Here is a 276,588-nt window from a genome sequence, read left to right on the forward strand (position 1 = left end):
TTCACCTTGTATTTTATGAAGTTCTCAATCTGCATGGCAACAGTCTTAACTGCAGATATCATTGCATTAGTGCTTTCATAAAGTTTCTCACAACCGGAGCCTTTCCCCTGTGACAGATTTGGAAGCCAGGTTTCATTCCCCAGTGTCAGTGTTGACACAGGTCTGAGTTGAGTAATTTTAGCATTCGTTCTGAAGTGCATATGTTCTTTGATGTACATCCAGAAAATTGTTTTGGTGTGGTTGGGATTTCTATTGTACAAGGGCACGGGGGTTCCCTCTAGGATTAGATTTCCTCATTCTCTCAAAGCTGCTTTAAGATGAATGCTTTTTTTGTACTGCAGAGAATTGGATTTGGCGTAAAAGCCTGTCCCAGTGCATTGTGTAGGATCTGCCTAGACCACCGAGGCAGCAGCACAAGTCCACCTCAACTGCACTCCTTCCATCTTCTTCACCCTTCCTGGCCTTCAGAATGGGAAACTTGCTGGAAAAAGTGCTGGAATATTTGAATAGCTGCTGTTAGTACTGATACCTCACTTTTGGATGGCAGTGGTGCTAATTTCACTGGTTTATTGAGAAATCCTTTGAAGTCATTCATAATCTCAGTCTGGCTCCATCCCAGCATAGCATTTCCAGGTCATTTGCTACTAAACAATCTGTTTATGGGTTATGCCAGTGCATCTTGCTGGACAAGATGACTCATGCATGTGCAGTGAGGAGCAGGATGAATCTGTTTCTGACAAAGCTTGTTTCCCCAGCTGGGACATCAGCAGCAGCTCCACATACAGTAGTTTTGGAGACCTCAGAGGAACTCCTCACACTGGCCAAATTGACAGCCAGCAGCCTTTCTCAAGCTCAGTTGTTGTGGCAGCAGGTGAAAGTTGTAGGTGTAGCTTCCAGGGAGATGGACAGTATGCGGCAGGGCTCTTGCAGCCTGATGGGCTGCTGCAGGTCTTGTGTGGAAGTGGAGTCCTGATGGTAACAGGGTGATGTGTTTTCTGAATTCTGAGATCCTTTTTGTTTTTTTCCCCTCTCAAATGAAAAGCAAAGCAAACTTCAAATATAGCACTTGATACTTATTTGAATATTTGATTTAGGCTGGACATTAGGAAATACTACTTTTCTGAAAGAGTGGTCAGGCGCTGGAATGGGCTGCCCAGGGAGGTGGTTGAGTCACCGTCCCTGGAGGTGTTCAAGAAACATTTAGATATAGTGCTGAGAGACATGGTTTAGTGGGGTTATTGGTGGTAGGTGGATGGTTGGACTGGATGATCTTGTAGGTCTTTTCCAACCTAGCTAATTCTATGATTCTATGAATATAACGAACATTACATGTGTGATTGACAGGGTATCTAAATTCATCTCACTGTAGATTTGCATATCAAATGCTTTGATTGAAGTCCACAGACATCTGTAATGCCTCGCTTTCCAACATAATGTAGGGCAAGTTCCATAGTTGTGGTTGCACAAACCTAGTAAGTGTTATTCATTTAAAAAAAAAAAAAAAAGTGAATTCAAGATAAATAACTTTATTGGTGTACAAGAATTGTGCAGTTGTCCTTGGCATTCTGTTGACCCAGGCTTATTGCTAGAATGGTGAATAAGTACTGAATACAGTATTCCTTACGTTGTTATTGTATTTTTTCACAACTGCTGAATCTTACTCTTAAGGCCTTACAAATCTGCCAGTAAAAGAGTTAACAATGTAGTCACTGTTATGGGAGAAACAACTACACTCAGTTATACTACGTTGGAGACTCAGAGTGCCTTTTGTTTTGTTTTTCCTCACAGATGTGGCAGATCAGGCATAGTGAGGAAATGCAACTGAAAGCTTGAACAACTGTCTTGATTCCACTTTCTCTTACCCTTGTATATGTGCAAGGACTGGAACTGCAGGTTTGAGTGCTTTGTTTAGAAAGCACAAAAACTGGCAGTCTCCTTGTTCACTTGTTTTGTTCCTTGACAGCCTTAAAACTGGCATTTTTGGTAAAAATGTTTAAGTAATAGCTAGATATCTGTGACCTCTCTCCCCTCCCCTCCCCCCCCATCCCCCCAAGCAAAAACTGTTTCAGTTCACCACTCTGATAAGGTCTATAACTGAACAATGACATAGCTTTGGGGAATGAAGGAGTATGCCATGTTGTTCAGCAAATACAGTCTGCAAACACAGGTTAATGGTTAACTATGCTTAAGTCTGGAAACCATCATATAGCAATTACAGCTAATTATGAGACGATACAACTGCACTGACATGTGGTGTCCTGGGAGCACACTGCACCTTCAAAATGTGCTATTGGGAAAAGGATTCAAATACTACTGCACCTTCTTAGGACAGAAATACCGTTCTTCAGAATAAAATAAGCTTATAGCAAAGCCTGGCATTAGTATGCAGGCCTATCTAACTTAGTGAAAGTTTGATGTAAGTATCTCTAAAGAAAGATTAGTCAATTACCTCTTTAAGGGGAAACATCTTGTCCAGATATGCAATAAACTGTTGCTTCTGCTTGGCTGAGGAGCAATGCATAGAGCAAAGGCAGTTTCTTGTGATGCATTTTGGAACTTGTCCCTAGCATACTGTTTTGGCTTCTGTGTGTGTGTTGGGTATGTGCCACAATACAAACATATCAAGAGTGTTGTGCTTCCCTATGACTCCCCTTCTTGGTAGCCTCTGAAATCAGAACTTTTATAGCCAGTTTTTCCTGCCTTTCTGCCTTCAAATGAGATGCTGCAGCAGAAGGAGGAATTGGCTTCCCAATATTTCTTTTCAGGACTAAATGAATCTGTTCTTCATCCTGTTGTTTATATCCTTTTTATTATATATATTGTACCTTCTGCTGAAAGTCAGATTCTGTGAATGAGTCTCAGCTCTTATGGCTAGCATTTCTGCACATCGTTCATCTCGCCAGCATTTCACAAGGTCAATAGGAGCAGTAAGTAAGGGCTCAAAGGCCGTGGCTCTTAAACCTTCATCTTGAGAATATTTACATTTAGGCACAACTTTTCCACCAAACGTCCCCTCTGTTGAGCTCAGAGATTACTTATATTCTTGAAACTGAGCTCAAATGTAAATGCTTACAAGTTGGCAAGCACAGAACTGGGAGGTGAGCTAGAAATGTAGCTGTGGAGTGTAGAGTTCATTTCCTGCTCTCAGGCTGTGGACTGGCCAGTCAGATGGTTTGCCTGACCTCAGCTACTGCTCTAAGAGGATGGATGTCTTCTGGGGTCCCCTGGCATGTCTTCCAGGCCTAGGGAGCTGCTGAGGTGGCAGGCAAGGCCTCATTTGTGCCACAGAATCCATCCTGAGTAGCAGCTGGAAATCAAGGCCTGGTTTAGGCCATGGAATCCATCCAGAATCACTTAACTCTGTGTCATAGTGTTGGAATCTTTACAGAACAGGCAACATTGAGATCAAGGCACTGCTTCATAGTTTAAAAAGTAATATTTCTTGCACTTATTAAAAGTGCAATAATTAGTGTTGTCCAGCCACTGCATCAGTCTCTCAGGTCAATTGCATTTATACTGAGTAGTTTTCTGGGGATGCTCATGGTGTTTGAAGGACATGGTAAGGAAGAGTTGCAGGACTGATAGATGGCAGCGGATCAGTTGATCTGTGTGTAGTGTGTATTGGAGAATAAAAACATTGTCTTGAGCCTACTTAGGTTGCTTCAGTTCTGTCAGCGTTCGATTTCGTTGATAGTGTAGTTTAAGAAACAGCTCTGTGGTATCTGTAAATGCCTTTTATGAGCGGGGATGAAAGTACTGATATCTATGTTTTCTGTGATAGTAGGCATTTGGAGTACCTGGCTTCTTGCAAGCAAAGCTTCTCTTGATTTACAGTGAGATTATGCTCCAATCCCAGCTCACCTGCTTTTTGTTGTACTCAGATTTACATGGGGGCTGCCTTGAAAACTGAGCTATTATTATATTGTCTGCATTGACCTAAAGAGAAAAGAAATGGTTGAAAATGTAGCTGAAGGTGCACTTGGATGAAAACAATCAGAGATCACAGAGCGCAGGGAATCAGTACATTTTAGCAAGTTTGTGTAGTCTTTCTGTGAAACTTGGTGCCATGAAGTAGTTTTAATTCTGTACTGTTGAGATGAAACAGGAAAAACAAGTAGGATTTTTTTTTAACCTTGGGAAAAAAGGCTTTTATAAATCTGTTGTTTTTTAAAATAGATCTTTGTGGATTGTGGTCATACTTGGAATATCTTTATTTCCTTAATTAAAATGCAGTGCCTCCCATTTTGAGACTAAATTGGACTGGAGAGAGATTGTGAAAAAACAGTCTCACTGAGATTCCCTTCTTTTCTTAAAATTAGTTTGGATCAGAAATCTAATTCAGGTGTTATTCTTCAGTAAAGACCATTGGCTCTGTCAGAGTTGCTATACTGTTACGTGTTTGGAAAAGGGTAATTTTATTTTCCAGCCATTTACCTTGATTGTAACTTTTCTATACGTAGGTTTCTCCTGCTGCTGTCTGTGCATAGCTACTGATTTTAAAAGAAAGGTTGCTGTAGGTAGGTCATGCATGCTGTCTTTTAAACATACACAACAATATGGGTAAATGTGTAACACAGGAAAAACAAGTCCCATCTAAACTACCTTAGAAGAATATTATTCCTCCAATTTCTGTTTGGTAAGTGTTTCTTTGCTTTTCCAGATTCTCAGAGTGCCTAGTATTCAAGTTTTTCATGTTTTTTTTTTTCTACTTTATGGCTGCTGTGAGATGGCTATCCAATAAATCGGAAGATAAATTTTAAGGCAAAATTTCTAAGATTATATTTATTTTTATACACATGGAAATAGAAAACTAGAAAGCTCTTGACTGATACTGGAACAGCATGTCAGGGCAAAATATTTTTATTGAAGCACAATTGCAGGTGTGTGAATATAAATTTACTATCTGGGCCTATTATTTAGACTATCTTTTATAATTTGGTTGATCATAAGGGATAAAATTAGAAGCAGTCAGTCTAGCTAATTTTTGAAACTGACAGCTTCAATATAGGAAAGGTATTTCAGTATCAAAGAGTATTTTGCCGCACTGCATTTTGTTGAATGAATGAAATTTTACTCATTTTTCGGATACTTCCTTTTTTGTCATGTGTTGTCATTCAGTATTTAGTGCTATTCTGTATAATTAAGGAAAAATAATAGTCGGGTACACAAAAAATAATAGTTACTTTTCTGTGCTCACTGTAGTGCTCTTCAGTCTTTTGTAAGAGACCTCTAATTTTTTAATACTGAATTCTGTCAGTTGACTTCAGAGCAAAACAATGGTGAAGAATTTATCCTTAATTTTCTTTCTTTCTGTTTTGAGGGCCTATTCTTGCTTTTCCAATTTATTTTAGGTGTTAAAAGAGAACTGAATAGGGATAAGGATCCCGTTGAGCTGAACGTGGCGCAAATGAGCTTCTAAAGATGAATTGTCCTCCCAAGCACTAGTTGTTTGCATTTGTGGCTGTTTTGGCTAATTAAATGGCTCACTAGTTATTACAGACATAGGAATTTTGCAGCAGTTCTGCACACCTGTCAGTCTGTCCATTCTAGCAAAGTGCCTCTGCAAAACCAGAAATTCGTCTTGAGAGTTTCTTGCTTATAGGTTTACTTGGGAGGAGTGCCAGGGAGAGATGAAATGGACAGCTAAGGAATTGCTTAAATTTGACTTTATCATATTAAAAAGGCTTGTCGGGCTATAGGGTACTTGTAGGATTTCTCTGACAAATAGGCCAAGTGCAAAAGCTCAAGGAATGACAGGAATTTTCTTTGTCCTCCTGGTAAACTCAGCTTGGGATATCAAAGTTAATTGGGTGATTCTTGGAGTTAAAAGTGAGTCTTGGGCCTGATTCTATCTCTGCTACCCTTTTACGTTGGGGTAGGAAAAAGGGAAATGGGTCACATCCACAGGAACTGGACTTGCAGACAGAGCCTGGTGGGTAGGTTTGGTGACACTGAGCTGGAGTTACCGTCTGTTTGTTTGCTTACACTTCTGTCAGCTCTGCTATAGCAATGGGACTAAGAGCTGATAAAACTCCTGTCGTTAACCTCCCATCAGTGCTCCCTGTATCTGTTGAGTCAGAAAATGTTACTTTTCTGTTGCTGCTTTTAGGAGTGTGTATTTAGGGAAAGCACACTTACTCCTAATGCAATTTCATGCATTTCTACTTTGTCCGTTTTGTATACTAAATAGGAGTCTGGCAGCACAAAGTTTTAATTTGGGGCAGCCCCAATCAAATACGTGCACTTAAAGAAATCCAGATGAGAATTGTTAGAGTTGATGAGTATTGTTAGAATAATAAAGTAGTGCGAGCGTTTGACTGTGGTGACATTGAAATATCCCTACTTACTACCATTGGCAGAACTAATGAGACATCAGTGTACTGGTTTCTATAACATGCAGGTTGCTGGTGCATGTAAGAAGACTGAACAATTTATTTAGAAAACAAATGTTTTGTAGCAGTGCAACAAATTTAGCAACTTCAGTTTTCATCTTTTGTAGAGTCTCTTTTCTTGTTCAGGTTCTGTGTGAGTAGCTATGTATAACATATAATAATTTTACATACATGTTTATGTAATGAATAATAAATAGGANNNCCCCCCTCTGCTGCTGAAATTATAGAAGTAAAATCTGAGCCCTTCCTAGTCAACACTAGGAAGTTTTCTGGGAATACCTTCATGCTTCTGTCAAACTCGGGCCAGGAGGCTTGCTTTGTGCCCAAGGCTTAAGCAGGAATCCAAGAGTTTCCTTGCCATCCTTTGATGCTCACTGGTCCTTCTTCCCCAGTAGGTGAGGAGGGCAGTTCTGGTTTCCTTGGTAATTTTGTTACGTATGGGTCAGGATGCAATGAAGAACATGGTTTGTAAAGTGCTATTACAGCTGCATCCTAAACTCTGAGTGCTGCAGTGCACAACTGAACCCTCTCATTCAAGCAGAGGGCCTATCTGAACTATTTAAAAACAAACAAAGCAGCAGAACAAAAATATCCAGGAATAATGGTCATTTACTGCTGTGTACCTCTTTAACAAAGTGAGAGGTGGGTGTTTTTTTCATCTTTGGGAATTCAGCTCTCATCCATTTGACTTATAAAGGGAAAGGAAGCAGAAACCACCAGATTTCAGAGCTTGCGACATGCTAAAAGGGCAGTCATGCAGTCTCACTTTCCATAGCTATGTGCCTGAGTGTTGCACGGAGGCCATGATGTGGAGGTATGAGTGACTTCTTTCCCAAGTACCACACAGCTAGATATGAAGCTGTCTGATCTGACAGCGAGAGCAGAGATGTTCCTGCTTTTGCTCTGAGGGCATTTCTGCAGCTTTTCAAGCATTCAGTAGAGCTTTAATGCTCTTAGCCTTAACCTATAACACGGAGATGATAGATGTTTGCTTCTGCAATACACAATTCTAATCTGTCGAGATAATTTCCTTTTCTCCTCTTGATTCAACCTGAAATCAAACATACACTTGCTTTGAAAATGCACTTCCTCTGATTTCCTTTTTTGGTGTTTGAATTCGCATTTTTCCTTTCAGATCACAGAAAGGAACAGTTTCCCCACTTGTGTTTTGATTTGGCTTTTAATTTTTAGCTCACCTGTAGACTGTGCCTTATCCCGAGTAGTCTGCATGTCTTCCATCAGTGGTCAGTATTAGCTCAAGTCCTTCCTTCTTGAGGTGTTTTGTTTGTTTCCTTCCTCTAACAAACCGTGGGGCTTTCACAGTGCCCAAGAAAACCAAGGCAGATTGGTTTAGTCAGATGAGATCGAATTTATTGGACTTCCCATGATGACTTAGCTCAATGATGTGAGTAAAACCTTCTTTCGTGCTTTTTTTGTCTGTCCCACCTTACTATGGAAGCAGGAAACATCTGGATTCAAATCTTCTAACTCAAAGAAAAAAAAAAGTTGTTACTTTAATATCACATAGTTTGCATATTTTAGGCGCTAGAGGGCAGACTTGTACTTTTGTGAATAAATTAATAACTGCAAACTAAAATAATTAGCTGTGAAGCTATAGAAATAAATGCCCAATGAAAATAGACATTTTGATGCATGTGTTTTTTTTAATAAAGCAAATAGAAAAATAACCTTTCACTTTAGTTAAAGATGTTTCATTAAGGATTTTGTTGTTGCTGAGTGTTCTAAATTGCTTCAGCGCTCTGAAATTTGCTGACTGATTTTAGTTGAAATAACAGTGACAGGGTTGGTAGGCAAGCTGATTCCCTTCTGCCTCCCTTTTTGTAAATATGTTACCTCATAGAAAGTGTGCCTATGCATACATTCTGTGTCACAGGTCACTGGGTAAACTAATTTTTCCTTTTAGACAACTAACAAGAATATTGTGGGCAAAAATCAGTCACCTGATATTTGGGTCCAAGATGACCATTTTTGCGTTGAATCTCTGTAATTCTTTTCCCAATATGAAACTTGAATATAGTTCTGCCATGCAAGTGGGAAGCATTTTGCAGTGAGGTCAGGGATGGCAGGCACCAGCAGAAAATAACGCCTCTTGCTCATCTTGGATACTCTTTCCCTTTTTGAATCTCTCAGTAGCAGGTACGTTTAAAAAATAATACAGTAATGGAATTGATTTGCTCAGTGCTATCTTGTGGATAATAAACATAACTGATTTATTGCTTGTTATCTCAGATTTTACAAATGGCAGGAGAACATCTGGGATGTGGCTATTATGTAGAAGAAGGCTCGTGCTGCAATGGTGTTAGAAAAGCAGCAGTGTGATAGAGACATCAAGGATGCTGATACCTGGCATAAGAATGCTAGTAGGGAGGGGTTATCAGCTGTCTGTGATAAAATTCTTTTCCATACACAAGAATGTATGAAAAACATTCTTCAGAGGGATGTTGCTATTAACACCTTCTCCTTTCATGGATTTGATGGTATCTAAGGACTATTTTAAAGATTCAGCTCTCAAATTAGTTTATTTAAATAAGTCCTGACTATAAATAAAACCTAATTGATTCAGTTTTTATAAAAGTTTACACATGCAAGTTCCTGAGGCTTCAGAATTAGTCCCTAAATTAAACAATTCATAATGACTTATATTTGGCCTCGTAAAATTGTTGACTTGGTCCCATTAACCGGCATCTCCTCTGGTTCTAAGACATTCTTTCTGTAAAGTGGTATTTTCTGCTAGCCTTTTTTATTAGTATAGGCAGACATCAAGCATTTTTATAGATGAAAGCAACTACACCAAAAGGACCTTTTCTCATCTCTTTTTTTTTTTTTTCTCTGAGCATGTTTTTTATTGTACCTTTTCATTTTCGGCAGCTCTGTTACTAAGAGTGGTAAACATCCCTCTGAGACAAGAGCAGTGACCTCAATTATGCAGAAAGATACCTCCCCATTTGGCAAAAACCTAGTGCCAGTGGCAACATTCCACAGAGCCCAAGTGAAGGACATGTGAGTTGTTCACGCCTAAGATTTAAATGCAGCAGGATCTCTTCCTTCTGTTGCAAAGCACTTTCAACAACCTCTCTTTTCTACCTTTGTTTCTTAGTTGAGTAATACCTGCAGCTTTGGCAAATAGACACTTAAACTTTGTGACTTGTTCATAGCAAAAGGGCTAAAATGTGTGATGGGTAACAATTAAGAAGAATATACTCAGTTGGAAGACGTTTACCCACCTCTTCCTACTTCTAAACATGTTAGCAATTGCCTGAAACAATAACAGATGTAACATCTCAGATGGAAATTACGATGTTCAGAGGTGACGCTGTGCCTTCTAAACAGCTGCACTGTGCTTGGCTGCTAAGAGCTGCTGCCTCCTTCACAACATGTTTGCTGAAGAGGTTATCTATTGCAGGACTTAGCACAAAGATACCTTCACTAAGATTAATGGACACTTGTATTTCAACTTGTCTTTTCTAGATCTCTCTATCTCCCTGTCTCTCCCTTTTTTTTTCTCCCTCTTTGTGGTTTCCTGGACTGCTTAACTCCTGCTTTTTGGACAGTCATACTCACTTGCCTTGCTCCAAGTGCCGCCTTTGTAGCTGTGAGACACTGATCAGAGGCATCCCTCCTCCTTACTGCGGATTTTGCTTTAACGTTTTACTCAATTTCTTTTTCTAGTTTTTGGAATGTTTGTAAGGAATAATGAAACTTGGGTGAGTCGTAATTGAAAAGAACAGTTACTTTACTCACTCATTTGATGCAGTCTTCAGAAATGGTGCCCTGGGAAGCAAGTAATACCATTTCACTCGGATATTCTGGCATTATCAGGTGATTAATCTTCATTTGCACTGAACATTTTGGACTCTAGGTAAAAATTTTTCAGTGTTCTGTGTGTTAAACTATATATTGCACTGATGATCTACAGCTGCTCGTGATGGGTGCCTTCTGGGGAATGCTTGGAGAATAAGACAATTGGCTAAATGAAATGAAAATTTGCTTGATTCTAGTTGGCAGAGTTATCTGCTTATAGGTCCCAGAAGGTTTTTACTGAGCTGTAAGGTATAGTATATAGAATAGAAAATATGTATCAGGTACTGCATATGGTACAAAGGTGGTAGGGTTATTTTAGACTGGGAGTAGGACATTAAAAATAAAATTAGATATGTTAGAATTATGTTAGACCTGAAGGTGTCAGTCTGTAAAAAGTTACCTGTAACGGCCCTTAAACAGCAGAGTGCTTGGGTTCGTTCACTGGAAACTGGTGCAAGCTTTGCTTATATTTGTCATCTGTAGCCCAGGGTCCAGGAAGAAAACTCTTAACTTGAGATTCCCAAATGGCAAGAACAGTTAAGGCAGCGTAAAGAATTTCAATATCATCCTTGCATCTTCTGGTCCTATCAGGGGAATGAATGTACTGCTGTTCCATCAACCACTTCCCATGCTCAGATGTATTCCCTGTCTCCTACACCCTTCATAAGGGTCTCCCCATCTCCATGTGATACTGGGAGCTGCTGGTGCAAGGGTTGATCATCGCCAGCCTGATCCAATTAGGGACAGTTGCTGATAGGCTCCAGGTGTCATGCCCACCTGTGTGCTTGGTGGCTGTCAAGGCTTCCTGCAGCATCCTTGCTGGATAGGCGGTGATTCAGTTCCTGTGCACAGACATCTCCCTGGTCTCATCTCACTGCCTCTGTGCAGGAGCTTGTTTCCTGGTTCCTGTATTCCCACATGGGTTAGCTGGCAGCTGTTGCTGTTCTGTCCCAGTAGTTGCTGCACAGCGATAGCAATATTTGTGGTGGTTATGTGGCTCTACTCTGCCCCATCTACAGGCAGGCAAGTATGCTGTCAGCCACCTCTGTTCTCTCCTGAGCAACCCTGTGTCTCTGGGAACAGCTCCCATATACAGACTTGACAAAGACTGGCAAGGCAAAGAGGTTGGATCCTTTAGTTGAGAGTAGCCTGAAGGAGCCCAGGAGCACACACAAATACCACTGTATTATCCTTTCAAAGCCATGGGGGCAAACTTGTATAAGCCATATAGGTATTCATGTGAAGTGACGTCTGCTCATATGGATAACGTTAGGAATCACTGTGCTTTATGCTAAGTTTCATTTTTAATTGGAAATCTTGTTCTGTGACTCATTTATTTAGAACATAGTCTGAATTAACCTATAAAAGGTATGATTTTCCTTTTGAAATGGACTGTGATATTATCCGACCAGCCAATTTATTGTTTACTCAGTTCATTCGTAATGGAAGTCTGTGGAGAAGGTAGCTTCTTTGAAACTCAACACTGCAAAGAGGATAGGTTCATCTCTCCCTGTCTTCATGTAGAGTTGAACAAATAGTAACAACCTGTCCTGTTTCTGAGGGGTGTGTGGGCGATATTGCTGTTCTTTTTCTTTTCAGCCTCTGAGAATTAAAATCTGTTAGGGGCTTGGGCCCCTTGGGAGGTGATGGAGAAGAGCACTTTCCATAGCCCTGACTCCTGGCTTGTATTGCCCTCAGTTTCATTTTTCAGTACAGTTTTCAGTAGACAAGCCCCCAGCAGGTTGGGGTAGGATTGCATTTTTTGATTTGTGTGATTCTAACTCATAGGCAGGATCAAAGCAGACATCATTAGTAGCTGGGGTAGCTCTCAGACCTGTAGCTTCATGTGAGCCTTTTCTAATTCAGAGGTTGGTTATTGTTTTGTTTATCTTTCTGCATCGAAGACACACAAGCAGCTGTTACTCTTTAAGGGCTGTATTAGATTAAGGGCTATATTGAGTGAGTGCTTGAAAAGATCATGCATGAGGCAATAGTGTGAAATGCAGAAAGTTTTGGTGTTGTGTAAGTCACTCTGAAAAAGCTTTGTGGTAGGGGATGATGTCCATTTCATGAGTGGGTCCTGCTGCACTAGAAAATGAACTCAAGCCACTACTGTAAAGCTGTTCTGAGCTGTAAGGGTGTGTCTTATGGTGTACATAGTTTGTTTGCTTGATGGTGTTTCTCAAACTTGATGCTTTCAGAAGGAGAAAGTGTTTGAAATGTTAGCAGGAGTGTTCATCACTTCATGCAAATCAGACAGGTAAATGGTGGCCTGATGACGGTTGAGTGCAGCCATTCTGTTTTCATCATCAGTTGCATCTCCATGGTGCCTCTCTTGTCTGTTAAGGCATTGGTCTTCATGGTCCTTGGGGGCTGTTTCATCCATGCCTCCAGGTTGGGACAGACAGCACTGACCTGCAGCTCTTCCAGGGTTTGTGCTGGTAAGACCGTCACATCTTCACCAGAAACAAGCTCTTCTAGACAGAAGGGGTGTATTTATTTCTTCGTTCTAGCTGGCGTTGGGTCTAGCAGCAGTTGCCTTCTTACAGCAGTCCTGAATGGTGCAAGGTGGGTAAACTTTACTCCTCGCAAACTAATGGTAATTATTTGTGGAGCTCCGGGTGTGTGAGCTGACAACTTGTAGTGCTGGGCCCTGTAGTTACTGTGAACCGGTGAAGCCAGCTCAAGTTGTGGTCTGCAGCTTCAAAGAAGGTAACGAGATTGAAGACTGTGGATGTTAGTTGTGGTGTCTGATACTGTTCAGAAAGGTGTGTACTTCCCCTTTTTCCTCTACTGTGAGCAATAATTATATCTTAAATATGGCCTTAGGTTAAGCCTTGGTGAACCCGGAACTGTGCCACCTTCTTCATGCAGAAATTGAGCAGTGTGGTGTGCACACTGAGATCAGGACTGTCCTTGTTTTTTTTTTTGGCTGTGTACAGTAGCTTTATTGGAATAGGATGGGCCAGACAGCCAGGATCTGGTCAGCACCTGATTCTGTGTATCAGAGCCTTTTAACAGCGTGTTCAGACTTGAACAAATGAGTTGGGTAATGTCACTGAGTTGACCCAAATGCTGTGTGTAGTCAGAGAGGCCTTGGGATGTGGACGCCTAGTAGGTGTTGAGGTTTGGTGGGATGGACTTTGCAAGACACCACTTCTCTAGGCCACGTTTCAGCAAAAAATTTTGTTAACTAACTATTCAAATCTACTGTCTGATGCTTCTGCTGGGAATACTGTTGTTGCTGTGGTAAGGTAAAATAGATAGACTTCACAAATCTCATTGATTTTTCTCCATGCAAAACTCCTTTCATTTGGCTTTCCTAAGCCAAAAAAGTGCCTGACTTGTCTTTTTGTATGGTCAGCTACACAGCTCAGCTATTCAAATTGTGGCAACTTAGTACCATTTCTAAGCTCACAGATCTGTTAAGCCTGGATAAAAGTAGTGAACTCTCTGAATGCTTTGTTTTGTGATGCTTCAGCTTTGTGGCTTCTTTCATCAGAAATTCATCAGGTTTTTGTGACATACTGACTAACGCATATGTCTTGAATGTAAGACCCATCATTCTATCATTCAGTTTCATTCCCTTGACGTCCCGTGGCCTTAGTGATGTTGAGGAACCTGTCTAAGCTAACTGAAAATAATGGTTATTAGACTGAAATAAAAACTGGAATCATCTGAGTTGGTTTTAATTTACTAATGAGAGTTCCTGTGTAAACAAAGGCTTATTCTTGTACATGTAATGTAAATTCCATAGTCTAAACAAGGAAGAAATTTTAGAAGTCTTATCTGCTGATATGAATGCCTGTACTTGCTTATCAGAAGTTATGTGACTCAGGTAATCTTGAAAAAGCAAAATGTCAATACTAAACACTTGCTGCGTGATGTAACTGGCTTTTACGTTGTTGTGGAGCTTTCTTGTCTAGCAGGCTGCAGCATAAGTGATCTGCTGAGATGCATTTTGCCGGATATTAATGTCATGAATTATCTAAAGTGATTCATAATCGAGAAGAGTCTTTCTTTCTAAAGGTAAAACAACAACAACAACAACAAAAAAAACCACACACACCCTTTTCAGGCTCTTATAAATGTGTTTACAGTAAAATAAACAAATTTCCCAGAATTACAAACCCGAAAGTTTTACATGTCAAACTGTATCTCAACTGTTTCAATTTAGACATTATTTCACTATGCGCATAATGCAGCAGTAAAATTCTAATTTTTGGCAAATTATATCTTGTTTGGTTTCTCCTGTGAGACCATTTTAAAACAATCTCTGAATTGCTGTATGTTTTTGTTTTTTTTTGCTCAAAGAAGGAAAAACTACATTACAACTCTATCAGCAGAAGTTGGTTTTTCTTCACTAAATACCTGTTCAAAGAGATCACAATGGATACAAAATGCTCAGCCATATTGTAGATTATGTGAAGCATGAAGTTAAAAACGTAAATATTTATCCTGGGCTTTCCCATTAGTGTGTCATTTTGCTTTCCTGTGGACTCCTTGGTGAAGAGGTGTTCCAAACCTATGTCACCTATGTCATAATGCAGTTCAGGAGAGGTATCCAAGCATCCTGCAGGCTGCCAGTTTGTCTCCCGCTTTCTGGATCATCTTTCTTCATGAGGAAAACTTGATTTATGTAACCTAGTGTAGGAATTGTAGGCCACTCCTGGTTTGGTAAGTCTTACTCTTCCTTGCAGCAGTGAAGGCGCAATCTCAAATTGTCTGAGGGTGATTGAGAAAACTCTTTTAAGTACAAGGGTGACTAGCAGTTAACTAATGATCTATCTGTATTCCAATCTCTTATACATGCTGAATAAAATTATTTTTGTGTCTAAGCTTAGTGTAACCTTATATATATATTTTACAGGGCTTCTTTAGCAAAATGGGGGGTGGGAAGGGTATGGTTTTTTTTAATTTGTTTTGATTCCTTGTCTCTTCACCAGAGAGATACTATTGCAGGGTTGGGTTTTTTTTTTTTGTGTGTGTGTGTGTGTGTGTTTGCATTTGTGTGGTGGTTATTGCAGATACAGCACGTCTATAATTTTGTGTAATGATACTATTCTTGTTAATAAATACTAAAGGCAAGAAATAATGGACAGTCCTTTCTCAGGCACTGCACAGCTCACTAAACATGTTTCTGAAACTGAACTTAGTGTAAATTCAAGTTTACAGTTCTCTGTATAAACAAAGACACATTGTCTTAGGACTGCAGGAGGCATCCTCTGGAGTTTTGCCTGGAGTCCACCTAAGCACAAGCAGATAACTGGTGTTCTGTTACCTGCACAGGGGAAAATTGACCATATTTGATGAAACCAAAATTACAGCAAATGGGAAATATTCCACAATATGCATTTCTGCTTTATTGTTTACAGTTATTTTGACATGATCAATTATTTAATGAATAAGTAATTGTTCAGCAAATCGTTATTAGGGGGGAAAAAGTTGATGTTATTACTGTGTCATGTGATAGAAAAAGCAGGCAATTCTCCTCCACTTGGAAAGGTCCAATCTTGAAACAGAGAGAAAGAGGCTTCATCAGTGATTTTTCTCTTTACTAATAGTTTCATTTCAGTAAGCTATATTTTGACTTAAATGAAGGTGCAAATGGAGTTTCTACTTGGCTTGTAGCAGAGTAGCTAGACATAAACCTTCAATAGATGTATCATGTCTAACTACTTATCTCTATTTCCATCTAGAATCTCTTTATAAGCATAAGAACCTATTTTACAAAGCTCATTTAAAAACTTCGTAAGCATTTGCAAGAACTCAATTTTACCTGTTAAACAATCATCACAGATCCCCAGCAGTGATCAAAAGAACTGGGAGCAACAGTTTTCCTGCTTTTGTTTCTCTGTGGTCATAAAGATATGAAGATAAAAACCATAATGCCTACCTGTAATCTTAACTATCCAATCTTGTTTTTGAGGTGTGCGTTCTTTGTGAAGTGGCTTTTCTGTGTTGGCTGGAGGTTTATTGTTTTGTTGGTGTTTTTTTTCAACTGATGAACTCATGAAGCAGTTTTCACCACCCAGCTGGAGCAAGATTGCTGGTGCTTGTTTGCTTTTTTTTTTTATGAAGCCACTTCTTTAACTTTTGGTTAAGAAATGTGAGTTTTAAATACGCAGTAACTTAAACAAAACATGATTTCAAGGTTTAAAAAAATCTGTCTTGCTATGATGATTTCTCCTTTCAGTTTATATTGGCCTCTCGTTCTTTTTTTGCTGGTTGGAAACCCTTGCCCAAAGGAGATGCAGTAAAACAGTGCAGGCTGAGATCCTCTTCTTGTGACAGTGCTGGTTTCGAGTGCAGCTGTTTCAGGTTAGAGTTTTATCCCATGCTCTTAAGGTGTATAAGGCTTTATTAAAAAAGAAATAGCCTACAACAACAAGAACTTAAATGAAAAGTATTGTGTTTTACACATGCTGTTCCTAGTGAACAAAAAGAATCAAGTCCTGAAGCCATAGGACCTTGCAAGAGAGGGAACCCGTGTGTTTTATGTGTTTTACTTCTTTTTCCAGACCTCAGCATTTGTTACTAGTGCCTCTGTTAAACTGTTTCCCCACAGGGTTTTATTCCTTTTATTTTTCCCTTCAGATCAGTTTTTTATCTAGTTGCACCTTACTAGAAGTTTTCCTTTGCTACTGTTGCTTATCTTGAGGCATCTGTCTTCAAGGAAATATTTCAGTGTGTAAATATTCTACTAAGTACTTTGCCTTCATATTTAGGGATTCTGTTTGTTCTGTCAATGTCCAGTTTGTGGTTGGCTTTTTTGTTGTTTTTCTTTAGCGGTAAGCCCTGTGCAGTGGAAGTGTGAATTAATGGTAATTGATATTGGAAGTAGCACACTTTTTCCTCTGAGCTAACTTTGCTTTTGTACTGAGAATATTTACAATGATGAGAACTCATTTGCTCTTCTTAAGCTTTAGCTAAATGTTTGACTTGTCATAATTTAAACCTGACATAAGGCAAGCTGAAGTATTTAATGCCAGTGTCAGAGTTACCAAAGGCCAGCTTTCACAAATCAGGTTTCAGTCTTTAGGACGGAGATGAGTCATTTAATCTGATACAGTGAAAATAGAAAAGTAGAAAAGATGCTGAGGCATAGAGGCTCATCTTCCTCTTCCTGTGATCAGTAGAAAATTTTTCTACTGGGAGCAAATTGTTAAGCTGTTTACATTGTAACATTGTGAAGGTGCTGTGATGTTGCCCAAAAAGCAGAAATTCAGGATTCTTACAGTTAATGGAGGAAAAAATCTTATCGGAGTCCACTGAATTAAAGGAATTCCCCCTCCTCCATTAGTGTACTAACATGAAGAGAATGGAACTGAGCAAATAGGTTGGCACATCTGTGCTTATGTGTGCATTTTTCCCTCATTGCAGTGTCCCAGTTTAAACCAGTGGAGGAACTTAGATTATAGATAATGAGCATAGCTTGAGTGCTAGGATGTGTTTTCTGCTGGAACACAAGGAACCGACCATAAGCTGTGGAACTAGTGTTTTCTTGTCCTGTAGCCTGCTATTACTGATAGCCAGTAATAGGTTCAGAGAAACTCATCACTTTCCCCAGACTTGAGAAAATGTTAAATACTCATAAGGATAATTATTGAGTGATGAAGGGCTAAATGAACTGTGGCTTGTTGGTTACTGTATTAAGACATCTTTTTCTTCTAATTGAAAATTTTCTAGATCTTTTGTTATAAAATGGTTAAAAGTATCTAGCTTTGGTAATTGTATTGCATTATGAACAAACATCAACAGATAAAGGATCACTCAGGGTTTTACCAGTGAAGATTTCTGAGTTACTGCTTAATAAATGGATCATGTTCAGCATTTACATGTCTATGAAATCTACCCCTTCTGAGAGGGCTTCATTAAAAGCCCATCAATTGATACTCTAGGATCCACATCCAGGTTTGAGAGGATTTTGTATTCCGCAGTGAGGTGCCCCGCACTTAAAAAAGAAGTCCACTTTCCTGCTTCCTGATGAAGCTTCAGTGCAAACTTGGACTCTTAATAGAATGAACTGTCCCAGTTGATTTTAGGTGTTTGATTTTTACAGGCTAGCTGATTTTAGTCTCTCGTGAAACGATCTGTTGTGCCTCCACTTAAGGCTTCTGAAACTTGCATGCATCACAGAGATTGCTACTGAATTAATACATCTCAGCAATTCTAGATTATCTAAAGGATCTTCCACCTCTTTTCTCCCAAACTCCAAACAATGACAAAACAGCAAGTTAAGCCAAGCTATTGTGGAAATTTGAATTGAAAATCCCCCTTGAAGCTTGTTGAATGAAGATCCTTGGGCATCTTCACTGTTTCCAGTAAGTGTTGGATCAGCAAATCATTCTGGATCGTCTCCAAATGCTTACCACCTCATCAGGGAACTGGATTATCAGGGAAGACTTGTTCATGTTAAGGTACTTGAGCACAGAGCACAAACTTTAAAACTGGTGTATCCGCAGCAGATCTCTGAGGATGTTAAACATTTGGATTTTAGAATTTGTCTATCATGTGCCACGGGCACTTTTTATTCTTTAATTGCATGCATTACTTGACCAGCAAGCTCACTCACTTGCTTTTGCTGTCTTGCTCACTCTCTGAGGCTTGTAGGGGTTTCGTTAGACTCACGATGGCTACATGCTCTTCCTCTGACTGAAAAATAAACTTCTCTTGTCAAAATATGAAGAAAAGCTTGGACTGAATTAGTCTCAGATTTCCAAATGCAATGAAAATGTCATGCTTTGTTTTAAACCTAATTAATTTTTTTTTTTTTTTGAGGGAGAAGGCTTGCAAACTTGTATCGGTAGGACTGGGTAGCTTCCTGAAAAATTAGAGGAGGAAGGACTGAACCAAACGAACTGTGCTACCTGTTAGCCAACTGCTGATATTTCCAGCTTTTCTGCATTTAGAATTACTAGCAAATGTGGCAAAGTGGTTGTAATCTCAGATTATTACAGATCAAATAAAGCAGTGTCATTGTTCCCGTGGATTATACATGAGGTAGAAATCAGACCCTGAGGTGTCTGATTGTGATCTGAGGTGCACAGAAACATCTGGGAAACAGCAACCTGGCTGGCCTCACCTCAGTCCCAAGAGGATTGTGGCACTTGTCTTCATCGAAGCCGTTTTCAGGCACATGAAGGACAGGAAAATGACTAGAAATAGTTAGCATGGATTTACCATGGGCAAACTGTACCTAATGAACATGATAGCATTCTGTGATGAAATGATGAGGGCAAGGGAATAGCAGGGCAGCCTGTTTATTTGTTATTTGTTTATTTCTACAGAAGCACAGTGTTTTGCACTTGTGCTGAGAATAGAAGGCTGAGGAAGGCTCTAATTGACACCAGCTACCTAAAAGGCAATCATGAAGAAGGTGGAGATAGTATTTCTTAAAGATACACAGTGAAAGGACAGCCAGAAGCAGTGGTCACAAAATGCATCAGGGGGAAGTTCCTGTTGAGCATAAGAAAAAACATCGTTCATTGTGAGGATGATGGAGCAGGTGCCAGGGAGGTCATCAAAGCTCCTGAGCAGACTGATCCAGTCCTGAAGTTAGGCCTGCCTTGGGCAGGACTAAACATCTCCAGATGCTATGGATGTAGCTTCATTATTTTCTTGAAATAATGGTTTATTGGTGCCCTTAGAAAATAGTATGTATTTAATCTAAGGGGAAAGGTGAAAGTATATTTGCCTTAAGACCTTCATGTATGACTTTGTTTCAAATCCCTAGCTTTAAATCTTTAGAAGTGGACTTGGCTGAATCACATGGTTGTCTTACAATGCATTAAAAATAAACTAATTCTCTTTCTGCTAAAAAAAGACTTACGTTCAGCACAGCTCAAGGTAGTGATCAATTTTTGGAACACTGAGCATGCATTTGGCTTAAGAATGGAAGTATTGTTCCCTGCTTACTTCTGATGGTTTAGTCTGAAGTATATTTAAGAGACAGGAAAACGCTGGATCTCACATCTGTGGCTTAGGGCATAATGCTACCGTTTTGAAAAAGAACAGATTTTCTTGCTAGCTTGCTTTCTTCCATCTGAAGTTACGTTGTTCATGCCCAGCATCCACTGAGTTTCGGTGAAAGTGACTGTGAGACTGCAGTGAGAGTGCCACCAACTAAACACAGAGGCATGAATGCATACCTCATCTCTCTGGATGTTGCTAGCTGTTCATCAGAATTTTTATTTCCTACTCTCTGAAGTTTTTATGTTTGTTTGTTTTGTTATTGTTATGTGAGACACTAAAACAACCTTTTTAAAAAAAAAAAAAAATAATTTAAACTACCTGACTGATTTTAGACTTTTTCAATCGAACAAAGTAACATAATGACTGCATGCAGAATTGTAGCTTATTTTTCACATGCATCTGTTTCGCACACAAAGTAGTAGACTTGTGCTTGGTATTGCATGGTATTCTGGGGGGAAATTCTCTGCTAACTTGGCCCAGATCATTTTGTTGTGTGGGCTGAGTGGGCATCCATGTGAAAGGATACACAAAATAGTTTTATCTTCAAAAGGGCTAGTGACTTTGTAAGCCAGAGCTTCCATACCTTCCAAATTAAATGCACATTCTTATTTAATTAGTTAATTGAAGGTTGAAGTGCAGCAAGTTAGGTAGCGAGATACAGAAGTATGGGACTTAAAATAATTTTTCTTTTGTTCACTAGATGCTAAAAAGGGATTTTAAAGTGCTGAGTAACTGAGAGCTTTTGTGGGCTAGACCTGCAGTAAGATATAATTCCTTCTGAGGATTATGCACACTGATGCCTTGTGATCTGAGCTCAGCAGATCCACTGGATCTAAAGCATTCCTTACTGAGGGGATGTTTAAAGTAATGTAATTAATTATCCCTATAACAAGCAAACAAAAAGACTGCTAAATGTGGAGGCTTCCTCTTCGAGGGGAATAGGGACTGGTATCAGAGTTGTGAGCTCCCTTCCTGCTATGACCATCAATCAGTCTTATTGCTGCCCTTTCTCAACTGATTTCACATCTCTTTAACTCTGTCTTCTAATTGGAAAAGTTATCTATGTTCCCACCTTTTTTTTAATTGCTTTGAAATCTGGATTCGAGACAGAATGAATAAGAGCTTAACTTTTCTTAATTTATTTTTTTCCCCAGTTAATTTAGTTCTACCACAGCAATGTAGCTGTAACAAGTCTTTTCAGTAGAAGAATAGAATATGGTGTTTGATAACGGTATGTTTTAACTTCGGCTTTGTCTTGGACTCTGTGATCTAATACTTCAGAGAAATGGACATAAACTTACATCTGTGTAGCTGTAAGTCTACTGAAGAAGCAGATGAATATTCTCCTTTTAAGATTTCAGAAGCCAACTGCAAAGCATCCCAGACAGATACCTTTGTTAGTTGGTTGGCTGCCTGACAATGACTTCCGTGTTTATGTCTGGGGTTTCCAGACAGATACAAGCAAACACATCTGTTAATACACATTGAATTTAGGAGCTGATGTGCACTGCTTTGTGGCACAGGTCTCTGTGCCAGATACTGCAGCTTTGATGCTTTTTTCAAATATGCAAATAATGTGTATATTTCATGTGCGCTTTTAGCGACATTCACTCAGTGAAATTAACTAATTAACTATACCTACAGAATGAGACGATATTTGGACTGTTCTATTGTAAAGTTAGCATGCTAAGTCACCAGACTCAGCCAAGTATTAAAGCTTTAGGCCTATGTAAGATCACAAATTGGGTTCAGCAAACAAGAGAAATCTCTTGATATAGCACTGTGGACTTCTGGCTGTGAGGAAGGCTTAGAATATGATAGCGTGGTAGCTTTCTTCTCCAGGAATTTCTCAAGTGCTTGGTTGAGACCTTAACTGTTTACTAGCATTAGCACATCAGAGTTTTCTTTCTCATAATGAGAAGTCATTAAGTTGCCTTGAAAAAGCTGAAGATAGTGAACTGACATTTGCACCTTATTTTTCCGCTAAGTCTAATATGATAACAGCATGTGATGTAAATAATACACTTTTAAAAAAATAAGTAAATATTTTTTTAATATTGAATGGAGATAAAAGTGAAAATAACCACTAGATGGCACTTGAAAATTGAGTATTGAGATATGCTATCTGCTCTCAAGATCATTACAAATTCTGATAGATTTTACATCGATCTGCACAGCTCTGAGAAAAGGTGATGTTTCCAAAAAACAGAGTTGAAATGCCTTTAGTCATATTTCCTTCTTCTGTGATTAAATTCAACCACTTCTCTAAGGAATCTAATCTGCTTTAAAAAGCTCATTCCTGATGCAGAAATGCAGCCTAGAAAGGAGTAATTGTAAAACTGAAAAATGTGTGCAAATGTCTTTTCCACTTATTTTTATTTATATCCAACTTCTTAACAACTCAGTTCTGTCCTGAAATTGTGTTTACCTTCTCAAACTCTGTCTAAATGGAGCTATTTGGTCAAAATATGTTGTATGCATTGTTGGTTTAACATTTCTTTTAATATTATTTTTGATCGATAACTGGGATGTTAACCCAGAATTCTGTGGGGTGTAAGAGTTCAGGATGGGATCCAACCCCAAGGGCACATAACTTTTCCCTTTACTCATTTTATGTCTTGGCAAGAGAAGAGATTGTGATGATGTGATTCGGCAGAAAATAAGATGATAGCTAGGAATTTATTTATCAAGTTAATCTTGGTGGCATTTCTGTCAGCAATCATTACAGACCTCCTGTTTTATTTGAAAACTCCATGTAGCCTCTTTGTTTCTGAGATGCATTAGTTGCATTATTGTGATGTATCAGGTAATAATATTGGAAGATGAGCAAAGCTGATTAAATACTTTCTGCAGTCATTTGTCTTGATTCTTCTTCCATACGAGTGGTGGGTGGGTGGTAGCTGTTCCAAGGGGTTGTTTGGACAGCCATCTTAATCTCTTGTCCTTGAGCTGAAGAAAGCAGAAGTAGATAAACTGTAATGCTCAGTTTTGCAAGGATGTTTTATGGCCTATTAAATATGTATTAAGGGACTAATTCTTCCATTTGCTTACACAGCTGTATTTGGTTCCCCTGACACTGGTAGCAGTTATGATTGAATTTCATTATGAAAGCGTTACACACATGGTAAACCTTAGAATGGATTACAGTAGTGATAGACACAGGCCACGTTGTCTGCTTTTTGTGTAAGATGCTAGGACACAATCAATAAGAAGAGAAAAAGGAGAGTCAAACAATTTTCTCATTCAGCTTTTCTCACCCTGCGATGTCTGTAGCAGTAACATCTCATTTGTGCTGTTTTGTGCTGTGCAAAAGGATTTGGTTGTATTACTGCAACGCCTGGACCTTAGAGAAATTTGTATGCCTACTAACCAAAGATGAAAATAAAGCTTTCAGATCGGCGAGTCAAAAAGATTGGCTTTTTGTAATCCTATTTGCCAGTCTTCGAAGGCTGTGAGCAAAATGCTAAGCCATCCCTCTTGTTAACACAAAATTTCAATTTGACTTTGCTTTCTTAGCCCCTTAGTGAGGAAGCTCCTGCTGAACTTCAGATGCCCTCACGTGAATTTGATGATGAGAACGCACGTGTACCGAATTTCATTAAGTATTTCCTGTGGCCATTTTACCTGTGATCTCACTGGCTGCAAAGCTCTTTACACTGAGATTAACTGTTTAGTGATTTGCAAAAGCTAGAGGGAAGCCTATTGATTCAGTTAACAAATCACGAAGGTTTTTTTTAGCATAATACTAAAATAATGGCAAAGCAGAGTGCTTTAATAATGGCACAGGAGTGACAGCTGTCTTTCTCCTCTTTAAACAGTTGGAAGTAGTCTCAATCATGAAAGAGCACCAGAAGGATTTTTGGGAGTGTGCATTTGAATGGTAGCTCAATTTTCTGGCTGCCTGCTTTCATTGCTGTTGAGCAATGCTTCTATCTTCTGAATTTTCTCCCCGCTTTCCTAGAAGTGTTTTTTGGATTGCGCTGTTGCTATGGTCTATGCTGCTCTACAGACAGGCACTCCACTCTTGTCTGAGAGGTGGTTGTGTTTCGCAGTCTCTCCATGTCCCTGGAGGAAAAAGCGTGTTCTTGATAAATGGTGCTGGCGTCAGCAGAGGGCTTTTGTAGCTCATGTTCTTGCTATCCCCTCCTCTGTGGGAGGATGCACCACAAAGCACGTTTGGCTCTGCTGTGTCTTAGGCTTTTATTCTGCTCACCTGTCAGGGTTTGTTGGCTCTCTGTCCTGTTGTGGCAGGGAAAAAATGGGAGCAGAAAGAAATACTGCTTTGGAGGAAATAGGTGCTAAATCCTTCTGGCCTGAGGGAGTGCTTCTCACTTACTTTGAATTAGTAGCCCAAGTATGGTGGTGTTAGGGTAGCTGCCCTAAGATAGGTGTGTAGGAGGTGTGATGCTGCTCCCTGACACCTGCCTGCCCAGGGAACCCTGCCCACTGCTGCAGCTCCTGCTGGGGGAGGCCCCTCTGGGCCCCATCCCTTGCAGCTCATCACAGAGATGCTGACCAGCGGGCATGGGGATGCCGCCTGAACGAGTAGGCCTAGCTGCGGCCTGAGGCGGTGGCTGTTTTGTTACTTCTGCCTCTGCAGCTGCTGAAGGCTGAAATGAATCCTGTAATGATAAATGGCCTGTGTTGGTTGAGACACGAAGTCTTCAGACAACACGTGGCTGTGGTATGAAGCCACGCAATCCGGAAAGAGATGTTGACACAAAAGGAGGGGGCAGTTAGGCCGGTTATTTTAGGAGGTTTAAATGAGGTACTCCTCTGGGGGTTTCTGTTTGGAGGCACTAATACTGTTTGAGTAAGGGTGTTAGCGATTTACACTTCCAGACCCCCTGGTGTAACATGGCTTCCCCTGTCCAGCACAGGAACACTTTGCAGCAATGGGAGGGGGAGCAGCGCTACTCTCTGCCACCTCAGTGAGCCGTGTCCTAAGGACAGTGGCATGGAAATCACTCAAGCAGCTTGGTCATTTTACTTTTTCATCACGTGTACCTGTCAGCACTGGGGAGCTGTATATTTAAAAGCATGGACCATAAGGGTGAGCTTTCCATCTCCCCCCTCCCCTGTTTGTGCAGTTGGGGGGGTCGGAACGCTGTGGAGCCGGGGCAGATTTGAAAGTAAACAGCTCCAGCTCAACTGCATCCCTGCCCTCACTGGTGTTTTTCTCCTTCATCCTCGGCTTCGCTTTCCCCCCGTGCTCAGCTTTGTCCCTCTGCCAGAGTGCTGAGAGCGTCTTGAGCCCCCCCACCAGCTGCTTGAGCCTGCGGCTGCACCTCCTGTGAGGGCAGTGCTCCAAGGGCCAGCGTTGTGCCCGCTTCCCTGTAGCAGGTATTCATTGAGGCTTCTGTGGATGGCTGTGGGGTGTTTGGTCATGTGTGGAAGTGGTGGTATTTCTGCTGGACAGGAGCTGTGCATCCCAACCAGAGCAAATGTTTCCTGTGGGGTGGGTGGGTTGCCATGCGATCCCTGAAGCTTTCGTTAAAAGCCATATCCAAAGTACAGCAGGACTCGTGCACTGCCTCAGTGAGGTTATTTGGAAAGCCGTAATCCACGGTTGTGGTCAGCTGTTTGATCTTCATAAGGAAAGCTCAATAGTTTGTCTGTGCTAGGGTTTTGCTTTTTAATTTCGTAGTCAGTTTACTCATACATCCATAGTAGCAGTAGCATCTGGTTCCTAAATGTTTGCTTTTTGAAGGCAATATTTCTAAAAGAGAGTTTACCTTCTTTATTTTAATGAGGATGTTCCTGAAGAACTCCTTACAAAGCAAAATATTACTTCACTGTATTTTTTTAATTGTCTTCTATAAATGAAGAGGGGAAAAAAGAGAAGTAGAAAGAGGAGGGGGGAAAAAAAAAACACCAAACCTGAATATCATTATTTAAAATCAGCTGTCATAGAATGACTTTGCAGAAGATTATGTATCTCCTACCATCTTTTCAAGCCTTTTTTTTCTTAATGTTACACTTAAACTTCATGGAAAGATTCATGTTCCTGTTAATGCCTTTTAAAAACCAGTTACTTGAAGTGGTGACACAAGCACATCCAATACTCCTGGCACAGCACAGGTAAATGTTCCCATGTATTAAGTGAAAGCATTATGAGGTTTTGTTTTTCCATCCTGCATTTTTGCTGTCTGGATGTGGCTTCTATTTGACAGTATTTGGGTACAGCCAGCACATCAGATGCCCTTATCTCCATTCCGACTGACAACTCTGAAGAATTAACAATGACAGTATTAACCAAAAGCAAAACTAAATGTTGTCTCCGTAAGAAGGCAAGTGAACACTAGTAACATGTATTCCTATTATTTTTTTTAATTTAATAATCTTGATAGCATAGGAATAGATGATGTTCTTGTTGGGCTTAGATTTAATTTTTTGTTTTTGAGGGGAAAAAAAGAAAGGAAGCAACTCAGAGCTTAGTTTATGAAAATAAGGAATAGTTTAAAATCTTAACAAAATGAAAGAGTGTGTCATTAAAAATTAAGGAAGACTTGTTGCTGACTTGTTGCTGTGTTGCTTGTGGTGACAGCCTATCCCAAATATCTGCCAGCAAACAGAACTCCACTGAGTCTCAGCATGTCCCCTATTAAGCCATTGCATCTCTGAAAGTAATAAAGCTCATTAATGGCTTTCTGCTGTGAAACAATAAACAATATATTCACTGACTGGTCAATAATTAGTGCCAACTAGCTTTTGTCCTTCATTACAGAAGTATTCTGACTCAATTATTCTAGATCTAAAAGAAAATTGTTTTAAAAAAATCCTTTTGTATTCACATAGGTGTATTTTTACAATGCAGCAATCTCCTTTTATATGAGAATTCAAATGCCTCTTCAGCCCACTAAACTTGAGAAAGTGACTTCATTGCCCAGTCTCCTCCTTCGTTGTTGAAACAACTCATTTCAGTAACTCCATAGCCCCCAAGACTCTGAGGCATTAGTATCAAAGCAAGTCCTCTTGTCGCTATTGGATTTATGAAGTTGTTCTTGTTTTTATAAAGTAGTTGAGAATTTTAATAGTGTGAAGCAGCAGACTTACATACAGATGCATAATAAATGTCAGAAAAAGATGAGCAATCGTTCTTCTCTCCTTGCATGTTTCCCTCATCCACCTCTTTTCTTGAGGGATCTTTTATTTTTTTTTCCCTCTGAAGCCCTATTATATGTGCATGTTTATAAGACATCCAAGAAAGCTGTGACTCTTCAATCAATGTGTCCAGGACCAGAAAGGCAATAAATCAGCCAGCACACAAAAAAACACGAAACAAAACAAAAACAACCAAAAAAATACAGAACTGGGATGTTGTTAAAATCTTTTTATTGGTACGCTACCTCTGGAACATTTGATCTGTATCTGCAACAAAGGTACAGATGTATATGACATCACTGAAGGTATGTCTTGCTGTCAATGGATCATGAATGTCAGCCTTGACAGGAATCTTCTACTCATGTTATTAAGTGTATGTGACTTATTTTAAGCAAAGCTGTCCATGCTTCCCTCTTGTCTTCTTGGAGTATTTTTTTTTTCTTGTGTCTGTAACTTAATCATTCTTAAGCCAAAACATATCTTGTAAAATTTTTAGCTGGTTTTAATGGTTTTTACTCTTTCTAACTTTGAAAAGTTACTAAATCTAATTTAAAACCCATATTATGTTTTTACTGATCTTATAGAAGAAATTGAATTTTTTTTATGATATGGTTCATAAGTTCCAGTCATTACAAACTTCATACTTCAAGTGCTGTGCATATTCTATCCTATTCCTGCCACAGATCCTGCATAGGCTGCCTGTGACTTGTTCTGTGACTTTTTATGGAGCCATTTAATTGCATATGCTTCAGTTACAGGATCAAAATCCAGGTTTGAAAAGCTTGCTGGTAGGGATACTTGCCAGCATTCAGGGATCCTTGTGAGGGAGAGAAGTGATGTTTTTGCTGATTTCTCTCTGCCAGTTACTTTTGTCCCAAACAAAACAAGAAACTAACATGCTGTTGATCATACGTCAAGGGGAAAATATGGATAAATAGGTAGAATCTAAGGGATCCGCTAAATGAATTGCTTTGATGTTTTGCCATTAAAAAAGTAATTAATTGCAATAAAAGTTGCGCTGTTGTTTAATCATGTATGCGTTCACTTGAGCATTGAATGTCTTGCTTATGTAATTACATTGTCTTGTCAAAATGTTCCATACAAAAAAAAAATGTCTGAGATTTGAAAGCTGAAGTTCTTGTTTGAACAGTAACACTGCTATGCTGTTGATCTGCATCAGGAAATTCCCTCAGTGGCAAAAACAGATGGTGGTTCAGCACTTCAGGAGGAAATGCAGGTGGGAAGCACTGTGCAGCACTGTGCATGGCAAAATTTAGTTTTGGATAGCAACAATTTCAAACTTGCATTTCACAAAACTGAACTGCTGCTTGATTTTTTTTCTCCCACCTTTTAATATTCTTTTGAAGCTGAAGTTGTTTCTGTGTATTTCATTTCCTGGGCTTGTGTTGGATCCTCTTTGAAAGTCCCAGATAAAGATTTCGGTGAAATGGTGCATGATTCTTGGCCACATAATACTTGCTGAGAGGACAAGTGTTGCTTGCAGAAAATTAACAGTGAAGTGATTGCCATGAAATCAAAGTTTAAATGCGCTCTGTTCAAAAGCAGGATGATAGGAACAGCAAAGTGTGGAGCCTAATGGAAAACTGCTAAGTCACAAGGCCGCAGATACTACTAATGAGCAAGGAGGGATGGTGGGACTAATAAAATCTAGTATACGTACAAGAAAATGCCGTTTTTACATATTTGTAAGTGAAAGTGCTTGAACCTGCTTCCTTCAGGGTTCAGGTTTTTCTTCAGCGAGAGGTGTCTGAAGTTCCTTCTGCTTTCTGCACTGTTCTAGTCAGCAAGGGAAGCAGCTGCTTGTATGCGTTTCTTGAGCAAACAAGAGCATACTGCCAAAATGGCAGTGAATTAACCACCAAGAATTACCCTGGGAAGACATCAGCCAAAAGCAGAATTAGTAGTTGCGAAACTGATGGGATATGTATGAGTGTGACAAAAGCTGTGATGGCTCTTGCTGCTGGACGCTGCTGTGTGAAGTGGTCCCAGTGAGGTGTTTGATCTGTCTAAGTGAGGTGTTAGAACTGTGTAAGTGCATTGCAGATCTTCTGAGCCGTCTCTTACGTTGGTAGTTAGCCTGTGGTAAGCATGTGTTCTTACTGAGAGGTACTTTAAGAGGTACTTCGAAGGGGACACGTTCAAGACAGGTGTGAGAAATTTGTTTACCTTCTGCAAGCCCTTGGTTGTGTGGATGGTTTTCTGTACATAGGCTCTTGTAGATAAGTACTTTTAAGGAGTGTCAGAGTAACTACTTCTGTTTTTTTGCTTCAAATTTGTCAATGAAAATTCACTTCTGTTAGGCAGGGAGTCAGAGTTCCTTAAAATACTTCTCCAGTAGTAGTACACAGGTAATCCTAGCTCATAGTGTCATGATGTTCTGCATCAATACTGCTATACATGTGTGTGATTAACAGATGAGTAGGTGATTATATGTTTTATGGTTAAAAAGAGGGATTTTCTGACTCATTATTTGGCAAAATATGAAAAATTACAGTGGGCACAGCTGTAGGAGAGTAGCGAGTCTCTCTGTTGGTGGAATGCGAGCACTTTTGTAGTACCAATTGGGCAAGAGTGTATCTGAGAGCTGACTTGGGTAGGGTGGTTGTTTCATCCTCTTGAGCTGTATGTCACTAGTTGATCTGGTGGGAAAAGTTAGGGTAAGAAAAGATGCATCCTTGCTGGTAGTGATGGTTGCTATAAACCTCTACCTACTACCTTGCCAGAATCTTCTCAGAGTCTTGCATTGGTTGTTGGTTTCTGTAAGTATCTGTATGATGGTCATTTGTGCTTAAGGGTTGGTTGTGAACATATGACTGTTTTTGCATGGCAGGTCACAGTAATGAAAGGCAGTAGTAGGAATAAGGATCATTCGACAGAAGGAGAAGGAACTGGGAAGCGACCAAAAAGAAAGTGTCTTCAGTGGCATCCCCTGCTTGCCAAGAAACTCCTTGACTTTTCTGAAGAGGAGGAGGAAGAAGAGGAGGAGGAAGATATTGATAAGGTAGACTTCATTGGATACTTGGGCTGTAGAAGGTGAATGATGGGTTAGATTCACCCCAGCAGTGTTTTTATTCTATTTCTTGCTGTTCTCTTTCCCAGGCTAAACAAGTCAATTTAAAAAGGTAAATAAGGTGATACCATGCACGTAATGCTATAATGAGAAGCATCAAATAACAAAAAAAAATGTGGATTGTCAATCATGATTGTAAAATCTTGGACAAAACGCTGTTTTTTAGAGTTAGTTTAGTAGTTTTAACCAAGTTGTTTTAATAACATGTTGCCTATCTTGGTGTTGATTGCTTAAGGTTGTTCTTATGACGTATTTTTAATTGTTTATTTTAGACATAGTGTTAGCTGGTGCTCAATATCTGCTTCCAGTGACTTTGAGGACATACCAAGCTATAATACTCTTATTTTTCTTAAAATCTGAAAGATTGAAAGGGAAAAAGAAGGAAAGGCTGACACAAATTTTTGCTATCTGCATGTAAGGAAAAACCTGTCCTCTAGAGTATTATGAGCACAGGTGGAATAATCTCTCTGTTCTGACCCTTGATATTTTGGTGTTGTTTGATGATACTAGCTATACCCTTTTTCGTAAGGACTCTGCTGTGTCACCTCACAGATGTGCGCTTAGACTCAACCTCTGTAATGAGAAGCGGGCATGGGAGCCGATGCTTTTTGGAGACATGATATTTCCATGGTGTGGATAATGTTCATATTGGCATCTCCTTGATGCCCTGCTGAGGCAGGAGTGAGAGATCAGTGCTGAGGAGGCTGCCTTGAGGCATACTGGTAAGGACAAGTGGACCTTCATGAGGATAAGGAGCAACTAGGAGGCAATGCTGTCTATTGACCTCATGGGTCACTTTCCACTATGTGGTATGAAATAGCAATGTTGTGGCTAGGTATGTGGTGGTTTTCTGTCCAGTAATAACTTCATTAAGTTACAGCTAGTTTTCTGTGGTGTGGCTGTTGCATGAATAGTGTGCTGGTCTCTGAGCTGAGTGAGTGCATTTCGGCAATGGATTCTGTTGAGAATTGCCCTCTGGCAGTGACCGGGCTACAATGCAGTTGTTGTAGCATCGTACGGCTCACAAGCTGAGAAATGAACATCAGGAGATGGGGGAGCAGCTGGTACCTGTGCGCTCTTGTTCCTATGCACTTTGTCATTGTGAACACATCATTGAAGTCCAAGGTAGCTCGGCTCACTTAGTGAGATAAGACAAAGGTGGTATCTAGTGTATGGGAAGTGGGGTAGGGAGGATATCCTCCTTTTAGCCCGTTTAGGATTGTTGTTAAAGAATAGTCCTCTGCTTAGAAATCTGCTCCACTTGCAAGTCGGTGTTGAATGAACCTTGGGCCTTCGGGCAAAGTCTGATGTAGAATTTCTGATCTTCTATGTGGAATGGTTGGCCTTTAGAGACATGCGTGCAAGTCTGTATGCGTCTTCCTCACTCAGACAAAGCATAAACTCAGTCTCTGAGAAGCATGAATAACCATGTTTGCATCCCTTTCCTTTGGTTCTGTTAGGTGCCGCTCCTTGGCGCTGATGGTTTAGAGCAGGATGCTGATGAAACCGAAGATGACGAGTCCTCAGAGCAACGAGCTCGCCGACCAATGAATGCATTTCTCTTGTTCTGCAAACGCCATCGCTCTCTCGTGCGAAAAGAACACCCTCGCCTCGATAACCGTGGCGCAACCAAGATCTTGGCAGATTGGTGGGCTGTTCTAGATCCAAAAGAGAAGCAGAAATACACTGACATGGCCAAGGAGGTGGGTACTATATGAATGAATGATGTAAAGGGAGCTTATTACATGTTTGTCTGTTTCATGTTTCTTAGTATGTTAAAAAACTTTTTGTGGGGTCTTTCTCTTCTCTGAACTCCTTAGCTTACGCAGTGGGATTATGGTGCCCAGAACCAAGTTGTTCTTGCTTTGATTCTCCTGGTCTTTTGGACCAGAGACAAAGTAAATAAGTCTGTGTATACAAACTAATGTGGCTCTAGTAATCATTTGAATAAAGCATATGCCTTTTGTGGTAGATACAACCTAATAATCACAGCAGTACAAGCATTAACATGATAGATTGTGGCTTCTGAAAACACTAAATTATACAGTTCTTATCAACTGACTGTAATGATACTTACATCATGCCGTGCATTTACTGTCAATAGTATAAGTTGACCAAGCCGAAAGTATAGTCAGCAAACTCAGTCTCCTTTTACTTTTGATGCTAAAGTGTTTTAAAATTACTTTGTACTTAAAGTATTTACTAGTTTAAGTACTCTCCCTATATATTAACAGTAGAGTTTGCGAGGCACACAGTTACTTAGGCTGATACTATTACTCTAGAAGAGATTGCGGTAGTGATATGTGTGATGTAGATTTTGGGTAACCATTGAATTCAATCTTAGAAAAAACAACAGAGGGCCAATGAGAAGGAAGAACTTCTCTCATTTGTTGAGTAATGTTAGGATACTTAAAGAAGTACAGATAGCTGTGAAACAGTTGGGGAAACCATAGTCTGTGTCTTCCATGTCACCTGAAGTTGACTACTACTGCTAAGACATGTATGTAAGATCTGGACATTCAGTAGTTTGTGTAAACATGGAAGGGCCCGCAGGAACAGCCAAGTGTTCTGCAGGTGGGTCCTTAAAGCTTAAGCACACAGTGTTTAAATACTTGAATCTCGGCTTTGTCCAACCATTCCTCATGTGTTCTGCATTCCCACTTACAGATTAGTGATGCTTCTTGAAATGTGTGGGAAAAGGGCAATTAGGAGACTTGGTACAGGTACTGAGAAAGGAAAAATGAAAATGAAGAAAGCGGGTTTTTTTGGAAGAGACAAACCTGATGTGACTGTTTATTTAGCCTTTTGTCTTGCTGAAGGAAACTCGTTCATTAAGAAGGAAAGTAATTGCAGAACTTCTGTATGAAGTGACACATCTGAAGCTATTAATCATACTGTCAAAAAAATCATTGTTTCTATAGTAATTTATTTCTTTTGGCACAGAGCGAGTTGCATATTCAACGTCAAGGAGAAACAATAAATCTTTAGTAGTTTAGATCGTTACCACTAGTTCCAAGAATGTGTAGAACAGACACAATGTATAATTTTTATTCCTTAAGCAGTTGTGTTACAACAATAATTAGAAGCTATAATGTGCCACTGAATGTATCTTCGCAAACAAGCCTCTTCTGTGTGTGGATTGCTTGTTTAGCGCTCACTCTTACAGTTAGGTTTACTGCTGAGACTGTCGGAAGGATGTTAATATCAACTCTAGTGAAAACTGTGTATTGATATTTTCGTTTTTCCTAACAAGAGCTTATTTAAAAGTCAACGAATTGAGTGCCTTTGGAATGACATCAAAGTACTGTTGTAATTTTCTCTTTAAGGACCTATATATACTGACAAGTCACATTTAGGTAAGAAAAGCTCATTCATTCTATTTTAAACCTCAGTGAGGTTATATATGTGTATATGTGTGTGTGTATATATATGAATTTCAATGGTTACAACTTCTGTTGAATTATGAACTTGGGAATGGTTTTATTACTTGAAGCCAGAGTTTACAAAACCAGTTAACTTGGATCTAATATCTAGTAAGCAATTTTGTTTAGTACTCGTGTAATACCAGCAACTGATACTATCTCAGCAGTGTGCAAATCAAAGTGTGAGTATATTTACTTACATGTGTCTAGCTGTGGGATGTCTTTAAAAAAAAGAAATCTAGAATTTCTAAAGAGAATGAGTGAGGCACCTAACACTTCGCCAAATGAAATTATGAGAAGTTTCCTGGTGAGTTAGACCCCTTTTCCTGATTCCCCCTGCAAGGATAATGAGGTCTATGGTTCATTCAGGCAATTCTGGAAAATCCCTTTTATGTAACTGCCTGCCCCTTGGGGTGCTTTGATTTCTTAGAAAAACTGGCCCGTGCTCCCTCTTATTTTCAGTCATGTGGTTAATGGTCTTTTGGAGCAGCACTTGCCCTGGAGATGTTGTACTCTGTCTGCAGTGGCACACTTGAGCTCTTCTCCCCATGAGTCCTTTGCCTGTGATTTCCCAGGTAAAGCCAGAGGGCCCAGAGCTCCCTGAGTTGCTGCCTTGGCAGCTGCCTTGGCACAGGACAAGACAAATACCTGTTTTCCCTGCTGCTGCCTGGTGAGCTCGCTAGGTGCCTAATAGCCTGTAGTATTTGGGGTTTTTTTTGTTTGTTTGTGTAGATCTCTAGTATCATTTTTACTTACTTATTTTTTCATAGAAAGTTGGTGGAATTTACGCATATATTTAACATTTAGAATGTGGTGGCTGCTGCCTGGAGGTGTAGCTTGAATCCACTCCGTGAGCTTCTGAAGAAGCAACCTTTTTTTTATTTGGTGATGATAGCAACTCGGGGAAGTTACATTTAAGTGCAGCACCTTTTCTGGCCTCAGCTCTGAAGTGGCACCTGTCCCACCACATATTGGTGAGACACCACAGAATCCTTCCCCAGGCTTTCACAAAGAGGAACAATGCATCAAACCGATCTCACAAACATATCCTGTTCTTTTTTATTTATTATTATTATTATTATTTTACCTGATATTTCAGGACATGACCCTACAGGCAGTCCTGAAGGCACTTGTGTGGCACTCTGCCTGAGAACAAATGTGGTGTCTTTACTTTCCAGAATAAGAACATTACTTTTTTTCTTTTCTTAAAGTGACTTTAGAGACTTCTTTAGGCCACTGTGTTAAATTGGTTTACTGCACAGTTGGTTGAATGGAGGAAAGGAGTAAGCTCTCCTATTGCCTTTGGCTGTTTCTTGTTCCTATGTAGCTCATTTAAGTTATCTTCTCATGACCTGCCAAGCAGAATCTATCACTTTATTTTAGGTCTCGGTCTAGTAGTCACGACAATCAATACTGAAAGTTTGCCGGAGATTTGGAGCAGGCCTCTGTATTTCTTTTATAAAACTGCTTCTTGGTTATTGTTAAACTTTTTACATTCATTTACTTTCCTTTTATCACAAGTATTGAAATTCTGAAAGGAGCTGCTGAGTTGTCCTCCCTGAAATGACTCCTGAACGGGGTTTCAAGAGTGCTGTTAACATTAACGTTTTGGCTTTGCAGAGGCAAAAATCCATTAATATACTATGCCACTTGACTTGCTCTTGTTGGAAACTGATTAAAAGCTTATTGCTGCCTCGTCTTGCAAGTCGTGTTGAATTATGGTTCTCATTTGATGGGCAGCCTGTCAAATTAATCCATAGAATAATTCAATTATTTAGAGCAGCAGTGCTGATACGAAGAGCTTACGTACTTCATCACTAGAGGTTCTGTGCTTTTAACTCAGCGGGCTGGAAACGTGATTCATGAGTGGGCTGGAGCTTTAACAATGGAAGGCAAAGCTTTCTTTGTGTATTTCCTTTCAACCTCTTCCCTTATCCCCTCCCCTTCCCTTCCCTGGTGAGGCTATTTTTGTGGTCTGCATTCACTGGTGAAATGAACTCCCAAACCAAACTGAGGAAAAGGGAAAAGGGGTGAGGTGAGAGGTGCCACGGTCCTTCATTTGCAGATTTAGTACGTGTTCCCTGTTCAGAAAATACAGGATGTATGTGGGTCAGCAGCCCCTTCAGATTTTTATTATTTATCACCATTTCTATAAATACAGGACTTGACACAGTGGGTTCATACAGTGCCGTGCTGCTTGTAAATTGAATCATTTTTTATCCTTGCTACAGTCTGGAGGTAGAGAGTGCCAGCTGATAGCGTAAGACAGAAGTGAAAGTAAGAGAGATGCACATGTGGAGGGGAGCCTGCCACAAGGCACGGTGCTGTGCGTTGAGCTGGGAAACTATTGCAGTGACTCTGCTAGAGGACAGGGCTTTGAGTGCTCTGTTTTGATACCAGAGGGATTTTTTTCCCGTGTGTGTGTTCCTGTGCATGCATGTATGTGAAACATAGGTGCTTTTCCATGGTAGAATTGGGATCGTGGACAGCTGGGTAGGTGGGAGCATGTGTCATCACAGAAGAAGCTCTCTGCAGCTGCCTTGGCATATAGCCGAGGGCAAAACTGCTCGCTTGGTTGCTTGCTGCCATCAAGACCTACCTAATAATGGTTTGGGAGGAATTCAGCCCCTTCTCCCTGCAGTGAGCACTGGTTAGTGCTTGGCAGCGTGCCTCCCACAGCAGCAAGTGCTCCAAGTCACTATCACTTGTTAGACAAACATTTGCAGCTGGAATGCTTGGCACGTTCCCCTGATTCGCCCGTTTTCTACCTTGTAGATCAGCAAATTTGAAATACTGAAATATGCTCATCTTACTGCTGTTAATATTTCAGCTTTTTTCTTTCTTTCCTGGGCAGCCAGATACTTGGGAAATGTCACTGCTGTGTTTGAGAATAGAATAGATCCCCATCCTCCCCTTTATTTCCTCCCCCAACCAAACCCTGTAGGATCCAGTTCTTATTTCCCCACATGTAGTCTCACTTAGGTTGTTTTGCTGCCTCATACCAAGAAGACAGCAAGTAAATAAGATACGTGGTCAAGGCCAAAGGAAATTTTAAATGGTCCTAGTTCACTTTATTGCAGTCATGCAGGATTGTTTTGGGAGAGAGGGCTGGGGTGACTTATCAGAAGCTACTGAAAAAGAGAATACTGGTAGCAGTTTATTTTCAAATGAATGTGCCTGGCTTGGAAAAGAATTTACTTCAAATATTCTAAAATATTGAACTGTTAGAGAACAAGTGCAGAGGGGCATTATGCTGCATTTATTGCCAAATGAATGTTTTCATTTCATTCAAACTTGAAAGCAAACAGTCTGTACCTGAGAAAGAATTTAGGAAGCTATCTTCTCTGTTTCCCAGACAGTGAGCATACAAGCCCCAGGGAGCTGTTTGCAGGATCAGAATTTAGGCCTGATGTGCATAATAAACCCTCAGGAAAGGAAAGAGAAAAGTGACTCTTTTTTAAGTACGGCTTTACTTATCTTAATATTTCTTCTTGTTAGATTGTGTTGGTGGTTGGACTTTAAGCACATGGTTAAAAAAATCAAGGCATTTAAGGCTTATTTATTGAATGAAATCCTCATACAAGCAGTGCACCCTGTTGCCCTGTAGATAATATGTCATAGTCAGTAATTTTTTCTTTTCTTTTCTAGTACAAGGATGCATTTATGAAGGCAAATCCAGGGTACAAGTGGTGCCCCACAACAAACAAACCTGTGAAAACCCAGACATCCACTGTTACAAGCAGGAAGAAGCTGTGGGCCTTCCCTTCAGACTCTGCAAAAGATATACCAAGCCCGAGGAAAGTGACAAAAAGTGAAGAAATGCCACAGCTTAACTTTGGGATGGCAGGTGAGACTTTCATCTTGTGAGGTTTCTCATAAGTAAGCATCCTTATTTTGTTTGAGGACTTGACATTGGGGTTGAACTGCAAGACCTACAAATACGTTTCATGTCCCCAAATTGGATTGCTAAGGCTGTATTTAAACTTCTGCATAACAACTTTGTACCATTTTCCATAGCTTATGTTTGGGTTTGTTGTTTTTTTTTTTTTTTTTTAGAGTCAAGTCCAGATATAGGTGACATCTTTTAAGATGTGGTCATTTGGAGTATAGATGTGACTTATTTTTAGCTCAGGATTGTCAGCTGTTAGAACTAGAGATTTTCATTTTCTTGTTCTTGTGGATGGCTGTACCTGAGCAACTACGTTTTCCTGTACATAAAGCAAGAAAAGTGTAATTTACTTCTTTCATTTTTTAAGTAAAATTTAAAAAAGAAGTAAGTATTTTTAGAGAGCTTGAACTGGTGAAGGACAGATAATCTCTTGCTGATATCCACAACCAGCAAAAATTGTTGCGGTCATGATCTTTAAATATAGATATATTAATATTCTTAAGAACCAGGGTAGAAAACTATTACCTCTTACACACACCTTTCCTTTTTAAAGTTTCTCATTTTGTAAATGTTGATGCATTTCAAACTTTGCTATATGCTACCTAATTTATGACAGTTGTGTGGCAGGGTTTTTCTGCTTAGTGACATCATGTGCTAGAGAAGTGAAAATGATTTTATGGAACAAGTGGGGGGGGGGAAGGGATAAAAAGGCTTTTATACTTTTTTTTTGCCAGTTGTGTGGTATGAAAATTCCTGTAATGAAATTCCTCCTGGCTACAATGGAACTGTGAATTGTAATTCAAAATACTTTTTCGTGCCACATAGTTACATGTGAGAGACCGTTTCTAAAACCTGCAAACCTCTTCGTCCCATTCTGCTTTGGCTAGCAGAGGAGCATAATTTATTCTCGTTAAAGGTTCATTGACTTAATTGGAAGAACAAGCAGTAGCTCTTGGTCTGCCTGGCTGCTGCTCCCCACCATTCCTGCTGGGATATTCAGCTGCAGAGCTCTTGATAGGAGAGATCCTTAATCAACACCTACCAGAGAACTTAAGAATTAATTAGAAATTACTCTAATCCATTGTGTTAATCTATGGTGACGTTCATTTCTGAAGAAGGCCCTATTTTGTTTTAATGTGATTTTTTTTTTAAATTCCTTCACTTCAAACTAAGTAAGCGAGTGTGGTGATTCACAGGGGTCTTGCTCCAGTCCCCATGCCAATGAAGTCTGTCATGAGAATAGCAGTAACCCATGAAGTAATGAGAGATTCTGACAGAGATGTTAGCAGCATCTAAATCACAACAGGTCTGTCACACCAAATGGATTTATAAGTGTTATGGTAACCATGTTTGGTGTTCTTCCCTCAAGTTCATGTGATAGCTTAGTTCAAATCTGACAATTGAATCTAGGACATCCTCTTTTGATATCCAGGCTGTGTACTGACTTGATTAACTAAAATGTAGCTGAATGACCACAGAAATACCTTTGTCTCTGAAATGCTGCTGACTTGACTGTTTTGCATCTTCAAGGCAGACAGCTTCATTAGAACAAGGGTTATATGACAATCCACAATCATTCCAGGAAACCTGTTTTACTTGTTGATAACTGTAAATCCTTTCTGTGTTTACTTTTACGTATTATGTTTTCCAAAATGAAGTGGAATATGTCCCCCTACCAGCCATCTCTCCTTTTACCTGAGGTGTAATGGCATCACTGGGCTTCTGATCTGCAGCATCACTAGTGGTGTCCTTGCTTGTCCAGCCTGTGATTTGCAATCGAGCATGTTTTTGTCATGGCATGGCTCTCTTGTGTTCTGTTTGAGGGTGTAAGGCAAAGACAGCTATTGCTCTCAGGTGAAGGTGTCCATTGCAGCGTCTACCGTCACAACTTCAGAGCTAACGTGGGCAACATCTTTACTGTAGGAAAGTGGAGGATTTCCAATACTTTTACATTTCTGTCTCAGAAGAAGACACTCCCTAGAATAGCCAATATCCTGATAGAGATGCAAATCTTATTCTTTAGAAAGAAGCTTAATTCTGAACTCAGGTGAAAGTTAATTGAAACTCTTACTTGATGAGCTCCTTTACGCTTAGCTCTTTCTCAGTTCTTTCTTTTTCTCAGATTGAAAAATTGTGATGTTGAACAAGGCAGCCTGCTGAGTTTCTAACCAGGCTAATACAAAGACAGCATATCGTTTCCATATAGTGAGATGGTGCAAGCTTAATCAATGCTGAAAGCTGTTGAGGAAGTCACAAATCACTTCCTGTTCTGCAAGTCAGATGTGTATGCTATTTTCTTGTAACTGTTGATTTAACTGTAAAGGACTTTAAAGTAGCACTTAAAATTCTTAATCTTTCATACCAGTAGGTTCTTAGTGCCATAATAGAAACATTGTGCTGAAAAGGCACTATAAGCATATGGCACTGTTTGTGTGTATACATTTTTGTCTTCCCTTATGTGAAGTTATTTTGTAATTTAAAACCGTAGTGGAAGGATTTTGTCTTTATCAAGATCAGACAGTTAAATGCTAGCCCTGTGCTACAGCTGCAGCATAAATATTCAAGTTGCTTGAGCACAAAATTAAATGTTCACTTTCCTCTAAGCTGTCAATTTTTTTTCTCCTCATAATTTTTAGTTTTAAATAAACAGTTTAAGTAGTTGCTCACTTGGAGGAAGTGGGGAAAAAAGGTCTATCCTTGTCCTGTTGTTATAATGTACTTAATTGAATAGCAGAAAATGAGACCACGTACTCAGCAAAGAAGATATTTAAGAAGTAGGGGAAGAATTTTAGAGCTGTACACTAGTTCTTCAGTTGGCAAAAACTGAGGAGGAAGACCTAAAGCAACTAAAGTGAAACTCAAGACAGGAGCTATGGATGATCAGTGTGATGTGGGCATAAGGCAGTGCTGTACTGCAATGTGTCAGGCAAAGCATTTTCAGGAACTGTAGAGAAAAATTAATGCTGTTGAACAGACCACAGATGAGAGCTCATCTGACATGGTTGCCCTACTGATCATTCATGTGCAAGAAAGACTGACTCTACCTGCAGTAACTGAAATGGAGAGCTGCAGGAATCACAAGGACTGTGGTAGATGAGCATGTGATGACATCAGAAGATCTTGATCTCTTTAGGCTACCCCTCTTGCTCTTTTGCGCCTCTGGTTCCTCGGTCAGGGCCATCACCCGCTTTACTCCTGATTTCCTCACTTTTCACGAAGTCATCTGTGAACTATTTTCCCCTCTTCAGTCCGTGATCGCGGCATCTTTTTTCTTCATTTGCTGTTGGTTCCTTTTTTCTCTGGGGCTTCTTCACAGGTTGCCCTTCACAGCGCTAGTAAAGCTAGTAGAGGATGAACAGGGTGGCTCCTGTAAATGCAGCAGAGGAAAACATTTACAGAAAACAGCAATCTCAACTTAAAGGTGTGAGTGACAGAAAAAAAGAGGTGTACCTTTGCCTAGCTCTGAGTAGATTAAGCTGAAAACTGGAGGATAGCTCTAAATGCTTAAGATTTGGCTTCTGCATCATTTTTCCAAAGGGAATAAAGAACGTAGAAACAAACCAGCCAGCCCCTAGCTGTGAAATATGGAGCCCAGTCAGACTGTGTGGAGATCTGGAGATCTCTTCCAGTCTCTTTCCAAACTACCTGCCTGTTGAGTCATTGTCTATCAAGATGTGTGTTCAGTTTTGAATTGCTCTGATTCCCTCTTGTTTGAAGAGCAGAACTTTGCTTGATCAAGTATATTGATGGTAAAAGGTGCTATATTGACAGGATCACTTAACTCATGAATTGTGGTTAAGTATTTGCCAACTCTTCCTATTTTTTGTCTCCATTTATTCAGTTACTCATTACTAGTTCTACACTTCCGATAGCGCCTTATCTCTTTGCAGAGCCCTGATATCGTTTGTGCTTTTAAAAATTTATTGTAAAGTAAAATGCTAAATAACAAACATATGCCACTTCTACCTGTTCATTACGGTAAAAGAAAAATTATTTCCAGCTGAACAGTGAGTTTAAAGCTAGGTACTATCTAGGCTGTATTCTTAAGATAATGACCACTCTTTTATTCTTGGAATAGTAGATGAATTTGGTTGATTCTTTTGGCTTTTCTCTGCTTTGGTTTACTGCTGTTTTAAGAGAGCATTATTAACAATTCTTATCCTGTGATTGTCAGTGTGAGATGCTGTCTTAAGGAGAAGCTTTGACAACACCTATAATATTGAATTAACGGTACCAGCAAGTGTACCTGTGAACTGGAACTTGATCATCTGTAGTGGTAAACCAGTGGGAGGTTTACAGATATGGTTTTGGCCCATGACTCTCCAAAAAACACATAGGTATGGCTCACAAGTTGGAATGGGCCAGAGAAATTGTCTTCCCGGTGGGTGTTTTGGATGCAGCTATTCTGTTAGAAGCTAACAATTTTCAAACACACAGAGAAGGGGAGTTGTGCCAGTTGGCCTTCGTTCCAGAGGATGGTCTGGGGCACATGCAGTTTATTGTAGTAGAGAGAGGTTTTTGTATAGGCTAGTTAAAGGAAATTGGAAGACGTGAGTACACGCTTCAGGGAGACCTGGGTATCGTCTGGTACTGATGTTTGCAGAAATACAGCAAGGATAATGATTTTTCTTTCTCTCACACTGTGGCTGCTGTTCAGTATATTTGGACCACAGAATTTCTCCTTCCCTCTGTAAGGCTCTTTGTTAAATTGTGACCCTGTATTGCTTCCAAGGCACTCTCCCAAAATCAGACAATTAGTCTTCACAATGATGAAGAGCAAACACTGTTTGGAGTGGAAAATCTAATCCATGAGTAATGTTGTGCCAGTGTTGATAGTTTTCACTTTTTGTTCCTGTTTTTTTCAGAACTTGTGAGATGCGGGGAGGCTGGAGTCTAGAAACTGTCAGAACCAAATAGTTGGAGAAAGAACACTTATCTTCATTCTATTTTCCTCAGTTAAATGTTGTATTGGTTGGGCAGCAAGTAGGCAGGCAGCCTGCCTGGCTGATGCCTGTGCTGTTCTGGCGCAGAGGATTGAGAGTGCTTCATGCTTCAGAGTTGTCAGACTGGCACTTTTCACCACTAAATGCAGTTCTAAATTAAAGCAAAAAGAAAATGAGAATTTTGCTTCAGAGCTTTATCATATACTGTTCCATCCCTTTACTTGTTCGTTCTCTAAGGTAGAGAGCATCCACTGAGTTATAAAAAAGTGTGATATTAAGAATATCTTTGTGCATATTTGTGTATGAGATCATTATACTTGCTGTTTTACAGATATTCATCTCTGTAGTGCATAAAACCTTTGGCGGTAAAATTTGTAAATCCACGCAATGGGGTGTTAAGCACACAAATCCAATTAAATCCTTCAAATAGCTTTGATAGCCTTTCCCAGAGGGTACAGAAATGGTTATTTGTGATTCTCTTGGACTGCCTTTTATGGCAGCTTGCTTAGAGTGTCTGTGACAAGTAGTCTTCTGGGGGTTTAATGCTGCAAATGGCAGGTTCTTTAAACAAGCAAATGAATGAACATAAGACTTGGTTTTATTCTTTAACAGATCCTACACAAATGGGAGGCCTGAGTATGCTGCTTTTAGCTGGGGAACATGCCCTGACTGCACAAGAGGTAAGGAACTCTCTTCTCTACCTTACCAGAAGTCCTCAGTTTAAAAAGAGCTCTGAAGGGGAATATTTGTCAGGTGGGAAGCAGAACTTAAGATACTTCCACCTCAGGTGGAACTGAAATGTCAGTCCAGTGATGTGAGCCTTGTTCTCCAACCAGACCTGGGTTTGATACCAGTTTGGTACTCACTCCATGGACTGATGAATACATGATCCAATCAGGCCCAATGAGAGGATATTATCACAGATGGAAAAGATCGGATGCAGTAACTGTTAGCAAAGAGGTGATTTGCAAGCTCTTTTGGGCAAGGAATTCATGTGCTTATGTTCTTGTGTAATACAAGAACACAGCTTGGCACAAATAGCGGAATAAACATCTAATAATTTCCATATAATCATTATATATGCATTCTGAAACCATGCAAGTGCTAACAAGTAATCAAAGTATTACAGTCTACTCCTATTGACTAAGTCTCTATCTCTAAAGGGAAGTTCACAGTTTAGTTGCATTACGAACATTTTATTTTTACAAAAGACTGCAGTAAATAAGTGTTTCCCGCATATCTTCAGGAGGGCAGAGACCTCTGGTCTGTCTATAGACTGACCGTTATTCATGACCTACGTGATGGGACAGTTTTGAAAATTGTTCATAAGGTAGCTGGTATATTGTGTAAAATAGGGAATCATTTTCCTTTGTTACCTTTTTGATTCAGTGTTTCAGTGGTGGTTAGATATGGAACAAATACTTTGTAGGCTTGTGCATAACCCAAGTGCAGTAAAATTCCCCAAAACTTCTTAGACTTGGTTAACTGAATGGCACTTCTGGCTTGTTGTCTGTGGGATAGTGGGAAGAGTATTCATTAGATGTTCACCTCTGCACACCTTGACAGCCTGCGGATGTATTTCCATGTTTATACTTGAATAGTTTCACTCTTAGAACAGTGTTTGGGAGGTTGGCAGAACAAGCTGGGAGGTGGCATGGCAGGCTAAAAAAGAAAAACTCAAGAATTCGTTGTAGAGCTGGTAAGATTTTTCCCTCTTGAATGGGGAGGCTTCAGCTAGATTGTATTGACGTGAGGGAGAATTCTCTTCCTGAGGTAACTGTTGAAGTTATCCCCCAGCGAAAAGGTTCAGCTGTTGCTTAACTTTGGAAAATATAGATACTGTTTTTATTCAAGACAATAAGTGTGTGCTGTATCTAAAACCCTGACACTTGCATTGAAAAAGGAAAAAAAAAAAAAGTATCGTTTTTTAAAAGAACATTCTAAATGGAATCATGTAGTCTTCATTTCTATTAAAATGTGTGTGTCCATAAAATAAAAAATTGAAGTGTATTTAGGGTTCTTAAACTGGGAGATGGCCATAGTTGAGACTATTTAGTTTGACTGCTTGTATGTGTATTATTATGCAGGCTTGGGTGGCCTTGTAAGCATATGTCTTAAAGTACTATTAACATCTTAAAAGTAATTGATATAAAGTAGAGGAGCACTGACACAGTTTGTTCAGAACTTCAGAAAAGATGAGGAAAAGAATACTTACGTAATAACTCTGCTAATTCCAAGTAAATTGATTCAACACCCACTGATTTTTTTTTTTTTCTGAAGTATATGTTAAATGGATGTAAAGGGGCTTTTCAAATCAGTTGTTTAAACTTAGACTTGTCAGCGCTTCAGATACCAGGTAACAAAGTGAGCACACACTAGCAAGAAAAGGTGAAAGAGGCACAGTAGTAATGCTTACAAATATGCTTTGATGCTTTAGTTACAATCTTCATATGCTGGTTACATTCCTATTTCCATCATTTTTTTTCAGTAGACCAGAAGGTTTTTCATCTAATAACAGAATTCTGTGTTATGTGATGGATTTCCAAACAGAGGCTTGAGCTATTAAACAATAGGCAAGAAAAGTTTAAAACCTTAGCAACAGCAAATACAGGACGGGCGTAAGCAATTTAATTTTTGCCTGGCATTTGGGTCCTTTCACCAGTTAAGCAAAACTGTGATGCATATACAAGCACATTTTGCTTAACACCGGAATAAAAATGCTTAACAGGCTTGTTCTTTTAACTCTCGCTACAGGAGAGAAAGCCTCATCCTGTAACTTTATTGCAGCTGTTTATATTAGCAGAAAACCTGAAACTCTGTGAGGAGTGCTCCTTGATGAAAGCTCGCCTCCCTTCCCTGCCGGTGAGGTCCGTTGCTTGCCTTACAGCAGCACCTAGTGGCCTCTATGGTTACTTGCCAGAAAATGCTGAATTTGTAGCACAATCCACAACCTAACTCTTGTACCAGTTCCCTCTTGGTGCTGCCTATCAGGACCATATTAAAGCCTTGCTTCAGTCAGTGAGGAAGGCGAACTGTTTTCACTCATTTTAGAGCAGGCTTTGGTAACCACGAGGGACTATGGGTATATGGTGGCAGTGTCCTTATGGCTTCCTCCTCACTGCTGAAGGATGGTTGTGCAGTGTGTGGTGCTGATCTGCCCAGGTTCTTCACAGAGTGCTGTGGCCCAGGCTGTAAATTAGAAACAGATGACTTCAGTGCAGCAGAGGATAAGCAAATACGAGGAAAGAGAAGAAGAAATGATGAAAGATTGAGGATGTTTTATTACTGCAGGAAAGAAAAGCTGTACAATGGCACTACTTGTACTGCCGTTCCATCCAGTAATTATTGCAATAGTTGAGTTGAATTTGATCTGGCAGTAGGTATGTGTTTCTCTAGAAGTTCTGGAGGTGATCAATTTCCCCCAAGATGGGAGTGTGGGGGCAACAGCTGGGTAAAAATGACATCCTCAATTTAATGCTACTGTCAAATGAAGGCAGCAGCACTGACTTAAAATACCAAAAATTAATAGCAAAAACATGATTGTTCTAACCACAATATCGCCTTAGCATTGCTGACTGACAGGGCACCAAAAATCTATCCTTTACACACAAAACTGTAGGGAATGGGGCTTCACTTATTCCACAGCTCACTGTTACCATCCTGTGACATGGAGAAATTGTGCCTGACCCCAGCACGTGGCCTCAGACCGTGCTCCTGGGGTAGAATCACAGAATATGCTGAGTTGGAAGAGACCAACAAGGATCGCTGAGTCCAACCCCTGGCTCCACACAGGACCACCCAAAATTCGAACCTTGTGTCTGAGAGTGTTGTCTAAATACTTACTGAATTTCTGCAGGCTTGGGGCCACGTTCAGTAAATAGAATGGAAGCATTGTTGCTATGTGGTTTTGTGGCAAGGAAAAAAACAAGTTCAGCTGTGTACCTCAGCAAGTTGTCATGTGGCATGGTTCTCTTGCATTTGGATCCAGTGTTCTAGGGGTAGTACAGCTGGCAGATTCCTGAAGCAAAATGCCCTTCTGCTGCTGTCATACTCAAGCATCTGAAGCAGACAGCAGCAGGAGCAACAGCAGTACAAGCTATGGGCCTGGTTACTCTGTGGTGCTTGGTTCATGCAGCAACAGATGCAGTTGCTAGCTAAATCTCATGTGGGTGTTCACCAATAAATGCTATTGACATACATGCTCTGATAATAAATAATATGAAAACCACATTCTTCTTGAAATATTTCATATAAGTTGGAATTTCATGAAAAATTGAAAATCATTGCAGGGGAAAAAAATTCTATCCTGTTACTTAATCTTCCTAAAATCCCACAAAGCCACCTTCCTTTCTGCTGTTACCTGTAAGTCGTGCTACATACCCTATTTTGTATTAGCAGTATATTAACTTCTGGGAGTCATACATGTAAATCCCTTGCACTCGGATTCATCACTTGATATTCAAGACAATTATTTTACAGAAGGATGCTAGAATAACAATTTTCAGTGATGTGGGTAAGGTCTGTATGAATTCTAATAAGGCTGTTGTGTTGTGATTTGTGATTTTTTTTTTTTTGGAGCAGTCACTTTTCTGAATTTTGATATTGGAAATTACAGTACTTTCTTGCGCTACTCCTCAAAAGCACCTCTAAAGAGATATCCATTTGTATAAGTTATTTAAGCAGTTTTAAGCTTGTGGTGCCTTTAACTACTTATTTCATGCTGTGAAGTGATTAGCAATTATTTCTGTCACTTAGCAACACTCAGTGGTTTGAAAAACTTTTTTTAGCTTCTAAGTAATTAATGGGAGTGTAAATTGAAGAGATAGTGGCATGGATTGCATCCTGAATACAAGATAGCTGTGTATGCAGCCCAAAACAATCAGTGTTTTGTTGCATATAACTCTTGCAGAATTTGTAGTAACAGGAAGAAGAAGAATAAAACCCAAAAAAACAGTCCCTGGTATTGTTGTGCTATTTCTTGTGTCAAACACTTTAAAATAGGTGCTAAGCTATGTTTTTACGTTTTAATTTGATTCAACTGGTCCAGGAATGTGAAACGTGACATTGTCCATCTTTTCTTAAACAGCACTGCATGTTACTACTGCCTGGCATTTCATTTTGCCTCCAGTTGTTCTTAGCTTGAGAGAAACACCCTTGAGGTCTTATTCTCCACACTCCTTGTTTCAGGTTTCCTCAAATACTTGCCAATCTGATGCGACTGATTCTACGGAAGTGTGTCAGAAGTCATCATTGTTTCAGTTTGCAGAGGTGAGTTTCTTTAAAAAGGGATTGTTTTTCCTGAGTGTTTTCTTTCAAGAGGTATCTGGTGTTTAGCTGAAAGAGAAATCAAAAAACTCACTAAATTTTGTGGTAGCATTTCTTCCTTCTTTTGGGGGTTGTAGCATTGGATCATGTGTCAGGTAGATGTGTCTGATTTGAAGTGCAGATGTGTTCAGGAACACTACTGAAACCCTAGTGTAATAATGGAGCTGTGGTTTAAGCAGTGATTTAGAGATCTCATTCCTGCACTTGTGTTGAGAATTAGACTCCAGTTGATACTTGTGTTTGGACGTTTATATCATTTAAATGTTTATAAATATAAATATATATTATATATATTTTTATATAATATTTATATATTTGGGTTGTTAGAGTTAAGGCAGTATGGTTAGGCTGCAGTTGGACTTGATGATCTTGAAGGTCTTTTCCAACCTGAGCAATTCTATGATTCTATGATCATCTAGCCAGGTCAAATGGGACCCTGGGCAGCCTGATCTAGTACTTGATCTGGCGATTGGCAGCCCTGCCTGTGGCAGGGTTAACGTATTTCCAGTACCTGCTATACAATGCTACTGAGCTTTTTGTTTTTAAATATCCCCTATTTCATTCAAATTTTAATGGATTTAATTGACATAAATAACATGGGGTTGCAAAGAATCCTGTCCCTTTGTAAGCGTCACTTGCTTGCTTACATCTTTTCGACTTCTGAAATGGTTGTAATCCAGTCACATAAATATTTAGCTGAAGACATTGATTAGACATGATGCTGGACAGTATTTGAGTAAGTGTCTATGGAAAAAAAAAAAATTGTCACAGGAGGGGCTTCTTTTGTTTGGTTTCACACCAGCCGTGAATCTGACTGCCTGGTCTATATTATTCATCGCTGCATATACTTTCATATTTCTCCCTAAATGTCATCACTTATAGAGCAGATAGATGCCGATCCTTGCATTCAGAAAGTGTTTTTAGTTTTAACATTAGCTCACAAGGCTTTGAGCTCTAACTTAAGAGCTGAGGTTTTCAAAATGTATTAGAGGGAGATTAATGCACTGAACCTTTATTTATGATTAAAGGTAATGGCCAATGTGAAATACATGACCTGCAATTAGGCTCCTAAACAACTTACTGGTTTTTCTTGTTAGGAAGAGGAGAATGCCTGATTTTCTATCAATTGAAAATAATTTTTAGAAGCTCCTTAAAATTAATTCCAGTGTTAATTATGGTAGTAATTCAAAATCCGTCTTCCAGTATTTCTGAGATACTTCTGATTACTTACCCTGTCAGTTGAACAACACGAAACTTTTTGTTGTTCCTTTTGATAACGGTCTGTTTCTTCAATGTTGCTGTTAAGTCTTCCAACCAGTAAGACAAATAGTTCACTTAATGAGCTCACTTAATGAGTTCATTTTACAGTGCCCAAACAAAAAAGTGCCAGAATCATGTGACAGTACAGAGGAATTGAGCATATCTTGCAACACACAGCACTTGCTAAGGGCTTGTGAACTCTGACTTTGCCTTACCCATCAAAGAACTTCAGTGAATGTGAGGAAATAAGCTCACCTGCACTGCTGAAGCTTGCCATTCAGAAGTACTTCACTGATATTCAGTAACTAGAAATACATATTAGCTAGTTTACTTTGTTTTTCATGGATATTAAGCGGTTTGTAATGAGGCTGCACGTATTTGGTATGTAGTAGGTATGTGTGTCAACAGCAAAATAAATGGTACTTGTACCTAGATCTGTGATTAATTCAAAGTGTTGTTTGCAACAAAAAGAAGTGATGCAAGTTTAATTGTAAAAATAAATATTTCTTTTTAAAAATGCAGCTTCCTTAGTCATCAGGATAGATCTGTTATCACTTCTAAAAGTATGTGCATGTGTTGTGCCTCTGCCCTCGCTTATCTTCTATGCAAAGTAGCAATTTGTGCTCTATCAGCGCCACCATTCTGCGATCGGGGCTTTCACTAAACAGTGAAATATAATACAGTGTTAAGTTCCTGTTATTAACCCTCATTTAACATATCAGTGGGCAAACAAAAGCCCCTCAGAAAAGTTCCAGTCAGTTTTGTTGATCCTAAGAAAGATTTTAATTGTTAAAAATATTCAAGATCACCGTTTACGTCTCTCCTGGGAAACCAGACACTGTTTGTTGAAGTTTGTGTGTTGAAGTTTGATCATGAAACTGAAGAGTTAAATAATTTAAACAATTATTTTCCTGACAGATCTCTTCAAGCACATCACAGCCTGGAGTCCCAGGAGCTGTAAAACAAACTGAGGAGTCTGCATTATTTCAGTTTGCTGAGGTATAATAGTGAAAACATGGTGGGGGAGGATGGGAGGAAGCAAAGAAGCAATAAGAGCTGTTATTGAAGGTTAAGCAGCCTAGAGATATTAAAAAAAAATAAGACTTTCTGAAGTGACACTATGCACAGCTTATGGAAGAGGTTGCAGTAGTGGAAAACAGTAGCTGCCCTAGACGTAGGAATCCTCTAAGAAAATAAACTTGCAGGTCAAAGTCAGCTTACCTCAGCTGCAAGGATATGTAGCTGCATTGTTAGGTGATGACCTCTAAGTCTGTAAACTAACCTTCAGTATGTAAGTTATCCTCCTTCCTTCATGTGTTGAAAATTTAGAGTACTTATAGGTGGCTTTTACAGATGTGTTTAATGTTCCTCTGTAAACCGATTTCCCACACATTCTCTTTTTCTCCATTTGGGGGAGTCTGATACTGCTCACAGAATCTCTTAAGCTAAGGATATACTCGGGCTGTGTGTGGAAAAAAAACTACAACTGAAGCTAGTACTATCCTGGAGAAACACTGTGGGATGAAAAGATACCCTGCTGACTATTCCATGTGGTTACAGAGGTTTGACTACTGACAACAGACTTCCTTCTATTAGATGTTAAGCTAAATATATACACTGTATTTTTAGCTTCACTAGGATGAGCCTTGATTTATTCCTTAAAAATTGTAATTACAAAAAAAAAAAATTCAGGTACAAAACACCTGAATAGAAGCAGCCTTATAAAAGACACAATAGTTAATAACTCTAATTGTAAAGAAGCTTTCATACGTGCTACCTTTTTTTTTTTTTTTTTTTTTAAGTTAGAGGTTAAATTGGAAATTTCTCTTGAGAAAGTCAGTGGAATTTAGCAGGTGAAGCCATGTGCTGAAGCCAAGAAAGTAAAAGATCTAAACTATAGAACATTCTTGCGAATTTTCTCGCCAAGACATGCACAAGTAAATTTGCTAAGTTAGTTTCAAAAATCTTGGCCATCATACGTTTCAATTAAATAGCAATTTTAGCTATATGTGGAGTTGAGCAGAATATATCCCTTGAGTATAGAATCATAGAATAGTTTGGGTTGGAAGAGACCTTTAAGATCACCTAGTTCCAACCCCCCTGCTATAGGGACACCTCCCTCTACACCAGTTTGCTCAGTCCCATGAGTACAGCATTTTCAAACATTTCATGAAACTTGACTCAGCAGCACCTTCTAAACTTCACAGAACCTAAAATCAGTTCTCTCCTAAATGATTAAACAAAAGAAGATCAAACCTGAAAACTGTCTTAAGGATGTAGCAGTGTGCTGAATCTCATACCACTATGCTAAGCCAGCTCACTTGTTAGATTGGAGCGCATGTATGAATCATCAAATGCTGGGGAAAAAAAGGTGGTTAAAAAGTTAGTTAGCTGTTGGAGAGGACAAATTTAAAGTCAGGGCTAATCTTTTTCCTGTTAAAAATACTGAAATGTGACTGTAGTCTGGAGGAGGTTGTATTTTCTTGGCTATTTTTTCAGTATCTAGAAATACCCATCATCCCAAAATAAACTTTCTTTCAAGGTTATTCCTCATATGTTATACTGTTGTTGTAAAACCTCAGTGGCAGTGACTAACTTCATGTTTTATCTAAATAGAGAAATGGTTTTAAGATTGCTGCCTGATTTTCATTTGCTTTGTTCCAGGGGAAAATACTATGCATGCTAAAGAACCTCTTTAAGCTGCTTTCTTTTTTTTTTTTTTGTAATTATTCCTGCTATTAAAACTGCTTGTGCTCCTTCAGTTATAAAGGCTTACATTTGCACAGGGTGGCTTTGTCAAGTCTGGCAAAAATCCCATTCCTTTTTGCGCCACTTTTTACTGGGTCTTGTCTATATGAATGCATTACTGCATTTAGTAAACTAAATTATGGTAAGCAATTTGCAGTAGATTGCTGTCAGCAATGCACAGTGCTACAAAAGAGAAGAGGGAGAGTGGGAGAGAAAGTAGTTATATAGCCAGTGGCCAAGTAGATCTGTGAAGAAATGTGAATTGTGCTGTGGTCTGATGTGCCTGGAGACTTCTGGCAGCCATCCCAACTCATTTTCGGTTCTGTCTGGGCGTTCTTCATATGTTTCCTTTCTCTTTACCGCCTTTGCAGCAGGGTGAGTGAGAATGATTCTTTGTGAAGACAGTGATCCCATTGAGCACATTTGTCCTCTTAAATGTACTCCTTGAGTAGAGGTGTCCAAGTCTGCTGTCACTCAGAAATGGCTGAATATGCTGATGTGGTATAGGATTCTTTCTTTAGAGCCTCAGTTAGCCTGGCTTTCTGTCCTAAGTGTGTTGTAGTCTTCAATTAAAGCTGATAAGGATATGATTAATGGCACTTGCCCCATGTTGACTTGCTGCAACAGCTGAAGAGAATCATGGGAGCGATACTTTGTTGGATCCTGTGGGTGTGCAGAAAGCAATTGCAGTGGTCTTCCAAGATAACACGAAGTCTTCATAAGCTGTTGTTTGTTGTTTTTAATTTTGGTGGGTGGCCAAGTTACGTTCTTGGCTTTTTTTGCTCTTCTCTGATCTTGCAAATACCTGGTCCTTTTTTCTTCTTTTCTCTGCTACCTTTGTGGAAAGCCAGTATATAGGCCAGTAATTTCTCAGCAGTGGGTTGTGCTACTTGGCATGACGGTTGTTTGCAAGCTGCCTGCTCACATGGGCTGCTTGCTGTTGTTCTCCTTGCCTTGTGAGGGAAGCAGAGCAGATGGGGCCCCTTGCTCTCTTGGTCTTACTTGGATGTGTGTTTGGTGAGCGCAAACAGATCGTGATGACTGCTCTGCAGAAAAGAGACACAAGTACCACTTAGTCTTACTTACCTAAAGTTTTGTCGTTTATTAAACACAGATAAAGCTTCCAAAGAGTAACAGCAGTAAAATTGCTCGTTTAACCATCTTGAACGAAATGAAGCTGAAAACCCCAAACTCTTCACTTACAGCTGCTCTTCAGAAACTTTCCCCTAGGTTATTTAACGGAAATGTGTACAATCATATCCAGCATTCACTAGAGTAGAATTCTCCTTGCTATTCCAACAGTTTATCATTTTTAAAGAAAAACGTATGCTTGAATATGGCTTTTTCCTTGCTGTGTTCTCACATACTCACTTTTAATAGAATTGATGGCAACACTTTCCATTAAAGCCTTCTGCAGAACAGACGTCTTGAATCCAAAACTTTGGTCAAAGTGCTGTGAAACTGAGACTGGGATCTAGTCAGTACGTTCTCTTCCAGCCTTCCCTTAGGTAAAGCTTGTTGTAGCTTCCCATAGGTAAAGCGTGTCATCTTCCATGGTAAAGTCATTGTTTAAAATAAATATAGTTGATGTTTGTCTATGAACTGCAATCTTTAAATATCTGTATTGGAATGAAATGGCTGGGAGGTGGAGAGATGAGCGGAAAAACTGACACGTGCATCCTGTGCAAACTACAAAGTAATACAGTAGCTAAAATATTCACCTGTATTGTTCAAGGTGTAGTAAGTAACTGGATCCTAATGGTACCTGAGTTAAGCCTCAGCACAAGAAGGAGCTATTTGTGGTTGTGGTACTGCAGGTACTGATTACTCTGATTAAAAATGGAAGGTAGTGTTTAGGCACAGAATGAGCTCTGTGATCTCATGGAGAGCTGACTGATCAGCTGCAGTCTTCTGACACTTGGCCAGCAACTTTGGCAGATCAAGCTCTAAGTTTGTTTCTTTCTGCATGTCTTGCTGATGAAGGTTTTGGTTTTTTTTGTTTTTTTGTTTTTTTTTTTTTTGCTGAAGAATTTTGCCTCCCTGTCTTCTAATTGGTGCTACAAGGTTCTCAAATTTTAAGAGTGCCCAACCTATTGTCAAAACTGATTTTTTTTACTCTTTTCTCACATTGTGCGTCTGAAGGCAAGATATGCCTGTATACTCTGAGGTTGCACTTTAATGTGTGATTGTTCCTTTTCTACCATTCATACTGTGCTGAAGAAATCATTAGGAACTGAGAACATATTACAGTAGGAAGAGAAAAATTTAAAACTCTGTTCCCATGAATTGCAGTGTACAAGGGGCCTTGGGATCCTGAGTGTGCTCACTGAACTGCACCAAGGGAGAAGTAGGATTTTTAATTACTTTAATTTAATATTAAAAATAAAATGCATGGTCAAGTATTACTCAACATATTTGCAATGGCTGGCATTTAAAAAAAATGTTTGGGATTTTTCAAATTTTTTTCTTCATGTAATAAATCTCCTTGACCATGGAAAAGCTGTTCAAATAATCCAACAACAGCAACAACAAAATTAAATACAGAGAGGCTACTTTGATAATTTTTCCATCCAAAAGGTCGTGATCATAAATGTATTTTTTTTTATAATGAGGCAGACGTCAAAGAAACACTGGTGGTCTTGTCCCTATCTAAGGGTTTTCCAGGGCTTCCAGGCCAAATACTAGTATGTAATGCCATGCCAGACAAAATAAAATACAAGAAATAATGGATAATTGCTGTGTTGGTGAACTCATAATACTGTGCTTGGAAGCAGGTCAGAACAGTTTGGCAGCAAAAGCAATTCTGAAATGCGGTGAGAGTTATTTACCAAGCACTGGTGCTGGCACACCAACATCTATACAGAAAGCTGATCTCCAAATGTAAGGATGTTCTTTCCTAAAGAAAGGAGGTGAAACAAGCATCCAGTGCCTGTCCTCCTCTATATCTGATCAAATAATGCCTGCGCTTTACAGGAGAATTTTATTTAACATTGAGCGCCACAGTTCATGTTTTTAAGTATATTTTGTTCACTTGTAGTCACATAAAACACACAGCATGATCAGAATATTATTAGTGCTTATATTCTGCAAACTTCTAAGTGTCTGTTTAGTGTTTTTTGAATGGGATTGCTAATTTGAAGTAGGGCCTTCCGCCAGGAAGATCTAAAAGTGACAGATTTAACTAATTCTATTTCTTTGCTATTTTTCTCCCTTCCTTTCTGTCTTTCCTGATTAACACTGAAATATTTTCTCCTCTGTTCACTTATAACCTAGATTTCATCAAATACTTCCCAGTTGTCAAGTCCTGAGCCAGTAAAGCACTGTGGGAAGTCGGCACTCTTCCAGTTGGCAGAGGTAAAATTTATACCATTAACATCACAATGAGAGGATGTGTGGTTTTTCCCCAAAAAGGAATTGTATAAGGCTTGGCTATAGCATTAAATTTAGTATTTCCAGAGGCATCACTCAGTAAATAATCAAGTAGTAAGAGAATTAGGCAGTTGCAGTGGACCTAGGGAACCTAGTTCTTCTTTATGCACTTGTAAATGCGCATCATTTATTGGATACCGTATGGAAGTTATACTTCCTTTCAGGAATATTAACCTTATAATTGTAATAAAAACTAAGCCTGGGACGATAGCAAAGATGAGACAATGGCATTCTTTTTAATGAGAAGGTGAGTACCAGGATTCAAAATGTGAAGTTTTAGTTTGAAGACTGGAAGGTGTATTGCTGAATTGGGGACCCTAGAGTAAGAGGAGAAAAGTACACTTTGAGGTCATCCAGGAATCTGTAGAAAGAGTTGGACATTGAAGTAGTGTATTGAATTATGAAATTGACAGTTGTCAGTAGAAATCAAGAATACAAGACAAGGTCTCCCAAGATCCTAGAAAATTTCTAAGAGTTTTCCATTTAACCTTGTAGAGGTCTCCTCTTCGATACGGATAAATCAAATTTCTGAGGCTTGGCCTATAGATGTTAAAAATTATATGCTGCGGGTGAAAATTATGTGCTGCTTTCCAAGTAAATAAGGGAGGTTCCTACCACCTTACTCATCTACTTTTTTGTTGCTGTTGTTTTCAAAACGATTTCCTACTTCAGTGAGGAAAATGGTTCTTTGGATCCTTTCTAGCAGCATCCATGCATATGTTCTTACTGCTGAGGCTAATCCCTCTCAGAGGAAAAAAAAAAAAGATTGGAAGCACTGAAAGAAAGCACCATGCTTTGAGTCTGCATAGATGAGTATTTCATGCCTTGCGTGGAATGGTAATGCTACTAGGAAGATTAGCTTCATGAGGACTTACATGAGTAGAAGAAAATTTACCTTACCCTAGAGGCAGTCTCTGGCAGGAATAGTGTTTGTTCATGTGTGCTGCAACATTATCAGCAGTGCCAATGCAAGGGCCATTACCCTTAGCTGTAATCAGTGACTACTGCGGCCCTGGGACAGCAGAAAGGCTCCTAACACAGAACTGGAAACGCTGGAAGTTTCAGAGGTGTGCTTTGTTATGGGACAGCAGTACTGTTCTGTAGTAGGGCTGTTGAGCCCAGCCTGACTTTTGGACGTCACCATTCAAAGTTGCGATGTGACTGGGATGACCCAAGTGCAGGAGCCTTTCCACAGGAGCGCAGGGTTAGTGCTACATTTTGTGGAAGTGAAGCTTGAGTGTGGCAGTGTGGCTTCAGCATGATGGGCAGGTTTCCACGATCTCTATCTTGGCTGTTGTGCAGGTGGATTCATACAAGGCTAATTAAATATACAAAATTAGTGCTAAAGGCTCTGATCTGAAATGGCAAAGGCGTGCTAAGCACATCTTCCTTATCTCTATTTCTTTCAGTAGATTAGAGCTATTGATTGTATTTATTTTTTCATTTGTTGGTTGGTTTTTGGAGATCTCTGTGATGCTGGATTGTAATTGGACAAATGAAGTGAGATTCAGGTTAAATTTTCAGATAGCAATTTAGGACCTGGTTTGGAGCATCCCACATGAACTATGCTCACATCATCTCCAGGGCATCTTAAGTTTACAAGTTCATTTGGCAGACATTTGTGCTGTGCCGCTGTAGCTCCAAACCACAGATGCTGTGCGCTGGAGGGGGCTGGACTGCTGTCTGCATGCTGCTTGCATGGCAGAGATCCTGAGCGTGGGAGCCTGTCAGCTTCAGTGTGCTGCACTGCTCTGCTTCTCCTACATCTCTCTTACGTGGATTTACCGGTTTTATCTTACTTTTTCCTCACTCTGTGCCTTCATTTTCTGTATTTCACAGATGGTGATAAAATGTAAAAGCAGATGTAATGCTTTCCCAAAGATTTCTAAGAATTTCTAAGCTCTAAAAACAGTTGGAGCAGCCATGCTGCAGGCTGAAGCCTGGCAGGCTGCTGATCAGCTCTGCTAGGCCTTGAGCAGTGCCTGAACGCATGCCTTGTCTTCAGCCTTCAGTGCAGAGGGATGACAGCGGATGGGTGAATGTCACCTGCAGGAGGCAAGGCGGCCACTTCTGCTGCAGGGTCTCACAGCACTAACAATGCCTGGCTGTAAGCAGCAATCGGAGCCTTGAGCTGGAATCATCAGGGTTTGGGAGGCATAGAGATAGCATTCTTAGCTCTTTTTCATTATTTCCTGTACGGCAGTGATGGGTGTGATTTCTGCAAAGCAGGTTTTGGGGCCAGTGTTGGTTGGAGGTACTGGAGTGACTAACTGAAGGGTATGAAAACAAATGCTTTAGTTCCTCAGTTCCTAGAATTCCAGTTCTTTCCAAGGAAGCAATTATAAGAAACCTGCAAGCCTGATCAAAGACTTTGGGACATATCCTTAACAGTAAACATTTTCTTCTTTATACTGATGTTCTGAGACTGATGTTTTAATAAATTTAGAAAATTATTTCTTTATGTCTAACTCAAAACTGATGCAAAACACTAAAATGCTGAAGTAGATCACAATTTAATAGAAGAAAAATGTTTATTTGAGAATAATTGGATATCTGCTTGCCCAACAGCATTCCATATGTCAAAGAGTAATCATGAAAGGTTACCAAGGGCTTGAGAGCTCCTACACGACTTTGGTTTCATAGCAAATCTGTCATATGAATCCTGAAGGACACCACCAGGCAGTGCCACGTCCTGGCAAAACTAAGCTTCTTAAGCTGTGACAGTGAAAGTAATTAGCAAGCCAACATCTAACAAAGCCTTCAGAAACATCAGCTGGATTGTGTGCTGGTGTAGGTTGATGCAGTGCCCTAACAGAGCCCTCTATTTACATGTGAGAGAATATGTGCTTCAGTTCTTCCTCCAGAAAGAATCCTGTCAAGAAGATCCCAAAATCTGGAAGTAGCTTTTAATGTGCATGGTGTTTTCCACCAGAGCAGTGGAGTAGTAAGGTTTTATTTGTACTGCATGCACACATCTATGCTTCTTTTTGATATGCTTATATAATCTTATGAATGCATTTTGTCAAGAGGAAGGAAATAATCCTTTCAAATGATATGTGATAAACATAGGTGAATTATACTGATGAAATAATGTTTTACTTTATTCTCCTCTTTTTTTTTTTTTTTTAGATTTCTTCAAATACATCCCATTCAGGTCCTGATTTAACAAAGCAGTGTGGAACATCAGCATTATTTCAACTGGCAGAGGTAGTATTAAAATACTGATGATTAATTACTACAGATGCAGTGGGGCAGGGAACTTAATGATGTTGATCACCCAAGTTTGGAAGGCAGTACATTGCTACAGTTACAATTACGCTGTTGCTTATAGAAGTATAAGTTTCTTCGGCTTGGGTACCAAACGCTAAGATTTCTGCAGATTAGCAATCAATTTGGAGACTTGTAAGTGTCCATATTACAGCTGATGAGAAGCACCAATCCCTGATAGCAAAGGGGTTATCCAATCTCCATTTGAATTGTTTCAATCTCTTGTTTTAGGGATTAACGTTTTGACTAGGTTGGTTTGGTTGGCAGGGGACCAGGGTGGAGTTCAAAGGAAGAGCTTGGTTAGTCTGTTGTTTAAATTACATTATCATTACAAATACCTGTTAAAGGGCATTAGCCACTTCTGTTACTTTTTGCATTTCATACATACTATTGGAGAATGAGTGGGTCAGTAACTTCTCTAGAAGCTCTGTTATAATTCTCTCAGTAGCTTCTCCAGCTAAGACCAGTTAAAACCAATGCCTTCTTACATAAATGTTGTATTTCTTTTGTTTCTAAGCTTTTTTTTTTTTTTTTGGTAGGTGTTCCTAATCTTAAAGACTGAATTGTGAGTTTATTTAGATCTTACAAAACAAACACACAAACACTTTTTTGTAGCTACATATGTAACCTTCTGTACTATTGGTAGCTCCAGGAGAAGCAAAGGTGGAAAGGAAAAAAAAATCCGTTGGTGAGAGGGAGTGTTTAATTGACAAAGTATCATTAATGTTCAATGAGTTGCATTTGTAAGATTGATCTTTGGCTTCTGGAAATCACAGACTGGGTTTACAATGCAGTGCAGCGAAGCCACAGAGGTACCCCTGGTGCCAGAGCCCACCTCAGCATAGTTATGCGATTCTCAACATAATCCAACTTGCTTACTAACAGACAATGAGCTGCCAAAGCTTCCGTGTTTCTAATGAGAAGCCTAGTTTAACTTGAGCCACATCAGGGATTTTTACCCAGTATGATATGGAAGGAATTTGTGAAACTTATTTCAGCGTTCTATCATTGCTATTACATATTGGTGTAAGTGATCTTTTTACTTGGCAAAAATTTGAGAAACTAAAATTGACCCAAGGAAAACCCAGTGACCTGCAGAGTGCATCCATTCTGACCATATACGTGGCCTGTAGGCTGAGGTGCAGGATAGAGACACTGCTAATGTCTGGTTCAAAGCAAGTCTCTTCCATCTCATTTCACTCCAGGTGGCTCTTCAACTGACAGTTGTTTTAGAAACAAACTAGAACTTGGAGTTCAGGAAGAGGGAGGGTAAGAAGAAGAAAGCCTGCCTTCCCAAGGGTAACTGCTTGACACTGTGAAGTACTAGCCTCTGTAGCAGTGTCAGCATGGCTTACAAATGATCCAGAACTGTCTGCATCTTCCAAGTCATTGCTGAAGAAACATGGCAGTTTGAGGACCTAGTTATAGCTCTTCTTTTGAACATCACTGTTCTTCAGACAGAATGAGCTGTTTTGGTTTCCATTAACATTATCTCCAGGAGGAGATAACCATGGCAACTACTGCTGCTTTGCAGTTCTTTGCAGAATAGAACTGTGACATTAGAATAAAGATTTGGAAGGCTTTTATACTGTCTTCCAAATTATTTTGCACGTTGAAATAAAGGAAAATGATTGCTGAGATTTGATCAACTTTTTTTATTCCCTCTTGGGGACCATTTGGAAAATGGAGGAGAGAATTGTTTGTGAAGATATTTGTAAATTGGGAGGGGTATGGATTTGAGATTTGAAGTAGCTTGTCTGTGGTGATAATGAGATACTGTATTGTTCCATTGCACTTGGGATATTTTGAAAAATCAGTCTGGCAGTGTCTTTCCAGGATATATAAAAGGCACTTGAAGGATCATGGAAACACCACTTAAATCAGAGTATCATTTTTTTGTAGGGTTTGTTGTTGTTGTTGTCCTTTGAAGCAATAGCATCCACCAGTCTTATTCTTATTTCATCTGCTTCATTAGAACTTCAGCATTTTTTCAGTGTTGTTCTTCAGCATAGTTTACTTTCATAAATTAGGATCGTAGAGAGATTGCCTGTGTAGCACTCCTGTTAATACAGGTAAGTAATGTAAACAGTTGATGTTTATTTCATAGTAACTATTTTTCACTCACTTTAGATGTGCCTTGCTTCAGAAGGGGTAAAAGTGAAAGAACCTGGGAAAACAAAAGTGGAAGTATCAGAAGATGTGACAAGGGAAGTTCCAGAAATGGAAGTGGAAGAACTGGAGAAGACAACAATAAAAGACTCCTGTACAGGAAAAATAGAACAATCAGAGACAGATCAAAACTGGGATGAGACAAAAGCTGAGGAATTAGAAACTGTAAAATTCAGTGATTTTACTAGTCTTATAAAGGATAGCAATCCTTTTGAGAGAAATGATAACACAAAGGATTACATGTGCCGTTCTCCAGAGCTTTCAATAGCTGAAATGAGTATCCTTGGGCTAGGCAAGCCCGAAAAGTTGAAGAAGAAGAAAAAGAAAAATAAGTTGGACCGGCACACAAATGAAAAATCCACCCCCAAAAAGCCTTGTAAAAAGAGACAGTCCTCCGAGTCGGACATTGAGAGTGTAATGTATACAATTGAAGCCGTTGCAAAAGGAGATTGGGGTGCTGAGAGACTTGAAGAAACTCCACGCAAAAAAGCCCGCCCATCCTCGAATGTGAAGGGAAGCATGTTGGATACAAAATCACCAAAGAAAAAAGTGAAATCTAAAGAGAAGAAGACGTCAAAGGAGAAACCCACTGAGACCACCAAAGAATCGAAGCCTCCTGATTTCCTTAGTATTACAGCCAACAAGGAAGTACCCTGTGAGACTTCAGATAACATTAAAGTGGAACCACTGACCCCAACAGAGGAGGTGGTGCCCCAGAGCTTACCAGAACAGGTCAAAACTGAGGACAGTGACTGTGTTAAAAAAATAGAAACCTGTGGCTCCAGGAAATCAGAGAGATCTTGCAAAGGTGCTCTTTATAAAACTCTGGTGTCAGAGGGCATGCTCACGTCTCTACGTGCTAACGTGGACAGAGGTGGGTGGCTTTGACTGCTTCATTTACAGCATGAACCGCAAAAGTCTGCCTGGAGTGAGAGGAAGAGCAACAATTTATGTTTAAACTGGAGTTTAAGAACTGTGTGATGGGGTTTCTGTGTCTGATCACCTGAAATACTGGGCTTGGGGCTTCATGGTCTAGGGCAGGTCATCTTGAGCCCTGCAGTCTGCATTCCTATTTATCTAAGTCTCTATGGTTTTGTCTTATATGACATGAGATTTAGCTTTTTGACTAAAGACTTGTCCAGTTGATTCATCAGCCAGGTGATAGATGTCTGTAGGACCTGTGTTGCATATAACCCTGAACAATTGCTTTCTGTGTAAACATCTCTTGAAGCTGTGGCTGTGAGCATAGTTATCCATCCTACAAAAGGCAGATATGTTGTGCTTTCCCTTTGGTTGTTAGTTTTGCTGTAGGTGGTGAGCCAGAAAACTTTGCCTTGTGGAAGGAAACACTTGAGAATGAAAGCTTCCAGGAATTTTCATGAGATATACTGGAATGTATTTTTCCAAATGGTAGATTTTAAATGGGTAATTATTCAAAATGGAAATGAAAAAGGTGTTTGTAATTTAGGTAAGTTTATTCCTGTAAATCTACTCATTTCGTTGTCTTCCTTCATACCTCAAGAGATCCTGACTTTGAAGGTAGCATATATGTAAAGGGAAAAAATAAAAAGTTGCCAACAAGTTGATTATCTAATTGGGGCAGGGGAAGAAGGATTGTTTTGTTGCCCCTTCAAAAAGGCCAGACATCATAAATTGCATTGGTGACTGGGTATGCAAGTTCCTTCTGAGCCCAGCTTAGCACATTTTCCTAAGATGAGAAATGATTTTTTGCCTTCACCCCAGGAAAAAGAAGCTCAGGAAAAGGCAACTCCTCAGATCATGAAGGATGCTGGAATGAAGAAAACTGGGCTTTTTCCCAAAGTGGGACAAGTGGGAACAAAAAACTGAAAAGGCCTAAGCCAAAGGAAGAATTTGTTTTTGGGTAAGTTGCAGCTTGACACTGTTCAAAGTTTTAATGAGGTCAGCCTGCTACCTCAAGAGTGAGTCTTCCCCCCTGCAGTTAGTGAATATCTAATGCTCAAACATTTCAAACTACATAATCAGAATTAGACAGAATTCCTGAAAAATTGCCAACCCTGTTTGGTTGAGTTATACTCTAGATTCCTGATGTTGGTTATATACCAAAGTAATTTCTCAGATATTTCCTGGTTTACGCTAATGTAAACAAATTTGAATGACATTATTTGCTCACTTGCTTAAAAAAGAAAACAACCACAATATTTACCTGCTCAAGAGATGAAGAGAGTTAATGATATTTTCAAAGCACTTTACAAACAAAATTTGAAGTTTTATGTAGGTGTTCAAGCATCACAAACAAAATTAGACTAGAAAAAAATAGATTTCTTTGCCCAATTGAATTTGCTGACAGAAGAAAGCTAAGCACCATTCTAATATTTGCAAATAATTACGATAAATACGCCAATTTGCCACTGTGGAGGAATTAAGTATTCCAGATTAATAATTAATGATTTCAAATGCATTGAAGTTTACTAAAGCTGCACAGAACTACTCTTCTACTATATGAATAACAGGTTTTGTTAAAGTACTAACGGACTTCTTTAACTGCAGGCATAACTGTTAAATGTGTTTTGCCATTCATACTAACTTGCAAATTCTTAAAGACTTCCAATTATCTGAATTCAGAGGGTGAAAATGAATTTAAAAAGGAGTAGATTTTCCATGCTTCATGCTTAAAATTGTAATGTGTTTCTTTTGTGCCAGCTTTTTTTATGCCCTTTTTATAACCTGGTCTACAGGAAATTTAGCTGCAGCTCACTCTGCAGCAAAGATGTGAAATTGATGAAAGTCTCCAAGCATTTTCTGGTTTGGAACAGCCAAGAAAAACTAGTGGTACACCTTGTATTTTTAGTGCACTGCATATAAACTTTGTAAATATCTGAATTTTAATTAAAAATCGAGAAACCTTATGGCATGAAAACCAAATGCCTCTCCTAGCCAAAAAAATAAATAAATAAAAATACTTTCAAATGACTTATTCAAGGTTGTTATGAAAATTGTGTAATAATTCATTTGGCAAATACAGTTCTACCATAGTTAACTGGCTGGGTGGGAAAAATACATATTTACAGATGTTGCTTCCTGATTTAGCCATGCCATTAATGAATATTGTTCAGTGAGCTCTGTAAAAGCAGAAGCAATAATTTGTGGAGCCAAAGTGTGGAGAAGGTATTTGTTGTCCTTGTTCCTTACTCTGCCTGATCTTCTGTCTACTCAAAGAGCTATTTTTACTTTTACCCGTTTCTCTTAAATCTTTTTGCCCCCTTCGTCGTCACCTTTCAGCATTAGGGGGCATCTGTCTACTGGGGTCCTCACTACTTGCTGCCATTGGAATTGCTTCTTTCTTCCCTTACTTCCCTGTGTCCCATTACCTTTTTCTCCATTGGCAGCTGCCCGCGCTTGCCCTGGTGATCTTTGTCCATGTACAGCTGAGTAGAGATCAAACAGAGGATCATTCTGTGTACCAAAGCTTTCAGAATGCAATTGGATCAACATCTTGTTTCAAGAAAAACAGAAAGAATTAATGTCTCTTGTCACACTTCCAAGTGTATAGAGTCTAATGGCCATCTCTTTCAGCAGTCATGCCGGCATCTATTGAGTTCTAGTTTTCCATAGCAAACAGCACTTAAGATTGAGTAGAAAATGGCATTGTTCCCTTGTCATGGGCAGTTCTATTTATAATCTATCAGTGCAAATTGCCTTTTATTAAAACATTCTTGCTTCCAGTGATCCTGCCTGGTTGCAGGTGTTTGATGACAAGTAGTGCTTACACAGTATGGCACAGTCCCTTCAGCCAGAAAGGCCATGCCATACCAACCAGTTCAAGTGTTTTGTTTTCATCTGGCTATTCCAAACAATATTATATCTGTGGATTTCTTGAGTTATAAGTGAAGTGTATTCCAGTCATTCAGGCCCGGCTGAAACTATGAGGAATGTAGGGTTTCCTGAAGCTATGAGCTAGGTGTATTTCTCATCTCACAGCAAATAAAATAATAAAGGAGGAAATATAATCCCCCAGAAGAAATACAAAGCTAATTGTAATCCCGAAGCACAAAATTCTAGAATTATTTTTTTCCTTTCCCCAGAAGACTGGATGACTTGCCATTTTTTTCAGATAGCGTGACATTTTTGTTCTAGTTGGAATTATTTCCATTCCAGTGTGATGTGACTTCTTTATGTGGAATTGTCCAGATTGTTTATTTATTGGTTTTATTGTCTTTTTTCATTCCCTTCATAGAACAGACAAATCTAATTTACAAATCTGTGCAGCTAAATGTCACCAGCATGACACTGATTTTTCTTTTTACATTATTTGCATATATTAAAACTTAATTTGTACTGAGTTACAAATAGAGAGGCTGGATTGTACGTACTTATCCCAAAGTTGGATTAATATATTATAGTTTGTTTACGGTGTGTGTGCATCTCTTCCTCCTCTATGTACGTACATGTGTATATGTGTGTGCACACATATTTGTGATATTATTTTTTTCTCCAGAAATGCAGTTACATTTAATTTGATTGGTTTTGTTTCCCCTTTAGCTTAGCAAAGTTGGAAGAAGAATTTGAAAAGAAATTCAACAGCCTCCCTCAATACAGTCCTATTACCTTTGACAGGAAAAATTCATCTGTTCCAAGGAAAAAGAGAAAGGTTGGAAGCGGCTCATCTGAACAACCAAAATCCAACAAAGGTAAATTAGTGTTCAGTACATTCTTAATCAATAACAATGCTATGACAAGCTCAGAAATTTATACCTTCTTACCTTACTGTTATACGTGTGGAAAGTGGGTAGTCAAAAACGTTTTTCTAGTGCTGAAGCTACTTGGTTCTCACCTGGATTAGATTTCAAGCTGTAGTCTTAACTTCTGATTTTCATGCTGAGTAGAACTGGTTGGAGCTTGTACACAAAACAATTTCCTCATAGCAAACAAATTTAATAAAAATGGAAATATTTGTTAGAAAAGTGAATCTGACAGGTTTTCTCAGGGGAAAATGGGGAGAAAATGGCAGATTATCAAAAAGTTATTTTGAAGTTTTTCAGAGAATGGTTCTAGGCAGTTTTGCATTTAAGTGTACCTTTAGGCTCCATAAATGAAAACGTAGGATACCAGAAGTGTCTGAATGAATTGTGATTAAATCTGATTTTTTTTCCCCTCAAGATTTTAACTCTCCGTTGTCAGTTTGTTCTGATAAAAATGGTTTGAGTTTGCTCAGCTCCATTGCTGATGGTCATACAGGAAAGAAAACTCATGACACATTTGGCTGATTATTTACAGAAACCCTGTATCACAGAGGTAGTAGAGAAGTGAGAATATGTTAGGGAAGATGGTTTTCGACTCTGGCATCACGAAATCATGTTCTGCTACTATGATGGTATCATAGACTGGCTGATTTTCAAATCCAGTATGTGTGTTTTAGCCAGGCAACCATGGATTAGATCTTTGCTTTTTGAATGCTTCAAAAATAATTACATTAGAATATGCAAGGTTGAGCAGCTGTTCTTTTCTAGTGCGTATCAATTTTGGTATTGACTTTTGTATTTATATAATTAGATGTGGAGCAGTCAGACTCTTGCAAAACTTAGACTTGTGCTAGTACCAGCTGAGTTCTGACTCTCATTTTTTTTAATGGGACATATTTGACAGAACCTCTTTAATAAGCATGAATGATTTTTTTATTTTTTTTTTTACAGTATGTTTATACAGTGGTCTGTTAAGCAACATCTTTTGGGAACAAGATGATCTGGCAATTGAAGCTGTAATAGCAGCTGCTTGGATTTCTTGCTACAGTACTTACTGTTCAGGTGCCTTTATGTCTTTAAAAAAAAAAAAAATTCAGGTCCAAAGTTGTTTAGGAATTGCGTGAAGCAATGCCATTCCAGCCAGGTAACCTAGAACTGGATTCAGCTTTTTTGCTAGGTTCTTGGGTATAAGCTGGTTTTTATCCTTGTTTGCATCACTACTACAAAGCTTGGGAATATTTTCAGCCAAGTCTCAAGGGAATGTCGGAGGCATAACTGCAGGCAGATCACAACCCTGATACAAGCAGTTTTGGCACATCCCTGAGGAGGAGGCTATGGAGCATTTGCTGGTAGCTGGCAATAAGGGCTCATAAAGCGAAGCCAGCTGACTGTGCTGAAGCAGATGGCCAGCAGTCACATGAACTTTTCCACCAACTGAGCTGTGGGATTGCAACAAGCAGCCCCGAGGGCTGGAATATCTGATGGTGACACCAATGTTTATGCAGTGAACATATAACCACAGCCCTGAAAAAAATCCAGGCTGAGATATCACTATCTGTTCTCAATTCCAATGAATGCTGAATTCACAAAAGCTAGATGAGAGAGCTGGCAGCTTGCATCAGTCATTCCAGCTCCCTGGAGTGAGGCTCAGCTCAAAAGCTAACTGAAAAACTTCCCAACGTACCTTTTTTTTTTCTTTTGGAAAGAAAAATAAAAATCGCTAAAATTACAGGCATTCTGTGGCAGTGGGTTGATTTTTAATTTGTTTTCTTCCAGATTTTTTAGAACTCTTAAATTAGGATGCGAGCTATGTACTTGGAAGAACCTGAACAAAACTGCACGCAGCCAAGCTTACTATAGGGAAGCAGTTCCAGCTGTGCCAAACACCCATTAAGTTGAATCCCCAAATTAATTTGTAGTGCTTTGACAGACCGTTCAGCATAGACATGCTGTTGGCTTGCCTACAAACTATGTGTCCAAAGACAGCTAGAGAATACTGGCCTCCAGTGATGTTATGCATACAGGTCTATAAACTGGGCCCCTGCGAAAGTGAAGCATGGGAAGCAGGCATGTTGTGCAAAATGGTAGAGACTGCTTTGGAATGGTTCTGGGTTTTTTGAATTACCATGTTTACACCATAAGAATTTAGCAAAAGCAGAAGAGGCATTTTTTTCTTGCAGTGTGATGAGCATGAACTGTTAAGAGGCAGTACAACTCTATGGGTGTGACTCTGTGCTGGGACATAGGAGAGCTTAATTCCACTGTGCTCTGTCTTGTCCTCTTGTGTGGAGTTGTCTCTGCTGCTTTGCCCTTTCTTGGAGTTGTCTCTGGTGTAAGGTCATTAGAAGAGGCATCCATTACAAATGGTGCCTATTCGTGGCTGAGGCTTCCTGCGTGCTTTTTTTCCAAACAATGGATAATGATTATTAGGGGTAGGTTTAGCAAGCTCTCTTCAAAATTGAGCCCAGCTTTTCCTGAATGAGCATCTGCAGAATCATAAACTTCCCATGCGTTTTCTGTCCTCAGATAAGTATATTTTCTGCAGTCTTTGGATTAGTGCTTACTAAATTGCATCTAAAATCTGGAAGGTAGATTGGAGTGATGCACACTAAAACTTCCACAGGATGTTAGGTAAATAAAAATAGATAATTTTTTTTGGTTTGGAGGTGGGTTGTTTGTTTCATAACTAGGTCTCTATGACTTAAAGCAAAACAGAAAGAACATATTCTATCCAATCTGACGAGGATGCCACATTTGATTTTCTGTCAAATGTCATTAAACTATAGCTACAGGAGGCTAAATAAGGAGAAGAGCCTGATTTGTTGCCTGGCTCAAACAGACAGGATTGTCAGGACATTTTCTTACTCTAAAGTGGAAAATCAGTAGATCAGTGTCCACTGAATCCTTCCATTATCTTGTCGTTCTCAGTCCTCTCATCAGGTAGTTCTTTCAATATAAAAACACTTTTAGAACCCTGTGACATCACTGTTTTAAATCCATATGTAAGAGGAGAGGTGAATTTTCTTAAATGAACGACATTTTAGAAACGTTTTGGGGGGAAAAAAAGAGTCCAAACTCTGCTCCCAACCATATTAACAGAAATCTTCTGTGGAGTAGAACTGAACAAGCCGCAACTTTCTGCAAATCCCACCCCAAGCATTTGGTACCTGGGTTATGCACCTACAATAGTAATGTAGCAAAATGGCTGAAAAATACAGCTATCCTGAATCTGTACAGATGGCCTGCTCCAACATTTGCTGGAGCTGTGACTGATTTTATTTTTCTTCTTTCCAATGGCATATGTGCCAAAACATCCCACCGCACAGAAGTCGTCAGTCTACAGTGAGTCACTAATACACTTATTTGCAAAAATGAGCAGCAGGCATAGTCATTATTTCTGTCGTGTGCTGTGAAGAAACGCTCGCTTACACACTAAGCACTTCACTAAAGCTCTTGTTTTAGGAAGGCAAGGAGATGAAAGCATAGTATACAGTTATTTATGAAAGGAATTTTCTGCATTTTATTTTTTACAGTGGCCTCTAGGACTAGAAATAAATAATCAACTTAAAATGAATTTTTCTCTGTGGCATTGCTCTCAGCCTTATCTTGGGATTTTGGAGCATTAGGATGTCTGGAGATGACTTGCTGTAATATTTCAAAGATAAAAATCCAGCGTTGTTCTTGTGAGAGATTGAGAAATGCAGAGATTAATATTTGGTGAGCTCAATTCTTCTGGGAGCTGTGGAGTTTGTGGGTGTTGCACCAACCCAGTGGCCTCAAAGGACAAGGCAAGGATCTCAGCGGGAGATTGGTGTCTTGGTCTCTCCAGCTGAGCTCCATGTAGAAATCACATGAGCTTCAGCAGCTCATCTGTAGGGTCCATCTTTCCTCACGTAAAATCAGTGCTGTAGCCTTCTGGGCAGGCCCGTGTGTTCATCCTGGTTGTCTTACAAAATGTGGAAATGTTCTCTATTTTATCTGGCCATGTGTAGTGAAGCACTTCAGGGAAGCAGAGGGAGCACGTGCCCAGAAATATGGAGGATATACGGTTTTGGTTAGTTATGCATTGTCAGTTTGTTTTCTTGCCTGGTACTTCTCTAAGGAGCTGCTTTTGTCCACACTGTTATTCCCAGAAGGAAATTCTTGGTGCCATTGGTGATCCTGGTGGATGATGTGTGCCGATGTCCTGTCAGGTCCCAACTATATTTTGCTTGCTACATATTGGTTTATTTGGATTAATTTTTGCTGGAAAACAAAGAAAAGCTCTGGTTTTCATACCTGCAATGGTCTGTATTTGGCAGTTCATTGATTCGTTTCTTAATCTAAGAATATGATTGGATGTGGCAGTTTAAAAAGAACTGAATAGTCTATTAAACAACTGCTACACAATTTGTATATGTAAATATGAGAGTAATCATAATTTGGCTTTTCACAGAGGACGATGAGCATATCTTCTAGCTCGTTCTGAGTAGTTCAAGCAGAGAGTGTAAATGAAGTGAGTTTCTCATGGAGTTCTGTCATTCGTAGGTTCAAGTATGACATGTTGACCTACTTAACTCTTTCTTATTGGAAGCAACTGTGGGCATTGTCTCACAAGAAAAAGACTAAAAGGGTAGGATATTGGAAATTTCCTTATAAGGAGGTGACTTCTCTTTTCATCCCAAGAGATCAGTGTCTTGAGTTTTCCATTTGCAAACAGAATGTCATATGCAAGTGTCATGTGTTGCAGAATGCCCTTCATGTTGCAGGTGTAAGCTTCTCAGAACTGTTTCTTGGGTAGTAGAGGAGAAATTAAAGACGGTTTTCCTTCTTCATGAAACGACTGTCATCTTTTGGAGAGTTCTTAATCTCGTTTATGCTCCTCAGTTGCTGGCAGTCGCTAACAGTCTATGGAATTGATTTAAACAGTTTGTAGGGTGCAGGCTGAGCTATAGAAGTGGAGACAAATGTGATGCTATGTAAAATGTTGCCAATTCCAAGCACCTACAAAAAAAAAAAAGAAAAAATAACAACAAAGAAACATAACTGTAGTAACACAGAAATGTCCTGAGAGTCATCCATTGCATACCTGGTGGAATTGTCAGAAGGATTTGTCTCTGCTGGTTTGAATGAAGTGTTTTACCTCAGTCTTCAGAAAAGACCATTTTTTCACTTATGCTTTCCCCTAATCTCTCTGAGCTTTTTTGTGCCTTATTTTGCATTTTTGCTGCACTGGCAGTATGCTGCTCATCCAACTCTGTGATACTCAGGAACCTATTACAAAATTCACAGAGTCAAATCAGTTTGAGTGAATACAGCCTATTCTGCCAAACCCTCTAGCATTCTCTCCACATGTTCTAATAAAGCTATTAAAATTCAAGCTAATGTTGTCTAAGATGGTGCTTGGACTACTTGTTGTTTTGGTTTGTTGTTTGATGTCTGGTTATTTCGTGATATTATTTATCTTTTCCCAAATTTTGATTTCTGTAGTAGCTTTATTGTTTTTGTTTTGTTTTTAAAGGCTGCAGTTAGCCACAAAGCCAAAGTATAAAAAATCTTAGTATTTCTATACCTGTTTCTGTCTGGAATTTACTTTTCTCTCTGAATTTTTCTGTATTATTGAAATGGAACCTGATTTCTATGAATGTTGTTCTCCTAAAGCTAGATCCTCTTCGCAAGTACTGCACATTTTTCTCCTTCATTTCTGATGTATAGAGATGGGTAGTGATCAAAAGCTGCGGATGCATAACCTGGACTTACCTTGCTTGCGCATCGCTACATAGTTGCAGTTATGTATCAGCAGGCAATGTATGTCTGGTTTCATGGAAGGATAAGGGGGAGGCCAGTGTTTGTGATAGATAGATTGCAGATCCTGCCACATAGCAGTTGGGAAGGATCCCCTCTTGGTAGGATATCAATCGTCTTTTCATCTGCAGCACATCTCCCTTCTGTTTAGACAGGTCTGTTCTGAGCTAGCCTGAAAATGTACTTACCTTTGGAAATAAGTGCAGTTTGTTTCTGAAAAGTAACTCCATGAAGATGGCTTTGTACTGTGTAGAGATAATCTATCTATTGTATCTTTGATCTATTACACCTTTGCTGCTGTACTGCAGTTTACTCCGTTAGTGAGTCAAAGTATGGCTTCCTGATGGCCTGTGCTAGTGATATGCTTTGTTGGCTGCTGTCATGTAAAATGTCTTTGGACTATTGCTAGCGAAGAGTACTGTCAAAGCAGGAATGATAACAGCTGAGCACACGCTCACTTTTCTCCCCTGGGAGCTTTTACTTCTGCATTTACTATAAGCTTATTTCTGGTCACCAAAAAGACAAACCTAACTCTTGCATCTTATGGTGGATTGGCTCTCGCTGGTAAGTACGTTACTATCCAGTCACTCACTCACACATCAAAGAATCAGAAGGGCAAACGTGAGGAAGAAACGTTTGTGGATCTAGATAAAGACAATTTCAGTGACCGGGGGGAGGGAAGGAGGGGAAGGAAGAAAGGAAAAAAGGGAGAAATAGTGCAAAAACAATCACTCACCACCAACAAACCCATGCCTAGCTAGTTCCTGAGCACCAGCTACTTTGGAAACCTATCCTCACTTGTACCGTTTAGTGTGATGAAACAAGGTATGAAATATATTTTTGGTTTGTTGGGGTCAACTGTCATGCCTGTGTCCTCTACCAACCTCTTGTTCACCTCCAGCCTCCTCAGTGGGGAGTCCAAGTGAGAAACAGAAGACTTGGATACTGTGCAAGCACTGTTCAGCAACAACTAAAACAATGGGGTGTTATCAACACAGTTTTGGTCACCAGTTTAAAACAGCACAGTACAGGCTGCTGTGAAAAAAGTTACTTTCATCCCAGGACATATCCAAAAGGGAGAATGTCTTCAAACAAACAAGAATTTTGTTTTATGGTATGGCAAAGTTTAAAGTTGTCATTCTTCAAAATGATTTGGGATGCTTAAGAATTAGAAGCTGGTGAGTTGAAGTACCACCTACTGAAACCCACAGAAAGCCTCCAGGAGTCATAATGGGGACTTTCTAGATTGTGCTTCCCTGTGAAATGACATCCTCTATGAGTGGAATGGGAGGTTTTATAGTAGATACTGTAACTTTTATAGTTTTTTTTTAAACTGCTAATTAAAAGTATGTATTATTAATGTTGTCTGTAGGTTCAGTCCAGTCTAAGAGAAAGAACCTTTTCCCCAAAATTGTCAGCAAATATAAGCACAAAAAGAAGAAGCTTAATGTTCCGGACAAAGGTACTGGTAGTGAATTACTTAGTTAAGGTTTTGGGCCATGCTCTCTAAATTCAGTCTTGGGTAATGCTTCTAGGCAGAGGCTACTCAGCTCTCTGGTGTTTGATTGCTTTGATCCCTTATGTCTCTGTCTGTTTTGATTCCACTAGCTCCTGGCTCCAGTTGATCATATTACAGTATTCCAGTACAATACTGTTTTGCTGATATGTGGTATCTCCAATTACAATTTCCCCGTTCCAGACTCTGTGCAGCAGAGCTGGCAAAGCATGGACAGTTTTGTATTTGGCCCTGAACTACTTTTATCTTCCACTGCTCGTAGCTCTGTAGTCCTTTGGTTTCCCTTATCTCCATCCCTTTCTGTATCAGAGACCAGATTATTTGCACTTGGCTGGACTGTTTTTTCATGTTGTTTGCTCTTTTCCCTCTAATTTCCATCTGTCTAGCTCTCTGCAGACTGCAGCTGGTCAGAGCATGAGAGCTGGTTTCTGCACCAGTTCTCAGAAATAGTTCTGCCAACCCTGAACCAACCCTCCCTCCGCAGAAGTCTTAACCAGCTTCCTGTTTCCCCTTAGGATGAAGATAACATCTACAGTTTAAATTCTGCCAGGGACTTGCTCAGTCCTCTGTCCTGCTGGTAGATCTCCAAAGTCTTTTTCTTGTTTCAGCATTCTGATCCTTCTTACCTGCACCTCATAACTGCTAGGGTGTACACAGTTATAACTAAGCCTGTTTTCAAAGGCCTGTTCTTTATCCTTTTTTTTTTTGTCCTACTCCATAATATCCAGGTCTTGGAGTAGAGTTCTCTCCCACATCATCCTGGTGGTGTAGCAGAGTCTTTCTGGTCACTCTTATTTATAGGGCTCTATGAATTTCTTCCATTTATTTTTTCCCATCTGTGTGTGTCCCATTTTAAGATAATAAAATGACAGTTTCCCCAGCATCTTTATGCTTGATCCCTTTCCCTAGGGCTTAGCAGTGTCATTTGCTCTCCTTTCCTGATGTTTTGTATCCTCTGTGGTGCACTTGCACTGTTTTCCCTAATAGGCTCTGCCAGCTCTGCTGCATTCAACAATGCAAATATTTTTAAATTACTTGTTCTTTTCCATGGAATTTGCATAACAAACATGTTGTGGGAGTTGCTCATAAAAAGTAACTATCATGCTTCCACACCAGAGTGAGAAAGATATCAATACTCATTATCACTGGGTGCCAGTCAAATTTTTGTCTGAATTATTAGTAGACCATAGAGATAAATTAGTAAAATTAAGTACAACTAAAATTTAACATTAAAAAAAATATTAAAATTGTCCTATAGGAAAAGAAATAGAAGTGTTTAATACAAGATTAAGTTAAAAATATCTGTAGATAAAACATGAAGTTTTTTTAAAAAAACCTATTTGATTAAAAGAAACCAGCCTGTTTTGATGCAAAGTGAAGTATGCACTATGATCAAAGATTAAAGCTTGACAAGTGTTGAATACCCTGGCCTTATTCCAGTACAACAGAGGCATGCCCCAGGAAGTTGAGCATGTGAATAATATCATAGTATCTAAACATTAAGAATGTGTCTGTGTATTTGCTGGAGAAGGGCCAGTTTGCTAAGCTCATCCCAAGACTGAAGCAAAGGCATGAGAAGCCTGAACCTACCAGTCTTACACAGCCCACGTGGAAATCATCAAAGGAAAGACACTGATATACATTCACGTGTTCAAGGGGAACCGTATTTTCTGAGTTAGAGGTGAAAATGTGGTGTCTTGACTGCCATAACTACATGATGTGGAATGGTTATCAGCCAAATGCAGTGTGGGTGTGGCCTTGACGTACATCATACTCCACAGTTTCATGAGTTCCTTGGCAGGGGGGCCCTAAGCTCTTTGAATCCTGGAACGATCCCATGTTCTGCATCACTCAAGCTGGGAATCCCAGCATGTTCATTTAAATAAAAAATAATAAACAAGTATTTAGTGAGTCAAATAGTAGAATAAAAAATTCTGCTCCTTTTTGTGGTTATTTTGTACTTCTGGTGAGTCACAAGTATATATATGTTGTTATGGTTTTTATGAAGTTAATTTTACTGGAGGAAGGAAAGACTTGGTTATTCTGATAGCTGGAGAGGAGACACCTATGACAGCTTGAGAACTGCTACAACTCCTGTTATCAGATGTTGAAGAAATTATTTTTAATCTATCTGATGTCTTACTGACACAGTTTCTGTGGTGTGCTGGGTTGCTTTAATTGACATCATTTTATGGTCACAAAGGCAGATGATAGATAGCTCTTCAGTTTTGAGTGAGACCAGTAGCTGTTGAGTGGGCTCTTGAATTGAGCATTTTTATTCTAGACCTGCCTCTGTGATTTGAGTACTGCTATGGCTCTAGCATTTCCCAAAGGGAGTTCTGTCTTGCCTTATCCTTGTTCGGTATGGCATTAGGAAAGGGATGAGGTAAAGATGCTCATCAGTGTTCTTGACACCACCTTAGCTGGTTTTGCTCTAATTGCATATATTATACAGCAAGATTAAAATCGGGATTAACAAGGAAGTTCTAATCTCCAGCTGCAAGCTTTACAGAAGTACTGATAGTTGATAGAAATGAGCAAAATCAGGGCAGTGAGTCACATCTTTTAAATCCTCACTTTTTTTCTCCATTGATTCTTGTGGGTTTTTTTCCATACGTGTTAGACTTGAGTTAGAGCTATGCCAGTTTCTCATCTGCTGTGTTAGACTTGTGTTCTGGTATGCTGCAGCTTGCACTCTATGATGCAAGAAAGAGCCAACCTTAGATGGAGGCAATAAGAAGACTTCATGTACTCTGTAGACCTGCAGAGTAGCATAAACTGTACATGCTAACTTTAAACAAACCTAGCTCAGGAAACCATCTGACATAGAGCTCTAGGTGCTTTTCTTTCCAAGTAATTTTTGTTACAACAGTGTAAGTATACCAGAAGGCCCAGATTTTCATATCATGTGCTTAATTCCTCTTGCAAAAAATAGCCCTCTAGCTCTGGATGCTCTACTGTCATGTGGTAAGCTAACCACAGAAATGTTTGTAGGACTGAACAGTAGAGACAGAACCTCATTTCATTTCTAGAAAGCATTCTCCTGAAAGTTAGATGAGTTCTACACAACTCATGCATGTAGGAGAGCGTGGAAGCAGAAGGGATACAAAATGGATTACAGAAATGATTAAAAAAACAGAGGGAATTAAACTTGTTTAGCCCTATTATTTCAGCACTGAAAATCAAAGGCTTGATTTAAAGCATCCAAATAAATACACCTTTATCAGTGGAAGCAGTGGGATGCTGCTCTTCTTGAAGACAATGTAGGATGAGGGCCCTTGTTAGCACCTCTCTTTGCCATCCAGTTGTTCGTCTAGAGTTCAGTGCAAACGGTCTTGAGAGCCTTTAGTCTTGTATAATTTCCTCTGAGTTAGGTTTTATCTCTGCTTTAATAATAATCTGTAAAGAAGGCAATTAAATGATCTCTCATCCCAACTTGCACCAGACCTGGTAGAAAAGTTCTCTTGAAGAAAGCAACTCTTCCCTTCAGCACCCCAAAGAGGGGAGGAGGGGGAAAAAAAAGAAACACAAAACCCCACTCATTCACTCTTAATTCTTATTCCTTCCCCATTCAAGTTGCATGGCAGCAGTTTTACAGCGACGTGATAGCTCTCGTAAGCTGAATGAACAATCATAGAGGACTCTAAGTCTCCTTCCAAGAGCTGAGAAACCTTGTAACAGGGAGAGGGTACACCTAATCCTGAATTTGTCAGCCACCTTCTGCTGTTTCTTAGTGAAACATTCAAGATATGATGTACTACTTCAGCCTAACCTGTTGCAATTTTTTTTACCATTTTATGTCTTTAATAATACTATTGCCTCTTTTTTTTTTACCTTTCAAGACTTTATATTTTCTTAAGGCTTTTTGATGTATGCAACGTATAAAATGAAACATGAATTTTAATAAGAACTGTCTATTGTATTTACCAATCAAGATAATTTCCAGTAGCCTGACATAGCTCATAAAATAATACACATTTAACTAAAAACATACCCAAGTTCCTTTCTTTCAGATGTTAATTGTTTGAAATCATGTATTTAATGGTTTTATTAAATGTAAAAATAAAAAAAAAATAAAAAGTTTGCATTGCTAAAATTAAAGCCATTATAAACTCAACCTTAGAATTAAACAACTCTGTCAAAGTAGTATCTAATTAGAGCAAATCCCTGAATCAGAATTAGCAAATACAGTTGTGCTAACCAACCAAACCATTACATTAATACGTAATCAACGCTTTTGAATTCCCAAATTAGAAATCTAAACATAAAGCTGCCTGCTTAATTATACATTCCAATTAAGATTTTAGTCCCAGTCAGTGCAGTAAGCTTATCTGAACATCTCACTATTAGCTAAATTGAATTACTTGAAAGTCACATTTATAGTCACTTGTGCTTCTTCTTAATTATACTGCTTTTGGGCAGATGTTATTGCAATCACGCTTGCACTCTTTAATAAAAGAAAAAGTTTTACAACAAAACTCTGCCGAGTGTCAGTATTCATGGGTAAACACTGAGGAAAGCTCATTGAAGTGGTGTGTGTTTTTCAAAATACAGAACGTGCATAAATCCAAAAATGTTTGATGAGAGAAGACATGAAGATGATTTTAAGAACATGAATGAAGTTTTGTAGCATTTCCAGATGCTTTTACATGTATGTGCTAGATCTGTTCATATTTTTATGTCGTAAGACATTAAAAGTAAAACAAGGTTCCCTTCCAAGAAAACAAAGGGCAGCAGATTTCGGCACAAAAATGTGTTATAGCAATTCTCTTCAGCCAGTTCCCACGCTCATAGTTAGCATTCAAGGAAGCTACCAAAAGAAAAGAGTTTATATTATCCATTATCTAACCAGTACATAAACAGTAAATATTTGTAAAATGAAATGTGGACAAAGTCCATGCAGCTTTGTTGGCTATTGTGTGTGATCTGTGAGATTTGGTGCTCCGGCATGGCATTCCCAGTCTCACTGTTGGAGGTTGGTCTTGTTCGGTGCTTAACTCTTCTGAAAGTGCAGTTGCTGGCACTCCAACTGAAGTTTTGCATATGTCATTTTTTGCTTGTCCTGTCACCCGCAGAGTGAATAAATGAGTTTTAGACATTTCTTGAAAACGGGAACAAAGATTGAAGGAAATGGTGGGGAGGAGGAAGCGAAATGTAGACATGGTAACAGCTGTGAAATAAGGGGCTGTTAAAAAGAGATGAGCTGTAACCTGATGAGTAGTAGAGAAATAATGAGTTGAAAATACACAGAAAAGACGAGATGGAGATGTTAGGAAAAATTATGTAATCATTCAGGAGGCAGCGCATCTGGGAGAAAAAAAAACCTGTGGACTTGGTGAAGATGCCATGAGCATTCTCAGTTTCAAAGTAGTCTAGGGAGGCCTCTTAGAAATGACCTGGGCATTCCCCTTGTTGCTAACCGTATCTGTCTGTAATCACAAATGAGGTAAGGCTTTTATCAAAGGAGAAAATTTGTCCCAGATTGAGTTTATGAAGTAATGAAACCCTGTGGTCTCAGCAGTATGGTTTATTAAATCACTGGAAAACGGCAGGCAGATTGTGACTGTATGCTGATCTCAGACTTTGGAAACTTAAATACAGCCTGCGATTGCTGCCTGACCAAGTTCTGCATGAACAAGAGTAAAGTTACTGTCTAGTCAGATGAAAACCTGTGATCGTGTTCCATTTCATGATAGAAAGCTGCTTTGAAACATCAATGATGGTACTGCTGAAAGAGGTTCAAACAGTTCCGTTTGTACTCTCGCTTTACGTAGGCACTAATTCCGTTGCAGTATTTTGTCCTGTGCTTATTATTTTTTTTTTTTTTAGCATTCTTGTATTTGAGTGGTCTGGCTTGGCTTTTGTATTTGCTGCGTTTGGGTTTTTGTAAGCTTTATTGTTTTGTTGAAGGCAGCATTTCCTTCTGCTTAAAGGAGATGACATAGAGTGATTTGAGAGAGAAGTCTGAGGGTTATTCAGGAATTCCTGAATGCCATTTATGATTCTGGTTGTGAGATAAGATAAGCTTATGTGAGGACTCTAGGTATTATTGTTCCTCAAATATGTTTTGTCTGTTAGCTACTCATTGGTGTCTTCTGCTGTAGAGTGTTGTACACTGTCTGATAATATGCTCCCACTGAAATGCTACTGCCTGTCTCACAGTTTCCTTTGTAAATGTTAAATACTTGAACCTCCTGGGAAATCTAGTGCTACTATTCCAGCGCAAACCCCTGCAGCATCGAGATGATATTATGCCTTGGGTTGTATTCTGAGTACCTGTGAGGAAAGGTTTAGTACATATATTTACAAAATGTTAAATGAGAATAGCCAGGAGTTGTATTTTAAATGTAGACTAATTTATTTTGGTTCTTTTTCAGCCATACTCTCAGAAGACAGAAATCCCAGTGAGCTTGCCTGGAGGAATAAAATTTGTATATCTGCCCTAAACACTCCAGAGCCAGCAATGATGCATGAGCCTTTAGTTGGCAGCCAGAAAAGGAAAGCAAGGAAAACTAAGATCACTCATCTTGTTCGAACAGCAGATGGTAGAGTGTCACCAGCAGGAGGGACTCTGGGTAAGGAAATGGTGGTTTAAATTTTGGTAAAATTGAATAGTTGGAGATGATATTACAGCACAAGCAACTAATCAGGGAAGTATTATTCAGCCAGCATGTTCTCAGTCCTGCTCAGAAAGATTGTTCTATAAAATGCAGATATCGATCAACTGTGAAATGGTTGCAGCCGTAACGGCCAACTTCATTTGTTTGAATGCCCACATCTGGCTTCTCTCCCTGGGTATTTTTCTAAAGAGCTGATTGCAAAGAGAAATGGAAAACAATTACATTTCATAATTTCTTTCCAGTCCAGCAAAGAAATTATACTGCATCTAGTTATACGACATAAAAACAAATACTGTGGTATGACAATGAGTGTGAAAGCCTCAGCAGTTAAGATGATCTTTCAGGGCTTCTGTATCTTAAACGTACACAGAGACACAAGCTCTGTTGACTGACCTAGAAGATCAAACTTAGCTGAATCCGAAATCAGTAAACTGCTTCGTAAACCTCTGTACACTTCAGCCATTAGCTTGGGTCAGAAGAGGTTACAGCATGAATTGATTTCACTAGCAAAATCAAAGTCCTAAAGGTGAAGTTTCTGTTAACGCTGAACTGGTTGGTACATCGATGTGCTGCTATGAATGTAAGGGCTAGATTTGCAAGCTTAACTCTCTTTTGTTGCAGAGGAAAAGCCAAAAGATCTTCCGCAAAGTAGTCTTCAGAAAGCGTCAAGTGCAGAAACAGACTGCAACAGTGAATGCTCCGGGAATGCAGAGACACAAGAAAATCATAGTATTACATCAGATATGCCAGCAGTGTCTGCGTTTTTTAGCTTAGCTGCTCTGGCAGAGGTAGCAGCAATGGAAAACGTACACAGGTATGATTTTCTTTTCTCTTTGTTGCCAGAACGTTCAGAAAGCTTGTGAATTGCATAGTGTTTAATTTGGCCTGAGCTTTCTCCTCCACTGCTTTCTGTGAATGTCTGTTTTCTACCAGTAGCTTCCTAGTGTTAAGTTGACACCTACATGACACTGTAATCTATTTCAGTAGTCAATAAAATGATCCTCCTTGGTAAACTTGCCTCTCAAATTTTGTGTATAAACGACTGGATATGCTCTTTGAGATCCTGATAACAGAGAATTTCTAATTTTCAGACACCATTTGTCAGATAATAGATTTAAACTGCTTTTGCACACTGTTTTTACATCTCTGTGGCCTAAGACCGCACAGAGAAGTTCATATAACTTTAGCACAAATTTTTTACTGAGCATGACTGAATGAAGCTCTCTTGTTATTTTTACTCTTGTGCTTTGCTGTGTAGGAGTGAAAGCATCTGCAGAATGTCCTCAGGGCCGAACAGCTCTTAGTGATGGAAAGTCATGTTACTTTGGGCTGGTCCTCTCAGTTTAAGAGTTAGGCCATCCACACAGATAACGTGGAGAATGCACAGATCCCTTAGGCTATTTGGGTCAGTTCAGCCAGCACAGTTGAATCTTGCATTCTAGACCTGTGATGGGAGGAAATGAACGACAGCAAGTCTTCTTTAGCTCTTAATTATCCAGTATTGTCCCTTGATGCTCCTACCTGTTGGAGATATGATGGCCTATATCCTTTGCTGTAGTGGAAAGTCAGTAAGGAAATCTTAGGCCAGCCTGAAACCATCACAGCCTCAGCAAATGGCGTGTAACAGATTGCTGGGTACCTAGGAAACCACAAGGCAGCAACTGATGAAACCATTTACAGTGTCTTGTACTGCTGATCTGGTGGCCCCTGCTGGGCAATTCAATTTTGTGTATTCAGCCTTCATGTGAAACATTGGAAGACTTGTTATATAAGCTTGAAGGGCACCAAGAAAGAAAGTCTGATGAACCCAGTCTGGTAGCTTTTCTCCGCAGAAGCTGTTACCGTGCTTAAGCAATAGCGTTTCAATTGAGAAATGTTTTCATACTACAGTCAGCCCAGACTTTTCTCCCAGTTTTGTAAAACATCAGTCTGCTACCAAGACTACAAAAGTATGAGCTTGTTTCTGTTGTCTTTCATGGCTGGAGGCCACAGAGTGAGACTTGAGGAAGTACTGTCCTGACTTCTGCTCTCACTTGCATCCTTGTGGTTTCACTGATTTCCAGTGATGCTGTGACAGGGACTGCACAAGTGTGACAAGATTCACTTAGTTGTGATGTTGTCCTCTTTGTTCTTCTAAAAGTTCTTCTCTTCCATTTTTCCTCATCAAAATGAATGTTTTGAACCAATGTTTTACTTATCCTCCTGTTTGGGTCTTCCTTACCTACACCCGTATTTTATCATCTCATCATGCAGTTAGAGCAGTGTGGCACCTTCCACGAGGCCTGAAAACACCAAACCAGCAAATGTCTAGCAACTGTTGCAAATTCCAGCTTCTATCACTAGGGAGATAAAAAGGGAGACTCTTTCCAAGTAACAGCTTTGCCATACGTCTCTTGCAGACTTGGCAAACGGTAGTCAAAACAGAAGCCCAAATCTGATTGGCTACATCCTTCTCTAAGTTCTACTCTGTTGACTGTTTATTATCTGTGCATCATACTTCCTTATTTCTGAATAACAGGAAATGAGAATAATGGCGTTAGAGGTTTGCTTGATGTGTTTTTAAATTATTATATAATTTTACCAAGCCTTGGGCCTTGGAAACCAGAGTCCTTTCTAAGTGTAATTAGAGCCTGTCTGGAAGTGACAGCGTGGTTTTCATTTGAATGTTTATTTAGCATTGGTTACCTTGTGTGTGCCTTACTTAAGCACTTGTGATCCTGAGCTGCATTTTGTACCACGGCCGCTTCGCTGCACTCGAGGTGTGCAAAGCATGTTAGTACCTACATTTCTACAGAGACCTTAGCTCTGCCAAAGTGAGATTAAAGTGGCCTTTGTGTAAGTAGGAATTAGGCTCCAGATTTTCGTTGCTGTAAGTGACATATAATGTAACAATAATAGAATCTGACTTGAGAGATTAGATAACAGGCGGCAACGTGCTTTGTGTGTGCATTTTAAAAGGCAAGCTGCAAAAGAGTTCTCCCGGGTCCATCTGCTTCAATGACTGATGTTGGTTTCCAGCGTGTAATTCTGGTGCGGCTCATTTTTATGATATCCTGTGCCAGGGGATCATTTGTAAATTAACACTGCTGAAGTAATGAAAGAGATGTTGTGCTGGGCTGATGAAGTGTTAAGTCATGAAACTTGGAGTCATCCCAACGTGTAACTGCTGATAGGTATATTTTCGTATTGCTTAGAAGCTGGCTATTGACACTCATTAACTTGACATACGCCTCTGTGCATTTGCCATCTTTTGCTGTACATGAGCTGTGCTCTCCACTTCTGAGGGCTGAAACCACTCACTTATAAAATGTGTAACAGCACTTGTGTGCCCTTAACTTACTCTTTGGCCATACATTTTGTTTTGTGTAATCAAATACCATCAAGACTGGTCTGACTTTGCATTGTATTGCAGGTTGTCCTCAGGATATTTTCTTACCGTTGCAGGAATACCTGTAAAAAGAGTTTGTAGCCAGCAATATGTGGACATCTGTGGCAACATGAAGTTATGGTGCTGTAGCACTGGATGTTAAACTATATCACTTGCTAATTTCTGTCTTTCCAGTCTGATAAAAGCATTTCCATGCTCTGAATAATGGTGGGTTTCTTTTCTTCTTTGCAGAAATCAGAGGGCCACGCCTCTCCCCCATGATGGACAGCCAAATGAAATGTCTCAGGCTCCAGTGCTTATTTCCTGCGCTGACCAGTGAAGCTCCACTTTATTGTAAAACATTGTGCTTTACCTAATATCCTAGCCTTGTCTTTACCAAGGGAAGCTAGTCAGTCCATGTGATGGAAACTATAGACTGCAAGCAAGTGCTTATTGCTCTGAGTGGCCCAGAATTCACTGGAAGCCAGACATTAGCAACTTGGGCCAGGTCCTCAAATCGGAACCCAGTATGTAGGAGGGTGATATTATTTGTCTATTAATGAACAGGAATGGAATGATCCCAGAGCTTGCTTTCTATTGAAGGCTTTTAAACAGTAAATAGGTGGTTGATATGAAGAAGGCTGCCTTTACTGTTAGTTCACACAGCATCTCTTTTACCAACCAGAGAGTATGGCAACTAGTTTCATATAATGCCTAGTTAAATGAAAATGAAAAAAAACAACAACAACAAAAACACTGACGCACTGCACTAGTTATTATTAGATATTCTTAGTCATTTTTGTACATGAAGATTTAAGTTCTAAGATGGTTTATATTAATAGGTTATGCCTACGTTTATATTGTAGAATGAATATAAAACCTGTTCCAGAGAACTCAAGGCAGCCTGGACAGATGTACCATTGTTAGCGGTGTTTGGGCAGCCACGTGGTCCAGATGTTCTGCACTTTTATATTTGCCACCAGAGTGGTAGAGTTTACTGGCAAAAATTCTGACAGGCTATGTTTGGGTTTTGTTTCTTTTTAATTTAGCTTTGAATAACCAGGATGATGTGCATTAGAAAAAGGAGTGGTGTATGGAAAAGAAAAATACTGCAGAGAATTGACTTGTCTTTCATGCCTTGGAAGGTTCCTTTATTTTTGCATAGATATCTGAGTGACTTGGTGAAACTTTCCTGTAAACAAAAAGTACTGCAAATATGTTTTTCAAAAGTGACCTTAGTATTATTTCACCGTTCTGAAAAACCTAAAAGCATGACTTTTCAATATACATGTACACTGATAAGCATACCTTTTACATTTTAAAGACACTGGCATTGTTGTAGTTACTATGCACAGATGGCTTCAGAGTTTGTATAAAGGGCCAATTACAGTTTGTGTTGGTCAAGGGGAAGGTTTTATGCAGATAAACTACAACTGAAAAGTAATGTTTGACTGAATTCAGACGACCGCAGATCCATCTGCCAGCTTCTGTCTTTGCTTATGTTGAATTTTTGTGGTTTGCTGTCATAAACACATCCCAAAAAGCCAGGCCAATTGTATCACTTGGCCTGCTGTCTTCACTATTTTGACTTATACTATTGTATAACCAAGCATTGATTCCTACCAACAGATGCAAAATGATCACTAGTAATTAATCTAAAGCTACAAATTCAACAGGGTACTTCTTCAATAGCACAAGATGTTTCCCTAATTTTTGCATTGTAGCACAACAATTTACCAAATTGGACTCCAGCAATAATTTTATATTAGTCTTCGTCATACTGGCTGAATTTTTGATAGTATTAGATTGAGTTTGAAGTTCTTTGAATTAAGTCTTTAAATGATGCGAGTTTACATCATTCTATCAGGCATTCTTATTTATACTTGACTGAATTGATAATATGTTTTGGGGTTATTTTGTAACTAATTTGATGTAATAGCCATATGGACAGTAACTCTATTAATGCTTGCTAGGTTTAGCCTTTCATTGTTGTAGCTAAGTGAAAGTCTTCGGTTCATTGTTGGGAAACAATATAACAAGATACCACACGAGTTGTAACAAAGGATTAAAGGTTTGAGGTAGGGTAGTCAGCTTGGAAAGTCTCGCTAAAACAGCACCATCAAAGATGCATGTGTTGGAAGAAGGGAACAACAACAAAAGAACAACAAAATTTCAAAGCCAATGAGTCAGTGAAAAGGCTTTTTAAAAATTCAGGTGAATATATGACTAAGAGCCCCTCAAATGCCATTGTAGCCTATGGCAGTATTTTTAATAAGATTTTATTAAAGTTTTATAAGTTATTTTAACAAGACAGGAAAAACTAAAGACTTTAAACTGTTGGGTCACAGCAAGGTGGCTGTTGGAGTTTTGGACCACTTTATAATTAGCTGAAATCCAAATATGTTACAGTGCAGGCCGTTCACCTTGACAATGGTACTAACTTATTTCTCTAGAAACCTTTAGAGTAGATATATTTTTGTCAAAGCACCCCATCCTTCCTCAATTTAAATTTCAATATTGTTCCTGAAGATATTTCTGTATATTAATGGTACCTTTTTTAAAAGAAACAGAAAATTACTTTTTTCTATATGAATTAATATCTTACTTGATCTGCTTTTCCTTGACTTTCCCTTAGAGAGGGGGTAGGGTTGGGTCAGTTTACTGGATATGACTGTTTTCAGATACTTATAAACCTTTTTGTAGATATGCTTAATTTTTAAGCGATTAGGCACTGAGAGTAGCAGAAATCCTGCAAAGCTTTATAGTTCACTAGGCATTTGCCTTTGTTGGTTCTCCGAGTGACGTCTTGATTTCAGTAGCTAGAGTTTTCCCTGGATCTACTACAAGGGGTATCAGTATTTTCAGGTAACAAAGTCTGTTAGCACAACAAAAATTTCAGACCAATATCTTACTGTATTGGGGTTGGGTTTTTTTTTTCTTATTTGTTTTGTTTTAATTTTTATTAATTTCAGCTGCTTTTGTTTTGGGAAAATCATATTGCTATTGTGTGTACTTCAGTATACCAGCAAACACTGTTACCTGTTAACACATTGTCCACAAATGCCTCTAGAAAAGAAATTGTTGCACCTTATGTATATCTCAAGCAAACCAAAATATGATGCTTTTCTGCTTTGTTTATTCTGAATATGTTGTATCATACTTTACTGAACCCATTTTAACTTAGCTAAAGCTATCAATATTTATGCATTTCACATTATTTTCTGGATCTGAACCTGTGTATAAATCTTTCTTTAAAAAAAAAAAAAAGCAATTACCTTAGTTGTTCTCTATCACTTATCCATGGGAGTGGGGGAATCTCATCTCAAGTGTAAAATGCAGTAATGTCCCAGGTTTCCTTGGCTTTTATTTATTTAGTGATCTTGGATATTTCATATGTAGTTTCAAGGTATTCAGAATATATTGTTGTAGCCAAAGCTACAGATGTAAGCAGCTGGGAGGAAAATACTGTAATGTCTTCTTAATTATTCTAGTACTGTATGCAAATATGGGAAGAACGTTCTGCAGAACATTTGAGATGTGGATTCTTATCCCCACAGTAGGTTATTTTCCAGATATTAGACCAAATCAATGAAAAACATCCATGGAGATCACTTAATGCTCTGCTTATGGCAGAAACTACCCCTTGAATGTGCTGTGATTTCAGAAATAGAATATATTTATTTAAGATGACTGAATGCTCTTTTATACTAATACAGTATCCCAAAGTCATGAGCAAAAGATTTCTTGTTAATTTGGGTTTCTCTTTTATAGCATTGGTGCATGACTTTTGAAATTAAATTGATAAGCGTCGGTGTTGGAAAAGGGCACAGGAACAAGGGACAGACAGCAGCATGTGAACTGGTGTTCAAATTCCAGCGTTGTGCTTTACTGTTTGGGTGAAAGCTGCCTTTGTAGCATAAGGCTGAAGAGTGCTCTGCAGTCTGTACCGAGCAGAAACCCAAGAGAGTTGTAACTTGCATCAGAATGAGGGAATGCCTTATAGTTTGGATGCTATCATTCGGAACAGGATATTAAATTGGAGCAGTTTAACTTTGCTGCCTGCTTAGCTACTGTACAGATACTGGAACAGATTGAAGGCTACAGTTGTAGACGTGGGACAGCTAAGAGCGGTTAAAAGGAAAGCTGGCCTTTGTTCTCAGTATGGTGAAGTTGTGGCAACAAAGAGGAATTAGGAAAAAATATATATGTGTGTGCGCGCGTGTGTGTACATTCTGAAAAAAAAAAATTGTAGGAAAGACAAAAACATAATGGGTGTACAAGATCTTGTAATGTATGTTGGTCCTTTGAGTGCACTCCCTTTTTTTGAATGCTGAGTCTAATATGGCTACCTCTCCTAAAAGACTACTTTTGTTCACTTCCATTTGCTTTCAGGCTTGATGGTTTAATCTTTTCGGCCATTGATACCATTTGTATATCGCTGTACGCTTTACTTCCCAAGAGCAACGTTTATCTGACAACATCGGGCTGAATATACAGTGGTAGCCAAACTGTGTTGCTGGAGCATTTTTGTTGAACCTCTGCCGTAGTCATATGAGTTGTGGGATATGGGCCCGCTAGACTGGGTTGTGTAAGAGCAGGAATTGCAGTGCTCATCGGGTGGTGGACTTCAGATATTCCCAGTGGTCATGCAGTAAGCCAAATGCTGCTCTTGAAATTTATTCTGGAATTTACGTTCGCTATCCTGATTTCACAAGGAAACATAACTGTACAACTTTTGTGTCTTATACCATGCATTATTCATCAGATGCTGTTTGTTTGCCGTGCTTGTTTTCTAGATTGTAGAGCTCGTAGGTATCTTTGCCATGTTTTGTACTATCTGTGGCATTCTTCTTACCTTGTACATATTATGAAACTATCATCTAAAGCTGCCAGAACATTGAGTCATTTTCAGGACACTGAGAGATGAGAATGAGTGCGTTTAGGCTGTGAAAGAGTTTTTTTTGCCTCCTCTCCTGAATTTCCCGATAAAAAGGCACAGTGAGGTTTATTCGCTCACCTAACTGCTATTATAGTCTTTTATATACTCAGTATTTTCTACTGAATTGACAGTTTTGAAGGAGCTTATGAAGTGGATTCGCATTTTATGTTCCCCCACTGATTCTTCTGAGGCAGACATCTAGGAAGAACTGACTTGAGACCTCCACTCAGCAACACACCTAAGTTTCTGCTAAACACCATCCTTATTTGAGGAGTAGCATTGCTGTTTGCACTGTGACCGTGCAGGAGCCCTGACAACGGACCACTATGCCCCTAGAGTTGAGCTTGGGCTTTTGTGATGCTTCTGGAGGAGGCATGTTATTTTGACCTAGGGCCTTCGTTGACACAGAGTTTTAAAAACAAATGCAAATACCTTAATGTTTTTTGAGTTCTTCCAAAGAATTATATTGTAATTTCTGGGTCTTGACTGTTAACTAATAGCAGCAGACCCACATTGTACTCTACTGGAAAAAGACACATCTGCTGTCGCAAAATACAGGCTAACTAACCAGGCTTCCGAATACAGTGTTCTTACCTACTCTTTTAACCCACGCAACTGAAACCTTGTTTTTTTCCATGCACTGCTACACTTTATTCAGTGGTCTGAAGGTGGCAAAGGCAAGAGGGAGAGAGATGTGTGTCTGTGTGTATGTACACCTGTCTGCACATATGCACACATTGGTATGCAGTGGCTTGGAAGATGTTACCCGTATAAAAGCGTTCCCAAGTTAGGTCCCAAAACAGCTTAAGGTTTCTCAGACAACAGTTTTCAAACTTTCCTGGAAGATTTCATTTTCTTTCCTTCATGTTACACCATAAGGTGTAATTTTCAAAAATATCTGAAAAAATACAGACGCTGTGAGAACCTTCTTTCTCAGCAGTGCTTGCTTTTAATAACCAGTCTGTGTTGACAGTTTTAACACATCTGATTTGCTGTGATCTCTCTTCGTAGGGCCCAGTCCTTCAACTTTTATTCTCATACATAATTCCTCTAAATTTTGACCCAGTATTTGGCTTTATTCTCTCCAAAGCTTGGTGTAAACATGCCTTATACTAGTTCGTCTCCATAAGTGGTATAACGGAGCTACTGCCTTCTTAGATGTGTGTAGTTAGAAGTCAATAAGCACATTTATAAAATGTCATACTTTCTTCAAAAACCTCTATCTAATTTGATATTAAGTGCACATGTTAAGTCATGTGTATAACATGCTAAAGTACATTAAACTGTGATCAAGAAACTGAATAAAATATTTAATAAAATATTTGAAATATTTGAAAAGGACCGTCAAATAGATTTCTTTATGTTCGTTCTATTTTGGTTATCTAGTGTGTGCCTGTAAACAGTTTCCCATTTAAAACTAATGATTGCAAATAAATGCTATTAAAACAGAGCTGCTTTGATACTTCCCCTGCTTTACTATTAAGTGATTGTTTACTTTAACATATGGCTGACTTCGTAGTGTTCGCAGAATTTGTTTTTAGCTAGAGTATGAATTAGTTGGCTTTTTTTTTTCACTTAAAAAGAAGCAAGCTCATTTTCCACCTGAAAATGGAAGATGCCAAAAAGCATAGATGGATCCCCAAAACTGTGAGCAGTAGTTTCCAATCAGATCATCCATCCAAATTTTGCACAGTGACTATAAAAACACTGCATATTTTGCAAAGAACCCACGCCCATTTATTTTTGCTTAAAGACATCTATAATGGGAGCTTTCATTTTATTTTTGCAAACTGCTGAGCCTTGGTCAACACTTTTGACGTTGTTGGAAAGATCCGCAGACCCATGCAAGTGCCTCAGAATTCATTGAATGTATATTGGCATGAAGCTGGAGGTTGCGGATAAGGGAGAGGCAGGACTCAATGTAGTTAAACTGTGGGAAAGCCATTTGCCCTTTCTCCTAAGTCTTCTAAGCTTTCCAGGTTTCTACAACGTGTTTCTGGATTTTGTCTTCACACAACTGGAAAGCTCATTTCTAACCCACACAAGTATAAATGAAGACTGATAAAGAAGCCCCTGCTACGTCTTTGGTCTCTGGACACCAGAAGAACTTCCTCAGAAATGTCTTCTCTTGTAAAAGTAAATAGCAAGCGTCATCCATATTTAAACTTAAAGGTCCCCACTACTTTCAAAGCTTTTTTAAACCAGTACTCTGTTCTGCACCTGTATTTTACCTTCTTTATTTAGGCTTGAAAATTAGACTTTGGGAGTTCTTGTCTTTTTCTGGCCTTGATTACCTGAAGGTTCCTTGATTGCAATATATTTTTTGTATCAGGTGAGACCCAGGTACAGATAGAAGAAACCAGTAGAAAACAGTTGTTTACTTGCAAGCAGAGATCTTTTTCTGGGTCAAAAGCAGCAGAAGGGAAGCTTTTACTTTTGGTGGGGAGAGGGGGCTGGTTTGGGGTTTTTTTTGGTGGGTTTTTTTTTTTTTTTTTTTTTTTTCAGCTATGTGCCACTTACTCAGGGAAGAAGAAATGTACGCAATCTTGCACTGCCTTTACTGGTTATGCATCAGTTATCTGCAAAGAAATACCAGGAATGAAAGAGCTTCACAGCTAAAGGCTATGTAATGGTGATATTTGGGAAAGGGAGAGAAAATGCTCTGATGCAGCAAGTAAAAAGCTGGAAGAAATCATACAAAACATTTTTTTTTCCTCAGTACAGTATGCTCAGTCAGGGACATCGAAGTTACTATTTCGTTTCTTTTTTCTTAGCAAATTACCTTAAAATATAGTCATCTTCATTACTCAGACTCCCGTATTTTTGTGTCTGCTCTCATTTTGTTCTTCCAACGAAACACCTGCATAGTGCAGCGCACTCAGTGCATCTAGACCTGGTTTGTTACCCAGCTCTCACATCGCTTCTTGCAGCTGCTTGGTATTACACTGACACTCTCTTAACTGTCAGGTAAGATGAATTCCCACTCGTACTTTCAAGACGCAGGATGGAAAGACATCCTCCTTCTAAGGTGACGTGCTTCTGCCCGGCATTACGACATTCTCCACTGATTCCATTTGTTGGGTTCTTTTCATTACTCATCACATTTTTTTTAAGGTGCAGCTAATCCTGCTCTGAAGCAGACTTTTTAAAATGATTGTTTAAATGTAAAAACATTAAGCGAGATGGAGAGGTTACTTGAGCATACCATAACCATGATGATATAGCGCATGGAGCTGCCAGTTCTTCAGTAGGACACTAGCACTTTGTAACAAAATACAAGACAACGTTTCTATATCTGCTGCAAAGTTCTGTTTTGTTTTGTTTTCAAAAATAAAACCTATAAGATATAACGCCTACCAGCTATTCAGTGTGAACTTCTTTTTGTGGACTGTTCTTGGCACAGAAACAGTAAGAAACTGAGCTCTAATACAGTTGTATTACAAGGAATTTGTTGAAATAGACCCCAAAATCAAACAGTTACTGGAGAATTTCAGGCTTAACACCGAAGTGTACTTTGCTGAATGCAAACACCTTGTACTTGAGTTTGCAGGATTTTGTTTATTACTTCTGCTTGCATATGGAGAAGTAACATTGAGAGTGTCAGGTGCATTCATTACAGTTTGTGTTTGGCTAGTTTGCTAGGTCAAGGCATCTGGGAAGATATTTCACAGGCACTTGTTCCCTTGCTCAAATTAAAGCTTACATTTGCATTCACTGTATTTGTTGCTAAGTCTTCTCCTGCTGAAGGGAAACCCAAATATCTGCATGACTTACAGTAACATGACTTCCAGATGCTCCCACTCCTTCCTGAGGTCAGAGCTGCCTGCTCAGGAGTTTGATAACATGATGTGGAGGCACTTGGTGGCTCTTCCTTTGGCAAGGTGTTGGTTGGCGGCAGGTCCTACATGGCCAAGCTTCCTGGTGATGGCAGCTGTCAGGCTCAGGTCAGGTCCTTCTGGTGCCCAGTCATGTTCCTTCTAAGCCCTCTGTGAGTATCCTTAGTACTAGTCAGCACCTGGAGTTAGGACTGGTGATTTCCCTGCAGCCTTTCCAAGTATGAAGGATTCCTTGATGTCTTCATGACTGGATTCTTAAAATGATTCTGCTGTGGGAGGTCTTACAGCTCAGCAGCACGTTGCCAGAAGTTTCAAGGCCTAGCACCTCAGATAGTAAAAGTTCACGACCAGAGATTTCTGTTCTAGATGGAACTCTCTAAAGAAAAATGAAACACACCTAGCTGAAAGCAGATAAAGAAGTCAGGCCTTCATGAGCATCCAGGTGCCTACAAGTGGCAGTTTGAGGGTCACAGGCTTAATGTGTCCTCAGTTACAGCAGCTATGTAAATTGCCTGCAGAGATTGGCAGGTCATCACAACAAAGTTAGTCCTCATCTTGGTTTGGGGAGCAGTGTTTTCTCTTGGAAGTGAGGAGGCAAGAAAATCACCATCACAGCAGATGGAGCATTTCGTTGTCTTCAGGAAGTTCAAATTTCAAGAGCAGGGTTTGCCAGCCCTTTGGAAAAATCTAAAAATGAAACAGCTGAGAAATTGAGGTTCAAGTCCGTGGTTGGGAACAGATGCCATGTTTTGTCAGTGACCGTAGCAGAAACTCTTCAGTCAGTAGTGCGTGAACTGCTTGAGGTGTGATGCAGTTTTGAAGCATTCCAGCAGATGACAGGGGTATTTGGCATGAGGCAGAAGTGTTGCTAATAACAAGTGCTTCTCTGTGTGTACTTCATAACAGTATGGAGTGTTTGCCATTGCTTTAATCTGTACTTAAATTGTTCGTGCTGTGCTTCAAGAAAATACGCTGTATTGAGTTTGGGTAATTCTCATGCAGAAATCCACAGCAGTGAAGGAATCTCTTAGGAGCGAAGGGCTGCTAGAGGATGCCTTATGGAAGTGCTAGAGCTCAGATGTATTTATACAAGAAGTGTGATTGCAGATCTCTGAGCCGGGCTGCCTGTTGGCAGGTATCAGTACAGGTTCTCCATCTAATTGTGCTGACTGGCATGAGGGAAAAACAAAAGAGCCTATTGTTTAAGCAGGAGGACAGCTGCATTGAAAGCCAGTTTGATTCACTGAGTCTAACACGTTGTCACTGGTACCATGTGCTCCGGCCATAGAAAAGCAGCAGTTGCGTAGTCACAGACTCTGATAATCTGTGGCTAATTTAAAAGAGCCCAGACAAAAAATTAGTGCACGCTAGCGATGCTGTGGTCGGCAGGGATTTAAAAGCATCTTTAATAATGAGGCAGAAATGTATTCTTAAATAAAAATTCAGAAAATAGTACCAAAAGTGCTTTGCAGGATCAGTCATGTTTTATTATTCTTTTTTACTTTTGTAAAAAAAAACAAGATCACCAAAAACCAATTAAGTCAACAGCCTTCATGCCAATGCATAGTGCTGGATGTCCTTGTTCAGATGGCACGTGTTGCCTTGGATGCAAGTGGGAACCTCTTGGCTTTGTCAAATCCACTGTCCAACTGAAAGCTACTTGTTATTTGCTGGAAGAAAATCTCATGTAACGTGTGTGTGGGTTTGTTTATCTCGCTGGAAGTTGGGCATGTTGAGCTTCACTTACGAATTTCTCACCTTCCTTCTCAGTCATCTCGCCTTTCCTCTCTTTCCTCGCACAGCTTACGACTCAACTGACATCAATTCCAGACTTCCCACTCTTTTTCAGTGGGATGAGAGCAGTAGCAGACCATCCTGAGCTACTTCACAGCTCTGAAAAATATGCAAAGAGCATTCTTTATTTCATAATGCTTTTAACAGCAACGTTTCCTGGCTATGGCTGGACATCAGCTGCAGCTTCTGCAGAGGGAGAAGCACAGGGCAATGGGATCTGCCAGCTACGCCAGCAAAGCAGCGGAGCCTTCCCTCCAGCCAGGTTTTCTGTAGAAAAGCCAGAGAGCACCAGTGCCAGGAACCCAGCAGTTCTTTGAAATTCGATCAACTACTTCCTTCTCTTAGCAGTTTGTTATTGAGAAAAGCTTTACAGTTGATGAGGATTTGGCCTGCCTTGTTTTTAATGCATGGCTCGTGACAGCAGCTGATGTGGAAATAGCATGCTGACTGTCTTTAAAAACAAAACAGAACTTCAGTGCTGCCTATTAGATCTACACTGTTGGTGTTAATCCATACTAAGCCTTAACTTGCAAAATAAAATTTGGCACATTTCTGAATTTCTTTCTTGGAGGAAAAAAAAAAAAAAAAGGAAAGTTCCCAAACATTTGAATTTTATTTTTCCATAATTACTGAGGAAATACTCAGCTCCAATAAGGCATCAGGGGAATGAGAGCACCATGGCAATTGCATTGGCAGAGTCCATCAGAATGTACTGAATTGGGCTTCCAGGTGAAGAATATGAGCGGACCCCATAAGCACCACTGACTGCAGGGAATGTTGCACCGACAAGTCATGTCTCAGTAACAGCAAAGCCCTTCCGTGCAAGTCAGGTCTCTTAGTCTGCAGATCTTGTCAGCCAGTAACATGTTTCTTTTAATTTCTGTGTCATTCATCTTCTGTTTGAAATTTCACCTGGTGGCTTTGTTTGTGTCAGGTGAGCAGATTCTCTGCGGTTTTGAGTTGTTAGGGTCTCAGGTTGAAAATGTTTTAAAAACTATGGCTGGGAGTGTAGTAGTGATGTGGCTGAACACCAGCAGCCTGGGTGTGAATACCAAATGCTGGTGAATGCATGAGGGATCTTCCTTCAGGCGCGGGCTGGCTGCAGCAGTGCCGGACACATGGGGGTGTAGCCTCAGCCGTGTCCCTGAAACAGTGCTGGTGGTGGCGGTGGTGGCATATGGAGCCCTTGGGCACGTGTCGTGCTGCTGATGCAAAGACATTTTTATTCTGGTATTGTTGCTGCTGGGCATTGATTTAACCAAGAAGCATTAAATCAGGAAGGATGCCGCTGACTTGCATAGCTAAATGTGTCACTAGATGGTCTTTTCTCACCCGCATGAAACTTAAAGAAAAAAGAAACTGGTGTGCAGGCAAGCCTGTAGGAAAGGCCAGCATTTCCGTACATCAGATCCTGCTTGTGCCACTTGCGTTTCTATGGTGAAAGCAGGTTACAAGCTGCTAAAATAGCTGTTCACTTCAGAAGTGGTAAACAGATGGATTCCCACGGCCAGACGTAGGTGAGCGGCAGCCTGGTGCTGCCGCTGCTGCTGTTTGTTTCCTTCACTCTTTGGAAGTTGGTTGCTGTTGGTGGCATTGTATTACTTCCTCTCCATCACCAGCTGAGAGGGAGTTTGACTTACTTTTTTTTTCTTTTGCAGCAGAGTCATATTTTCTGCAGATCAATTGATTCTTAGTGCTGCTTGTAGCAAGTCTAAAAGCGGCTGCTCTTGGAGTGGCAATCCCCTGCAAGCGGTAGGCAAGAACCTGACTAGCCTGTCAGTGTTGGGTTTTCTTTCTCTTGCTCGTTATCAACTTGATAGCAGTTTGGGCAACATTTTTCAAGATCCCAAAATGTGGGGCAAAAGCTCTCCATGACAGCTTTTGAAATTGCATGCTGCACATTGCTCTGTGCTCTTCTCAATGTGCCTCTCCCCAAGTGTTTCCTGTGAAAGCAGAGAGGCTCGTAATGGCTTGTCGGGAAGATATAAATTGACTCTTGACAGGACGCATGCTTGTGTGCGCTGCTGGCTAAGCAGCAAGACAAGGTAGAAAACTGAGCATCCTGCCAAGATGCTCAATGCATCCTTCGTTGAGGCAGGACAAGATATTGGTGGTATTTACCTGGCACGGAGTCACAGGGACTTGGAGGCGTCATCTGGAGTGCTTCTCTATCCCAGGACAGGTTAAGCTGTGCCTGCCTGACAGATGGTTGTGGAATCTGCCCTTAGTTCCACGGTGCCCAAGTACAGAATTTTAGGAGATATAGGTAAAAAAAGACTGCGTCTTCAAAAGATGCTTGCTATGTATGCTGTTTTTGTCAGCGTCACATGAAAAATAATGATTAGATAAGATCTGAGGTGAGATTTTTCACAGAGCGCCGGCCCAGCAAGATCACTAGCCACGGGACTCCCACATGCCTTCCAAAACCTCTTCTCCTGAATGGTTTGTCAGGTTGTCTGTTAATAGCCATACCAGAGAGGTTCAAAGCAACCTTTCTCCCAGCGCTGTGTTTTCTATCTAGCAGTTGCCTTCAATTTGTTTTTACGGAGTTCCGACAGTAAAAACAAAACAAAAACAAACCTGTCAGCTTTTTCCTCAGTACCCTTGTGCGGATGCTACAAATCAGTCCTTAAAGCCATACTACTGCGAGGTGGAACCCAAACAAGGAAAACACCCATCTCACGAGGCAGTGCTCACGTTCAGCCACGCCGTGACACTGGTGAATGCCAGAACGTGCCCGCGCCTTCAGGCTGTCCTCTCATAGACACCGCCAGGCTGAGCAGCGGGCATTTTGCTGGGCCTCCAGTGGGGTCCCAGCGGCCGGCCTTGTGTCCAGCCTTAAGTGCGACCCGGGCTCTCCATGAGATGCCTCTTCCGCACTGATGCCCCAAGTGCTGGTTGAAGTCCGTGCCCGCGTGCAGCCTGCTTTCTGGTCTGCCCAGGCCTAGCTCCCACTCTTCATCCACACAGCCCGGAGTGGGAAAACCACAACAGCCTTCCGTTGGCCCTGCACTGCCGATGCTGTCACTGGCCCTGCCATCCCAAGGAGAAAGGGCAGCAAGATGCAGGTCCTGCTGGAGGCATGACGTGACCATCAGGTGCTGCCCCTCGGTCACGCTGTGTACAGTGGGGCAGACCCGGGCACTGACATCCAGGCTGAAGGAAGGAAGAAAATCAGGGTCTGGGTGCTGCATCCAAGGGCTACGTTAAGTGAAACCATGGTAGGATGCAGACTGGAGGACCAGAAATGCTGAGCTCCTTGTTCACTTGCTCCAGGTTCTGTCTGGCCCTGTTATGGGCATGGATATTGCGAGGAGTATGGGTTGGTGCAGGACCCAAGGCTATTTGACTGCAGTAAAAGCCTTTGAAAAGATCCAGTGTGGGTGCCCACCGGCCAAAGGCTGACATTTGATGGGCGATATTTCCACAGACACCTCTGTGCAGTAGCTGACAGCATCAGCACGTTAAGTGACGAAGAATCTGTTGGCTTAAAGGAAAGCAGGTACATCAGAGCAGTTCCTAAGATATGATTCACAGCTTGTGAGTCCGATAAATGGCTTTATATAGGAGGAAATGATGTGTGAGGAAGGAATTGGCTGATTTTCACAGCCCTGGCAGAGATTCTGGTGTGCCGAGAATCTTTGGCTCCCAGTTTCACATATGAACTATTAAATATGGTCGATGCCTATCTAGCTTCATTATAGTTGCAAATTATGCACCACGTCAGCAGTCTCTGGCTTTCACTATCAACATAATCCTCAGTGATGCCTGGAGAAGTCTTTCTGGCTGCAATGCCCTTGTAATCCCTCATCCTTCCACAGGTTTCCTAACGTTGCTCTGCAGCCCCGCCAGGGTAAGCCAAACTGGGATGCAGCAGGGTCAAAAGTGACAGCTGAGGCTGTAGATTGCAGCAGATCAACTTGGGCACCGCTATTCACCTTTCTCCTCAGCAGTCAAAAAAACAGCAACAGCGAGTGAAGGTGAAGCTTCAGTTGGTTTTACAACCAATGTAAGCACTTCTCTCACAAAATCTGCCTGTTTTTCCCTTTCCAGCACAGCAGGGTGCTGCTTGCATTTTCTGCTTCTGAGTGTGAGTCCCATAGAGGTGAACAGAATTTACAGCACCGACAGCAAGCACCAACCCTGCAGTTACTTGCTGAGGTACCAGATCTCCCTTCCCTCCTGCTGACACATCCATCTGCCTTATGCCAAGCACAGAGGAAGGTCCAGAGGCTTAAAACTATGACATGGCAATACTCTGTGGTGATGCAGGAACTGGGGTAGTTGAGTTTTCAGCAAGTCCCCTCACAGTGGCTTTACCTGCATAGGCAGAAGAGCTTAAGTCTTGCACGGTACAGGTCAGTGCCTGGCTTTTGTGTGCTCCTCTCTTCTCGCAGCACATCCCTGTGTGCTCAGCGTCGGTGCTCAGCGGGATGTAGAGGGCGCCTGCTGCTGCTGTCATAGCTGAGATTGCTTCTGAAAGGCATGGCACAATGGCAGTCAGGGATTTTCTAGCTCTGCTCTTTTGTAAACCGATGCCAAGGTTAATACTGAGTTCAGCAAGGATGTGGTTGCCTGGCACAATACTGATTTTAATGTCAGATGTGTTTTTAAATACAGACAGCCCTTTCTTTTGTAATACTGCAAATACATCCTGCACCAGCTGGACATCCATCTTTAAAAGCAGGCATGGTTAAGCTCCCTTAGCAAAATGTCACACTTACTATGGAAAACAGTTTGTCTATTGCCACACTGTTACTGGCGTACTCCATGCAAAGCCATCTCCTTGCTATCAGGGTGTTGTGTGAGGCAGGGCAATGGGGAATCCAGATGTCATCATCACTGGGTTGGGAAGAGGCCTCTGGAAACACTTGGGGTGAAGGGTGTGTTGGGTGGACTTAAGTGGGTGGAAGTGGCCCTTTCGGTGTGTTTGGAGGAACATCGGGCGGTTGGCAGGGGAAGCATCTTGTATGAGAAATGTTCTTTCAGATTAAGCAACAAAACTCTGCATGCACATACAGACTAGGTCTTCATAATGCGGTCAGGCTCTGGCAGCGTATTGCAGCATTATTGCTATTTATAATCGATGATTACTAACACTATAATCGAGCAAACTTAGTGGTAGCAACATAAATAGCAATCTAGATGACTAAAGGCAGTGCCATCACCGGGGATGGCAACTGCGGCGTTAGAAGAAAATTCTGAGGGAAGATACTGGTTGTTGATACGCGAGCTTGGGTCTGCTAGTACTTTTATATACTATTTTTAATATACTTCCTGAAAATGAAGCTTCAGAAAGGTACACTGCCTCTTTAAAATTAGCCTAGGAACTACAGGTAGTTCACATTATTTTTAAAATAATAAATCTATATATCTATATTCAAATCTATATGTATACATAAGTTGGCTGACCTGCCTTATGGAAAGGCGGCAGCCGAACTAAGTCTGAGCTACTATTGTATTACCACGGTCTTCTGTTTTGTAGATAGCCCCTCCTCCCTAGATGAGGTTGTTCTCGCTCCACAGAAGGTGCCTGTGTATATAACTCCTTTGTATTGCTTTCTGCAGAGTCCCTTATATATTTCTTACTACTAACGCTGTGTAGAAAATGAAATCCAGAGATTTTACTACTGATAATTAACCATATAATGGCCATTAGCGAAATAAAGATTTAGTTGTTTGGGAAACAGATTATTTATATTGTGTATGGTTTATTGCCTGATAACTTGTTTGGTGACTGGATATTCTTTTCCTTCTCCTGGTCCTTTTCTGCTTTTTCCAGCTATGGTGTTTACTCCTCACTTTGATTATCTAGCAGGCAATAAAGTATATTGTATGTTTTGAAGCCAAGCTGTGTGCTTCTTGATTATCCCTTCAGGGAATTACTGTTAGCAGAGGGCCCAGGGGCAGAGCTGCCCTCCACCAAACTGGGAGCAGAACTGTCCTGCTGCTGTTGCACCTTCCATGGCCGCTTTGGGTTGAGATGGGCTGAGAGTGGGGACAGGGACGAGCCCACCCAGTGGCAGCAGTGCCCCACCAGGCAGCCCCATGGGCCTCCACATAGTCATGAGGCTGAGATTAGAAGTGCTGCTGCATCTCTGCCAGGCATTCCTGCTCAGAAAGGCAGAAGTGATTTTCTGCTCGCTTTCAAGCTGCACTTTCCTTGTTGAGAAGAGGGAACACAACTTGAGCCCCTGAGCAGCATGACCTTCGTTTTGGTCCTCTACCAGTGTCTCACCTACTGCTGGGGAAGAAATGCTTTTTCCTGGTAATGGAAGTATATATTTGATTTGTTTTGATGCCAACAGAGAGGATGAACTAGGGGCTCACACGCTGAAGATGCCTACATTTGTCTTGCTGCACTTGCATGGTGGTGAGGAAAACAAGTAACAGTGGCTTTTCGCTCCTGCATGGTTACACTGCTCCCTCAGCACAGAAACTCCTGCACACCAGTCCTATGTCCTCGAGTGCTTGCACATCCTACCTGGAAAGCATTGCTGGAAGTGTAGGAAGCAGCTATAAGCCAGACTACAGCAACCTGCAGTAACCCCATCCAGCACGTAGGGAGTGCTGGAGTAAGCCCTCAGTTACGAAGCACAGGATGTAAGTATGTGCTTTTTTTATTCCCTTTAAAATAATGATTTATTATGGCATTATTATTTATAATGGATGGTGCACTTCTCTCCCTGGCAAAAGATGGGTGCTGCCAGCAGGAGCGTGTTTGCAGCCGCTTCAGTGCCGTATGGAATCAGATGCCGTGGGGATGTCAGCTCATATCACAGGCAGGCATTACAGTGGTGATATGTTCCATCTGTCCTGGGCAAAGCAAACAATTTGCTGTTGATTTCAGAGCTGCATGCGAGCTCTGGATGTGGCTCACCTAGTGGCAATGATAGCCTCTGACTTAAAAATTACACGCAAAAAAAAAAAAAAGGAAGCTAGGCACTGCAAGCCATTTGGGGCAGAAATCCTCCTCCTCCTCCTCACTGCAGCTCATCAGCTTCCTCTTATTTGTGTAGATAGGTCTGAGGGCACGACTGGGATAGTGCTTAATTGCTTGTCTAAAGGACCTGAGCTTTTAATTGGAAGCCTGGTACTGTGTGGCATGGTGAGGAATCCAAAGTGGCAGCAGAGCTCATGAATACAAAACCTTCAGCAGAAAGCGTTCTGTCTTTCCTGCTTTTATAATGGCTCCTTAGCTAGATAAAAAGGGATTTTTTGCCACTAAAATATCTCACTCCTAAAGCTTTTTTGAGCTTTCCATGCTACAGGTGGTTGATATCCAGTGGCACACCAGGAGATTCAGTGCTGGAAGCATTCCCACATCAGTTTGCTTTGACCAGGGGACAGCAGCCTTATTCTGCACCTTTAACACCCAGCTCTTGCATTCTGCTTCTATTCTCTGCCTTTAAATAAAGTTTCTTCCACTTACTGAGCTTTAAAATAGCCAAGACTTTCTAAAACATCACCCTACATGTCTTGAATTCTGATGTGTGTCGTATTGCTTCCTCCTCCAGGTCAGGGAGAAAGTATGCAGTATGGGCTGATTATTCAGATGATGCAAAATCCAAACCCTATGTCTGAGAGCAGTGTCCAAACTCTCCTTGAACTCTATCAGCTCGGGGCTGTGCCCACTGCCCTGGGCAGCCTGTTCCAGGGCCCCACCACCCTCTGGTGCAGACCCCATCCCTAACCCCCAGCTCCCTCTCCCCTAACACAGCTCCATGCCATTCCCTCGGGCCCTGTCGCTGTCACCAGAGAGCAGAGCTCAGCACTGCCCCTCCACTCCTCTTGTGAGGGGCTGCAGGCTGCCATGAGGCCTCCCCTCAGCTCCTCTGCTCTGGGCTGAACAAACCATGGGACCTCAGCCACTCCTCACACACCTTGCCCTCCATAGCTTGCCCCATCTTTGTAGCCCTCCTTTGGACGCTCTCTGACAGCTTTATGTCCTCCTTACATTGTGGCACCCAAAGCTGCACCCAGTGCAGGAGATGAGGCTGCACAGCGCAGAGTGGAGTGGGACAACCCCTCCCCCTGCCCGGTGGCAGCGCTGGGCCTGGTGCACCCCAGAGTATGGTTTTCCCTTTGGGCTGCCAGGCCACGCTGCTGTCTCACATTCACCTTACCGTCAGCCAGAACCCCAGATCCCTTTCCACAGAGCTGCCCAACCTCTCACCCTTCAGTCTGCACATACATCCAGGGCTGCCCCATCCCAGGTGCAGAATCCAACACTCGCTCTTGTTCAGCTTCATGCTGTTGGTGATGGCCTGTTTTGTCAAGATCTCTCTGCAAGACCTCTCCACCTTCAAAGGAGTGAACAGCTCCTCCCAGCTTAGGGCTGTCCTCAAACATAGCATACATCTTAGTCCTGCATCCAGACACCATCTCTACATCAAACCTTTCCCTTACAGATAAAGCACTTGATCCCACAGAGAGGGGCATTATTTAAAAGGCTTTGAGAACATCACTGATTTTGTTGCATTGCTTTCTAAATTTCTAAAATATCAAATGAAAGCACTGAAACCAAATCAAAGAAAAGAGGGGTTGCACATCTCCCATTTATGCTATCAGCAAAATGTATTTGGTGTCTTGCTCTAGCTAGACCTACAGAGCAGCCTCTGAGAGACTGCTGCCACGGCAGAGCATCACCTATGCACACAGCTACTGCCCTGCAGGAGCCATGCTATTAAAATCATGGAGAGTTTGCAAGAAATGGCAACAAACTGGGAAGAGATCGCTATTTTCTTTTGTTAGTGTTGCTTGGGAAACTGATTCCCACTGCCATCTGGAGAACCAGAGGAACATGAAGGAGGCCAGAAGGGAGCTACTCAGGGGACCACACAGAGAAGGGCAAGCGAGGTCTGGGTGAGGAGTGGTCCCCTTTAAGTACACTTCTTTTATTTGCTCCTTGACTGAAGTTAATACACTTGTGGCTCTGTGCAGGACCAGCAATATGTTCAGACAGTCTGGGTTATTCCTGCCTTAGGCAAAGGCAAGCCCCACCATGGGATTGCTTCTGCTCAAGGACCTGGGTGCACATGGTGGGTAATGCAGAAGGATGGGGATGACCGATGCGCTCCTGCGGGGGTACCCTGCACCACAGGCTTCCACCACTGTCTTCAACACTGATGATGGGCTCTGGGAAACCCAGAGACGTGAGTTGGAGGACTGTGAGAGTGGTAACAATAAACTCCCAGACAACCCCAAACTTGTGCTGGATTTGCTGCTACAGCTGGATGCATGCAAGCCTAGGAGACCCAGGCGGGTTCAACCCGTGGAACTCCAAGGACTGGCTGACATCATCAGGAGATCTCTCTCAATTACTTTTCAGGGGTCTTGGGAATCTGGAGAGGTGCCTGTCAACCATAAGCTGGCAAACGATGTCTCGGTTTTCAAGAAGGGAGTGCAAGAAAGAAGACCCTGCTAATTACAGGCCTCTCAGTCTCTCTTCAGCGCCTGCCAAGATGATGGAGAAGATTGTTCTGTGAGTTACTGAAAAACACCTGAAAGACAATGCAGTCATTGGTCACAGCCAACCCTGGTTCACAAGGGGAAAGTCTTGCTTAATTATCTCCATCTCCTTGTACAATAGGATTGCCCACCTAGTTGACCCAGGGAAAGTGGTAGATGTGATCTTCTTTGACTTCAGCAAAGTTTCAGTACTATTTCTCACACCTTCCCTCTGGACAATGTGTCCAACATACAGCCAGACAGAAACACAGTGCAATGGGTGAACAATTGGCTGATGGGTCGAGCTCGAAGGGTGATAGCAAGTGGTGTTACATCAGGCTGGCGACCAGTCACTAGTGGGGCTCTAGCAGGGCTCCATTTTAGGGCCAGTTTTCTTCAATGTTTTCATGAATTTGAAGGTATACCAGGTGAACAATGCTAAATTGGGAGGAGCTGTTACCTGCCTTGAGGGAGGCCTTGCAGACTGATCTTGACAAACTAGAAGCACAATTTAGCTGCATTGTCCGATGGTAATGCAGATACTAGTGGACGTGTAGACGGAGCTGTGCTTGTAGAAACCACTTTGTGGAGTTCAAGGCATCTACCTGGTGTAAAGAGGCTAAGCTCTTCAGCACATGTTAGTTTCATCAGTGTTTAGAACCTACGGTCAAGATTTTGGGGTCGTACCTGTGAGTGTAGCACTAAGTATCGGCTGTGAAGCTGCTGGAAATGTCCCAGTGGGACATAGATGGGTGCTCCTGGGGACTGTCCCAACCAGAATAAAATCAGAGCAGAGCTGTGTTTTTTGTTTTTTAAAAAATGCAACCTTACCTGAAGTTTTCTATTAATTCTAGTTATTTAGCTAATTCTATGCTTCTCCAAATGTGTACAGGTCCAGCATGCCCACAGGGCAGCAAGGCTTTTCAAGCTAGGCACACTCTGGTGAGTATACATTCATCCTGACTTCAGTCACTTGCTTGTATCTGCAAAGTTTAAATGGACTGTGTGCTGTTTCAAGCTCAGCCACAACAAGGCACTGATAAATCTGTTTAGAACCTAACTGGGACACTGTCAAGCCCCAGCCTGACCTTTACACCAGCAATTTTGATGTTGCCACAGGCAAGCATGTTGGGACCGGCCAGTACCATCTCAGGACTTAGCCCATCTAAACCCACAGGTTCGGCATACACAGTCCCAAATCTCACTATTTGCTCAACATCTCACTGTTAAGCTGGTGCACCAACACTATCTTCACCTGGCTGTGTTGTTTTGGACAAGCTGTGTGATTTTGGTTGAATAGTGGTGATGACCCTATCTACTGCCCGTTGATTTGGCTTAGGAAGCAATGGTTGTACACATACATTCATTTTCTTCTGGAGTTTAATAACCTGGCATGCCCCAAATGCCATGTTCCCAAATTGAAATACTGCTGCCAGCACAGTCAGCACAGCCATGCTGGCAGCCACAGGAGCCCTCCAGCCCTGCCAGGCGTCCTCCTACCACAATTCTGGGCTGCTGAATGCAGAGGCTCTAACTCCACATGGAAATGCAGAGTTTCCAGTGTCTCTTCATTAAAATCATGCCATCATCATTAACCAGAACCAAAAGGCCATTCCCTGCAGAAGGAAACCAGCCTGTTTGTACACAGTTTGACCAAGAAAGGTGGTCTCCTACAAGTGGCACCACCTGAATTTCATCACCCTGAGGCACATGAGGCCAGATGAGAGAGAGACTCCTAGAGAGACTACACTAGAGAGACTCCTAGATAGGAAGAGAGGAGCTTGCCATGCTGGTTGTGGAAGCTGAGCAATGACAAAGTGCCACATGAAGTAGGCAGTCATCAATGCTCTGAGGAATCGCTACCTCCAAATAGCGCTCTTAGTTCCTGAATGAGCCCACAAGGAAGTGAGGAGAAATTGTTTGCAACCCCTCAGGAAGCCAAAAATGTTTCTTTTTGAACTTGAAACTATGTTTCTAACACAGCCTGTAAGACTGACCGCTATAATATTTCAAGACGAGTGAGGCACAAGGGTGAGCTGTTCTGAGACCATCCTTTCCTTATCACATAACTCATCCTTAAACACGAGCACAAAGAAATTGTAAAACTATAACAAGAGAAATCATTCATTAAAATATTTGTCTGAAACAGATGGCTCTGGTGACTCAGACAAAATACTGCCCCTGCTACAGTCTAGCTGAAAATCAACCGTGGTTTGCCTTTTGGAGAAAGATGACACTGTGGTGATGAGTCTAGAAAGTAGGGAGGAAAAAAGACGGCTGCAAGGTCCCTTTTATAAAGACTTGCTTGTTCCTCTGCTCTTCCTGAGTCTGGCAGTAGTTCAGTGGTGTGTGTGTGTGTGCACAGATGGGACAATTCAGCAACTAATTTGTTGCGTGTCATTTGTTAGGAAGGAATTATACCACTTACAGACTCTCAGAGCATAGGAAAAAAAGTGCAAGGATTTCCATAAATACCTCCTTCTTTTTCTTTTTGGTCACTTATTTGGCATTGTCAGTTCTATTTCCTTCATTTGGGGGAAACTTCTTTCTAAGGAATCAATATTTATTGAATACAGTAGGCTTGTGACTCTGTAACTACTTAATTTCAAAAGAATGTGGCCAGTTATGTAAATGTTATGTTAAAAAAGAAGGAAACAAAGCAAACCATACAGCTTTGGCAAACTACTGTCACCAGAGCCACTGCAGGGTGTGCAGCAGGTAGAACATTTCTCCTTTTGCTGAACACCAAGCCTGGTGTCAGCCTTTACGTCCCATTTCCCCTTTCAACCTTTGCAAGTCCTTTCCCCTTGTCATTTTCGGCTACTGGCTTGTCCCGGACATGTGTTTCCTTCTCTCCTCTGTCCACGCTTCCAAGTACTTGCTCTTCTGCCCCTTCCTGCTGAGCCTTCACGCTTTCACTCCTCTTAGAAAACACAGTGTTTTTCACCGTGGGACTTGTGTATTTAGTGAATCAGCCCGTCCAAAAGCCAGTTTTCCTTTTAATTAGTAAGCTGACAAGTTAAAACACACCAAACTTTTTAAGCAGGTATTTTTTAACTGCTTCTTTCAATCAGTTGAATTTTAATTTCTTCTCTGTTATTCTGTTTCTTTAAAGAGGAGTTGGTCTTTCAAGAGCTCAGGGCTTCAGCTCAAGTGATTCACATGGCTGCGGATACCATATGAATCAAAACAAAGCATGGATCCAAGAACCATACCCACTAAGGGAAAATTAAACCACTGAAAACATTTTTTTAATTGGCTTTTATGAATAATCATGACATATTTCCCCAGTTGCTCTCCTTTAGCTTTGTTTTTAGCAGATACAGTGCCAGTTTGAAGACAGTTATCCTCAAAGACAAACAGTCTCTTGGAGGCCAGACAGGCCTCGTTCTCAGAAACACACAGACCGGTCATTAAAACACAATGCCGTTCACACTTCTTCTCGCAGTGGGATGGCTATGTGTCTTTTTGGCATGTGTTTTCAGAGATACTGCCAGGGAACAACACTGTTTTGATTCTGTTTTTTGCAGTCCTGCAGGCTGCTCCCAAAAAGGAGCTGCTACAAACCAACGCGCTACTTGGATGCAGACGCACCTCGTGAGAATGGTCTTCACTGCTCCCACCAGGACAGATGAGCCTCTACGAAAAGCGCTGCCAAAAAGAGACTCATATTTCAGTTGAGTGGCCATTCGCCTTTTGGGACCCTCAGGTGGTGCCTGCCCGTGGGAGTGCCACCACTTGGCTTTGCCTTGTCCCGACAAACACGTGATGTATTTTTCCTCATGGATGTGCTTTTTCTTTTTTTTGGCCATTGAGAGTGCTTAGGTGACTGGCTGGCCCTTGGATGGTCAGCTGCTGGGCGAGTAACGTGGGATGAAGTATCCATCTGATACAATCTCGAGGAAGGGAGCAGGCTGCCCTCTGTGACAGGAGGGTGGGGGTTGCTCTGGGCATCATGCAGGCCATTTAACATCAGGAATGATTAGCTACTGAGCATGGCTACCATTTAGGAAGAGGTTAAACCATTGCCCTGTACTCAGTCTTGATAACCTGTATTAATTTTGCAAGGAAGAAACAGGAGGTAGCTAGAAGAAATACAAAGAACATGTAATTCTCAGTATTAAAAGCCTCAGGTTTTCAGAAACATCTGAGAATGGAATTAAATTTTTATTTTTATTTTCTTAAGACACAAATAATAGTGCATGTTATTTTATTTTTTAGATTTTTCCGGCATTTAATTTTCCCAATCCTGGCCATCGAGGCAGGAGATCTACAGCTATTTCATACTGCTAGCACATCCTCAGCGTATCTGGTGGGGGGATGAGCAGTAGGGATGTCTGCCAGTCTCCTCAATGGCATTCCAGAAGTCAACCACTTCATACAACAGGCAGGTTTATCTTTTTCAAAGATGGACAAATCTTCAAAATTTGCTTCATGGAGGTGCTGCCTCATCGGCCTGAGTGGCTACAGAAGAGGTAAGAAGTAAAAAACCGTATCATTGCCACATTTTTGCCATTGCTTTGAGTCCTGCCTGTTCTGCAGGAAGAGAAGGTCTCAACCACTAAGTGTAAATGACACTCTGGTGCCGGTCCCACCATCCTTGCCCTTGCCTTCTCTCCCCTTCCCACTGTGTCCTCGGGCTGCTTGTCTCAGGGCTCCCCAGACGGACAGCTGGGAGGGAAGAACCAACCTCATCAGGACATTTCATTTCCCTTGTTTCTTCCCAGCAGAGTTTTGCCCATGCACCTTGGAACTGGAGAAAGGTGGCTTTGAAGACCTCTAGCTGGTCTCTCCTCCTTGGTGCAGAACCAGATGCATGTGTGGCATTTGTGAATGGGATTTTCTGCCCTGCTCTTGAAAGCCTCCAGTGATGGGGTTTCTCCTGCCACCCCTAGCAGCCTCCCACTACTCAAGTCTGTCTAGATTTAGGGTCATTTCTTTACCGTGATTCCCTGCATTCCCTCCAGCAACACCGCAGCTGAACTGTAGCTCCTAAAACCCAGCTCAGGCCCAGCCAGCTCTGAGCAGAACAGGAGAGCGATGGGTGTCTTGCACACCATCCTCTTCCTCTCAACCACAGCACGAGATGACTCAGTCAGCAAGTACTTCAGTCGCATCCTTAGACAACACAGAGACACTTCTCCATTTCTGGATTTTGTTGTGCATCTATCTGCCTTCTGAGGAACATCCCTTTTTTAATTCTCCTCTGTGCCCTTTCTTATGGCTCCTGGTCATCATTTCCAGGTGGCGGCACTCACTCTGTTGCTTCTAGAGCACTGAAGCCAGCTTTGTCTCGCAGCTCGCCTCTTCCTTGCTAGTCATGCACAGAACACTCTGTGGTTGTGTGCACACCAACTCTTGTAGGTTCAAGCTGAGTAATTTAACACCTTGCCAGTTATTTACTTCGTATCGATGTGTCAGATGCATTGCTCTACAGTTGTTTCTGACTTGGTCTGCGTTCTTTAATCATTATCTGCTGCTTCTTTCTCTTACGTATGGACCATGCAATTCCTTTTATCCTCAGAAATAGTGACACATCCCAGAATGGCAAAGGGGAATATGTTTGTGATTAGAGCACTGGGAGGGACTACAGGTTCCCCAGCTGATAACTTACATTGACCACTTCTTACCATCAAACATCTTCCAGGCTCAAACCTCAAAATACTTCTGATTTTTAATTTATTTGCCTTCACACCAAAGTGAAAGTAACCTTCTGCTATTGTTTGCATAGGAAATCTTTAAATAGATTGTTTCAGTTTATTCGTGCATCACCAGAAGTGCTACTAAAAGGGAGAATTATGCTATTAAATCAAAAGCAAATGAAATCCTGTGCTCATGCAGTGTTATAAGAGCCCAGGTTCCTTTAATCAGAAATTTGGAAGTTGTGCTAACCAGAATCCAGTTGGCTTGGATGAGGAATGAGAAGCAGATCTGCGCTGGCAGCAAGTGCCACCTGAACAGCTTATGTGTACCTCAGGGCTCCAGCAGCAGCAATAGAGGATAGGGCTAAAAAAAAAAAAAAAAAAAAAGGAAGAAATCTATAAAAGGAAACTGATTCACCTCATGATCAGACACCTGGGCTCCCAAAAGAAATTATAAAAGCACCCCCCAATTTGTCAAGGTCTCTCTACAAGGCCTCCCTGCCTTCAGGGAGTCAACAATTCCTCCCAGCTCGGTGTCATCCACAAAGTTATCTACTATACTTTCAAGTCCTATATCCAGCTACTTGATGAAAACATTGAAGAAAACTGGCCCTAAAATGGAGCCCTGCTAGAGCCCCACTAGTGACTGGTCGCCAGCCTGATGTAACACCACTTGCTATCACCCTTCGAGCTCAACCCATCAGCCAATTGTTCACCCATCGCACAGTGTTTCTGTCTGGCTGTATGTTGGACACATTGTCCAGAGGGAAGGTGTGAGAAACAGTACTGAAACTTTGCTGAAGTCAAAGAAGATCACATCTACCGCTTTCCCTGGGTCAACTAGGTGGGCAATCCTATTGTACAAGGAGATGGAGATAATTAAGCAAGACTATCTCCTTGCGAAGCAGGGTTGGCTGTGACCAACAACTGCGTTGTCTTTCAGGTGTTTTTCAGTAACTCACAGAACAATCTTCTCCATAATCCTGGCAGGCGCTGAAGAGAGATTGAGAGGCCTGTAATTAGCAGGGTCTTCTTTCTTGCACTCCCTTCTTGAAAACCTAGACATCATTTGCGAGCTTACGGTTGACAGGCACCTCTCCAGATTCCCAAGACCCCTGAAAAGTAATTGAGAGAGATCTCCTGATGATGTCAACCAGTCCTTGGAGTTCCACGGGTTGAACCCGCCTGGGTCACCTAGGCTTGCATGCATCCAGCTGTAGCAGCAAATCCAGCACAAGTTTGGGATTGTCTGGGGGTTTATTGTTACCACTCTCACAGTCCTCCAGCTCACGTCTCTGGGTTTCCCAGAGCCCATCATCAGCGTAGAAGACAGTGGTGAGGAAGGCATTAAATGTCTCTACAGTCATTTCTGCTCCATATGGTGGAGCAGGCTGTCCCCCTGCAGCGCATGGGCACTACACAGAGCAGATCTCCATGTGCAGCCACGGAGGAGCCTGTGGTGCAGCAATGGATGAGGCTTGGAGGAGGCCAAAGCACATGGGTACCCCTGCAGGAGTAGCCATGGGCTGGAGCTGCAGCCTGTGTAGAGCAGAGTGCAGTGGGACAGGAGGGCTCAGGGAGCTGCCACCTGTGGGGACCCATGTGGAGCAGTGCCTGACAGGTGTGCCCCATGGTACGAAGCCGTGTTGGGGCAGTTATCAGAGCTGCAGCCTGGGGGAAGCTCATGCAGGATCAGTTCTAGATTCATCAGCATCATTCATGGGGAAGACAGTGACCATGGCGGAGCAGCAGAGACAAAGCCACAGAGCAATGGTCCAGTAAAGTTACCTAAAAATCCAGAAAATATCTCCCTTTCTACTTTTTTTTTTTTTTTTTTTTTGTATCACTAAACTCCCATTGAAGCACAATGCATACCACCCTTCTTGTGCAATGCTCTATCCTGCAAACTGGACACTCTCCTTTATTTCCTGTAGGCTCAATGGTTCTGGGGATTGAGGTGATGTGCAATGCTGCGTTTCACTTACAGTCTTACTTGGTGACTTTTAATTATTTTTTATTTTTTTATTATTTTTTGTTCCCAGTTTGTCCATTACTACTTGAGATGAGGAAAAGTGAAGCTATCCAGACTGGCCATACTCGAAGTTTGATGAAATTAAACGTAACTGACAGACCTTACAGATTCCTATTCATGCCGCAGTAGTCTCCAAACTCTTCACTGTTTGTGGACAATACAGCGCTTGAATGAACCTTCCGGGCAACAGCAGAGTGAATTTCTGCTGGTTTGTTGGAGGCGTTGTTCTGGTAAATGTCTCCCTCATTTCTCACACCTCCTTATCACTCTAATATGCAGCTACCTATTACATTGTGCGATCTTAAAAGGAAAAAAAGAAGTTATGAACTAGTGAGAGCAATCAGTTTCAGAACCTTTCATTATCTGCAAATACATGAAGTGAGAATGCCAGGTAAGCTTTAGTATGTCTTTAAATACCAAGTTTCCAGTTCAAGCCAAAGGCCTTCCACACCTTACTCTTGCATTAATTACCTTGCCAACATTTTCAGTGAAGGATGGTGGCCCTCGGGAATCAGTATTGGGACCGACACTCTTTAATATCTTCATCAGTGACACCAACAGTGGAATCAAGTGCACCATCAGCAATTTGCAAGTGACACCAAGCTGCGTGGTGTGGTCAACACACTTGAAGGACAGGATGCCATCCAGAGGGACCTAGACAGGCTCAAACAGCAGGCCCAATGAATCTCATGGGGTTCAGTGAGGCCAAGTGCAAGGTCTTGCACCTGGGTCACAGCAACCCTCACTACCAATACAATCTGGGGGATGTAAGGATGGAGCACAGCCCTGCCAGAAAGGATGTGGGGGTACTGGGAGATGGGAAACTGGGCATGAGCCAGCAATGTGCCCTTGCAGCCCGGAAATCCAACTGTATCCTGCGCTGCATCAAAAGAAGCGTGGCCAGCACGGAGAGGGAGGTGATCCTGCCCATCTGCTCTGTGCTGGTGAGGCCTCACCTGGAGTACTGCATCCAGATGTGGAGTCCTCAGTACAGGAGAGACATGGACCTGCTGGAGTGTGTCCCAAGGAGGGCCACAGCAATGATCCAGGGGATGGAACACCATTCATATGAGGACAGACTGAGACAGCTGGGGCTGTTCAGCCTGGAGAAGAGAAGGCTCCGGGGAGACGTGAGATTAGCCTTTCAGAGTGAGACGAGTGGGAACAGTGAGCAAGCGTGTCCAAGTCATTAGTAATCACATAAGCATTGCAAGAATCCTTGAGAATCCAGAAGTCTCAATAGTATCATCTCAAAGAGAGTAATAGCTCTCCATGAACAAGACTCCACCTCCACCCCACAGAAGAGACATCCTCTCACCTCTTTTTCTAGCAGGCAGGTAACTACAGATAGCAGATTTTATTACAGATTATTACTGATAACATTCAGTTGTCAAGCTCTGAAAGTACTCAAGCTCTTTCTGAGGCCTCTGGACTGGGCAGTTCAGGTTTGGACTGGTTTCCTGGTTTACTTGACCGGAAGAATCTTGAGTACATGCACTTGATATGATTGCATGGAGCTACTCTCCAACCACTTACTTGCATTTAGAATAGCATTATTTTCCCTCCCCTTGCAGCACACACTATTCTGAGATTTCAGACCAGGATTGCTCTTGGCTTACTCCTTCAGTTCACGTAGTGTTTGCAGTAAGTCCACACAGAGAAAAGTTCTAAAACTTTAAACAGGTCAAAGCTTTGCTTCGTGGCTTGTTCTGAAAGGAAAGCGGTGGTGGGGAATCACTAACAATTTCAGAAGAGGTCCTGAAGTAACAGCTGTGGTTTAAATTCCCTCTGAGCAGCAGGGAACGGCCAGTAATTTCTCACAGCAGCTCAGCTCTACTGAAGTAGATGTAGGAGTGTAAACACTTCTACAGAACACTTAGAGCTCCCACTTCTCCACATTCCTGTATATCTGAACAGTCACCGGGGAGACACACAGCGTAAAGGTACAGAGAAAGAGAGCTATGTCCAAATTTACAGCAGCAGTTTCAGAAGCTCAGTGTGACAGCAACAAGAAAATCTCTCACAAAAACAACTTAAAATGACTTTATTTCAGTATATTAGCACAATATTTACAAAATCATTTCATGTTTCATAAATAAAAACATACTCTTGAGTAAAGACTATAGATATTTAAAATGCCTATGCATTTATATATACACGCATACATATAAACACGAATGGCATCATACAGTTGTGAACTTTGGTTTTAATTACTGGTGGGAAAGGGCTGGGCAGATCAATGACTTCTTAAACTCTCACTGTTAAATTTGCAACTACAAGAAACCCAGAGCAGAGCCCTTAGCAACAGCACACCGGGTTTCGCTCATTTCTGGAGCAATTGATTCTGCAGGCTGTACACAGACACTGAGTTCTACATTTTTCAGTAGTACCCTAGTAACAGCCTGACCTCATCACCACAGAGACACACAACAGATTCTACTGCAATTAGAATTACAGTAGTTAACATAAAGCTATTATATGTGGTTGTTTGTTTGTTTGTTTTTTTAAATAAGGCAGGATAGCTCAAGGGAATTCCAGTATGTTTTGTTTAATTCCCCAGTTGCTCTACTTACAACTAACCAAAAAGAATCGCTAACAAATGAGGAGCAAATCTCTATCAGATAAATTCTGATATTGAACTGTTAACAGAGAAAAACGTCTCCCATCTCTAGGCAGATCGCTATGCCTATGGAAAGACCTGGACTGAAAAGATTCATATGCTAGGAGCTGAAACCTGATAGGAATATTCTCACCGACAAACAAGGAAATCGTATTTGCATCTTGAACATTTTATCATGAGTGTCTACACTGTGGCCAATTTCACTTATTTTAGTGAGGGCTGGACCAAGGGTTGCTTCAGTGGCTCAGCCCTGCAGCCCTTGCAAGAGGACTGTTTATTAGAGTGAATATTCTAAGGTTGAATACTTCAATTCCATTTAGTTGAATACCCAATGCAAACTGTCTGCAGTGAGGCTTGGAGCCTGCACGCGGATGTCTGCAGCATGCACCCACAACATGGCCACATACCCTTGCTTTATAACATCCAAACCTGAAACTTGTTATAATATTCAGAATCTTTAAAGACGTGGATTTTATTATTACATTACTGTTTGGCAACAGCTTTCTGAACAAAGCTTTAAATCATTAGGAGAGAACCACGTGTGCCTCTAACATCATCCTAGTACAAATGGGAGTCGGGGCAAACTTTTCTGCAGACTGTAAATGAAGTCCAAGAGAAAGAAGCTATACTGGAACAACTCTCAAGACAGCTGTAAAACACCGAGATCTCATGGAATGTGCAGGTTCTGTAGAATCAATGCTAGTGGATTTTTATCTGTGCCACTTACGTATAGCAGCAACTAAGCCGCCTCGCTTCTCATCACCTCCTCCTACGCAAATTCTATTCTATGCACTTGTGACGTAACATCAACACCAATTTGGGTCAGAAATGAAATAACTCCTATCTCCATTCAAGAAAAGAGATTTTAAAATTGCTGAAAACACTCTAATAGGACAACTCAAGATTTTCTGAAGCATCAACGAGTTTTACAAATACACTCAGTTAAGAGAGCCTGAAATTGTGTGTGGTTCCAGTACCGCAAACGCCACAACATGAACAAACACACGAACCACATTCAGTGTGAAAAATCACTAAATGCTCTGTAATTCCCGTGCTCAATTAGGCTCCAACAGCTGAGCTGCAGCTCAAAGAAAACGTAAGAGGCACTGAGAGCTCTCTCACTGGACTAAAATATTGGCCGCCACAGCACACATGACTGCTGCCCATTGACAGGAACGTAATCGTTCTGTGGCATTAGGATAACTTGGTTAATCTCTTAAGGAGAGCTGGCAGTAAAATTTGCATTTATACAACTTTGTGTCTAAGCATATATTTTTTTATATAAAAGTTTTGCTGAAGGTTGGAAAAAGTATTTGTACAATCCCTGCTTCCTGCTTGCATCACAGACATCACTACCATACCTTGCCCATGCACACAAATAAAGAAAACAATAGTCTAAATGGTATTGCAATCGTTGGGCTGAGCAGGCCCATTATCAAAGCAGTGACTGATGATCATTTTTTGAAAGTAATACCACTAAGTATACTGCAGGGAGATGCCGTAGTGGGCAAACAGTGCTTTTTATATTCTCACCCTCAACCACACCATATATATCATAACAAAAGAAATAAAGGTCACACTTGGGCAAACACACATGTTCCTCGCTACTGCTGTGACTATATAAAATTACATCATTTATATCAAAAGCACTTTTGCCACACCATGCAAAACAACGAGTTTCCTGAATTTCTTCTCTTTGAGTAGTGCATCTTCAAGGCCACGGCGTATAAACAATGGTGTACTTCTCACACATCACTCATTTCTGCAGTAGGTTCGGTCTCAGTCTTTAATACTGAAAATTGAAGAAGATAGGTGGATATACGATTATTCGTAGAAATATTTTAACCAGCAGCACCTTGAACTGCCTAAGTTACAACTTAAAAAAAATGCCTTTTTCCCCTCTTTCCAAGTTTTCTGTTGGAAAGGTTTGAATGCTAAGCTTGTTGACAGAGTGGTAACTAACAAGTAACTGCTAGTTCAGTCTCTCCACGACAGCACAGTGGATGCTGTGCCTTGGAGTTCCTACCTGAGGCATAGGAATAAGCTGCAGTGGCTTCCAACTCTGTTTTTACTCCTAACACCAGTTTACTTCCACATGCCACGTTAAAAACTAGTGTGTTTCAACACCCGATTAATTCCCTGCAGTGTATGAGTGAACTTTCAAGGGACAGTAAAAGTCTGAAGCAGGTAGAGCTCAAAAGGTGCCTGCCTCCGGTTTGGAAGTTAGAACCCTTAACTTCGATCTGTAAAACCTTATTTAAAGGAGACATCCGTCTTAACTCCATCTTAAAAAATAAAAAGTCAGGCAAAATTGACAATTTGCAATTTCAGTGCTTTTGCGAGACCTGTCTCAACACTAAAGGAGAAGGTAAGCTTTCATAAGCTTCAAGGAGACCCGAGAAGAAACAGTCAACCTAAAAGTGGATCTCCAAGCAAAATGCTGCCGTGGTCTTCTGCAGTGAGTGGTAGCTATATCAGTCTTATCCTTATCTCACATCTTGAAAGGTTTGAAAAAAAGAATGCCACGGACTGGCAAATATCTGTTTGCTTCCTGCTATCAAACCATGGAATTGTCACGTCTGAAGCATGACCTGCTTTCCACTCTGCCTGTCTTCTTCAGCTCCTACTGACTGGCACACGTTTTCAACGATGTATTTAGCAGACACCAATGTAGCTGGACTTCAAACTGCAAAAATATTTCTATTCATATTCATTTAGAATGTAACCCTGTAGGGCGTTGAGATGAATCATGCACTTGCCGTAAGTAATCATAAGCAACATCTAGCAGCACATGGTATTTTATAAAGAAGCCTGTTCTTAAGAAATCAGCTGCCATGCTTTGCTCCAGCTAGGACTACCTAGTATCTCATTTACTATCATATTCTCAATTCATGCTTTCTAGACATGACTCAAAAATATTTCAAAGAAATTAGGAGGCTTGATGTGGCCCTACTCTTTATCTTGACAAGCAAATTGTTGTATTTTGATGCAGAAGCTTTAGGTTCAAGGTTTAGTGATACTTGGTGACAGGCTTGCTCAGTTTCCAGCAATAAATGTAACTATTTATAGCATCAATGAGTGCTCTTTTATCCTACTCCCATTAAAGGGAAGTACAGAAAAGCATGAATAAACCACCACTTTAATTTTAAATCCAAGCATCTAACCTAAAATTTAAACTCCCAAATGAGACCAATCTGATGTGTAATCATGTCAGACAAACTGCTCCCTTTCTGACTGATATGAGCTGCGGAGGATCTTTGCAAACAATGGCACACCAGGTACCAGCCTGAGCACCTTGTTAATACAGCCCCACTCATTTTTTTAATCTTACTATAAATTAGGAGGAGTCGATTCATACATAGCTTGTGTTGCAACCTTACAGGCTGTTACAAAGTAAGAAAGGATTAAACCCAACACTGGGGATATTTCAAATTGGAAGAGCTCTTAAGTTAGGCCAGGACACTTCAACATACATTTTGATGATGTCAGGTCTTCTATCATCCAGTGTAACCAATGAGAAGAAACCAAAGCGCACGTTTAGATCTTGGAATCTTAAACTGTTTTGTCAAAAAATATGTTGAAGTTACTTAAGCAGCTTTTAAATTTTATTGAAGATGTATTCCTGTTATGTTTGGTTTTAGATCAGTATCTTACACTGAGAAATAATTTAAGTGAAATCTGACTGGAGCACAACCAACCTAACGAAATCCAGAGAATTTAAAAACCATCTATAGGCAGGGAGGGGCAATAGGTTTAAAAGAAGTAGTCCTGCATGCTCTATCTCTTGTGAACTTCCAATTCAATAGGAAGAGAAGATTTAGTTATAATAACGAAAACAAGCCAACCCCAAAAGTATTAAACAACTTTCACACAAATAAAACCACCCACCAGCCACAAAAGGGTACATGCATCTTATTACACCGCATAAACATCAAAGAAGCTAAGTGCTTGACTTCCCACATTTCATCAAAATCACACTATTCAGCAGTTCTCTCACCGACCCATCCCCTTCACTGTTTACAAATATACTATTTTTCCTTCAGAAAATATGCACTTAAAAAATGCAGAATTTTTTTTTTCTCTGGTCAATTATCTATGATTTAACTAAGAGCAGCGCCTGCACTGAAATCGCCCCTCTGAGCACAAGTAACTCTGAATCTCAAAATCCCCAAGTAAATGTTAGAATAAATAGCCGAAGATGTAGTTTGACTCACCATCATTCTAACATCACTCCTTTTGTATCTTTAAAAGCCAAGCAAAAGGATTAGTAACAGGCCAGACAGCAAGAAATATTTCACAATTAATGTTCAGATTAATTCTAAAATTAATTTCAGAATTTCCTATTACTGAGCATGCCAGTTAGTGAACAGAATAAAAAAATGTTTTAGTCATCTGTTTCTCACTGTAAGTTTCCCATATCTTAAGTGCTATCAGAGTTTGATATTTCCTCAGATTGGGAAAACTATTGTTTCAATATTGTTTTGATTGACAGGAGTAGATTTTGCTACAATCACAGGTTTTCCACTAAAATGCTTACGAAGCAGTATTAACACCACCTTTTAAAGGAAAAAAAAAAAAAAAAGGGATGGGCACAATATACTGAGGTATTACAACTGTCCTAAAGCAGCCGCCGAGTGATGGCACTGGCTAGAAGCAACAGCAGCGTAGAACAGGAGGGTCTGGAGCTGCAGACATCATTTCAGCAAGAGATCAAACTTACTGACCCAGAGCCACATTAGCTGACATACATATCTGCCATCTCAGTGCTGTTGCATTGCAGACTGCAATTATTATTATTTTTAACTACTTCCATAATGAATCCCTTAATTAGAAGATAAGCCTTGAATATCACCTACCATTTAGTGGTTCTTCTACAGCTTTCTGCAAAACATTTAAAAATATATATATGTATAAAATGTCTTCATGTTTACTTTTGGCTCGCCACAGTTAAATTACTCTAATTGACATATACAGTAAGTAGTGATTCTACAAAAACCAAGAAAGCTGAATGTTAATGAAATTACTGACTAGAATTTTCCCCCGAAATTAAAAATCAGTAATTACATTCGCCGGATTATTTTCCCCATTGTAATTTTTCCCTCAGATGAAATACCTCTAGGTGGCAGCAGAAGGTACGGAACTACTACTTGTAAGCTCTAAAACCTACCGGCTTATTTCTGCAATTCGATCAATGGTTAGGAATAAAACAGCATGACTAAAAAAAAAAGTAGTCGAGCAATCAAGTGCCATTTCCTCCGAAGGAAATACACCACGGTCGTGCATTTAGTTTGGTAGATAATCATCAGAAACAATGCAGGCAAATTAGCAACTGGTTAAAATGGGCGGGTATCTAAATACGCACCTTTTCCCCCTCAGCCTCAAGAAAGAATCAAGCATCATTTTGTAAGCATGCCCCACGATCAAAATGAAGCCCTCCACCGACAGGAAGTATTCTTGGTCTTTAGATTACACAGAATGAAAGTGTATTTTCAATATCATTTCACGTCTGTTTATTACCTCAAAGCAAATATGCTGAACAGCCCTCGACGGAAACAAGCAACACATTAGCACAATTTTCACCAGGTCTACCTGTGACTTCTGTAAGTTCGTGGGTACAAGTTAGCACCCAAATTTCTCTGACACACCATTAACTTAAACCACAAGAAACACGCTTTTTTAGTGGCAGAGCTTTCCAACAATCGAATCGTTCAAAATTCCTTTAGATTTTATTCCTGCCTCCAATTCAGAGTAACGTGATGCTCACAGCTACAGAGTAAATTATGGCCATTTCTTTAGTTGCCAAATCCTCGCTGCAGTGCAAAACTACCCCACGAAGAGGAAAGCTCAAAGAGAAACAGCCACAAAGGATATTATCTCACACGTTGATTTGTATATCAAAGCTCATTTACAGTGAAAAACTAAGGAGAAAAAACGCCTCCTCTTGCTCTGTTTGCCTTCATTTTACAAGCAAACATAAGCACGTTACAAGCAGGCAGGACTGCATTTTGATTGAGGCGCATCTGTAATACACTATTAAGAATGAGCTGAGAAGTGCAATGAGCTTTGTGAATCTCCTCTTTTTCTCTCTTCTTGAAAAGAATATACATATATAAAAAATTGTAAGTTCCATCTACTTAGATTCCTCCCCTAAATAAGGAGAAGGATCCTCTGAAATACTATTATTTAAATGGAAATGGAGAAAAAGCAAAGGAGAAATCAATTTCTCTCTGTTATCAGCTCTTCCGCCTCACTAATAAGCTATTTCTTTCTTCAACAGCTAGTCTCAGACTAGACTGAAAAAGAGACCTGGGACTGCATCTCAAAAGATGGCTGGCATCTACAAAAATGAAATGACTTAGTATTTGCCACGCTCCCCACTACAGCGAAGTTTAACTGATATTTTACATTTGTTCCTTTTTACTCGCTTCTGCAAAACTTCAGGAAGCAGGAAGTTTACATTCCTGCATCCCTAGGAAGTACTGCATAATTCGATGAAAGTTACTGCTTCAAGAACAATTCTTCCAGGATTGGGGGAAAACGTGTGAAAAATCTTTTTTGTTGCTGTTGAAAAAAGTACTTTCCCATTTGTTCTGTGTGACCTAAAGACAGATACTCTGATTTCCAATTTTCTCATCGAAGCAAGGGGCATTAAAGGAAGATCAGAAAAGATCAAGGCTATCGCATTTGTATAGATGGGAATTCAAGAAAACCTTAAAGGTTCTATAGTAAAAGGCCATAGGGAAAAAAAAAAACAACACCCTAATCCTTTCTTATAAACCACCTATATAAAACCAAACAAATAGAAGTATTATGCACTCACCTTGATGGAAAAAACAAACACATTAACCAATGGTCTTAATAAATTCATGCCTAAGAGTGCATTGTAAAGACACCAAACTTCCATTCACATTCACCACCTTTTTGTGACAGCCCTCCAAACTCTGAGCACAACACTTGGTAAGGGTTGCAATTACAGTACTGTAAGACGCACTCAATAGGGACAATGAAGACCACCAACTCACTCAACATTAGACATCTGTTACACAGCCAGAACTTTTGCTTGCTACCAACCTGGTCTGAATTCGAACTAGTGAAGAAAGGCTCAGTATCTCACTAAAATCCCCTGAGCCATCTAGTCACCCCAAATTTATTAATTTTAAGCTTACCCTTGGAGTTTGATGATCTTTCATTCTGGAACCTATGATAACAAAAAAAAAAAAAAAAGAACAAGTAATCAACCAAATAAAAATATCTATACTGATTTAATTTGGAAGAGTAGCAATACAAAGTACCTGTTCAATACTATCTCTAAATTCCAAAACCCTCTAAGCACTCCTCTGCTTAGGAACTAAATCTTTACGTGCAATCTAGTATTTCACTGAAGGCATTCAGCTGTAAAAATGAGTTACACTACATACTATTCTTCGTGCTTACTTTATACAAGCTTTGTAAATGGCTCAACATAAAAAAAAAAATACTTTTATTGTTAAAAGACTTGCCTTATGCTTTGATTTCTCTTCATCTCAGCTACCAGATAGCGTGCCTTCCGTCTTATTTTTTTCTTTAATAGAATTCCTCCTAGTCTCAGGGCCTATTATTTCTGACCATGACAAACATGGTGTGCACATACTGAACTGGGAAGACCGCAAAGTTCACTGCAGACTACAGACCACTGGACAAACCAGCTCAACTCTGGAAGCAATGCATCTTCAATTGTATAGCTCTGAATCCAAACTGACAGGCTGTTTGAAGAGTCCTCGTTCACAGCTTGAAGCAAACAAAGCTTCTCTCCTCTCTCACACACAAATTATGAAGTCCACATAGTGTTACGCTGCGGTGCACCAGCTTAAGAGATGTCGGCACCACATTCCATCACACAGCGTTGATATGCTTCATGCTTACTTAGCAGGCCTGACTGGATTTTATACCTTCAGGTCTTTCCTCTTTTTGAGATCTGGTGACCAGACCAGTTTCTGAACCAAAGCGTTGCTATTTTTTGCTCCTGGCAGTAAGCACAAGCAAACCAGGATTCACTGAAACAAAAGGTCCTCATTCAAACTGCTCTTATTTTAACCTACGTCTATAACCTGTGGAAATCATTAGGCAGATATTGCTTCTTCGTATCATGCAGGTATCTACGAGAAGCTGCTGTCTACATCACCCTGTAACCCTCTGCACAGAGTTCTTGAAATTCTTTTGCTCTTTTAGATCTAACTTTCAGCTAGGTAACCGTGTAAATTCAGAGCTTCAACTATCTTACAGCTGAAACACACTTATTAGAACAGAGCGGGCGTTCCTAAGATGTCCACGGTATTTTTTTTTTATACTACATAATTGTGAGATCTAAAATAAATAAAATTAGTGCAGAATATTAGACACTACTTACAACTATAGACATAAACCAGAGCAAGAAGATCCGCAACAGCCATAACAACTAAGCCGGCAATTACAACAGACAGAAGGACTGAAGGACAGGCTGTTAAAAAAAAAAACAAGTCATGGTATCAACTGACAAATAAACTTCTGAGATATAAATGAATACTAAAATAAATAGGCTCGATAAAAACGGAAGTGATGAATTCTTCTTTCACACCCCTCCCTTAACTACTTTTGCATCTTTCTAGGGCCGTGAAGTGGGACACAGCGACTACCTGTGAAGTGATCCTGGGATGAGCTCTTTCTAATGATACTTTAAGGTTGCTGAGCTGAACTTACAGCAACAGAGCTAACATCTACCTTGTATGACCTGTGGAAATGTCCTCCTGAAACGAGTGTGAATTTCTCTTTGAGCATAATAAAACCGTCCCCCATTTTGCATCACTCTAGAACACTTCACCTGTTAGAAATCTCCTGTATCTCTATTTCACTTTTACATACTACTAGACAACACTCAGGTGCTCCTCACAAACATTTCTGTAAATATTAAACATAAGACTCAAATCAAAGCTCCACTGAAAGGTCCATCATTTCACTCAGAATGGAGAAATCTTTAGAACTCATTGCAAAGAGAAACTTTTTTTTTTTTTAAATCTCCAATCAGATAAATGATTAAAATGAAAAAAGTCTTTTGGAAATGATAAATCAGATGTACCGGTGCCTTGAACGAACCGGAACATGTATGCTCCAACTCAATATACTGCTAAGGATGGCTAATCCTAAATTCACTCTCTTCTCAGTTGCTGGGTTGTCTGGTGGTCTTCTAGGGAGGGAGGACAAAGAAGGGGGAGAACAAAGGAAAGGGTACAGCTGGGGCTCCTTTATATCAGTGGTTGATTTTCTCAGAGCTAAAAGAATGTCAGCCACCACTAGACTTAAATGGTTCAAGAATGCTTCCAAGTTTACTGTTTCCCTATTTGCCTTCTTAGTTTGTTTCAGTGCCAACTGCCAGCAATTCAGTTATAATTTGCATACAAACAGAGATTAACAACGAATTCCTGACTCATTTGTGGAACATCAGGAAACAGTTCTAGCTCTAGTAGGGATTTATTCATTTTGTTTCTAAATACTTTAGGTCTCAGTGAGAATAACACTGATAGAGGTTAATGGTTGTTTTAGGTGATTCAGGGTGCAACTAATTGTTGGAAGAATTAAAACAATTCAAAAATCTATTTTTAAGGCAATTGCTCATAGAATGCAGTCATGTCAGATATAGTCATACTAATGAGACCTGTAACGCAATAGTGCCTTTGGGCCATTCTTCTTTCACCAGATAAAAGGGTATTAACAAAGTAGTCCTACTTACATGAGTTATTTGCAAACATTCAATGTACCAAAGCTATCGTCATAGCGTTTTGGGGTTAGAAATAAACATCAGGTACAAACGAAAGTAAAAAGACACTTTCTCAGAAGATAAGTTGCTTACCTGAGACAGACAGTGCAAAGCCAACTACAGCAACTATGTAGCCCGCAGTTTGAAAGCTTATCAGAGCATATCCTTTGTGTGTTATGTCATCGAGAACTAGAAAAAGAGAGAGGGGGGGAAAAAAAGAAACGTGTCATTTTAGGATTTCAGCTATAGAGATATGGAAGGTAGACCATTCACACAAAGAACATCCAGGTTCTCCTAAATCCCCAACTCAGCCAGCCAGTGTGGGAACAAAACTGTGCAGGTCGCTCAGGGATCCAGCATTATGGGTGGATAGGTTAAACATTTTGTTTTGAGATACTATGAAGGTCAGGAAGCCAGCATGCTACTGTAGCACCTATGGCCTACTTATAAAAAAAGAGAAACAGTACATAGATAATGTGAATTGGAGAGGGGGAGACTCAGTTTTTCTACCAGAACATTGTGGATTTGGTGAATAAACAAATACTCACCCATTTTAAATAGAGAGTATTGAAGCACCATCAGCATCCCAGCAGGCAGTACAGTAAAAGCAAGACCAATCTGATTCATGCTAATAGCACCATCTGCAAATAGTTGTATGGGAATTAGTAAAACAGAAATCCTTTGTTTGAATAAAGCACAAAGTTAAAAAGGAAAACAACATCATCAGATTTTCAGAGTTCCCAAAGAGTCCCAACAGAAGTGCTTCCCTAGCCTCTAATATTTATTCAAGTCAGCAGCACGGAAAATAGAAAACAATTTGGAGAGTGCACCCCACCTCCCTGTGAACATCTATGAGGGCCTGACATTCACAGTGCAGTTTCTGTTGTATTCCATACTTTTCTTCACCGTAAAATTAGTAGGCGACAATTACGAGGTGGCAACTAACTTCATACGACAGTGTGGAAGAGATTCATCTGTGCTCTTATTCCCTTCAACTAGGAAAGCAGTTTTGTTACACTTACCCTGGATAAAAAGCACAACAGCTATAATAGCAATAACTGTGAAGATGCTACACGCTACAGGAACGTGCTTTTTCTTCTTCCGCACAGTTTCGCATTTTAACGCTTAAAAACAAAACCAGAAGAAAAAGTGTGAGGACGCTGATCAGACATACAGATTCTCCCACAAAAATACAGACTTTATTATAGGACTGTTTTCCTAAAGAAAGAAAAACTCCCAGCGGTTGGTTCCACTGAAGGGTTTCAAACCAGCAGCACTTGGAGTCTTAGGAAAAGAAGGAACAGTACAAATATAAATCGTCACACTAACTAGCCACATCTGTGTTTTTTCTGCCTTACACACTGCTAGAAGTAACATAAAATAGGAAGTGCTTGCTTCAAGCTTGAAAATTCACTTGCCAACAGACTTGGTGTATGATGAAGTCAGTAATCACTAGCAGAGAACAAACACAGTGAATAACTTCAGAAGAAATAACAAGGAGCACACAGAAAAATTAGCATCCTCTTTACCGTGTTAGAACAACATCAGATTACCAGGACAAAATAAATATTTTAGAGGGTATACACAACAGAAATCTTTCATAGTATTTTATCTACAGGTGGGTCACAGAATGTTCTTTCCTGTACTTAAAACTCTTTCATTACATTCACATGAGGTAACAGAATAGGACCCCAGTCACACTCTTAAGTATGACCACTATTTAAACCAGCAATTTAATTTGAAACAGTAGCAGCAGTAGAAAAAAAATAATCCTGCATACCTGTGCTACAAACTCCTATTGTTTCATATTACAGATACGCTTGACAAGGAAAGTTAGACACAAACACAAAATTAAGTAATGGATACACTACACTCAATTCCTAAAGGTTAATCCTGGAGGAAAACCAAACTAACAGAAAAACCCCAAACAAGCAAAAAAAGAACACCCTCTACCATCCCTCCAAAACATATATTTCATGGTGTCACACAAAGAAACATCCAGTTTAATAAATACATGTTTGTTCCAAATATAGTTAAAGGTATAGCACAGCATCACTGGATTCACAGCTTAATTACAATACTGTGCAAACCATAAGAAAAAAAAAAGTAAGTACACCCACACTTAATTAGTTGGAGGTAGTGGGATTGCTTTTCCCCAGAGAAGTCAGAGCTCACAATAAAACCAAGTAGGCTCAACTTACTCCTGTAAAACGATGGTGCTTCTCCATGGATACACATCCATGCTTATCCCAGGGCAATTATCACTTTGCTCTCAAAATGCTAAAAATGTGCAAGTTCTGGTACAAATGACAGTTCCAGAACATATCAGACAAATTAGAGAGTCTTAAATCATTATAAATAATAATGAAAAAAAAAAAACATCAAGTATCTCACATTCTGGAAATAAAATCATCAAGATCTCTATTAGTTTTTAACCTTTGAAGGTTCACTTACCACTTTCAGAGGCTCATGAAAAGGTAGCAAAGGAAAGTATATCTAGACAACTGATTGTGATCGCTAGAAACCTCTCTAAGTGTGATTATCTTCTATTTCCTGTGCACTTGACTCTAAGCAGAAGTCTGCAAACCGAAAAAGGCTGAAAAAGTTCGAAGACTGATGTAACAAATCACACCTCAGGGAGCTATCCTGAAATAGAGTAAGATATGAAGCACTCCCTACACTGCGTACATGTTGGACACCGTTGTGTGAAGAATGCCCAAGGATGTCTGACGTTGGTGGATGCATTGTCCCTGAAAGCTCTTAACAAAATCATTGATGTCAGTGTTAAAATTATAACTCTGCCAGTGCCAAGAAACTAATGTATAATTTTACAAGAAGAGACGATGAGCTTTCCCTAATATTGATTTTACGACCATAAAATGAAGAAATTTTTGCATCTAGTCATCCAGTAATGGCATGGTGAACCAACAGTGAAATAATGTTTCCTTGTTGTAATCAAGGACAGTACATCATCAAGTTCCATACATGCAAAAAAGGACATCCTCTGAAACAACACTGGCAGGAGAACCACTAACATGCAGTAGACTAGCTCTGCTACAAACAAACCTTTTAGGCTGTAACCTCATACCTTCTACAAATAAATGTAAATAACAGTTTGAGCGTTCAGGAGAAGATTCCAGACCAAACCAAAGGCTTGATTATTTGACAAAGCTTACATAGTGCCCCACTTGATCAATTCTAGCACACATTCTTTTAGATTTAGGCACCACATTTCAACCTGCACAGATGCCTTTACATTAGCAGTTTGAGGACAAATCAATAGCTGCAAAGAATTAGAGAGTCAATACTCACCAATAACACCTAACTGAGCCCAGCAAAGAACAATAATGAAGAGCAGCAACACTGCGATGACAATACTTTGTACTATGTCGAACTGTCGTTCTAGAGAATAAACAAAGAAAAATGATAGGAAGAAAACAAAGAAACAGAACGAGCTTTACATGTATTGCTCCTTTTAGGCTATCCTCTAGATTATTTAAGGTGGCATTTAATAGCTAGCCTGTTCTAACTCTTAATGCTATGAAAGCCATGACTTCTACCTATGTAATTTTCACTCTAATCTTGTGTGACAAGATATTTTTTTCCAGTATTTCTACTCACTGTAACATTTGCAAACTGCAGGTCTCAATCTCCAGTGCAACAGAAGATAGGTTTATGATACTGTGTGGCAACTCAAGCTGGCTAGCTTGTGGAACTGGCAAATAACACAGAAAAATTGTGTATTTGGCTAATTGAGGAAGTTAGGCGAGAATAATGTCCAATTTGACTTCTCCTCCGCTGCTCTACTCTATTCCCAACTGCTCTAATTCCTGAAAAACGTCCAGACGTGATAAGGAACACAGGAACTAGCCCACAATGGAGGGAAACACTGCTTCGTTAATTTTAGAAGTCGCGCATTTTCCTTTAAGTCTTCCAATCAGCATCCATTTAGCTTTTTTCTCCCTGCGCATTCCGGGTGCCTTCGGGTTGTTCAGTCACTCGTGCCGTGAGACCGTGCAGGCCACCATCCAACATGCAACCCTGAAAACATCTCCACTGAGCTGGAAAATGCAGCTGATTCCGGCGTCTCTGCAGATAACGTCATTTAAACTCACACGGCAAAAACCAAAGTTGTCTTCTCTTAAATTCCAGTTGCCACTGTCCCTCTGCCTCCACACAAATTTGCACAGAAATTCCTAATCTTCATTTAGATGCATACTCCTTGCACTTACTCTCCATATTCATTTCAAAACTCTTACCTGCAGCTCCAGAAACATGGGAAATAAGAAGCAATACCTCAAAACTTTCAACGCTAATTAAGAGCTTGAGGACAGACTGAAATCCACAAATTCCATAGAGAGCAAGTTTAAGCAGAAATTAAAGACTTCTATCATACAGAATTATTTTGGTTCAACTGTCCTGTTAAAGACAAGGCTCACGTTTCTAAAGCAACACTAATACCTAAGAGGAAGAAAAGCGTTATTTCATGGTAAGACAACATCTTTCCACATCAAATCCTTGCTTTCAGCCCTTCCCTCCCTCCCAAAATGAACAGCACTACATGCAAAGGTACATCAATTTTTGCAGATTATTTGGAAAAGGATGGTAAAAATCAGCGCGTGAAATCACCTGCACACTGGAATATTTTATCCTCAGGAAGCCCCTTGGCATTGGACTTCTCCCAAATTTTTGTTTAAGTCAGCCTTGTGGCTCACATTCTGTCATTCACATTTCTCACCCTGTGTTAATACTGACACCCAACATCAGGAAATCTTACAATGGTAGCTGTTGCATTCCCGCACAAGTTACCATAATATCAAGAGGTGGCACATGTTATCCGTACACATGCCACTGCATGATGCTATTGCCACGGGGAATATATATCTCTAGTAACAGACAGTGCGTTTCCCAACAAATTAGAATTTGCCTTGCAATAATGATCTCCTAAGTAATAACATAACTGAAGCAAAGGGCTTCAGCAGAAATTCAGTGCAACTGTGGCACAGGGACTAGTCCTCAAACTGATCAGACACCAGGGAAAGCAAGTCTGTGGTCTTCTGGTGGCAATAAACACTTCTTACTATTGGTCTTAAGCTGTGTTGTTTTCTGCTAAGACACTGCAAGAATGTCTCTTTGAAAATATCCAGCAGTACTAATTCACTGGGACTACAGACCGCCTTAAGAAACAGGCTCTGTAGCCAGTATGAGCTTATAAAACCCGGGTGTTCACTCTCTGGTTAAACAAGTCAAAGCAACTGGTATTGGTACAGGATCCCAAGAATGGAGCTCTGTGGTACTATAGTCAAGACGGTGCATGGAAACATGGATGCTATAAAACAATTACTGCTTTCTCTTCCTTAGGAGTCATACAAGATATAGCACAGTTACAACATAAACACAAGGAAATTACAAAAGATACTACAGGCAGAGAAATGGAGGAATATCTGTCAACTTTCTTATGACAAAAAAACACCTAACCTGTTACACGACAACTTGTTGCTTTATGTGCATTTTCAAAAAAAGGCACTAATATTGAACAGTAACTTCACCGCACCGTTGCCATTCTTTGGATAAGCCAAACCCCACAGGCAAATCTCAGTGACGGTGCTCGATGTGAAGGAATTACTCATGAATTGAAAGCAAACAGATCTGCAGGCTGAGAAACAGCACCGCTTGCAGGTGGCATTACCAAGTACTCTCAACACAGAGAAGCAGCCACCGAGCCTGCTGGTATGTGCTAGGATTTCAGACTGCAACATGGGACCACCAAGCAAGGTGGAGCGTCAGAGTCTAAAAGCGCTCTGCGTATGGAGATGCTCGCAATATTGCTGGGACGTGCAACATGCAAATACGAGAAACAACTGAACACATTTTCTTGTTAATACATTTCACTTAACCCGGTGCTTCACAGAAGTCAAAGTCCTGGATAAAAGACATTGTTTTGAAAGCCAACATAAGGAAGCCAGCTCCACATTAATAAGACTTCCAGACTTGGCAGGGAGTGGGAACTCATACATTAGAAACCACTCTTTAGCCATCAATATCCTGTGAAGATACTTGCACAGGAAAAAGCGTGCCATAAAAATCTTGCTCACTCCGCTACCCACTTCCTACGCGCACGCTTTCTGCGAAGTGAAGTGGAGAATAGTTGGCTCTTATAACATTGCCTCTGTAAAAAGCAATTGCAAAGCTTTAGCAATAACAGTGCGAGCTCACTGCTCAGAAACGACAGAGTGAAGGCTAATTCAAGATGGCTGTGATCCACCAGCCCATTTCAAAGCCCCCTTCCTGTACTGCACCTCCTCCTCAGGAGTCTCTCTAAAACGAATGCCAGAAGATTATGCATAAGATCTTAAACAACGGAACAAGGAACTGTTTTACCATCAGTTAAAACCTCAAATACAAGGAGTAAATTTAAAATATTTTCTAGCGTATTCTCTAAAAGCTAACGTAAGCTTGCAACTAGAAATTCTTCACTAACCACACTTATCCACTGGTGTTGGAGGTTTTTCCTCGTCGCAACTGTCAACTAGAAAACGAAATTAGAAAAATTACATCAGTTTCCTGCTTTGTAGACTTCGTACCTCTTTCAAAGTTCTAAGCATAAAGGCTAAAAAAATGCAAAAAAAAAAAACGCAAAAAAACCCCCAAACAATAATAAAATTGCATCCTGTATCACATGCAATATTTTATTAAAATAATTACCGACCTCTTTTAAAAGTAAAAGAAAGGTAGCTGTACCCCTCTCGGTTTATTTCAGGATTACATCTGTTTTGCAGAGCACATGAGTAACTCTATAATTAGGCCCAGCTGTAAACTACACAGATGTTCTCAGCAGGACACAAGTAGCGCACTCGATACTCAAACAGTTTCAGCATTTGTCACCCAGCTAAGAGCAAAAAAACATCCTAGGACAATTCTACGGTGGACAGGTAAGACTCCACATGCTATGCACATGTAACGTGTTCAGTTCTGCAAAACCCTCCAGCAGCAAGAAAAGAGTGTGCTGCACATAGCAGATAAACAATACATACATCTAGCGCAACCACCGCCTCCACAGAATACGTGGCGGAATGAATGTGTATAGTAGATACCATTATTCAACAGCAAAGGCACCAAAGCACATGGGTGGCATCAGACAAGAGAAGGTAAAATGGCTCGCAAATGAGAAATTCATCATTTGGTCACCATTATTTTTATCTAACCTTGTCTGTCCAAAGAAAACATGGAACGCTAGATAATCCTAATGACTTAGCACCTAGCAGTAGCGTTTTCAACCTCACCAAAAAACAGAGTGCCTTTAGATCAAGTTTAAGAGCTCTTATGAAAAATTTCCATTGGTTCTATCCATGATTTTTTTTCACCGCAGCTAAAGATTGCAAGATATCATTCATCAAACATAAGATCTCTGCTGCCACTCTGATGGATGTATCCATCCCAGTACCACAAAGGTATTAAGGATACGTTTCAATACGTAACGTAATAACTGGAGGGTGCTGAAAATGTCATCAACTATATAACCTAAAATCTGCGGAAAACAGATTTCATCGTATCAGACAAATAATCTTTAGCCACTACTACGTAATGAAAAAATGTGTTCAGATCTTTCCCCCAGAGACACTCCCCCCTAACTTAACACAAAATAACACGCAATAGCATTCAAGTTAGAAAGCCTGGATGCTGCACTCCGGGTATTTTCAATTTCAAATAGCAACCCTTTTATATTCATTATTTTCTCTTGCCCACAAGATCTTGTCTTTCACTCCCAACATGTTCTGAAAAAATGACAGATAACTCACCCATGCGCGTTTTAAGTTCAAATTTCGTTTGTCCTTCTCTGTTTAATTCTGTTACTTCACAACTGTAATTTCCATCCGTCGCTTCCGCATTTTTAAGTCGTAGCGAGGCAATACCCTTAGATAAATCCCGCTTAGAAAGGAAGTTAGCTGATGGAACCGACTCATGCCTGTAAAAGCGCTGTTCTGGTCCATCAAAAGAAAAAAATACTCGTTCTTCTCTCTTCCATGAAACGTACATGCTGCTGTCATTGTTCTCCTTTAGATTAATCACGATGCAAGGTAAAACAACTGTATCATTACAGGCATCTTTTACAACAGAAGCTACTCCACTAAACATCAGCTGGGTGGAACCTGGAAAGAAAAACGGAAATGGACACATTCAGCATTAGTTCTTAATATGCAAGAGAAGAAAGAAACAGAAGAAAAAGCATGACAATGTGAGACTTCAGGAAATAAGAACTCTCCCACTGAAATAAGAAATAAAAACCCTTCTTTAAGGGAGCAACAAAAGAAGAAAAACATCCACGTAACATACAGATATCACAGTCGATCATGAATGAACAACAGTACTAAGACTTTGGGCTGTCACCTGGGACACTTGCCCAAAAATGCCATACACAGAAACACTGCACTGAGGCCTGGTTTCTGCACTGTGTACATGTAACGCTGACCATAAGCAGTTCCAACGATGTTCCAATTCTTGCTGCTGAGCACACAGCTATCTAGAAATGGAAGCGTGCCACCATCCACTCCACACAGCATCCCTTACAGCCCATTAAGGGCACAGGGAAACATTTCTACCTCTACACTTCTCAGAGAAGAAAGGCAAGGCAGGTTAATTGAAAAAAAAAAAAAAAAAAAGTTGTCATTTGTTTCTCTCTCCAGGTGGAGCCAAAAGCCTGCAGATTGAGCACATTTCTTTCATTTCCCCTTTCCTTCCCAATGGAGGGGTGTACATAAAGTAACATACAAGACAAAATACTTTCTTAGCATTTGAGCATTTAGCAAGCAAAAGTGAAAGCAGAATTTGTAACAATAAGCCTCCTGTTTTATAAACCACTGCAACTAATGCATCTAGCAATATTGTTCAATGGAAAAAAACTCAGTGTTGTCATTTTATTGCTGTTATTTCTAACCTTTTCCTCCCACAGTTCTAAAAGAGCACTACTGACCACAGTTTCAAGAAAGACACAAATTCAATGCTGAGACTGGATCTGAAGATCCACTCATCAGTTCTTGAGATTAACAAGAAGCATAATGTCAGCATTACACCAGGGATCCGAAGGAAGGTTAATTGAATTAGCCTGACTGCCAAGTACAAAGGCTTTCAATTCTTCTTTCCAATATTTTCAATCATTTATACAAAACCATAGCTCCGTTGAACAGTAGCCACTCCCAGAATTCCCTGTGGCATTAATCATTCAGAAAGCCTGACTATATTTGCCTCATAAAGCCCAAAGGTGAGAAAAGACAGCTGCTTACTGTAAGGCAATGTCACCCCTATCTGTAACCACACTCATTCGCACCCTGGAGTGAGTCAGTCCAGTGACAGTATTGTAGAAAACCCCGGGTTGGAAGGGACCCAAAAGGATCATCGAGTCCCGATACTCACATGTCCGACACAGACACAGCCTTCATGTTCTCAAACCAGTCAGAGGTTACTACTGACTACCAGAGCTTGTAATTAACACATTAAACACGTACCACGCATAACAGCACTTTACAATGAATTATTATTCTCCCAGCTACACATCGTGCCACATTTTTAGCCATGTAACTCAAAAAATGAACAAAAGCAAAAAAAACAAAAAACAAACAAACAAAAAAAAAAACAACCCAAAACTGTACCCAAAACGAACACGATGGACTCAGTCGAGAATTTGCACCAACCTCATGAAGGCTCAAGCGCACGCATTTAGGAGCTCTCGAGCTTCAACTGCTCTTCCGGGAACAGATTTCACGTCTGCTTTATTTTAAGGCTACAGTAATTTAACTCTGTAGTAAATCGGTTTTTTTGTTTGTTTGTTTTGTTTTTCTCGGGGTTGCTTTTTTTTTTTTGCTTTTTTTTTGTTTTATTTTGTTTTGTTTTTTTCCCTTTTTTGAGAGTTTTTTTTTTTTTTTTAATTTGTTTCGTTTTCCTTCAGAGCTCACACACTCGCAGGAAGAATTAACACCCCACCGGCTCCGTTTCAGCGAGAAAAGCCGTTTCCAGGAAGCAACTCTATCTCCAAGCGCTCACCAAAGCCAATAAACCCCAATCCTTCTGAAGGAGCCGCAACAAACCGACGAGGATTCCCACACGGGCGCGGGGCGGCAGGGAGCCGCCGACTCCCCGTTCCGCATTCCGGCTATCAGAGCACACGGACCCACACGGGCTGAGCGCTGCCCCCGCGCACGCCGTGCGGAAGCACCCGGTGCCCGCCGAGCTCCTCGCAGCGCGCCCGCCTCCCGGCAAGCTCCCCGCCAAGCGCCCGGCCCCTCCTCCCCGCCGTCTCCCCAGGGTTGCGGCCGCTCCAACCCTCTTCTCACAGCAGAGCCCCGCACCGGCGGCCCGGGGCCGACCGGAGCTCAGCCACCCTCTCCCTCCATCCCCACCCACCTGTGCCCAGGACGGCGAGCAGAGCGCCGGCGGCCAGCAGCCACATGGCGGAACGCCAGCGGGCAGCGCAGCCTGCCACCAACCAAGCTTCCCGCAGCGGGAAAGCGGCCGGACTGGCAGCGCGCAGCCGCGCAGAGGGCGGGGCGCGGGGAAGAGGGCGGCGCGGGGCTGACTGGCTGAGGCCGCCGGCGCGGGCGGGCGGGCGGGCGGTGCGCCTCTGCCGTGAGGGGCGGGGTAAGCCGCCCACTGGGGCACTATCGCCCACTAACGGCCGTTCTGGGAAGGGGAGTGGTCCGGTCTCGCTATCAACCAGGAGGTGATGGTGGTTTTTCCCCTCCCGCCCTTCCTAGGAAACTGGGAGTCGCTCGCGGGAGCGGCTGGAGCTCGGAGCTTCGTGGGTGTGTTTTTCACGCGAGCGCCAGCGCCCAGTTTCATCGTCCCGTTCCCCCAGCTCCGCGGTGGCGGCTGACAATCGCCCCCGGCACCGCGGGCAGCCGGAGGCGGTGCCTCGCGCGGGCGGCCTGATGTGGCAGCGGCGTGGGCGGGCTGACCCGCCAGGGGCTGCCAGCGCTCCGCCCGTTGACAACTGGGCGCTGTGAGGGGGAGCGGTGAGGGGGTTAAAACACGGAGGGATTTCCGAACCGTCCTCATAGGAGCCCGTTTGGCAACGCCACTCGGTCAAAAGCCGAAAGGACAGAGGTTGTCCTTCAGTCCTTCCTGAGTTGGGCACGTACCGCTCACTGCGTCTTGGTTCCTTCTCCACAAGCAGCCCTCTTGTAATGCAAGAGTTGTCCTCAGAAGTTTGGAGCCGTTAATATGCGCGCCCTAAATACATAACTCTGTTTTCAGCCCTGTGTGTTGGTGAAGTGTGAAAATAAAAAATAAATCGGCTGTTGGATGTATTTGGGGAACACGTGCATATGCACGTAGATATATATATATGAATGTTCTAAGAAGTCCCAAAGTTCAGCGGAGGATGAGTAAGTTAAAGCCAGGGCAGAATCAAAATGCTGTGGGAAATTCTGTGAATTCCCACTGATGTCTCATCTTACGGTATTTTTTAGCTGTGACGTTAACGTTGGCTTGGAAGATTCTTTCGTTATCACCTTTTAGAGACTTCCTGCATTCTCCTCGAGTCTTCCCCCAGCCCTCTCAAAGTGATTAGTGGACAGACATCTCCGCCTCGCCTACTGTGTTTGTTTCCTCCAGATAATCATAAAGCACTCAGACATCCCCCAGCATTCTGATTTAGTAAATAGCCTTCAGCAATGGGAGCCATCTGACTCCAATAGCAGCATGAAGCAGCCAGTCCTGCTCCTGCCAAACTCCCTCAGCTGATGTTCTCTGGAGGCCAGGAGAAGCAGGCTCGAGTGGAGCTAGAGGGGAAGACATGTCTGCTTTGGATGTAGCTCATGCATTTGTGCCCAGATCAAGTGCCAGATAGCTGAGAGCCGCAGGCGGGCACTGGGGACAGCAGCAGTGCTGTGGAGAGGTGCACAGCATGTTGTCTGTAAAGAGAACCGCAGAGATGCTCTCCTCCTGCTGCAGGGAAGAGAAAGCTACAGCTGCACGCCCGTTGCTAAGGCAGCACGGAGCACACCCACGCTGGCCTCGAAGCAAAACAGTGCTCATAGGAAATTTCATGGAGCCAGAAGCCTTGTGTGAGAGAGTATTGCTTTGTGTAAGGTGCTGTCTCCTGTTGCCTGCGACAACGTACTAAGGCTTCCCTTCCTTCTGCACCTCCGCATGCAGGGGCATACGGGACACATACACGGTATGTAGCACCGAAATGCCAATTTAATGCTGCGCAACAAGGCTACTTATACCTGTACACGTGACCGCCCCGTATACCCGTGACCCCCCCGGCTCCTCCCCAGGTGCTCACAGGCACCACCCATCCCATTTTATCCCACAGTCTCCTACACTACTGAACTGGGTTTCACAAATCCCCCCAGAATTGCTCCCCGTGCATGTAATTTCTCTGATTCTTTGGAGGAAGCTGTGCCATCTCGCTAGGTATGTGTCTGCAATGCTCTCTCTCTTCTCACGTTCTGTCTTCTGCAGTGCCTCTCCTTGATGAGAATTTCAGTGGATTATGCAGCACAAGGCAGTTCTGATGCTTTGGATTCCTACTGATAGGAGTGTTAGGCAGTTCTGCTGCCCTTCCCAAGCTAGATATACAGAGCAGACCCTGCTATGACAGAACAGCTGTATGCTTTTAACCATTTCTAACATCTGTGTGACCATCTCCCTCTCTGTTTGCCCTGCCAGTGCTATGTGTCCCCTCCTCACCTAGTGCTCTAAAAGCTTGCACAGGAACACTTCTCAAACCTATGAAAAAGGCAGCCCCGCCTCTGACTTGCACAATGGGCCTCAATGCTCCTATAGAAGTACTTTATGTGTTTTGAAAACTGTGCACAAGTCCCTTGTTTCTGGCTTCCAAAGCATGGTTTTCATCTTTAACTTAGGCAGATATTTTAGTATCACTACGAGGCACCAATCTGCCATTTTATACTGGTTTACAGCTCTTTGGAGTGCCGTTGATCATTTGTTATCTGTGTTCAGCAAGTGAAGCTGCTACAGGCATGCAGCTCATGCACAAGCCAACGTATAGGAAGCAGTGACTGCTGTAGCTGGCAGGAAAATTCTGAAGAGTGACATAGAAGGCTGCGTGCCTAAAGCCAAGAGCATCTGTAGATAGATTTGTCAAACTGACTGTGAGTGCTGTCTCCCTCAGCAAGAAACGCAGTGAGCTGACCTCCATCTCTGTTCAGAGATTGCCCTGCATCTTAACACTGGGGGAAACCATCCCTGTCCAGAAGTCACAGTACAATAGCAACACCATAGGTAACACTGTTCTTCTCCTGGCACTACAAAGGAGTGCAATGCTGCTTCCTGTTTTGATCTGGAAACCAAGGTACACTGAGGTTCAATGAACTGACTGAGGTCACACAATCAGCCAGTGGCAGAGCTGAGAATAGGCTCTGTGTCCTTTTCTCCAGGCCTAAGATCTAACTCTGATATCCATCCTGCGGGCAAAGGCGGGCTACCAGAGCTATATATCACAGCTCTACAGAAAATGACATTTTTAGAACAGGCTCAACCCTGAACTTACTACAGTTACTAAAAGAATTAAAAAGCATCAATATTTTCTTCTTATGAGCGATCCTGCTTGTTAAAAATGGAATGTATAAATATTAATGGACTTCTAAGCGTGAGCACATTAAAAAAAAATCCAAAAGACTGAAGCCTGAATTAACTTTGAGAAATAGTTGCTGGAGACCTAGTAAAAAATAAAGCAATGCCGTGAGAATGTGTAAACCTTTTGCAGTCATTTTTCATCAATTTCAAAACTGTTTTTAGGGAAATAGTGCTTCTTTCACACTCCCCCCTTCCCTGGCTCTTACCCATAGTTCTTACAGGATGTACAAGGTATATGCGGTTCACTTGGCAGAGCAGCTGCCATGTGGTGGACTGATGGTAACAGAGCAACTGTCTGCAATATTATCTGCAGCTGCCCTGCACTTAAATGAGGCTCCTGGGGACGAGGACCAGATTATCATTGAGCTTATGGAAGCCATATGTTGTGGTATTTAGGTGGTGAACATGATCTTCTTTCAGCCTAGGCATTGTGATCCATCCAAGAAAGTTTTGTAATGTTTTATTGCAGGGAATGGTTCAGTTGAGCCCAAACTGTAATTTTCTACTCTGTCTTCAAGGGCAGTTCCAGATACCCCTCCTTTCAGTCAGGATTTACTCAGAGATAAGAATGGCTTGAAAATATTAAAGAAGGAAGGTGATAGCTGTAAGTCTGTTTAGACCTGACTTCCGATGCAGTGTAAGTCATAATCCCTTCTGATTCAGAGATAATAAGGCTCTATGTATCTTCAACTACCATGGCTCAGCCACCTGAATACATGTGCAGACCCAGCTTCAGCAACTGTCATTAGCGTACTGGCAGGTTTCCGAGCATGGACAATACATTGTCTGCTACATTACAGGACCAGTCCTCCCTGGAGGCACCTTCCAACCCAGCCCGTCTGCCATGCAAGTTTTGCAACCTGCAAGTACAGACCCAGGGCAAAAATAGTGCCAGTGCGTGCTTCAAAACACCCACATCCTTTCCCTCCATCACAGCCAGCAGGAAGAGGGCCTAAGCCTGCTCTCCATCTACACCACAGCAACCGCCGCCACAACCATGTCCTCTGAAAGCTGCACTCAGCAGGTGAGAGGCAGCACGTGTTGCAGGACACAGGGAGAGGCACTCGTGATGCCTGGCCCCCTCCATAGGACATGCTGCCAGCTGGGTCTTGCACTCCATCCTCTCCCTCCTCCCCATCCCTACCCCGATCTTCTGCCATCTTTCACAAAATCCATAGAAATGTAATTATCATAGAGATGTCTGCCTGTAGTGATGTTTTTCTTTGGAAATAATTATAATTGGCCGTGGCAGCTAAAAACTTATCGGAGTAGACAGATGACAGACAGCACAATCACATAAGCTTCCCTCTGAGAAAATAAAGCTAAAACCCATTTATCCTCCTAGCTGGGAACAAAGGGCTTTACTTTGAAGAGCCAGGCTGTGAAAATATGGAGAAAAGACTGTTATGCTCACAGATTGAATTTGCAGTAGGTAACCAACCACAAGGAATCCATTTGCAGCAGAACAGTACTGCAGTAATTACAATAATATCACTTCTTTCATCTGAAGAACACCCAATGAGGGACGTATCGCTCTGTTCAGAGGCAGCCGCTGGGGTCTCAAGAGGTTAATTAAGTGGCTGGAAGGCATGTGGGCCTGAAGGGTGACTGGATCAATGATAACATTAAAATGTAAGCATGTCTTAATCATGTCTGTAAGGGCTACTTGCACTGGGATGGATCCAAAGCTGGACGAACTCACTTATTCCTGCAGTAAACCATTAATTGCACTCTCCTAGAGAGTGGAAAAATATTGATTCCAAGGTGTATCTCCAAGTCACGGAGGCACCTGGAGTCATCTTTTGCGTGACAGCTGACATGCCACCCTGGGAGGAACTTGTGCTTCTTCCAAAGGACTTCAGCATCTGGTCTCTCTTTTGGCTGAATGGGTTTCTAATGGCATGTGGGTTGGGGGTGGGTTTGAGAACTTCACTCAGTACTAATTTAAAACATTTAAACAATTCATGGCATTGCTGAGATGCTTTTAAGAAAATGAAAATTGAGTGAGGAGAACGGCAGTCCAGTGGTACTTACTTATTACTCAGAACATACAAGCAGATGGTAACCTCAAATTGACAGAGATATGCCTGGATCTAATGGTATTGCATAGACACAAAGAGAAATACTGCCAGCAGGCAATCAGTTGTTCTGTGGAGGAGAGCTGAGAAAGGGACAGAGCTCAGGGGAGGGTGGACAGAGAAATACCAAGAACAGAAAAAATGAAATGTTTTCTATAGTTCTAATTCCCGGGATTACAAATAACACTCCGACACATTCACTAGTAGACACGCACCGCACCACAGTCATGTGGCAACACTATTTCCCTCACGTGCACTGTCCTGACAAATTCTTCTGTCTCTGGATGAAGTTCTGCTTTGTTCCTATTTTTCTTTTAATTATTTTTGATAGTCTTTTTGGCTTCCAAGAGCTTTTCCTGGTTAGATTTCCCCTTCTAGCGAAAAAAAGAAATTAGACTGATCTCTTTTGGCAGCTGTGAAATGGCTGCATATTGTGTATGTTTTCTTGATGAGCTTCCATGAAATGGGTTTTGGTTTTCTTTTGATAGATACTTTTAGCACAATGTCCACAAAAGATTAGCAAGTGCTCGTTTCGGGGGAAGGATTTTTATGTGCGTATAATGTCATGTATGCCATTTCTATACAGCATTATGAATAGCAAGTAAAGTCACTTGAGCAGGGGAATGGAACTGATCGAAGAATGTTTCCCCAGTGAATGCTCAATATGATTAGTGATGGTCTGTTTTTTGCTAATCTTAAGGCTTCAGTAGATGGCAAACGTCCATGAGATTCAGGTTTTAATTCTCACCATTTCCCGGGGGTAAATTACAATGCTGCATGAAACTGGTCAGACTGTGTCTGTTCTAAGAGCAGCTCAGCCTGGTATCCTCTAATGACAGTGCCCAGATGTGGATGCACAGCGAAGAAGGTAAATGTATATGGTAATTCCTATTTCCTTGCTTCTTCAACCTCCAGTCCCTTTCAGCTCAGACTCCCTAGGCTCATGGTTTCTGTATATTTTAGAGCCCACAATGGAGAGAAAGAGAGAGGAGGCGCAGCTTTCAGTGAAGACAAGGTATTACACTGCGCAGCACCACGGGTGAATGTGATTGCTCTGTCTTCTTATGTGGTTTTATGTGCATCAGCCTCAGTCTAGCCTGTGCTTTGGGGTAATGCTATTATAAAATCAATGAATGACAAAAATGCTCTGAGACAAAAGGGAAAAGGCCAAAATGAGTAAAAACAGGGTAATGATATAATATAAGATCATTATTATAAATATTGATATAAAGAGGGCTGGCATTCTGCCAGTCTCTTGTCCAATGTTTTATTTAGCCATGAAGATCTTTTTTAAAATCATATCCAAGTGAGTCCATGTATGGGAGCAGAGGAAATCTATTCCCTCTTGAAATTAAAAGCTTTTGTGAGGTTTCTCTGACAGGCGTCTCAAAATCAAATTCAAACATAACACCAAACACTAGAACAATTAGCAGGCTATTTTCTTTTCAGTTGTTACATACTGTTGACCTACTTGCTTGATTCCTTTAGTACTGGTAGGAGTCACTAATGGCTAATGGACAGTTGTAGACATTGGCCTTATAGGATACAACTGACTGCCAGCTGAAGCTGCTTTAACTGTGGACAAAGAAACATCCTAGCTTTTGCTTTCTCTTTCTTCCCAAGGGATGGCTGGGCCAACCATGTGTGCGCGTCGATCAGCTTAAGCCAGCAGCAAAGCTGAAGTCCCAGGACTGTAGGCAGAGCCACTGAGACATTGCCACCTCCTGAGAGCCAGGAGCTCTGCAGGCAGACTGACCCAGGCCTGGGGCCCGATGCCAGGGATGCAGGTGGGACTCCAGGTGAACACTAGCTTAAAGTCTGTGACAGATAGCTTCAAATAAAGCACTTTAGTCTCATCATGTGGGCGTTTTTCAAATAGCATTTGGTTACACAGGAGTATTTCCAAGCAGCTCCTCGTCACTGGCCTTTGGTTTGGAGTGAGGATAATAAGAAAGTGAAGACAAAGTTATTTCCTGGATTGTATGTGGCCACTTTAAATATAGGTTATGCCTCTCTGCAAGGACCAGGTCTCCAATGGATATTTTTCCAGCTAAATCTGATTTTAAAATGACTGCTTTTAAACCTGTCCTACCTGAAATGATAATTGCGAGTTTTCCCCTTTGAAATCAAGTATCCAACAGAAACTGCACTACAGTTCTCACCGCTGAACCAAAAAGCCTGTGAAACAGCTTTTGTTTTATTTTCACTCACTATTGCCTGTAAAAATACTGGACGTACAGCACTGAAGAACGAAATCCTCTTTACCTACTGATTAACAGCAGATACAGACAGCTCACGTCCAAAGAGGAAACAAAGAGGAAAAAAATGGCAAGAGGGAAAAAAATAGTGCAGTGGAAAGGGTTACAGAATGACTTTTTCCCTTTTTCCCTCAATTAGTAGCCAAACAATGGCAATTTGATCCCTTTGCTGCTGTTACAATTAGGATCTTGGTGTGCTTTTCCAACAGTTCACACTGCTCTTAACTGTCTCTTTGTGGCTGCAGCAGATACTGTAATATCTCCCTGCATAACAGCTAGAACAGCTCTAGCTATTCAGAGCCCCAAACTGAAAGTGCTACTAACAAATGAGGTTTATCTGAAAAACAGCATTATTCCAGCAAATTCAGTGAACTTTGCCCTCCTTCCCTTCTCTCTCCTCTTTTTCCGTTTATAATTTCCTTGACTTGCGTTGCCTCCCTCCACTTTTTTCTCTCCCCATTATTTCCTTTGATTTCTTCTTGTGGCTTCTAGACACCAAAGGTAGTTCTGGTAAACATAAGCTTTGTCTAGTGTGTGCGTGTGTGTGTGGTGATGAGATTTCACACATATACTGGGGGGAATGTACAATGATTTGTGTTAAAGCTGTAGCAAACTAATTTCATAGCAATCTGCTCTCCCCACCCCTGTTGCCTCTTTATCCCTCTTCCTTTATGCAAGTTGTTCCTTTTTTTTTTTTCCTGTGATCTGTGTTTCTCTCTTGCTTCTTACTCTCATAGCAAATATATATGCCCCAATGTGTTTGCTTCCCTGCTGATTTCCTCTCCAGTGCTTGCTGCTTTTCATACATTTACATCACAAACAGCCTTATTCACATCTGATGACTTTTCCCATGCTGCAACTTCCCTGTTTCTTTTGTGAGACTGCTTTCTCCATGTCTGTGTGTCCAGCTGTTCCTCCTGCTGACCATCTCCTGTCCTCCAAGTCCATCCTCCATGAGAGTGATCACGACCAGCGTGTCCTTAACACGGTCTTTCTTCACATAGTCGGCACAGATTCAGGTGCCCATGTGGTCTCTATTCTGTTTTATGCTTCCTCTGAAGCAGTGGCTCCGGATGTGCAGTATGTTTTTTAGGGCTTGCCACTGAGAGCAATGACCTTTGCCTGAAGCAGCTTTTCATAGACACCCACAGTTACTTCGTGACACAGCGATGTGTACATCCAAGTAACATGATTTCAAGAACTGGGGAACAGGAAGGCGCAGTTCAGTAATATGGGTGGTACAACAGCCCTGTCTGGTCACACAGTGGGAATGGAGATCAGACAGAAGCTCAAACACTATTGGTTCCTGGGTGTCCTTGTAAGTGCACTTCCAAATAGTCGCTCAGAATAGCAGTTGTCTCTTGAAAAACACGACATATTCTAACACTCTTGGTTGTTTTAACCATATTTGTAGGGCCAGGAACATCATCACTGCACGTCTCATAAAAGGGAGGTCAGTGCTAGAATTAGCCCTAAGCTGAGCCCACCGCAACACTACTTCTGAGAAGATGGTCCTAAATGAAAGGGGACCCTGAGCACGGACAGCTGTATTCCAGCACAGGGTGAAAAGCACCAAGAAGTGACTTCCAGTACTATCCTGAGCAGCCACTGAAAACAGAAGCCTTCTTGTCTGGCTTTTGTTCTCAAATAGCCAATAAGAACTGATAAGCACTGGCACCATTGTCTGTAATAAATGTGTTTTCAACCAGTAGAAGACTGGTGCGTTGTAAACAATTATTGCACAGAGTAAAGCATAATCGATCACAGAAGTACAAGAAAGGATACTTTACCAAAGCGTAGTTTAAAGATGAAGATCTATATAGTGGAGCTAGCATGCTTACGATAGTGGAAAGGAGGCATCATCATTCTCTGGAATGAAATATAAAATAGAATGTTGTAAAATGACTTCGTAGACCTTTATCACTGTTGCGTTTTTACTGTCATTGCAAAGTTCTACCTTCTGCTTGTCAGAAGGTCCCTCATAAGACACTCTGATACACTGGTATTCAGAATTTCAAGTAACTAAAATACTTATGCCACGTTTCTTTTCATACACAAACTGTTGGTGTGCTCCAAGAGATCTTTCTGTATGCTATGGGTTCTCGTCATTGCTACGTTCTTCAAGTTTTGTACTGGGGTCACTGCTAAAATCACAAACAGCAAGTTCAGATGTTCAGAGAGACCCCTTTAATTGTAGGGCCATAGGATAAAAGCCGGGGGCCTATGGGATTATCGTATCATTCGAGAGGCTTCATTATATGGCCTTATCTCCTCCCATTTCTTCTCGCATGTCTGAGCAGAACATCATTTGTTTTTCACAAACAAAATGTTCCCTCCTCCTAGCCAAAATTTATGCTTGATACAGGTCAAGTTAAGCTGCTTTGAAACACTACATATCCTTACAGCACTTCAAGAATTAAGTTTCTCGGCAGGTGGTTCATGTATGAGGGCTTTTGAAAGCCACAACACAGCAATGTCGCCTCCAGACAAAGAAACAAACAGATCCATCCAGAGTTTTGAGTGCTTTTAGCACAAAGGTCACAGTGAACAAAGAGGGAGATAGTGAAGACCCAAAAATAAAACAGCGTGACATGGGAAAAGTAATCCTGACTCAGAAGATTGGGTAGCGTGGCCCCAAGAACAAGTCAAGAGATAAGTCTACCAGATGACTTGAATTTCAGTAGCTTGTGTGTTCTTTTTAATCTCTCCTTTTTGTTTGATTCATTCTGGGCACAGAAGTTACTACCTGGCTTCATCACCCGCTTATTAGAGCAATTCATGAGGCACTGAGATCTGATAAGCTGCTTTTAGTCAAAGGTCACCAAGCACCGTGGCGTTCGCCTTCCTTCTGAGTGCAGCTGCCTTTGTGGGGAAGCTAAGGTATACATGACAGGAAAGGTGGGTCCTGCTTCTGATCTCTTGACACCCACACTGAAATGATATCAGCAGGTCTCCCAGCGGTGGCTGCTTATACATGACACTCTTAAGAGACATACGGGATAGTTTCGCTCCAGGTTAGCAGAAGCTCAGACAGATTAACGGCCTCAGTTACATTTAGGTCAAGTCAAACTTCCCTTTGCAACCGCATAAGGCATGGCTGTCAAAACTTGGGACAAACCACTAGCATTGTGAAAGTTTCAGTTACACTGGAAGCATTTCTCAGCAAAGATTTGTGAGCAAAACTATGCAAAAGAGTGTTCAAAGCCACTCCCTTCCATAGCACTACCTAAATGTAGAACAAACACTAAAATCACACATTTTCAGTGCAACTGGAAAAGTGTGACCTAAGTAGAAAATTCTTGGTTGATAAGCACAGGACAGAACCTGGTCCTGCCTTGCTATCTTACACTGAGGTTAATGGGAAATTGTTTTATGTCTACCATGCGTTTGGCTCGTGCCTATTATAAGGGAAGACTCTAAAGGCTGGCAGAAGATTTTCTAACTATAAAATGCTAAATATTTAAGCATTTGAAGGGAATCATTATCTAGAGGAGAAAGCTGTGCACTAAGAGGGATGAGAGATCAAGGATTAACTAGAAGAAATAAAGGGAACGTACTGAGTCAAAGTGTATTTTCTGTATGTAAGCTACAATAATACAGAAGAGCTTTTCAAGTAAAGTTTGTTCGATCTATTAGTTTGAACTTGTCATCTGTATATCAACTGGGAGAAAATCTAATTGACTTTCAATTGTGTATCTTTTCTAGCACAGTTATCTGCAATTCTGCTGTTCAATCAAGATTTCACAAGCCCATACTTAGCGTTAAGTACATTCTCAGTAAAGCAGAAATGTAGAGTACTGGAGTATTTCTAGCAATAACATTCTCCAGACCTGCTAAACCTAACGTACATCTTCCTGCCCTGAGTATAAAGTCATTTCAGGTCAATAGTTTTTATTCTTTATTGCCAACATAGTACAGCTTAAGATAATGATAAGCTCTAGGTATGTTTTACTTGAGCACGTATGATGAACGTTCCGTGGAAAGCTGAAATGAAATGGCTACTAGGCAAACTAGTAAATTAGTGGATGAGGCTCTTAGTAATGCAGAGTTTGCAGTGTTTTTCCTGTTGCTTGGTAGCATTTGTCAAACTCTGCAGAAATTACCCTTGTGCTCATGCTGAGAACTTGTGCACTTCCTGTAACAAAGGAAACAATGACCATCAGATGCTATAAAACCTCTCGAGACCTCCTGTATTGTTTTTTTGGCACTGATTTCCTGCAAAATTTCACAGCCAGCCAATCTTTTCCTCTGACTAATGGTTTTTATCCTTTGCAAATGGATGCTTTGAAAGGAGGTAAAAGGCTCATGGATTGATGGAAGGATAGAGAAAACTCTCACAAACCTTACCAGAACCCCCCTCCCAAGATGGGGTGACAAACTTCAGGCCAAAACCTAGAACAGAAATGGGAAAGTTTTGGTCCACAGGAGGCGTACAATCTACAGCTTAATTCTTCCTGTTGCTATTGAATAACACTAAGGTGCGGTTTGAACTGTTGTCATCTTTTGAAAGCCATGAAAGCAGGAAAACATTTTGAACGAATGACTACAATTACTGAGTCATAAGAGAAATATTGTTAAAACTTATTCTGTACTTCTGACCTTAAAATACTCACCTTTGTCAATTTTTGCAGCAGACAGGAAGATGCCTGAATGACAAGCGTGTCTCAGCTATACCTTGGATGAAGTATGGAAGTACCAGCACTCACTCCTATTTACTTAAGGCCAGGAATGGAAAAGAACAGAGTAAAACTATAGCCAGTAAGTGAAAGGCTAGCATTACTCACATTGTTCTCAACTGTTCTCAATGAAAAGCTTCAAACCCTGCTCACATCTGTGCTTCCTAAGAATTGTTTCCAGAAGGGCAGGGCTGTTACTGGGTGTGTGAAAGTCAGACATTTCCAGCAACACCAAGACCTGGAGAAAGGCATTAACTAGTATTTAGAAAGTAACCAGAGTAATGGTGTTTGCACAAGGGAGGAGAGAAATGCATCGAGAGAAGGAAGCGGCAGACAAAAATAGCTTTTGCAACCTCACGGCCTCTTGTGGAAATCCCCCTCCTATGAGGAGCATTCATACTGAAAAACTGGCACTCGCTGCCCATTTACTCAAGCTCACAGGCACTGATGTCCTAGGCAGGCTTTTTTATTTCACATTTCAGTTCCAGCCATTCCCAGAAAACGCCCATCCGTTTGGAAAAACTTTAATGCGTCAGCATGAAAGCAGAAAGCAGTGAGGCTGCAGGAACAGGGCAGGGTATCCACAGTCTTGTTTTCAAGATGTCAAAGTCTACCGGCAGTTTCACAAAACGGCAGGTGGGAACATGCACTCCGCATGTGCACACGCACGTGCAGCTGCATTGTGGAGGCACGCCGCAGCACTGACATTCAGGGAGCGGGAGGAGAGCCAGCACGAAAAGAAACAGCACCACACTAATTTCTTTTCTTTTAATTAACATTTGCCGAGTTTGGAGAGAAGCCCAGGCTGCAAAATTTGGATGCAAAATTCAAAGAGCTCGGAAACTGCAAGTGTTCACATACAGGCTCCTTATTTATGCCTCGTCCTCTTTATGGGTCATGCAGAGACTACCTAATTGCTCTTACTGTAACCCACAATTAGCAACAGTTCTTTGCCGTATGTCAGCGTACAGTAGAGCTACACTCCAAAAATGCGTGGCAATGTTTAATAGTAGGTGGACGTTGACTTCCCTTTTCAAGACGGATTTTTCCCTGAGGCCCCTCTGTTTCATGAGGAGCAAAGACTTTTAATGTTCTCAGCAGAAGGAAGTGGTGATATTTTAATCAGGTCTGGGAGTTGTTTGTAAAAGGAAGTAGTTTCTCAAATTCATGTGAACTTCACCTTTCCTGCACAGCTCTCATTGATACAAGTACAAGCAACTACCTCATGTCTCATTACTGAAGTACTGAATTCTTGGCATATCATTGAATAGCCACTATTAAACTCTTGCAACGTCAATATTAAGTCTCTAACTCCACAGAAGGTTCATTCTCGATGCGAGAATGGGGTTAAGAGGTAAAATCCCAGCCCTTACCTTGCATTCTTTTACCAGCACAGCACATACTTCTCAGCAAATCACACTGTCCACTGACATCAGAAAATAAGGGGACTGGAATAACATATGCATTACTTTCTTGCTTCAGTAGATATGACATTACTTTCAAACATCCCCAATGGACTGTAAACAATGCATTTAGTATGGTAACAAGCACGAAGGCTACTTAGTTCTTAGAAGGGCCCTTGCATGCTTTGCATTCTAGTCTAGAGATAGGAGAGCACAGGATATAACACGCACCAAGGACTAAGACTGACCATACTGTGAGGTTCAGCAGGGTTTCAGAACCACAGAGAGCCTAAGAAGTAAGACACTGCTGATGTTCCTTCTGGAGCTTTGAGGAGTAAGTGCAGGAGAGTGAGCGCTGGCTCCAGATGAGCTCTCCTCAATCACACATTTCTAAGAGCCAAGTCTCAGCTCTTGCTAGGGCCATATGCAAGACTGAACTACTGCAGTCCTCGTGGCAAGGACAAAAACCACAGCTCCTCTCACCAGATGCATCAAATCAGACTGCTTGTTCCTCCTCCATCTGCACTACTTATGGATCTGTCTGGCTTCTAGATGTCATGTAACAGTGACATGGCGCTTCTATGCTGGTGTATTTCAGATTGAAAACAGTAAAGGGCTTTGGAAGAGGAGAGTTCATTCCTATGAGTAGTGCTTCTGCCCCCAGAATTCTTTGGATGAAGTACTCTTACAGCATAATGCAGCTCCATGTGTATCCTGCTGTCTTAAGGACACACTCATTTTGTTGGTCTTCAGTTCTGACACTGCGTTAGTTATGAACAATGTATGAAACAGCATGACTCAAGTGATTTAGTTTTAGTATGATTTCTGCTTCTTGAACTGATCCAGCAGATGAATAATCATACAGATAACTGCTTTTTTAGAACAGTTGCCTGTGACAGAGACATTTGCTCTCATGCTTTTAAGGTAGATGGTGTGGCTTCTGGCTGGATTAGCAAATTGCTTTTATAGGAATCTAAATGAGCAAATGCCATTCTGGCAGATGACGATTAATGGCAACATACGACTCCTGAGAAAACACAGGTGTCCTGCTGAGATTATTTTAAATGGTGCTCTCTGAAATTGCATTCATGTAGACTAACTGCACACAATTAGCACATTATTTTAGAATTACTTTGGCTAGCTTTTCTTCTGCAAATTTTTATACCAAGTTAGTTTTCCCAGCCATGCTTGTCTGACTTATCCTTCAATAGATTCACTTCCAATACTGAAAGAGGCTCAATTCACACAAGGGTAAGGGAAGGGTTCTTTTATAAATTTTGTTGTGTTAGCATGAAGCAGAACTTCTTTTGGGAAAGTATTTACATAAACAGCACAACATTTGCAATCCAAAAACATCAGCGTGCTATGCAGGAGATACAGAAGGGGGTTGCTTATATCTTAAGTTGAAGTAACCTCACTGCTTAAGTAGCAGCAGCACCACCTAACAAAGTGAACATGAATAATACTTTTCTAATTTAAACTGAGTGTGGGAGGATAGAGGTAGGCAGCAAAAGAAGTTGGAAACTGATTTCCAGTGTGATTCATAGGGATTTTCAACAGTTGCTTGTACAGGTAAATTATAATATTCAGCATTTACATATAGCTTTTCACTTATTAACATCTGATGGTCTTAAGTCTTACTCTTTTTGACAAATGAAATGCTGAAACACAACAAAGTTATGAAACTGGGTTATCTTATTGACTGTATCTAGCATCTTGACTTTCACGCACAAAACAGCTTATCTGTTTTGTTAAATACTGCTCACACAATGAGTTTCCTCTAAGTGAGAGAACTGGATTGTAAAATGAATGGAATTACCTGTAGAAGTTAGGAGAATCATTTAACATTACTGGGATTGTACCAATTTTGTCCATGGCTTATGAACAACGGTAAGCAAAAGGGTGTACATGTACTATAATAAAGTGATCTCTTTCCTCCATATGTCCTGTCACCTCTAGAATCACTCCCTACCTATACCTTCATCAAGACAAAAGGAGCTGGCTGTTGCCATTACTTTTCCAACCCCTTCTTCCTACATTTTTCTTCTTATTCCTTATTATGTAACTAGATTCAGCAAAACCATCTATAACAGTCTGCCTAGAGAACTTCCCTACACCCACCCAAAAAAAAAAAAAAAAAAAAGGTGAAAAAAGGGTTGTTTTCGGTTGTTGTCTATTGACAAAGTTGTGCAGGCTAACCTAGGAGCATGCTGAAATTACTGCAGTGTTAGCCCGTTGCTGCTCCCTTCCTTCCCTCCTTTACTACGGACTGAATATTGCTTAGTAGTCCTTACAGAAAGAGAGGGGTAAAGTTGCTTACGTCATCCAAACATCAAGGTCACAGAATAAATTCAAATCCTTACTGAAAATATAGGAAAAAAGAATCTTGGCTCATTTGATTCAAAACAACCTGGAAACATATATTGAACTACTCACCTATGCAGAACACATCCTGCTTTGTTCTAATTGTGAATAATTATAAATAGTCAGAATTTCTGAGGAATATCACCAGAGCAGCTCTTGAATGAAATACTATATAACCACCCACCACAGTGCTAAAGAAAAAAGCTACTCCATGTGTAGACCAAAGTCATGCAGGGCTGGGAACAGAATCTGTGTTTCATGTGAATGTCAGATACAGTAGACACTACTTGACACTAATCTTCACTTCAATGTCAAAAATTAAATACTTTCTACTAAATGCAAGTAAATGGCAGTAATTCTTTTTAAGTCCTTTGCAAGCATTTTTCTTTCAGCACTGTAGAATATCAAGATTACAGGCTGTCAATTATGTTCTACAGATTTTCACACTACATTCTCCAACGAAACAGAGAGACACGTGCAGTAATAATAACTCATTAATATATTTGGAATGGATCTGCAGCAAATCCTTACAGCCCCAAACTAAACATGGCTCCATACCGAGTCCAAAGAGTGAGTGTTACTTTCTAAAAGTGAATGACAAGCATCTTGTTAACAACAGAGCAAAACAAAAAGCAAAAAATCACTCTCCCCAAACAAAAAGAAAACCACTAAACTACCAAAAAAGCAAATGGTAGAAAACTTTATTTTGGGCAAACCAAGTTAGCTCCAAACAATTTCAGTAGGCACCTATTGTGGCTTCTGGAATCATTGTTGCATGCATATCTGTAGTCATATTGGATTTCTCCTTAAGCTTTGACTGGAGCAATGTGTGTTCCATTACACCAATTTGAATGTCCATCTGAATGGTTTCTTGCTTCAATTTTGTTAAGGCCTGTTTAATCCTCACCAGAGGAGCTGTCCAAGAAAAGATAAATAGTGCAACTTGGTGTCAGGTCACTTGACGGAAAAGCATTATTTTCTACAATTCACTCTTAAAATTGAAAAGGTGATTGAACAAAAGCATGTTCTACTCTACAGACATGACTGAACTGATACATCACTTTTAATATGCAAGACACTTTAAAGATAGAAATGGCAATAACAATTTTGCTGTCTTCTCGACAACTAAGATCTGCATAAAGACACGCATAATCATTAAGACAGGTTTACCAGTGATGTGTTTTGCTCAGCTAAGAGCCTTACCCCCCCACATCTGACTCGGGGTTTTGTAGGGAACTGAAGACATCTTCAGCAGGAAGTCATTTTACCCGTGAAAATCTACTAAAATGTTTTGTACTCCATACTTCATTTGTAACCCCTCACTTCCCACTAATATCACCTTATAGATGCTGCTGCTGCATCATATAGCTCCGAATAATTTTGGGCTCTAGAGTTTATCTTGATCTTTTGCCATGTCATAGTCCAGTTAAGGTGCTGAGGGGTAGTTGAGTAGCTCTTTCACTCAAGAAGAGCGAACAAAATTTCTTCACACAGTAACACTTACAATTACTTAAGTCAATTAGCTATAGTGGTTATAACAAAATATAGATACAGCTTGCAAATTTAGCCTTACTATAGCATGCATCTTTTCACTTCTGCATTAGTACTTGTTACATTTGAAAAAGAATGCATTTATCAGGAAAAATTACAAATCACCAAATTCCCAGCACATAGTTTTAAGTATTAAAAAATTCAAACTTCAAAGCACCAAAATTAATTTTCTCACTGACTTCCATTAGCATTAACCAGGGAATTCAATAGTTATTCTCAGTAACGATTTGGGAGTAAAATGATTTGAGCTTGAACCTTCTACAGACTTACAGAACATTTTCCAAGAGGGTAAGATGTCTAATTTTCTTAGACATCTTTTAAAATCTTAATACGGATATTTCAGACTTGTCACTCATTCTGGTTGTTTATTTTTTATTTTTTATAGAGGACCAACAATGCATCTGTCACTGAGAAACTGGGTGGATAGTTTGAGGCAAAAGCATACTTACTGCCATCAGTCATACTGCTTCCTTTCTCTTCTGTTTCCTGCTTTACTTTCTCTAAAACTTCTGTAATCTTAAATTAGAGATTTTTTTTATGAATTAAACCAGATGAATAAAAAGTTAAAAAGAAATCTAAAACTCCCTCCTGAATAAACGTGTCAGCTGAAAAAAAAGTGTCTGTCTTGTTGTATAAAGAGGAACTTTTTTTTCCCCCAAAATTAGGAAAATTTTAATTAGCCCTTTGAAAAATAGATGTTATAAATAGCATGGCAGAACATTACCCAAACAGAAGTGTTACTGAGAATCCGTAACTGATAAGAATGAAGTGCAAGTGTTGCTCCACAGCGGATGGGTGAAAATAACTATTATCCCTATAGACCAAGGTTCACCTGATGACCATGAGGACTGCCCTTCTTTAAGTGGCAGGACTTTGGCAGGTGACAGGGGAAAACTGAGAAAAGCACTGCAGCAAAAGATGGCGTAGCAGCCAAGCCAACTGGCACTGGCATGTGTGAATCCATGTGTGAAGAATAAAAATACATTTCAGCACTGACTATTGACCAATTTGCCTTTGTTGATGACAAAGCAACTACACTCCAAGGCAGAATCTAGACAATAACCTACTATTTTTGTCTGCACTATAAAAATGGCCTTTCATTAAGGCTTCAGTAAGTCTTTCCATTAAAAAACAAAAACAAAAACATTACTGCATTTTTATTGCATATCCGCAGTGGTACTCGTATTGCCAAGTAGGCTGAGATTTGATTGCATGAAATTGAAATTTAATCCTCTTTTCAGATTATAGCCTATCAGAAAGCAAATCAGTAGCGATATCCAATGACTCTAGTTTAGCTCAGATATGCACCACCGCATCAACATAGTTTGAAGGCTACAACTAGTAGTAGTGGAAGGCCGCAATGAGGTCTCCCCAGAGCCTTTTCTTCTCCAAGCTAAACAAGCCCAGTTCCCTCAAACTTCTATGACTATTATTACATGAAAAAAAAAATCTCAAATCTATTGCACAATTTCCATCATATTCTTATGGTGTGATCTATTTTATGTTATTATTCCAGATAGTTCAGCATCTAATTAATAAAGTGCAATAAATGCAATATTTGACTGAAGAATCAAATAACAGAATCATTTAAAAAAAAATCTGAATTGCACAAAGGGTGGAAATATTTGGAAATCTAGCAGTAAACCCGAGGGAAAACTATGAAACAGTCAACATGTTCAGGCAATTAGGAGTTTCTTCTCAAATTTGTCAAACCATCGATTAAACAAACAGCTTTAGGTATTAATATAATTTGATACCAATCAAGAAGTTACTCTTTAGTCAAATATTGTGTTTAAATGCTTTCAAGATTGAAATTTGAAGTTGTTACTGGTGACTTTTACTAAAAATAAAAGTTAAGCTTTTCTTCTTCCAAAGACTTTATGTACATGACTAGATTAATCCTCAATAATTCTAGGAGACAGGTTATAAAATATAGAATATTTTTGCTCCTTCACAAACTGGTGAAATTGAGAGCTCACAATAACTTGCCCAAATTCACAAGTTAAAAAGCAAGAGCAACCTTAGTTTAAAATTTAGGGACCAGGCTACTCTGCTTTCACTGAAAGAACAGATTAAGCTTTAATGCAACCTATCAGAAAGAACCCTGTTCATAAGGCTGTGAATGCTAGATGTCAATTCTCTGATGATTTATTCAAGGAAGCCAAAGAAATAATGTGAAGATGTGTTTTACCTCAGAAAGTACTCTAATCCTTTCAGTTACTCCTCCACTTCCCTCCTGGTACTTCTCCTTAGCCTGGAAAGAAACACATTTTTCGCTGAAGAGATGCATGCATTCCAGACACTTCAGTATCTATCAAATAAAGTGGGTTTTTAAAACTCAAACAACAATTATTAATAAGGATTAATCATTAATAATTAAGAATGTGAATTTTTCAGAGAGAACACCAAAATTTGCTTTTACATGTCCCAATTCTAGAAATTCTCCCATGAAGTTCCAATGACATTGACAGCAATACAAATAAAAGGAAAGGCTTGAAACATCAGCTTATGGAATGACCATCATTCAAAATAGGAAAGCAGCTTTAAAAGTTGTAAGTAACAGCCCTAATGCACAAGAGTAAGAAGTAGGTTTCCTAATGGCTTACATGAGGAAACATACGTAAAGAAAATTTGCCAGAATGCAGACTGAGTTGAAACCTGAAATCCAGAATGCTTCTTTCTATTCAGTAAGTTACTGTTTTGTTTAACAGCAAGATAAACAGAAAGCACAGAGGTCAAATCCTGTTAGTCTGATTTTAATGTCGAGCCCTCAAATAGGAGGGCTAACCAAATGGTAGCTTACACAGGCCTCCTAACTACAGGATCAAAAAGATTCTCAAACATTAGTCTATTGGCATAAAAACCAAATGAAGCAAACAAGTAATCAGAGAGCTTTGTGCAAGTTAGCATGAGTAATCAATGTAAGAGATGAATGCTGGAGTGAAACTGTAGCTTTTTCACTCACCACAGATGTGTGAACTTTATAGGGAAAGCAGAACTGGCAATTTACTAGCTGCTCAAGATTGGCAGCAGATTTACATAATATTCAGGCAAGAAAACATTTACTTTCTCTTGTAGAATACTTGAATAAAAATCGCAAATTTAGCTTAAAAACTATATAATTTGACAGCCAATCAGCATTTCCCATGCTTTATATCCAAAAGCAGAATTCACAGATAACTCCTCCAATTCTTTGCCTTCACCCTCATATTAATATTAGACAAGGAAATGACAGATGAGTGCATTACCTCACTCAGCAAGGCTTGTGCTGAACGGTATTCTTGAACCAAATGCTCCAACTGATTGTTGATGTACTTTTCCCTGCTATTGATCTTTTCCAATGTTCGGCTGATTTCATTATGGAATTTGTCAAGGTAACCCTAAAAAAATCATATTCTGTGGGTTGACAGTATACAGACATTACCCAAAGGGTATTAAAATGGTGCTGCAATTAAGAAAGGATTTGGAATGCCACAAGTAATACAGAAAAATAGTACAGAAATGTTGTGTCTGGCCAATGAACAAATAGTCTTTTTTCCTAGCACAACACAGATTTCAAGTTTTACTGCTACCTTCAATCACAGAATGGCTTGGGTTGGAAGGAACTCCACAGATCATAAAGTTCCAGCCCCCTGCCACAGGCAGGGTTGCCAACCACTACATCAACTAGTGGATCAGATTGCCCAGTGCTCCATCCCACCTGGCCTGAAACATCTCCAGGGATGGGGCATCCACAACCTCTCTGAGCAGCCTGTTCCAGCACTTCACCACTCTCCCAGTATCCTTCCCCAAATAAATTAAAAATGTCCACGCTGGTAAATTATTCTAGCCAAGAGTATTTGAGAACATTTTGGTTTTTCATTAGCTGTTATTTTCAGTTTGTATGATATCATTTTGCCTTCTGTATTCATTACATACTGAAAACAGAGGGCAAAATGATACGATACATTAATGAACACTTACATTCTTGTTAATATATACGACTCTATTGCTCGCAAGATCCTTTGCCAGTGCCATTATCTGTAATCATCATTATCACATTTCCCTTTTTAGTTTTACATTATTATAATTAAAATGAAGAAATAAAACACATGCATATAAAATGAAAAAAAAATAGAAGTGCTAACAGACCAGTGAAATATTCTGAACATAAAATACATACCCTAGTTTCTTTCAAAGAAGATTCGATTCCATTCTTATGCTGATGCATTTGATCTACATGGATCCTCCAATCCTAAAAACAGGATGCCATGAAGTAAAACATAAGTAAATACAGCTTTTATGTTTCTCTGGTTACTAAATAAATACTGGTATGCAAGGCAGGGTGAGTTCTCATACGTACTACTACTACCATATACGATTCTTCCACTGACATCATGTTCGTATCTAGATGCACTGGCATAGCGTGACACAGTTCATCGATCTCCTAAACGTCCCAATGTGACACTCAGTCCCATAAACAAACACTGACCTCCTCAATAATACCATAGTAGCTATGTTTTTAAAGTCTGATTGATCTTTGTGGGCTTGTTTCTCCTAGAGATCACTATAGGCACAAATGCTGAAAACATTGATTAGAGATGCAGTGGCTCAGCTCGTTCTTAGAGAACAAGCATGCTTCAACTGCCTAACAACCACCACTTCCAGACTATTAGAATTTTTCTTCCTACTTAACCCCAACGGTTATCATAAGAACAGAAAGAAAGGAAAAAGGCAGAAATATCTGAACTTGTTTTCAATACTGGGACAAAACTGGAATGGGCATAATTATTTGCACCTGGTAGGCCATAGAAAACACACATGGATTCAGGTATGGAGAATGAGAAAAAGCTGCTATTTTAACTTGGCAGATACGCATCTGTTACTTAGAAATCAATTCAATTTCCCAACATTTGTCACAATTTATGCTTATCAATGCAAACTTTCTATGCCTCTCATACCGAGCACAGCTGCAAACTATGAGTTCAAAACAAAGCAGAGTAGAAGTACTGCAGAATTATCTCTATTTCAGCATTGTGTTTCTGAAAATATTTTAAAAAAAAAAAAAAAGATAGTCAAGGTTTTTGTTTTTAAGCATTTGGCACTGTTCTGCTCTACGTGATAAGAAAACTGACGTTAATAAAACTTCACCACTTGAAATCAAACTCTAGGAGACTTCCTTGTAAAGTATGTAGTGTAATGGTAGAGGCATGAAAGATGACAATGTTTGCTTCAGTAAGATTTCCTGATCAAGGACCTTGTCAAATAGGACAGTGAAGAAAAGGGGGAAGCAAAACAAAGAGGCACAAGCCTGACTGACAGATAACAACAGAGGTAACGAGAAGCAAACATCTTACCAGTTACACTAATGGATATGTGGAACATATGAAAGTTTATTTCAGCAATATCATTTGATTGAGGACCTTGTCTGAAGGGGGTGAAAAGGAAAAAGGGGAGGGAGTAAACAATACACACAGAGACACGCACTTGTCAGAAAAACAGTAAGAGATACTCAGAAGAAACCAACATCAGTCACACTAACCAGTCTGCTATCAAGAAACTTCAGACAACACTTCAAAGAGGGCACACCTGCACCCCACAACTGATAAGAATGCAAACCTATAAATCCCAGACGTTAGCAGCAACGGTTGGTGCAACTGTGCAAACTGGTGAATCAGCATGTAGAAGAGGACTGGGAAGGAACTTCTCAAGGGCACAGAGGCCTAGCAGAGAGATATTGACAGAGGGCTGGACAATCACCAACCACATAAGTTTAACAAGAGCTTATGCCACATTCTGGACCTGGGATAGGGCAACCCTGCGTATATGTACAGAATGGGGGCTGAGAGGCTGGAGAACAGTTCTACAGAATGGGATCTGGAAGTCCTGGCTGACAGCAAGTTGAATGTAGGTCAGTTGTGTGCAATGGCAGCCCAAAGGGCCAACTGTATCCTGGGGTGCATCAGGCCCCAGCACTGATACACCTCATCTCAAGCACTGTGTACAGTTCTGGGTGCCACAATGTTAAGAAGGATAAAACTGTTAGAGAAGGGAAGGGTCTGGAGGGCAAGGCAAATGAGGGGCTAAGGTCCCTTGGTTTGTTCAGCTCAGAGCAGAGGAGCTGAGGGGAGGCATCATGGCAGCTGCAGCTCCTCACAGGGAGCAGAGGGGCAGTGCTGAGCTCTGTCTGTGACAGTGACAGGGCCCGAAGGAACAGCATGGAGCTGTGTCAGGGGAGGGGCAGCTGGAGGTTAGGGACAGGTTCTGCACCAGAGGGTGGTGTGGCCCTGGAAAATGGCTCCCTGGGGAACAGAGAAGTTGACCACATATAAGCCACTGCAGGTCAGTATGCTTGTCCAAGGGAGCCCACTCGAGTAACAGGAATTCCCAGGCTCTGAGCGCCTGAAGGATGTGACCACTTTAAACAAGAACAAAACTAATCCTGTCTTGACACAGCTGCACACTTAAACACATGCCATCCTTCAATCACAAGCAGTTCCACTGACTTCAAATGCATATAACTTCCATAGTACTATCGCTTCTGCCTCTATCTCATATGAGCACAGCTGAGCATTTCCAGCAGCTGTTCAGCTGATGAGATTTCACTTGCTGTCTAGAACTGTGCTGCTGCCCACTATTCTCTTCAGGAATAAAACAAAAGCTAGTAGAGAAATGTGCTTACACTACATGTTGGGTTTTAAGTTCGCAGTGACTCAAGACCTTTTTGTTGATCTGGTGACAACTGCTAGTAATTTGCTGAATTCTGAAGTATCAAAATAAAAACAATAACATATATACAACCTTCCACCTCCCACCCCTGCCTAGGACTTCAAAAATAAGTTTTAGTTTCTGTGTTGCCAATTAAACCATTAACCTCTCCTAGTATTATATATACATGCACAGCTTATGAAAGTAACATGAGGCTTTTCTTAGAGTGTCATCTAGTCCAACCATCAACCCATCACCACCATGCCCACTAAACCACGTCCCTAAGTGCCACATTTATCCTTTTCTTGAACACCTCCAGTGACGGTGACTCTGCCACTTCCCTGGGCACCCTGTGCCAATGCACCACTACTCTTTCTGAGAAGAATTTTTTTCATAATATCCAACCTGAACTTCCTCTGCTGCAGCTTAAGGCCATTACCCTCATCCCATCACTAGTTACCTGGGAGAAGAGGCTGATCCTCACCTCTCTATAACCTCCTGTCAGAGAGTTGTAGGAAGCGATAAGGTCTCCTCTGAGCCTCCTCTTCTCCAGACTAAACAATCCCAGTTCCCTCAGCCACTCCCTATAAGACTTGTGCTCCAAACCCTTCACCCACTTCTTTAATGCTTTCAGAAATGACATGAAAGTACACAAGCTAGAAAAAGAAGAATCCTCTTTTCATATTCATTTTGACACATTCCTTAAAATCAAGAAAGAGTGTGTTAATCTGGAAAGTAGCAAACCTCAGTGGCTTTCATTTCAATGTACGTCTTTATTAAGCTTTACATTTCTTTCTGTGAGAATCAACTACCATGTTATCTGTAACAGATAAGCTTGCTGAGGACCAGAGGACAGTGGCTCAAACCAGGAGACTCTTCACATAGAAGAATCCAGTACAGACAGGCAAGACATTTTAACAGAGGTGAGAGTTTAGTCTATTTTTGGCAAGATAATTATCCTTCACTGAATTCTGCATCACTGTAGATTGCTCCAGCACCTTGACAAACACACAATTTCAGTGCTGCACTCATCTATGTGGGCTGTGCAAACTCTTAGAAAGAATGCTTGTGGCAATGTGAAGAATACGTCCTAGTGTTGGCCGCCGATGCGACAAAAAAGACGTGTGTTTCTGAGCTGCTCATTCTAGACTCCTTGGAATAGATTATGGTGAGAAAAACACATTTCTAAGAAATGATGAATCTGATCTTGAGGTAGCTATCTGGATAGGTAAGAAAATTAAAATGAAAATGCACTTCTTGTCATTAAACACTAGGAAATGTCACGACTAGATCAGAGGTACAGACCTACTTCAAATAATCTAAAGTTCAGCAAGATGAATTCCGTGAAATCAACCTTTTAAGTGGTTGGAAAAAATCAAACAGTTGCAAGGTAAGAAGCTCCTTTTCTTCTAGGAAAATGTTTTAACAGTTGCTAAACTGAAGGTATAATTTTTCAGAAGTGTTCAACGATTTAAGAAGTTTCTGCTACAAAATATACACTGAAATAAAGTTAGAAGCAGTAAGTTGTTCTTACATAATACTGGAAAACACCCTATTGAAAACTATTGCTTCTAGCTTCAAAGTAAATGACAAAGGTTCAGAGAAGATAGCATTGGAAAGCCCATTATTTTCAATTCTTGGTACAACAATAGAAGAAAAAAATGTAAATGGAAAAACAACATCACTAATTCAAATTGCACTTCAATCACCATGCATACATGTGAAAATCCACTCTCACAGACCTTATTGTCAGTTCTGACTGTAACTTTCAGCTGTGGAAGCACACGTTCCACTTCCAGATTCCACTCTGCTGCATCTGTTGTGGACTGTAAGATTTCTTCTTGTTTTGTGGAGTCTTTCACATCCTGCATAAAACCCACAAATGTTATACACAAAACATAGTTGCTATACACAGCAAGAACTGTTAGAAGTCATGTTACAATGGCTTACAGCATACATATTCAGAAAAACACGTATGTCCACTAGAACTAAAGATACAACTGAATTTTTAAATGTCTTTCTTTGAATTCTTAAATATTTGGAATTAGATGTTTTCTCATCGTGTCTATAATTCAAAAAAATGAAATGTATATAAAGATAAACTATAATATCTCAATCTTGCAGTAATGTCCATTTAGAAACTAGAAATACAGTTTTCTTTTAAAATAAGCTGACGTGTTTGAGTTGGCATGTTTTTAATCAAGCACAGACTGTATATGTATTTTTGGACTCCAACATAAATAAATTTCTGCTGGAGATGTAAAAATCTCTAAAGAGAGGAAAGACAGGTAGCAACTTACCGATCTGTATGTTTGTGCCTTTAGAACATTCAGGTCAATAAAGTTTTCTTCATTATCTGACTCTTCTTCCTTAAGCAATGTTGCAAAGAGACATCAGTGAATATTTCTTTTGCATAATCTTTTTTCAAAACTTTTCTTTGCAGGAGCAAATACGTGCTAAATTCCAAATTACCAGACAAAACAAGACACAGAGTTTTTGATAACAGAGCTTGCATTTACTTCATCTGCCATTTTATCATCCATGTACTTTATGCTTATACAAGTCACCCTTCTGCGGTTCTTCTCAGTCTGACCTCATCTTTTCCACAAAAAAGACAAATTTCATCATTCACATTCCTTCTAAACAAATCACGAATGCTGCTATAATACTCACCTTAGTGTAGAATCTTTCAAGATCCATATAGTAAAAATCTGTGCGCTTATTCTTATACAGTCAAAACCTGTGTAATATGTTTGACCACAGCACTATCATTAACAACAACAAAAAGACTGATGATTGGAAATAAGGCACTAAACAGTAAAGACTTCCTTGGGCTGGCTACAATTTGTTCACCAAATTCCCCAAGATTTACAGAACCAGGCTTCCTCTGTCAGCCTCATCAATTTTATTCAGAATAATCTAATTCAGAAGAACAATCAAGCAAACTCACCGTTAGCATTTAACTACTGGAAATACTGCTAAATTCAATGATGGATAAAACTAATATATCCAGGACATACCAACATACAGTCTGCAACAACAGACTGAGAAAATGTTTACATATAATTAATCCCTGTACAACTATGAGAGGCTCCAAAAAGTTGTTACCTGCTTGGCACAAACCTAGCTCAGTGGTTTTGCTAACAAAGAAATGCGGAAAAGCTAATAGAGCATGTCAGATGTAAAAACAATGGCCTAAGTACCTGAGAGCAAATCCAGAGGTTCTTTGAAGGGCACAAACTGTGCTTTAGTTAACTGTTTCCTCTCCACCTCCCAATGTAAACAGTCAAGAAGACACAGAAAAGAGCAGACAGCTGACTGTTTGTGCATTTATAGCTCTGAGCCAACAGCTGACATTTCTGAGGCTTGTCAAATATGTAACATAGAATGCCTCCGATTGTTCTCAGAATTCATCAAGAATTTCTCCGGGTGGACTTCAAATTGAACCGGACTAACAACACACACATCCCAATATTTCCATACTGTATAAAAATTAAGAATAAAAGGATGGAATTTTTCTTGGCTAATAAAAAAACGTGGGGGAAAAAAGGGTAATACTTAAGAAAACTACAACGAGAAGCAAACTCTTCAACTCCTACAGTCTGGTAGACCACTGTTGTATATAAATTGGGACTACAATCAGAGCCCAATGATAACAATACTGGCGCTCTGATTCCAACTTACATGACCCTTAACTTTTCACAAGCACTTAAAAAATGTAGACACAAACATAAGGAAGTTGTGGCACTTCTATCCAGCTTTCTAGTCCTTAAGACTGCACAACATTGTTTTCCCCACACATAACTTTGAAAGGTCTTAGAGAACTGGAGAGGTCCCTGAAGACTGGAGGACAGCCAATGTCACACCAGTCTTTAAAAAGGGCAAGAAGGAGGACCTTGGCAACTTCAGGCCAGTCAGCCTCACTTCCGCCCGTGGGAAGGTGATGGAACAACTTGTTCTGGATGCCAACTCCAAGCAAATGGAAGAGGTTATCAGGAGCAGTCAACATAGCTTCACCAAGGGGAAATCATGCTTGACCAACCTGTTACCCTTCTGTGATGTCATGACCAGCTGGGTATACAGGGGGAGAGCAGTGGATATTGTATACGGTGACTTCAGCATGGCATTTGACACCATTTCCCACAACATCCTTGTAAATGAAGCTTAGAAAGCATGGGATAAATGAGCGGACAGTGAGGTAGATTGAGAACTGGCTGACTGGTAGAGCTAGACTGGTAGGGTTGTGATCAGTGGCACAGTCTAGGCAGAGGCCTGTAACTAGTGGTGTTCCCTAAGGGTCAGTGCCGGGTCCACTCTTGTTCAACATCTTCATCAGTGACCTGGATGAAGAGATAGAGTCCACCCTTGACAAGTTTGCTGATGATACAAAGCTGGGAGGAGTGACTGACACACCAGAAGGTTGTGCTGCCTTTCAATAAGACCTGGACAAACTACAGAGTTGGGTGAAGAGCTTGATGAAGACTGCAATGAAGGACCCCGTTGTCCAGGTGGACAAGAAGTTGACCATGACCAGCAGTGTGCCCCTGTGGCCAAGAAGGCCAATGTTATCCCGGCATTAAAAAGAGCATGGCCAGCAAGTCAAGGGAGGTGATCCTCCCTGGCCTACTCTGTCCTGATGAGGCCGCATGTGGAATACTGCATCCAGTATTGAGCTCCCCAGTTCTCCCCAGGGAGTTCCTAGGAAGAGTCCAGTGGAGGGCAACAAAGATGATTGAGAGCCTGGTGATCCTCCTTACAAGGAAAGGCCGAGACCTGGGACTGTTCAACCTGTAGAAGAATGAGATGGGATCTCGTCACTGTTCATAAATATTCAAAGTGCGACAGTCAAGTTGATGGCGGTGGACTCTCTCTTTTCGGTGGTGACCAGCAATAGAACAATGGGCAACAGGCAGAAACCAGAACACAGGAATTCCTGTTTCACACTAACACAAGGAAGGAGTTCTTTACCATCAAGAGCAATACAGCACTGGAACAGGCTGACCAAAGAGGTTATGGTGTCTCCTTCTTTGGAGATATTCAAGACCTGTATGGATGCCTACATGCGCAATCTGCTGTACGGAAACTTCTTTAGCAGGGCGTTGGATTCAATGACCTCTAGAGGACCCTTCCAACCCCCTCAAATCTGTGATTCTGTGAACTTACTGACCAAACAAGCAAGCATTTTCAGACTTACAGTTTTCCAATACTTTGGTTTTGGTTTACATTTACTTTGTACAAAGTCATGAGATTTTGGAGTAATCAGATGAGAAACCAATTTCTTTTTGTAATTTTCATTTTAATCATCTTCAGCTAGCTTCCTTCTCCAGAAAAGTTTTAAGTCAGCAGTAAAAAGACTCGCTTTGAGAAGACTGATAGAGGCCTGTGAAAATGAAGAACTTGTGATCACATTATGATAACAGTTTACAGACAGCGAGACTCCAACTCTCACAAAAATAATCCTCTGAGAAAGTCAATCAGCAAGAAACAACTTCTGCCACCCTTCAGTAAGTCCAAGAAGCATACTGGAATTTACATGCATATTTCACTGACTGTTTCATAGACATGACAACGTCACTGCAATCATTATAGTTTAAAAAGTCAATCCTGAAGCATTGCCATCTTTTTGAAAAAAGGTACAAAGAGACTTATTCTTCAGACAGAATGGATGATGAGTAACATTCCATTCATGCAATACATAGAGATGAACAGCCACGCGCTTTCTCTAAAGAAAAAATGCCATGACCTTTATTTAGGTCTTCAATATTATCTTAAATAAATACTCAGAAGTTCTTTTCCTTCTACTTTGTTTACTAATCTTAAGATCGACTAAGGCCAAAGTTACTGTTTCCCATTTGGAGTGAAATCTGAGTAACAATAGTGAGCACTTAATAAAGAGCTGGTCAAATTTTAACCAAATATTAGCCAATTCTGTAAATAAGGACTAATTTGGGCTTCATTTAAACACAAACAGCTTGTTTCAGTAGAAAACAAATAATTTGGAATCCATGTAATTTTAATGTATGGTTTGAGTCAGCTTCACTTTATATTAATTATAAATGCACATAATAACAAATGCCCTGTCCTGAAGAGTTAACCACTCTATCTGAAGAGAAACTACCTTACAGAGAAGCTGACAATGCAGGAAAGAAGACACAGGAAAGAAGGGTAACGGAACTGCTGGTAGATCCTTAAAGTGAAAGAAAATGAACAGCATGTAAAAATTACTTCACTGTTGATAAATTCTAATATAATAAAAAAACAGATAGTCAAACCTACTGCAACATCGTCTTCCAGTTTATTAAGTGTTAATTCCGTATCCTCTTCTGTTATTTCTTCTTCTTCTAGCTCATCTGTTGGATACACCGGCCTGAAATAAGTTCAAAAGAAGTACTGACCTTTTAAACAAAATAAACAGGAAATACTTCAGTAAACAGCTCCCAAGCAAACAAAAGATTTCAGGAGAAGTATGAATAACTGGAACATGAACAGACAACGATTGTCTCATGAATTTAAACAAATTAAATTAATGCCCAGCCTTGAAAGTCTTTGGTTATCTCAGACTATCTTAAAAGTGAGGATTAGTAGTTAGGACAAGCAATAAAGTGTATTCACACTGTTAAGACATCTGTGGATTACGTTTTCATTCATTTTCTCCCTTGGTCTAACTTCTAAAAATTCAAGTGCAAGTCTCCACAAACTCATTTTTAGCTTACTTTGGAATTTGCGTACTAAATAGCGGTAGCAGTAAAGTACTTCAAAGGTAGAAATTACTTTGCTATATGATTTAAAAATCCATCAGAGGGAGAGCACTTTTAAACAAATTGTCATATACTTGAAATTGTTTGTCATCTGATTTCTGTGAAGATTTCCTTTGAATTAAATGCACGATGTTACAGTACTCTATTTATAACAGGATCACATTTTGTGTGTACTTCCAGCTGAGGGGCTCAAGAATTTAGCTACTGATTGACCTAAACAGATGGATATAAATACGTTTCAACTCAACTGTTAGATTAACAAGCAGATATAAGAAAGGGACCAAAAAGAGGCAATCAGTCAAATCTTTATTAATTAGCTAAGTCTACTGATGGCCCAAACTCACCCTTGCTGATAAAAGACTAAGCTGCGTGAAATGGCATTAGGAATTACTTTGTCCCATAGCTACAAGCCTAGCTGAATTTTGCATCTCATGAAACATTTCTGAACAATATCATATTTCGTGTACCTCCCTTTATAACTACCACTTATATTTGTTTGTTGAAAAATAATGCATAAGGGAAGATTCTTGTGGGAGGGAGGATTCTCTCTAGTGTACTATACCTTTTCCAGCTAAAGCCACTGTATTTCAAGGCTTCTTCAGCTAAACAATCAAGAACATAACATGCTTGCTCTCCATAACCCGCCTTTAATTTTGAGGGAGGAAAATCCACAGGCCTTCCCTAAAACAAAGAGATACGTTGTTTGCTAACAGCTATCCATGAACTAGTTTGCTTTCAAGGCAGTAACCACATTTTTAAAACTAAAACCCAAGTGTCCATTGTGCCCAAAGATTTGACCAATGCTAATTCACATTCTTTTCCCATGGAGCTACAGTAAGGCAACAGGAAGGGAAAACAAAACAACTCAAGGAACAGACACGGCACAGAAATCCTAAAGCGCATGGTAAGAAGATGTGAGCAGAAGAATCAGAAGCTGTAAGGGAGCTAGATGGTTGAGAACAAAAGGGACATTCTGGCAAGGTAAGATCAGCTGCAGAGGAACCCAGGTACTGAGACTAGAACACTGCCCTGTTTGTTGCAGATGTCTCTCCAGAGAAAGAGAATCTCAAAACATGAGCACAATTTAAAATATTTCCATTGCATTTAATTCCACAACTGACCTTGGCAGGAGCAGAAGAATGAGCACACACTGCATACGGTTCCAAGATAAACTTTGTAATACTACTACTGTAAATGAACAGCATTTGTAGCGCTACAAGAAGTAATCCTGATTCAATCCGTTTTATAGATTGTGCAACAAAGCTAATTAGAACTATATATAATAATGTAAGACCATTTTTATAGTGCCAAAACCCACAAAAATATAGATAGTATATACTTACAGTAACTTCTGATTAACACTGTACAAACACATAGATAGGAAAAGTCTGTCCAGTCCTTGGGCAGATAATCAGATAGGACAGGAAACATGTTATTACTGATATTTATGAAGGTCACATCCATGCCTGAAACCCACTTGGAAAAACAGCATGTTCAACACTTACAAATGATCGCACTTCCGAGAGTATCTTTGATATTATTGCATTGGGGTCATCATACTCTTGAGGCTGTTCAAAGTGACGTCCTGCTTTAGTGATCAGCCAAGCGGCAAGAGTGCAGAACATGAAGAACTGCTCACCAGGATTAGTGGGCAGTGCAAAATAGTGCCTGTTTAAGAAGGGGAAAAATAGTAAACAACGGTATTTTGAGCTCCTGAAGCAATTATAGTATTATAAGCCAGCACAGGCTAGGAAAGCAGACTCTTCAACTGACATTCTCAGAGAGTGATCCATTTGAACTAAATTCAGGATCTCTAGTGTTTTAATAGGCCATTGCGTGGATACGAGATGTAACGAGAAAGGCCCCCTCCCCGAAGGAACAAGGAATAGTTGACCAAAGAATGTACCTGTGACGCAGGGAAAATGGCAAACTAAGATGATCCGATAAGCTACCTTTTGATACGTCAATAGATGGAAAATACTGCTTCATGCTTCACTGCTACATGCCTCAGCAAAAATATCCAATCAGCATTAAGAGAGTAAGCTTTAGATGGCAATAGTGGATAACAAGTATTATAAAAGGAGTGCTACACCTTTGAATAAAAAAAGCTTTTCTTGCTGCTATTAAGTGTGAGTGTGAGTGTGAGTGGTGCCGAAACCCGGGAACGTGTGTGTGTGTTTTCACTCTAGTTCATAGAATCATCATAGAATCATAGAAATGGCCTAGGCTGAAAAGGACCTGAAAGATCATCTAATTTCAACCCCCCTGCCATGGGCAGGGTTGCCATAATGACAGCAGACTGAATTTTCTAGATATGGCTCATCCATTTCCTGTTTTGAGTAAGCCTTAATCATCATTAGACTTCCAGGGAAATCAAATAGAAACTGGGCACTCCTCTCCCCTGCTAGGAGGGTCATACAGCTTCAGTTAAACAACTACAAATAAACATTTCCATATAAAGCCAATTTACTTGTATTTACCTAAGCAGTCTCAAATCACAATGAGCTCAATCCCATTCCTAGCTAATTTTATGCAAGCAGAATCCATCCCACCGCTCCATAACATATCAACACTGACTAATTAAGAGTCAACAAATGGATTCATTCAAATGCCACTTGCAGAATATAAAATACTGAAAAGCTCAAAAGAATCAAAAGACAAAGACTAATAATCACCAATAACATGCATAGGCCATGAGTGAGGTAAGCTGAGATGTGTCTGATCTTGGGCATTTTTCACAATCACAAGGCAGGTGATTTACAGCACAAGATGAAATCTGAATTTTAAAAACATTCTCTGAACAGATTAGCAAAAGGGATTGATGACTGCTGTCTACACCACACAGCTAACAGCCTCCTTCAAAAGCATAAAAATGATCTACTGCTAAAGCTTTACACTGGTACCCATGACACAGAAAGCCAGGGTGGATTTGTCTCATTTTTCATCCACTCTAGATCACATTGAAAAATGCTTCAGGAGTTTTTCCCTCCATTAAAGAGAGCTTAGGCAAATAGCTTAAAGAAAGGGGTCATAATGAATATATCTCTTGTTTAGAATATATACATGTTGCACTAACTGATCACATGAAAACCTGAATGGCACTTCTATGAGGATGGGAAACTAGGTTTCCCCAAGCCTCACTGCTCAACAAGTCGTGTCCTGTCTGTGTACTGCCCTCATCCATGCTGCTATATCACAGCTCCCCAGACCTCTTCCCTTTCCCACATTCCCCAGGTACCAGGTGGGCAAGAGGTTGGTGTACCCACACCTGTGCACAGCTCGGACCAGGAGCTTCTGAAGTAATACTTCCACTCACTCTCGCTGACTGTGCAAGCTACACAAACTGCACCTATTTGGGATCAAATTGAGTTGATTAAGGTGGTCTGCAGGCACACCTCATGTGCCCTGATGAGAATTCAGCCCGTAAAAATCAGACCGCAGCCGGTCACCGTGAACGCACACTGTGTGTACCGTGGATACTCAGAGCCAAATGCTTCTCTTTACACGCTAAGGTGGACACGGCCTGTCTCCTTGCTCCAAACGCACTGTGGTGAGACAGCTGGCTAAAAACAGCTTATAACCACCGGGCTCACCCTCCAGATTCTCCTTCAACAACAGAATATTTGGGAGGGCACTTCTTCCCGCAAGCTGCCCTCTCCCCCGTCCCTAACAGGGTGACAGTGCTGCTACTGTTAGGCACAGCCCTCTCGCCTTCTTCGTGCCCGCCCCAACGCCCAACGCCCAACGCCCAACGCCCAGCGCCCGCGCGCCGCCTTCCGACCCCCGCGCGTCCCCACAGCCGCCCCGGCCCGCTGGGAGGGGGCACCTAGAGAGCGGCCGCATATTGTGGCGCCGCAGCGCCTCCTCCTCGTAGCTCAGCAGCTTCAGCTTGTCCAGCAGCTCCTCCATCAGCACGAAAGCGGCGTAGGCCGCACCCGGGCCCCGCTCCACCACCGCCGCATCATCCTCCCGCTCCGCCATTTTGGAGCCCCCGCCACCGCCCGTAGCCGAAGCAACCGGCTCCGCCAATCACCGCCTGCCTCTTCCTCCCCAAGCCACCAATGGCGGCGCAGCACTCGGAGGTCGGCGTCGAATGTGCGCCCGGGGGTGATGTGAGGAGCGCCTCGGCGCGCCCCCCACGGCTGGGAGGAGGCTGCATAGATGCCGCTCTGTCGCCGTGAAGAGCGAGAAAACGGCTGATCTGTGCTCTCTGGTTAAGCGTTACCAGTTGAGCAAGCGGTTACAAACAGGCCGAGAGGCGGTGGCAGCAGCTGACCCGAACTGGGCAGTGGGGCAGAGTACATCCGTACTAGTGTACGTGTGGCTATGGGAGCGGTTGGGAGAAGGTTGTGTAACTTCTTTCAGCTGCGCTGTGTACGCGCCCTGCCTCCAAGAAACACCGGTCCGAACAGAAACAGCGAGCTGCGCTCGGGAAGCTCTGGCTGTTCGTGTACTCAGAAGAGGTAAAAAAAAAAAGCGCTTAGAACATCTCTGCGGTACTAAAGGGGGCGAATCGGGGGTGTAGGGGGGATTGGTCGTGTGTCTAAGGTAAAATGGAGCATTTCAGGTCTGCTTCCTAAGGAAATTTTATGTGCTGTGTGAAGGCGCCTTCCTTCAGGAGTATTTCTCATCGTCTGAAGTTGTGTCTCGAGTCCGCATTTAGTTAATTAGTTTGGAGTTGGCACAGAGTTGGCACTTAAGGCATGTTCCGTTGGAGGACAGGAGAGCATCAATACTATTTAATATATTGCTATAGTAATCCTATTTTCCACTACAGCAACTGGCTCCTGATGGCTCAATGTGAAAATCCTGGGAAGCCAGTATTCCCTGGGGCAGGGGGTTGGGGCTGAATAGAAGCCCGACACATGACTTCTATGGTTTTGCTGCCCTCTTTTTTTAATGTTTTAATATAAAATATAGAAAAAAATATGGAAGCTTTGTTACTTATTTACGTGAACTATGTTACGTATTTTGCTTGTGGCCCAAGGCAATTCCTCTTCACTCATTGCAGCCCCAGCAACCCAAAAGGTTGGACACGCACGGTAGATGATCTTTATGTTCCCTCTTGCCCCAAGTCATTCTGCAGTTACCACTAATGCAGATTTTTTTGTGCGTGCCCAGGCATTTCTAGCTTTCTTAAGCTAGTTCAAGCACATGCTTGAAATATGCCATTATAAAGTTACCTTGAAAAGCAAAGAAACAGTCCTTTTACTAAGAACTAATAACTTTTGCTTGAGAAGGCAAGGGAACGTTACAATACGTGTGGCTGCTCCCATAAGTGGGTAAGAGGAAAGTTTGTTAAGCAGTGATTGATCCCAATACCCGTATGCTAGCTGAATGCTTTGGCCAGGGTGCAGGTAAATTGGAAATGAATAAAACAGAAAATTCTGACACAATGAAAAAGCATGTGCCTTTTGACGTTTGTTTCATATAGTGCTCAAAGCAAGTGTAGTGTTGCCCTTGCCACTGTCTCAGCTACTCAGTGATTTATCTCTATTTCTTGTTGGAAGAAGCATTTTAATGTTTCACCTGGCTCTCAGAAACCCTGGCCAAGGTTCTGGCATCAAGTTGAGGCATTGGTTGTACCGTAGGAAGTATTTTCTTTCTGCAGAAGCGTGGGAAGCAAAACAGCCTTAATATTTTGGTACGAAGAAAGAACTTGGCAAGTGTTCAGATAATGAGATTTTAAATTCAAAATAGGTCAATTAAAATCCTAAATTCCTCCTCAGAACTAAAATTACCATGATCATACAGACCAACAAAAAGTTTTTTCCTAACACACTGTAAGAACTGTGCTGAGCAGGGAGATTTTCAGCTAATTAGTTCCAGCTGTATTCCAGTACAACATCATGGAATACAGCTTGAGTGGGCATGGCAGTCTGCCTTGTCATGTCTTTAAACCCCGATGCAGGCCACAGGGACAGCACAGAGCTACTTCCAGAGCTCTCTGCCGAACTTGTGAGCCCTGTCTAAGTTAGGAGGAGTACATGTAGGGCTCCTTCCAGGAGGGGCAAAGGAGTCAAGGAAGCCCTTTAGTCTCTTCGCAAGCTATATGAGTCACGAGGTAATTTCTCTACCATGTTTTGCTGTATTTTTAAGTAATACAGCTGGATGGAGGAAGAGTGTGGTCTGTCAGTTACAGAAAGGTTGTTCTTGTGTCATTCTGCCTGTGAGCTTCTTCAGTTCATTGCCATTTGACTGATTAACTAGAAAAGCTGATGGGAGAGCCCCATCCTCCTCTGTGTTCCTACCCCAGAATTCCATATCCACATTTGTAGAAGTTCACTTGATCAAAAGGGGATCAGCTGAAGATTCTTTATACCTGCAGTATTTGCATGTTCAGGCAAACTCCCCACTTCAGAAAAACAAATAATTGAAGTAATCAGGAATCTGTTTCAGGAGATGGAAAAACTGTTTTGACAAGGGATATCTCATGTCCTTTTGGAAAAGGCACTTGGCCATTTCTCCTTGGTGTCCTATTCATTAATTTTGAAGATTAGTGCTGAGTGTTAACACCTTAAAAACAAATTGAAAATAGATCGCATGGTAATAAGAGGGTCTTGATCTTTATAAAATTGATTGCATACTTAGTAATCTTAATGCCAAAATATGTGTCCAAACCTACTGCAAACAGATGCGGTAGTTGATACACTGTACAAAGAAAACAATACAGGTGAAGACTTTTACCTGCATTGAAACAGTTTTTTTTTTCCCCCTCCTTTCTTGTTGTCAGTTTGAAATGAATCTACTATGAACCAAAGAAGACATGAAGGGACAGAAAATACCATCTCTTCTTCTCTATTTACTTTCCACGTGTGCTGCATTTAGGGGTAGGTTGTAGTTCTTTTGTTTATGAAAAACAATAAAGATGACAACTGTTACTACTTTTTCATGTGAGGAATTAATTCAAATGTTGTTAATGGTTAAGGTGGAATAAAGCACTCCTGACACCAAAGGAGACTAGAAGATTGTGGCACAGATGGCCTTGCCCTTTGAACACACAGGCTATTACCTTCCTGTGTTTCTGCCATGCACCTTGGCTGGTGGAATACACTGTGTGACCTCTCGGCAGTCACTAGTTGTCAGTTAGCATTGCAAATGGTTCCAAGTGCATTGGTTAACTTTGTGCTGAGATGGCTGGGTAAAGGTCACTCAGATTGCTCTGCCAGGATTGCCAGATCTGTGGAGAGGACATCAAGATTTCCAAGAAGGCAGTGACAAACAGCTGAGCCCAGATACCAGCCTAAGAGTTTGTGTGACCTTGGCCAAGAATGTCCGTGCAATGCCATTAAGTGAATGCAATCATGTTTTGTTTTGGTTTTGTTTTTGCTTTTTTTTTACAAATATTCATTGAAGATTCTTCTTCTATGCTTAATTAAACATCAGTAGCAACCAGATATTATTTGTGTAAGTTAATTTTGAGCAGTGGACCTTAATTACCTCCATGAGCTGGGACAGCATTCCTTGACACCGTTTTGGGGTGACAAAGCCTTTTCAAAAAGTTCTGTCCTTCCTGGAAGTCGCACAATTGCATCCTTTTGTCAGTACATCTGCTTGGCACTGCGTGAGCGTCACCAGTAACCCAGGTCATTGTAACCTGCCTGTATGAAATTTGAGTAATAAGCCGCAGCTTGAGGCGGGGAACTCCCTCACCAGAATTTGATGTTAAAGGTGGTGTTTTTGGAGATGTACTGGAAACCTCAGAGCTAAGGTGGGGGTGTGCTAATGCACATAGGTGTTTAGTCAGATTGCCCACTTAAATTGATGACAAGTTCAAAGACCATTTCCCTACGTTATAATATCAATTAAACTGAATGAAGTGAAGTAACATGTAGCTGTTCCACAGTTGCTGTCCCAGGGATCTGCGCTACAGAAAATCTTTGAAAGAGCATGCTGTTGAAACACATGGTAGGAGTGTTCTACCTGCTGAAACCAGGGAAGTTTTCTGTCAGGGATAAGGAGGTGTAGAAAAATGCTTACAGGCTAGATTTAATGTAACTTACTCATTTGTTCTTACATGCTTTAGGTTCTAGAGAACAGGAAACAGTAACAGGGGTGTTTTCTAAGGATGTCATCCTTCCTTGTCCTTTTCTACCTGGGAACGATGAAGTAATTTACTGGAAGAAAGAGAACAAAAATGTGCACAGCTACTACGAGCAGGAGGACCAGCTGGAAGACCAACATCCAGATTACAGAAACAGAACACACCTTTTTCATGAGAACATTGGTCACGGAAATGCCTCTTTGAAACTTAGTAATGTGGCCTTGACTGATGAGGGCCTTTATTATTGCTATGTGGGAACAGAGAAAGCTAAAACAGAAGTGGATGTCATGCTGCGTGTGCGAGGTCGGTAAAATAACAAAAGTGCTTGGATTGTGCCAGTAGAAATTGGCTGACTCCAACATATTTGCTGGCATCATTTCCCACATGGAACTGAAATCCTCCAACACTAACACAGCGCCTTTTGGGCCTGCTGGTGTTCTCTTTTCCTCTGGTGAAATGTGACAGAAGTTAAAAAATTGCAGTGTGGCATTGGTTCTCAGAATCTACTGCACAGTGATTTCTAAAGAGTAGTTTGTATACTTGAGTCTTGAACCTTAATGTGTCTTCCTATAACAGTAATGACAATAAGGCTATGCTTTCCTTTGAAATCACATATACTAAATTTTGTTCTCTATTCTACTTATTCTCCCCAATGTTATTTAAAAGGACCAACTACTTCAAGTTGAAAAAGATTTGAAATTAATAGGACTACTATTTTTTTTTTTTTTCTGATCTACAGTTGTCTCTCTTTACGCATTGGAATACCAAAAGACAGACACAGCAAGGATGCTGAAGTGCTATGCCTTTCAGACTTACTCAGCACCAAATGTAACTTGGGTACGAGGCAATACATACATCCAAGAAACAGGTCGGGAGGAAACCAGGAATGGAGCTCTCTCTTCTGTTAGAAGTGACCAGAACGTTATAAACGCATCTGATACCTACTACTGTCATATTAATCTCGCTCATGAAAACTGGACTGCTGAGTGGAGTATGCAAGGTAGAGCTAAAGGGATAAAGCCTCTTCCTACATCATTACTATAATTATTGATTGTCAAATTGCTGGGGCTCTTCAGTCTGGAGAAGAGAAGGTTCTGAGGTGACATTATAGCTTTGTGGAGTAACTGAAGGGGGCCTACAGAAAAGCTCAGGAGGGACTTTGAATAAGGGCAGGTAGCGACAGAATGAGGGGAAATGGTTTTAAACTGGAAGAGGGTCGATTTAGGCTAGATAATAGAAAGAAATTATTTTCTGTGAGGGTGGTAAAACACTGAAACAGGTTGCCCAGGGAGGTTGTGGATGCCTCCTCCCTGGAAGCACTGAAGATCAGGCTGCATGGGACTTTGAGCAACCTGGTCTAGAGGGAGGTGTCCCTGCCTATAGCAGGGGGTTGGAACTAGGTCCCTTCCAACTCAAATCATTCCATGATTCTATAAAGCTGGGTGCTGAGCCAAATTAAATCCAGTATGTCTGCACTGGGTCAGCATGGTTATGGTGTAGTGAAAGAGGTTCCATCACCCTCTTTGAAATTCATCTGTTACAATTACAAGCCAGCGTAAGTCCCAGGAAGTAGGGACAAGAAGGAGTAGCTTGCACTTCCATAAAGTAAATTTATTCTCAGCATGTTTTCTCTATCAGTTTCACATTTCAAGGCGTGCATAATAATCAAACTTAATGCTTTGTCAAGAAAAGAATGAACTCAGACAAAATATCATAGAATCATAGAATGGCCTGGGTTGAAAAGGACCTCAAAGATCAACTAGTTTCAACCCCCCTGCTGTCAGCAGGGTCACCAACCACTAGCCCAGGCTGCCCAGAGCCACATCCAGTCTGGCCTTGAATGTCTCCAGGGATGGGGCATCCACAACCTCCTTGGGCAACCTGTTCCAGTGCGTCACCACCCTCTGTGTGAAAAACTTCCTCCTAATGTCTAACCTAAATCTCTCCTGTCTCGGTTTAAAACCATTCCCCCTTGTCCTATTACTATCCACCCATGTAAACAGTCATTCCCCCTCCTGTTTATACGCTCCCTTCAAATACTGAAAGGAAACCTTAGTGAATACCTTAGTGAATACAAGGGTTACATGAGGGAGTGGATGGTTTGCTGCTCTTTATGGTTGTTTCTTAGTTCATTCTCCACATTTTGCCAGAATACTTTCAGTACCATTTGATCCCTTCTTTGTACTTCCCTTAAAGTGTATACTTAAGTACCCAGGTGCAGCGTTGGATGTGCATGGGTGTGAAGAACCACAAGAACTGTTAACATTCAAGCAAAGTGCAGCTGATTGTTATTTAAAGAAAAAGAGGGATATGAAAATTAAAGTCTCTATTTTTGTCCTACTCCTGCAATACTAAGCGTTCTCTGGATTTTCAGTAACTGGTACTTTTCAGCCTCTTGTGTTTCTTAGGAATTTTTTTTAATTGGATCAAGAGCACGGTAAGAGCTCCTCGTCAGATATATTAATGACTGCCTCCATTGCCCTGACTGCTCCCTAAAGCACACCCAGAACACTCTCAGCTCCTAATCCACTGCATTTGCTTCAGAACAAGAGTGGTGTTTTTGTACATTTATGTACAATAGTGTATGACTATGGAAGGTTTCAAGTATGATATCATAGCAGGTAACAAGTGCATCATAAATGTCTGTTTCATTAATCTGTCTTTCCAATCCACAAGTGAAACAGCTATATTTCATTACACCTTTGTTTGACTTTAACTGCATGTCTGCCATTTCACTGGAACATTTTGAGAATATGTTTCTTTCCTGTTCTTTATACAATAACAGCGTTGGATACAGGTTGTTTTTGGTTTTTTTTCCTCTTAATGGTTTTCAGCCCCACACGTCTGTTTATTCAGCTGCTCCCAACATCTAGAATTTCATACCACTTTAGACTGCACCTAGACCGGATTGAATCTCTTCTATTAATGAGTCCTTCAGAGTCCTGCACCTTAGGGGAGAAAAATAGCCAAATGAAAACAAAACCACTTCTCATAAGTATAAGCTGACACCAGTTATATGTTGTTGTTGTTGTTTTTTAATAGATATATGGTAGCATCTGAAGATTTTAAAGTAAAGCTTCCAGAAACATACTGTGGTGTGTGAATATGGTATCAAGATAATGAAACATATTTTAACTTTTATCCATTGTGGATTTTCTTCTCCTCTAATAACCTTCCTCTAACTAACCTTCATAACGTTTTCTAAAGTAATTATAGAGGGTTTTTGTAATTATCTGTTTCAGACCAACTTTCAAAAGCTGAAGGAAGTAGCACTGCCATTTCTTGTGAATACAGCGATAACGATTTACATGCTGAAGATTTCACTGTTGTCTGGAAACTAAACAAAAATGCAGCTATCTCAGTCCTGGCCTCCTTCAATGGTACATTTCACACTTACCAGCCTAGAGTTCAAATTAACCAAAAAAACTTTTCACTCAGCATTAGAGATGTTAATGTGGATGACAGCGGAGACTATGTGTGTAATATTTCAAGGCCTCACTACACAAGACTTACTGTGACAACGTTACAAGTTGGTGAGTTGTTTCTCCTTCCATACCAGAGGGAGGGGGACAAATGAGGGGAGTACAGAGCCAAACCATCAACCAGAAATCTGTAAAATAATCTTTTATAACAAGTACTGGCTAGAAGAAGAGACAATGCGTTATTGCTGTCCCAGGAGAAAAACATTAAGATCTATTTGTTTAAAGATCTGTTTTGTTTTTTTTTTCCTCTCATTCAATGCACAGAGGGCTGTGCAGTCAAGAGCACACAGGAACTTACAGAATTGTGTCCTAAATACTGTGTCAATAGCAAATAATGCCTTTTAGCAGTAGTAATGAGATCAAGGCAAGCCCAAAGACGTGGTACGTTTTTTCTGCAGAAGAAACTTTGCTGAGAAGAAACACATGGTTATTATTTTCAAAGGTTTAATTCTACACAGTAGGCCTTTTTTAGACTTGGAAATACATAAGTATTTCCACATGCTTTTATTTTTATGAACTGTAGTAAACTTCCAGCTGTGAGGTCTTACTTACAGTTATTTTGTTGTCTCTGGTTTCAAGTAGACTTACTGATTAGCTTTTCTATCCACTGAAAACTCTTACTTAGGGTTAAAAATTGACTCCAGCTTTCTAATAATGTAGTGCAAACAAACTACAGATGTTTTTCAAAAACTGTTTGGGATGGTGCCTCCTTAAATCTCACTTCAAAAAAAAAAAGGGAAATGAAATCAACACATTCAACCAGTAGCACATAGGCATCAATCATTTAAATGCAATCACGTAAAAGACTGAGAAAGCTAATAGAGGGCACCTCATTTAGTTTTTAAGGAAAAGAAAAGAACTTGAGGCAAATAGGTTGGGATTGAAAAAGAGGCAAAATAGCATAAAGGGGAATTGACTAAGTTATAGTAACTGCATATTTTTGTCTTCCCCCATGGTAGCTTAATTTATACCTGAAAATTATATTTTAAATGGCGTTGGCTATATACTATATGAAGGAGAAGACTTAGTTTAACTAAAACTGTTGAGTCAGACAAACATACCTCCTTGAAGCTCAAATTCCAGCATGATCTTCTTTATCCTGTACATCTGATATTGTGCTTCTAAAGTGGAGAATATAGGACACCTCCAAGGTGTTACACATATATGTGATGCTCCTAACATACACGCACAACTCTGTTAGTCTCCCTGTACATTTACAGGAGAGATACACACACCTTTCCAATGCAAATATGACCTGCTTTTTTCTGGCTACTATACAAATGGATCTCACAACAGCCACAGGTGACACAAATCTCCTCATTCAGTGGCTAAATTACTGTGCTGCTCATGTTTTCCTAATTCTAGGCCAGGAATACATTATACAGAACAGGAAAAACATTTACTGAGTTGATGAGCATTTTTGTGTCAGCACAGGCTGAAAACGTGGGGTAAGCAGATACAGGCAGCACGGTGTAAGGGAATGATCTAGCTTAGTATGACAGATACTGGTCACAGCATAGCTGTGAGTGCTCTGCTGTGGGTATCCTCACTTTTAAACCATATGCTCAATGCTGATAGTTTACAGCTGAGCATAGAACTTCTCAGGTTTTTGGTTTTTTTTTGGACAAGACACAGCAGAAGAAGTGAAGCTTAAAATAGAACCACGTGTAAAGGATTGAGTCCTCTGAATGTGAGTGTTCTCATATTGTTGAAAGGACCTGAAGCAAGGAAATGCTCAGTGCTGCATAGAACCATTCACTGCTAGATGGGCTTTTGTCTCCTGTGGGTTCTAATGTTACCACGCATTTGGGGATCTACTGTTTTTTGTATGCGCCTGGATTACATGGTTGCATCATGAAGTTGGAAAATATTTTAGATAAAAGTTGCAAAGATTCTGTATGAAAAATTATTAAATTTGTGGTCTGGACTGGAAAACACAGAGTTGTTGTACTGGAAGTCAGTAGTACTGCTAATGGCACTGAGCACTGAGCAGTATTTACCAGACTGATGTTAGAATGATAGAATAGGTTGGAAGGGATGTCAAGGATCATCAAGTTTCAACCCCCAAGAAGTTAAGAAGTTATCAAATCGTATCTTATGAGAACACAGGATTTTCTATCAGTGCAGTTAAGTAATGTGCTTTTAGCTATTCATGCTTAAGTCATTGAAGTATCACTTTAAAGTGAACTTATTGCTTGGATCAAGTAACTTGACCATTCCATCAGTGACATTAAAAAGAAACTGAAATATTATTCCTAAATGAATAGGTTTTACATTATAAATAAGAGAAAAATCATAGTTTTGATATACTTACTGAAAAACAGTGAACATTAATGTGCAATATAAAAAGCTTTTGTTTAACATTTTGATATTTGTATTTTTAAAGAACATGCAGGTAACACCTCAATAATTGTGACAGCGGTAGTGATTGTGATCATTCTCATACTGGTGGTAGCAGGATACTGTGTCTATAAGAAGGTATGTACAATCACAAGTAGATTTATTTTTGAAAACATTATTAAACTGAAATCTAGTTCTTGAATGTTTGACCAAAACATAAATCTGTTTTTCATGGGTTAAAGCATTCAAAGAAAGACTGAAAACATAAAATGATAAATCTCATCATAAGAGAATTTTCTTCATTTCTTTTCTACGTTCAGAAAGCTCTCTAGGCTATAATATTTTGCTTGTAATGATGTTAAAATGCCCTTCCCTTAACCAGATTGCTCTCCTGTGCTCTGTGAAAAAGTCTGTCATCTTTCACAAATACTTTCTGGTAACTTGCTTTAAAAATAACCAAACATTTTTGTGACTGTCTCTCGCTTTTGTTTAACACAAAACAAACAAAACACAACGAAGATCCTCAAACAATGCACATATCCAGTGTTCATTTGGGCCTAAATTATTATTTCAGCTCAATCCAACTTTCAAAACTCACCGAAATTTGTGCCTTTATACAGACATACTGCTTGCTTTGCTTAGGAAACTGATGTAACCAAATAGCCCCTAACCTCCTCTCTTTGCATATCTCTCCTTTTCACCAGTGGACAGCATCTGGGCATGAGCCAGTAACATGCCTTTACAGCCCACAAAGCCGACCAGATCTGGGGCTGCATCCAAAGAAGCGTGGCCAGCAGGTCAAGGGAGGTGATCCTACCTCTCTACTCTGTACTGATGAAACCTCTCTTGGAGTACTGCGTCCAGATGTGGCGTCCTCAGTATAGGAGAGACATGGGCCTGTTGGAGTGTGTCCAGAGGAGGGCCATAAAAATGATCCAAGGAGTGGACCACATTTCCTATGAGGGTCTGTTATGATAGGACAAGGGGAAATGGTTTCAAAGTAAAAGAGGGGAGATTTAGATTGGATATAAGGAAGGTTTTTTTTGTTTTGTTTTGTTTTTATGATAAGGGTGGTGAGGCATAGGAACAGGTTGCCCAGAGAAGGTGGTGGATGTCCCAGCCTTGGAGACATTGAATGTGAGGCTGGATGGGGCTCTGAGCAACCTGATCCAGCTGTTAGATGTTCCCTGCTCCCCTGTTCATTGCAGGGGCATTGAACTAGGTCACCTTTAAGTGTCCCAACTCAAACATTGTATGATTCTATGATGCCTTTTATTCTCATGCATCTGTAATAGGCTGGCTCTGTTTTATAGTATCCTGTTTCCTTCCTTTTGTGATCAGTAAAAAAAGAAACCAACAGCTTTAGCCCTTATTTCCTATGGTGAATCTTGTCCTGTCTTGACAGTATGGGCCTATCTGCGGAGAGATGCATCTCTGAACTCTCTGGGCATTAAGATTTTGTCACAGCCTCACACTTGGTTTTACAACAGAAACTGTGAACTGAGAAGAACACACCAGAAAGCCAACTCTAAAATCATGGAATCCTAGAATGAGTTGGAAGAGACCTCCAAGATCATCCAGTTCCAACCCCCACACTATAGGCAGGGACACCCTCCACCAGATGAGGCCTCCCAAAGCCCCATCCAGCTGGGTTCTGAACGCCTCAAGGGAGGAGGCATCCACAACCTCCCTGGGCAACTTGCTCTAGTGTTTCACCACCCTCACAGCAAAGGACTTCTTCCTAACTTCCAGTCCAAGTCCACCCCCTTCCAGCCCAAAGCCATTCCTCCTCATCCTGTTGCTGCATGCCCTTATAAAATGATTGAATCTCAGTCATTTTTTTTATTTTGCTCTCGCATAGAGATTCTGTTGGATACTAGCCAGCTTTAATAATGCTGATATGCTTTAGAGATGGTAACATACTTCTGAGATGAAGCTGTTTCAGTTGAAGAGCTTAAGCAGTATCCATTTATCCTGGGACTTGTTGAGACCTTTAACTTATAATCAGAGGAAGCAGAACAATTTAGAGGTGAACGCAGCACTGGTTACATTGATTGAAGACTAAAGGGAAGAAACAGGAGTGCTTCTACATTGTTGTGTAGATGTTTATTATTTTGCTCAGCTAGTCTTAAAATGGAAAATGCTGACTTACCTCTATCCCAAGAATGTCTTGTTCTGTTCCCAACAGAGGATTAATTTGACACATTAGTAGTTCTCACAGCTGTTTTTGTTTTAACCAGAGACACGGAAGAGACGGAATAATATGAGCACCCTGACATACTAAAAGAAAGCCTTTCACTGCAAACAGACACTGCTGTGATTGTTGCTGAAAAGAAGCTTGGAGAACGTAGGAGTTCCTTCCTACAGAGTTACACTAGGAGCAAAATGGAAGGCTGATTACCTGAGTAGCAGGAACAAGCAAGTAAACTGACAGAAAAAAACCATATGCAAGTCAACTGACATTTGTATGTGAGTAGTCTGCATGAAAGACTGAAATTTGGATGTATTAAAAGGACAATGGAAAGGTTTCGCAGGAAATCAAGTTTTGAGGGTTCTTGTTTTTTAAGGTGGTTTTTTTTTTTTAAGTGTAAGGGGAAGTGAAGAGTTACTGTTTTACACTACACAATGTTTTAATACCAACTTTAAATTGGAAGAGATCTAAAAGAACACTATTTATGAGCCATAGGCAGTCTTTATGCGACAAGTTCCTCCGCAGTATTTCTGATGCCTGTCCTGCAGGTAGAGAACAAAAATCCTTTGGCCAATTGTAGGAGAAGCTTCTAAACTGATTGTTTACCTGAAGTTTAGCTTCTGCTCTCCTAAAAAAAAATGGTACAGCCTCTGTCCAGCAGCAGGACAGCTAGAAGCCGGGCCATGCTGGCTTCAAGGGCTGTCCCCAAGCCTGGGAAACATGACTGGATTTGCCCTTCGATTTGATTCCATAAGAGATCTGCCAATTAGGATTTGTTCCAACATACTGACGTGGTTTATTGGCAGTATGTAATCCTTTATTGATCCCCGGGGCTCAGCAAAATGGAAATATATAAAAATGAATGTAATACGCCATACGTTGTCTTTGGGTTTTCACTTGATATTTATTTTTGTAAGTGCTTGTTTCTGTTTTGTTTTAATACATCTGCTTTTGATTATGCCTCATTATATGAAACATTTTGTCATATCTGCCAGCCTGGACTGCGCTTACTCCTCTTCATGAACCTGAAACGCAATTGAGAGAGAAAGTATATAGCTGTTAAAAAAGAAAGTGTTGCAGGGGGTTTAGAGTAAGTTCACAAGTAAATGACAAAAACTTCTATTCGCTAATGCTTATCCTTCTTTGCATTACCAGCTTATAGCTGAAATACACTAGCACTAAATGCACATACTACATTGAATCTAGCCAACCTTTCCTGTCTTACTTCAGCTAAGAATGTAGGCTTCTTGTCCTCATGCTAGGGTATGTATCCTCTGAGAGCAAATGATATCTGTACAGGCAAACTGCGACACAATGTTGTTTGCTCTGAATCACACATATTTCCTAGAGGTTCCTCGAACTGGGGTAGCAGTATTAGGAAGGTATTTTTAGTGCTAATCTAATAATAATTATAAATCGAGTCTTTCTCCATAAAGGAGGTGTGTAAATGTGTAAGAGCCCAGATGTTCATCTAGTATTAATGTAGCCCTGCTCTAGACAGTGGATCTACAGTAATTTATCTCAGCTAAAGGTGACTTTTATTAGTCCAATATAAAAGCAGAAATTGGAGTATTTCCTTTCCACAGAATTGTGGATACAGAAGAATGAAGGAAGTGATGGGACGGAGTGGGATAAAAATAGCTTAATAATACAGAAAGATTTATTTTCTCTTACTTGACTTAGGAGTTTAACCTCCATTACATTTATATGATCTTAAGTACGGAAGTTTATGTTACCTTTGCAAATGAAACAAATAGAAGAGGAGACGGGTCACTGCTTTTATCATTCCTACAAGTAGCAACGCAATCCTTACTTGCCCTGGTTTCTGTCAGGCAGGCTCAGTCAAGCAGATGTTTGATTACAGTTCTAGACCATGTTCGTAGCACCTTTCAGTTTCATCAGTGTTACTTTACTGCCATTTTGCTCAAAAGGTGCAAAATACCACAAATATAATTCTAGTTACTAATCACACCACATGACTAACAACTAATATTTTCTTTTCATCCAGCTCTTCAAATCAATGTAAGTTTTTTGAAAGGGCAGCGTTAGAATATCTGGCAGTCTGCTAGTGCACTAATCCTCTGGCGTCACTACATACATAGAGATCTACATCATTAAAGGGAGAGAGAGAGACAGAGCTTTTGAATATCGCATGTGAAAAACAGTCTGGAAACTTCTGTCTGCTGAGCACACAGGTTAAGAGACAGCATCAAGAGGAGAGAGATTTAATTTTCCATAGGCATCAGATTGTTGTCCTAAAGACAGTGTAATGTTACAATAAAAGTTTGACTGAAACTAAAAGGCATTGTAAAGAACAATTTATTCTAGTCCACATTACTTCAGAAAATGTGACAGATCTTCCTGCATACGTAGTTTATGCTACTGTGTATTAACCAGTCACATTTGCCCCATAGAGTAAAACCGTACCTTTTTCATGCCAATATCTCTTGACTTGCTCCTCAGCTTGTTAACTTGAGATTCAGCTATTTCAGCCCTTTCTTCGGCATCATCCAGATCATGTTGCTGTTTTCTGTACTTCGAAAGGTACAGATTGGCTTGTGCTTCCTGGTGAGAGAAAACAGCAGAGCTGATTTCCTCCAGTTCATAAGAAACAAAGCTTTCCATTTCAAGTGTCACAAAAGGTCTTGGCATGGCTAAGTAACAGCCCTATGGGACCCACTTGACTCTTGAAGGGCCCAGGGCTGGTGTTGTTTTTTTTTGTGGTTAGGGTTTTTTTGTTTTTTTTTTTTCCACAAAGAAAGGATTTGATGTTGCCAGCAGCAATCTTCATTTTAAGTGAACTGGGAGGCTCTCAATATACCTCCTGAGGGAGTACCAGGAAAGAAGAAGTCTTTCCTGTTCCTCCCTTCCCTCTGCATCCTGCAAATTACTCTCCAATCCTGAGATAAAATGGAATAATTTCTTTTAAAGTAATCAGCGCAAATGCTATATGTTTTATATATAAATACGTTTGTAAGTCCAGCCTTCATATAAACACAAATAGTAATAGGATAACACATTTCTCAGAGGAAAGAAAGGCCTAAATAGTCACTTACAGCCTCCTCTGCTTGGTGTTTGTAGCTCTTCACTTTTAGTTGTAGCTTATCTATCAGATCCTGCATTCGGGCCAGATTCTTCTTATCTTCTTCTGACTGTACCAAAACACCAATAATTGGGTTAATAGTGTAAAAAGGCCAAAAACATCTCCCACACTGCAGTCATTACGGGTGGCACGTATATTATTTTGCAAACGTGTAGTTTAAAATATAAACAAGTCATATTGTGGTCAACCTGCGCCTAGATTCTGTTGGCTGATTGAAGACGTGTGAGATCTTGGAGGCTGAGGACTGAAGCAGAGTAGCCTCCCTGTTTATGTATTTATATCATGTATACCTATACATGCACAGACACAGATAATTATTCTTCCCATCCATAAAGCTTCCTGCAGTCAGAAAGCTCTGGGTAATGCCCTCCTTTATTCTTCACTGGGACCTACTGGCTATGCAGTCCATGGTTACCTGATAAGTCAGCTCCTTTATGCGCCTCTCAAACTTGCGGGCTCCCTTTTGGGCATCTGAGTTGCGGCGGAGTTCATTCTCAAGTTCATTCTCCAGCTCACGAACCTGCAAAAAAGAAAAACCTCTTGCCCTTATGCCACATATATAAAGCAGCATGTAATTTAGTTCACAGTTCCAGAAGTGCTCATTTTCTCTCCATCTTAATAGAGCTGAATTTCAAAAATGGATCAAATTGTAGCCTTTCTATTCTACTTTTTCATAGATATATTTAAGCTGAACGGGCAGTCAAAGGTCCCACTCAGAACCATATGCTCTATAGACATTTTGGCGAGAGCAAAAAATGTTTCAGTGAAGCAAACAGAAGATTTTCCTGGTTTTAGATGTTGTGCCATTCCTTTTTAAAATTTGTCATTATTTTTTTAATCAAGAACTTGGCCAACGACTGTGCTACAACACTTCATTGTAACTGGATGATAAAAGGGAAATGTGTGTCCAAGAACTGTTCACCTGCATTCTGTGAAACAGAGGAAAGCATTCACAGCATCTGTTGTTGGCCTCTACGAACTTACCAGGCAGCTCCAGGCCACCTACCCAGCCCCAGTTCCATAAGATGTGATAGCAAACTGTAGTTTGATTGCAGACTTACCCTGGATTCCAGTTTCTGGATCTGTTTCTTGCCACCTTTGAGGGCTATTTGTTCTGCTTCATCCAGTCGTTTCTGCAGATCTTTAATGGTTTGCTCCATGTTCTTCTTCATTCTCTCCAAGTGAGCACTAGTATCTTGCTCCTTTTTAAGCTCCTCAGCCATCATTGCTGCCTGAAAAAACAACCAAACTTTACAGCACCTCTATTATGCCACTGAATTGTGCCTCAGTAAAAACTTGATGGAAGATCTGTCTTGAATCTTCCACTACTTGGATCATTCACTATACCAGAGTTCCAGAGAATATTTTGTGTCTGCGTGTATCCCCTGGGCAGAGAGAGTACATTTTTTCCCCTCCCTATTCTAATGCTGTGATTTAAGGTGAGTTTCGTTGTTGTTGTTTGTTTGCTTTACTTGTTGTTTGTCTGGATTTGGAATTGTTGCTATGTGTGTAAATGGCCTCATTTACAATACCTGTAATCTGTACAACTCACTATAGACATTTATAGAGCTTATTAAAAAATCTAATATTGGAGTTAGGAGCTCTTGAGAGGTAGTAGATTAAAACAACTGGAAGACAAATTTCCCTGAACAGCCATAGATGAGAGCTGCCTGAGCATCTGTAACAGAACAGCAGTCTGCAGTGTGCTGCAATGGGAAGCTCAGTTTCAGCATCTTATGTCATCATCCTTGGCCATTCTGCAAGACTGGTAACAAGCGTGCCTATTAGCTCTTTTCTGATTTGACATGTTTCCCTGCTACCAAGAGCCATTTACAGATTTTTTATCCATCACTGAGCAGCCATTGGAAGACAGCAATTGCTACAGTGCAGGCTGGAGTTGAATCAAGGACAATCAGTGTCTTCTCTCTGGCAGGCAGTAATAGCACTGCCTGCTAAGAAGTGAAGATCATGGTACAAGAATAGCTTCATTCAGGCACTCCATGATGTAATATGTCAGCCAAACTCTGCATTTCTCCAGGACTGTGGGAAATTAGGGTACACTTTAATGATGGAAAGACATACAAGCGATGTCCTCCTGATAGGAAGAATGCACTCTGTCTTTTTGGGATCTTTGTCCTCATGTTTTCCTAATAGACACCTAGTTCCAGGGTACCTCATTTTGGACTCAGTAATTTTGTTTCTCATATCAGATCCTACATAGAACAATCAAGCAGTTAGTGCTAGATCAGTCTGAACTGGCTTAGCCTACAAAAGTATACAGTTTACCCAGCTGAAAGGTAATGTGACCTGAGACTTTGAGGATCAGTGGAATCTGCATTCTTGAAAAAATAAAGTAGATCAGGCAGAATTCTTCCCTCTCTTTTTATCTCTAGTCTGTTTAATTTGTATTTTCATCAGCTGCCTCCAGATTACTGTGGAGCACTTGGGATATATTAGGTTTGTAACATACTTAAGAAATGCTGTGTTGTGCTTGGACACTGTGGTGCTGAAACACTATGAGTAAGGAACCAGGCTACTTACATCTGTGATCGCTTTCTTGGCTTTTTCCTCTGCATTCCGGCACTCCTGGATTGCTTCCTCCACTTCATTCTGCATCTGGGAGATATCACCCTCCAGCTTCTTCTTCTGATTGATCAGGCTTGTGTTCTTTTATTACATTTTCCACAAAGGAAAAGTGGGAAGGGAGGAAAAGTGATTATCGGAGACCTAACTTCTTTAAATACCATAGCACACCAAGGTTTAATGACTTTTGCAACCCCCAGCAGGTATTTAGGGAGACTCAGCAGTGTGCTAAGGGCTTTTGCTATGTAGCTAGCTTCAGACCTAGGAAGTGTTAAGAGTACCCTCAAAGCTGTAAACATTCAGATTTTGATTCAGATAAAATAATAAGCTGAGACTGAAATAGAAGAATGGATAAGGCAGTTAAACTCAGAAAACTAATGATCCATAATCTGTTAGTTAATGAGGCGGTTAGAACAAAAGCCCTGTGTCATCAAAGCAGAAAAAGCTCCTTCTCCCTCTTGAGTATTGAATATTTGGTGAAGAGAAGCTTGGATTTTGCAGCAAAAATGCTGCTGAGTCAGGAGGTGTCCCCTCCTGACTCTTCAAGTCCAAAGGCCTCTCTTAACAAAGCCCTATGGTGTGGCCGAGCACATTTTGCATTAGCACCCAGTCTCTGCAGTTTACTTTGCTGAGTAATAGCAGCAAAAACACCGTATCTGCCTCTCCATCCCAGGCACAGCCATGTTAAAGCAGGAAGCTGGGGTTTTATTGCACCTGGAGAAGGAAAGGACTACAACTTCCTCTTGTCATCACCCACCCATATTTTTTGGGAACTGCTTAAAGCAGTTGGCTGAGTCAACAGTTCCAGCTACCCTGGCAGGAAGGAGGGAGCACACTGGCAGAGTGGCTTATTTCCTCTCCCTCATTTTCTAACCAGAAGGCATGCAGGGAATGTCTGTCTTGTGATGCCCATGGATGAATAGGGTCAGTGCTTCACAGATGAAGCTCAGCTTAACCCAGAAAAAGCCAACCTGAGTATGCAGCAGGTTCACGCGTTCGGTGGCTTCCAGCAGCTCGTGCTCAGCCAGCTTCCTTGCCCGTTCAGTCTGGTCCAGCAAAGCCCTCAGCTCATCCAGCTCCGACTGGAGAAGGTTGTTCCTCCTGTCAGAGACTGCCAGCTGCTCCTTCAAGTCTTCATTCAGGTGTCCCAAGTCATCCAGCTGCACCTGGAGCTCCTAGAACAAAGCAGCCAGGTTTTACCAGGCCAACTCAATTTTGAGCCCCTGTGTTTACATGAGGACCATAGATTGCAGAGATCGCCTGGGGCCCACCTTTAGAGGTTCAGTGTTTCTTTATTGGAGAAAGGCTTCCTCCAGACTGTTATCTCAAGAGCTTTTGTGGTATGTGGTACAAAAAAACCTGAGCTGAGGTCTATCAGAGCTGGCAGTTCTGACTGAGGCAGAACTGGCAGCATGGGTACAGGAGGGACAAGAGGCAGGCGGTGACTTAAAAGGTCTCTTAGCAGAGCTTTTTAAAACAAAAAAATTACCAATGTTGAAGCAAATGACAAAGCTAAACATAACGCACACACTCTCTGTACTCCAGCCAACTGATTTACTCTCCAATTTTAAAGGATTTGCAAGCTCTCAAGGAAATCATACGTTTTCAGTACCTCATGCTGTAGCTCTCTGCCTCTGTGGGAGGCTGTAGCCAGCAGGGTTTCATGCCTGGATCTCACCCACCTTGCTTACAATTCTTGGAAGAAATCTATTGCTCAATATTCTCTCATATCAAGTGTGATCCTAATGGCTTTACTGCATGTCCTTGAGAGTAGCTTCTCTCTTAATCACCATCACCATTGCTGTTTTGCTATGAAACCCAGCTCTCAGAGTACCTTGATTTGTGTCTGCAGGCCACGTGCTGACTTGGTTGCTTCTGCAGCATGTCTATTAGCATGGCTGAGCTGGATTTCCATCTCGTTGAGGTCTCCTTCCATCTTCTTCTTCAGCCGGATGGCCTCATTTCTGCTCCGGGCTTCAGAATCAAGGGTGGACTGCAGCGAATCTATGGTGCGTTGTTGGTTTCTCCTGATTTTGGAATAATGTAGATGGGAAATTAAGGGTGAGGGGAGTTGCTTTACTCTCTGGGAAGGGATGCAGAACTACATGAAACCATACTTCACCTTCAAGAGGTGTCTCATCTAGAAGCAGCACGACATTTCTGGGTGACATACATAGCATGGGTTTCTAGTGCCTCATTGCTGTGTACATATCTACTATGTTTCACACCCTCAGCTAACTCCTGATCTGTAAGCACCTGTAGCTTCCTTCTCCCATGTTTCCTTTGGCAATATTTCTGCAGGGAGCTTCCTCAAATATCTTATGAGCACAAGCAGGCACAGGCCTGAACCTAGCAAGAAGCACTTCAAGATTAACTGTCACTTGCCGTATTTACTGAATTATCTACTGGAATGCTTTACATGAAGGCATTAAGAAAGGAGATTAATCAAACTGATGGTTGGTAGCTACGTTCAAGCTTGTCACTCTAGGCGCTCTTTATATAGTAAGTGGCACTTGCAAGCTACAATTTAGTGCATCTTAAAGTAGATGCTGAAACTTGTATTTTGTATGCTGAATTATGGGAGTAGATCGGGAATAGAAATCTGTGTTACAGAAATTTAAGTTAGAAGAGGTTAAGCCCAGTGTAATTAACAGGCTGGTCCCCCTGTGAAAGGCAGCTTACTGTCAATTTAAGAGATGGCAAAACAAACAGAGACAAGTGCATAGTTTTCCTCTAACAGTCAGAACAGAGAGGCTTAAAATCAGCAGTTCCATGCTTTGAGTCCCAAGGTGAAAGTTTTGCTCTCCTGCAGCCAGAAAGTAACTCAACGCACAGAATATGACTCACTCGGTAAAAAAATTTAATCTCACCCTTGGCTGGGCTTTGCTGTTTGCATAGCATTTCTGGGAACTCATTAAGGCAACAAGGAAAACCTTGACCGTCTTATTGCTTGGGCAAGACAGAGAACTGTGCCCCAGATTCCCAAGGATAGCACAGCTGGCTGCTGGGCAGCCTAGCAGCAAAACACGCACAGTGTGGCTGAGGCAGAAGCACCGACTGGAATGGCTTGTCCTGTGGCCTCTGTAATCAGTGTAACTCTTCAGACTAGAGTTTGTGCTGGAGGAAACAGGGGAAAAGATTTCATCCTTCTGTCATCTAATTATTTTTCCTTTTTCCTGTTCACCCCTTTTTACCTGCAGGCTCCTCTCCTTTTATAGCCATGCTTTCTGTACCTCTCCGAATCTCACTGCTTACCCAAATTGTGCACGTGTAACTGCAAGCTCCTCATGTCCTCCTGCAATCAGTGTAGCTATGACTGCACAAATTAACCAGATGCAGAATTAAATATTGCCTTCAGGTAGCATCAATCTGAGCACCACTGCAATAGTACTGCTGATTTGTGATTCCCCTTGGGAGGGGCTCATTCTCGGGGATCAGGAGGAGGCGGCAAACTAGATCTGCTTGTCTTCTGCTGTAAACGTGCAGGCTTAGCAGCCATGGTCTTCTCTGTGATTGTCTGTGCCCATTGGTTTTCCTGCTTTGTGATGTGTCTAGTGGGTTTACATGTACACTGGTAGAGACCGGACTGACAGAAATATCTGAACTAAGAAAAGCTCATGTGGTAGAACTACCCTGTGGCAGAGGGCAATAACCAGAGCTGCCTTATACTGGTACTGCCAGTATCTGCTTTTGCTGGCATAACTAGCTGTGGTTTGTTTTGCTGGCTTGGGTCTTGAGAATATTTCTGATCCTTCGAGCAAAAGAAAAATAATGGCTTCTCTCTGCACAGTACCTTATATTTTCCATTTCTTCATCCTTTTCTGCCAGCTTCCTTTCAAAATCAGCTTTTAGCTGAGAAAGCTCAAGCTGAAAACGAAGGGTCTTGCTTTCTTCGTGCTCCAGAGCTCCCTGAAATAGAAAGCAACACAAGCTTGCAGTTGCTTTTTCTTTCTTTTCAAATCACAAGCTGATGAAGAAAGATGATCCTTTCATGCTTTTCTCACTGCTCCCAGTAGCACTGTTCCTCCAGTGCCCCTCTCCTCTCTAAGCAAGGGACATGAGCTGCTTACTTGGCAAAGCAATGCATTTATTCACCTTTGATGCAACCTGGCAGCTGGAAAATGGAGCAGAAAGCTCCTCATCGTACAAACTGTCAAAACAGTCCACAGCTCACCAAAGTACCAAGAGGTACTTCAAGCCTTGCCTACATGGTTTTGATACCAACATACGCATTCCCCTGCACTGCAATACAGACACCCTCAGGAAGTGCATGGGCTTCTACAGGAGAGGGAGGAACTGAAGCCAGATTGTTGTTGGGAGCTTGGAAGGGTCCATACACAGCTCATCAAGATCTCTCCAAATCAGGGAGTGTTGAAAACCTCCCACATACGCAATCTCATTATGCATTATGACTTTAAGGAAAGACATAGCTGACATTAGTTCTGTATGACAAACTACAAAACTATTGTGCCCTTTATTTCCAGTTAACATAAAGGAAACATCACAGAACAAGGGAGGTTTGTCCTTGTTCTGATGTTATCTGTCACTCACGGAGGTCAAGAACCGTACTGGTGGCAACCTGTAGTTAACTACCAGGACTTTGACTCCCAGGTCGTGCACAAACCAAGTTCAGGGCCACTCTGGCTCACTGCTGCTCTCATCACATGGAGAAGGAAAGTGGAATTGAACACCACATAGTCTGGAAGTGCTCTCTGAAAGGTAAAATTGCTGTGGCTTTGCTGTGTTTCCCTTAAGAGATGATAGAAACAGAATGGGGTTTCTGAAAGCAAAGCTGTTCAAAATCCTTGCTTATCTCTAGCCATTGTGCAGCAGCTACAGGTCACTCTTCATGCCACTTCATGCCAAGCAGCCACCCCGTGTTACTGGGAACAGCACACAGTAGCACCAGTGGCGATGGCCAGAAACCCAAATCACAAGGAAGGGAAAAAGTCTGCACTAAGACACTTCTATCACAATTAAAATAAGATACATCAGCGCTTTACTTTTGTTAGCTGCTAATTTCAGAGCTTTAGGAAACCATTTCACACAGTTCATGAAAGTAAAGCATGCCCCTCAGAACGGATGTATTCTTTCCTGTGAGAGAAGCCCAGTGACAGAGCATGTAATCGCCCTTCACATCTCAGAGCTGAGGCAGACATGCCATTTCCTCTGCTCTGATTGTGAGACCTGTTTGTTTGGCTGTGAAATTCCTGCAATCTGTAAAGCATCCTGTAACAGACAAAAGAAGTTGCACAACATTAAGGCATTAACGGATCCCTGTCACTGCATGATGCTCACTTCAGATGGCACTATGCAGAGAACAATTCAAATGAAAGACAGCCCTCCCCTACAGTCCCTTGCTGTGTGCTGTGTCGCTTCTAGCCAGCAACACCTACACCCCTTCCTAGCTCTGCAATGCACCAAGATCCCAGAAAAACCCTGGAAATAATCAGTCTCCAGTCAGTCTGTTCTGCGTGGTTGGTTTGTTTCTGTGAACTGTGATGGGCCATCCCTATTGGATACGTGCATACCTGTCACCATAAAAAGAAACGCAGTGATGTTAAGTGTCTTTACCAAACTCCTATGGGAGCAAAAGATTTTCTAGATGGCCTGTTTTCATCTTGTTTCCAAGCTTGGGACCAATTTATTTTTTTAAAGCAGGCTGCAGTATGTAGCGCAATATTTAAAACCTTGTGGGATTTAATGTCATCTGGAGGCTTGTTTTCTTATGCTCAGTGATAGGAAATGGTGAATTTGCTGATGGAAACTAGATACTAGAAATATCTGATAAAGTACTGTAAAACCACAATTCCCAACAATTCCTATTTCCTGAAAGACTGGAATGGTTTATGCTGGATTTTCGAAGGTGAGCAGAGGATTTTTGTGCTTCCTGGAAGAGAAGGGAAAAAAAAGAAGAAAAAAAAGAAAAAAGAAAGAAAACAACACCCCCTATGAGACACCTCCTTTGAAACAGCCTCCGTTTGGTGATCTTGGAGCTGAGACCTCCAAAAGTCACCAGTCTCTTTTGAAACCCATGGCTGGCTAGCAGGCTCAGGGGAGCTGGTTGGAGGGCAGTTCCACTTGCTATGAGCACATTTGCAGCATAGCTGGAAGGATCAAAAAGAAGGAAATTCATGATAAAAACATAATTTCTCAATCCTTTGAGTTCTCTTTCCTTACCTCTGCTTCTTCCAGAGCCAGCTGAACCTCTGACTTTTCTTGTTCAACCTGTTTCTTGATTTTTTCCATCTCATGGAAGTTCTTGTTTCCTTCACTGATCTGATTGGTCAGATCAGAAATTTCCTCTGAAACAAAAAAGAGGACGGAGGGATTTAGTGTCAATTTGAGTATTCCAAACATAATACAATTCTTAGAATGAGAATATAGGGCCCATGCCTCAGACTGCTACCTCAAGGGCTCATCTGTACACAAGACAGCTTGTATACATCTTTCTTGCACAGCAAATGCTTTTACCTGATGAACTTGAGGGCACGGACTTTTTCATAAAAGCTTTTTGATCACAGTTCAGTTTTCAACTGTGATCTGCAGGCTAGCAACACCGTGCCCTGCTTTGAGAGCTCTCTAGGCCTCATCTGTTGCATCTTTGCCACCTTTCTTGTACTTTCTCTGAGGCTGACTCCTCTGCAAGCAATAAGCTCACTTCCCCTGCCCCTCACACTGATGGCAGTAAGGAGGAAAAGGCAGTGGTTACAATTAGAAATTTGCTTTCAGTTATGTGAATTGCTCCACTGGTGTAACAAGTGAGGACTGTACTGCTAGTAAAAGGCTACACAGACATTTAAGGGTCTTCCTTCTCCTTTGCAACAAGAATTATTGTTTCAAACAAAACTGTAGGCAACGTCAGGTTACACAGATCTAGTCAGTCCTCTGGCAATACCGTTTTTGATGCTTAAAACTTTCATTGCCAGTGTCAGTGTCTCCAAACACATCTGAAAGCTCTTCTCAAGGATGAGAGAAATGCCATTCCCTACAGCTGTTCCCAGTGCTGTGTCTGTGGCACCAGCCACGGGGTCCTGAACGAAGCCTACCTTGGAGGTTCTTATTTTCCCGTTTCAGTGTCTCTAGATGGTCCAACGTTTCTTCATAGGCATTTTTCAGCTTGAAGAGCTCGGTGCTGAGGCTGCGGGCCTCCTTCTGGGAAGCCTCCAGCTCAGCCTGTGACTCTTCATACTTCTGCTTCCAGTCACTGATGATCTTATCAAAACCACGCTGCTTCTTGTCCAGGGAGGCAGCTGCTGAGTTGGCCTTTTCCAGATCAATCATCATATCTTCCAACTCATTCTGCAGCCTGTGCTTTGTCTTTTCCAGAGAAGAGCACTTGGCATTGGCAGCTTCAATTGCTTCCTCTGCTTCTTGCAGGCGAGCAGCAAGCTTTTTCCTGCCAGTTGGGAAGAGACAGCAAAATGACTGAGAGCAATGACTGCTATCTATCCAGAAAAGCTGTCACCAAAGCAGTATCTCAACAATTCGGCTTCCAAAGGGAAAACTGGGGGAAAAAGGGAGGAAAAATAAATTAAAAAATCAAGCCTCTAGAGAGAAGGGACTATCATAGGCAAAAAAAAAAAAAGGAAAAAAAAAAGCTTAAATTGTGAATGCTAACAAGTGGCAGATAATTTTGTGCATGTGTGTGAATGTTTGAAATTGAACTTTTTACTTCTGAAGAAGCCTGCCATGATTTGCTAGCTGTGACCACAATGGGCTGGTTGTGAATTTTGGTAAAACAGTCAAATGAAAGTGTCGTGTACTGAAATCTCCAGTTAAGAGACATAACTTCTGATGAGAAGGCTGATCATGTCTTGGGCTTTTGGTCATAGGCTATTTAGATTGGGAAGGCCAGGGCCTGGTACTCTCGGCAAGAAGAAGAGGTCCTGGAAAGGAAGGAGGGGCCCAAAGAGATCAGAGTGAAAATCCTAGATGGAGAAAATGTACTGGAAGCAAGGGGAGACCCTGCAGACTGGAGATGCTCAGAGGCAGATGCTACAGTCCTCTCAGCTGAGTGCCAGATGAAGCCCACGTAAGCCACTTACTTGGCATCTTCCAGCTCCTCAGTCCTCTGAATGGCATCAGTCTCATACTTTGTTCTCCATTGTGCCACTTCTGCATTTCCCTTGGAGAGAGCCCGCTGCAGTTCTGCCTTGGCTTCTTGCTCCTCCTCATACTGTTCTCGCAAGAGATCACAATCATGCCTGGCTGCTTGCAGGGCATGAGCCAGGGCATTTTTGGACTGTAGGGATAGAAAGGTCACAGCATTGCAGGGTTACCTACAGCAAAACCCAAACAAACATCCCCTAGAAATTCAAACAGAGGTTAAAGTCTATGTTTCTTTTTTCTTCTGGCCTTGTCAGTCCTGGTCAAGTGAGGTAAAAAGTCATCCCAACAGGTAACATGCTGGGTAAACTACCAAAACTGAAGATATTCTCATACCTTTGGAGAAACATCCAAATTTATAATATGCAAGGTCTGATATTTTGCATATACTATTAGGTCAGTTTTATTTAGCAATTATGGACATCATTTATTTTTCAAAACTCTTCTTCTTTGACTTGCTTCTGTCAGGGCAGGAATTTATATCTGTTCAGTTAGCAGGTAGTGTTCTCACTCCTATATCTCGTTTCAGTTTTTGTCCAGGATACAGATGAACGTGAGTAGTTTTTCCTATTTCCTTTCAATGAATGGGACACAGTCAAAGCATTACCTTGGTTTCCTCTTCTAGCTGTCTCCTAAGTTCTTCAATCTGCTGTGTAAATGATGTTTTTCCCCGGGACAGCTGACTTATCAGTGACTCCTTCTCTTCAAGCTGTCTTACAAATTCACCTGTCACAGGATTTAACCAAAAAAAGGGTAAGAAGAGGAAGTGACACGCTTGCAGCCAGAGCCAAAAATCAGAGTCCAACCTATCCAATTCTACTGAGAAAAAGAACAAACATGATTGCAGCTGACCTTTTGTGAAGCACTGTCCAAGCTTGTAACCATCAAGACACTTAACAAGGATAATATTCTTTTTATTTTTCCTTTTTCTTTTCTGATTACTCTTATTCGTACTGTCATTACTTTGATTCGTGAACTTCAGCCCATCTCATGAATCAGGCTAGACAGATGCTTACTTTCACAAGTAATTATGCAGTTATAGCTAGTTCTGTTTATACTTTTCCTCACTACTTTGCCTTTACGCAGATTTCTTTTCAGAGGGCTTCAAAGTACTCTAATAGCCTCACAACTGCTGGCATACAAAACAGAGGGATACGTAAGGAAAACTTCACTTATCACAAGGGCATCACCACAGGGCAGAAAATGCAGCCCCTCAAGAGTACAGAGAACTGACATGAAGGTAGACAGGAAATGAAATGTCTTCAAAAATGCACAGGAAGTTAATCTAGTGGAACAGTGGTATCTGTTGGGGATGCAGAGTTAAGAGTTGTATGGCGAAAAAATGTAGCATGCACTTTTTTGGTTGGATGTGAGCATCCTCTGGATTGCAATGCCTGAGGCCATGCTGAGGAAGGTGTATTCATACAGGCAACAGAAGTATGCCAACTCCCACATCTTCCCTCTAGCTCTGCAATATATGTGTTGTTGTTTGTGAAACTGGTGCTTAGCCAGCACATCCACTCCAGCTCATGAGGCAGTAACACAGCATGCTGGTAGATAAGATTATGGAACAGTTTTAAAAGACAGTTCAAGGCAGGGTCTCTCCGGCCAATGTTAGAAGAATACTGAAGACAAGAAAATTGGAAGATGCAAAGCTACAACTTCGTTCAGCAAACCTAATCCAGTCACATTCAGTACTAATGCCACTGCACACCACTTCTCTTTGATGTAGCCACTTGACGTTCTGCTTACCAGTAACTTACTTGGACTGAACACTCATATACTACACATACCATTCTCACTCTGGAGTTTTGTCTTCTGAGTAGTGAGGTCATTCATGAGGCGAGTCATTTCATCCAGTTTAGTTTTTGTCTCATTCAGATGATCTTCGTAAGTGCGACAAAGTTTTTCTGCATTTGCCTAAATGGGAATCAGGAGAAGAGACATACAAAGCTGCACCCTCCAAGTAGCCATTTGGAGGCTGTAGCCTTTGAAATATATCTTTTTTTGTGTGCATCCCTTTCAAATAAATGGATGATTACAAAGACACAAATATCTCTTCCACCACAAGCATGTAAGGAATGTTAATGAGACAGTGAGGCCTGGTCTTCATAGGCTTTGCAGCAAGAACTCTTTCATCATGTTTGGTTGGCATTCTGGTTTAAGCAGTAATGTGACCTTAAAAAATACTACTTTTCTGTTTTCCACCAAATAAAACAACAGTGAAATGCATCTTACAGGAACACTGAGTGCCTGGAACATGAATAAAGAATTTGAGATTTGGCTCAGTTGTAAAAGTAACCAAGAAGAAGTAATCCCACCCATCAGTGCTGTGTGTGTGTGTGCGTGTATTGTCACTGTTTTGAAGACAAGGACACTGGAACAGTGGGAAGAAAAGCTGCCATGTCACTTTGGAGGACAGCAATAAAATGGGGAACAGAAACCCTGTGTCTGTAGTCCCAGGCAGGGGTCTCCCCATCAGAACACCTACCTCATTTGCTTTTCCTTAACTGTGTTCTGAAGTGAAGCACCAGAGAAAAAGTCTCTGCAAGACCTCCAGAACCAATTATATGCCTATGAAGTTCAGACATAAGCCTCATCACAATCGTTAGGTGGGAAAATCATCTCCAATGAAAATTGCTTTACTGATTCTGCTGTAATTGCTATTTATCATAAACTGAGTTTGATGTCAGCCTTCTTGTACTCAGAATACTGAAATCCTGTATTTAGTTTCACAGAGCAGACTCTATTTAGAGTGCTCTGAAAGCTGCCAAAGCTGAGGAAGCAAAATGCAAAATTCAGCCATAGGAATTAAAAATCAACAGAATGGTCATGCAAGCCTTTGTTTTACATTCCTTGCTGATGTGACTTAAAACTGTGAGCTAAGATCGGCATCTGAGCAATAGGAGTACAGCCTTGAATGGCATCACTGCAGTCATCATCAGCCTAGAGGAGCACAGTTTAAGAGACATAGTTCTGTGCTCTGAGATATGTGGATAACCAATATGTCTGGGACTGAGGATGCACTACATCTTACACAGGCCATCTCAATGGCTATCCTGTTTCCAGGTGAGGAGGGCTATACCACCAGCCGGGGAAGGGGTGATACTGCGCACACGAGCACCACTAGACTTCAAGATACAACTTTCTGAAACATGCCAGGCCTCCCAGCTGTCCTAGGAAGCCTTCAGACAGGCCCTGGCTACATGTGGCCACTGGGGGGGTTGGGAAGACTAAAGACCCTTACTTTTCCCTTAACCGTTTGCTCCATGTTGGATGTCAGATCATCCACTTCCATTTTCAGCTCGCTTTTCTCCTTCTCCAGTTTCTGCTTGACGCGCTGCAGGTTGTCCAGCTGCTCCCCCATCTCAGCCACGCTGTCTGCGTGCTTCTTCCTCAGAGCAGCGGCTGTGGCTTCATAGTGCAGTGTGGCCTCCTCGAGGTCGCGCCGCAGCTTCAGGAACTCAGCCTCGCGTTTCTTGTTCATCTCCAGCTGGGCAGCAGTGGCACCCCCAGCCTCTTCAAGCCGCTCGCTTAATTCCTCCAGCTCTCGGGCCAAATCTGATCTCTGTTTTTCCACCTTGGCTCGAGCAGCTCTTTCTGCTTCCAGCTCCTCTTCCAGCTCTTCTATACGAGCCTATCAAAGAGACAGGAGCACCCTGTGGTCACCTCCATGATAATTCCCACCAGAAGACCTTGAAGCACCTTACAAACAGTGAAATCCTCTGCCAACCCAACACTTTGCAACAGAGAAGGAAACACAGCAGTTAAAGGACTTGCCCAGCTGTGTCAATAAATCAGATCTTGAGCCAAAAGACAAGACATCTTTCTCATAGTAAATAGCTCTACAAGTTCTACAATTTTGTCTACAAGCTTTAGTTCAAGACATTCAGGTAAAGTACGCTGACCTTGTATTCTGTCATGTACTTTGACATTTAGGTCAAGTATGGGAGAGAAGTTACTTGATAGTAGGAGTAGCAACTAACTGCCATTGAGGGGAACTGTAAAAGTTCTCTTTGCTTCCAATCTAAGAGCTATGTGACAGAAGTAACTTCTCTCTAAGAGTTTTAAGACTGAGAACTTTAAATAAAGCAGTGTCTAGAATTTAATGAGTAATGACTATTCATTGGGAGTAGTCTTTTTTTTATGAAACAGTTATTTTGATAAACATATGCTTCACAGTCAAGTTATCCAAGTGTTCTTTATTTATAAAAAAGAGTTTATATTTTGCTTGGACTGTGCTGGCTGACTGTGGCCTTTTAATATCTGTTGAAAATTTCATGTGCATTTGAGCTCTTACCCTAAATTCCAAATCTATTCCTATTAATTGCTGTATTCCTCCTTGGCAACCACAGCCATCCTCAGCTCCATGGTTCAGAGCTTAAAAGAAAACAATGAAGCCTTTCTGCCTGTCCTGACACCATTAGCATTCTGCAGTCATATGTCCTGTGGAATAAATTCCTTGAGGGAAAAGGGATTGGAGTTGCACTGCTTTGGGTCTCAAAGCTGTGGCAGCTAGCTGTGAAAATCTCTGCAAAGCCCTTTAGCGAGGCATAAAATCATAGGATGGCTTGGATTGGAAGGGATCTTAAAGACCATCCAGTTCCAATCTCTCTGTCATGGATGGGGACACCTTCCACTAGAACAGGTTGCCCAAAGTCACATCTAGCCTTGGGAGGCTCAACCTAAGGGAAATGTGAAAGAAGCTAACCTGAAGCTCCTTAATTTTCTTCTGCAGTTGCATTACAATAGCTTGTTCATCTTCTATCTTGGAATTCAGTTGGCTCATTTCAAACTCTTTCCTGCCAAGGAAAGGAAAGTCCCACTGTGACAGTTTTCTCCAGTTCAAAGCTAGGCTTACGCGTTTTTTAGAGTTGTTCAACATAATTCCTAATGCATCTAAAAACGAAAACAATCCTCATGTATCACCATTTGCAAGAAAACACATCATTGTCTTAGCAGTTGTTTCCACGTGAAGACTCTGCACATATTTGTGCAATTACAGTTTTTGTTCTTTATGTCATACAGAGTAATGTTATTTTCATACTCAAAGGAAAAGTATGCTTAACTAAGTCAGATCTTTCAACAATACTCTTGTAGTTAGGATGAACAACTTCTTAGAGGCTTCCTTTCTCCTTAAGCAATAAAAAACAAACTATATATATACATATTTAATGCTGATATGTCTAATCAATTCTAATGTTTCAGGTATACCGCAAACAAGTAACAGTTATTTTCTCCTCCATCACTCTCTCATCTGTGATGGAATTTCCTTTTAGCCACTATCAGGCCACTATGACACACTTGAATGCCTCAGTAGTAACTGTGCTGCTTTACTTCAGGTAACAGAAAAAATCTCTTACTTTTTAAGCTTTTCTTCCATTTGTAACTTATCATTCTCCAAGTCCATGACACTCTCTTGGGTCAGCTTCAAATCTCCTTCCAGTTTGCGTTTTGCTCTTTCCAGATCCATCCTCACTTTCTTCTCTTGTTCAAGTGAGCCCTCAAGCTTTAGGTACAAACTCACTCATTAAATATATTCAACACGGATTGTTTACAACAGTCAGTTGCATACTAAACCCCCCTTCATGCTGAGCCCTAGCAAGCATTGAAGAAGTACTTAAGTATAAGCATATGACCTTGTGTTTTTGTTTTCTGGCAGCCAAGGGACATATGAGCTAAAGAAATATAACATAAGGATTAGTCCCTGCTTTAAGTTTGAGTAAACATTGCAGTTCTCTTTGTAGCAGAGCTCTGTTTGCATGTCAAGTTAAACTGCAAATGCAAACTTAGTAGATATTCCCTTTTTATTACATTCCTTTTAGAGGCTTGAGTATGCAGATAAGATTCACAGTGTTGCTGTAATTTTACTTTTTACAGGCAATTCAACAAGGGCTGCATTTATAAATATGTGATTGATTCTGAAAGGACAAAGCTTTGTGACCTTTCAAGACTCACAAAAACTGTAAGTGTTGGACAAACAAGCATGCAGAAAAATGAAGGCCAAGCCAGCTTACATCATCCACTTGCTGTTCCAGTTTCACTTTAGCTTTGCTCAGCGTGTTGACCTTGTCTTCCTCTGCTTGAAGATCATCCAGAACTTGCTGATGAGCTTCCTGCAAGGACTTCTTCTCCTTAGTAAGTTTGCTGATGTTCTCATCAAGAGTCGCCATTTCTTCTGTCAGATTTTTCACCTATGGGAGAAGAAGGTGTATTTGTAAGATTCTGAAGAAAGGGATTATCATAACCTGGCTCAAATGAATGTTCTTAGTGAATTTGTATGGAAGGAGACATTGAAAAGAAAGGGATGTCTTTCCCCTCACCCCTTTGTGGCAATTTGTGTGAAACTGCCACCAAAAGAGCCAGTATCTGCCAGTTCTTCTTGTGGCCTACTTTTATTTCAAAACCATTGATTTTTTTTTTTTTCAGTGTTACTCTTTCTGTGGTAGACTACAGCTCTTGATTCTCTCTGTGAAAAATAGGGTGTCCTCAGAAAAAGATCTGGAAGAACTCACGGTTACAGCAGAAAACTGTTTATTTCAGAACGCCAAAACTAGACATAATTCTTTAGAAGAGTTGCAGCAAAACTCATTTCAGAGAAAGAAAAACTCAGACTTAGACTAACAGATTTTCGCTCGTAAGTTCAAATGACTCTGTATATACTGATCCTTCAGCGTGGCCTGTGTAACAGAGTATAAAGCTGTCAAGAAGACCAGTAGATCTTGTCATAAAGATAATCCATGCCTGACCTCTTTTGAAAATACGGCAAATTTCCAAAAGTACCTTATTTTCAGTAGCATGCTTCTCTTTCTCTACTTTTGCAAGTGTTATTTCAAGATCGTCAATATCTTTCTTGAGCTCAGAGCACTCGTCTTCCAATTTTCTCTTTTTGGATGTCAGCTCAGAATTCATCTCTTCCTCATCCTCAACTCGCTCTGTCAGCTCTTTGACTTTGGCCTCCAGCTGAATCTTGGATTTAATCAACAAGTCACATCGCTCCTCGGCATCTGCCAGAGTGTCTTGCTCCTGGGGTGGCAAAAGGAAGAGGTCAAGTAGTCATTGTCCCCTCCCTCACCTATCCTGTAAAGTGGTCACAGAGCTTGAACCAATCAAGGCTATGGAAAATTCCCTACTCCTTACTTCAGAAAACAAGACCAACAATTAATTAACAGAGAATGACAATAGAGTGGTGAGAATGACTAGTCATATATGGCTCTCTAATTATGCTTTCATATATAACTGCCACAGAAATTGCTTTGGACGGAACTCTGATAAGACTTCCATCGTTACTCCACCTAGTTTTATGCTAGAACACGTGAATTTCTATCTGCTCTACTTTTTGGCAAGACTCTGACAAGACCAACAGCTTATTTTAGTTGAACTGAAATAACATCGTGGTCTGCTAGTCTTTGATCTTGAAAGTACATCTAATGAATACATAAGTACACATATACTCACAGCTTGGAGCTGCAATAGCAAATCATTTTTTTCCTGAACTAAAGAGACTTGCTTTTCTTCAAGTTCCTTTCTCCTTGCTTCAGATTTTTCCAGGGCTTCCTTCAGTTTCAAGAACTCTTCCTTCATATTGGCCATCTCTTTTTCAGTTTCTGCAGACTTCAGAAGAGGTTTGATCTTAAAGAAAAGCTTCATCCAAGGCCAATTCTTCACAGCCATAAAGGCACGGATATTCCATTGAATTACAAGAAGGGCATCTCTGTTTAAGGAAGAAAGCAAAATCCCCTAATGCTTAGCATGAATTGAGAAAATGATATATTTTTTTTCATTCTCAGTTGTACAGCTCTGTTCCCCAGTTATACTGGGGAATTTGTTCTGGGTTCCAACATACGCAGGAAATGTTTTCCATAGTTCTTGATTTTCAGGGACATGAAAAATTTCCAAATCTGATTTTCACCAGAGCTACAGGTAACCAAGAAACAGTTGCTATTAGTGTTATCAGACATGCATGTTAAACCTTTAATTTAGGATTAGGTAGAGCCTTAGTGACTGTAATAATGGCTCTACTCAACATATAATTAAATGCTAATTACTATTATCCATTAAGATTGAACGGGGTGACTTCATACCTGCGCTCCACTATCTTCTGGAACTCAATCCTCATCAGTCTGCCACGTGCCCTTGCTTGGATCATCGTTAGGATCTTTGCAAGTCTCTCATCCCTCATTTCTTCTAGGTGGCCCAACAGACCAGCCTTGAAGAACACCTGGTACATGCACAGATGTCATTTGATGACAGTGATTACTTTTCTTCTAACGTACACGAACAGTTAGTTGTACAGACTTTGTTGTAGTTGTTCAGAAGAATAGTAATTTTATTGGCACATTTATTAAACAAAAGAAATAAGATGATACGTGCATTAATAAGAAATAAGGTACTTGCATTAGGGACTGCACTGTTCCACAATTTCTTTAAAACTAGGTCTCATCTTCCCAGTTTTGAATAAGCCAAACTGTTTTATTGCCAGGCTGTATGGTACATTTCAGCTGTGACGGGGTTCAGTGCAGGTCAGCTAAACCACAACTCCCCACTGTCAAGTCCCTGCTAATGGGATCATGTCACACAGCTTCATTAAAAAAGCTGCAGCTGACCTCATGGTCCAAATGAGCTAATATTTTACTGGGGAGTATGGAACATCAGTTTCTGTTGTGTTTGCTTGTACTGTTGCTGTAATAAAAGCTTTGTGGCAGCTGAAGCTAGAGAAATACAATTCCTCTAGCACAGCTTAAAATTAATTTTGGTTTTCTGTTATATTGCTCATTCCTGTATTATTAACTCCCCATTAATTGCCATGACCAGAGGTTGCATAATGTCCTATTCTGCAAATTAGATCCATTGCCTTTCTCTTTACAGATTCATTAACAATCTTTTCTGGTTACCTTAGTGTGTCCGAAACGATATTGGTTATGGTCAATATCTAAAGATGCCAGTAGTTTTTCTGCAGCTTTTCTGCTATCCACAAACTTATCCTCTGGGATTGCACCTGGATTCAGAATGCGGTACCTGTTAACAACAGAGGAGAAATGAATAAAACTAGCATAATGGCCTAGAGTAATTTCCTACTTTCCATCTACAGAGGCACAAGCAAGAGCAGAGTTCTGCCTTCCATGTTCAGTCAGACAGAATGGGAAATAAACTGGAATGGAATTAAAACTTCTCAAATAAAAATGAGAAGATATACTTTTCTTATTTTGTCTATTGGGACAGGACGGCAGACAACAAAACTCAGTATTACCTTTGTTTAAAGTCAGCATAAAGCACCCTGTTTGGGAAACCCTTACGGCAAATGCGGATGCCTTCCAGGACACCATTACAGCGGAGCTGATGCAAGACAAGGAAAGCATCCATTTCACCTACAGGGGAGAAACAAAGCTAAACTTTTCCATAGGGCTTAATCTTCATTTCACCAAGGGATGAAAGATGTGAGGGATCATCTCATGAAGGGGCAACACTGTGGGATAAGGCAAACAACATAGACAGTATTTAAATACATTCTTGGAGGCTTGCAAGTAAATATTGGAATTACATTGTTCAAATATACCGAGGTTTTAAGACAGTTGTGTTTTCCATACCTGGTGTTTTTGATTCGTTGGGAATAATGCATCGTACAAAGTGAGGAGCTGTAGATCTTAGGTTAGTCATTAGTTTATTTAAGTTTTCCTGGAACAGACATACAAAAAACACATTGAGCTTTAATGGTTTTGTTGAACTTTCATCACTTATTTCTCTGGTTTCTTGGTCAAGCTTATTAAGGTCATTTCTCTAAGTAGTCCTCAGTAAGATTATAAGCTTAACAAAATCATTAAAAATAAATGATTTAAAATAAATCAAAACATAAATTAACTTTATTGTAGGAATCTACATTTGTTTTAGCAAAATCTTAAGAAAATGTGTTTTACTTACAGCCCCCCAAATGCCACAAACCATGTGAACAGCAAGCAAGATGCAAAATCATCCTGCAGAACATTCCTGTAAAGCTAGTGTTTTGCATCTCCTTTTCTTACACTGTGTCATGTAATGACACATGAAAAAAGAGGGCCCTCCATAAACTGTACTGCGTTGATGATTAACTTAATTAACACATCACTGATGTTAAACCCTGTTTTGTCATAAAATATTATGGTGACCTTAAGCATCAGGACTCTCTCTTCACACTTAAGTGACAGTTTTCATCCCATCTTGCTTAAGCAGTGACTTTGTACTATCTTCTATGAGTATCACATTTCTTTCACCTAATAAGACTGATTTGAACTGCATTTTTGCCTAGTCACTTCAAATTTCCCATCTGCTCCTCATAAAAATTAGGCTCTTCTTGGACAAACATTTTTCTTTAATTCATCTTAATCTGATATATTCCAGGCAGGCAGCAATGTGCATTCAGGGCCTGCGAGTGATCCCCAAGCTCTGGGGAAAGGGTTTTGTCCAGCATGGGGAAAATACAGAAGATTAGAGGTGATATATTTTATCATCATCAATGCAGGCTGTTTAAACTGAAGAATGTCCTATGCCAGTCAGGATGATAAAGGAGAAAACATGAGCCAGGTGTTTAGCAGCTCCTTGTGTCCTCTGTTAGCAGACTATTAGATTACAACCTGTGAACACATCTGTCAGCTATCTTTACACTTCTTCATCTGGCAAGATACAGGTCTCAATTTCCTGTGATTTCACTTCATGGTAAGTAACTCGTAATGAGATGAAATGATGTGACTAGGGGGAAGATACCTACCCACATTTGTTTTCCACCATTGCTCTTATGGTGGTATCTCATTAGAAGCAGTAACAAAGTAGGAACTAGCAAATGACTTGTAATCAGTTCCAGGTCCAAAGACATGCACAGATCAACAAGCGAAGAAATAAACGATAAACATAGTGCACAACATTTTGTGATACTTTCTCAAATAGAATAAAAAAATGTTTTATCTCCTAATTGCTCAAAGAAGAGAAAACAGAGCAGCCTCTCACATATGCAGTTTTAATAATAAGGTATTAGGTTAGCATAATTGAAGCACTGCAGGGGTTGAAAGGGACCTCAAGAGATCATCAAGTCCAACCCCCCTGCTAAAGCAGATCCCTACAATAGGTCACACAGGTAGGCGTCCAGATGGGTGTTGAATATCTCCACAGAAGGAGATTCCACAAACTCTCTGGGCAGCCTGTGCCAGCGCTCCATCACCCTTACCTCAAAGAAGTTCTTACGCATGTAGTACAGAACTTCCTATGTTCAAGTTTTAGGCCATTACTCAGTCTCCTATCACTACACATCACTGAGAAGAGCCTGGCCTCATCCATTTGCCTCCCACCTCCCTTTAGTCATTTATAAATATTTATCAGATCCCCTCTCAGTGTTCTTTTCCCCAGACTGAACAGACTCAGGTTACTCAGCCTTTCCTCATATGGGAGATGCTCTATGCCCTTAATAATCATAAACCAGTAACACAAGCCCAGAATCAAATTCTGATATTGGATTTCAGTCTCTTTTGTCCATTACAATCCTTAACATCCTTATTCAAAAGTATTGTCTCAACTCTAACCATAAGGTGAAGGGAAGTAAACAAACCTTGTGTAATGAGGACACTGTTTGAAAAGAAGCACCCTTCTTGCGTTTCTTTTCTCCACCCTGGTCAGCTAAGAAAAAAAAAGAAGTAAAAATCACACCCTGTATTTCAGTAAGGGGTGCAGATGGGGCAGGGGAGACAGACATACAACCCTAGTAGCAAAACTTCCTTTGAATGAAAGGAACACTTAATGACTTGATTGCTTCATGAGTTCAAGTACTATACAAAAGCTTCTGAACATTTAGTGTTATCATAGAATCATAGAATTAGCTAGGTTGGAAAAGACCTACAAGATCATCCAGTCCAACCATCCACCTACCACCAATAACCCCACTAAAGCATGTCTCTCAACGCTATATCTAAATGTTTCTTGAACACCTCCAGGGATGGTGACTCCACCACCTCCCTGGGCAGCCCATTCCAGCACCTGACCACTCTTTCAGAAAAGTAGAATTTCCTAATGTCCAGCCTAAATCTCCCCTGGTGCAACTTGAGGCCATTACCCCTCATCCTGTCACTAGTTACAAGAGAGAAGAGGCTGACCCCCAGCTCACTACAACCTCCCTTCAGGGAGTTATAGAGAGCGATGAGGTCTCCCCTGAGCCTCCTCTTCTCCAGACTGAACAATCCCAGCTCCTTCAGCCGCTCCTCATAAGGCCTGTGCTCCAGACCCCTCACCAGCTTCGTCGCCCTCCTCTGAACACACTCCAGGGCCTCAATGTCTTTCTTGCAGTGAGGGGCCCAAAACTGGACACAGTACTCGAGGTGCGGCCTCACCAGTGCTGAGTACAGAGGGAGAATGACTTCCCTACTCCTACTGGCAACACTATTTCTGATACAAGCCAGGATGCCATTGGCCGCCTTGGCCACCTGGGCACACTGCTGGCTCATGCTCAGCCGAGCATCGACTAATACCCCCAGGTCCGTTTCCTCCACACAACCATCCAGCCATTCTGCCCCAAGCCTGTAGCGTTGCCTGGGGTTGTTGCGGCCAAAGTGCAGGACTGGGCACTTGGTCTTGTTGAACCTCATCCCATTGGCTTCAGCCCAGAGATCCAGCCTGTCCTGATCTCTCTGTAGGGCCTCTCTATCCCCAGGCAGATGACACTTCCTGCCAACTTGGTGTCATCTGCAAAATACTATGTATCACAAGATTGCAGCTCTCTGTCCACAATCAGGATTTTTGTTAAAGACTGCTGCAAGCTTTCTGGATTCCATTTTTATTTCAGTTCTGGACAGCGTCACTTGTTATGCAGAAAGATCATAAATATGAATTAGGCAGAAAAATAATGTTAACAACACAGAGTGGCTTGTAGTTCACTAAGACCTATATAGGATGAAATGATACAGAATGAGAAAAAAGCGAAAGAAAAGTGATGTTCAGTGAGAATTTGTACTGTACATTGTACTGTACTGACTAATGAGACACTGAACTTGTGCAAGTAATATTTGCCCAGACAGAAATAAAGAGATGGAAATAAAAATTAATTTTGTAATTTTAGATACAGTAGCTTCGCATTGCCTGAATTTTGCTTAAAGCTTCAGAGTCAAAATCACACAGGTCCTCCAAAAGAATGCTAATTTTTGACATGACCTTTATGAAGTTGTACAACATAACAGCCAAGCATGACTCAAAAATGTACAGCAATTGCTGCGGCTTTCTAAATACTGGGCCATTAGATCATTCCCAGGAAATCTGGCATTCTGTCACTTGTCAACAACAGTCAACATTAAAGGAGAGGTGAAGAGTGCAATGTGTTTGATGCAATTATCAAAATCCTCTCCCCCTTTTGAAAGTGACACTGCCAAGACTGGAAGAAGCTAATCTGGGCTGGCTGGTCTTTTCTCCTGATACCAAATAAAAGTAAGGCAATAGTCTGACAGACAGGAATATCCACGGGCAAATAGGCCATTAATAACTTACAAGAATTTGCTAGTGGCATGATTTTTGTTATCTATATTCAACTCCATCTCTTCTCCACATTATGAAGTCTGCACTCTGCTTGCTTCCTCAGCAAGTGTCTTATGATTCATGACAACAACATCTATAGATATGAGGTTATTAATAAATAGGCTGTAAGTGACTTCAACTTCAGGACATAAGAGCCACATCTTTGTAATTAATGCCAGTCTTATTTATTTAACATCACTTTTCTGGATGCTTGCTACTTGTTCTCTCTCCAACAAAACAGTTCTGTATAATGCATACAGCTTAAATACATCCTCAGACAAACACCAATCTTGTCAAAAAAAGAAAGAAAGAAAGAAAGAAAGAAAATCCACAAAAAAAAAATCCACAACAGTGACAGCAACCCAAAAGGAAGATGCATTTCTAAAATATTCTGCTGCTTTGGTCAAGATGGAATGATGTTCGGTTGCTTTCTCACCACTAATCTAACAAAATACCTCAGATTTCTCTCTAAAACTTTACACTTCTTATTTAATTCAGGATGGCTGGCAAGGAATACTACAATGTGGGAAACAAGAGCTGTTTTTGTGCACAGGTATTTATGCACAGAATGTTTTGTGCAACACTTGCCTCCGTATCTGAACACCTGCATGCCCAAACACCCACTGGAATGTTCACAACACAGAGATTTCCTCACCAAAATTGCTCAGAGGTATCGTGCATTCAAACTAGCTGTGTTAATGGCCTACTTAGGATAACGTGGCAGACTCCTACAGATGCTGTGAACATCTAAATAACTAATCACTGCCTCATTTAGAATTGACTCAATGGCAGCTTATAGAATTGTTTTGTTTCTAATGTATTTCCAAGCACACATCCGAGAAATGAAGGAAGATTCATAAGAGCCAATTCTGCTTACCACTGTCAGCACCAACGTAGCTTTCAAACAGGCTTGCCAGGAGCTTGTTGGATGACTTTTGGAAAATACCGACCACAGTTTCATTAAGTGGGTCTTTGTTCTTCTCAAGCCACCCAATGATGTTATAGGGAACCTACAGCAAGGTATTGAAAACATAAACAAGAGGTTACAAATGCTTTCCTTCAGAGTAGTTCTTTATGGCTTGGCTTGAAGCCAATGGTATTTTGAGAAGAGCTGCTCTCAGAGCAGCCACTCAATTTTTTACCACTTTCCATTCAGTTCTTTGCTTTCTAATTGCCAAATATCTCTTCCTAATAACTAACATCTGAATCCTTCACATCCCTTCCAAATTTTCTGGTCCCTGCAGTTCAACTATACTTTGAAATTATCTTAAACCAGCACCAGCTAAATTCCAGCTCTGCTGTATTAAGCCTCCATGTCAATGGTAGTTTTATTAAAAAAAAATAATAGTAATTCTATATTCCTCTCAAATTATTTCTGCCATCTGGTTTGAAAGCAGCTTTGAAACTGGGTAAATTTTGGCTAAGATGTCCCAGTACTGGATTGTATTTCTTTGCCCCATCAGCAGCAGGCCTGTTAACTAAGCCTTCACAGCAAAATCAACCACATTTCCTCAGGTTATGCTGACACACTGATTGTAACGTAAGTAAAAAGTGATTTATTTTTAACTCTTAAGTTAGTCAGAGATGGCTTAGTTCATTTGTACAGGGAATCAAGATGGAAAGTTTGATGCTGCTGATGATTAATCATTAATCTGACTATAGGAAAAGTAAAAAAGACAAACCATATTTTCAGCAGTACTTCTATTAGCTTTCCTCAGTTTGTTCCCTTTATTTGTGTAGCCAAAGACCAGATGTCTTAGAGGCTGATGGCATCATACTGCGTGGCAATATTTATGCAGAGAGAGCAGACATCTGCTCATACTCCTCACTTTTCCAGTGTTTCTTTCTTCAGCCTTCCCTCCCTCCTTCATTGCACATCATGGGCTAAACCCCACCTGGAAGCCCTTTAATTTAAGATCTACCAGCAAGCAGAGCAACTTACTGAGCCAGCATAATGAAGAAGTTCAAAGTGAGCTTCATATTTCCTTTTCTTATCAGGCCTGGGCTTCTGCAAGTTAGGTGACTTGCCAAGATGATTGTCATAAAGTTTGGCTTTGAACGTCATATCTGTAGCTTTTGGGAACATACATTCTTCTTCAAGGATAGACAGGATTCCCAATGGCTGTTGATTTAAAAAAGATCATTGTTGGAAAATGTTAAGGCTGCCTGCAAGAGCTGTGCAGCCTTTAAGTTTGATCCAGTGGAACTTTAAACCTGCAAAATTTCTTCTCATTCTGAGGAGGAAATCTTTGAGTTAAGACAGCAACCACACCTTTGGCTTTCAGTAGGGCATTTCTGCCTTTGGAGGCTTTATGATGACTTTCAGAAATGATTCAGTTTACATTTCAAGACAATTGGACCAACTCATATTTTATTATTCATTTTTCAGAAGATGGACTAACTTCCTAGGACTTGTCAGGGCAGATTGAGGAACTAGGATGATGTGCATAGACATCCTAACTCTGGAGAAGGAAGCAATCAAGTACAAGAGCACTTAATAATCAGTCTTTTTACTTCAGCTGTTCCAAATGCCCTGCTAATGCAAGACTCAAAATGTCATTTTTTTCCCTCAAAGACCAGCAGAGTTTGCTGCCATGCTAGAAAGGATGTCAGAAAGAGATACAGCAAGTGACAGCTATCTCAATCAATATTACATTATGCTCATGAGGAAGGGGAAGGGAAAGGCATATCACATACTGGGGAAGAAAGCCATGGTTTCAGGCTAGGAAGGAGCATGAAAGACTTTGCACTTCAACATGTAATGGAAGAAACAGAACCTCATGAGGAGAGGTACGGGGTACTTAACTGAAACATGGCATTTACCCTGAAAAGCTGACAAATTATTTTGACATTAAGCATGCGTGGAACAGAGTAAATGGGAGAACAGTAGGAACAGAGAAAGAGGAAGTAAAAAATAAGGAAGACCATAGAGCAACATACACACACACAAAAAAAAACCTAGTACAACTTCTGATTGCTGTTGGCTCTGTGAGGCAAGCTTACTGATATAAAAGGGAAGTAGCCACTAACGCTGATTTTCCTTTTATTTGTATTGCATGTAGAACGGTGAGAAACCTGTCCTGCTGTTTATCTTGCTCTGTTCACTGAGATTTGAAGACAACTCCAGAAGGTACATCATGAAGAAAAAGAATTCAGTAGATGCTCCCTAGCACCTTGCACCTACCTTCTCAATTAGATCAATACAGGCCTGCAGGTCCATGCCAAAATCAATAAATACCCATTCAATGCCTTCTTTTTTGTACTCTTCTTGCTCAAGGACAAACATGTGATGATTGAAAAACTGTTGCAGTTTCTCATTAGTGTAATTGATGCAGAGTTGCTCAAAGCTGTTGAACTGCAGGAGTTAAAAAGAGAAGCATTTGTACATGGTTAACTACAGCAAAGGTTCAGTGAAAGAGCAAGAGGGAAGCTGGTTACATCTAGAATCTTCTAAACACCACCTGTTGAGCAACTACTGAGCATAACACTAAAGGGAAAGGAGGACAGAGCTCAGTAGCAGGCTGCTGGCTCCCTCATGCCATCCTCTGGGATGTGAGGGTTTCCAGATTTGTTCAGGTCTCTCACTTAGGATGCACAAGCCTTCAGCTCATCAACATACCATCCCAGTACTCTAAAGCAGTGAAGTGCTGTTATCAAATACAATCTTTTTTCCTTTTTGAATACTACACCCTGTAGAGGATACTTTTTTCTCAAAGAGAATGGGTACAGCACACTGTCCTAAAATTCAGCCCAAACAGTGTGGAATGTTGTCTTTGCTAAAGGCTGACATCCCCATCCCATCACCAGGAACTATCAGCATGTCCAGCTGTGCAGAATGCTGAGTGTTGTCTACATCTACTCATGGAAAAGCCTTGTGAAGTCACTTGCGCTTTTTACCTTCCGTCCACTTAGAAGAAAGGCCCACCCAAGAGCTAGTACTTCATAACTTTTATGTCCTTCCCCAAGTCCTCACACATTAATACTCACATCAAAGATTTCAAAGCCAGCAATGTCCAGGACTCCAATGAAGAACTGTCTTGGCAGCTTAGTGTCCAATGTTTTGTTGATACGGACCACCAGCCACTTGAACATTCGATCATACACTGCCTTGGACAAGGCCCCAACAGCATACAAAACCTAAAATACAGATTTCAAAATACTACTACATGCAACAGTGCTCACTGTGGAACACAAGAATTTTAGTGCAGTAGCCTTTTTCAATCCCTACTCAGAGTTTAAGTCAAATACCACATTTTTTCTTATAATTGCCAAGGCATATTTAATACACTACAGCTTCTCTCTTTATCTGTTATGCATGTTTCAGTCCTGTACATAGAAATGTGTACATAAAATGCTAGTAAATACCGTTTTGGAAAGAGCTAGACAGAGCATTGCAAATGGTTTAATCTCTTTTACTGCCGTGAAAACAGCTTGTGGGCCTGATGGCAGCCATGATATCCAGAACTACTACAGGCATAGGGGAGGTCCGTGCTTATGTTACTAATTGGCATTTGCTTCTAAGTTGGAGGGATGCTAAGGCAGGAGATTTGAAAAGGCACTGCTGATGCCTCTTCTTTGGCCTACAACGTACACACCAACACCTACTCTCTCCAGTGGTTCTCTACTTACTGAGCCTGTACCATATCATATCTTTGGACAATTTCTGTTGTAATGAAAATACTGAAGCATTGTCTAAAGTACCGCTATAGTCTGCAGCAGTACTAACACAAGGACTTTTGTTTCCTAAAGTAAATGGTACTTAAATGGATATTACCTTTAGCTGATTGAGGTCACACCGAGCTTAGAATTACATGAATAATGAATGAATGTATAAATAATCCATGGATCAGCTCTTCTAGGTAACTATTTAAATCCAGAATTAGGTACCAATTCCCACATGCTTTTACTGTACCTCATTTCCTTAAGTGGCTGTTACAAATGCATCAGAAAAATAATCCATCAAAGGCAGCGCCTTTGTTAGTAACTAACTAATGTTAGAGACTAACTATTCCCTTGTTAGTCTCTTTACCCATTTCCTGCTCTTTCACTGTTTGTTACCCCAAGTGAAAGGATATAGAATGAGAACAGACACCAGAGAATCCAATGTTCAAGTAATATGTATATACTAATGCTTCTAGCAGCTGTTTCAATCTTTGAGACACTACAGAAGCCTCAAGGCTTTCGTAATGGGTATCCAAATACTCTGATGGTTTCTCCTTACCTGTTCAACACTTTGACCTTTAGTCACATACTCATTTCCAACTTTCACTCTAGGGTGTAATAAACCCTTAACCAAATCAGAGGAGTTGATTCCCATTAGGTAGGCAGCTTTGTCAGCACCTGATTAGGAGAAACAAGGTTTTAGCTGGATCTGAGCTGCTACAGGAAAACATACCCAGCCACGAAAAAATGTTTAGTACATCCACTTCCAAAGAGAAGCTAAGACCTGTTTTTTTTTTGTAATGTACTGTCTTGGATGTGCCTGCACTCTTTCCCACAGCAGAGAAGGTCATCTAGAAACTCACTTGAGAAATTCTTGAGGTAAAGGGAAAATAACATATCTTCACAATGGATATAGGCAGTTGAAATAATACTATTCAAGGTGCTAGAGGATGCAAAGAAGACCTGAAGATGTAAAAGAGAAAGCTAAGGCAACAACTTTTTACATCCATTTTGTTCAAATGGTTACAAAAATAGAGTTTCATTGTGTGGTCTGACTGTATCTATTCATCTTCTACTAAGCAACATTACTTGCCAGTGTTCAAACCACTGCTAGAAATGAAAGCACAACACTTTTGGCTGAACAGTGGCTACACTGTGCAAAGTAAAATGAAGCAGGCTGCTTCTTCCTCAACACAGTGTATGATACATGCCAGGATTTTGAAAGTAAGGAGTAATGTTAGGTGTTATTCTTACTTTCAGTGCCATCAGCCTCTGCCTGCTCTTCTCTGGGTCGTTGTTTGAATTTCATGTTCCCAAAGTGCATGATGGCACCTGTGAGCTTGTAGGCACCATACTTCTCATCTGGCACAAATCCCAAGATGTCCATGGCTTGCTGTGGAAAAAAAAATTGGATATTTTGTCACTTGACTCTTCAGTGGCAATACTATTTTGCATTCCTAAAATCTACCTTTGCATGGCAGATATTATTAACCTGCCCAGGGGCATTATCTCACAGCAGCCCTTGGAATACCCTGAAGACTCAGCAGTAGCTGGGGAGCAAGGGGACATCTTACATTTATTTCATTTTATGCATCAAAATGATAAGAACGTTGAGACCATGGACATTATGTGGGGCAAGGCCAGATTCAAAAGTTTATCAGAGCTTGTGCTTCATAGTATGAATGCAGTTGAGAGCCATTTCTGCTTCCATTTTATTCCAGTAGTTTCAGTGGAAGAAGTTAGGCTCCTGCTATCACTTTTCATCGCATCATGCGCCTAACCAATGAGTTGAATCAATACAGGCTTACATCTGTTGCCATCAGTTCTTCCCCATCATCCAAATTGTCCACTGTAACTACTCCTTGGGAGCAAAAGTGGTAGTCATATGGGTTGGTAGAGACCAATAACATATCTGTAAAAGAACAGACAAGGTCAAAACTGCTGTCCATTCAGGACATACCTCCCCCCAAAAACCCAGAGACTGAAAGGATCAAATCTGACAAATATTTGTCTTTACACAAACACGTACGCAATGCTTTTTACAACTGCATGACAGCAACCAGCTCTTTCATTCTACTTTTCCAGTCTAAAGACCAAGACTTAGAGAAAGAGTGAATAAAAATAACATAGGAATACTGCACATACTAAGCATGTTCTGCAGTACATTAAGATCATTGTTTCCTATTTTGCTCTACTTTCTGCTTTGCATGGCAGTAGGGATAAAAACGCAGAGGAGAAAATGATTTTAGTATGATACATAACAGGAAAAATGAGGGTGTTTCTCTTCCCAAAATAAAGAGTTTCAGGACTCTTTGGAGAAGACTCTTGTCTCTCAATGAACAGAAGTCTGAACATGGCTCTATTTCTTTCTTCTTTCCTTTTCCTTCACATCAAAAAATAGAGTTGTTTTCTAGAAAGCTAGCTGGTCCACCACTTCAGGGAGAGTCCTGCTCCCTTAAATCCACAGAATTTTTCAGCCACATTAGTAGACGAGGCTTTGACCAAGCTAGATGTTAATGTTTTATTTACATACACGCATGCATGCATATCTAAGTACGTGTGTAAATGCCTGCTAATATGCATATATATAATCATATTCTGTCTGTATGTCTCCTATGTAGTCAGTACAATATGGACTCACTTATATATTTTTTTCTATATTTATATGTACCTATGCTATTTGTGCATTGATGTACAAAGACATACACTTCTTGTCTACAAAACAAAGCCACCATTGGTTTCAGTCTCTTCAAAAGCCTGCAGACACACTCCTGCCGGCCACAAAGGTGTGCCGTTAAGTATACAGACAATTTAAGAGAAGGATCACATTTTCCCAGCACAGGGATTAACAGAGGAGTCCCAGTGCAATGCTTCCTTGAAATGTTTCCTGTAATTAATTAGGCCACGAGCTAAGAGGATCAGGGACTTGACCACACACTGTCAGGATAAGCTTATCAGAAGTTTAATGTCACAATATAGTGACTCTTTAATGCATTTTATAAGATGTGCTAGATGTGTTTCTTAGAACACAAAAGTTAGCTAAACATGTTTCTTAAATGACCAGTGAAGGTTTTATTCAAAGCATTAGGAGATGAGAACAGGGAGACCTCATTCACTCTCTGCTCTTCTCTAGCACGTGTTTGGAATGAAAAAATAAAAATTAAAAAAAAAATTAGCATTCTTAAGGTTATGTATCGTCCCAATGTTTTAGGACGCTTAAACTTTTCCAGCTATTTTGAGAGCTTGAATTACACAAATTCAATGTGATCCTTTTCGACTGTATAATGTACATATTAATAGTCCCATCTAATTCCCTTATTCTAATGTGTAAAATCACCTCACTTTTTTGGGTACCTGCATCAGTATACCACAAAAAATTTCCTTTGTTGCTGCCATTAGAACACCATTTTTAGCAGAGTGTGTCTGACAGTGGAGGTTCAGATTTGAGAAGTGGAAGCTTAAGGGCCTTTCTGAACACAAATTTACTACCTGGCTTCTCTTCAGCCACTCTATTCAGCTAAAAGCTGGTTCATAAAAGCTGTGTATCCATGAAATGCTTACCCAGTAACTCTGCCTTCTTTCCTGATAAGATCTGGTAGAAGATGTGATAGTCTCTCTCACCCGGTTGCTGGAAAATCACTCGGGATTTCTCCAGTAAATCTAGTTGCACAGTGAGAAATTCAGTGAGAAAAGTTCTCCAATTTTTCATACGAGCAAATGTATTTTTTAAAAGAGGAGAGGTGCTTACAGATCTCAATATCAGCAGATGACAGTTTGCCTGTGGTTCCAAAATGGATTCGGATAAATTTACCCTAATTCACACAGAAGAATATTCTAATTAGTGAATACAGAGAGGATACAGAGGTTGTTACATGAAAGCAATCATTTGGATCAAAGAATGAGTTTATGCTAACTCCTTGGCTTTGCACAGGCAGATTTACAATGAGAAATACCAAACAAAGATATAATAGTTTTTCAAGCCTGAGTCTATACATGCAGCTAAGTAATTAGCTTGTGGGGAAAGGATAACTGTGCACCTTTCAGCCAGGATGAGATATAGGAAAGTACATGTTTTCCAGTTTCATGTTGCAGCTTTGCAGGAATGTGGGACTTAGAACAATAAGCCAATAAGCCTGGCTAGGACATACAGGCTCTCTAGCTCTCTCTCTTCTCTTTTTTTTTTTTGTTTGACTCTCCCTTATTTGCAATCCTGACTTTTATGCTCCACTTAGTCTGAACAGTGCTGTGCTATTTACCCTGATTTGCCTGTTAATTTTGAATATTCATCCTCAAAAATTAATAAAAAAAAATCAAACTAGTTTTCACCTAATTTATCATGCTCAAAGACATCAGCTTTTCTGAAATTAATTTGCATGTCAGCTGGAAAACTCACACCAGCTGTGTAGCTTCCCACAGATGATTACAGTCTCTGATTCCCTACACCACCCTTTCTGATTTCACTTTTAACCAGATTTCTTAGGGAAAAGATGGACTACAAACTCAGGCTATGTTCCTTCACGTCACTCCTTTTACACCTCTGAGCCAACATCAATCAAATGTGACAGGGGAAGAGTACTCCAGCAGACTGAGCTCCTGCAGGTCTAATAGAAACAAGGAGAGAGGCCAAAGCTCATGACTACACTGAAGAATAAGCAGGGGCAGTTTATTGAGCCAAAAAGGCCGGTCCTCCTTTGTTATTCCTTCCATGTGAAGAAAACCCAACCATTTTAGCAGACAAAATAAGAAGCAATTTATGAAATAATTATGACAGAGACGTTATTAACTGGCCATTGTTGAAGATATGTTACATTACAGACTTACAAAACGTGAGGAATTGTCATTTCTCAGGGTTTTGGCATTTCCGAAAGCTTCTAGGGCTGGGTTTGCTTGAATGATTTGATCTTCCAAGGTTCCCTAGAAATCAAGGTTGAAATACTCTTGAGAAACATACAGCCCACAAACTCAGCTGGCCTCTATAACTCAGCCTCACCTCCCTTACAGGCAGAAGGGCTCCTTACCACAATGGTTTAGCCACACCAGATGGGTGGCACAGCCTGAGTGGTCTAACAGCACAATTGCAAACTAGGAGTGCTTGAAAGGCCTCTGCAGTTCAGCTGCTCTCTGCCGCTTAGCTTTAGGTTTGATAATTTATACCATCTGCACACAAACGGTATCACCATGTCCTCCTATGTGCTATGTATGGAGTCTGTGGGGACATCCGTGTGAACGCATGGAGGAGATGGGCTGCTGAAGATTGTGACAAGTACTGCAGTGAAATGCAGTAGTTTTGAAAGCACTCAGAACTTGTAATGTCTGGAATTTTGGGAGACGAGAAGATCATTAGCTTCTGCTTGCAAAAACTTTAGTTTGCAGAAGAAAATTGCAACTGCCTTGGCTTCATGGAACACTTCACTGGGGGAACCATGCAGAGTGAAATTTGAATTTCATGGAGTGGAATGATAGCTGAATAGAATTTCTGTACAGGAAAGACAAAACAGCAAAGCTTATGACTTACCCCAGTTTTGGTAGCTGGTTGCTGTCAAAAGAAAAAAAAAAACAGAAAAGATTAAAAGAAAACCAACAACGTGGGCACAGACAAGAAAGGTATCACAAAAGATAAAGATTAGAAAGGTTAGATGTCCAGTTGGTGCCAACATACCAGTAGGGATTTCTGAAGCCTTAGTTTGCATTCACCATGCGTCACAAAATAGCCGAGTGCAGTTCCTGCTCAGCTTGTTATTTTAACGCCTAATCCAAACATCTGAGTGCCTTTACTCTAGAGGTGTTCCAGAAGAGAGCACAAGGCTGACTAACTAGACTAAGAAGCTGGTCTCAGATGAAAAGTACTTACAAAAAGATGTAAACGCAAGCAGACAAGTTTTAGACAATTAAATCATGCTGCACTTGAACATGTGGATTATTAGAAGCAAAGGATGATGATAGCAAAGACAAAATGTGACCTCAGCTAACAAATTACAAGGAAAAAATTTCCAGCTGCAATATCTGTTATTAACTCAACTGTTTCATGAGCACACCAGATTTCAGGCACCATTTTGAGCATATAGATGGTTGCACATAGAAGGCTGGCTCTGGACCACTCAAACATTTGATGAGAGAGCTTTGCAGACCTCAGATGAATGCATATTAGATTTTGATGACATGAGGTGAATGTACAGAATCTAAGACTGGCTGAAATTTTGGCCTTTTACATATGGTTCATAGGAATCCGTTAATTCACCACAAAAGAACACTGAACCTTGAAGTGCAATGAAGCAGATAGTGAATAAGCTCATAGCAACACAAGATAAAAAGCAACATGAATGAACTATTCACTGTAACGTTAGCACTTTTAAGCAGAGCAGCGCTTATCCAAAGGGAAATATAGAAAAGCTGATTTAAAAATCTTTTGTCAAAACACTCCTATTTTTGTGGTCATAAAAGGCTTTTCGACAAAACAGACATTTCGATGAAAGCTAAGCTTTTTTGAAGACTTTTCCAGGTGAAAAAAATCAATTATTTTTCTTAAGCTTCAGGGTCTCCCTAACTTTTAACCAGCTTTAATTCGTTCAGAAACATTTAATACATGTGAAAATTAAACTCCTAGAAAAAAGCAGCAGCCACAAGCATTAGCTCAGAACCAGAAGTGATTTTGCAGCTCCACTTGCAGCATGGCAAATTTGGAAGAGCATTACTTTTCTATCTTCAGAACCATATGGTCTTAGTAATGTCATTTAGAAGCATCAGTATCTTTTCCCAACAAACACTTATCCTAACCATGCCTACTGAGATCTAGCATGTGGTCTAGCATTCAGGATGCAGACTTGCAATGTTAGTTGTACACAGCAAAAATCGTGGAAGCCTGAAATGAAACAGCTACTGGCAGACTTACGCTCTTTTTACCAGGTTCACCCAGGGCTGCCACTGTGGCAAAGTACTGGATGACCCGTTTTGTGTTGACAGTCTTGCCAGCACCGGATTCTCCACTATGGGAAGAAGTAAGAGAACATTAGTGTTGCTCCACCAACTGTAACTTATGCTCTCACCCACATCATCCCATCAGCTCCATGCCCTGCACAGATTTTTCTTAGAGTCACTGACTGATTTTTGTAGCCTGTTGTTTGTCTTTCTTTTCTTTCTTGGTCATCTTTGTCCCTACAGATGTGTCAATTCAGTATTCTTAACTACGTTTTGCAGCAAGAACAACTATGTTGAGGAGGAGTCTTCTGTGCTTGAAGAGGGCAGACAGCAAGGACAATCTTGGAAGAGCTTCATTAACTGCCTGTTGAGTTGTTACCATGACCACTTGGAAAGAACACTAAACACGGATCAGAAGCAGGCTGGCCTCCATCAAATCAAATCCTCAGCTATTCCTTTCCAGTGAGACTCAAAGCAGACATCAGATGGCCAAAGTGCTAATTATTTGACTTGGATTAAGTTCCAGGCAATTTAGCTGAGCTTTCAAGGGTCAACTTGTATTTCAGGGGGATTTTTTTTTCTTTGAAGTTTTTTTGCAGCAATAGAGTCTCAGATCAGTCAAAAGAGAAGCACTTACGTGATCAGCATAGACTGATTTTCCCGATCTGTGGATGAAAAAAAAACGAGACAAACTTAGTAGGCTGTACTTATTGCTTATTACCCTTGCAAATCAGCACCAACTAATCCAGAAACAGTCTGGAAAGAAAAGCACAGAATCACAGGAAACAGAGATGGAAAAGTAAAAACAAGCACCATGTAGTCCTGCCTTGAGCAGTGCCAATCTACCCCTGCCCTGAATCTCCCCCTTGTGTTTTGTTCAAGTCAGTTCTGAACACCTGAGTCATGAGTATTTCCCTATGTCTGGCAAACAATAACTTAGAAAGTAATTTCCTGTCAGCAAAATGTTTCTTTACTTACTCCTTCATAGGTCTCTTCTCGCACCTGACCCCTCTACCGTGCAGTACTGCACCAGCCCAAGCACTTCTACTGCTTGTTCATAGACCATTCCTCACTATATATGTACTCTTCTTTGGTTAGCTACGCTACTGAAATAACATCTTACAGCCTTCCTGCTGTTAATGGGCCTGAGCAGAAACAAAGATTTATAAGAACATTTTGCAATCAATATGTTAGCAAACAAGTTCAGCAAATGGTAAGTAATACCACCTTCCAGAACCACCGCACCTAATTTCCTCTTTTCTGTTTTAATTCCAGACATCATGACCAGCTGCACAATGGGCAGGCTGGCGATATTCCAGTCTTATGTGATAAAACAGCAGCTCTCTGCAGCCACATGCAGATCACCCCTGCCCCAGCACCTTCCCTCCTCTTGGATTTGCCATGTTACGAAAAGCAGGTGAGAGCAGCATGTGACCCCGAGTCTCTTTGGGAATTTCTCGGCTGCCTCCCAGCGCCCGGTGGAAGCACATCACTGCTGCCCCCTGCTGATAAACCCTTTTTTCAGTAATTTGAAAGCTGGGGTGAGATTTCACAAGAAAATCTGTAGCTGGTTGCTGCACAGTAGGCACTCAGCCCCAAGGCAGTCAGATAATGCTGATCCACAGCGGGTTCCTGCGAGCGACATGTGCACAGCACCCGCCATGGCTGCCCTTCATTAACCTTTCAATGTCTGCATCTGATGAGCATCAGAATGAGCTCACTGTTGCCAGAACTAGCACAACGATGGGCAAGGGAGAGAAAAAAAAAAACAAAAAAAAACAGTAATTAAAAAAATTATGGATGCAGACTCCCAAGCTCCTGTTGCTTGTCGAGTATCTGCACATTTGGTGTGCACTGCTCTCTCTAACGGCCATCTGGTATCAGTCATGTCTGCTAAATAAAGCAAAACTAAATTTAAAAGAAGGAGCACCACTTACTACGCAGCATGTCGTGGTATGCGTTATCAGCAATGGAGAAGATGTGAGGAGGGGCTTCCGAGCGCCTCTTGCCTTTGTAGGCAGCAACAACCTCCGACTTGTAGACAGGCAGCCACTTGTAGGGGTTTATAGTCACGCAGAACAAGCCTGAGTAGGTCTAGAGTGGAAAACAACACAAGGGAGAAGAACAGCCTCTCAAGGAATGAGAAAAAAAAATCTGAGTTAACCAAGCAGGAACTGGTGTTGTCGCCTTCTGATCTGACTTGGAATTCTGATTGGAAGTTTTAGAAATTCAGATCAAAGGCTAAAATAGCAGTATGCTAAGTGACTTCCTATTGGCAATCGATTACGTCAATATTATAGATACTAAGCAGCTTTCCAAAGGGGGAAAAGTATCTCTGAGATGACAATCAGACAGGCTTGCCCCTTCAGCAGAGCAGAGGAACAGCAAGGAGATCTATGTCTCATTTTCTACCTGGCTGCCCAGAAAGTGCTGCTTCCTCTTGAAAACAGTAATTATGAAATAAAAATCACAGTTTTTCTATTTGAACGCTATTCTTAGGAAGAGAAATCTGGGAGAAACAACTATTCTTAGAGAAAGAAATCTGAGATAAACAATCTGTCATTACCAGGTTGCTATGAGCACCCCGGGGCAAATTTCAGTTCATTGTTCAAAGAGAAAACTTGGAACAGGTCGCCCAGAGAGGTGGGGAATGCCCCTGAACTTGGAGACACCCAAGGCCAGGCTGGATGGGGCTCTGAGCAACCTGCTCTAGCTGTTGGTGTCCCTGTTCATTGCAGGGGAGTTGGACTAGATGACCTTCAAAGGTGTCTTCCAACTCAAACCATTCTATGAAAACTTCATAGCACTGTTCCCCAAGGCTGTGGAGCTTTTCCAGCTTTTGGAAAAAAAGTCAAAAATCTATGTTTATAGTGATTCTTTGGGCTTCCTACATCAGACCACAGAATGTATTTCCAGTTGTAACTCTGGGGAAATAGTGTTAGCTGGTAATTTGTCAGGTACTTTTATTCTGCGTCCAAGCAGAAAACTTCACAGAAACCAGCTGTTATATTGGCATTAGCACCGTACACCTGTAGATTATCAAGTTAACAAATCCAGGAGTCTGCCCCCCAAAATAGCATTTGCACCTACTTCAGAACACCCTTGGTATGAGTCCTTCATCCTAATTTTCTAAAAGGAAAAAAACTCCACCCTGTAAATGGATTAAAGCAAGATGACAAATGTCATTTTCTAAATATAATGATCTGCAAGACATAGCTATGTTTTAGGACATACATGTCCACTCAGGGGTTATTAGATGAATCCAGAAACTGTATAACAATCATAATTTAAACTGGATTCAGTCCTCTGATGAAAACCAAAAACCTGAATAAGGATTGGCTAGAAAATTTGTAGATTCCCCTGACTGACTTCAAACACAATTGGATGCATCAAACTGAAGGCAAAAGTTTGGCCTCATAAAAATTGACGCTACTGAAACTTGTTCTGGTGATGATAGAAATTCTGTTAAAGATGTCATGGGAAAGATACAGAATGAGGAACAAGGCCATAGCAAAATGAGACAAATACCAGCACTGAAAATTAAGGGAAGAAAATTACTGAACAGAAGATAGAAAGGCTCATAGTTAAAAGAAGTTATACACGTGCTCTAAGCTTGAGGCATTGTTTATTAACAAGGAAATTGCTATGGTTTGTAACGTCATGGATTACTATTAGGAGTAGAAAAATAAAACTGGTTTCCCAAAGGCCTTGACTGCTGAAAATATGTCCCATGACACCCCTTTCCCAGGCAAGCAAGGAAAAACAGAACTAGACTTCATCTTATTCATCCACTTTTGTTTGTCTTGCAACAGTTTTTTGCAAAACAACTGCAAAGAACTTCTATCCTTTTTGAGCAATTGAGCAAGGCCCTCAGTTTTATGACACATGCAAGTTATAAGCTGAATATGAAGAACCTGTGTTCAAATATCATAGCATTTGAAATGCATGTTTCCAAATATACAAAGCAGGGACCCTTACATAAATCATCCAGTTGCTGTAGCGCTTCCGCAGGTTGTACAACACAGATGCCTCATTCAGATGGGTCAGCATAGCCATGTCCTCAATCATGTCAAATTTGGGAGGGTTCATTGGCTGCACGTCATCTTCTTTTATAGTCATGGTCTACAAAGACAGAGTATAGCATGTCTAGAAAACACTCAGAATCCCTGTCAGATCCCTTCCCTTAGAGGTGAAAGTATTATCCTCTAGGAGGTGGCCTTCCCACTCAAGGCGGTCTAAGTAAGTAACAGTAATTCCATTTGTTTTCACAGACATAGACAGAAGCAGGGAAGGCTGAGATGCTACAGGTAAGGAGAGTGGTATGGCTGTGAAGCCATGAGACTTAGCTCTAAGTGTGGAGTTTTACCTCCTGCCTCCTCCTGGGATCCAAACCTGGCCTGGCTGGTTGCACATTTCTGCACAGCACTGCGAGCAGAGGTTGATGTGCCACCAAACTCCTATTTTTCTCTTGCCTGTTTCTCATTTGCCATCAGCTACCAAAGCTTCCTGTTCACAAGCTATTTCACAGATGATATGAACCGGGCAGCAGAGTTTAAACAGAGCCAGGTTTGTACTGGGGCTTGCTGCTCAGCCCTCCTTAATCATGGGTCAGACAAAAACGCTTCCATACCCGTCCATCTGTTGTCTCAACGGTCACTTTGCCACCACTGGTTTCTGTAATTTCAGCTTCAACATAAGCTTTCTTTTCATCAGGAACCCAACATTTTTTCTTCCCTGTGAAATTAAGGAGAAGAAGGGCTCACAGATTTGCACTGAATAATAACACCATGCCTAACTGGGATTGGTAGGATTAGTTTTACCACACAAGCAGCACGAAACTCCAGGGACCACAACCAATCACAGAGTTGTGGGAGCTGCGTGCCAAAACAGAAGGTGCAGGGCTCACAAATGTTGTCTCTCCTTTGAAACCACCACTTGGCTTCCCTAGATCCTCCCAGCACAAGGTGTCACAATATTTCACAAATGCTGGCTGAATCTCAGCCTCCAAGGGAAATTCATAATCACTAGCACCGGTGTGCAGATGGAGGAACTGAGATCCAAGTCCAAATTAAGCCGTTTGCTAAAAAGTCACACTGAATATTGCTATCTGAACGAGGAATTCAGCCCACTATATTTGCCTGCCAGCTATCAGATTTAACCTTATTCCTGCACATTCTTCTGAAGTTTGTCTTGAAAAACAGCAATATTAATAACTCACACTGAGTTATGTCTGCTGCTTTTTAGAAGTTTGGAGTAGCTGTGCTAGACTTCAGATGACTCGCTATAGCAACTACTCTGGACAGCGTATTGCTGTGGTTATTGGCATATTTATTCTTACTGCTACACCTCAGAACTCACGTAAATGCATTTCCTGAAAAATAACTTATGGAAAGCTAAAACCTAGCACTGCATTGTCAATAAAACATATAAATCAAGCAGATGGAGACATCTATTCACGTCACAGAAATCCTTGCATTGCAGGAACATCAGTGTGTGATGATTTTCTCTCAAATGGACAAAGACAAAGAAGCAATCTCTTTTATCAGTACAGCACAAATACATCTTAATTCTAAAACTAGCCAATTGCTTAGTACAAGTTGATAGATTGCTTCTTTTCAGCACTATCTGGGGCTTCTTCTTGTAGCTCTGTGGGAAAAAGAATCACAAAGTTGGTTGCCAGCTACCTCAAAGAGCAGCAACGACAACAGGGTTTTGCAACCTGCTTTGCTCTGCGTTCCCCACGTACATTATGGGTTAGCTGGCCACTGGCAGCCTAAATGGTACCGCAACTCACCATCGAAGGCAACAGTTTGTAACATCATCAGCTCCTTCTCGCTCTTTCGGAGGAAGGGAGCAGCCTCCCCGAATTCCGTCATGTCCATCATCTTGGCAAGGTTTCAAGGTAGTACGGCTCAAGGAGGAGAAAGAAAAGGACCTGGTCTACAAAAAGAAGTGGATAAAATTGTATTTCGTGGACCATGTGGTACATGGCAGAATGTGGCAGGTGGCTGATTAAAACGGACTAATTTGAAATGACAACATCTCCGGCAGATTTGGGGCTTTACTGCACCCTTAGCTAAACTCTTGCCTGCCTCAGTTTAAAGCCAGACAGATCCTGTGCAGTTCAAAACCCTGACACCGGTCACAGTTATCTCCACAGGAGAATTCAATCTCTTCTTTATGGCATGAATGGTGCTTAAGAGCAGCAGATGAAAGGCACCACTTGGGGCAGGGCCTGCACTGGACCACAGGCCACACCACAGATCCTCCTGGGCAGCTGCTTCCTTGAAATGGCAGCACAAGGCTTCAGGGTCACAGGCCCACACTCCTGGTGGAGAAAGCTGCTGCTGGAGCTGGGTACAGCTGGTGCTCCCACAGTGCTGCCCTCAGATGGTGCCCGTCAGCCTGGCAGGAACCCAGGGCTCACCCACCTTGGGTATCCCCGTGCAGCAGGGCAGAGCAGAGGGCAAACTGCAGTGCTAGCACAATGGCTTTGAAGTTTTTCACGTTGATCTATTAGTCCATCTTTATGCCTACAGCACTCGTTTTCTCAGATAACACGACCATGGTGTTTAGGGACCTCTTATCATGAAAGAAAGGTCAGGGCACACTGACATAAGTGCAACTGATTTGCTGGGTTTCTGAGCACAAAGGAGCTAACCAGTTATCCTATTCTCAGTTTTATCATCTGGAGAGAATACAGTCAACTCAAATCAGTGGCACTTCATATAATGAAAATTTTATAAACACAAATCATGTTTATATATTTTATTATTAGCAAAATTAGTCTAAACAGCTATATCCAGCTTTTGACTAGGAGTTCATTTGATTCCCATGTCCGTTCTATAATAACTGCATAAATGAGTTGATATAGATGTATACACTCAGGTACATAAAAAAATGCACACATACACATATATAAAATACTCAGGGTGCTGTCCATAGAACATCCAGGAAGTTCCATTGCTAAAAGGTGTCCATCCCCTTCTGGTTCCCTTCCCTAGTTTAAGAATTTTAGGTATTTTCTCTTTTAAATCAATATACTATTTAATTACTATCTGAAGCTACACAAATGACCCTCAGATATTATCTTTTCCCTTACTCTATTTATTATGCAATATCCAGAACAGCTGAAAAAGTTTCAAGAACCCTATCAAGACAAACACTGTAGTCTTTTAAAATTTAATTCAATTACTTCCTAAGAAATTGCTGTAGATCTAAAAGCTCTTCATCAACCAAGGCAGTTTTTTTCCCCTGCACATTTCTCTTGAGGAGTGCAAAGTCCTAAGACAGCAGATCTGTCTGATGTTTAACATCCAGGGCTGCCACAGTGCAAGCTTGGGTTTCTTGGGGTTAAGAGTCTACGTAAGCACAACTATTGGCAATTATTTTAACATCATCTGAAATGAGCAAAATTCCCAGCTGGAAACAGCTCAAAACTGGCATGGCAAAGTCTCTCCTCCATGGGGAGTGTGTTTAGCCCAGCTCTGTCTCGGCACAGAAATGACATCAGTTCACACATCTTAACAGAGGAGTGTTAGAACTTTTCACATCAAACATGCAAAGATAAGAAGTGCCACTCTGGACATTATCTCTAGGATTCTTACAAGTCCAAATATAATAATCCAGACCTTTTCCATGTGGCCTAGCTCAATTTGCAGGCCACTTTGGGACAATTTTTCAGCTATCACTTTCTGATACAATTTTGTCTTAATATGTATTTGGAGCTAACCACTATGGCAAGCACTTTATAAAGCAGGGTGTAACAAAGCACTGCTGCAGATGGGAGAGTATCCCTTTGTATGCAGCAGTCTCATGTGCTGGGAGTTAAGACAGAGACCGGAGCCCAGGAAGCACTCGACAAGCCAATCCATTGGAAGATATGAGAAATTTGAAGTGTTTGGCTTACAGTCATAGAATTATTTGTAAAAACTGCTATACGAGAACAAGGCAGAGCTAAAGACATTCACTTTCCTTTCAGTTTGTTTTGCCTAATAACAAAAAGAGGTAGCCCTTGTACATGAATTTTGGAAGATCCTTGGGAACACCTACTCTCAGCAGAAGGCTAGTATTGTATCATGAAGTTAAGTGGCGTGCCCTGGAGTACCAACAATTTGGTGATGCATTCAAGCTTGGAAAGCAGAGACCTTGTCTTTCTCTACTGTGGCTTTTGGAAGAGCTACCACAGTGCTGGTAGCTCATCTGCTATAGCAATGGAAAACATCATTACCCGCCTTTGAAAGGAAAATCAGTAAATCTCCAAGGGTGGGAGTAAAGAACTCCTGGGACCAACAGGCTGCAGATCTTGCAGATGTTAGAGAAGACGCAAACATGACTTGCAACTACTGGTCAACCAGTCCACTCATACACAATTACAAGCGACTTGACACTGTCCAAAGTGGTTATTCTAGCTGACTAAATGAGTGCACTGGTGTTAGAAAAGGAGCACCTATTTTCCATCCTACTATTCAAGCAGCATCACATGACAACCAACACAGTGCTATAGGTTTAGTGATACAACTTCTAATAAAACTTAAGCCCTGTGAAAAGTATATTGCACCAAAACTATGGCAAAGTGTTAGAGCACAGCTGGGCACACACATTCAGAAGTGAGAGAGGTTGGTACTCACCCTGCAAAGCACACACAAAGTGTCACCACTCTGCCTGGTCCAGACTTTATATACACCACCTCAAGGTCACCAGCAATGGCTTTATAAAGGCATTGGACCTTTCCTTTATGCCTATATTTGTCTGCCGGATGAGGAGACAATGCTTGGGCAGGGAGCGCGTGTGGCCAAGGGACAGAAGGAATGCTGGAGGGGGAGTGTTCTGCGCCTGCTGCCCCTTGTCGCTCCATTCCTGATCCATGACTTCATGTCAGAAAACTTTCCTGCTTTTCCACCGTGCTTGCACAGGGGCAAGGCTTGCTTCCCCACATGCCTGAGGGCTTGATTAGTGTTGGCTTGGGGAGGGAGGAATCAAAGACTGCACAGATGCAACTCGCCTAGGAAGTAAGAAGCAGAACTTCTTGTGCAAGAAGCGAGTGATTTTAAAGGGAATGTGGTAATGTGAGCCAAACAGCCTTCAAATAACAAAGCTAGGATGCGCGTTCTCAAATCTCAGCCAAACATCTTAAATCCCCTTGCTGGGCCTCAGAGAATAAAAACTAAGTCTGTCAGCTCAGGTTTGAGATAAACAAGTATTCTACTGCTTATAAGAAAGGCGAGATGGAGAAGATTTTTAAGAATATATTGATTCTGCCTGGAAAGTGAACCGCAGGTAATGAATAAAGTAAGCATCAATTTTAGTGAGTGCTTTGCTTCAGAAAACTTATTTATGAGACTGAGTTTAGGTCTTCTTATTATCAACTCATTTTTCCTGTTAAACAAATGCCATAAGTAACACAGGTCTTGTTTCACTTTAGTACATATAAAGCAAAACAACTGACACATTCACACTGATTTGCTTTTACCAGCACGGGTAGATATACAGGTTTCTTCTGTTTCCGGCATAAACTGAATATAAAAGCTCAAGGGAAAAATAAATACTGTGGGCAATGCTTATTTGCCACAAGGGAAGATAACATATTAGGGCTTCATAAAACTCAACTCCAAGGAAGTGAGGGGGAGCAGGGAGGGAGCTTACCTACAGCTTCATTGAATTCTTAGATACCCACAGGAACAAATGGTTTTGTTTGTCACCAGGGAAGAAGAAAAATATTTGCATACTGAATCCTCTATTTTTAAAGCTGCTGCCTTGAGGACTGGGCGATGATGGGTTGCACAAAGTAATTATGGAAGAAATGGAGGGATTTGTGGAAGTGATGGACTTAAAGACAGGATTCTGAGGATTTGAGTGCTTCAATGACCTGGTATTTTTAGCGTTCAGGGAATGCAACCAAGACACAGAGAGTAGCTACTGCTTCACTAGAAATGCCACCTTCAGACAGACACAAGCTAAGGAGAGTGCCTTCTGCTAAGGCTCAGTATGAGGCTTTCGGTCCTGGATTAATCTGTAGAAGCAGCCCAAGCTTGAGCTGAAAACGAGCTGTGTGTCACATTCCGGCACTTGACTGGTGGTCAAGCTCTTCTCATTGCTACCCTTAAATCAGCATCACTTCCCATCCTGCTTTTTTATGAGTACTCAGTGCTCTGGAGCATGGATGTATTTTGATTTAATTAATAAATTAATTAAATATAATATTAATAAAAATTGATTAATTTAATTTTGATTATTTGTATTTGGATTTAACTCACCACCTTTTTGTTTTCATACCTGGCAACAAAGAAAATAGAGCTCATGCTCCCAACTGAAGTGCAAAGTAAGTGACTCTGTAAAGATCAAGGAGGTACTCCCGATCACGTAATTCAAAGCAAGGTAAACTGCATTGCATCACCTAGATTCAAGGATACCGTTGATCTGCTGTCAAGACTAAGAATATGATTATTTGATGCCATGAGCACATAGCACACTGGTGCTCTCTTCCTCCTGCTCCTTCCTCGCACTAGCAGCAGCTTTACTTCTAAACACAGTATTCCCATTACCACCCACTTTGCGTAGAAGGCATCTTTTACAAATACTCTGTTATCACTTACATGTTTTCTGTTCTGCAAACATTCAGCTTCTGTCAGTCCTGCATGAACACTGCAATCGCTCTCCCACGCCTCCCTTTTCTTTTCTGGGGCTGTAAACAGCTGTTTCTGTAGCTGATGCCATGGCACTTCCAATGCATTTGTCACTTAAAAGGGACACAAGACAGCAGTGGGTCAAATGCGATCAATTTATTTTCGTTGCTGATCTGGTGTGAATTAGCCCTGCACACATTATTCCTGTCTTCCTGGAGTTTATTAGCTTTGTGTTAATAAGAAGCAGAATTCACAGCATATTTCCCCTAGATTACATTTGTAACGGTGACAACCAAAGACACTTGTCTCTCGCAGGAGCCACTTTTAGAAAGGTTAATGCTGGTCACTGTTTCTGAGGAAACAAGGGCCTTTGATAAGAAGTGCTCGTGACAAACCTATTTTTAATAACATTACATATTGGAAAAGAATGCAATAACATTTATCAGCTCCAGACACAGATAGTGTCAATAGTGTGGCCTTACATAGAAAAGGTGACACCTGGGATCTGTAAAAGCCCAGTTATGAAACACTTTCTATTTTATTAGAAAAAAAATCAACATGTTTACTGCGTTATGATGAAACTGGCCTTTAGACTAGTGTCAACTAAGCATGCAATGCAATAACCTGTTACTTCTGAAGAGGCAGATCAGGGAGATAGAAGAAGAGTAGTGCAAGATACAGCTGTTAGAAGAAAGCATCTCCTGAGTCACCGTGCTCTGGGCTGCTCCATAAGCAAGCAGGAATACTGTCCCTCTGTGAGATGCATCTGAGTAACCATATCTAAAGAGACCGAGAGCCTATTAATTACCTCAGGTTTGTTGTGGACATTGATCCCTTGCTGCTATTTCAAGGATACACAGGAACGAATCAAAATGAACTACGTAGGTACTCTTTAATATTTATGACAGCCAGATCTGGGTTCTTGGAAGGGCAGATTTCAAGGTTTGTGCGTGCCTTTGTGCCCCTTCTACTGTAGCACACACTCAGGCAGTGGGCACAGATACCTGCATCCTGGGGAGGGAGCAGTGGCTCCTGCTCATGCTCCTTTCAGGATGATCATTTTAAGTAGTTTTCTCTGTTTAATTCTTTGCCTATAGCTACTGTGTGGTGCGCAAGTTTGCCATTGGTTGTATAAAGGGAACATAAGTTTTTATGGAAAGCATCTGCTTCCATGCCACTGGGCCAGGAGAAATTATTTCTAAACCAGCCACAAAAATGCTTACATGCCTTTTGAACCACTGAAACCCATGATCTATGGCTATCAGTATGCAGATCCCCGAGCCCGGGTGTCTCCTTGTGCTTTGAACTGCTGGAAGCCACTAGCAGAGAATGAGCGCAGGAAACTGCAAGCAGCCGTGCTGCAGAGCTTGGCTGTGCTTCCCTGCTGGGTGAGCAGCATCTGAGAATTGTCACGGGTGCCTATCCCCGCTGACACGTGGCCATCACGCTATCTTTGGGATGTTTGAATAGGTCAGGGCTCTAATGGGGAGCACATCTCCTGAGAGCAAGGCTGGCAGCACTCAGAGAGAGGATTATTTGGTGCTGATAAACCAGCACTGGGCTGACTCATGGCCCCAAGAAAAATGAAAAAGGTGAAAAACAAGAGGAAGTGAGCCTCAGAATGTAATCAGCCTCAGCTCTTTGGCTGTGGAGACATGCTGCGGAAGGGAAAGGTTATCATGCGCCTTCCAGAAGTTGGCATTCCCCCTCCTCTCTGCAAAAAGTTTCCAATCACCAACAACCTCACCCTGCAGTGAGGTCAGAGCCTGCACAATGGCACAGCTGCACAACTGCTGCGCATCCTTTTACTGGCCTCCACACAGCCCCACTGCCTTCAGCAAGTTCCCCTCCCCACCGCCCCCTTACGCTGCTCTGCATTATCCCTGACCCCGGGGGGAAGGCAGGGAGTTAAACGCCTCAGTAATATATGGAAGTAGTTCAGGTTAATCTTTTCAGTATTCATTAACTAAGCATTTATTTGCACAGCACGTCATTAGAATTCCTCTAGACCATTCACCAGTTTTATTACGCACTTCTGGAGCTTCTAGTCTGAAGCGCTGTAGCCTTGATCAAGGCAGAAAAGAAAAAACAAAAACAAAAAACACATCAATTTCTTTCAAGGGTTGTGTTAGGCAGCCCAGACTGGAAGGAGGGTGCTGCACTGGGCAGCCAGCCCGGGACTGCCATACACTCTCCCTCTTCTGCAAATTCCATTTCCGTGTCCGTATGCAGCACTGCCCTCAGATACTTGGAGGCCTTCAGACACAATGTATTCCAGTGCTCAGTGCCAACCTCCTGCAAGACAGCCTCCCTTTGTCTTCTCTGCGCTGCAGCCTCAAGGATATAGCCCCTGGGTAAAGTAAGGTAGAGATAGGCACAGCTCTTGCTGGTTGCCCATTTTTGCTGCTGTTTATTTTTCAAAGGAGGTGAGGGGAAAAGAAAGGAAAACATTTCTGCCTCTCTAAATGCAAGCAGTTTTTCAGTGTTTTGCTTCTGTAACTCTGCCTCTTAGCTTGACTCCTTGTCAAGGATTGTTTGCTATCTTGCTGCTGTATTTATCTCATGCCAAAAGCAAACTATAGGAAAAATGCACCTACAGTTTAATCGGGGAAATAATTGCTTTGCGGAGATACTTAACATTACAAGAGCTGGGAAAACAGACCCTGTGTGATTGACGTGACACTAAATAGCAAGGAGCCACTGCGGGAAGCCAGCTGTGTGATTCCTCAGTATTTACATCCCATAAGCAAAGACAAGATGCTTTTTCTTGCTGAGCAAATCACCTCAGCTAGGAAGCAGCCAAAGACTGGAAAAACAAACATGGGTTTAAAAAAAAAAATCTATTTCCAGAAACATTGCTTCCTGTCATAAACTTGAAAAAGCCCTTGCTTCTGACTTGGTCTAATGACTTAAAAGTTGACTGACACGAAACCTCACCACCTCCAAAAATGGACATACCATCATTCTCTGCACTGGCAACCGCTGGCTGATGTGTGTGCATAAATATGCATATATGTGTCTGTGTATATTTAAACACACACGTGTACAGACTTATGTGAAAACAAGTTTATCTTCCCACCTCTCCCCTGTCAACCGTGGTGCTCCACACTTACAGCTGAATGCTTGATAAAAGGGACCTTTTCCCGCAGAGTCCAGAGCTGACCCAGAGAACTGATCATAGAATCATAGTATGGTTTGGGTTGGAAGGGACCTTTAAGATCATCTAGTTCCAACCCCCTGCTGTAGGCAGGGACATCTCGCTCTAGACCAGGTTGCTCAAAGCCCCGTCCAGCCTGGCCTTCAATGCTTCCAGGGAGGGGACATTCACAATCTCACTGGGCAACCTGTTCCAGTGCCTCACCACCCTCACAGAAAAGAATTTCTTCCTAATATCTAGTCTAAATCTACCCTGTTATGATGCTAAATCTACCTGCTATGAAGCTATAACAAACATCAGCTGAGGTAGCAGTGAGGTTACGTGCTCTGCCCTCCTTGAAGTCATGCTGGCTCTCCAGCAGCAGCCAATCCTGTTGGAACAGAATTGATTTAAAATGCTTTTTTTTTTTTTTTGTAATTTAAATATGCATTATGTCTTCATAGGAAAAAAATGAAGGAGATGAAAAAAATCTGGCTATGTGCAATATGTATCAAGCACATCATTTAAGTACCTGCCACATACACAGCTTTAGGCACTTTGGTCTTGCAATGCTCCAGAAGAGAAAAGCAAAAGACAAAAAGAAATACCGCATCTGGCAGAATGAGGTAAAGACTGACTGCTGTGAAAACACTGAGCAGGAATAGAACCTATGCCCTGCATCAGTGGGGGCCCCTGAAGCTTCGCATTAAGTTCTGTAGCTCAGTGGCATGGAAACGCCAAACAACTCATTTGACAGGACTACCAGCCCAGCTGAGTAACTTGTTAAATTTTCATCAAAACTCCCTCAACAGGAAACCTCAGGCTTTGATCCAGCATGTTCCACAGAAACATCCCACCAGCAACTCACTCTATTCTAACCTATTTGCCAAAAGAGCACTCGGAAACAGCCTCGATTCACAGGGCTGCAACTGCATGGCCCCGCGTGTACACGAGGCTGTTGGTCTCACCTCTCCCAGTGCTGTCCTGTGGGTCCTGTGCCTCTGTCATTATCCCAATAACAGCTCCTGCACAGCAACAGCTGACTGTTTTTATTGGTGTAGCAGAGAGATGTGCATCATTTTTAAAATCATCCCTGACATTTTTCAGAGAATCCAAACTTACAGCAGAAGGCTGAGCTGCAAAATCTGACACAGAATTTTAACAAAAATATCAGCTATTTTGGGGTATGAAAGTATGTTATGAAAAATAAAAAGAAAAGGAAACTTGATAAGGTGGATTGTTCTGCCTCTTACTTGTGAAGATACATTGGTTCCGCTGGAAACTCTGGTCATTCTTGTCATGCTGCAGTTGATGAACAGGGATTTTCCAGAGCAGAAAAATCTCCACTCCCATAGTCACCTAAACATTCACCAGAAGAACATCAGAGAAGGAATTGCAGGACTTAAGTGCAAATGATTTCCATTGCATTTTCAGCATGACCTAAATGCCTACACTCATCCATTACAGACATACCTTCATCCTTCAAGATCTACAATGAGTTGATCCTTAGAAAAATGCCACAGTGATATGGAAATTACTGATACCTTTCTAGGAAAAAAAAGTCAATTGAGGCAAAGGTAAGGGCCTGATAAGCAACAAGGTGTGTAGTTCCTGCTGCCGTCTCATTGTGGAGTTACAAAACGAATTGCTTCCATAGAAGAGGGATCCAGCAGTTCATGGTCATGTCATCAGACCAGAACAAACCAACAGCAAAAGGGCTGCAAGAGTGTGACAGCATGCTCAGAGAGCCACAGTCTCCATGGGAAGACACTTCTGGCCAGATGAGTTATCTCTTGGTCTAAAGAGAAGCATCTTTAGCAGTGTAAAAGCCAATGGCAAGTCACTCTTGCCAGACTGGTTTATTCTGAATGAGAGAAAATCAAGATTTGTGAGAGGCAGATTTTAGATTTTGAAAGAATAAGGAGGAATAACACTGAGTGGCACTGTTGTTCAAAATAGAATAGGCAAATACAGTCCAATATAATAGCAAACTCATTATATTTCAAGTTACAGCACATTAAAATTTGACTCACTCTACACTGGATATACAGACTTGTATTGTAGCTACTTGCAGGAATCACAATACTACAATGAATATACTTGAACTATGTCCAGTTTTCTATTGCCACACAGGGGATATGGGCTTGGCATGATGAAAAAAAAAAAAACCACATTCAAATTAGAATGCAAGTTGAATTTATTTCAACAAGAGAAGAAATCGGAAGGCAAACATGTGGATCCTTTCCACTTAGCTAATGAAACACTGAGTCCAAACTGGCACCAGTTCTGTCCCATACCCACAGCATGCAAACAGGTCTTACTGATTTGAACACAGGGCACAGGTAGAGTTCAAAAAGGAAAGAAAACATTAACCGGAAAGGAAGCAGTCCTTCAGACTGCAGCTTCAATATGTGTTTTAGTGAGCATTACAGGCTATAAAAAAAGTTTGAAAGAGCACTTTTGTACCAGGTATAAAAGGGAGGTTGCAAAAGGGCAAATGGTACAAAACCCTCCACTCTCTTCCCATTCCCCATCTCGCAGCCTGTTTGTTAGCGGTAACAACACACGGCATGTCACACAGGGCTCTGCTGAGCTGAGCTCCAGACCTCAGACACTAAATCACTGATAAAGTCATAACGTGGAGGAAAAAAAAATGCTGTCCAGGTCTCTTCACAATAACCAAGCCTCAGCAGCACACAATGGCTGCCTTAATCCAGCTGTCTCCATTAAATGTCTCCCACCACTGTTATCTCAACCAGAGGTGAAAAAGGCATTAGCAAAGGCGAGATATTTTTGCTCAGTGCTCTCTCACTGAATAGGGTTTTGTCTGCCTCACGCTTTCCAGCTCAGCAACTAAAGGACGAGAAGAGAGTGCCTGTGGACCGGGCACACAGGAGGACTATCAGCCATCTGTGAGAGCTGCTCGTAGCCACAAAAACAGCAATCATTCAGCTGTGCCTTAACATATGAGAACCACATGATTTTCCTTAGCATCACCTCCTCACTCTCCCTGCCTGAAGGCAATCAAGGAACCAGTTTGCAATCTTTCTCCACACCATTCTCTTCTTGGAGCTGGTGGAAAAGCATGGCAGAAGGACAGCAGTGCAAGAGGTCAGCACTCATGGCTCTGCAACCCTATAAAGGCAATGAATGATAATTAGTGAACATCATTTCATCCTTACTCCTCCTTTATTCATTAGTGTCTTCAGAGACTCCCACTTCCTCCCCCAAAATAAAACCCTCCTTGAAACAACAGGCAGAACACATTACCTCTGATGTTTTACAACCTGGCAGAACGTGTTCAGCACTGACATTTGTTTAACATTCTCAAGATCCAGCACTTGTCATTTATTTGTTTATCAGTCTGAAATACCAAAAAAAGGAAGCCAGTGCTTCCTGGGATTGTATCTTCCCAGCCATGAAGAATTAGGGACCTTAAATAAATAAATAAATAAAATAATAAAACAACTAAACCCCAATAAACTTGAAAATTCTGCATGAACTGATGATGGGAACTGTTCATTAGTGTTAAAAATGCAAGTACACAGAGGATGTGCCATCCTCTTGCATTGACAGCATCTCTTATCAGGCTGCCTAAGTAAACTCAGCCTGGTATTTATGTATTCAACTTCAAGAGAAACACTTCTTAATGATAGAATTAAAACTAGGAACTTCGAGAGGGTTAAGACAAGGTTGCTGCTGCTATCTTCAAACCAAAGTCTTCAAGTCAAGCATCACCAATCCAGGAATCTATGAGATTAGATTAAAAGAAACTCGACTAAATTAAAGTGGATAACATACAGCGAGGGTGCTCAAACAGCCCCAGTGTTGCCATACAGCAAGGAAGGGCCATGACTAAGGCATCTGTTTCTGTTACTAGCTTTATTAAAGCTGAGTCCACCTTTCCTGAAGTCATTAAATGAATAATTGCTAGCATTACATTCATTTTAACAGGCTTTCGTTTCTACTTTTTTTCTTCCTCCAGGAAGTTCGTATTCATAGAATCATTAGGGCTGGAAAAGACCTCCAAGATCATCTAGCCCAACCATCAACCCATCCCCATCATGCCCACTAACCATGTCCCTCAGTGCTACAACCACACAATTCTTGAACATCTCCAGGGATGGTGACTCCGTCACCTCCCTGGGCAGCCTGTGCCAATGCTTCACCACTCTTTATGAGAATATATTTTTCCTAATCTGAAACCTGAAAATTCCAAAAGGGCTATGGTGAGACTCAACAAGCAACACAGGCTGCTGCTGTGCACCAGATTTCTGGCAATCTGGAGGAGCAGAGTGCCAAACAGCACAGGACTATTTTAAGGGTAGAGCTACTGAAGAAGTATAAAGCAAGCAGCAATTGCCAGTCCTCTAAACAGGCTTTCACCTACTTTGCATGACTGGAGCCTTGCAAAGCAGCCAGATCTACTTGCAGACTTGGTTTTTAATTTGCAGCAGGAGAACATATACAGAGATATGGAATTAAGATCCTACTTTGAGTCCTGCTAGTAATGAACTTCTGCTGCTCTCTGTGGTCCTGCCTCATTTCCATCAGCGGCCAAGTTTCAATGGTACAGGGGACATTTCCTGCAGTAGTATGCGAGTCACTCAACCACTAAGGTATTCAACTTTTAAGGACAAAAGCAAAGTAGCACAGTTAATCCAGCAGTGAAAATGTATGCATGTTTTGTCTCCCCCATGAGTGGCATTTCAGCTAGTGACTTGCTTGCCTGCAAATCAGCTTGCAGACTGTTCAGGTTTTGCATTATTTCTGATACCACACTGGGCTACTGATCTAAGAATTTTTAGCCTGGTTGTACCCTATATGTAACCTCAAATGTAGCCATTGCTGATATCTTAGCTTAATTATTAGCTAATTTCTTAATATCCATGCAGTCATAAGATTTCAGTTATTTGTAATTATATGGAAAGTTTCAAGTTTTATTCCACTGGGATCATTCAGAACTCAGTAAAACCACAAATGCTTAATTTTTGAAATGACAGTTACTGATAAATTTGAACTCGGGCTAATTAAAAGATTTGCAGATTCCAACAACCTATCCCGCTTTCGAAAGGCAAATCTTTAAGCCTGCAGAAAATATGCTCTACTTTCCAATACGCTTAAAGATTCAGTCTCTACTTTAAGTGCAAAAACCTCTTCTGCTCCAAGGTACAAACAGCCTCCTGAGGATACCCAGCTCCATTGCTCACACTTATATAAAAATCTCCGCGCTGGAGACAGCCTTCAGTGGAGCAGCCTGGGGTAAGTTCCTTCACCTATTCAGCAGTTATCTTCTTACAGTATGATTGGGGAAACCGCTGACCAGCTTTGACAGCCGCTGGCAGTCACCCTGCAGCATAATAAGGGAAAATGAGTTTGGTAGATACCCACAGAAATGCTAGTTTCAGTGGGTAACTTCAACAAGGGAAAATAAAATCTTTCATTTTAAACTCATAGCCAAGAAAAATAAGACTTGTGGCTGTGCTGTGGATCTCTCACCAGCCACAGTTACTTTTACCCACACCTGTCCATTCCAATGACATTTATCCTAGGGAAAGTCACAGCAACAGCCCTACAGGTTAGTAGCTGTAAACCAGCATAGGCAGAAGTTGGTCTTGTCATATTCTGTCTACCAGAGCCCATTTGGCCAACCAGTTCAAGGTCACATGACACTTCCTCCTCAGTGAGAATATCAGTAGTGGCACAGAGGCAAGGAAGCTGAGCTCACCTTTTGTGAACAAAAACAGGCTTCAGGAGAACAAAGGACCCAAAGCTTTGCAGCTTTCATCATACATTGTTTTAAAATGCATGAAAGTGGTGAAGTCCTTGACCAGCATGAACAAAGTTGGGTTTTAGCTGAGCAGCTTCACACAGCAGCCAGCAATGAGCTTCCTTCCTATACAAATAAAGCTAGCTCACACAGCTATCGTTGGCTTGATTTCTCCACACACAGTGAGTAATGCACATAGCAATAGTATACCCAGATCCTCCCTCCAAGTTCTCCCGCTCTTTTGAAGGATGTGTATGCGTGGATCTGTGAGGAGGAGCTTACATTTCTCCTGACTGGAAGAACACAAGCTGGCTCCGCAGTTCTGTGTCACACTGCAGCAATGACATGGAGTGACCTTGCCTATTGGTCTGTAAGAGGTTTTCCAGCATGTCACATGCATCTGTTACCCACTTATCGATCCACTTGAGTCTGTATAGAACAGCCAATATTCTCTCTGCTAAACAGGGTTACTGAAAATGCAACAGTAACATGCAGTAATATCTCCAAACAAAAGTCCCAGTTGGGGTAGTAAAAGGTGTTGGAAAAGATTTTGAATGAATTCATGGAGTTTCACAGTGACGTAGTTTTACAACTAGTCTTACATTAGCATTTTGTCAGCCTAAAACATCTCACATCTGAGGACACTTAGCATGTAGTGTTTTGAAGATAGAAGAGTGTCAGAGCCTTTAACGCAAGATAATAAAATCCAGTCTCACTTGCACACATCAGCATGTGTAAGTGTTGGCACCCGAGTTATGAGCTCAAGCCCCAGACCTACTCAGTTTTTATCCCTTTCAAAACAGGTAAAAATAAATACATCCTTTCTTACCCATTATGGAGATAAAAACATTTCAAAGAGAGAAGTTCACATGCACTGCAAAGAGCAGAGCTGAGCAAGGTTACCTCAGCAAGGGCGTACTGCAAGCACTGCTTCAGCTGGAGATCCTCATTGCACACAGCTGAGTTTATATGTAATTAGTGATTCAGATGGTAGCAGCGTTGTGCGTGGAAGAGGGCAAGTCCTATCTCCACCTCCAGAAAGCAGTAAAGAGATTGCAGAGACCTTTGCATGAAGGAACAGTACGGATAGTCTAAGAGAAATCTCAAAGCTTTTGCAATTTTCTGCTGTTACATAGTACCTTGCTGAGTGAAATGGCATCTGATCATGTGAATGAACAGTGTAAAGCAACTGATTTTATCTGGCACTGAAAGAGATTTGACCTTAATTGCTGAGCTCAACTTTACCTTGGGCTATGGACAAGTGCAGAAGAGGTTACCCCAGTCCAGCAGGCATGTAATAACAACTCCTTGAGTTCCTTTGCTCATCCCAAAGGTGTGAGGCACCATTGTGCCCATCTAACAAAAACCTACCAGTTGCTATCAGCAGTACGAATAATCACTGCTTAATATTTCATCCATCTGGAGTTCTCATCCAGTGTCTCCATGTTAGATTTGCCTGTGACTGAGTCTGGGAGAAATCCAGGAAAATATTATCACTGAACAACAGCCAAAGTCTGGCACTCATCTCTACCTGCTTTAGAATTTTTATCGCACTTCAACACTACGATGAATGGAAAATACTTACCAAAGATCAACACCATTCCTTCCATCTCTCCTCGGATCACATTCTACCTTAAGGTCTGAGAAATGGAAGAATTTTGGGGAGGTGATATTCCAGATTCTGTTATACAAGCCATCTCATTATGAGTGATCTTTAAGGTCCCCTCCATCCCAAGCCATTCTATGATTCTATGATTTAGCAATCTTTTGTAATCCTCCTTGTGTGTGGACTTGGTAAACTAGTAGAATTATGCCTGCAGCTTAGGACTAGCTCCTGTCCTTTCTTCACACCAACTCATGAATAAAGGTAATGGTAGCAGGCTGAGTCGTTAGATTTCTAACAAACAAGGCTTAGGAGCAGGAGGGAAAGGGGGAAGGAATAATGCTATTTGAGTACTCCCAGCTTCAGAAATAGAACTAAAATGGGAGGCTGCATGACCTCTCTCCAGCACCTGCCTGCGCAAACTCCCTGCTCAGCAATGTGATTAGATGCTAATTTCCCCCGGGGCTCTGCCTCACTCTGTGCATGAGGGAGGCCTGCATATGAGGGAGGCCTGCGTGGGAAGGAAGGCAGGCAGGCAGGTGGCAGGGCAGACACTGCTGTCGGCGTGCCCCCTTCACTCTGTATCAGCAACACTTCTGCATGAGTCAGAAGTGAGAAAAGAAGGATGATTTTAAGATCCAAGTAACTGCTGGCTGCGTGAGCATGCCGGGACACTTTGCCACAGAGCAGCTGCGTGACAGCAAGCGAGGCATTCACACGAACCTTTAGACTAGCAGCCAGCACAGCTGGCTGTACTTTCAGTGAAACTAGGTTGAGTGTAGGGTCCTGCATCTAGGGAAGAATACCTGCACACATCAGTACAGACTGGGGGCTGACCTGCTGGAGAGGAACCTGGGTGTCCTAGTAGGCAACAGGCTGGCCATGAGCCAGCAGTGTGCTCCTTTGGCCAAGAAGGCCAATGGGATCCTGGGGTGCATTAAAAAGAGCATGGCCAGCAGGTCGAGGGAGGTGATCCTCCCCCTATGCTCTGCCCTGGTGAGGCCACATCAGGAATGCTGTGTCCAGTTCTGGGCTCCCCAGTTCAAGAAATACAAGGGATCTCCTTGAAAGAGTCCAGCAGAGGGCCACAAGGATAATTAAGGACCTGGAGCATCTCCTGTATGAGGAAAGGCTGAGAGACCTGGGGCTGTTCAGCATGTGGAAAAGAAGGCTGAAAGAGAACCTCATTGCTGTTTATAAATATCTGAAGTTCAGGGGTCAAGTGGATGAGGCAAGACTCTTCTCAGTGGTGCAGCAACAGGACACGGGGCAATGGGCACAAACTGGAAACACAGGAAGTTCCATACAAACATGAGGAAGAACTTTACTTTGAGGACAACAGAGCCCTGGCACAGGCTGCCTGGAGAGGTTGTGGAGTCTCTTTCTCTGGACATATCCAAGACCTGCCTTGATACTTCCCTCTGCAACTGGCTGTAGGGCACTGCTTTAGCAGGGGCTTGGACTCAGTGATCTCCAGAGGTCCCCTCCAACCCCTACAGTTCTGTGAAGTGCCCTTGTCTTGCAGAAGCCTGCTGGTTTGTACAGAAATTCTGAGTAGAAGTGCATGAATGTACTGCACGCCACGGCTGCAGCCACTGCCACCGAGAACCACCTTTTGGAGATATAGATACTTGTATAAGACATATTTGTTCATCCATGTATAAAATAGAGAGTTTTGACATTTCACACAAGGAATTAGCAGTTTACCTCTACTTGTTTCTTGGTTCTCTGCTAGTAACACAAGGGAATTGTGGGTAGGTACATTATGATAAGTACTATAATGAAGTTAAGTGACAAATAGGAGGCTATGCATTAGATATTTTATCTTCATTTGATAGACAGCTACAGATCAGGTTCTTCAAATGCACACAAGTGCTTGGGCACAGCAGCAGGTGTCCAAGCCATGTAGCGCTGCAGCCATGTCCTGCTCACAGGGAGAGGGGCAGGAGCAACTTTTATCTTGGCATTCCCCAAGGCCTGTAACCTCTCTGGGGAAATACAGCCACCTTGTATCTGTCAGCCCAAAGATTGTGCTCCTTAAGCGCACCAAGCCTAAAAATACATGGCACTTCAGCCATGGACACTGAACAGGTCAAGGAGTGACAAAAGCCCCATGTGCATATGTGCTGCTTCCCAGAGTACTAACACCTCCCCAGTAAGAGTTACTTTTGTTCTTGCCAGTAAAAGGCATAAGGGAATTTGCTTGGCCTTTGCAGAAGGCACGCCAGGCAACAGCAAAGAACCTATGTTAATTTGCCTCACCTTGAATAAAAGAAAGAAAATCAAGGGCTTCTTTTAAAACCTAGATTCAAATTCAATTGCTAGATACGTGATAATGCAAAAATGTTTTGCTCAGCTTTATCCTGAAGAGATAAAAAGAGAAACAATTAAGGCACTTGATATGACACACAGGCAGCAGAAAGGGCTCCTGACAATGGCCCCAGCCCCCATCAAGATTAAACAAAATATTGTAACTGAGCAGCACTAGATTTTTTTTTTTCCCCAGGGGCTTACTGTGAGCCTCTGGATTTTTAAATTGCAAGAGCCTTTTACTTCCTTTAAAGGCCGTAGGACTTTTTGGCTGTAATGTAAACACTGCCGAAATGCAACACTTGAGTATCTATATAAACAAATAATACATCCAAATGGATTATTCTGAAGTAAAACTGAGCCAGAACGACAGCTGCTTACTCACAAAATGAATTTTTAATAACTTAATGCAGTGCAAAACCCTAAAACACATTGCAAGCTCAGTTACTTGGAAGAAAACTCACTAATGCAGTATTTACTCTCTCACAAAGGCTCAGTTACATACGGGGGAACCAAGGGCTAGCCCTTCCTGCTATGCGGGAGATCTCAGCATTGCGAGGTGTCTGCTTTCCACGCACAGATAACCTTCTCAGAGAAGTGCTTTGGCCCAAAGGGACAGGATCCTACAGAATGTAATCAGTACGTATTAGGTGACAGCCCGCAGGCTGGAGTTAGAACAAAGGCTCCGCACCACAAGCCAGCCACATTAAAAGAAAACTGCAACCAATTATTATGCTACAGTGGCTTTGCCAAGGAAGTCTGGGATTTTTCTACTCCTATCAACTTCTTTAGGACAATATTCTCCCTTTCCTTATGCTCCACTTTTCTTATCCCAGAACATGCCAGGAACATCCCACAAAGAACACAGCTTCACTTCTCATCTCCCTGGGCTTCCCAGCTCACCACAAGGAACGTGTAATCCATCTTCACATTTATCAGACACTGAAGAGTTTGTTTCTGAGACTTCTTGCCAAGAGCTCCTGGAATTCTCCGCTTTCATTTGCGGACAAATGCCATAAAGCCAAAAAAACTGGAAAAGAAGGAAAACACTACCTCTTCTTCATTCCCCTTTACAAGATAGCAAAACATTCTAGCAAGTGAACATCAGCTTGTCAGCGCAAACTGCTGTCAAAAAGCAACAGGTCAAAAGGGACGTAAGGTTGTTCCTCAGGAAGACAAGTTTAAGAGATTGCAAGGACGAGAACCTCAGGCACAGCAGATTTAGGAATAAGGTGGATGTAAAAACGAGGATCACAACACCCTGTTATTTCTGTTCAGGGATGGCTACCCTTGTTGATTAAGAGGCTGCCTTTTTTCTGAAGTCGCCCAACAATTCAGATTTGCCATGCAGAAACTGGAAAAGCCCCTTGCTCCAGCTGTCAGGCCTGGTCCAGGATTACCAGGATATTTGCGTGAATAACTATACAGTTTTTAGTGCAACATAATTCAGCCGAATACGTTGTGCCTCATTCTTGAGCGCTCCTAGGAAAGGATCCATTTTATATCTGGGATAGAGACACACAAGCGCGGCACTGGGGGTCTGAAGACAGCAGACTGTTCCCAGCTTCATCGCCTTGCAGAAGGGAAACTGGTGAGAAAGTCAGAAAGGAAGCCTGCTTCAGAGAGCAGACAAAACCAAAGATTTCAAAGGTAACCAGATGGGAGTGCGCGGAGGAGTTTGTTTACGTGCAGGCCAACTTTGCAAGCTCCAAAGCATTTTTTTGTGAAACAGGTATTTGTCTAAAAATATATATTTGGCCACTAACAATAACTACTTTAAGAAAAAGCAGAAAACACCTCCTTACATCTTCACAAGAACACTTAAGCCAAACCAGACCCATAGAGCTGAGTGTCATAGTTTTGATGGAATTTGTTTCATTTTCACTTGCACTTGTTCTAGAAAAGTGCATTGTTAAAGAATTCCTGGAGAACTAGACACTCACTTCAGAATTGAGAAAATTGTAAGCACAAACAATACATCGCTCCTGGCCAGCAGTTAACGCTTTGGGCATGGATGAATCGGTGCAATAAGTGGATTTTCAGAGTTCTTTATTCAGAATTTTGCGTTTTGCTTACGCTACTTCTAAATAAGTCCTATGATTTACAAACAGCACTAAATACTTTCTGAACAGCCATCAAAGAGCTTAATAGCTGTTCACTATATTGCTCACTTTAAAGTGGTTTACTTATCACCACTTGCACGTAGAATCACTTCTTAAGGCAATGCCTGGCTTTTGATTTGTAAGGCTCAGAAGCTGCATTATTTGTGCAGGATGTGAGTCACAGGATGAAGTTCAAAACATTCCAGCCAAGAAAGATTCATGAGGAACAGTAAGATGAAGACAACAGATTAAGTGTTGAAGGGCATCAGCTCTAAGCTATTGACTGTCTCACCATCACAAAGAAGCACACCAAAAACAAAGTGAAGAGCACAGCAAGCAAACGCTGTAGAAAAAAGAACTGTTTTTTTTTTCCCACCAGCAGGATTCATGTACAAAGCTATACAGAGCCACATGCAGAGTGAAAACCTTTGCCAGGTTACATAGGATAAAAGGCACCCACTTTCAGATAAAAAGTACTAGAGTGCCCAATAATGAGACTTGATATTGCTTTGAATTAAGTCAGCTCAAGAGTGTCTGCACTTGTAAAACAGGCAATTGACAACCTGACACAACACACATATAATTAAAAATCGACTCTATTGAGGAGCTGTTTGTTGTGCCAGATGCTCTCTGCACTGAGAGAGCCTGTGGGGAAAAAATATAGTCCAACAGCATCCTATGTGCAACAAGAACTGCCCAGGGATCTTTATTACTTAACTATTTTCTATGTTGATAATACCAACATGCCTAAAAGCAAAACTTTAGAATTCATGTAGAGAAAGTGTAAAAAGTGACTGATTTCTTTTTCTTTTATTTATGTATCATAGAATGGCTTGGGTTGGAAGGGACCTCAAGGATCATCAAGTTCCAACCCCCCTGCCCCAGGAAGGGTTGCCAGCAGCTAGATCAAGTACTAGATCAGGCTGCCCAGAGCCCCATCCAGTGTGGCCTTAAACACCTCCAGGGACAGGGCATCCACAACCTCTCTGGCAACCTGTTCCAGCACCTCACCACTCTCTCAATAAAGAACTTCCTCCTGACATTTAATCTAAACCTACCTTTCTTGAGTTTAAAACCATTCCCTCTTGTCCTATCACGATCTAACCTTGTAAAAAGATTTCCCTCCTGTTTATAAAACTCCCTTTAAATATTGGAAGGCCTCAATGAGGTCTCCCCACAGCTTTCTCTTTCCCAGGCTGAACAAATTACTTCAGCCTCTCTTCATAAGACAGGTGCTCCAGCCCTTTGATTATCTTCGTGGCCCTCCTCTGGACCCTCTCCAAAAGCTCTGCATCTTTCCTGTGTTGAGGATCCCAGACATGGATGCAGTACACCAGCTGGGGGCTCACAAGGACAGAATAGAAGGGGACAATCAACTCCCTCACCCTGCTGGCCACCCTTCTTCTGGTGGAACCTGCAACACCACTGGCCTTCCAGGTTGCAGGCTCACACTGCTGGCTCTCACTGCTGGCTTAAGTTTTTCATCTACCAGGACCCCCAAGTCCTTCTCAGCAGGGTTATTCTCAGGGAGTTCTTCTCAAAGTTTGTATACATATCTGGGATTACTTTGACCCAAGTGCAACACCTTGCATTTTGCTTTGTTGAACCTCATTAAGTTCACAAGGGCCAGCTTTCAAGTTTATCAAGGCCACTCTGGCTGGCATCCCTTCCTTCTGCTGTATCAACACACCACAGTGAGAAGCGCTATAGATTTTGAAAAAAATTTTAAACAGAAGCCAAGTCATTTGCTAGTTCTGTTAGCCACTACTCAACACTGACTGAGAAAACACTGCCAGGAAGGACCACAGAAATAGTGTCGGAGCAGCCACACATGTCTACACATTTATTCATGGTGTGTCCCAACAGAGTTCAGTGGCACTTGTCTTAGAACAGCATATTGACACATCATATTTTTCCGAGGGAAAAAAAAACATCAATATTTGTATACCACACCTGTACTGTGGATTCTATAATGTGAACTTCAGGGGTTTGTCTAACATTGCCTGGGGCCATGCCTTATTACAGTATAACCTTACTCTGTGGCTCTGCCTGCCATTTTGGCCCTCCCAATCCACCATTTGAAATCCAAGTTAAACCATCATTTATCAGTTTAATTAGTAACATGCTTGACATTTCCTACTTGATTTTTTTTTTTTTAAATGAGTAGCTTCTGGCAGAAAGTGAGCAAAAACCATTTACTTGCCCTTTCTCCGTGACCAAGAGACTGAAATAGTAATGAATTAACGTCTGCAAACTTCCTTTGACACTCAGAGTTCTTAATCCAGTACACTGAAGGACAAATTTATAGTTAATGAGGCTTCGTTTCCCAACTGGGTTTGCAAAACTAACAGAAACTCTCAACTCAGCAATTTTAATACTTATTTTCTGACCATTCTACACAGTAACTATGTATTATGCAAAAAGGGAGCCAAACCACATGTTTTATATACTAATTTGCCAGTCACCCCTATAATTTACCTCACTTAACAGAATACATAAGACACAGAGCAATTTGTTTTTTATTCACCTAGTCTTCACAGAGACCAGAACAACATCTATAACTTTTACTCGCGGTTAAGTCATAAAAATATATACATTTCAGAAACAGGTTAAAATAGATACAATTCATATGACTTGTATAATTGCAACTGAGAATGTACAAGGTTATACTTAGTCGGAAATTGAGCAGATTCAGTAAAACAGCTATGACACAATGGAAGATGTGAGGAAACTCAGGTGTTTTAAGACCTAGTCACTACAGATTAAATACAAATAAAATCAGTAGTGCTACAGAAGAGGATATATATGAGATAGAGAAAAACCTCAGGTAGTTCTACCAAAATACACATTAATGAAGAAATTCTGACAGCTGCTAAAAGACACGTTATTCACGTCATATCTAAACTAAGGACAGGAAAGTGGTTAGCCTCGCAAAAACTCTATTCTAGTCCAAAGTCTTTCATATGAAAGTACACTTTAAAAGAAATTTCCTACATAGTTATACTATGAACAGTATATGAAATCCTGTTTGAGCACAGCAGGAAGTGGCAATGTTGACAATAGCTAACAATGCATCAGATAGGACTGTTAAAAACCTGCAGAATCTTTTTAAAGAATGAAAAAAGTGACATAGGCTTCGGAAAGTATTATCTAGTATTTAAGAAATATTTTCGCATTCATGTATTTCATTTTAGCATGCTTTCCCTAAATGATTCTACTTAAAAAATCACTCAAATTCAGTGCTCTGCTTGCTCAAATTAATCCCCTAAAAATTATAAACACATCCACGGATTTATTTCAGGAAGTATTTGCATAAATAGGCTGACAAATACAGCTTTCAATATAATGTGTTCTAATTAATATAATCCATTTTATTTCTATTCTTGTGCCTTCGACATCAGGAAGCAACACTGCACAAATAATAGATGGTATTCAGGAGAGTGAAAATTAATAAGATTAAATGATGAAAGTGCTTACCCTATGAAGAATGCTTTTCTGATGGCCAATAGCAGAATAAACTTAGAAAAAGGCTGAGTGACTCTCATTTTGCTATCTATCCATTTAGGAAGGTTAGTCACCAACAACAGTTTTATATCCAGGTCCCAATACAGATAAATAATAGTTCTACCAAGAAGATCAGAAGATCTATTTGCTGTACAGTAGCTCAGTGGTTTTTTTTTTTTTTTTTAAAAAGTTCCATAATTTTATCTTTTATTCTCAATTGATATTGAGCCACTTTAGTTTCTAGATGACTTTTTCAGCCAGACAGTATATTAGCTTACTGTTTAAAACTTTTTTTTTTAATATACATTAATTCATATGTGTTTTATACTAAAACCTTGATGACAGAGCCCTATAAACTGAGGTTCACTGCTTCTGCGCTTAACTTGCCACCACTTAGACTGTGAATCATTGCAATCATAGCGGAGTGTTTGTTCAGTTCTTCCTTCTGTAATTTTACAAGTGCTTCTTTCTCTTCCAAGCGTACTTCTAATTGGGATTTTTGAACTTCCAGAGAAGATGCCTGTAGAAACAGTCAAAGTGTTACTATTCACTTCCTCATTAACTGAAAAAAAACCATACGTAGTGAAAGCTAAGTGGTCCGGTGATGAGTTTAAGCAGGCACTCAGAAAGCATGATTTTAAAATTACAACCTTGTTTCAAAAATACTTTTTTCAGGTGTACATTTGGTGCACGTGAAAGTTTTACAGCAACTGATGCACTTCAAAACATTGTATACCAATGGGATGCATTAAACCCCACATTATCATTGCTCTATTTAAGTAACAGAAGTGTTCACAGTTCATCCATCCATGTTTCATTTCAGTCCACACACTGATAAATATTCACCAAGAAGATGAGAAGTATTTGCTGTATACTAGATAGCATTGTCCAAGGGAGCGGGAATACTGTAAATGCTTTGACAGATTGCATACTTCTTTGCGATTACTAATTAGTTTGCATGTAAAAGGAACCTCTACCTTGAGAGTTAACTGGAGGCTTAATGATAGGCAAGAATATTCAAGCTGTGCTGAGGCTTTGGAGATGTGTTGTTTTTTTTTTTAAAGCAAACATAAGGAAAAGAAATCCACACAGTATCCTGTTAAGTTTGTAATACAGCCAAACTGGTCTCTCTTTCTGCTTTCAGAGAAGGCATTATTTTTCTTAAAGATGAAAATTAAATGTTTCATCAGAATTTCAAAGATCAAGAAAATCCAAAGTGTTTTGGTGCATCCGTATGTAGTATCTTAATGCAGGTTGCAAGAAAGGAGAAGGAAAAAAACAACAACAAAAAACCCAGCAAATAACCCACATTTCACAGTAGAAAAAACTAGAAACTGAAGAGGTATGTGCTGTGTTTACTTATTTAATATTACACCACAGGTTTTTTTTCTTTCCAAATACTACGTACTCGCAGACTATGCTTCACACAGCCCTTAGATTCTGACTCTGCTCTTAAATTCAAGCTCAGCTATTCAAAACTCAAAAAGTACATAATTAAGAGTTCATCTTCACTACAGGGTCTGTTCTAGTTTCATGTAGTCACTTCAAATCTGAAATACTGATTATTCAACTATCGGTTATATTGATACTTAAAATTCCAGCCTTGAGAGTGCAGGTGGAAAAAATTCCTTACCTTGATACTCAGTTCCTTCCTTGCTTGTTCTGTTTTGCTCAGTTCCTTTCTAAGAATATCAACAGTTTCTTCCATATTGCTTTTTTCTTTCTGTTGAGCTTTCAGTTTTTCTTCCAGAACTTTTATTTTCTGTTGCAAGCCTTACAAAAACCAACATGTTAAAAGATGGGTTGTCAAACTTAAAGAAGAGATACTGCACTGCCTCAGAAACAAGTATATACAGATTCTTAATGCTGAACATAGTTGCTAATAAGTGCATTAGTGAGTACTGCCACCTGCCGCTAAGTTCTAGCAGTTGCTTTCTGGTACTTGAGGAGTTAAATTGAACTCTTGTAATTTGCGATTCCCACAGAAAATAGGTCTAATGGACATGCTGTGAAGAGATCCTGAAAGCACAAACCATGCTGCATACGGATTTAGTGAAATCAATGTAGTCTTAGAAAATATGTCTTTGTATATTTAAGAAAATATATCTGTCTCATCAACTGAGAAATTACATGTTGCAGGCTACCTTTTAGACTTAAGTTACTAAGAAAAACACAGCTGCTTTTCTACAGCACATAACAGCAGCTATTTAATTGAGCTTTGCAGGTCTAATGATCTTTTGGTTAAATGACTTACTTGCTATTTTGCCATCTCTATCCTGTAGCTGTTCCTGTAGTTCTTTTTTGTGTTCTTCTGATTCTACCAACTGTGCAGCAGTCCTAATATTGAATAGAGAAATTTTAATTCCCAGAGTGAAATAAATCACCATTCCTTTGTTCTAAGAAGCTAGAATGATTTTCGTATAATTTGTAACTGTTGTCAGGAGCTTAAAAATCAAATCAACAAAACAATGAATTTGCAGGGTGTGAGCACAAAAATTGTCTTTTTCCCCTCCCATCAAAGTCATTTCTCCCCCTTAATGAAAGACAACATGGAAACTACTGAAAATGTCTGTTTCTACAGCCTAGACACCAGAAACTGTTGCTCTTGATTACAGCCATAAGGCATTCAAGATACCATGGCAGAAATGAAATCATTTTTCAACCCGAGTCAGAATTCACTGCCATTAGTGACTAAGGATATGGGCTTCTAGCTCTTGGTATGCTTCTGAATTGACAATATCATTACTAAAACCTGTTTCAGGCAAGTGTTATCATCTATGCAAACTCATCTGTGCATAAAGATCTTCTGATACCATTCTGAACATTTCCAGACAGTCATGCAACACGCAGCAAAAAAAAAAAAAAAAGAGTTTCATAAGCTTTCACTGTAGCTCATACATAGGTTTGCTGCAGTCTTTACTAGTTAGAATAATACTTAGATCTCACAATCTTAATATAAAGGCACTGTCATCCACCAGTGTTACAGCTGTAACCCAAGCACTTCAAACTCCATTAAGTTAATTTACTGCCTCCATTGCTAGCTAGCATAACTTCTAAGTCATATTCCATCTCTCATCTGCCTCACCTAGATGACACCTATTGTCATTCTCGCTGGCTTGTTTATCCACTTACTGTGCACCAGATCCCATCTGCAGCCTCTGGCTGCAAGCAGGGAGAAGGATAGTCCATTCTGTTTTATGTAACTATTCAAGAATATTCATACAGAAACTGCTATCCCATTTGCCTTAAAAAAAAAAAAGGGAGAGCCTTCTCAGAACACTTCCTCAATTACACTCAGCTACATATTGCACCAATGAAAGTAAGCAACTACGTTTATTCACAAGCAAGCCAATGCACCAAGCCAAGTTTTGCATTTGAATCAGAACCGAAGGCAGTAGTCAAAGCAGTCCAAGTCACTAACAAGACAAGAGCCTGGAAGGATAACGTGCACTTTGAAAGTCAAACCAAGAATAACATTTTATCTCTGAAGTGAATATAGGGTCTGACTGTAAGCATATTTTTAAAATATCTTCTGCAAAATTAAGTATCTAATAAAACTTCTCAAATAGGAGCCCTATTTCTTTAATTGTGTGAGTGAAAAGTACACCAGGTCTCTATCTTAAGCCATCAAAAAGCAAAAAGAGTTATAATTCGTCCTCAAGAAGACAGAAGTAGTGCTAGCTTTATAGCTGAATCACCAAAGATAAAACGTCAATCATCACTACTTCTAATATAATTTTAAAGTGTATTAATTTAGTAAGTTCTCTCCTTTTTTTTTTTTCCCCTTCTCTTTTTCTCCCAGAAAACAGAATCACAGAATTGTAGGGGTTGGAAGGGACCTCTAGAGACCACTGAGTCCAACCCTCCTTTTAAAGCAGGTTGCCTACAATAGGTCACACAGGTAAGTGGCTCCTGAGCGCCTCCAGAGAAGAAGGAAACAAACATAAAATTTAACTACTTCGGCTGATATCTGACAATGTCACAGAGAAACCTTATAAGCCAAAAAGGAATATGTGAAAACCTTGGGTCATAACAACATTTAAGAATTCAGTGACTACCAAAAAGACACTCTCCTCTTCCCCCAGTAAAAACCCACCCCCAGAATAGCTTGTTTTCCTTTCTCTTTTAAATTCCTACTGTTGCTGTAGTCTGTGGGGATTCCCTCCTGCTCCCAACCAATACAGGAGAAAAAATAAAACCACAGAAGTTACTAAAACAGATTCTCATCTAATATACACATAGAAAACAACTCTAAAGGATCTATTACTACTTCTAGCTACGCTTCGAATCACAGAATGGTTTGGGTTGGAAGGGACCTTTAAGATCACCTAGTTCCAATCCCCTGCTATAGGCGGGGACACCTCCCTCTAGACCAGGTTGCTCACAGCCCCATCCAGCCTGGCCTTGAGTGCTTCCAAGGGGAGGGCATTCACAGCCTCACTGTGCAACCTGTTCCAGTGTTCCCTCACAGTGAAGAACTTCTTCCTAATATCTAGTCTAAATCTACCCTCTTGCAGTTTAAAACCATTTCCCCTAGTTCTGTTGCTACCTGCCCTTATAAAAAGTCCCTCCCCAGCTTTCCTCCAGGCCCCCTTCAGGTACTAGAAGGCCGCTATGAGATCTCCTTGGAGCCTTCTCTTCTCCAGGCTGAAAAGCCCCACTTCTCTCAGCTGGTCCTTGTAGGGGTGGTACTCCAGCCCTCTGATCATCTTCATGGCCCTCCTCTGGATCTGCTCCAACAACTGTACGTCCTTCTTGTGTTAGGGGCCCCAGAACTGGATGCAGCACTCCAGGTGTGGTCTCACAAAAGCAGAGTAGAGGGGCAGGATTACCTCCCTCAACCTGCTGCTAACACTTCTCTTGATGCAGCCCAGGATACGGGTGGCCTTCTGGGCTGCAAGTGCACATTGCTGGCTCGTGCTGAATCCTTCATCAACCAACACCGCCAAATCCTTCTCCCTAGGGCTGCTCTCAAGCCATTCTCTGCCCAACCTGTATCTGTGCTTGGGAATGCATCAACCCAGATGCAGGAACTTGCACTTGGCCTTGTTGAACTTCACGAAGTTGGCATGGGTGCACCTCTCAAGCCTGTCCAGGTCCCTCTGGATAGCCTCCCTTCCCTCCTGCATGTCAACTGCACCACTCAGCTTGGTGTCATCTGCAAACTTACTGAGGATGTACTCAATCCCACTGTCCACATCACCTACAAAGATGTTAAATAACACCAGTCCCAACGTTGATCCCTGAGGAATGTCACTCATCACCGGTCTCCACTTGGACACTGAGTCACTGACTGCAACTCTGAGTGCAACCATCCAGCCAGTTCCTTATCCAGTGAGTTGTCCATCTATCAAATCCATTGTTTTCCAATTTGGCAACCGGCATGTCATGTGGAACAGTGTCAAGCACTTTGCGCAAGTCCAAGTGAATGACATCAGTTGCTCTTCCTTGAGCCACTGACACTGTAACTCCATCATAAAAGGCCACCAAGTTTGTCAGGCATGACTTACCTTAGGTGAAACCATGCTGGTTACCAGCAGTCACCTCATCTCTATTTTCCACATGCCTTAATACAGCCCCCAGGAGGGTCTGCTCCATGACCTTGCCAGGCATAGCAGTGAGACTGACTGGCCTGTAGTTCCCTGGATCTTTTTTCCCTTCTTGAAAACTGGGGTTATAGTTCCCCTTTTCCAGTCATGGGAACTTCACCAGACTGCCATAACCTTTCAAATATGATGGATAATGGACTCCTCATATGCTACTTGAAGCACAGATAAATGAAAAATTGAGTGCTAAAGTGCCATTTAATTTTACTGTTTTTCTTTAATTTGCTCAGAGACTGAATCTAACTTACCTGTCATTCTGCTGCTTGAGTGATTCATTTAGTTTCTTCATTGCTTCAATTTCTTTATTTAGGGAATTGCATGTAATCTGTAGATCTTTATGTTGTCTTTCAGTTGTTTCATACCTACAAATAAATTAGAGGCTTATGGTTGAAGATAAGTGCTTTTGAAGAGCTTTTAATTTAATAGTTTGTGAAAAAATACTTGACTTCTCCTGTTCAGTCATTCCACTCAAGTTAAAAACAAGATACATATTTTTTAAATGCACATACTTGGAAAAAAAAAAAGCTTCACTAATTATTAATTATCTCCCCTCCTTCCTCAAGTAGAATACCCTTCGGGAATAACAAAAAAAACCCACAGATGTATTCAAATGTTTGACACCTACAAACTGTTACAAAAAAATGGTAGTCACCTTTTAAGGGATCCTCTGAGACACTTTATGAACACCAGTTCTATGGTGATATTAAAACTTGAAAATACCGAAGAAAATGCAATTAATAAAAGTTTGAGGCAGATCTCACACTCGAAGCAAATCACTTTACTACTTTCCAAAAGAAAAACTCTCGCCTCCCATGTCAGCTTTCTGGTTATGTTTAAGGAACAGCACTTAAATTCTGCAGATTGAGAAAGCAAGTTTTTACTTTATAAACACAGTATAAAAAAAATCACTAAGCTATTTTATTCCTACTTTGGGAATTTACAGCTTTTAGATAACAGATTAAAAGATGTTTTATTCCACACAATTGCTCACAGAGTATATCGTTACGTACAACTCAAGCAGAAATGGAGGAACTTTCACAGTGACTATACTAGATGTATGCATCTTGTTTCTTCGTGAAAACCCGTAATGAATATTTTTCCTCCGTCAATGACTATTATTGGCAGAGATACGACTTTGAAATTTTTAATATAATGCCTGCACCCACTGTTAAGCAAGCAAATGGCTCTCAATTTTATCAGCTTCTTTGCCTTGCTGACACCTAGTGATGAAAACAACTCATGCAAGTTGCAATGCCAAAGCTCTTTTGAGCCTTTATTCTTCCAAAGCACGTTCTTTTTCCATAAGTTTCTATCCTGACGTACTTTTTGTCTCCTGTATCTTGTGTGTTTTTTAGCCTACAATCCTAACCAAATAATGCTTATAAATAATTTCAGACACACAGTACATCCTTCCTCCCTACATCAATTTTACCTGATTTCAGTCAAGCTTGCTTCAGAAGTGATCAAAGATGCAAACTCCTACCTTACACAGACATGTTTTACTGGCTGCTTCTCTAGACTATTTACAGCATGTCATCAAGACAATGTATAAGGTAAAGAAAGAAGCCAAGAGAAGAGCAAGAGCCAAGAAAGAGCATGGTGTAAAATCATTAGAAATTAAGCATTGTTGGTTTGGTTTAGAAAGCAATACTCAAAATTCTCGTCATTTCCTGAATTAGATCTTCAACATCTACTACTTCAGTTCTCATCCAGCTTAACCAGGCCAGTGAGGGCCTTCATCATTCTAGCTGAATATTTTGTATTTCCTTTCAGATCCTGAGCTTCTTACCTCTGAAGAAGATCAACTGATGATTTTTTCAGCATTTCATGTTCCTCAGCAACTGTTTGTAATTTCCTGTTGTGTTGAAAGAGCTGTTCAATATCAGTCTGCGCCCTTTCAGATTCTACCTGCTGAGCTCTCAGCAAAACATTAAGTTCTTCATTTTTTCGTTCTGCATCCTTCAGCATTGCAGCAAGAGTTCTGGCCTTTCAATGGAAAACACCCCCAAAAGAAAAAGCAATTACAAACAATTCTGTCTTATCAGTCATGTCTTAATAGGCATATTTGAGCTCATACATCTAACACTAAAATGCCATCAGCTACATTAAGAAAATAGTTTCCTCTCTCCTAATAATAAATATAAATTAACCCACTCATTCTAAATTCGTTCAGCTTCCTTTATATCCAGTGCTAGAAGTGAACATAGAAAAAAGTAGTGAACGTAGAAAAAAAGTAAAACATGATATAGTTTAGCTATGGTTTCAGTAAACTGCAACCCAAATTATCAGATCTTTATTTGAATAACAGAAATGATGAACTTCCAAAGCACACCTCAAATAAAGCTTGCATCACTGCAGTATGTATTTGAGAGTTCATCTTCGTACTAAATGACAAGTAGTTAAAAGGCACAAACAGTAAACCATTCATCATATACCAGTAATCTTTATATAAAATTCTAGTAAATGGTTTATTCATTTTAAAATCTACTAACATTAAGTTAACAATAATGGCTAAACAAACTTTCAAGTATAGTAGGTCCGTTTTGTTGGCTTCTGATAGGGAAAGGGCATTAAAGAAAAGCGTTCCAAAGAAACATCTTGTTTTTCTTTGCATTGTTACAATGAAAATTAAGACTGTCCTAATTTGTAAGTATGGATTATATAAGCAGTACAGAGTTTCCACACGTGCAAATACAGTAAAAACTACCCAGACAGTAGTAACTCTGCCCCATACCAGAATCCCAGAAAGAAATCCCACTCACCTCAGATTCTGCTTGGGCCCTTTGACATCGGTACTGGGCCATCAGTCTGTCAGCCTGAGCCAGAGCCAGAGCCTTTGCTTCCAAAAGGTCTTGCAGCCGAGTTTCTTTTGACTGTGCAAAGGAAGAATGTTATTTATTAACATAATCTGAATCGACCAGCACCACTGTATCCATACACATTAGGTTGTACTTACTGCTAATGATGAAAGCTTCTGCTCATAGATATCCATTATGTCAGATATCCTTGTGTCAGTGATTGGCTCCTTCACCTGTGGAAATGTTTTGCAATTATTGCTAGTGTAAATCTGCATTTACTTGGACAGACAATGTGTCTGAAAAGCTTAGTTTTGTGAACTTTAATCTGTCCATTAAAGTTTTTTTAATTTCATTTTAATCTCTGAGACTGACTGCTCAATTACATTCGCTTTACTCTTGCAGAAAGTTTGTAAATAAACTCATTAAGGTGAAGATGACTCATCTTCAGAGGCAGAGACCTATCAAGTGAAATCAGTCACATACCATGAAAAGATAACATAACCACTCTAACCTTGTTCCCATTGGTCTAGTCTTTGCTGGAGAATTAGCAATTCCTCTCATAGAACATTTGCCTCAGTGTCAACAACAAAAAATGCACAGATGAAAACATCATTTACAATACAAAGCCTTCTCAGCATGCAGAACATGAGAAAAGGCTGAGGAGAATAGTTCTGAAATAATACTAAACAGAACAGAAATTGTTAGTTTAATCCATCAAATTACTAGAGGAGTGCTTAACATGTATTGTTCAAGAAGTCAGTGTTCATTAGAAAATGCCTGAGTCAGTAAGAATGCAACTGGGTAACTTTCAAATTTTTTTTCCCCTTAGGCAGTACTACAATAATGCCAATTTTGAGCAGTAGTCATGGGATAGAGTACATGAACAAGTGCAAGATATCTCTGCTGCTCATAAAATGAGCATCTATTAAAAATGCATTATCTGCACCGTTTTGAACCATTGTACAAGATAAAAGTTTTGTGGCATATTAATAGTAGCTCCCACACAGCTCCAATTTTCAGCTTATGTTATTGCCCTGTAGTTTCTTTTCCTGCTTGCAAAGTTGTAGTAATATGTAAAAGCACATAGAACCGACTATAAGAAAAGCTTCTGTAAGTTCCCTCCATTTTCTTCCTACAGTAATAATACTGAAAGGGATTCATATGTTTTTACACATATTTGAGCTTCATGGAATATGCAAAGATGAAACATCAGGTATTTTAAGTGATTGTGTAAATGGATTTTTTAACTAATTCACTGTCCAAGTTCTACTACTAATGCACTGTTCTACTACTTAGAAGGCCTAAGAAAAGCTTCACTAAACACCAACATTTTCTCTACCTCAAAAATCCCAAGTGATGCGTGAACTGTCATGTTACTGGAAGCTGCTGCACTTAATGCATACAGAGCCATGCATTTACAAAGAGGGAACTCTCTGTACATGTTCCAGCAACTCTAGCCATTTGCAACTATATCTGACGCTTACCTCCACACCCAACATTTAGGACAGCGTGGGAAACCCAGCCAGAGAAGGGCATTCCAACAGGGAGCCTGACTTACAACTTTGCACAAAGAAACATCACTGACCTCTGCTCAGGAGCTCAGTAAAAGAAGCACTCTTAAAAAGGTAGGAATGTAAAGTGAGCTCAACTGACACGTGCACTGTAGCCTAATACTCTGATTAGGAAAGTCAATAATTTAGCAAAGCTAATATAAAATTATACTAACCTCTAGCCCAGAATGAAGTTTCTGTATTAATTCCTGAATATTTGAAGTTGTGGATTCATCACCATTAGCACAAGATGAAGAACTTCTCACTGTAACGTTGCTGATCATGGGTGGCTGCAGTTGGATTCTTTTTGATGCACGTTCTTTTTCTTGTTGTTTGTAAGCGTTATTTGCAGCAATGCTTTCACCAAGCCTGTGTAAACATGAGTGGTATTAAAAACAATCTGATACAAATACTGCTGCAAGGACTGAAGATGAGAACAATTTCACAGCATAATTAACTCGTCTTTCATTGAAAAGACAGACTACAGGAATAGTTACATTTGCATCATCACACAAACCTGAGAAAGGTTAACCCTGAGGGACAGAAGTCACTATTATACTGTCAAGGATCTGATGTTAATTGTGTGCCAGACAGTACTACCTCCTCCAGCCTCTAAAACCACCACTGTCTCTTACCTGTAGATTAGGAGGAAATCCAATTTTTTCTAAAACTTTCTGCCTCATATGAACTGAAAGTAATATGTCAAGAAACACGAGCATCACTAAGGTCATAAAGACATCAAATCTTATCAGATTATCACAAAAATAAACTTACACAATAGCAGGAAAATCTGGTAAGGGTGCAGCCTCAAACAATATTCTAAGTCCTAATTGGACTTGTTCTCTGTAGTCTGATGTTAAAGCAAACGTCAAAGGTGTAATCAAGCGTTGATCCTAAACAAGAAATGACTTTGGTCAGAACAATATATAACAGTCAAAAAGAACAAGAAAATAACAACCCCAGACATCACAATACCAAGGCCTATGAGAACAGATGTGTTTTATTCAAATCTATCTTTCTAAATACTGCTCTTCTACATTTCAGAACACTAAGGTTAATAAAATAATTTATTAAAAAAAAAACAAACACAACACTTCACACTTTGGAGTGTTTAGAAATTTGTTTTCTTTACTCAACACGACCAGTAAAGAGACTACATAGTTTCTTCAAGTTCTTATCTGCTTGATTTTCATCATAAAGGGTCACAAGCTTAAGTTCTACGAGGATTTCCTGATAACTGTGAAACTCATTGCTAAACAACGCCCATTCTTCAAAGAAAACTCTCCCCAGCAGTATGAAGTGCTTGACTATCAAGATTATTTTCTATCTACAGAACAAGCATCTTGACCAATAGAAACCAAATACTTGCCTGTGCATAGTCACAGAGTAGGTGGATACATCTAACGCTAAATAATCTCAGAAGCTATTCAATTACATAGTTGTGATAACTTTTTTTTACCCCTCACTTACTACCTTCAAACTGCAATCTTAATGTGGTCTCGGAAGGATAATTCTTACCAGGCAACCACAATGTCACATGCATTACTGAAATAAGAGATGTAATAGCAAATTAGTCTTATTTTAGAATTAACATGAAACAATCTTTAAGAACTGTAGCTTTTCCCTAAATTTTTTTTTACCATGTCAGAGATAAGCATGCAAAAAGATTCTGAGCTAGAATGGCTACAGTACCATAATACTTTCCTTTGCAGATATACTTCATAAGACTCTTTAAACACATACCTGTAAGATTTTGTAGAAGCTGACTTCCATACCAGGTACATCCTGCTTCAGTCTGCTCATAAGATCAAGTGTTTTCAAAATAATATCAGCAGCAAGTTTGCTTTTAAATATACAAAAGCAAAGTGGGAAAAAGGCAGAAAAATTTGTCAGATCAGCATTGGTAAATAAATTAACACAAAGCAAATAAATACATTCATAAATAAACTAACCATCTCTAACAAGGCATGAGTACTAATATCATGAGAGATCACTCAGTTCCTTGGATGCACTGTTGAGCTTTTCCAGTGTATCATGGATAGCAGTGAAGTCTAAAACACTTTCACCTTGAAAGCGAAGAGGTTTTAATCACAGGTCAATCTTATTTTATTGGGCATAGAACTATTAGTTTTATTGACATTCAAGTCAATGACACTGAACTGAAGGGACGTGTTTTCTGTTGCAGGTTTTTTTTGTTTTTACTGCAACCATTGCTCCCCTCTTTCTAATGGATGATACCGTTTCTGATAGGCTACAACTCAGATAAACTTCTGGATGAGGTTTAAAAATCACTGTACTACATAAATGGAATTCCAACCTACACACAAAACAATACCAGAATGTTTAAGCTAGGTTTATTCATTGAACTGACTAGCATGTTACATTCTATTGCCATAGAAAATACTAAATTTGATTTTAAAATAGTATTGACTTATTTGCATTTAAATAGCAATTTCAACTATGGTGTACTTTCTATTGGAACAATATCACAACTCTCAAACAAGTCCAGGTAAACTACATTTTAGATAAATTTTTGTGCTCACCACATTTTAGAGTCCACTACTTTTGTTCCAAAACCAGCATCAATCCCACTACAGGTAAATTGGTGTTCGATTAGAGACACGCATTGGCTGGCAGTCAGTAGCTTTGAGGCGTGCATTTTCAGTACGTCATCTCTACAGAGAAGTAGGCTCAGTCAAGAATAAAACTTTATCTATGCTTAGGTATTGGCATCATAAGGCAATATTTCAATAATGAAAGAGAAGCTAGCATATCAAAGCATGATATACTCCAAAAACGCTTTTAAAACCCAACTACATAAACCACTTAGGTCATGCTTAACATGCAAGCCAAGTAAGTTTCACTGTTGAACTAAAAAACACATGTACTTGGAAAGATGGACAAATAAAATTACAATAATATGAGTTGTATAAAGAAGATGAACAAGAGGCACTGAACAACCAGTACCTAACAAAGGACTAGTTCTAAGGGAGAACTAGTCAAGAGAATTCTTCACAGAATTCAGCTGAGATGCCAGACTACATCCTGCAGTTGTGTTCCCCTTACTTCATGACACCAAATTCAAAAACAGCAACACAGAAGCAGAAGGCAGCATGTCTCTCAAAAAATTCATAGCTGGAAGCTTGAAGATGACATGATACGTTTGCTTACTCACCGAACTCCACCCTAGATTTGGTCCAAATCCTGTCAGAGACAGGAGGTTAGACTGAAAAAAAACAAAATTGTTCTTAAATTCTAATGAAAGAAATCCCTTTAAAAACAGGGAGTGTAAAATAGAATAATTTCACCTTACTTTTCCTCTTGTTTCACTGATCAATATTTTTATCATGTTTGGCTTGACACTGCAATGGACTTAGCTAGACCAAAACATTACACTGATTAAGAAGGCGGCCACCCAAACATCTCTTGTAATTTCAATAGAAAACACTCCTTTTTTTTTTTAATCTGTAAAGTGCTTCTATACTATTGAACAGCCACTGCATTTTATTCAGAATCCCTGTACAACAGGATAATTTCACAGCAATTACAAAGCTAATAAAGGTCCTTCAAGATGACAGTCTTAAGTGAGATTAGTATACTTATTGCCATTAACAGCTGATAGAGTGACCCAAGATGGATATTTCTTCTAGTGCCTTAGAGCAGACCATAGTGGAGAAGTAATAAATTAACTGACAATAGGCACATAAAAAAGGATATCTGTAAGGATGTTAATAGCCTTGACTATTCTTTCACACTTTTTCTTTACTAACAGCTCATCCACAGTCTGTTCTGGCATCTGAAGATGATCAAGAAGAACAGGCAGCAAAAGATCCACAAAGTGTTCGGCTGAAGCACTGTTCCCGCAACTAATAACATCCTGTAATAAACAAATTTTATGTCAATATTTAGAACTACAGAATAAGGAAGACAAGTCTACTTCTTCCTCGACCAACTTGTATTCAAGCTTTCCCAGACTCTTGCTATTTCAGGTTTAAGACCGCTGATCAGTATCATACTGGAGAAGCAAGTTTAACAAATAACACTGGAAAAGCAGAAATTCTCACTTCTGCAAGTCCTAGAAAGCAAGTATTGAATCCACTTCATGAACTGCCAACTTAATTTTCAGAAAAGATATATTTACATATTTCTAATGTGTTTTAAAAAAAAGATGTTTGATAAAGTATGGAATTTAAGAAATGTTTCTGGTATATTTTTACTTCCTACTTTTCAAGTAAAACACCAATAAATGTTTAAAAATCAATTAAGGCAAAAATACATCTACTAAGCAGCACTGGTACCTCAAAAACCTCTTTGAATAGCTGCAATGCTAGAACTGAACAGTCTTCAGAGCCTTCCAATGGTTGGTTTGACAAATGCACCAATGCAACAGATGGTTCAAAAGTCTTTGAGCGAGTCACAAATCTGGTATTTCCTGAGACTGGCAAGCCAGATGGTTCCAGTATTGCCTGCTGCAGGGTATGACGCAGTTCTACCACAGAACAGAAGGCGAGCAGCAGTTCTAAGATCTGTATGAAGTGAATGAAAGAGTTCAAATACTTTTAAACCAATTACTCAAAGAAATTGCAACTCCCATAGCACAAATCTAAAGTTATAAACAATTGCTCTTGGCATTTTAGAGTGCTATGAAGGATATTTTTCTTTCAGTAAAGAAAAGTCAGCAGCAGAAACACAGTCCATTAGACCAGCGATTAAAACTAAAGAAGAAAAAGGACCAACTGCTCTCTAATGACCTATCAGCTGTAGAAATGCTATTCTGAGATACAGACAGATAGCCATGTGCATTCTCAGAGATGAAGATGAAAGACCTCTGGAAAGCTCCATGTCACCACATTTCTCAATTATAACCAATACACAACTAATTTTTCCACATGTGTTTTGCTTTTATCATTTATTATGACGCAAAATGCATTCATTAGAAAAGTTTGCTTGGCAACGTATCTTTGAAACATTTTCAGGATGTATCATTTTTTAGCATTTAGCGCCATATAGCCAATGTTTCTATTATGTAAGGTGGTAGTGAGACAAAGGTGAATGCAAGAGGGAACCGCTTAACCTATTAAACTGTTCAAATACTGCGGAAGAATATATTCCTAAGTTTCTGGAACTGATGTCATGGTTACCTGATCATCAAATCTAAACCTGAATAGTAGTTATTCAAGCCTTGGCACGTGAAGTGGGAGACACGCTGCACTTCTGATGCAGTAATTCACGTTAGCCAAAGCACAAAACGTTGGCTTTTTGCCTTTATGTCTCTTGCATGAAAGAAGGTACACATACAAAAAACTAGCAGGAAACAAACACCAAGCAAAAAAAAAACCCAATAACCCACAAATAAACAAATTCAGCCATGAAGTCTTTTGAACTAGAAGATATAAGCTGATAAACACTGGAGGGTCAATAAAGAGACCTTAAATCTATTTACTTCATTATCATTCCTCACACATGAGGAATCTACTTACAACTAAGAAGTGGAACTAGATAACAAGTTGCATCCACTTAGTCCTCAGATGAAAAAGTACCTTAGATGATGAATCTGGATCCTTTCCATGAAGGAGATCTAATACTTGACCAAGGCACGAAGTGAAGTGCTCATATCTACAGCACACATGGAGGGAAAGATGGAAGAAAATAATTTGGAATTTGGTATCAAACTCCAATAATGTTCATGTAATGAATACTTGCGTCCAATTTCCTTTTTTACCCCTAAACACTTCAAGTACAGTAATACCTTTGATGGTGTGATTTCAATGCAATATAAGCTACATTTAAAAAATATTCTCAGAATGAGAACAGCTATTTTTACTGTTAGAGATTTAGACTGAAGTTCTGCAACTAAGTTTTACTAGCTAAACGTGCAGAACCAGTAGACAAGCATTTTGCGTAACAACTTCTGTGGTGCCCTGCAGGAAAATTATTACAACTCTGACGACACTATTACACTTCAAAATACTGTAGGACTACAGAAAAGTATGATAGCTATTCATCAAATTGTCTGATCACTAATACCAACCAAAGAATTACTGAACATAACCATTAAGTATTTCTTAAGCACCAATTAAAGCACAGGTTTTGATTTATACTTCTGTGTAAAACCGGTAACACAAGAATCCTTCAGATTCAGATAGAGCAGTTAATCAACTAGTAACTCTCAAGAAACATCTATGAATTTTTAATAAATTTTTTAATGAAACAGTACCTGGTAAGATAATCTGCCACTTTGGGGTTTTTCAGAAGATCCATAAGTAGATCAACAGAGTATTTTCTCGTTAGGGTACCATCTCCATTTACAACAATATTGAATATTAACTGAAAAGTCTGATGGATATTCCGTGCATGAAAGAGCTGAAAGGTAAAATAAGATTAAGTATGTGAGCATGCTTAGTTTACTCAGTTCTCTTGCATATTAAAATTAGCTAGAATTATTTTGTGAGAGTGGCCAGATTTATCAACAACTTGAAAGTAAAACTGATTTCAAAATATCACTTACTTTTTCTCCTACTTCTTCATTTAAAGTAAGGCTTGATAATATTGAAAGTGCAAACACAACCATAGTCAAACTACTGTGGGCCAGGAAACTTATTAATGTACGATAGAAACTCTTCACGTTATTCTAAAACACAAAGAAGCACAGGCATTATAAATTTTATTTTGTTCTGTAAGAGAACCAAACTTACAGATTGCAAATATTTATAAACAAGAGATACAAATCATGAATAATAACACAAAAATATGTTAGAATGACAAATGTTCTCTAGGAAATTTATTTTAGTATTATTCTACTGCACAGCTACTGAAGCTGATATCAAGAACGAAGTTCTCTGTTGAATTTGTGTAGGATAGAATGAAAAAAATAGAAGAGGAAGGAATTACATCATTATTTTACAGGCTGATGAAAAAGTCACGTCGCTAACATCTTTAAGATAAAACAACCAGTGAAAATTGACCCTATCTCCTTTCTGCTCTGTGAACAGACTTGAAAAGTAGTTATTCCTTTTTTACCCCCTGCTTTTTTTCCAAGGTAAGCAGTACAACATTCGTTGCCATGTAGATGAGTTTGTATTCTTCAACTGAGTAAATAAGCTGTTTGCACTGACTGACAAACAGACGGACTGAGTAGATCAGATATGGATGTGTATTTAGGGATTCAAAGGCCCTGACCTGACATCAAGACCAGTGGTATTTTATTGATCTACCTTTTGAAAAAGCAAAGCTTTTTCCAGGCCAAAGCTACTGAAGCTTGGGGGAAAAAAAAAATTACAACAACATTTACTTTTTCTAAGAGATACTCAAACTTTAAGTTCATCTTTCACTTGTAGAGAACATTTGCAATAACTGAATGCATAGTGCAAGCCTGTGCAACAACACAGCAACAAAAGAGAACACACAACTTTCAGTTCTACTGCTTCCTCCAATTTGAGAGAAATATCCACCATTTGACGAAACACTGAGCAACAAGGAAAGGATTATTACCGCCTCAAAAAAAGCTCAGTCAAGTAACTCTCTCCTACTGCTACGCCAGAGAATCATGCCACTAAAACAAAATACTTACCGAAGATTTTATCTGAGTTTGAACAGTTAAGTTGTGACGACAGAGATTTGCCAGAAGTCCTAAACATGGTATTGTTAGCTCATCTTCCATGGACTGACTTAAAAGAAAAATCCAGAGGTTTAAATAAAGATGTTTTCATTAATGCATCCAGAGATTAGTTACAAGAAAATTGCCTTTTTTCTTTTGTGTAAGATACCATCCCTTCCAGCAAAACAAATCTAAGATTTGCAGACCCCAGCCCTTGGGCAGATTTTAACAGAGTTTAAGAGGAAAAACGAGCATCAAAAATAAATGCTACCAAAGGAGCTTTATTGCAGGTGTTTTTAATAGTCATTAGACTTGCTCAAAATTTGTATTATTCTAAAGAAAGTACGCTTACAGCGACAGGGATTATCTTTATTCCTGGCCTTTGCCTTTGTTAGCTCCCCCTCCCTGGGGTGGGCTAAGAAGCCAATTAATGTTCAGCCACCTAAAGTCTCACAGGCATTGCTTTGAAAATCTTGAACAACATAGATTTCAGAAAAATCTCTGGTAACTTCAGAGCAAAAATATCATGGCACCCTCCACAGACCAGGTTAGTGCAATGGCTAATGGCCTTTAAAAAGTTTGGAAACTTAGCTAGATATTTCCCATGGGCAAAGATAAGTGAGTACAAACTTACACATGATGCATGAGAAATGAAATCAGTTCATCGATGTTAGCACCAGCACAAAAGACTGGAACATTGTAGGTTAGCCTCTGCAGCAACTGAATACTCTGAGGAAATAAAAAGCTATTCACATGTCTTTCCTACAGCATTTCACTGAAGAATGTTACAAGTACAAAAGGTATTTTCTTACAGCTGGAACTAAATAGAGAAATAAAGCACGACAAATTGATTCATTTTTCAATTGTAATGTTAATATCACAATTACGCATGCTGCTGCAAGCACATTGAGTAATATCCTACCACACTGATCTCCACGTACTTATTAAAAGACTAAACCTATTAGCATGGTTTTATTTTGACAGAGAGACAACTTTAGCCTGTCCAATTCTCCCTTTTCTTCATCAACCAGTTCTCCATTCTGCCAGTGAAAGACCCAGAAGTTTCACCAAAATCCAAAAAGCACTTCGCAGCCTCTAGCAGGAAGTATGTTTATAGTAAAACAGGTCTGCTGTAAGGACTGCCAACAGATCTAATGATAGTACAGTCCTTCATTCAGCACTCTTTTGGCACATAACTTATTTAAATATGACACGAATATAGTCAGACATGATAAAAATCACAGCATAGCTAAGGATAGCAGCTGAAATAAAATCTCACTGTGTAGAGTAGCTGACATAAGAGCTTAAAGGTTTTATAAATGGATTTATTTGGTGACTACAAAAATCTTTCCCCTTGACTGACAAGTCAAATGGGATTCTTAAATCTTCTGTAACTCCCTGTACTTTGAGAAATATGCAAAACATTAGAAAAGTATTCTTCACTGGATGCTTGCCTAATCTTCCCACAGATCAAGGGCAATGTAACTGCCAGCAAACTTTTTTTTTTCCCTTTCCCTCTCCAGAAAAGAGATGTGACCACACATGGCCAGCAAACACAAGCTGAAAGCTCAAAGCCACGTATGAGAAAACCTGTATGTATTTAAAGAGGAAAAAAAAAAAAAAACCTTCATTATTTAGCGCACAGAAATAATAGGTGCAAGTTGGCGAAGTCAGACAGGGAGATGTCACATATTCACTGAAAATAAATATATGAATCAACAATATAATAATGCCGGCACTAGGCTCCTAAAAGTGAGCTTCCATTAGTACAGCACTTTGTATTCACTAGCAGGTATCACTGACCAAAGAGAAGGAGGCACATACACTGCAAACTGCCAGAGAGCCAGCAGCCACAGCTTTCCCATCACTCCTTCACAACTACTTGTCAATATACTGATTAGACAAAACAATATTCACCTTTTTGTTAGGAACATTAGAATGAATTAAAAACGACAAACACAATGAAAAATAAGATTCCGAGCTCTCAAGAGGTAGTTTCATGCAGTAGAAGCTTTCAGTTTAAAAGTGTTTTCTCTTTCTTTCCTCTAAATGATTAGAACAGGTAAAAACCACAAGCAATATTACAGATAGAATACACAGAACCCTCTGCAGCACTAAAATCTCATCACACTAGCCTCATGCAGAAAATAAAACACCCACTTTCACTCAATACATTATCTCAGATATAACTTTTGAAGGTATAAAGTATGCTTCATAAAAGTAACCAAATATTAAGCATTAATTCCTGTTACCTGTAATAAGACCGGATCGCTAAGATTAGTAGAACTTCGATGAACCACTCCTGCCAGCACATTGGTGAGATTGTAGGTATCCCGAAGAGCTTCTCTAGTCTCACTGTCTGAAGCTAGAATTCAAGAATTACTTAAGAACAGACAAACAAAACAAAACAAACAAACAAAAAAAAACAACCCACAATCCTACAGAATAGCAAAAGTAATTATTGTATTAGCAACTGATCTAAGCATAATCTAAAGTCTTTGACCAGTTTTCCATATATATTTCACAAATAATTACAAATCACAGCTCCTACACACTTGAATCTCTACCTCAATTCTGAGCTTACAGTCAGTTAAAACACTAAGACTTTTCCTTGAAACGTTTGGACAGTGAAGAAAGCGCCTAACCCTTCCTACAAAGTTTAAGCTTTGTTTGAAATCTTGAATCCTGCGCTTGAGAAGCTTTAAAGCTCAAAATCAATGACTTTAGTTTCTTCCTTCATGCTAAGATGAGAAAGCAGACTAAAACTGATAACTCGATAAGGTTATCTAGCAATAGTAATACAAAAAAAAAAAAATCTGTTCTGCTTAGAGAGCCCTGGAAGAGACATAGCAAACAAGGATGACAGATAATGTAACAGATCAGTTGGAGGAGAACTGATTCTTAAAAATTTTCCAGATCCAAAAGGTTAGGAAATACACTTATAAACTCAAACAGTAACCATTTTTTAATTTTTGAAAAGAGAAAATAATAGGGGGTCATCCTAAACAACTTAAATCTCAAAGAACCATCCACACTTAACAAGAAAGCCTAAGCTGAAAGAAAAGAGAATTTTTCCCCATACATGCAACCTACGTATGTAGTTATGGTGAGCACAGAGCTCCATATATAAATGAAGAAGTCACTTCTGTGAAAGAAAATCAATCTAAACAAACAAATAAAAGGCCCTGGAATTTATTTTCTAACTGGGAAACTTGAAGTCTAGGAAAATTCTGACAAATATGAGCATTGTCATTTCACAATAATGACTTAAAATCTGTTTTGAACAGTGGCTTAACACCTTATGTGACCTTGTTTGTACAGTCTGGTGGGTCAGGCAAGCACTTCAAAAGCTATTCATTTTTTATACCTTCAGTTTTTCTAAGAAGTTCATCACACACGCCACAAAATCAACACCTGCCTTGTCTTCTCTTTCTCAGACCCAAGATTAACGTTAAAATCCAAACCTTACCTAGCTGTGATAGTACAGTCACCAAAGACAAGGTCAGAGAAGGATCTATATTAGTATCCTCGAGGAGTTCTACTAGGCAATTAAGACATTCACTTGGTAGAATCTGGTTGGAAGCAAATAATCTTGTAAGCTTCAGTCTCGAGATAACCTGGAGATAAAAGGAGAAAAACCTCAAACATCTACTTAACTGCTACAGAGTATTTAACATACAAAGCGTATTTAATAGCACAAAGTGGTATTAGCTATATTTTGCCATGTGTGACAAACTGAGAACGTAACTGCCAATCTAATAAGACACTCAGGTCTGTATTTGGTAAATGTAAACATAAAAATTAAACAAAAAACAAACTAGTTCTCACTCCTCTATATGTATTTCTGGTACATATCTGTGGTCAGCCTTCAGTTCAACTCAATAACCTGTTTTCTGAAGAACTGGACTGAAATACAAAGGTTTTATTCTGCTTGAAGATAAGTGGTAACAGATTGTGCTGTTTTGTGAGAACTCTGTGCTTACGATTAAAAATGGAACCTTGAGTTCAGGAAAGCCCATATAAAGGGGTATTAAAAGTGATACACCTGCACAGCAACATAGGTAGATTTGTGTTATATGTGCATGATAGAACCCTGTAACTTTTTTTTCCCCCATATCCTCTGTGTACTTTTCTACAATAGATACTGGGAAAGAAGTTAATCACAGAATCATTGAGGTTGGAAAAGATCACCTAGTTCAACCTTCAATCCATTGCCACCACACCCAATAACCAAGTCCCTCAGTGCCACATCTACACTGATCTTGAAGGGTTAAGCTGAATAATGTCTTCTATACTGATGTTTTAGTAACAATGATTTTTAAGAAAACATGTATTTGGGAAAGGCAGTGCAGATGAAGCAGCTCAGTCACCATCTCAATCTCACTACAGTATCATGTCTACTGCAAAGGCTGCACAGACCTCCACACCAGGACAGGGAAAGATATGGGGAGCTACAGCGGCAGACACCTCTGATTACACATTACTTGAAACCAGCTAAAAGCAGGTACAAGGCTAGTTCATCACTCAAACTATATTTTTAAATGGGGAAATCAAATGATCCTCGTGGGCCAGAGCTTAGGGGGTATGGAAGCACGTCTGACTTCTGTGCTCAGCACACACATGTGTAAACATCCAGTACATTTGTGCGCATAGATATATGAAATCAGCATAAAACGAACACGACAAAGGACAAAGTAACAGCACGAGGGACAGAACTAAGCTCCTTTTTCTCCCCCACCCCGCAGGAGACAACCCCAGCAAGCGGTTTCTCAGTCTCCACCCGTTGAACTGGAAGGGGGGGGGGGGCGCGGCCGCCGCGAGGCTGAGCCGGCCGAGCCCGCAGCAGTTCCGAGCCCAGGCCGACGGCCACGGAGGGGTGCCGGCCACGGCCGGGCACTGACAAGCACAGAGAGGTGCCGCTTACACACCCAAGCGCGAGAGGATGAACACTGCGGCAAACCCCTCTCTCCAACCAAGCCGCTCCGCTCTCACCTCCAGGCCGCGCTGAACCAGCGCCGCGTTGGACGGCGTCTTAGCAGCCCGGTACTGCGTGGCTGCCAGGAGCAGGGACTTCATGCAACCTGAAGCATCCATGACGCCCCGAAACATCCCCTCAAAGGCACGACCGGCATTCCCTATTCGTACTTCCCGCCGCCGCCGCCATTTTGACGACAGCGTCCACTGAACGGGAACGCCCGCCTACCCGCGGGGCACGGCGGGAGGCAGCGCCGCCATCTTCCTGCTGGGGGCATGGATAGGGAGTGGGGGGGGGCGGTGCTGTGAGGCGTGGTGTGTCATTCAGTGTGGTGAGGGTTTTTCCGGAGGATGGGCGTTAGTTTGGTTGAGGGAGGTTGTGGAGGTCTTCTGAGATTCGTGACTTAGAAGATGTAGTGTTGCATGCAGTTAAACACCGAGCTGCAGTGTGATACCGCAGTCTGACCCACATGATAAACTAGCATCAGGCAGGCTAGCTGGTTCCTCAAGTGGGGAACACACCCATGTATGGGCTTCAATAGAATAAGGGCTTTTTTCCCCGCCAGTAGTACAATTTTTCATGGTCAACTGCTGTATTTCCAATTCATTATTTTTGGGACAAGGTTTTCAGGTTTTTTTGTTATTGTTTTTGGGGTTTTTTTTGTTGTTGTTGGTGGTGGTTTTTTTTTTTTGGAACCTTTATGCAACAAGTATCAGCTGATTCCTGGCACCAAAAACCCTTTGGACTGAAAAGGCATGACGAAATCCAAAGCACTGAGAGATACAAAAGTCATAAAATCATCATAGAATGATAGAGTCGTTTGAGGTGGAAGGGAATCTTAAAAGCCATTTAGTCCAACTCCCCGGCAGTGAACAGGGACACCAGCAGCTAATCAGGTTGCTCAGAGCCCTGTCCAGCCTCGCCTTCAGTGTCTCCAGGGACAAGGTATCCACCACCTCTCTGGGCAACCTGTTCCAGTGGCTCACCACCCTTACTGAAAAAACTTCCTTATGTCCAATCTAAATGTCCCCACTTGTAATTTGAAACCATTTCCCCTTGTCCTGTCACAGCAGATCCTGCTAAGGAAGGTCCTTCAATAAACAGTGAAGATACATAATAAGAAAGAAATCAAGCTGGTATTACTAATAGAAATACTCATACAAATTGACATAGCTGAAATACTAACTGTATATCCCTACTATGCAGTAATATGAATCACAAACAAAATAACAGAGTTTAGAAGTTTTAAGCATCAAATGATGCCAATGGAATTTTTATTGTGTATCTTTTTTATCAACAGATATCAGTTCTGCCATAAGCTACTGCTTTATGAACATTCATTTACTATATTCACAGTGCTCCTTTCTAACAGATTCACAAAATCACAGTCATAGAGGTTGGAAGGGATGTCTGGAGATTATCCAGTCTATATATATCTGACCTACTAGGTTTCTGATTTTGTTGTCCTCTTTTTTCTTATATTTTTATAAAAAAATAGAACAAAATACATTTCGTTACTCATATACATTAACTATATTATATATTCTACATGTGGCCCTAGACAATTCCTCTTCACTCAGTGTGGCCCAGGCAGGCCAAAAGGTTGGACACCCATGAGTCCAAACCCCCGCTAAGCTAAAGCAGTCCTCTACAGCAGGTTGCACAAGAAAGCATCCAAGCAGGTCTTGAATGGGGTCTTGAAGCAGGTCTTGAAGCAGGTCCTTCTCCAGAGAAGGAGACTCCACAGCCTCTCTGGGCAGCCTATGCCAGTACTCTGTCATCCTCAAAGTAAAGAAGTTCTTCCTTATGTTCAGATGGAAGTTCCTGTGTTCCAGTTTGTGCCCATTGCCCCTTGTTCTGTTGCTGGACACCACTGAAAAGAGCCTAGCCCTGTGGGAAGTATTTGATGGACAGTGGGCGTATTTATTAGAACATGCTCGAGTGATCTCTGGAGCGTCCTTGGAGGCCTGAGATGAGGAACAGCTGCTGTGTTGCAAGGTCATAGAGCTACGCCTCCAGGTTGTGCTTTACGGGACTGCTAACCACTATCTAACTGCAAGAATGCCTATGTGATGATATCCGCTGTCCAGTCACAGGGCCGGGGTTGCCCCACCAATGATGTTTTGCCAAGTGTAACGCTGTCTCTATATATGCTATGAAGTACTGCATTAAAGTTAAGCTTGCTTACTCATATTGAGATTGTCATGCTTCCCGCACCGTGTAGCATTCAGCTCTAAATCCCTGGAAAATCCGTGGCATAGCCCCATCTACTTGACAGCTATATTTAGATATAAGATTTTTTATAAGATAACAGATTGTTTATTTCAGCAGTAGGCATCTTGGAAAGTTTGCTAAAAAAACCAACAAAATACACATACAGACACAAGCAAACAAACACACATACCCTTTCCCCCATATAATTATCCATATGTCAGAAAAACTAATTCTCTTAATGATGCACAAAAGAAATACATAGTAGTTTGTGCTAGATCTACTGGGGCAAAATACAGTTGCTCTGTTAATGTACAGAAGGCACTAATTCCAGAGGTATAGATACATAGCTTTGAATATCCAACTGTTAACTTTCTTCAGTTGTTGTGCTGTCAAATGGTGTCTTTCCAATTCATCAGGCTGCAGATTGTTCAAGATAAGACATCAACATAATCACTTTCATCCATTTCTGTAAAGAAATAAAGAAAAAACAGATCTTGTCATTGCTAATTGCTCTTCTGAAAAACCCCTCTATGCAAGATGGCATGTTGCCAAGTTGCTATGCAGATATTATTAATTCATTTTGATTTCTCAATATTCTGTCTGCTATTTCACGACCAATGTTTAGACTGTTTCCTATGGACTGGGCCTTCCAGGCCACTCCACATATGGAAGCAAAGCCTGTATTGCCCTTTCTAAATCAGCAAGCTCTGTAATTAAATAGTTATATCCACATGAGACCCTTTCTTCCTGAGAAAGTGAAATGTCCTGAATCATCCATAGTCGGTAATTCAGATCAGTAGTGCAGGTAGCTACGACTGTAGCGTAACACAGCTTTTGTTCTCTAAATAAATATTCCCAACAGAAAAGCCCTTAGCTGGGAGGAGAGCTTGAAAATCCATCTTAGACCTTGTTAGATTTTTTATTATTATTGTTATTTTTTTAGAATCCAGGGAAAAGGCAGAAATTGAATGCTTGGGACACTGTATAGAAACCTACCATCTTTTCAAGTAGCCACCCTCAGACAAGTGGTTCTTATTCTAGAAAACACTGTTTAAAGCTGGCTAACAACCAGAATTGCAACCCAAGAGACTGACCTCTCTGGTTCCAAATCTGTGATCCTGAGCACAAAGCTGTATGCTTCTTATTTTCAACATACTAACTAAAAAAGGTCGTGTTCTAACACAAATCACAATCATCTATGGCCTAGATTTTGGTATGAAAATAGCTTTTGACCTGGACAATAAAGGACAGCCCCAACTCTCACTGAAATATAAGGGCCTGTCAGCTTGGCAGAACCACATTGGGTAAAACTGTTTCTCATCCTTCTGTAGACTAAGAGCATCAATACTCATGGAGTGAGTTGTGGGCAATACCATGCTTTGCCAGTGTGTACCATTTTCAGTTTTATCTTGTTAATTTATAGTGGATGAGTGTATGTACCCTACGACCTAGAAATAAGCAGTTTCCAGTGAACTTAAGAGAGGAGGAAGGATGTTGAATTTCTGTCCATGCAAGCTTGTCTCAGAGGATACATAGCAACTGTTCATCTGTCAATGCAAATGTTGTCTTAATGAAAAAACAGAAACTAAACTAGATTTCTCACCATTGTAAATGTCATCATCTCCTAACTTCAGCTTCTGGCTTCTTCTTGAGGAGTTTGTTTTCTTGACTGGGTAGCGAAGCTTTGTTACTAGCCCTTGATCTGACTTTTCATAGTTATATATTAAATCCTTTAACGTTCTGAAGACCTTTTCTGGAACACCTTCAGTAGTCTGTAAGGAAAGAAAAACAAAGTTTGTTTGAAGTTGTATTTCCCGTAAGGTATCTGTAGTGAGAAGAACTGCACATACCTTGTTGTTCACAGAGGGACTGTTTGTAAACATGTATGGTGACAGAATACTGTCCTAAACACAATAGGGACACCCGTGTGGTGGTGTGGTTATGGTACCAAGCATAACCTCCTTCACCAGCCCTGCTTGTGTGCACTGCAGCCAAGGGGAAGCTGTTTAGTGCTCCCTGCCTGGGTTCAATTCGCAGGCTTCCCATCCTAGAAAGAACAAATTTTACCTCCTTCATTCCAATAGCCGCTGTCTGTAACCACCCATCTCATGGCCCTGCAGGCCTGACTATATCTCTCTCAGTTCTTGTCTTTGGGAATCCCTGAAGGGATCTAGGACCAACCTCCTACTGAAAACAAAATTCACATTGTTTCACATCATACTTAGCTGTTCAAAAAAATAAAATAAAATAAAATAAAAGGGAATTCAGTCAGCTACAGTCCAAGTGCTATGGAATTTCACTCTTCATCACAAGGCAGGCATTTTCCTCTTTCATTGCAGAAGAACAGAACCAGTTGCTGTCTTCTGGGAAGCCATGGAGATCACAGTCCCTAGGCAAATGTCTCTCTCCCTGCATTTGTCCTTCAAGACTTGGTCTGTGTCACCATAAAGGTTCTTTGATATTGCTGTCCTGGTAAACCACCTAAACCTTACCAAGACTACTGAAGAAGTTTCATCCTCAGAGTTAAAATGCTGATGAGGGTAAGCAAACTATGTTCTGTATGTATTCTGGAGGTTTAAGTGCTATGAATTATTGGTGTGGAATCAAAACGTAAACTGATAACAATTTTTGGGTTGAAGATCTAAAACCATCTACCACCATGGCTTCTAGAGAGTCCAGTAGATATTATGACTCCTGTAGCTATTTCTTTATTGCTAAATATATTCAGATACAAAGTTTAAGCTTGGCTCAGTCCACTACAGCAGAGTTCAGTAGAGTGAAAGCATTACAGAATTCCCCCTGGTCTTAGAACACAAGCTTATGGGTAACATATTTAATTCCCGTTTGAGATGTTGGATTCAGACAACTATGTGACAAGCATAAGCCAAGTGTTTTATGCAATATTAGCATGGCCAAGAAAGGACAACAGCAGAGGCAGCTAACATGTCTGGGGGCCCAAGTGAATACCAGCTTTCACTTTTAGGTGAGACTTTGTCTCAGATTTGTCCAAATTTGTGACCAGGACTGGAGACTGCTGAGGCCAAACATGGATGACAGTCCTAAGCAGGGGAACAGAGTCCTCACAGCTGTTTTTTAACATGTGGACTGAACTGCTTCCACAGCACGGCCCGCATGTAATTTGCATGGAGACTTTAACAACACTATCAGCTTTAGGACAGTAGTGGAAGAGTGGGCACGTTAATAAACTCTACTCACAGCAAGGGTCCCACTTGCACTACTGGTCATTAAAAGTCAATGAGGCTTTGGTTTCACTTCAACTCTATCTGACAGAGATGCGTTCTTTATTTTATTTGCTTTTTTTTTTCTTTTTCATTTTTTATCTTCCCTTCATCTCACTATGGATTGAATGCTTCTGCCTCTATGCACTGATTTTGGCTGGGATGGAATTAACTTTTTTCATAGCAGCCTGTATGATGCTGTGTTTTGAGTTTATGACTAAAACAGTGTTGATAACACAATGTCATGGTTTTGTGATTTTCGGTTATTGATATTCCACATCATAACATCATGTAGTGGATATACCTGGT

At 40.7% G+C, this 276,588-nt stretch overlaps 7 protein-coding genes and 1 long non-coding RNA gene across 42 annotated transcripts in view; 3 read left to right on the forward strand and 5 right to left on the reverse strand.

Moving 5' to 3' along the window:
* Window positions 1-91,137, forward strand: part of BBX (BBX, HMG-box containing) — a 131,176-nt gene extending 40,039 nt beyond the window's left edge. For 3 of the 13 annotated variants that reach the window (XM_021400601.1, XM_021400639.1, XM_021400608.1), the window contains exons 2-16: window positions 30,145-30,315; window positions 31,845-32,087; window positions 37,455-37,653; window positions 43,251-43,318; window positions 47,826-47,906; window positions 50,142-50,222; window positions 55,245-55,325; window positions 58,530-58,607; window positions 60,798-61,710; window positions 62,580-62,718; window positions 65,358-65,506; window positions 72,714-72,803; window positions 79,235-79,432; window positions 80,099-80,291; window positions 83,097-91,137. In XM_021400601.1, the coding sequence (XP_021256276.1) occupies window positions 30,145-30,315; window positions 31,845-32,087; window positions 37,455-37,653; window positions 43,251-43,318; window positions 47,826-47,906; window positions 50,142-50,222; window positions 55,245-55,325; window positions 58,530-58,607; window positions 60,798-61,710; window positions 62,580-62,718; window positions 65,358-65,506; window positions 72,714-72,803; window positions 79,235-79,432; window positions 80,099-80,291; window positions 83,097-83,184 (2,772 nt within the window). In that variant the 3' untranslated portion in view covers window positions 83,185-91,137. Of the gene's footprint in view, window positions 1-4,616; window positions 4,637-14,749; window positions 14,892-25,348; window positions 25,533-30,144; window positions 30,316-30,936; window positions 31,107-31,844; window positions 32,088-37,454; window positions 37,654-43,250; window positions 43,319-47,825; window positions 47,907-50,141; window positions 50,223-55,244; window positions 55,326-58,529; window positions 58,608-60,797; window positions 61,711-62,579; window positions 62,719-65,357; window positions 65,507-72,713; window positions 72,804-79,234; window positions 79,433-80,098; window positions 80,292-83,096 lie in introns of those variants that run through there. The other 10 variants (XM_021400664.1, XM_021400649.1, XM_021400659.1 and 7 more) reach the window with 10 other exon arrangements.
* On the reverse strand, window positions 112,565-133,480 carry CD47 (CD47 molecule). Of its 3 annotated transcripts, XM_021400790.1 has the most exons (12): window positions 133,325-133,480; window positions 130,726-131,076; window positions 129,408-129,455; window positions 126,239-126,328; window positions 123,949-124,050; window positions 123,475-123,567; window positions 123,020-123,115; window positions 121,544-121,633; window positions 120,324-120,355; window positions 118,014-118,038; window positions 117,372-117,399; window positions 112,565-114,949 (listed from the first exon to the last, which is right to left on the reverse strand). In XM_021400790.1, exons 1-11 carry the CDS (start codon window positions 133,368-133,370, stop codon window positions 117,374-117,376), a joined length of 999 nt encoding a protein of 332 aa, XP_021256465.1. In that variant the 5' UTR covers window positions 133,371-133,480; the 3' UTR covers window positions 112,565-114,949; window positions 117,372-117,373. The 3 variants fall into 3 exon arrangements, with proteins under 3 accessions (XP_021256465.1, XP_021256485.1, XP_021256476.1); XM_021400810.1 differs by lacking the exon at window positions 129,408-129,455; XM_021400801.1 differs by lacking the exons at window positions 117,372-117,399; window positions 118,014-118,038.
* LOC110400689 lies at window positions 133,622-149,064 on the forward strand. 4 transcript variants are annotated; one of them, XR_002440031.1, is made up of 4 exons: window positions 133,622-135,340; window positions 139,567-139,618; window positions 140,227-140,402; window positions 145,493-149,064. It is a non-coding gene; the product is annotated as an uncharacterized LOC110400689 (long non-coding RNA). The 4 variants fall into 4 exon arrangements; XR_002440034.1 differs by having other exon boundaries at window positions 145,496-149,064; XR_002440033.1 differs by having other exon boundaries at window positions 140,227-140,390.
* IFT57 (intraflagellar transport 57) lies at window positions 149,979-168,320 on the reverse strand. 2 transcript variants are annotated; one of them, XM_021400730.1, is made up of 11 exons: window positions 168,127-168,320; window positions 165,806-165,968; window positions 164,863-164,981; window positions 163,819-163,909; window positions 159,843-159,911; window positions 159,285-159,407; window positions 155,018-155,089; window positions 154,104-154,235; window positions 153,047-153,109; window positions 151,305-151,371; window positions 149,979-150,219 (listed from the first exon to the last, which is right to left on the reverse strand). In XM_021400730.1, exons 1-11 carry the CDS (start codon window positions 168,279-168,281, stop codon window positions 150,041-150,043), a joined length of 1,233 nt encoding a protein of 410 aa, XP_021256405.1. In that variant the 5' UTR covers window positions 168,282-168,320; the 3' UTR covers window positions 149,979-150,040. The 2 variants fall into 2 exon arrangements, with proteins under 2 accessions (XP_021256405.1, XP_021256415.1); XM_021400740.1 differs by lacking the exon at window positions 168,127-168,320 and adding an exon at window positions 166,976-167,887.
* On the forward strand, window positions 168,184-181,344 carry HHLA2 (HERV-H LTR-associating 2). Of its 4 annotated transcripts, XR_002440022.1 has the most exons (8): window positions 168,184-168,763; window positions 171,034-171,130; window positions 172,327-172,647; window positions 173,084-173,344; window positions 175,587-175,877; window positions 178,213-178,304; window positions 178,871-179,130; window positions 180,407-181,344. XR_002440022.1 is itself a non-coding variant. In XM_021400769.1 (7 exons), exons 2-7 carry the CDS (start codon window positions 171,067-171,069, stop codon window positions 179,048-179,050), a joined length of 1,209 nt encoding a protein of 402 aa, XP_021256444.1. In that variant the 5' UTR covers window positions 168,184-168,763; window positions 171,002-171,066; the 3' UTR covers window positions 179,051-181,344. The 4 variants fall into 4 exon arrangements, 3 of the variants coding, with proteins under 3 accessions (XP_021256444.1, XP_021256430.1, XP_021256454.1); XM_021400769.1 differs by having other exon boundaries at window positions 171,002-171,130; window positions 178,871-181,344; XM_021400755.1 differs by having other exon boundaries at window positions 178,871-181,344.
* Window positions 182,725-241,000, reverse strand: MYH15 (myosin heavy chain 15). Of its 4 annotated transcripts, XM_021400703.1 has the most exons (44): window positions 239,611-241,000; window positions 234,265-234,370; window positions 229,846-229,988; window positions 225,045-225,190; window positions 223,881-223,984; window positions 223,229-223,372; window positions 221,188-221,344; window positions 219,888-219,915; window positions 219,225-219,318; window positions 217,851-217,871; window positions 217,157-217,249; window positions 216,084-216,147; window positions 215,897-215,995; window positions 214,144-214,247; window positions 213,590-213,728; window positions 212,895-213,013; window positions 211,661-211,810; window positions 210,858-211,028; window positions 209,616-209,795; window positions 208,551-208,683; window positions 205,725-205,792; window positions 203,740-203,827; window positions 203,403-203,520; window positions 203,047-203,170; window positions 202,237-202,373; window positions 201,611-201,866; window positions 200,936-201,178; window positions 200,170-200,346; window positions 199,516-199,661; window positions 198,864-198,954; window positions 197,400-197,789; window positions 195,946-196,072; window positions 194,760-194,878; window positions 194,092-194,288; window positions 193,093-193,442; window positions 192,224-192,348; window positions 189,837-189,952; window positions 187,878-188,070; window positions 187,015-187,218; window positions 186,002-186,127; window positions 184,522-184,692; window positions 183,876-183,980; window positions 183,414-183,509; window positions 182,725-182,922 (listed from the first exon to the last, which is right to left on the reverse strand). In XM_021400703.1, exons 4-44 carry the CDS (start codon window positions 225,133-225,135, stop codon window positions 182,755-182,757), a joined length of 5,826 nt encoding a protein of 1,941 aa, XP_021256378.1. In that variant the 5' UTR covers window positions 225,136-225,190; window positions 229,846-229,988; window positions 234,265-234,370; window positions 239,611-241,000; the 3' UTR covers window positions 182,725-182,754. The 4 variants fall into 4 exon arrangements, with proteins under 4 accessions (XP_021256378.1, XP_021256387.1, XP_021256395.1 ...); XM_021400712.1 differs by lacking the exon at window positions 239,611-241,000 and having other exon boundaries at window positions 234,265-237,063; XM_021400720.1 differs by lacking the exons at window positions 221,188-221,344; window positions 223,229-223,372; window positions 223,881-223,984; ... (2 more) ...; window positions 234,265-234,370; window positions 239,611-241,000 and adding an exon at window positions 220,496-221,165.
* Window positions 247,297-271,382, reverse strand: KIAA1524 (KIAA1524 ortholog). The gene is made up of 21 exons (XM_021400844.1): window positions 270,844-271,382; window positions 269,321-269,468; window positions 268,104-268,216; window positions 266,486-266,580; window positions 265,825-265,921; window positions 264,763-264,885; window positions 264,472-264,617; window positions 263,795-263,870; window positions 262,553-262,780; window positions 261,972-262,131; window positions 260,798-260,939; window positions 259,998-260,097; window positions 259,029-259,147; window positions 258,431-258,623; window positions 256,863-256,937; window positions 256,669-256,779; window positions 255,696-255,892; window positions 254,155-254,268; window positions 250,555-250,637; window positions 249,934-250,073; window positions 247,297-248,820 (listed from the first exon to the last, which is right to left on the reverse strand). The coding sequence occupies exons 1-21, from the start codon at window positions 270,958-270,960 to the stop codon at window positions 248,650-248,652; spliced, it is 2,748 nt and encodes a 915-aa protein (XP_021256519.1). The 5' UTR covers window positions 270,961-271,382; the 3' UTR covers window positions 247,297-248,649.
* The window catches only part of SH2D1B (SH2 domain containing 1B), a 49,543-nt gene continuing 45,016 nt past the window's right edge, over window positions 272,062-276,588 (reverse strand). For 6 of the 11 annotated variants that reach the window (XM_021400882.1, XM_021400875.1, XM_021400898.1 and 3 more), the window contains 2 exons: window positions 274,644-274,812; window positions 272,062-273,506 (listed from right to left, as the gene is read on the reverse strand). In XM_021400882.1, the coding sequence (XP_021256557.1) occupies window positions 273,469-273,506; window positions 274,644-274,812 (207 nt within the window). In that variant the 3' untranslated portion in view covers window positions 272,062-273,468. Of the gene's footprint in view, window positions 273,507-274,643; window positions 274,813-276,588 lie in introns of those variants that run through there. The other 5 variants (XR_002440056.1, XR_002440054.1, XR_002440058.1 and 2 more) reach the window with 3 other exon arrangements.

This window comes from Numida meleagris, chromosome 1 (assembly GCF_002078875.1).
Source record: "Numida meleagris isolate 19003 breed g44 Domestic line chromosome 1, NumMel1.0, whole genome shotgun sequence".
NCBI classification, from domain to species: Eukaryota; Metazoa; Chordata; class Aves; order Galliformes; family Numididae; genus Numida; species Numida meleagris.

What these genes read in the sequence shown, in the direction of transcription:
- CD47 (XM_021400790.1), bottom strand. Translation starts at nt 133,370, where the DNA reads ATGTGGCTGCTGGCCGCCGGCGCTCTGCTCGCCGTCCTGGGCACAG. An exon ending in GCTCGCCGTCCTGGGCACAG is followed by an intron (nt 131,077 to 133,324) that starts GTGGGTGGGGAT and finishes TTTTCTTTCCAG; the next exon opens with GTTCCACCCAGCTGATGTTT. An exon ending in AACACCAGTGGATAAGTGTG is followed by an intron (nt 126,329 to 129,407) that starts GTTAGTGAAGAA and finishes TTTATTCTCTAG; the next exon opens with AACGACAGTTCGACATAGTA.
- IFT57 (XM_021400730.1), bottom strand. Translation starts at nt 168,281, where the DNA reads ATGGCGGAGCGGGAGGATGATGCGGCGGTGGTGGAGCGGGGCCCGGGT. An exon ending in CTTCTTTGAAAGAAACTAGG is followed by an intron (nt 154,236 to 155,017) that starts GTATGTATTTTA and finishes TGATTTTTTTAG; the next exon opens with GGTTACCTTGACAAATTCCA. An exon ending in GGATTAGAGTACTTTCTGAG is followed by an intron (nt 151,372 to 153,046) that starts GTAAAACACATC and finishes CTCTAATTTAAG; the next exon opens with ATTACAGAAGTTTTAGAGAA.
- HHLA2 (XM_021400769.1), top strand. Translation starts at nt 171,067, where the DNA reads ATGAAGGGACAGAAAATACCATCTCTTCTTCTCTATTTACTTTCCACG. An exon ending in CACGTGTGCTGCATTTAGGG is followed by an intron (nt 171,131 to 172,326) that starts GTAGGTTGTAGT and finishes TACATGCTTTAG; the next exon opens with GTTCTAGAGAACAGGAAACA. An exon ending in GATACTGTGTCTATAAGAAG is followed by an intron (nt 178,305 to 178,870) that starts GTATGTACAATC and finishes CCTTTTCACCAG; the next exon opens with TGGACAGCATCTGGGCATGA.
- MYH15 (XM_021400703.1), bottom strand. Translation starts at nt 225,135, where the DNA reads ATGATGGACATGACGGAATTCGGGGAGGCTGCTCCCTTCCTCCGAAAG. An exon ending in AAGAACTGATGGCAACAGAT is followed by an intron (nt 213,729 to 214,143) that starts GTAAGCCTGTAT and finishes TTTTTTCCACAG; the next exon opens with CAAGCCATGGACATCTTGGG. An exon ending in AACACCAAGCAGAGGAGGCT is followed by an intron (nt 182,923 to 183,413) that starts GTAAGTGACTAT and finishes TTCTCTCACCAG; the next exon opens with GAAGCACAAGCCAATCTGTA.
- KIAA1524 (XM_021400844.1), bottom strand. Translation starts at nt 270,960, where the DNA reads ATGTTTCGGGGCGTCATGGATGCTTCAGGTTGCATGAAGTCCCTGCTC. An exon ending in GACTGTACTATCACAGCTAG is followed by an intron (nt 268,217 to 269,320) that starts GTAAGGTTTGGA and finishes CTTGAATTCTAG; the next exon opens with CTTCAGACAGTGAGACTAGA. An exon ending in TAGAGATGGCAAAATAGCAA is followed by an intron (nt 250,074 to 250,554) that starts GTAAGTCATTTA and finishes GGTTTTTGTAAG; the next exon opens with GCTTGCAACAGAAAATAAAA.